This window comes from Acartia tonsa, chromosome 5 (assembly GCF_053477335.1).
Source record: "Acartia tonsa isolate MP-2025a chromosome 5, ASM5347733v1, whole genome shotgun sequence".
Taxonomy (NCBI): domain Eukaryota; kingdom Metazoa; phylum Arthropoda; class Copepoda; order Calanoida; family Acartiidae; genus Acartia; species Acartia tonsa.
In genome coordinates, this window is record NC_137264.1 from 16,609,970 (window position 1) to 16,865,520 (window position 255,551).

The 255,551-nt window shown below is 31.7% G+C and overlaps 4 protein-coding genes across 6 annotated transcripts; 2 read left to right on the plus strand and 2 right to left on the minus strand.

The window, feature by feature from the left end:
• Positions 1-1,903: 1,903 nt before the first annotated feature.
• LOC145320265 (FMRFamide receptor-like) lies at positions 1,904-39,745 on the minus strand. The gene is made up of 14 exons (XM_080162693.1): positions 39,664-39,745; positions 34,358-34,442; positions 32,139-32,230; positions 31,208-31,281; positions 29,753-29,879; positions 27,985-28,050; positions 24,358-24,442; positions 22,767-22,858; positions 20,070-20,162; positions 14,947-15,102; positions 12,151-12,264; positions 9,484-9,541; positions 9,228-9,295; positions 1,904-3,934 (listed from the first exon to the last, which is right to left on the minus strand). The coding sequence occupies exons 1-14, from the start codon at positions 39,723-39,725 to the stop codon at positions 3,529-3,531; spliced, it is 1,578 nt and encodes a 525-aa protein (XP_080018819.1). The 5' UTR covers positions 39,726-39,745; the 3' UTR covers positions 1,904-3,528.
• A 12,273-nt stretch (positions 39,746-52,018) lies between these two features.
• Positions 52,019-106,172, plus strand: LOC145318883 (paladin-like). Its single transcript, XM_080160551.1, has 19 exons — positions 52,019-52,145; positions 55,234-55,296; positions 58,583-58,708; positions 60,239-60,316; positions 66,889-66,989; positions 67,488-67,566; positions 68,050-68,091; positions 68,567-68,639; positions 73,159-73,289; positions 75,488-75,548; positions 76,716-76,848; positions 77,154-77,250; positions 101,388-101,463; positions 101,830-101,908; positions 102,965-103,040; positions 103,841-103,912; positions 104,383-104,462; positions 105,028-105,115; positions 105,579-106,172. The coding sequence occupies exons 2-19, from the start codon at positions 55,237-55,239 to the stop codon at positions 105,708-105,710; spliced, it is 1,584 nt and encodes a 527-aa protein (XP_080016677.1). The 5' UTR covers positions 52,019-52,145; positions 55,234-55,236; the 3' UTR covers positions 105,711-106,172.
• A 1,666-nt stretch (positions 106,173-107,838) lies between these two features.
• Positions 107,839-153,001, minus strand: LOC145318873 (uncharacterized). 2 transcript variants are annotated; one of them, XM_080160536.1, is made up of 21 exons: positions 152,913-153,001; positions 151,451-151,517; positions 151,213-151,251; positions 137,293-137,342; positions 136,495-136,546; positions 136,022-136,108; positions 127,030-127,115; positions 125,732-125,774; positions 125,463-125,493; positions 125,060-125,092; positions 124,354-124,423; positions 123,560-123,635; positions 123,132-123,218; positions 121,365-121,408; positions 117,826-117,883; positions 114,438-114,522; positions 114,154-114,209; positions 113,899-114,027; positions 110,382-110,484; positions 110,168-110,249; positions 107,839-109,279 (listed from the first exon to the last, which is right to left on the minus strand). In XM_080160536.1, exons 1-20 carry the CDS (start codon positions 152,947-152,949, stop codon positions 110,196-110,198), a joined length of 1,287 nt encoding a protein of 428 aa, XP_080016662.1. In that variant the 5' UTR covers positions 152,950-153,001; the 3' UTR covers positions 107,839-109,279; positions 110,168-110,195. The 2 variants fall into 2 exon arrangements, with proteins under 2 accessions (XP_080016662.1, XP_080016663.1); XM_080160537.1 differs by lacking the exon at positions 110,168-110,249.
• Positions 153,002-169,160: 16,159 nt separating this feature from the next.
• On the plus strand, positions 169,161-216,821 carry LOC145318885 (insulin-like growth factor-binding protein-related protein 1). 2 transcript variants are annotated; one of them, XM_080160554.1, is made up of 12 exons: positions 169,161-169,284; positions 173,769-173,887; positions 178,643-178,680; positions 187,133-187,226; positions 187,521-187,621; positions 194,162-194,235; positions 204,959-205,058; positions 205,822-205,853; positions 206,764-206,790; positions 209,717-209,753; positions 211,204-211,254; positions 216,019-216,821. In XM_080160554.1, the coding sequence occupies exons 1-12, from the start codon at positions 169,257-169,259 to the stop codon at positions 216,050-216,052; spliced, it is 735 nt and encodes a 244-aa protein (XP_080016680.1). In that variant the 5' UTR covers positions 169,161-169,256; the 3' UTR covers positions 216,053-216,821. The 2 variants fall into 2 exon arrangements, with proteins under 2 accessions (XP_080016680.1, XP_080016679.1); XM_080160553.1 differs by lacking the exon at positions 205,822-205,853 and having other exon boundaries at positions 206,732-206,790.
• Positions 216,822-255,551: the final 38,730 nt, after the last annotated feature.

Genomic DNA, 255,551 nt, shown 5'->3' on the forward strand with positions numbered 1-255,551 from the left:
ATTGAGAAAATGAAAACTTCCAGACAGATAGAAGGTAACAAGATGATTAAATCAGACATACTTACAAAGCCTCAGTTACAGAGATGATACAGTTTATGCATATACCCTTATCATCATAGGAATTGCTAATTCAATTACCTAAACCAATGATCGATATTTAAATAGCTGAAACAAGCATGTTTTAAACCGAAGTTATGACCAATGACGTGCATAAGGGGGTTTATACACTCCCCTGGCCAAAAAATGGATAAATTAACCCCTCTAGGTGTTACAACTTGCAAACCCCTTGTGTATGTATACCACCATCCTAAAGCTGATACGCACCTCGTTTTTGTAACCCTAGCGAAACTTTTTATTACTATTGACATGCTACATTTACAATCATACCAAAACTGCCATGGAATAATCTCAGAAGCATCAAACTCTCCGTTTAAAGGCAAATGTCTTTTAGGGTGGGTCGATTTTGGATTTTCGCATTAGTAGACATTGGCAAGGGTTACTGGGCCAATATAAAACCCTGTGAAACTCGAAAGAGGTTTTTTAATCCAAAAACAACAGGCGCGCGGGGAGTATAAAATGTGCCCGCCCCCTTATAAAACAAAAAATTGAAATTCCTTCAAACACAGGCATGTTGCATATCAAAATGACCGCATTGAAATGCTAATTACAGATCTGAAAACCGTTTTGAAAAATATTGATTCAGTCTGAAATGATTTTCAAATAACCTACCAAAATAAACAGTTTTGACTAAATCAGCTGTTTTAGGTACTTAACCCTTAACAGTCGGGCCCCTTGCCGCACCTTAATCAGTGGGGGGGGGGGGCGTTCAACCCCCTCTATTATCTCAGTCCCTATTAGAGCTAGAGGGCTAAAAAATTTTGTGCATGTCCCCTGTTTGGTAATTAACAACCTTTGTTTTTAGGTCCTTTTTTACTTAAAAATTTCAAACGGCTGTAATTTTTTTTTTTTTGAAGATAGAAGAACAATCTTTTTGCAGAAAATGTTTATCTTTATGTAAATTTTATGTTAGAAATATCAAAACATAAATTCCAGCGGCCGCAGCTGTAAAAGCTTAAGTTTAAAACTTGAAGTCTCTAAGTCAAAAATTGCGGCCACAGGAGCCTTTTAAAGATTTCTGGAGACCTGGATGATCCGGACCTGCAGGATCATACCTGGAGCCTGAAATTGGCTTGAACACCTATATTTCACATGAGGATGTTCTACTAGAGGGTAATTTAGTATTTTGGTAGGATAAAATGCTTTGTTTAAGTCAAAAAAATATTTTTGCTCTTTTCCTGGATGACCCTGCCAGGTTTGCTGGCATCCTGTGCCCGCCAGAATGGAGATATTAAAAAAATTCCAACTCTCAGTTATGTGTCATACCCATACTTAAAAAGTCACGCAGTTTGGGCTCTTTATCTTTCACACACAGAAAATGAGATAGAAAAAACCGGATGGGGGGGGGGGGCGTTCAACGCCCCCCCCCCTCCCCGACTGTTAATGAGTTAATGAGATCTTATGCGAACTAGGAGCAATACTTTTCAAAACGGTTTCAGATTCGTAATCAGCATTTTAATGCGGTCATTTTGATATGCAACATGCCTGTGTTTGAAGGAATTTCAATTTTTGGTTTTGTAAGGGGGTGGGCACTTTTTATACCTCCTGCGCGCACGTTGTTTTTGGATTAAAAAAACCATTTCAAGTTTCACAGGGTTTTATATTGGCCCAGTAACCCCTGCCAATGTGTTCTAATGTGAAAATCCAAAAAAGATTGCAAATCGACCCGCCCTAATGTTTATACACCAACTGTAGAAATACGTCGCGTTGGAAAAAAAGTGCATATTTATAGTCACCTTAACTAAAGCAACGCGTTTGATAATTGAACAACAAAGAATTCTTATATGACAACATTTATTAAAATGTTTAAATATATTCCAATACACAATTATAAATATCTATAATTACAACTTTATAACAATAATAAATGTATTTTTTTTATCACGACATAATAATTTATAAGTTTGTGGATCGAGTATGAAATAAAAAAAAGGATCCTTTTTCATCAGATTCCATCGAATTTCAGACGTGATCCATTTTTTTCATATACATTTCTTATTATAAGAATAATGTTTAAGCTCTTTTAATTTGATTTCTGTGGCCTCATAATATATTTCAATATATTTCTAAAGATTGATTAAAAAGTATGAAAAATATTTATATTTTCTTTTTTTTTTGGTAAACTATTTAATACTTTACTTTGTGTTTGAAAGTTTTTGATATGTTTTGTTGATTTTTTTGATTTTTAAATAATTAAAATCTTGATACTAAACAAATAAATAAATAAAAATACCAGAGTTTTCACAAAGAGTACACCTTAAACCGGTTTATAGCCGGTGGAAATTAATTTGATTCTTAGCCTTGTTGAAAATAACTTTATATTATTAAATAAAATGAAGAAATTGAGCAAATTTAAATTGCAAGAATAAAACAATGCCTAATATACATAATAATATTATCTGAGCTAAATGAGTAAAAATTATTTGTAAGGTTAAGAAATTAATTTTGAAATAGGACGGATAAAAAAAGAACTTTTTAGTGAACTGTAAAATGTTATCTGTCATATTTAAGAAAAAGTTTCAAAGATTGTTAACAACCGCGGATATGAAAAAAACAACAACAATCCAATGATCTATATTTTCGTTTTCATGGTCAATATACACAAAACAAAACATATATGTTTCAGAACCGGTTTTGATCCATCAGAAATGATCTAATTCTTGAGCCATAATGTAATATTTTTTTATGAATAATTGTTCATATTTGTTATTGATAAACTAATTTACATACATATTGCTGATTAGTGAATATAAGGATAACATCCAACAATTTCATTAGTGGACCAATAATCCCCCCCCCCCACACGGATTAATATTTGGTTGGCTTATATTAAGGTAGATTTAGGAAAGGAAGGAAAGCCCCTTTAGTGACAAGAAACAAATTTTAAAAACACGGGGAGAAAAATGGCAAATTACTTTGTCGATTACAGAAATACTTTTGTTTGTTTATTACTTTTGGTCAGGTTGCTTTAGGTTGTAAGGGGTACTTTTTTAGATTTAAAGGGTAGAGGTTCCCTTGCTCGAGAGTTACTTTGAGGGAAAGTACCGAAGAATGTTTCGAATACATATGTGAATATAAATTACATGTGTGTATGTACCAAAATATTTTCATATTTCATATTGTTACTTATATTCAAAATTAGAAATTACAAAATTAAAAGTGCAAATATTTTTAAAACTACATATATAATTTAGGTATTTTTTATCCTTTAAGTCTAAACAACATTTAAACATTTCTGACAATTTTAGACTTTACTTTTAAATTCTTTTAAAAAGTTTACCTAATTATTACAAAAAATGCTTACTTTTAGTTACAATATTACAAAATATACATTTGACATAAGAAAATAGACAAATTTACTTTTACAAAATTTACTTAGATTTTGAAATAACAAAGCGCCCCTGAAAAGTTCTAATTTTCCATCTTAGAGTCACATTGACCGTTTTTAACGCGACTGCAGCCGTTTTTGTTGTTCACAGTCGCCGACACACTGGCGGATATGCTGTTGTGCGTGAAGTTAGCGGTCACGTGACACTGTCCGTTGACTGCCAAATCGCCGTTTTCATGATTGCCGCCGTTGGCCAACTTTGGCGAGTCCAGGCTACCGTTGATGGACGACGTTGGCAGACTGGATGTTTCATCAATAGAAACGGTTATGGAGACCGTTCTGAAGCCCAGACTGCCGTTTCCGTTGCCCTTGGACTCGGTCAAGAACGTGGTGCCGTTGTCCGCCGTTTTGACAGCGTGTATGATTGTGGGGCTGTCACCCATGGTCCCGTTCATCTTGTTCCCTGCAGCCGTCAACCGTATTGGGGTTCTGAAACATAAATCTTTGGTCAAAATTATCTTTTTAGAACATTTGGTTTATCTAAATGGCGGCTACGCCCCTAGAGTTTATCCTTCACTTTCAATTCTAATTTAAAAAAGAAAAAGAAAGAAATAATTATTTTATTTATTTTGAGATGGGGGGGGGGGGGAGTTAATCTCCCCCAAATTAGATTAGCTGCAAAGCCCTTGCTTGGAACTGTAATACACATAGACAGACATCCAGTTACATTTACATAAGGATTGTGATATGCAAAAATTTTAAATATCTACTGGACTCTCGTTTTTATACCCAAATGCACAGTACACATAAATAATCAAAAGAAAAATTAAAATAAAATTAAGAAACTTAATCAAAATTAAATTTATGAAAGTGTCAGAAATTTAAGGAATTTAGCATCCATAGAAAGAAAAGATGTTTTAAATTGTTCATGATTAAAATAAATGTACTATTTGTGCTTAGTACTAGAGGATTCATCCCTAGCATCTAGGGGTTTTGTTTTCGAACAGAAAAATAGCCTGAAACCATGCTAAGACTTTGAAGTAGATCATATGATATAGCTTAAAACATTCCCGGGAGCAATATGAAACTTTCCTAATCGGTTCATTGGTTATAAGTAGGATCTTAATGGACAACAAAAAAAACGTCCTAATTTACATAACAAGTTTATGCAGCACTTTAAGTGTTCATATTATTGTTTCGTAATATGCAAAATGAAAACCTAAAAATACTCAACTACTTTTAATTAAAAAAATATATTAAAAATTTACTTATACATTTATTTTATTATAAAAAATGTCTAAATGATATTCTACACTATTTTTTTTCTCAAATGGCATTTAAAAGTCAAATGTTTTATTACTGTATTTTTATTTTATTTCCAATCTTAGAATTTCATTTTTTTTAGTATAGGAAGTTCTATATTAGAAGTCTGTCTTTATAATTATTAGTTAGCTCCTGCTTTATTATTAGCAGGGATTTTAAGGGAAAGGACAATGGACGAAATATTAATATACACCCTCCAATTATTAAAAATATCCAGAGAGAGAGGGGACAATGGGCTGTTTGTTACACTAGTCCCCAAAATTTTACTATAACGTTTTATTATTCGTTGGCTTAACAACTTTAAGGACTTACGTTGTTTTTGATTGGTTGATTCATTGAGTTGAGTGTTCGAACGTTTCAACCACTAATTTTAATCTACAGAAAGAATAATTGTTGATTTACACACATTTATCTTCCATTGCACATACGGGCAACCAGGGGATTTTATTCACCACCCCCAAATCAAGTTTTAATCATTCTATGAGTATTATTATATCCATATTACATCAGATTTCAAAGGAATCGTAAAATTACGCTTTTTAAGTAAGCTTTCTAATGCCTGGAAGTTAAGAAATGCAAAAAATTTCTTACAGAAAAAGGCATATTTTGTGTGTTTCACCAAAAATTTTAAAAGTATTATAAAATCTCTTAGAATTAACTTAATTAGACAAAATAACTTTTGTTGAGTCATGCATTACATGTATATTGAGAATATAAAAGAAAAAAACACAAATTGAAGATATTAGTCCTACATAATTCTAGTTGAAGTCAAGATTTTAGTTTATTTTTGTTTGTTTAAAAATCAACATTTAAGTAGACAGTATCAGGAAACATGTTTTCACCGGGTGCCACCGGCTAAAAAAGCGATATTTGATTACCAAAAGACATATTATAATCGCCAGTACTGGTTTCATTTACCCCCCCGCGCCCCCGTAGGGGTTTTTTGCCTGTTTTCTGAAGGTGGGTGCACAAAAACTTTGTAAGAAAATGCTTTTAAAGGCGCTTTTAAAGTCGAAATTTAATAACATAGTTGTTTTATTTCATTAAATCCCTGCTTTATTTTACCTCTAAAATATATGGTTTTTTTCAAGTTTGATATTGCTGCCCTAATTTATTAGATAATTCTTCTTGTCAATATTGTAACAACCCGAAATTAGGGATATATAATTACTTGCATGTTGCACCATATTTTCTCCAACTAAAATAAAATGGTCTTTCCAGCATGCTAATATAACGATATCCCCTCCCTTTATACTGGACGTAAGAACTGACCAATAAATGAGGACTAAATTAGCAACCTAAATTGACAACAAAATTTACCCAGTTATAATATCCACGTATATTATGTCTATTATTTTAGAGTGTTTAGATAAATTGGAAACACTATAAAAGCTATTCAGTATGTAATTTACTATTAAATTTAAGCATTTGCTCTTTAATTGACCATATTCGCAATTTATCACAGTAGATTTTTTGTGCTTCGTTACTTATGAATTGTATCATCCTTATTGTTTTCCTTAGAGGTTGAGATAGATAGATAGTTGGATGATGAATAGATGGATAGATAGATAGATGGATTGATAGATGGATAAATAGATGGATAGATAGATGGATATATAAATGAATAGATAGATGGATAGATAGATTGATAGATAGATGGATTTTGCAATTTACCACACTAGATAGATGGATAGATGATAGATATTGCGCTAAATGGTGGAGAGGGGCTTAGCCTAAATCAACACCTCTTTATGTTCGAAGTTTTAATGTAACTAGATAATTGTTACTAAGGATTATTACCATTATCAATGATCTAAAGGGATAAGACAAAGGTCAATATAATTGATGTACATTCCCAATTATAAAACACAAAATTACCTCTTGTATAGATAAAAATTAGTATTCAAAACATTTTAATACACAACTGTAAATCTTTGGCGACTAGTGTTATAAACAGCCAAATGTCCCAAAGGTTAAGTTAATATCCAAATAACGTGGTGTTCTTATAATTAATTGAAATTGGAATTAGCAAGTGTTATGTGTCTGTCTATTGGTAATGCTTTGTTTTTAAATTATGTAATTACTTGGTCTTTATTTTAAAATCTGATGTTTTATTTAGGAAGGGAGGGGATATTGGGCTGTTTATTACACTAGTCCCCAAAGTTTTAAAATAAAATTTTTATATTTTTTGGCCTAAAAACTTTAGGAAGTTTTATTGATTTTTTATTGCTTGGTTCATTAAGTACAGTGTTGAAATATTTTAATCACTGATTGTCATCTACAGTAATCAATTTCGTAATATAATTTGAAGTATCAATATTATGTAGTAGGTATATACAATATACAATGATACATATATTAATCGGTCATTGTTTTGTCCCTTAGATCCCTGTTTGTTAATTAACCCTTAACAGTTGGGCCCCTTGTAGCACATTTATCGGTCGGGGGGGAGGGGGTTCTTTTTGCAGGTCCCCTGATTGATAATGAATTTCCGACTACAAGTGAAATAAAGTCAATTTTCACATACTGATCGCTCTTTTATTCAACAACCTTTGTTTTTAGGTCCTTTTTTACTTAAAAATTTCAAAAAGCTGTTATTTTCTTTTTTTTGAAGCTACAAATACAATTTTTTCAGAAAATGTTTATCTTTATGTAAATTTTATATTATAAATCTCAAAACATAAATTTTGGCGGCTGCAGCTGTACTTGGCAGCTGCCAGCCGCCGCAGTCGGCGGGTGGCGGGAAAACGGCGGCGGATCTTTAGGAAATTTTAATACGTTATGTAGACATACAAGAAAAGCTTAAATTTAAAATTTGAAGTCTCTAAGTCAAAAATTGTGGTCACATGAGGCTTTTAAAGATTTCTAGAGACCTGGAGGATCAGGACCTTCAAGATCATGCCTGGAACCTAAAATTGACTTGAATACCTATATTTTACATAAGGGTTTATGATATTTTAGTAAGATAAAAGGCTTTGTTTAAGTCAGAAAAAATGTTTTGCTTTTTATCTGGATGAACCTGTCAGGTTTGCTGGCATGCAGTGCCCGCCAGGCTGGAGATATTCAAAAAATTCCAACTCTCAGTTATGTGGCATAGCCATAGTTAAGAAGTAACTGATTTATAGCCCTCTATCTTTCACACACAGAAAATATGATAGAAAAAAAACTGAGGGGAGGAGGGGCGGGGGGGGGGGGGAAAGACCCTCACCCCCTAACTGTTAAGGATTAATATACAGATAAACAGTAAACAAGAATCATAATTTCATTATAAATATAGATATTAGTTTATAAAAATTTATGTCAATCATGCCTACATTTATAATAGATTTATTATCACTGAACAAACTTGTAGCTGACTAAAATAAGGATTTCCCATCTACCCCCTTTACATTATCCCCTCCCCTTCTACCGAAATGAATTCCCAGGCCCCAACAACCCCTAGTTTGACACTTTGAACACTAAAATCGGACTACAATTGACATAGATACACTTTAAAGGGCCCAAAAAGCTAGTGATAGAGTAGCTGCGCTACTGAAAAATTTTCATACTACTCTGATAAGTTAAGAAATGCATTCTCTGACCTCAAACATTCTAATTTGACATTTTGAACAAGAAATTCAGGCTCTAAATAATTAAATCCCCTTTTTGGCTGATATGCCCCAATGTGCATTGTCTTATCCATTTAGATAACTAAAAATTACCCCATCTGTAAATGAGAATGATTAGTGTTAGTTTGTACTAAATGTAAATGTACCCAAGCAGAATTGTTCTAGTTTAATAGATTTATTTTATTTTAAAAATGTTTTCTAATATTCTAGGATGGCCTTTACATTACCAGTGACGTTGAATTAATGTTAGTGCATTCAATTGGAATACAAGGATTGATCAATGGCTTATTAAATCAATCTTTTAATCTGATAATAGAAAATTTATAGAGCTAAAAGAAATCTTCTTTCCCTTACTTTAGGTAAATTTTAAGTTAAAAGAAAATTGCCAAATATTTGACATTTCACACATTACATTTTCTAAAATATTGTCCATTGGCCTATCTCTCTATTTTTACACTATTGTGATGATGATATAAAAGTTTTTAGAAAAAAAGAAATACCATGTCAAAATCATACATCTAACCTTTTAATCAAATTATTCGTGAATAAGTTAAGATTAAACAGAAAGTTTCTATCTATCAATCTATCTATCTATCTATCTATCTATCTATCTATCTATCTATCTATCTATCTATCTATCTATCTATCTATCTATCTATCTATCTATCTATCTATCTATCTATCTATCTATCTATCTATCTATCTATCTATCTATCTATCTATCTATCTATCTATCTATCTATCTATCTATCTATCTATCTATCTATCTATATATCTATCTATCTATCTATCTATCTATCTATCTATCTATCTATCTATCTATCTATCTATCTATCTATCTATCTATATACCTGGAGTTATTATTTCTGACAGTATAAAGATCTTGTGACATGCCAAAGCTTTGGTCAGCTGCTGCTGCCTAAATAAAAATTGTAGAAAAGCTTTGGTTTAAATGGCTACTGTGGGAATGATGCATATTTTAACAAAACTATCTTCTAAGACTTTATAATATAAAATGTTTGGGTAATTCTATAAAGTCTGAATTGGTTGATTTAAATTGGAAGTGTCCAAACTTTTAGACCTGACAATAATTATCAATAAATTTACCTCTGAGGAGGTTAGATCTCTTTGAATTCTGTTGAAGGGTAGAAACTTCATGAAAAAACTGAAATAAAAATATAACTATTAGACTACTTAATAGTAATAAATATAAAGAAAAACATTAAGAATGGACAATTTGGATTTCAATACTTAAATTTTTTCGTTTTTAATAATCTTATGATTTTCGTAATTGGTCAATATTAGGAGTAAAGAAGGGTTGTAGATTAATTTAACTGCCATTGATATTGTTTATAAAGAGAGAAAGAGAGGCGAAGGTAATAAAAAGTCTACATATAATTAAACAGTCTTGAAGTATTAGCTAAAAAACAATATATACCATCATTTATAATACAAACAGAATAAAAAATAAAAATAACAATTTAAAATCTTTTCTCGTATTTATTCGAATCTGGTGGATAGGAACCGGTTCTCATCCATACGAAAAAACTATGTCTAGCATCGTATTATATCCAGCTTTCTACGAATGTAAAAATGTACATAAGAATCGGCAAAAATGGGTTGGTTCCAAACTAGCTAGTAAAGAGCAAACTTTTAAACAAATATTTTTAAACTGTAGAAGAGGTAGTTGTGTGTATAAACTTTGGCAATGTACATTTATTTTAGGTCCATTGTCTTATCCCTTAAGATCCCTGATAATATGTTAATCAAAAAACGGAAATGTGTTCTAAGATAAATTAAGATAAAGTAATACTTAGGCGGAAACAAACAAGAATAATTTTAAACAAAACTTTCACAGCCAGGAAAAAAGAATATTGCTTGGCGTAAACACCCAATAAGCTGAAAAACAACGAGAAAAAAACTAGTATAGCTTCGAAACCGATTAATATCCGATGGATAAGAACCGGTTATCAGCCACACTAAAAATCATATATTGTATCTATTTTATTCAGTTTTCTACGTAAATAAAAATGTACAAATCCTAATACTAAAACAGGTTTAATCTTATAAATGTACATTTTTATACCCGCGGAAAGCTGTTTATAATACGATGCGATAAATAATTATTCCTAGTTTAGCCAAAGAAGATGGGAAAATTAGACTTTTCCATTTCTTGATTGGTTGGTAAAAACTAACACAGCTCAAACTTATATCAACCAATTATTTTAATCTAGAGACGAAATAATTTTGTTTCTCGTATTCATTCGAATCCGGTGGATAGGAACCGGTTCTCATCCATACGAAAAAACTATGTCTAGCATCGTATTATATCCAGTTTTCTACGGATATAGAAATGTACAATCATAAGATTAAAACCAGTTTTTTTAGCCGGTGCCTCCGGCACCTCGGGGCTAAAAAAACTAGTTTTAATCTCATAATTGTACATTCTATATCCGCGGAAAGCCGTTTATAATACGATGCGAGAAATAACTATTCCTAGTTTAGCCAAAGAAGATGGGAAAATTAGACATCTCCATTTCTTGATTGGTTGGTAAAAACTAACACAGCTCAAACTTATCAACCAATTATTTTAATCTGGAGACGAAATAATTTTGTGGTGTACAACATTTTATCGTCAATTAGTTTAATTAATAATGTCCTATTGTATATCATAAATTTTATTAAACAAACAAACTGTATGATATAGTTGCTACGCTACCAAGGTAATGAAGTATCTATACTATACATAAAACATCTAAATGTTTCTGATATTAATATAATATTTGGCAAAGTTTTATGATTTATAATGGCATAATCATTATTGATACACATTTATACAGAAGTTGCGCTACTTCTCTTCAATAACTCTTGTCTTGTCAGTAAGATTCTCCGCAAAAGGTTCCATTTAAAAAAAAAAATAATATGATTCTTGAAATAATAAGATACAATGTTGGTTTTAATGTAAGATTGTTCTTAGACAGCGTTCTGTATTTAATTAATTTTAAAAAATTTTATTTTCAGAAGTGCTGACATAATAAATATGTTAATGTTCGTTTGTCCGACCGACTGATTTGTTTATCTTCGCTCCTATGGATGTTGTCATCCTTGTTTTATTTGATCTTATTGTAAATTTCTATATAAACAAAGAAATTATACCAGAATGAAGCAATAAATGAAAAATATTTTTGTAGTTTGGTGCTTTCCCTAAAATTAAGTTTGTACCAAATAACTCCCCCTCCCCCCCCCCCCCCCCCGCCTATAATATAAGTTCTTTTATTCACGATTCTGTATCAAATTTTTATTCTATTCAGTGTTTTACTTTAGAAAAGAACTAGTACTCAATTTCAATAAACTATTTAAAATTATCATGAATGACCTTTTCATGTAGAAATAACGTGAATAAAAAGGGCAACTTAAACATAAAAATTTAACTATTTAAATAGATTAAACGCAGTTTAAATTAATCTACAACCATGCTTTACCCAAAATATTTTAATATTTCAAGGGGAAACACACAAAAAAATGATTGTTTATTGCCTTCTTGTCATGTTATATACTGTGGCAATGCATATAGAATACGTGGATATTGTAAAAGATTCTCAGATTCCCTGACAAAATGTTTCTCCCAGCTGGCTAATATAACAATACCCCCCGTTCCCCCCTTGTGAATTTACCACATCCTTTCCCCTGTATATATTGAAACATATTGATCAAAATCTGTCACAAAATCCACGTAATCTATATCCATTTTGTTGTGGCTTTTCTTAAATTTACCTGTCAGTGAATGATGTGTAAATATAGAAATTGAGTGAGGCACTGCACATGATAAGGAAGTTGCTGAGAGGAATCAGACAACGAAACCATTGCGGCTCTGTCCAGGTTGGACATCTAGTTAATATAAAAATAATTAGGTAACCCAGAAAATTTTGACAATGCCTAAAGCCGAGGGGGGGGGGGGGGTAGATATACCACACTTTTCTGGGATCTTGCCAGATCAAGTATCAACTGTGGGGAATACCAAATGATGACTCCATGCAAAATTTGAGCCTGATCCGGCCAAAACCGGCCGTGATTTTTTATAAAAAACTGTTTTTTTTCCGGTTTTTAGGGGGTATCTGTAAATCGATTCAGCTGGAGCAAAACCGGTTGGAGGTACAAAAAATTTTACTTCACATGAAATTTAGCCAATGTAATTGCCTACAAAAATGTACTTTATCATCAACTTGATTGGACAACCCGTTCCCCTCCTAAATGTCCATTAAAATCTCGGAAACGGCAAAATTTGCCAAAAATCATGCCTTCGGCGGCGAATAACCGCTAAACGGTCAGCCGGAGGCAAATCAAACATAAGTAAAGAAATGTCCGCCTCAAAAAGTTGTACAACATCAAAGAGATGCTTGAAGTCTCTAAAACGACTCCTTCCCCTACTTTAAGGGGAAAAACTGAAAAAATGTGATTTTCAAAAGTATGCCCACTTCGTCACCCCAGGGTTACCAAATATAAAGTCTAGGCGGCCCACAATGCTGAATTTTCACCAAGTGAAAGTCTTGTGTCATTATCTCTTATGAGAAAAAAGTTATTTATTAATTAAAATTTCAAATTGTGATTTTTTGATGGATATCTTTGATGAAATGACACGCCGGTCAATTTTTAGGCCAATTTTTGCTGTTTTCGGCCTGCCACGCCTAAATGGTTTGAGATAAACTCACGGAACCTTTGGCCCGACCTAAGTCTGGTTATTTGTGAGGTCTAGGAAAAAAAACAGACTTACACAAAAGATTATAATAATAATCTTTACACAGAAAAATGGCACAAGGTGAGGGTTTGAGGGGGCAAAATGAGCCGACCAGCGATTTTTGACGGTGCGCGGCGACGTCGTGCTTCATCAAATCCGGGATTTTTTTTTCTTAGACCTCACAAATAACCAGACTTAGGATGGGCAAAAGGTCCCGTGAGATTATCTCACACCGTTTGGGCGTGGCGGGCCAAAAACCGCAAAAAATGGCCTAAAAATTGACCAGCCTGTCATTTCATCAAAGAAATCCATCTAAAAATCACAATTTGAAATTTTAATTAATTAATAACTTTTTTCTCATAAGAGATAATGACACAAGACTTTCACTTGGTGAAAATTCAGCATTGTGGGCCGCCTAGACTTTATATTTGGTGACCCTGGGGTGACGGGTTCAGTGCCCCCTACACCCACGAAGTGGGCATACTTTTGAAAATCACATTTTTTCAGTTTTTCCCCTTAAAGTAGGGGAAGGAGTCGTTTTAGAGACTTTAAGCATCTCTTTAATGTTGAACAACTTTTTGAGGCGGACATTTCTTTACTTATGTTTGATTCGTCTCCGGCTGACCGTTTAGCCGTTATTTGCCGCCGAAGGCGTGATTTTTGGCGATTTTTGCCGTTTCCGAGATTTTAATGGACATTTAGGAGGGGAAAGAGTTGTCCAATCAAGTTGATGATGAAGTACATTTTTGTAGGCAATTACATTGGCTAAATTTCATGTGAAGTAAAATTTTTTGTACCTCCAACCTGTTTTGCTCCAGCTGAATCGATTTACAGATACCCCCTAAAAACCGGAAAAAAACGTTTTTTTTATAAAAATCACGGCCGGTTTTGGCCGGATCAGGCTCAAATTTTGCATGGAGTCATCCTTTGGTATTCCCCACAGTTGATACTTGATCTGGCAAGATCCCAGAAAAGTGTGGTATATCTAGGGGGGGGGGGGGGGGGGTATACTGTATATACCCTTGGCTGTATAATTAATTAGAGTGGATGTATCAGTAGGGTATAGATCCCTGTCAGGAGATCTATAGAAGTGTATAAGGGGGGGGGGGGGGGGGGTGGAGTATGATAGAAAGAAACTATGTAGAAAGCAGAGAGCAGAGATAGTAAACAATTAGTTTAAAAAGCTATTTCTACTTATAACATGACTAAAATAACGATAAGAGCTATCTGTTACGTACAGACGGAGTGACATGCCGACCGACCCTAATTATATTTAAAACAGGTTTACTGTACACAGTGCAAATAAAGGTGCTTTGACTTTTGTGTCAAAATTTTGAACAAGTTTGCTTTCAGAAAGTTCTACATAAAACCACTCCTGAAGTGAGTTAATAAATGGCCATTTTTATCAATTGCTTTGCGAAGGTCACGGAAATTCAGCCTTAAATAAATCATATATAGAGAGGTTTTATGACTGACTTTATAAAAGCAAAGTTGTTCAAAATTTTAAATAAATAATCTTTGCTTTTCTTGTCATGATTATGCGGTAACTCCTAGTGGGTGAAAATTGAACTTGAAATTTTTCAATCTAATTTTCTCAAAAACCGCTGCATTTTAGATTTTATTGAAAAGTGAAATGAAGTTACCTAACCTAGGGTAATGAAATGCACTATGTCCCAATTTAGGTTCTGAAACTAAAGTCAAAGCACCATCGAAGGCACTGTGTGTAAAGATGAACTATATCGTTTGGGCGGTTAGGAAGATCCTACGCTACAAACACAAATATAGAGACATATTGATACTTTTGTATATGGATTAAGATCCCGTGAATGTCCTACCTCATCATCTCCTCGACAAAGAAGACCTCGCACATGTTGAGAAATATTCTTGGGGAGTGGCACACAAGAAATACAAAGACGATATTTAGGAGGATGGACGCCATGGACACCTCGTTCCGCGTCCGGTTACTGGAACTTGGCCGGATGTGGCTGTATCTAAAATACAATACAATGTTATTTTTAAAATCAAAATGTTTTTTTTTAATGATTTTATTACAACTATTTTAACAGAGGTTGCTAAAGCTCTTTATACAATGACCAATGATAGGCCAAAACACAGACTAAAATAACATTAGCAGGTTATTATACATTACAATTGACGAATGGTAGGTCAGTATGACGTCATTTTTTATAGGTTGCTTTTATGGTGTATAAAAAAATATGTAAAGTCAATTATGCCCATTGTGCATTAATAGTAGAGATTAATTATTTATAATAGGCTAATCCAGGGTCCAATATCGTATACATATGTATTCTCCTAAAAGCTTGCAAATATTTTTCAATAGTTTATTTCCTAAAGAACGTGTCCTAACTTCTGTGATTTTGTTCTAACTTATTCGTGACGAGCTCCCAAAGTTCAAAGTTTTGATTCGCCGGGGTTCAACAAAATTGATTTTTTCAATAAATACTCAACAGAATTTAAAAAGTAAGGTGTCAAATTAAAGATCTTTTCGTTTATAATTGTAATTTTCTTCTTTTGTTGTAATGTTAATTCAACTTTTAGGAGCATTATTTTGCTGGACAGTTTCTCGGTGTACTGGGTATTTGTAATCACTATTGGTGATAGTTGTTGTTACTGAGATATTTATAGACATAACCAAACCGTCATTGTGCGGCTGACTTGTTTATGAAAATAATTGCCAATTACTTATTCCTCAGAAATAATAAATAACATATTTTATGCTGTATTTTTTTCAGGGAGCAAAAGGGATAGGACAATGGCCGAAAAATTGATGTATATTCCCAATAATGATACACAAAATTACCCATTCTGTATATTACAATTAATTGTTTAAACGTATAGACACTCAAATTAATGAACATCTTAATGAAAGTACCCAAAGTTGTTTAGCCAACGAATAATAAAATGATATTACACAATTTTGGGGACAAGTGGAATAAACAGCCCAATGATCCTCTCCTTCCTGATTTTTTGTGCATTTGATGGATCACATGTACAAACACATCATACACACACACAAACCACACTCACACAACCAACTTAAGTTTGTTAAATTGTATGGAAAATTAAGCATTGTTATTATGTTAATATAGTAAGTTAGTAGATTCATATTTAGAAGGTTTGATATCATAATTCGACAAGGTCAATTTTATTTACTTTAAAATCTGGCTTCGAAAGAGGTTAGCAACATAATTAGTAATACTAGAAAAGCACAACTTTTATAAATGTGTGAAAAAGGTCAATTTTTATATACTTCATTTGGCCAAAAACTACATGTTTTTCTTCTAATGTTTTATGAGAAACAAGGATGAAAACATCCATAAAAGCGTGTAAGAACTGAATAATCAGAATATAAATGTATAAAAGTCGAACGAAACAAAATTAAGTGAATCTGTTGAAAAACTGCTTAAATACAGGATATTCTTTAAAGACATACTTACATTTTTACGACTTGATTATAGAGAAGCTTCGCTAATAACAATGTACTTTTTAGTCCTATGAATCAGTATTCCAAAAATTAGACCAATCGGATAATTTTATCACATAAAAATTTGTTGTTAAAAAAGGTTAAAAAGTAACATGTTTAAAATGGACGTACGGACTTTCTGGTTATACGATTATAGAGTTGCTTCGCTTTTTAACTCGTACCTAACTTCTATAGGAATCATCATGCAAAGTTTGAATTCGATAGGACAATTCTAACATTCCTAAATTAACGAAAAGAGCTATCTGTCACGGACGGACGGACCGACCCTAACTATAGAAAATCTTCGCTTTTAAAAACCCAGGGAATCTAAACCTTATATTTTGATGTTTATAACTCTGGTTAAATTGTTATCTCTAGTAAATTTAATTGAGTCTATTTACTCAACAAACCATAAAATAGCAAATAATGTCAGGAAGGAAGCGTCCAGGGGACAATGTGTTGTAAATTTTGTTTGATTGTTTCACTAAGTTGAGTGTCAAAACGTTTCAAGCACTAATTGTAATGAACAGAAGCGAAAATTTATCGGCCAATGTCTCATCCCTTTAGTTCCCTGAAAAATACTAATTAAAGGGACTGTGAACGTAAATTTTTCTCATCTTAATATCAAATCTTAACATTATCTCATTCATAATATCTCACAGATAGAGCAAAACGCACTTTTGTTTGCTTAAAAAACGGCTTTTTCCGACGATTTTTATAAGGTACGGGAAAAGGAAGAAATTTTCCGTATTATATAAAATGTGCATTAAATTGCTTTTTTCTCCCATTATAGCTAAAATTAAACTTTTTCACATAGTTCTAGATTTTTCCTAACAGTTAAGCTGACTTTTAACATAATCCTTGCTTTAATCCAATGTATAGTTACTTAGAAATTGATAAAATAAGCAATATTTTTTTATTGAAAACCAAATACAATAACAAAGCCAGAAACAGGTTTTTTATTAGTATCCAATTAACTTTAAATGGCCCATCTCTCGCCCACCTTTGATTACAAATTTGACGCAATATTTCTTTATAAACAGTCTGATAAAAGTGTAAACTAATTCTCGAAGGTGGGTTATTTATTGTTCAACACAATAAAAAAGTATATTATTATTTTATATAACCTATGAGATTCAACCCTTTGTAGACAGTGAGGTATTTTTTTTGTCAATAATACGAATTTAAAATATGTCTTTATTACCTAATTACTACGTTATAAAAAAACGAATTGGCAATTTTATAGCATAAAATAAATCCTTAACAGTAAGTAAATTGTTTCAACTATATATGACAAGTTAAATATCCCTACAAACATTATAAGAAACAAAAACGTTCAGATTTTCCCTGTTTTTTCCTTTTTCCCTCTCAAAATACCATAAAATCAAGGCATTATTTCTGAATATTTTTGTGAATAGGACATTTTTGGTTGATCAGTGTAGTGAAATGTGCTTAGTAAATGTTAAGATTTGATAATCAGATGAGAAATTTTTACGTTCACACTCCCTTTAACTAATTACTTAAATTATGTTTTTTCCTTTTCTTTTTAAGCAAAAATTGTCTTCCAAAATCTATGAACTTTAAAGGCTGCCAGCTGCCAACTGGCTAAAAGTAGATGTTATGCCCGCAAAAAAATGATCCGGAATTGCCAATTATGCACAGGGAAAGCTTTGCTAAAGAAAACACGCGTAAAACAAATAGTTTTTTTGCGAAAAAACTGTGCATTATTAGGTAATTCCAGATTATTTTGTCGGTTAAAATTTTGTCACAAGCAGTCTTTACAGTTCATTGATTTTTGGAGATAATCGATCCCAGGAACGTTTTACTGCGAACTGCACATAAAAATTTAACTTTTTCAGGAATCTTTATGAATGCTTGTTAAAAATTAATTAAAATATCTACTATACTTCTATACAATTAAAGCTTACTTAAAGTGTATTCACAAAAAGCTAATTGAAAATTTTCATGAGAAAAAAAAATAGTTATGAAAGTGAGTTCTCAATATCGTTTGAAGCTATTATATATATATGGAAACAGAGGAAATTATATCCATAAGTAGCTCAAAATAGTTACGAGCTTATTTTTATATGGAAGCGATGTTTTCAAATTGAATTAATTGACAAAATTGTCAATTGTTATGTATAAATTTTAAACTTTTCAAATTTTTTTGGATTTCAAAAATCTGTTAACATACAATTAACAAATAGTAGTTTTATTTTGATCTTACTAGGACGAAGTGACGTACGGTCACCTCCTGGTTTATTGTAGCTTCGCTTATTTAACAAGAAAAAAACAAGGACGATTAAGTAGCAAAGCTTATTGTGAGAAAAAAGAAAGATAAGGAGGTAATAAATTAGCAGCTCTAACCAACAACTGAATTAATTCCAAAAATAATTTCTAATTTAAGCTGATTATGTTTCGTGATATTAGGGCTGCGTAGTAAAAATGTCCTTTTTATCGGCCACCCAAATATCATATCAGAATTATTTTGCTTGTTGGCTATACCCAGGAATAAAGACAGGATAAAGGAAAAGGATAGAAAAGGGCTACAAGACTAAAAACAATTATTAAAGAATAACTTTTCTTCCAAAAATCTCTTTATAATCATTTTGATAAAACTGAATGAAAGGTTCTTATTTGCAAATTTCAAAACTAAAAACTTGAAAGGGTTTATTCATGGGGAATATTAAAATTTGGTTTCTTTAAGTTTCTATAGCAAAGCTATTCTATAAATTATCTTTAACTAAGTACAGCAGTGATAGTTACGTTTATTGAATTTATATGCAAGATAGAGTCGTCTGATCGTTATGAAACTTGGCAAAACGGTTTTTTTGTATCTTAAATATTACTCATAGATTTTAAAAGAATTAAAAAAAACTAATAATAAAATATAAAATAATGGACGTTTTAATCCTTGTTTATGTTTAAAATTCTTTCCGAATATGAAATTTTATTACTATTTTATCAAATCACATTGAAAAGATAAGCAAGTTAAGTTTGCATAAAATTTTAATAAAATTCACGTAAAGGTTTTTAAAAATTAATTTCAGTACATTTTTTTATAAAATCTATTATAAAATTTTTCAATTGATTTGCATATGTGGGTATATTTGATAATGTAATAAGTGCATCTATCAATCACAAATACGTTAATATACATTAGTAGTATACACATTTAACTTTTATGCTCTGAAAGCTGTAAAGTGTCATATTTTTACCAAGGCGGGTTAGGCCGAAATATTTACATTCTACCAAAGCAAAAAAATTGGTGAGGGGTTTAATTAATGTAGTGAGATAAAGTCACTTAAAAATCAGCAACGTGACGTCATAAAAAATGAAAGATTATACATTTTTTATGGATTTTCTTTCCCACTTCCCGTCTCATCTAACTCATTTTTTTGGCATCACGTGGCTGATTTTTGAGTGACTTTCTCACCCTACTTAATTTATTCCAAATTGTCAAATGATACTCACTTAATGCCTAAGAATATTTTTCTGTTCAGAAATGCCAGGATAAAGAGAGGTATGAGGCCAGTGAGCAGCAGTCGACAGAAACTCAGGTAGATTCTGAAACAAAATATTATTCAAGGTTTGGTTTCTAGTTTAAACCAAGTGATGGCAATCTATAAATAAATACATGAAATGAAATTTTAGGTACTGAGTAGACAAAACTGTTAGATTTCAATAGTTAAAGAAATTGGCTGCTTCTAACTTATTAAATCGGCTGGATATACAGGTACTGTAAACGGCAATCCTGCAGTCCAGTAAAACTTTGTAAAGCACTCAAACTGGTTTTGCAGATTTTGCGTGAAAAACTAGCAGGTCAAACTCCCAGAAGAACAGACAAACATACACGGTTACTCATGTATGTAATTATGTAATTATGTCCAGGGATATAAAGGAATAAGACAATGGCCGTTAAATTTATGTATATCCCAAATTATTATACACAAAATTACAACATCTGTAGATTGCATCTGTAGTTGAAACGTTTGGACACTCAATATAAGGAACCAACCAATCAAAATTAATTTAAAGCCCCGAAATTTATTAAGCCAATGAATAAGGAAACGTTATTATACAACTAGTGTGATAAACAGCCCAGTGTAATGGGAAATTAATGTAACTTTTATACATTCGACATTTATTGATATTAATTGACGTACTTCTATTCACTAGATCTTCGTAATTAACTCAATTAATCAAAAAAATATTCATTTTTTATCACAAATATTTTCATAATATTTTTTTCTCTTGGATAGATGTACTTTTTTTCAACGAACAGTTTTTAATAATTTTAAAAAATATGTCAATGTAAGATAAACAATATATAAAGTCAGATTCAGTGAGATCACGAAAACGGCTGAATTTTATAAAATCAGAAAAAATGTTGCTCATTGGTAGATTTAGTGCTTTATCCAAAATTTAGGGCAGAACAGCTCACTAAGAGATATAGCCCTGTTAAAAAAAGAGTATCGACACTAATATTTTCTTTCTTTTTAGCCTAAAAAGAAAGAGTGGTTTTCTCAACTGGTTTTAAAATTAAACAGCTAAAACTATGAGTGAAGATTACTATGACTATGCACATCTATCCTATACATTGTGTTGTCTGAGTATAAGTCATGCATTAAAAGACTTAAACCTTATTTGTAAAGGTTTCGTGATCTATTTTTTGGAGTATTTTCTCTCTTTCTTTTCTTTGTTATGACAACTCACTTTGTCCGTTGGTCAATTCCATAATTTTTGTGCTTTGAACTTAAGGATGTTGTTATCCTTGTTAAATGTTCGTCGGTCGCATCACTTTTCTTTCAAATGATCAGATTAAATAATTAAGAAACAAATTAATATCAAGATTAACGTCACAAACATACCTACTTACATCTTTTTAGTAGCGCAGCTACTCAACAAAGTATTGGTGTGTCCGTCAAAGTTTCTTTTATTATCCTTATACTAAAGTAACAGGATGTCTGTGTGTCTGTGTATCTGTGTGTCTGTACCGAAGGATCTCGCTAACCGCTGAACCGAAAGGGTTCTCCTTAACATGCAGGGTAGCTTCTCATAGGGGGCACCCCCTTCCCCCCCCCAATTTTTTTTTACTTTTTCTTAAAAAATTAAAAATAAATTTGACTCTCTCCTCCTCAAGTGCCCCTAGAGGCCTCTAGGGGGCGTAGCCGCTAGTTGTTTTATAAAGAATCAAGGGAATTAGTGTACGGAATTTGATTTTATTTAAAATTAAGAAAAATATGAAAGTCAAAATTTTTATCGTCATAAATTCTTATGAATATGATTAATTAATTATAATCTACATTAAACTATAATTTATTTTCTTTAATGATTATGTGAAAAAAAAACGTGAAAAATATTGGCGATGCTACTCTTAATTTACATTTTCTGTCCGTCCGTCAGTTCGTCTAAAGAGAATCTAGTTAAAAATTTTCTTTTCCGTCAGTCTGTCTTTCAGGATACGAAAGACGAATATATTTATTTTTGGTAAGGTTTCGTTATTTTTACTTGTAAATAATCACATATAATTTTTCTTTCTTGATGACTGAGCATCTGTTCTATAACTCACCTAGTCCGTTTGTCGATTTTTTGTGCTTTGTTACTTATGAATGTTGTCTTCCTTGTTTCATACTAAAGTAACTGAGTGTGTGTGTGTTTATATTATCTTATACATGGATAGATGAGTTTTCAAGGCGGATCAGGACCGGTTTCTGTCCAGCGAAAACAAATCGGTGTGAAGCCGAGTTGAAAAATAATGTATTAATGCTTTATTGATGTATTCTTGACTTTATCGTGACGTTTGATTTAAGTTTAATATGAAAATATATTTCACCGAAATAAAATAAATTAAACAAATCAAAAAACAACCCATTTCAAGATAATTAAAGAGAAGATGATCTATAATCCTCTTATAAAATTAACAGGATCTGTGTCTGTCTGTCTTTGTGTACCGAAGTTTCTTGCTAACCGCTAATCCTATATGGTTCCTCTTTATAATGTAGCTTCTCATTGGTCCTACATAGGAGAAATCGCCCCAAGAAAAATTCACTCACCTCTCCATTATTTTTACTTTTCCTTTAAAACTAAAATTGAAAGTTGGTGGGTGTGTTGACTTCTTCCCAACTTAAGTGCCCCTAGAGGCCTCTAGGTGTCATATCTGCTAGTTACCTGATATATAAAGGATTCATTCTGAGTTCTGTTGCCGTGTAGCTGTGAATTATTTTGGTCTCCATGATATCTCCAAGCTCGTGTGGCTGCTCCTACAAAATAATATAATTCTTGTATAAAAGTAACAGGATGTTTTGCCTATATGTCTATCTGTACCAAAATAAAACTAATCACTTAACCAAATAGATTTTCATATAAAGTTAAGCTTCTCTTTTGTCCAGGGTGGGGGGGGGGGGGGAGTTCCACAAACCTCCAAAGGGAAATCACCACTATAAAGGAATTAACCATCACCCCTTATTTTCCAATAAAGGTAGAATTTTATTGCTTTGGAAGGTGAGGGGGACGCCCCTTCCCTCCCAAGAAAAAAAATGCCAATATGATGCAAATTTTAGGGCGTTGCTACAAAAGACCTACTCTACAAAAGACCTACCCCTACAAAAGGTCTACTCTACAAAAGACCTACCCCTACATAAGACCTACTCTACAAAAGACCTACGAATATATATTGTTATATAAACATCAAATTTATTAATAAAGTAATACATAATCAATACATGGCCGCAGCGCTCGGCCCCCTGGCCTGCCTAGCCGCGGGCGCTCGGCCCCCTTGCCTATAACCTAACCAAACCTTACCCAAATATTGTAAAAAAAAATATTAAAATTTGAAAAAAATCTACCAACCACTTTTTGTAAATCAACGAAATTCTAAAATATAATTACGTTAATGTACGATAAACATTCATACATTATTACATATAAGTTAGGTTAGGTTAGGTTAGGTTAAAGGCAAGGGGGCCGAGCGCCCGCGGCTAGGCAGGCCAGGGGGCCGAGCTCTGCGGCCATGACCTTCTAGCATTACGATTTTTTTTGTAGAGTAGGTCTTTTGTAGGCGTTGGTCTTTTGTAGAGTAGGTCTTTTGTAGGCGTTGGTCTTTTGTAGAACCGACGAGTAGGTCTTTTGTAGAGTAGGTCTTTTGTAGCAACGCCAATTTTAGACCCCCCTCCTTTTTTAAAGAGATGTGTAAACACCCCACATCCCCTTCTAGATTTAAAAAGAAATGAATAAAATTTGTTAATAAAATTAATGAAAATTTAAAATTATCAATCTGTATAGATTATAAATCATAGATGTTTTTCGTTTATAATTTTCTAATAAAAAAAAGTTGCTAGGCACTTTTAAATCTTATTTATTATTAAATGAAATTCATAATTCCTTTTAATTAAAAATAATTCTAGGTTTCTTTATCTGTTTTACTCAGAAGTTAAAAATAATAATTCCGGATATATTAATAGAATTTACTTTTATGTTAGTATATTAAAATAATTTAGTATTCATACGTGCATACGAGAGTTTAAAGAGTTGCTGCGCTCCTGTACCTTTTTAAACCAAATCATAAACTGTAATGTGGTAAATCAGTAATCGGGCTATGTTGACGGGCGAATGACAAGTATATTATAGTCATGTTATATGTCTATATAATGTTGATTTCTATATAAACTTCAAGTACTGAAATAATATAGTAAACCAAGCTATAGAAGGGACGTACGACCAAAAGCTATATTGAGGAGCTAAGCTTCAAACTAATGCTTACCTGTATATAAACTTCTAGTTCTAGAAATCTTGGTATATTTATTCCAAGGCTTAGTATAACCGCTGGTATCACGTACATCAGAGTTCTAGAAAAGTTTAATAAAATTTAACAACCAATTGGTATTTAATTCGGTAGATATTATTGATGTATTAGTGTACCTGCATGTAATTGTACAGGGATTTAATTCAACTTTAGTGAAGTAAGCAATCATTTAATGATCACGTTCTATTGCATAGAAAATTATGTATCAGATATCAGAACTTGCTTTCCTACCCTTACGCTGGCCATATTCATCCTCAAAGCACGAGTACTCAAAATGCACTGCAATAGTGATTTCTCGCATCGTATTATAAACGGCTTTCCGCGGATATAGAATGTACAATTATAAGATTAAAACCAGTTTTTTAGCCCCTAGGTGCCGTAGGCACGGGCTAAAAAAAATGGTTTTAATCTTATGATTGTACATTTTTATATTCGTAGAAAGCTGGATATAATACGATGCTAGACATAGTTTTTTCGTATGGATGAGAACCGGTTCCTATCCACCGGATTCGAATGAATACGAGAAAATTTATTATTACTTTCAATTAGTCCGAGGCCAGAGCTGGATCTTTAAATCGTTTAGAGGTGGGCTGAATCGGGGCGATCCAGTTCAGCGCACCACTGGATTATTAGATATTGATTTTTAAATTGAAATGGCATGGGCGAATCAGCGCGCCCAGTTGCGCGGTACTGGCGCGGCAATGGTACTCATCGAGTACCATTGCCGGGCCAAACCGGGGTGAATTGTATTTAATAAAAAAATTAAAAAAAAAAATTGTTTAATATTTTATTGCAAAACTATCGTGAAAACAATTTATAGTTATTTTTAAAATAGATTATATATTGTTTTATATAAAATACCGTATTGACCCGGCTTAAGTAATAAAGTTGTCCCGGCTTGTACAAATATTTTATTGAGTGTCGCCAGCGATCTAGCATCACCGCGCCGAAAACCTTTTAAAGATCCATGTTTTACAGCAGTGGCTGTGGCGCACCATCAGCACACCTCCAGTTCAACTCTGAATCGCCCCGATTCAGCGCACCCTTAAAACGATTTAAAGATCCAGCTCAGTTTTAATCTGACAAAACCCTTCTTTTAGCCTATTTTTTTGATGTAAAAAAGCAGTGTATTTTAAAGATTTCAGTTGCTTTTTAGCTATCCTATTAAATATAATTCTTATGCTCTTGAATATGATTTTTCAGAATAAATGTCTCAATATCTTTAACATGTTTATAACAAAGTAGGCAGGTAATTTCCTATTCCATATCACATTTTTCTTATTTTCTAATATTATTTACATTATATGTAGATACAGGGTGTATTGATAATTTCCTATTCAATATCATATTTTTCTTATTTTCTAATATTATTTACATTATATGTAGATACAGGGTGTATTAATAATTTCCTATTCAATATCATATTTTTCTTATTTTCTAATATTATTTATATTATATGTAGATACAGGGTGTATTGATAATTTCCTATTCCATATCACATTTTTCTTATTTTCTAATATTATTTACATTATATGTAGATACAGGGTGTATTGATAATTTCCTATTCCATATCACATTTTTCTTATTTTCTAATATTAATCATATTATATGTAGAATGTAGATACAGGGTGGTAACTTAACAAAGTGTCACAAAAATCATCCATGTGAAGTTATAAAAATGAGGGATTGTTCCAAAGAAGATAAAGTATAGAATAGAATCCAGATAGAAGATTCTGCCTGGCTAGCCTGAAGTAAAATTGGAACATTTGAAAGACCAAAACGGCTATAAGGCTGTTAGTAAATAACATGATTTCAGTAACTATTCAGAAAAAATATTCAAAATAAAGTCATTTTGCAATAATTTACTAAAAGCCTTGTAGCCAAGCTTCCAGCATTCTCTTCCCTATTCACAATGGAATAAAAATGAATTTGATGTGCATTTTAAGCCTTAAAAAATTTTATTATGTAAGAAAATTTACAAAAAATATTGGTCTCGGTATTTACATTATAAAACTAGGTTGCGCTCTTATGTATGTTTTTAAACAGCTGATTTATACATGATAGCAACTACATCCATACATTACCTTAATTGTGGAGGGGGGGGAGGGGGGAGGAAGGGGCAATACCCATTTAACTGATCCTTGAAAATTACAAATGTGGTCAATCGTACTTATTAAAATTAAAACAACATATGTTAAGGGACTTTTCATCTTTGTCTAAATCGACCAAGCAGCTTATGCTGTGTTCGCTTCAATAAGAGGTTTGTATCATAGAAGTAAGTCTCAACCAGATACTTATATTTAAGGGTAAATAACTACCTTCTGATTACACAGTTTTATTATAAATTGTTCTAAAGTCAAGTGTGTTACACTACAATACATAATGTTAAATCATGAAGATCAAAAAAAAGTTTAACAGTATATTTTAGATTTTGATACAAATTAAATTTTTCAAATTTTGTCCATCTAGTCATTGTGATGTGTACTTTAGCATTATTGTCTTTACTGCGCATGGCAAAGATTCCTTCTAATTTCCCAGAAACTTTTATGGTTTTCACTTCTATTCCTCCTTATTCTAAGGATTGTTCATCTCTTTTTTAGGGGGTTTCTTTACCACTTCTCCCTTCATCTCTCTAATTTTTATGACGTCACATACTCATTTCTGAGACACTTTGTAAAGTAATCATTAACCAAAAAAGTTACTTTTTACAGAACATATTCTTTTATTTATCAAATAATTACATAATTTTTTAAAGCGTTGCACGGAATTTTATAGTACACCCTGTATTTATGGAACATAGACTTTAATATATCAGTGTCTGCTGTATATCTTTTTTCTATATAGTGTCCTGAAAAGCAGAAAAAATACAACAAAGAAAAAGACAATTATATCCATATTTCTATAAAAAAGGAAAGTAAAGTATTAGACAAATGTATGAAGTAGCTTTGATATTAACCATCAGTATTTAAAATGTCTGTAATGTATTCACACTTAATCTTTATCCTAAAAACTCATGGATTGGAAAGCCATTTACGTGTTTAATTTATCTTCCTCGCATGCTAACAGAAATGTTACAATATTAGGCTCTAGTATATAAAAGTGAATAAATTAAGTATTTAGACTAAAAGATGCAGCTTTAATTTAAAAAATCTAATTTTGTCTTTGGTTGTTTATACCTAATTAGCAGCTGCTATTTCATTTTAGAAAACATATATGTATGTTCATAGACAATTTTTTTTTCTAGCATGTGTATCAATATAACAGACTTTGATTGATAGATTTTTAAGTATATATAAATCCTATGTCTGCCTTAGGCTGATTAAATTTAAAAAGTGCACTCTAAGGCTCTGGCTAGTAAAGTATATTATATTTACTTGCACTATTACAATGATAAATGAATAAATAGAAAGATCCACAGGTAAACAATTAGATAGATTGATGAATAGATAGCAGATATATAGATTTTTTAGAAGTTAGATAGACAGATAAATAGACTAAAAGATAATAAAATAATATATAAATAGATAAATATATTGTTCAATGTATAGATATTTAGATAGACAGATGGACAGACAGATAGATTACCTTGCTCTTAAACAATGATCCGCTGTAGCTTGTCTGTAATAGAATGGATGACAAACAGCGAGGTACCTAAATACAAAATATATTTAAATATGTGAAAAATATATAATAGAATGTACTATTCTATTTTACATGCTCTAAAAAGGGGTATTGAGATAAAAGGAATTAACTTAAAGTATAGCTAGACTAACTACTTATTAACTCTAATATTTTTTTTCCGGCTACGAAAAGCATAATTTCTCAAAAAAAGAAAAAGGATTACATCTCTTTATAACTATCCTTACTTTTATAATATACTAGCGGCTTCGCCCCTCGCCTCTAGGGGCTTTGTCTCAAGAGGTAATTAAAAAGAAAATAAACTAAGTACTACTGGTGCTGCCGCCAATAGTTTTATGTGAACTAACTACCCCATAAACAAAAAAAATGGGGGAAAAAGGTACCTACGTAACTAAAAAAAATTGGGGGGGGGTTATTTTTTTATTTTTTGGGGGGTTGGGGGTGTCCCAATCCCCAAGAAAATAGCCTAAAACCACCGCAGGACCAGTAGGTATATTCCCTAAAGAGTATAATCCAATCAGTTCAGCGGTTACCGAGATCTTAAGGGACGAACGGAGAGACAGACGGACAGACACCATTCTACTTTGTATTATACAGGGTGGGGCACATAAATCCGGACTTATTTTAAACGGCCATAGCGTCAAAACTACTTGACCAATCAGGACGTTTAACCCCACTATAAAAAGCTTAGGTAATGACCTTTTAGCACAAAAAAATATTTGGACGATTGGGGACATATACTCCGAGCAGGCCGCGAATATGTTCAACAAGGCAGATTCGAAATGCGCGCGCTGGTTTAATCTTGATTCTCGACTAGGTCCCACTTAATCTGACCTCAGCCCATCTGTAGGTGAGGTACGGTTATAAAACTTGCTGGAGATACTCTTAGATACATAAGTAATACACTAGAAAAGACTAGAGCTCTTTATCTGAAATTGCTTGGCCGTAGTACTCCAGCAAAGTGAAACGTGGCACATTTTGAGATGTCAAAAACGTCAAAAAATCGTGAAAAATTGTGAAAATTTCTCGGTTCTCGATTTCAGCGACCCATATGGAACCTCAAAACTCAATTTAAACTATAGATAGCGTTGACACCCGTATCTGAATTGTCATGCCATTTCCAAAAAGGTAAAGAACGTCGTTCTAGCTCAACTGTGGTCCAAATAAGAGCCTCCGTGTCTAAGAGTAGCTTGAAAGTTGGGTTAATTTGGATCCTGCGGTTACTCATGATCCTAAGAAAATGTGGCCTCACAGCAGCCTGATCTTAATTCAATGGACTTTTGGGCCTGGTGCTACTTTGAAGCATGCACCAATAGACGTGCCCATATCACAAAGACCTCCCTCATAGCCACTTTCAAGGAGAACTTCGACAGCTTAGAAAGGTACATTTTGACCTGGGCATGCTGGCGGTTGAGGAGGCGGGTAGAGGCGGTGAATGAGGCTGGCGGCCATTTTTTTTAATAATCTAATAGTCATATACCTATTCTGCCTCCCAGTTTTTAAAATTCAATAAAATCTTTAAAATTTACGAATTTATGTTCATTTGTTTAAAAATTTTAAAAAGTCCGGATTTATGTGCCCCACCCTGTAGATACATTATACCGGTAGGGTCTTTCCACTTCTTTTCGTGCGAAGAGTTTAAATAATAGTTTTTATTCAAAAACTTTGTCCATATTTTTAAATTCTCTGTTTCTTATGTTGTAAATTGTATTACCTCTCAAATGCCATGCCAACAGTGAGATAGTTTGATAGGCTGAGCATGATGTTGCACACAGGGAAGATGAAGTAGGGCACCAGGTAGTTGTACACAGCTGATGTAGGGGTCATGGGCCAGCCGTGCTCTAAATAGATACATACATAGATAGATAGACAGATGCAGTAGGTCACCAGGTAGTTGTACACAGCTGATGTAGGGGTCATGGGCCAGCCGTGCTCTAAATAGATACATACATAGATAGATAGACAGATGAAGTAGGGCACCAGGTAGTTGTACACAGCTGATGTAGGGGTCAAGGGCAAGCCGTACTCTAAATAGATACATACATAGATAGATAGACAGATGCAGTAGGGCACCAGGTAGTTGTACACAGCTAATGTATGGGTCATGGGACAGTCGTGCTCTAAATAGATACATACATAGATAGATAGACAGAAGAAGTAGGGCACCAGGTAGTTGTACACAGCTGATGTATGGGTCATGGGCCAGCCGTACTCTAAATAGATACATAGACAAATAGATAGACAGATGAACTACAGCACTAGGTAGTTGTACACAGCTGACATTAAATATCGTAAGAATATAAAAATTGTTCAAATGTTAAGTAATAGGTTATTCATCCATGATATTTAGACTAAACTTTGGATATTAATTATTTAAGGTAAATTAAAGAAAAAAATCAAGAAAACTAATAAATAAAACATCGAAAAATATAATTACTAGAACGACAATACAGAGATGTTTAAATTTTAGCTAATTGGACATTTTCATTCCTCAGTGATTTATTTACATTAACGACCAAAAATTATATCAAAATAATTCATAGGTATATCTTAATAGTTCTTGAAAATTTACTTTTCTGTCGCATACTAATTTTTATTTAGCAAAAAGTTTACTAGATTTTTATTTCTAAGCTCCTTATGTTTAAAATATTTTTATTTCTTCAATTTGATAACAAAAACTGAGGATTATTAGAAAATATACCTATGTATTTTTTAAACCATGACCTATGTTAAAATATTAAGTTGAAAGAAAATACGTGGAAAAGTTTAAAAATACAAGGTAACCGATTTTAAAAGAATGAAAAAATTTTATTACCACAAAATTTTTAAATTGTCATGAGTGAAAGAAAAAACATTTCAATAACTTCAACTATTTTTTCTATTTTATTTTGAGATATGATAAAACATTTTAATTAAACTATCAATTTGATTCTGATTATGATAAACTGATAAACTGGTATTTATGTTGAAATGATAGTACACCATGATATTATTTGTCTAACTGACAAGTCCCAAAAGTATTAATAAACTAATGTGCAAATAAAAAAAGGTATTTTATAAGATTAACGTCCAAGCTTTTCATTTGGGGGGGGGGGGGATGAGGGTTGAGACCAAGGTGTTTTTTAAAAGGCATTACAAAAAATTTTATTAAAAAAGAAAGAAAACTTACGTCTGATAAGACTGTAGTCCATAACCACAAGAAAGATTTGGACAAGATCCACGCATGCTAGTGTTAGTAACAATCTAAATAAAAATATAAATCAATATAATGATAGATTAATATAAATTGACTAGAGTTGGGCTCGATATAATTATCTCGCTATTGGCTAGGTTTATTCAATGTTTTATTTACTTTCTTTTGGTTGTCTAAATTTTGACTATTAACCATATTCTTCCATTATCTTCTCCCTGACGATTTCTTTCTTAATTTTTTTAGGATCTTAATATTTTTTTATTTTAAATTATTGTCCTGAAAGGGTTAAAATGTTTAGTTAACTGTTAGATTTAGTTTAATATCTGAACACATTACGCATGTATCGCTAGTATCAAATTATTTTAAAACTAAGTTTTCTTTTATTTAATATATTATAAATTTAAATTTTCTATTTTATGGGTAGAAATTTAATTTTTGAATATAATTCAAATAGCAACATGAAATCAAAAAATGAATTTATTTTTCATACAGTAAAATAATAGGTCTTATCGTTCTGGTCAATGAGAGTTTATTACGGATTATTGGAGCACTATGAGTTTTAAACATTAATTCTTTAAAAAACTTGAGCTCATATATAGACATTTATTTCCTATATAGATCTGTCATTGATCTTGATGCAATAAAGCAGGCTGTCTTGTAAATGTTATAAATTGGAAGATTTCATTAAACAAAAGTTCCCGCAAATATAAGTATTAAATGAATTAGTATTAAGTAGATTGAAGATATGTAGTACTGAAAGATAGTGTTCAAAAATATAGAAAAATATTAATAAGTAGTTCTATTAAGTGGTAAGTAAATTTTTTTAATAGCTACACTATAACCCAATGACGTCTTACGGCACCCCCAAATTCAATTTTTTTTGTACGTTCCTGGTATCAGCACCTACCTGTGAAAAACATTACTAAGTTTGTCTCTTGTAAGGAGTAGAGTGAGAATTGAGAGGGTATTTCCAATTAGACCAATACTTCCAACTATTATCTAAAATAAAAAAAAATAAGTATTCTGAATCTTTTAGTAAATAAATATTATATTTTGTTTTAACAGCTATTTTCATAATTGGTTAACTTTAAGAAGAAAAAAATATCAAATTTTGTTATGAAAATAACCTATTTATCTTTTGTCTAAGTTTTGAAAAGGGTAATTTCATTTAATGTACTTTCAATAGACATTGATTGTATTTCTGCAATTTTTAATAATTGCAGCAACTTAATGGTTAGGGTATGTTCGTCTGTCTGTTTGTACTTAAAGTATTTTAGATGTATTCTTTCCCTGTTTCCCTTAAAGAAAGTAATTTTTATTGTTCTTATCATTAAATTTTAATTGTATTGATACTTAATATTGTGTTAAGATACTGCGCTACTTGTTAATATTATTGTCCTTGTTGTTTAAAAAGTTATCTGTACTGTGAATTATACCAATTTTTATCAAATTATTTCTTATTCTGTAATCAAAACCAACTCATAAATTAGTTGGATAAAATTAATAAAACTTTTCTAAATTCCCATAAAATTATGTACTAAATAAATAGACATATAAATTATTTATTGCATAGCTATTCTATAACTATGCTATTTCGATACGTCTCACCTCGAATTACATTCAGTATGCACAAAGAATACACGCAAATTTTCTTATCTATTAACTTTTTAACTAAAAAATAACCTTAAGACAAATTGTCCTGTAAACCAATAACTGTATGTATAAATTAAACATGAATTTCTATTAAAAAAACTTCTTTTTTATATTTTGAAAGATTAAGTAAATCTTTTTTTTATTGTATTATTTTGCTTTTTTATTGATGCACTGTTTAGTATGAATTTATTGCTCCCCTGCTAGTTTAGTTTTTAATAAATATTTTTATACAGGATTACATATGAATACTGTACAAATCAAAACACCCAATCTCTTTTGGCTGCTGAGCATAGCAAGTCAGGGGGGGGGGGGGGGACATTGGGCTGTTTATTACACAAGTCCCAAAAGTCTCATTAAAACGTTTCTTATTCGTTGGCTTGCCAACATTGTTGACTTTTATTAATTTTGATTGGTTGGTTCATATAGTTGAGTTTCTAAACGTTTGAACCACTAATTTTAATCTACAAAAAAGGGTAATTTTGTGTATAAAAATTAAAGTTCTACATTATCACGGCCTTTCTTATCTATTGGTGGATCCAGTATTTTTTGCTAATTGCAAAAATATTTTGAAAATAATTGTTTTCTAACAATATCTTTATCTCTCTTGTAAAGTACACAAGATACAAAAAAATCTTTTTTTTTGCAAAAAAACATAGCTGTTATAAAAAGAAGGACAAGTAATTTCATAGATAACGCAACAATGAGAAGTTAACATGAATGACAAAAAGAACAATAACATGCAAAGAAAATTTATGCTTTCAAATAGTTTTGTTAGATGTTGTTTTTTTTCAGGTATAGTCAATAAATCACCACGCATGACTGAATTATTGCAACTGAAAAAAATTTATTTTCCGTTAATATTTAATTTAATTTTTTTTTTGCAAAAAATAGACGTTGGAATATTTAGAATAATATTATTAATAGATATAAATAAAATTATTTTTGATGTATTTTATTTAAATAAATAATATTCTATTTAATTAAACTTTAATACATAACTTTTAATATAAATTTAAAACTGTCAATATAAATTTATTAGCGAACCTAACCTATACTATACATCATTGGCCAGTTGGATGACTTATTATAAATTTACGAAATAAAAATAGTCAATACTAGTGAGAGGGGGGACATTGGACTGTAAATTAAACTGGTATTCAAAGTTTTTAACCATGATATCTTATTCGTTTGCTTAAAACTTTTGAATTCAAAACTAGTAAAGCTTAAAATTTTCAACCTATAATTTTAATCTGCAAAAGGGATCTCTGAGTAATTAATGACAATAATAACTATGACTTTATTATGATGTCATGATAACTACACTCTTTTGTTGATAATGACAGCGCAATAAAATGCTATGTTCGACATCGATGAAAAAAAGTGCTTAGAAAATTTTATAAAATCTGATTTATGCTTTTGAAAAGAAACTAAATAAATATCTCCAAGACAATAGAACAATTCCATCATACTTACCATAAGTGTTCCCTCAATCCAGTACTCGACAGATTTCTCTGACACCCACACGTCTGTCCTGTTATATTCGGGTCCATATTCACACCTACAAAAAGGATAATTAAATCTTTAAAATAAAAGAATAGAAGTATCAATCGAATAAAACTAACAATAATCAAAAAGCTTCTGACAGCTTTAACAAAACAAAGTTTAACTAAGTTCATTTTTGTCTGCTATAGCTTAAGGGTACTTGGTATTTGATGGAGGTAGTTTTATTAAAAAAATTATCTTTCCTACTTATACATTTAATTAATACATTAAATGAAGTAAAAATACCAAAAATTTAAAAATATGTAAAAAGTGCAGAGATACTTTATTCGTAACGATCTTTAGGTTAAAAAGAAACCATAGTGAAACTAGTGAATATATTCCCTGAAAATCAGAGCTCAAATGGTTCAGCGGTTAAAGAGCTTCAGACAGACAAACAACGTTCTACTTTACATTCAAGATAAAAGATTTTGTAATATTTAAAAAGACAATGTCATTTTTTATAAAAACATTAAGTGATAATATTTTTAGAAGTCTTACTTATTTCTTTATTAAAAGCGAAGCTTTTCTATAATTAGGGTCGGTCCGTCCGTCCGTCCGTACGTCCGTCCGTACGTCCGTAACGGATAGCTTTTTTCGTTAATTTAGGCATGTTAGAATTGTCCTATCGATTTCAAATTTTGCATGGTGATTCCTTTAATAGTTAGGTACGATTTAGAAAGCGTAGCAACTCTATAATCATCACCAAAATGTCCGTACGTCCATTTTAAACATGTTGATTTTTTTACTTTTTTAACAACAAATTTTTATGTGATCTAATCATCCGATTGATCTGATTTTTGGTATATTGATTCCTGGGACAACAAAGTATAATGTAATAAGCGAAGCAACTCTATAATCAAGTCCTAGAAATGTAAGTATGTCCATAAACATTATCCTGAATTAAGCAGTTTTTCAACACATTCTACTTACAATTTTGCTTTGACTCTTATACATTTATATTATGATTATTCAGTTCTGACACTATAAGTGTTAATGTCCGTTTGTCCTACTGTTTAAGTGCTTCGCTTTTATATATTACTGCGCTACTTAAATGTATTTTTAAAAGCGAAGCTTTTCTATAATTAGGGTACGTCCGTAACGGATAGCTTTTTACGTTAATTTAGGCATGTTAGAATTGTCCTATCGATTTCAAATTTTGCATGGTGATTCCTTTAGTAGTTAGGTACGATTTAGAAAGCGTAGCAACTCTATAATCATTACCAAAATGTCCGTACGTCCATTTTAAACATGTTAATTTTTTTTACTTTTTTAACAACAAATTTTTATGTGATCTAATCATCGGATTGATCTGATTTTTGGTATATTGATTCCTGGGACAACAAAGTATAATGTAATAAGCGAAGCAACTCTATAATGAAGTCCTAAAAATGTAAGTATGTCCATAAAAATTATCCTGTATCAAGCAGTTTTTCAACAAATTTACTTACAATTTTGCTTTGACTCTTATAAATTTATATTATGATAATTAAGTTCTAACACTATACAAGTGTTAATGTCCGTTTGTCCTTCCGTTTCAGTGCTTCGCTTTTATGGATGTTGTCATACTTGTAGTGTATATACAATTATACATATAAGATTTAAGAAATAGAAAAAAAATAGAAACAAGTATTTTCGTTATTTTAGTTTTTAAGGGTTAAAAAAAGTATTGAGATAAGGATATATTTTGAGAAGTTATACCAATTATACCATTGTTATTCTCTTGTTAAAACGTCATTCTTGGATATATTATTAGAATTATATTTTGTATGCATTAAACTTCAAAAACCCAATAAATAATCAACCTAAAAAAAACTATTTTGAGAAAATAAACGGAAAAAAGATTATGAGCAAAATAAAGTTTTTGAGAAATTTTGCCTTTGATATTTAATAATCAAAAGGCTATTTTGGGAGAAGCACACCCATTAAAAATGTTTTGCCTCCACAAAACAGTCACTAAATCTTTCTATGACAATCAAAGAGATTTCATGTAAAAGTTACAATTAATTTTGTTATATTTGATAAAGTGTTAAGATAACAGATTAAAAATAAAATTTACATAATCTTTGTGGCATACCATTTTAATACCTTTACAGATAACCCGTCTTTGGGCACCACAAGTATATGCAGTATTAATAAAAAATTTGTTATCTTAAGAGAATTAAAGAGGGGAATGATAGAATAATGGTAGAATCCAGAATGTACCCAAAAATGTATAATTCATCTTTAATCTCTTAAAATTTAAGAATATGTTACGTGAAAGGGTAAACTTTTATTAAACTTTTAAACAACACATTAACATAATTTCATACTACTATTTGGACTTTATTTTTTACGACAGAGCCAACCCTCTGGGTGTCAGAAATAATAGATATGAAAACATCAAATGCTACTTAAAAGAAAATTCATTTATTTATATTTTTTTTGTGAGCTGTATTTATTCCCAAAGCCCTCTTTCGAGGACCGTGGATGCAAATTTATTTGAAAAAAACTATTGAAAATATAATTGGATGTGCTAGCACCGGAGCTCGCAAAGAACTGCTACTTCTTCCAAACGGTGATTGTGTTGAGGGGCACCCCTGCCCTGTGTGTGTAGGAGTGGTAAAGGTTGGTGTTGAGGTAGACACTCTGCACAGTGTATATAAGAGAGGGGGGGGGGGACATAGATTGTTACAAAAACTAGCATAGATTTTCCACAAAACTACAGTATAGTAGAGTACAGTAATTATAAATGTTTAAAGTATGGTTTTATGTTGTTACAATAGCATAATATGGTAGATATATGTTTTGAGGATGTAACAAAAGAAAAGATTTACGTTCGTAATATACGTCTTTACATGTTTCAATATAATTTTTTTCACAAAATTATTCATATGAATAATTTATAATTTGGACAAGTATTCCTGGGACAATTGAGCATGTTGTTTTAAGTATATGCACTCTGTTGTATGGCGATATGAATTATAATTCTATTTAATAAATTTTAATTACAATTACATCGTTTGGGTAATAATAAAAAATGTCTTGTCTTATTATAAAGTAGTACAAACAATTTTTAATTTATAAGTTTTAAATTTTATTTGTAATTATATCTAATTTGTCGAGCCTCGCTTTCATGGATGTCGCCATCCTTGTTTTTATAATCTTAATGAAAAAGGAAGAAATCCTATTCGAAAAAAAAAATAATTATGATTTTCTGTAAACATGAATAGAAACATTAAAACGCTAAGAAGATTTTAAAGTCTTAAAGTTGATTAAATGTCTGTGATTAGAATTAAAAAATTTGATTAAGAAATAATTAAAAAATCTGTAACCTACGTCAACCCTGATTTTCTGATTAATGATTATAAAAATCAGGGATCTTAAGGGACAAGACAATTTAGATGAATTAGAGCACAAGCCAAATGGATAAGTTTTGTTTTCATTCTGTAGATTAAAAGTTTTTAAAAGCGAAGCTTTTCTATAATTAGGGTCGGTTCGTCCGTACGTCCGTAACGGATAGCTTTTTTCGTTAATTTAGACATGTTAGAATTGTCCTATCGATTTCAAATTTTGCATGGTGATTCCTTTAGTAGTTAGGTACGATTTAGAAAGCGTAGCAACTCTATAATCACTACTAAAATGTCCGTACGTCCATTTTAAACATGTTGATTTTTTTACTTTTTTTAATAGCTTTTTTCGTTAATTTAGGCATGTTAGAATTGTCCTATCGACTTCAAATTTTGCATGGTGATTCCTGTAACAGTTAGGTACGAGTTAGAAAGCGTAGCAACTCTATAATCATAACCAGAATGTCCGTACGTCCATTTTAAACATGTTGATTTTTTTTACATTTTTAACATCAAATTTGTATGTGACCTAATTATCCGATTGGTCTGATTTTTGGTATACTGATTCCTGGGACAACAAAGTACCACATTATAAGCGAAGCAACTCAATAATCAAGTCCTTAAAATGTAAGTATGTCCATAATCATTATCCTGTATCAAGCAGTTTTTCAACAAATTTACTTACAATTTTGCTTTGACTCTTATACATTCGCATTCTGATTATTCAGTTCTGACATTATACAAGTTTTAATGTCCGTTTGTCCTACCCTTTCAGAGCTTCGCTTTTATGGATGTTGTCATCCTTGTTTTATTAATAATTACTTATAAAGAAAATATAATTGAAAATGTAATTAAATAATACAAGTTTTAACACGAAATGGTACTTAATATACGATAATATCATATTCAATGAAAATCATTAAATGTATAAATGGGATGTGATGCACTGACGGTATCTTAATTCGTAAAAGAGAGAGGTGATAAATTTAGAGATATCAAAATTAAAGGCAAAAGAAGTTAAACTAAAGCGTTTATTCATTTCTATTTTGTAAAGTAGTTAAATAGACATTTTTGCAATACACAATTTGTTGAATTTTTTAATGTTTTAACAATAATTTGTGTTAGTTTGACTTCAAAAACACGTTCGATAACATTATTATAAACCATTTTATGTAACTTTACAAAGTGTCTAAAAAAATTAGCCATGTGACGTAATAAAAATAAGGGGTTATCCATCTTTTTTTTAGGGGTTTTCTTTCTCACTTCTTCTCTCATCTCACTCATTTTTATGACGTCACATGACGGATTTTTAAGACACTTTGTAAAGTGACCCATTTTATATATTACTATTTAGCACATAATGTTCTTTTTTCAGCCAATAGATGGTTTTACTTTTTTATTTGTGCTACTTATGGATATAATGGTTCTTTTTAATGTTCAAATAAAAATCCAGACGAAATAAGTGAAATAAAACAAATAAGTAAACACTTACATAATCATCTTTTACAATTGTTTAAAAAAAAATAAAATTAAAATTGTTGCTAAGGGTATCAATATTTATTATCCAATAGGTTTTATGTGACTTAAAATTTTGGTCTGATTGAAATTATGCTGCATAATTTGAAGGCGTTGCAGTAATTTTAGGGGCTATTTGATCAACAACTTACCTTACTGTGTCTGGTAATGAGGTGCAACTTTTTACGTTTTCTTTTATAAATTTTACACACTCTGTTGAAATTCATAGAATTTAGTATTTTAATCTCGCTGGTATGATGCGGTTTGGACAAGATTCACAGCTTAACCTGGCATGCTATCATTTATACGCGAAAATTGCAAGTAAAATATATTTTAAAATTGATATATTCAAGAAATGAAAACCTAAAAATCCTAAAATAAAATATAAAAACTTACCCCTCTGTCAACGATGAAAAATTGTCTCCCAAATCTTCAAAATCGTCTGTGTAATTTGACATTCGTGTTTTTGTACAAAACGATATCTGAAAAGAATATAACATCAGTTGTAAGTATAAAAATATTTATACTATTATAATATCTCTCTAATTTTAAGCAGCTCCTTAGCTTATAGTTTCCTTTTTTTAGCATTGTGAAACTTTTGATGTACTGGATTAAATTAGTTTGTTGGTGAGAAAAAATGTGTTTATGACACATTATAGAATAATAAAAAAGAAATTATGAGAATAATCATAAAAAGCACTCAAGAAAATCTTACTTTTTGTTTGATTGCATTAGAAAAATAAATAAACAAGCTGCTTATTGAGAACAAAAACATATATTCAATAATATTGAATCTTTAGACGTGATATAGAGCGTAATATGATTTAAATATAAGTTATTTTATCGTTCGCAATCCTATCCCTATTTCGCCAAAGAAACCTAATGTAATAAATTTTAATATATTTCTATATAAAAAAAAGTATCATTTACTCTGTAATGTATCATTTTTCATTTTTTCTAAGATAATCTTGGACTTTTCCTTAGTTTTTTTAGTGGTGAAGGTACAATATAATTTGTATGTCTGTCTGTCATAATTAAGTTTAAATCAGATGTAATGACAAATGACACACATAAAACTTCCATAAAACAAAACATCACAATCTGTTCAGTCATTTAAGAGATCTTATGCTTCTTGAAACAAAACCTTGCTATCAACAAAATAGTTTTTGTTTGGCTACACTTCTTGTATATGTACATATGTATACAAATAATAAAGAAGTATTATCTTACATAAAGCCTATTTTTCCAGACAAAATTATGAAAATAGTTTTACGAACATTTTTAATTTCAGAAAAGTTTTCATAGAATTAGCAAAGAACAAAGCATATTCGCACGCGACTTTAGCATTATAGTAATATGTAATAAAACAGGGATCTTAAAGGATAAAATAATGGATAGTAAATTGATATACATCCCCAATGGTGATAATCAAAATAATCCTTCTGTAGATCAAAATTATAGGTTGAAAAGTTGGACATTTCAAGTTTGGAACCAACCGATCAAAATTCAATGAAAGTCACCCAGGATACAATTAAGATGACGTGGTTTATAAGCTTTGGGTACCAGTGAGATAAAAACTATCTAAATGTGTTGTTTAGATATTAACAAAGCCTTCAATACAGTGTTAAAATACTAAAATGTATTTGCTATACTTTTTTTTTATAAATTTTTAAATCAAATTTAACAAAGCTCGCTAAGGCTTTTAACCCATTTTCCTTACTTTACTTATTCCCAGTCAAAAGAAGTATAAAATATAGAGAATGAGAATGAAACATTATAAAAATAATTTCTTTTTTTTTGGTACAGCAATAGCAACAGAATAAGTAACAGAATAACGGTCTGTTTATGTATCAATCGTTCCTTAATTTTTAATGGATTTTTTTATTGGTTCGCAGGGATTGTTTTAGGCTATATGAAATACAGTTACGATACCTCCCTCCCATTAAGAAATGAACACGTGAAAAACTAACCCGACCCAAATTATATGATAACATTAATAACAAATATTAGAAGGGTCACACCTAATCTCCCTTCCCCCTCCAACCCCCTCTGGGACACAGCCCATTAGGATGCTTTGAGTATTGGTGCAAAAAATGGGGACATGATTCCAGTGACGTCATATTTTTCTTTCCCGAAAAAGGGAAGGGGGGAAGAAAATCTCTTCAAAAGAGATGGGGAAAACCCCCTTTTCTCCCATCTCTTTTTTTCTTCCCCCCTTCCCATTTTCAGGAAAGAAAAATATGACGTCACTGGAATCATGTCCCCATTTTTTGCACCAATACTCACAGCATCCCAATTAGAGTCTTAATTTAGCACTATACCATACATGACAAAACTAACAGAAATATAAAAATACAAAATATAAATATATAACAATTGAAATATATAAGTTTTATTTTTATAGAATTCCTAAAAGATCAAAATGACGTTCAAAATTGATGGAATGTGTTTATTAAAACTAAACATACGTGTAAATAACAAGAAAAATCATGCTCTAAAGAAGCGTATTTAAAATAGACGATAATACAGCAAGAAGTTTGCCTGTTACATGTAACATTTAAAAATATATTTATATTTTCTTTGTAATTAAAGATAGATACTTGTTTCAGAGTAGCTTTGCTCTCTAAAAATTAAACAAGACCATGTTTGCATAGCATTAGTCAATATTTAGTTAATTCAATATTATTAATGTTCTTTTTATACAAATTCTTTAGATTATTTATTATATTCATAATAAAATGAATACCAAAAATGGTTGGATTTTTTTTTGCGGGAATTGAGGTATGTAAACTAAATTGGATGGGGATGGGAAGAAGAAAACATTCTTTTGAGGTATAAAATAATGCTAACATACGTCTTTGTGGCGCGCTGGGTGGGTTTAAACCTTGCCCCCTTGAGAGACCTTATGAACATTTACACAAAGTACAATTATATACCTATAAAATTATATGGATATTTAAAAACTACATTATATAATGTTTTACTTTTAATAAAAATATTTGACAGTCATTTCTGGAAGTTAATTTATATTTTCATATTAGATATATTTTTAAAATTTCTTTTGTTTAGTTTAATTTTATCAAATCTACTACAAAAGTCATTCTTCTGTCGTTCCATTCTTATATTTTCTTTTCTTTTTAATACTAAACGCTTGAAAAATATATTTAGGAAATATGCCTGTCTTTGTTATATACAAACAATACAATTTTAACTTATATTAAAAAAATCAAACTTTATTGTTGGTACCTACGTAATGGAAAAAAAACATACTGTACAAAATCTGATTCAGAATTTTATAAATTGTCGATAAAATAAGAAAGATAACTATCGTCCTATCTATACCCAAAGTATTTTTTTTCCTACAATTACCCGTATAATAACTACGTTTTCTACTCTTTTGGAAGAAATAAATACAATAGTTTAGACTAATTAAAAGCACCGAATTTACCATTTAGCTATAACAAAACTATGTTTTTAGACTATTTCCTAATTATGCAACCATAATCTTATCAATGTGGTTGTGTGTGACCGCGAGGAGGGAAAAAAAAGGACGCCAACTTCCGTATTTAGATCGCTAATGTTTTTTTTTTAATTTTAACAAATTGTTTAGCTATAAATAAGCTAAGGATGACAACATCCATGAAAGGACTGGCTAACATTTATATAACGCTGAAAAAAAACTATTTTGAAAAGCCCAAACAAAAATTAAAAATTGATACGTCATAAAGCATTTATTAATGAACGTTCGAATTTTCTGTAATGACTGTAGAGTTGCTAACTTGGTCACACTATGTCAATTTGTTACAGGAATCAGCATGCAGGGTTTCGATAAAACGAGTAACACTAATGACTTGAAGAAAGAAGGACCGACCCTATAATGTAGATTAGCTTAACTTTTGATAAAAGTTAGATAACACATTTACCATAGCTATTGATTATGGCGGATGGAAAGGCCTTAGTTGTATAGTAGCTACGCTACTAAAAAAGCACAGATTTGCATAAGTTTGCGAAGGCCACCCGTGCATAGCAAAAAATGTCACAACTTTTGATTTACTACTTACTTTAAAACGTCATTTTTTAGACGCGGTTTTCAGATTTTTAGTTTCATATCCACCCTATAATTTACTTTTTCTGTCTGTTCGTCCAAAAAAAAATCTATTTCCTCGCAATTTCGTTATTTATATATTCTTTAAGTTAATCTTATTATTTTGAAATGCTTGGCTTCTGCTGGAAAGAATCTTTCTAATTTTTTCTTAGGTGAAAATTATTCTATGACACAAATAGTAGAATCCGGAAATAAAAATATTTTTTTACACATAATAAAATAAATCATACATAGAGTAGAGAAATGACAGCATTTTGTCTTGTAAAAATACTTTTTTTTCTGTCTCATTTTTTGAGTTAAGTATATTACAAAGTAATATTTCAAAATTTGACATTTGTATTGTTTGTCTAGGGTTTTCTTTCTAGAAGCGCAGCAACTCTATATTTAATTTCAGGACAAATAAAAGGTGAGATGGGGGAGAACTACTAAAAACCCCCTATGGCTTAAATAAAAAGATATATTATATTTCACATAATCAAGTTTCATCCCCAATGAAATTATTTTACCTATGCGAATTTTTTACATTTTTACATAGAAAAACAAATACGCAAATTGCAAATATATAAATCAAATGTAACATATTTAAGCAATACAATTTTATTGATTTAAAAATATATATTCCTTTAATTTTTAGTAAAGTTTGTCTTGTTCAAGATTCAAATAGTTTCATTTGCATTTTTAGATTGAGATATCTTTACATTAGGTCATACTCATACCTTAATAAAAGTAATAAAAACTGTAAAAATAATTGTTACATTGTTTTTTTTTAGCTACTCTATAAAGCTAAACAAGACGCCATAAAGGGGAAATCGGGGGGGGGGGGTGAGTCAAGTCCCCCCACTTTAAAAGGAAAATAAAAATAGGGGTGTAGGAAGGGTTGTTTTTTTCTAGGGGAGATTTTCTCTTTGGAAGGTGGTGTTGCCCTCCCACATAAAAGTTATAAACCTTCCCCCAGGATCTATGAGAAGCTACATTGTAAAGGAGAACCATATCGGTTCAGTGGTTTGCGAGTATAAACAGACAGATAAACAGATATACATTATGTTACTTTTATGTAAGGATATATTTGAAATATCAAAATATCCATGAATTGTTTATCAAATATATTTGTCTGGGCTATCGTGTTACAATTATTATTCTGAATACTTTATTCTGTTTCTGATTTTCTAAAGTTGAAATAAATGCAATTGTTGTTTGAAATTTTTACCACTTTTGATGCAATGTAATAGAAACATTTTAGAATGCTTATTTTATGTACTTTTAAAGACACATAGTGTAACATCATATTTCTAAGATTTTTTAAACTTTACCTATTAGAAAAATCTGTTATTTCAGAAGAAAAGTTAATTATTTCATTTATAAAGTTTAAAGAAAATAAGCTACCTAACCTAGTATCTATAATTAATAAGTCAAATGTTGAAACGTGCACAGAAATCAAAAGTATACATTTGTTTTGTTTTAAATTTTTGGTTACCATGCAAAAAAACAAGGACAATTAAGTTTATTAACTGTGCAGCAATGACAAGTTACCAACAGAAAACAATAAAATACAGTCGTAAAGTTAAATTTTGTTGAAGTAAATCTTTGTTTATAACTGCAAAGATAGATAGATATAGTTATAATAGTTCATTCTAAAAATTTTCTAAAATCCACCAATAAACATGAAAGAAAAGTTTAAATTCCATTGGCTTACTCTTAAAAACAGGAATATCTTTAAACCTTTATTTTACACAAAAAACCTACAGAATATGAAATGAAATTAAAGAATGCAATAGCGTTTCACATATTTAACAAAAAACTTTTACAAAATACAACCATAAACCTTTTTAAGAGAAAAAAATGCTTGTATTCGAACCACTCACTCTTTTAGATTACACTTTGTCCTTCAATCACAAAAATAATTTTTTTCTTTTCATAATTAGGTAGGTATTAGTGTCACAAAATGTTTTTTTTTGCATTTGCAATTTTTAGTTTTTTTTCTGTTGTAATTTTGCATGATGTTTAATGTCCAATCCCCACGACCATTTACAACGGACTAAAAATTATAAAGATCGCTTTTCACTACTCTCGGTATAATATAAAGAGCAAGAGAAATATTATGCTACACATACACACAAACACACACACGCACAAACACTCACACACAACTCACGAACACACACACAATCAAATCTTATGCTCCGAAAAATGCAGTATGCTCTGAAAGGAAAGGTTGCGTGATTATTGAACGGAACATTTTTAACTTATTTTTATTATTGGGTATTTTTTTGTAAAAGAATATTCCCATTGTTTAAATAAAACTTGTGTTGATTTCATTAGAAATTCGGCTCAAGCGTAGCCGCTCTATACTTATTTCCTATTGATCAAAACGAATGGGTTTCATTCACCCAGAAATAACCATCATTTGAAAACAAAGTCTTAATACTCTTGACTCAAATCTAATAAACTTGCACAAGTCCATCCAAGGACTAACGAAATGTGGTTTGCGAGATCTTAACGGACAAATAATCTATGATATAAAGTAGAATGATGTCTCTCTGTCCATCTGAGGCTTGGTAACCTCTGAACCGATTGGGCTCTACTCTTCAGAGAATATACCTACTGGTCCTGTGGTGGTATTAAGCTATTTTTAGGGATGAAGGGAAGGGGGGGGGGGAATGAGACACCCCCAACCCTAACAAACGAAAAAATTCCCCCACCAAAAATAATTTTTACAAATTTTTCTTTTATTTTGAAAATTTTTTCATACATTTTAAAGATTTTTGATATTTTTTATTTTTTTTATATTATTATTATTTATTTTTATAATTTATTCCCTTCTTTGATTTTTTTAGCCCAAAAATTTTTTAAAGTAATAAAGTAAAGGGATAGTTGCACGAAGTGCATTAAAAAAAATGGCGAACTTTTGCGTCAAAAATACTACTTTAGATAGCATTTACCAGTTAATAGAACTTCAAACATTTTATACAACAAAATACACATAACAAAGAATGACCAGTACTTAGAGTAGTGAATTTTTATATGTCTTAGTAGAATATATTAGGCATTGGATAGATATGATTATGTGTTAAAGAATTTTAACATTGACCTGACTGAACTTTTTTTTATTTGACAATATCTAAAAAAGTTAAAGTGATTTATCACATAAATTACACGAGAATGGTCTATTTTTCTTAATATGTATACCTAGAACACCAGTATTAGAGAATGATTTGCCGCACATAATTGAACAGGGGTTACTTAAAACTTGCCCCAATATATATATACATATGTTGTATGGTTAGTTGGTCGCGTGAGATAATGTGTAATATATCGTAAGTAAATCGGACGGTTTTCTTTATTTTTTAAAAGAATCTATAGAAAACCTGTCCTATGAAGAACCGGATGTTATTTTTTATGTTTTTTAAGTAACTCGCCCAAAGGGAAACCCCTGTTCAATTCTTTTATAACTCTTGTGAAATATGCGGCAATTCATTATCTAACTATCCCTTTGCAAATTTTTCTAAAGCGTTAAAAAAATCCCCACCTAACCTGTAAGGAAAAGCCCCTAGAGGCTAGGGGCGAAGCTACTAGTATTTTATATAATATGAATATTTAAGGGAACTAATAAACTTTTCATCCAGTAGATTCATTCTAAACTTAACATATTTAAACAGAGAAAATCTCAAGTAATCCTGGTATAATTGAGGAAAAGAATGTTTTCTTTTTAGATCCTGTAAAACCAGGAAGTATATTTTGTTGACATGCATATGGTTTGTTTATGTCAATAAAGTTGATTTAAAAAAAAAACGATAACTGTTGCTAGAAACGACTAAAAAACAACGATGTCAACATTCATAAAAGCGAAGCTCTGAAACGGTGGGTCAATTCTAAACGTACATGTCCTTACCAAATATCGCTAAAAGAGGCCTAAATAAAATCAATAATAGCCAATAATAAAATCGTAAGGAGTGTCTGGATAAAGAAAACACGAGTAAATAAGTCTTTTGTTCGCTGCGAGATAGCTGTGTTATGTGGCTATTCTAGGTTATAAGAGGGCATTCTTTTGCTTGTTTTGTGCTTGATGCGAATCTACACTATTGCCTACTTTGTCCATATCATATATTCCGTGCTTTGCTATTTTTGATTATTCTCATCCTTGTTAAATTTTAGATATTTTAACAAAAGTATTAAAGAACCTTTATGCAAAAAGTTAATTTACTATTAAACTTTACTAATTGCTATGCTCTAGCCTCTAGGGGAGGGTGGAGCTTTTTTTAAACACTAGACATTAAAATGCTTCCCTGAAAAGTATAACCCATTCAAATCAGACTAAAAACCATAATGTAAATTAGCAACTTAGTCTATATAGACTATAAGGTACGAATGAGAAGTGTCATAAAAATAGCATAAAATCAACCCAAGACATTATTTAAGGTTATCAGAAAAGCACAATTTTATAGGACCATACATTTATGAGATCTTTAGCTTTAAACAAAAAACCTAAAAGAAGAATTCTTAATTTTATCTGGAACAAAATTTTATGTTTATATTTTGTAATATTATAGAAAAATATTACAAAAATGCACAACGCTTTTGCTTATTATTTGTAAGCTTATAACTAATTGAAGAGATGCTTCTCTTGTTACTTATGCCTAATCATCATAGTGATCTCCATTCCATGAATAAATGGTTAATTAAAATTTTGTATAGCCTCTCACGGAATATAAAAATAAAATTTTAAAAAAGGGGGCTGGGGTTCGATGGACAGAGATAGGTTTTAGAGAAAGCGCCACTAAACGCTTTCATACTTGATAATTAGTTTATACAGCAACATAGTAGTGAGTGTATTGATAAATTTAATTTTGATTCTTCTATTTATAGAATTAAATTTCCTATTATTCTAAATTTACTTTTACAAAATTTATTATGCTTTTAGTATAAATAAGACAAAATTGAAGAATAATTGAATCATGAAGCTGCAGGACAATTATGGTTCCAGGATTGTTGCAGGAATTGTTTCCATGAACAGAGCTCGACAGTCACCAGCCACAGCAGCGCGGCATATAAGAGCCTCAGCCACAAAATGTAATTTCTTTCTACAAAAATGCAATTTTCTAAACTACCAAATACGCCACACTGTTGGACAGGTGGCTCATTATTCAATTTAATAAGCCTTGCCGTCAGCCGCAGCCGAACTAATCTATGCAGCTTAGACAAATCTGCCGTCGCAGTCGCAACACACCATGCAGATGCAAGAAAGCTGGGCGGCTTGGAGAAAGAATCAGCCACTCAAAGTCTCTAACAACCTCAGAACACCCTGTCTATGCCAGCAGCATAAGGTCTGACTTTCACCAGAAAAATTTGTGTATTTAATAACGGCCCTTATATTTTTTTATGCTTTTTAACGTCTTCATTACAAAGTATTGTAAAGTCTGTCTGTCCAAACGTTTGCCTATCTCATACTCATACTTTAGATTCTACATTTATGTAAAGTTTACTATTGAGCAACTGATATTTTTGAGCTAATACATTATACTCCTTGGTGTACCACCTAAATTAGAAATAAGATCAATTTAGTTTTCATTGACAACTTCCTATATCCCTGTTATATAGAAAGATAAATATGAAATGATCAAGGTTGTTAGGAATTTTATTTGTAGATTTTTTCTTATAATACAACGAATATGAATTTAAAAGTTAGCATAATATATGAGTGTGATAGAGGTAAAATGTCCGTCATCGTTTCATAGGTTTTTGCGAAGTTTTGTTTTATTTTTGGGGCTAAAATTTTCCTTATTCCATTATATTATTATTTTCAGGAAAGCTTCGTTCTTGTCTTGGAGAGGTTTTTATCTATTCTAAGGGATTGTACAGTGTACACCCCCCCCATCATCGCCCACTTTCTTACAACTTTCCGAAAAAAATTATAATTCTATAAACAAAAATTGAAAGTATCCTTCTTTCTCTTAAAATACCCCTAGAGGCTAAAAAAGGCATTAAAAATGTCTCATTGAAAATTGTAAGAAATAGGTTTTAAATGTAGAATTTTTGTCATGAAAAAATAATTATGAAATATATAATTATTGAATTTTCCTTGTTTTTATTTCATAGTATTATTAAATTTGTGAAAATGAGGGAACATAAATTCATATAGAACATGTTTCACAAAATCATATTCCTAAAGTCAATTTATTGCCTCAATTTAACACCACTCTTCAAAATCAAGAGCATTAATCGAACTTTCCATCAAAATGCCTTTAGAGCACTGAAACGCCCTTAATTTTGAGACAAAGTGAAAGTAGTAGGGGGTATACTATTCCCTCTATTCCCAACCCTGCGGGGCTGCCTCGTACCCAATGTAACCTAACTAAACCTGAACTTAAGTAATAAATATAGAAAGAAAAGAAAACAAACAAGGATGAAAACATCCATAAAAGCGAAGCACTGAAATGGTAGGACAAACGGACACTAACACTTGTATAGTGTCAGAACTGAATAATCATAATATAAATGTATAAGAGTCAAAGTAAAATTGTAAGTAAAGTTGTTGAAAAACTGCTTGATACAGGATAATGTTTATGGACATACTTACATTTTCAGGACTTGTTTATAAAGTTGCATCGCTTATTACATTATACTTTGTTGTCCCAGGAATCAATATACCAAAAATCAGATCAATCCGATGATTAGATCACATATAAATTAGTTGTTAAAAAAGTAAAAAAATCAACATGTTTTAAATGGACGTACGGACATTTTGGTAATGATTATAGAGTTGCTACGCTTTCTAAATCGTACCTAATTACTGCAGGAATCACCATACAAAGTTTAAAATCGATAGGACAATTCTAACATGCCTAAATTAACGAAAAAAGCTATCCGTTGCGGACGAACGGACGGACGTAGGGACGGACCGACCCTAATTATAGAAAAGCTTCGCTTTTAAAAATGTGGGGAGGGGTGTTCTATTTTAAACAAGGCACTTTGAGGGAAAAAGATGATTATGCTGTTTTCATATTTACAAAAGATATTTAGTATATTAGATTACTAAGAAGCAGAATTATTCTTTGCTTATAAATGAACTTTACAACTTAAAAGCATTTTACTCTTTTAAAGTCTTCTATAAAACTTAAACCCAACAAGGGTGACAATATCCATAAAAGAGAAGTTCAACAAATCAGACAAACGAGGACTTAAAAATGTAGAGTAACAAAAATTTATTATTTAATATAAACATTATCTAAAAGTTCCAAAAATATCTTAAATGGATATACTTACATTTTAATACTTAATAAATAGATGCTTTGGGTATAAAATTATACCTAATATTTACAGGAATCAGTATCTTAAAGTTGTTTGATACACTTTACCCTATTACTACAGGCTTAATCCTGTAAAGTTTCAACTTGATAAGACAAATCTAACATGCCTAAATTAACAATAATAGCTATTTGTATTAATGACGTACGGACCGACCCTAATGTAGAAAAGCTTTGGTTCGATAAATTATGTAAAATCTTAATTCGATTGCTGTAATATTTATGGAGATAATATCTTTTTAATATGAAAATCATAGCAATTATTATATAGTTGCTACGCTGCACTGTATATGTGTTACCTTAGCATTAAGGGAATTTTAAAACAAAGATTGAAGTCGATAGAACGGTTTTAAAAATACTGGACGTAATCGTTTTCTGTTTGACCTAATGTAAATAACATAAGTAGATGCTTTAAGAAATAGTATTAATCAAGAGTCCATGACATTCCTCTATAGGTGTGTATGTGTGCGTGTGTATGTGTGTGCAAAGCTTTGGTTTTTCGTTGATTCAGCAAATTTTTCCCAATTCAGGACTTTCCAAATCATGTATGTCCCTAACTTATTAGTGGCATGTGTGTGTGTTTAGCCTTAACAGTTGCGTGTTTCAATAGGAATTTAATACAGTTAGGGAATATATATATTTCTGTATGAAATAGTTTCTTCGCCTTTAGCATAAGGGTGCTTCTCCCTAATAGTGATATGAATTTTAAAAAAAGAATTAATGCGGGGCATAAGCTTAAATTAGAGGGTGCCTTCTTGCAGGGGAGGTGTCAGGTTTGAGTCTGGACTAAGCCGCTTCATACTTTAGACGTTAAAAATGGCTACCCAAAAACAGGCGCAACTCTTTATCATGCACAGTTCCAGACAAAGTTTGTGCAATCAAAGGGTTGGGTGTCATTTGAATTTAACTTAACTTAATGTCCAATAGTTGGCATTAGAGGATTAAAAGATAAAAAAAAAACTTAAATAAATGCTTTTGGGAGAATATTTGGTCTATTAGGACCATATATCTTTGGAAAAGGTGTGGTGACTACACAAACTAAAAACTTCTCCAAAATTGTAAAAATTCCCATATATAAAATCAACATTAACGTGCACTCCTCCTCATCTTGTCAAATATTTCTGATGGAATAGGACGGCGAGAGGTTGGGGGGTTACCTTCCCACATAAAACTTGACTAAATGAAAGTAATCTGTTGTTGTTAGACCAAATTATACGTCTTACACACAAACTTACATACATCCAACTACTTCATTTGGTAGATTTTGTGAAGTCCCCGACTGTTCAAATGTGACCATGACGGTCAGAGGGGCAAGGCAAGGAGCAAGGAAGCGAGGTCGGGTCGGGCCGGGCAACTTGGCGTCGTCATGTCCTGGTACTAGTTGACCGCCAGTTGCCTGCTGCCAGCCACTCTTGACAGACCAACAGATCAGGTCTTCACTCACCTTCACACCACCTGCATATTAAACATAGGTGATAAATTTTGATAATTTTATCTGTGCTTTTTAACATTTTTAACAGGTTATTTTAGACAATCATTCCATTTATTTATATTCTTAATTTTGCGACAAACTTTAAAATATTGCAATCATGTAATTTAAAGTAATGAGGTTTTTGTATGAAGCTAAAGATTTTAGAAACGCCTTGTCTTTATAGGTTGTACTTTCAACTCCCTCGCCATCCCCTAGAGGCTAAGGGAGAAGTAACTAGTATTTTCTTTTATTTTATGCAGACCATCTTTAGATAAAATAAATGTAATTTTGGAAAAAAAGATAGATATGATTTTACTTATAGAAATAATCCAATAATCTTGTTCATGTTATTTATTTGATAAAGTCTGCTACAACTATAACAAGAATGACAACATTATAAAAAGGCTAGGTAGAAGTATAATAAAAGTTTGTTAACGCCAATTCAATGTTTTGTTAAATGCACAATATTGTATTATCAATGCCATAAAGATAATGCTGAAAAAAATCCCAGCCACTTTTATTTATAGCTTAGAGTTGAAATACGTCATTACAAATTACATAGTATGTATCAAATTCTCGATGGGGTACCTTTATGGATCATCTAAATACCAAGCCTTAACATTTTTTAAAAACTATATCTATAGAAATTAAGGTAAAGGGAGTGAGGTGTATAAACAAAAACTTTAGCTCAAAAACTTTGGGGACTTTTATTTCATTTTGATTGGTTGGTTTATCAAGTTGAGTGTCCTAACGTTTTAACCACATTATTGTAATCTACAGAAGGGATAGCGTTGTGAATGATTATCATGGATGTACAGTACATCAATTTATCTGCCATTGTATTATCCCTTTAGATTCCTGGATTAAACCAGAGATTTCATATTTATTGTAAAATCATCCTAAATGAATAATAAAGCTGCTATTTTGAAAATTCAGATTTGCATAATATGTTTGTTCGGGGTTTAGTTAACTAAAAATTATGTTTCTAGCCCGTAGCGACCCTTAAAAATATACTTTAAACCGTTCCTAAACTTACTAAATTCAGAAAAGACTTTAAGAAATTATAAAATACTTGCTCATTTATTTACAAAATACATAAAACTATTCCTTTGATGAAACACCTACGATAAACCCCAATTGTGGAAAATATCAACGCAAGAATTACTTAACAAAATTTTTCTTTTTCTTAACATTATTGAATATTTCTTTTTGCATTTCTTTTATATATCGCATATATAGATGCGTTGCTACTCTATTATAAGTTCACTAGGTTCTGCTTTTAAACAAGGGTAACAACATTAATATTAAGCTGGGATCTAATGGTATAAGACTATGGCCGAAAAATTAATGTGTTTCCCCAATGATGATTACCCCTTATGTAGATTACAATTAGTTGTTAAAACGTTTGGACACTTCTTAATAACTAACAAATAAAATTTAAAAAAATTGCCATAAGTTTTTGAGTCAACGGATAAGAAAACGTTATTATAAAACTTTGGGGACTACTGTCAGATATACTGAGTATAACGAACGACTTTTAGATTATGAATCCTATTTAAATTTTTTGTAAAATTTATAATTGGTTTTTAAATTAAAAGCAAATTATTCTTATATAAATATATTTCTCGATTACTTAAAACTAAGAATATTAAATTTTTTTCATACATTGAATTTTCCCTCATGATGAAACAGCGTATAGTGCCCAATAAAATATGACGTCATAGAATACAAATGACGAATGATAGGCCAGTATACATTGTAATTGACCAATGGTAAATTGTATACTGGCCTATTATTGGTCATTTTATTTGTATGACGTCATTATTTATTGGATACTATACGCTGTTTCCTCTTAATTCGCAACATTTTTAAATAAGGGTAGAACCAAAAAGAATTATATCATAGGTTTATAAAATCCACTAATTTTATTTACATTTTAGTATTTTATTTTTGTTTTTTTCTCAATCCAATAACAAAAGTTACAAAATTAGTTACATAATCAAAATAAAACATTTTATTCTAGTCTGACATCTAATTTGTCTTAACTTTTTGGCTGATCAAAACTTACAATCAGTGCAAATAATGAAAAGTTGAAAGTACTATTATTATTATCAATCATGATATTACTAGAATTTTATCACTTTATCATCTGCTTTTATGACAAAAATATTTCTCAACAAAAAAAAAAAAACAAGGAAAAGTTTTAATTTTAGACTTACATGAAGGTTTTTGGGGTGGAAGATTTTTTTGTAGCTGCTAAAATATCCTGTATCGATTCAAGTAAAATAAGAATGTCACAAATGAGAGGTACATACACCAGGGAGTAAGGGAGGGGACAATAGATCGAATATTCAATTTTTAGGAGTCTCAGTCTTTGGGTACTGGCTTAAAGGGAATGTGCAAGAATTATTAAATTAATTAAGACAAAATTTTCTTTAAACCTTTTCATTTTTGTTTAGTTTATGTTGGTCAAGAAAAAAAGTAAAAAGTATTTATTGCATGAAATTAAACTAAAGTAAACTGTCGGTAGGGTTTATAATTTTATGTCACTGTCAGTATGAATTCAAGAATCTATATGCGCAGCATAATATAGTCTATAATAATTTGAAATATTTTTATATAATAAACTTTAAAAATAAACTTTGCAATTTTGTGACTTGCATTTTTACATACATGTTAAAAATTGCACTTTTATTTTAATAAGAACTTTTGCGTTATATCTGGACTTTTTATTTTAAGTAAAAAAAATTTCCTCATTAAAATTCTTTTCTCAGTTTAAAAATTATCTATTACTAGCGCGTGCAGTCTGTAGCTAGGAAACGTTGGTACCTTAACCACTTTCTTAAGCATCGATACAGTGATAACCCCCCACTCCACCTTATTTTGAAATAAATTGAAAATAATGGATTAGGGGGTGGTGGGCAGTTCTTGTTTGTTTGTTTATTACTTTTGTACAGGTCAGGATAGATTATATTGGATACTGGGTACTTAAATTTTTTTCTGCGAGAGATTTTTCTTTTTGTTAACCTATTTGATTCGGTTCATTTTCTTTTATGTTGAATGAATTTATAATATTATTTTTTGTTAAGATCATGAGTGAAGAGAAGCCTGAAGTTGCCGAGGGTTCCCCCGTCCCTGAGGGAGAGGAACAGGTATATAGACAGATAGATAGTTCCCCCGTCCCTGAGGGAGAGGAACAGGTATATAGATAGATAGATAGTTCCCCCGTCCCTGAGGGAGAGGAACAGGTATATAGATAGATAGATAGTTCCCCCGTCCCTGAGGGAGAGGAACAGGTATATAGATAGATAGATAGTTCCCCAGTCCCTGAGGGAGAGGAACAGGTATATAGATAGATAGATAGTTCCCCCGTTCCTGAAGGAGAGGAACAGGTATATAGATAGATAGATAGTTCCCCCGTCCCTGAGGGAGAGGAACAGGTATATAGATAGATAGATAGTTCCCCCGTCCCTGAGGGAGAGGAACAGGTATATAGATAGATAGATAGTTCCCCCGTCCCTGAGGGAGAGGAACAGGTATATAGATAGATAGATAGTTCCCCAGTCCCTGAGGGAGAGGAACAGGTATATAGATAGATAGATAGTTCCCCCGTCCCTGAGGGAGAGGAACAGGTATATAGATAGATAGATAGTTCCCCCGTCCCTGAGGGAGAGGAACAGGTATATAGATAGATAGATAGTTCCCCCGTCCCTGAGGGAGAGGAACAGGTATATAGATAGATAGATAGTTCCCCAGTCCCTGAGGGAGAGGAACAGGTATATAGATAGATAGATAGTTCCCCCGTTCCTGAAGGAGAGGAACAGGTATATAGATAGATAGATAGTTCCCCCGTCCCTGAGGGAGAGGAACAGGTATATAGATAGATAGATAGTTCCCCCGTCCCTGAGGGAGAGGAACAGGTATATAGATAGATAGATAGTTCCCCCGTCCCTGAGGGAGAGGAACAGGTATATAGATAGATAGATAGTTCCCCAGTCCCTGAGGGAGAGGAACAGGTATATAGATAGATAGATAGTTCCCCCGTCCCTGAGGGAGAGGAACAGGTATATAGATAGATAGATAGTTCCCCCGTCCCTGAGGGAGAGGAACAGGTATATAGACAGATAGTTCCCCCGTCCCTGAGGGAGAGGAACAGGTATATAGATAGATAGATAGTTCCCCCGTCCCTGAGGGAGAGGAACAGGTATATAGATAGATAGTTCCCCCGTCCCTGAGGGAGAGGAACAGGTATATAGATAGATAGATAGTTCCCCCGTCCTTGAGAGAGAGGAACAGGTATATAGATAGATAGATAGTTCCCCAGTCCCTGAGGGAGAGGAACAGGTATATAGATAGATAGATAGTTTCCCCGTCCCTGAGGGAGAGGAACAGGTATATAGATAGACAGATAGTTCCCCAGTCCCTGAGGGAGAGGAACAGGTATATAGATAGATAGATAGTTCCCCAGTCCCTGAGGGAGAGGAACAGGTATATAGATAGATAGATAGTTCCCCCGTCACTGAGGGAGAGGAACAGGTATATAGATAGATAGATGGTTCCCCCGTCCCTGAGGGAGAGGAACAGGTATATAGATAGATAGATAGTTCCCCCGTCCCTGAGGGAGAGGAACAGGTATATAGACAGATAGATAGTTCCCCCGTCCCTGAGGGAGAGGATCAGGTATATAGATAGATAGATAGTTCCCCCGTCCCTGAGGGAGAGGAACAGGTATATAGATAGATAGATAGTTCCCCCGTCCCTGAGGGAGAGGAACAGGTATATAGACAGATAGATAGTTCCCCCGTCCCTGAGAGAGAGGAACAGGTATATAGATAGATAGATAGTTCCCCCGTCCCTGAAGGAGAGGAACAGGTATATAGATAGATAGATAGTTCCCCAGTCCCTGAGGGAGAGGAACAGGTATATAGACAGATAGTTCCCCCGTCCCTGAGGGAGAGGAACAGGTATATAGACAGATAGTTCCCCAGTCCCTGAGGGAGAGGAACAGTTATATAGATAGATAGTTCCCCAGTCCCTGAGGGAGAGGAACAGGTATATAGATAGATAGTTCCCCCGTTCCTGAAGGAGAGGAACAGGTATATAGATAGATAGATAGTTCCCCCGTCCCTGAGGGAGAGGAACAGGTATATAAATAGATAGATAGTTCCCCCGTCCCTGAGGGAGAGGAACAGGTATATAGATAGATAGATAGTTCCCCCGTCCCTGAGGGAGAGGAACAGGTATATAGATAGAGATATATAGATAAATAGATAGATAAATAGATATATAGCTGAAAATATAGATATTTGGGTAAATATATAATGGTATGTATAGTTAGATGTATGGATAAGTAGAATAATAATGGTTGGATAGGCAGATTCATAGTTGATTAAACGGATAGAAAAGTAGATAGACATGGTAGAATCATAGATAAATACATAAACAGAATAATAGGTAAAATCTAATAGATAGATGGTTATGATAGATTTATTTATAGTTTATTAGATAGATAAGTAGATAAATAGTTCAATATATGCAAATATGTTAATATGTAAATAGATATTTGTTTTATTTATGGATAAATTGTTAGATAGATAGTTGTATTTCTTCCATAAGTTCAGTTTTTAAAATGTTCTGCAATATATACCCCCCCCCCCCAGAAAAAATAACACTTGTTTACTCTAAAGCACACTTGTTCTTGTCGTTCAAGTTTGTGAACGGGAAATATTTATCTAGCAATTTGGTATTTGAAGATTTTGTGATTGGCCGTCTAGTCGTCTAAAAACCCCAGCATTATTTTTTAAATAGTTTTCCTTGATAAAATTTACATTGCATTTAATTTATTGAAATTTTGTGAAATATTTAGAAAAAAATTGATCTTAAAATTTTCTATAACGGCTTGTATGAAGCTGTTGATAGTTAAATTGACCCCTAGGGGGCTTGATATCGCTTCGCTAACTGTGCATAGTAATGTGTTGTGCCTGTTTATGGGCCAAGACATTCCTCCTACTCGATCTTACTATTTATATTATGCGGTTGTACCATTTTTAACGTCTCTAGTATAGTTACCTTACTGGTAGCTGCAGTTTTTAAAGAACCAGTATTATGATTTATAATTTTGAACTATCACCACTATTTTATAGATATATTCTAAAATTGATTAGACGGCTCTGTGTTAACTCGAAGCCAAATTCGGCTGCATATTGCTAAGCACAAGAACGTCCAGGCTTTTTTTTGGAGGGGGGGGGGGGGGGCGGGGTAGAAAATCTCAATGCGAGAGGAAGTTCTTTCAGTTTTAAAAAAGCTTTGAACTAAAGTTCTTTAGAGGACTAAAGACCCTTTAACCCCCTCCCCATACGTCCTTAGTGAAACCCTTGATAAAAACATATAGGTGAATAAACCTTAAACCTGAATAATTAAAACTTTTTTATATTTTAGATTGAGGAGGAGGTGCTGACCCCCGCCTGCATCGACCTGACCGAGTACAAGCTCAAGATCGATCATTTCGACCAGATGCATGTTCTTGGAGAGGATAAGGTGGAAGGTGCTCAGAACTTCAGACAGGTACAAACTTTGCCAATTTATTGAAAGAGAATGCATTTAAGCTTGAATTTAGTAAACTGCATATTTTTCCTTTTCAATGGTACTACAATAATATAGAGCATATATTTAAAATGATTTATATTTTCTACCATGTAGTTTACAAATATCAAGACTTGAAAATCGTATTCTTGTGATATATGCAATTTAAATAACTGGCTTATTTTCACAAAGACAGCATGGCTAATTCAGTGATGTCTATTCATTTGTTATTTACTATAACTAATAAATAACTTATTTACTTTAACTTTTGCTTGAAATCATTTTTCTGAAATGCACTCCAAGCAACTATCCCTTTTATTCTTATCCAGTCCATATGTCACAGAATTAGAAAAAAATACTTAATTAGCATTCAACTAAATGTAAAATTATCAGGCATTTATTAATCTTTAAAATTTACAATAATAGGTTTCAGATGTTTCTAACAAAGTAATTTTTTTATATTATTAGTAGATTAAAAAAATGTTTTTGGGTTCATTTCCAATTATCTACCTTGAATTTAGAGGAAAGCTTTGAAAGTTATGGGCTAAGATAATAATAGAATTGAAAAAAATTATTATATGGGCAGTTGTTGAAGAAATATATCAGGTGGCTCGAAAAGGGGAGATGAACAAAATAATGAATTTTTTCCTTGAAATTATTTAAATAAAATGCACAGACTTGTACAGCTTAACATTTGAATATCAAAAAGAAAATTAGGTTCAATATGTACAATGTACATACTTCAAATAAGAATTAAATATCAAACAAAAAGATTCTAAAAAGTTTCTAGATAGAGAATTTATTGCAAGTCTTAGTGAGAAACGGATATATATTTTTTGCACTGCTTTATAGCCTCGGCCGAAAGTTAGTTTATTCAATGGGACAATATATTGTTAAAATTGGCATAATATGAGAATTCTTACATTTCAGTGTTAGTTCAGATTGGAACTAATCTACTTTGTCTTACTTAAATTCAAGACAAATGTGTAAATTTTTCACTACTTTTTGGATCTAGTACATTGTAATCATATTTTTAGTATAATAAATTAAAACTAATGCACAGCAATATTGTTCTTTGCTAACATATCAAAATTGGATAAGCCCCTCAAGGATAGTTCCTCGAATTGATAGGTCTGGGCAGTTAATACAAATAACTTTATGAAAAATAAATAGGCGGGAGGGGATGGCCGTTGTCTTGCATTTAATAATTCGGGTATAGTCCCTTTCGTAACATCGCACCTTATAGGGCAATTCTTCGTATTTTTCACAGTAGCTTTTCTCCTATTTCTAGCCCCTGCGGGGGGCTCTAACCCTGCGGGGCCAATTACCTAACCCTGTGGGGCAATCACCTAACCCAATAAACCTAACCTAACCTAAAATAACCTATAAAAGGCATTTTAAAAATACGACGAATCGCCCCTTATGGGGCGATGTTACAAAAGGGACTATTCGAAATAATTCTATGTGTATCATTTCTAATGACCAACAACATTTAATTGTGTAAATGTTTAGGTTGCTGGTTTCCCTGTGTTTGGTACAGCTCAACCCACTGAGGAAGGTTTCATTAAGGCTATGGAGAAGCTGCCCAAGGTAGACAATTAAAACGTTAAATACTTAAACAAAAATAACAGGATGTTTGTCTGTCTGTTTGAAACGGCCAAAGGTTCTTTCTAACCACTGAACCGATATGATTCTCCCTTACAGCGTAGGTTCTCATAGTGCCTAGGAGGGGGGTAAAAACAACCTCCCAAGAGTAATAGGACTTAGAAAAAATACCCCTCCCCTCCCCCCGAAAAAAAGTAAGTGTATCATCAGAGGTATATTGTTTAAGATTTTATGGTTCTACTTAGTTTTCTAAAAGAAAAATATTTCTGGACAATATTAGTCATTTTTTCAAAAATTTACAATGACCATATTAAAAACCAGCCTTTTTAATATTTTAAAAAGCGAAGATTTTGTATAATTATATAAGGATCGTCTGTTCTTTCGTCCGTAACGGATTACTCTTATTTTAGGCATGTTAGAAATATCTTATCGATTTCAAACTTGGCATTATGATTCCTGTAACCGTTAAAGTGTAACAGTAACAGCAATTGTATGATCAAGTTTTAAAGTAAGAATTTCTGGTTAAATAGTTTTTAAAAAGATTTATACAGATTTTTTGCTCAGAATTCTAAATAATGTTAAATATTAAATGCTTTGTTAATGTTAGTATGCCTTTCCGTAAATTGATTGAGCTTCGCTTCTATGGCTGTTATTATCTTTGATTTTATGCTCTACTATATTTTTGTACTGATAAAACTGAGAAAAAAACTTTGATGATTATTTAATCTTCAACTAATTACTGAATTCTAAGTTTATTTCGAAGCTAATGCAAAAAAGTTTATGTCTAAATTAAGTTTAGGAATTATTCATTCTGTACGTACAAAATGAAAGCTTTGCTTTTATCACTTTCTGCATTACTTGCAGCTTCGCCCCTGGAGGCCTTCAGGGTCACTTAAGGAGGGGATGATTATTTTTTAAAAGAAGCAGTAATATTTATGGAGGGGGGGGGGGGGTAATTTTTTTCAATGGGCGTTTCTCTGGGAGTGTGTTGTTACCCTCCCTAAAAATAGTTATTAACCTACCCAGGAGCTCTGAGAAGCTACCCTGTAAAGAAGAACCTTATCGTTTCAGCGGTTAGCGACATCCTTCGATACACACAGAGAAACAGACATAGATCCTGTTACTTTATTATAAGGATATTTTTGTTATAACGTTGAAAAGACGGTGATCATTATAAACTCTTAAAATTTTAAGAATGTCTTTTCTGTAATTACGTAATTTAAAACAAACTCATATGCAATTTGGTTATAATTTTAAATTAATATTCTGCTCATTAAGTTCTAACACTCTAAAAGTGTTAATGTCCGTTTGTCTACCGGCTTTTTTAGAGCTCCGCTTTTTTTGGATGTTTTAATCCTTGTTTTTTTTTAATATAGAAAGTCAGTGTTTACTTTTAGTAAACATTTTGTTTTAATTATGGTTCTTATTTAGAAATGCAAAATCAAATTTAGCATTAAATGTCTCAGATGAGTAATAAGGGGTTTATAATTTCCGCGTAAATAACAAGAAGGCTAATTGATGTTACATTTCAGCTGCAATCAGAAGAAATATCAAATTGTTGTTTTGGCCCAAACTTTTTTATCCAATGCTTTTGCTTGTTAGTAACAAGGCTTTCATATATTTAGATATGTCTGTCCTTCTGTCCGTAAGTCAGAAACAGCATGTAATTTTTATTTATTTGGTTCGTCCGTCTGTCTGGCGGTCATTTTGATTCTGAAAGAAAAAAATATTTATTCAACTACTATTTTGGATTGACTGCTGAATTTTTGTGTGTGTAGATTCTCCGACCAAAGAACACCATACTCTATTACTCCCTTGGTCCGTCAGTCCATCTGTAATGCTTTAGAGCACATGAAAGTTTTCTTGGGGAAATGTTATTTTTAAGCCTGCTATAAAGATCAAAGGCAAAGTTTTTTTGAACATCAGCTTTATAAACCACATTATCTATCGGTACTGCTCTGAAATAATCAAAGTTTTATTGGAAAAATGTGTTTTTATTTCTCAGCCGTTATCAAGTATAGTCTGCTGAAATTTTGTGCGATGATTAAGTTCATTGTTCACATTATTGATACGACTTTTCTTTATACTTGAAATTGAGAGGCTGCGAAATTGAATTATTTTAAATATTGAGATTCTATCAAATTATTTTTTTTGTGTGTAAGTGATAGCAAATAAAGCTTTCATGAATTGATTATGATTAGGTTTGATAAATTAAATAGACCAGCAAAAATTTGCACCTGGAATGTTCGGACAATGTTTCAGTCAGGCCAGACAGAAAACATTTGCCGAGAAATGCTAAAAGCCAAGGTTGACATCCTGGCTATCACCGAATCAAGGTGGACAAACAATGGAGAGTTTAAACATCATTCTGGCTTGAAAATACTATACTCAGGTCATATGAATGAGGATCTAGGCCATAATCAAGGGGTGGCTCTTATGCTGACCAAGCAAGCAGAGCAGGCCATGATCAGTTGGCAACCCCATGGTCCTAGAATAATGGAGGCTTATTTCAAATCCTCAGTTAAAAACATCAAACTGAGAATTATAGTAGCATATGCTCCTACAGAACAAGCAAATACAGAGGTCAAAAACGAATTTTATGACCAGCTTGATTCTGTATTTAAAAATGGTCATAAAGAAAAGGATCTGACCATGCTCCTAGGAGAATTCAATGCTCAAGTGGGGAGTAATAATGAGAATTTAGAAGAAGTTATGGGCAGATATGGCCTAGGCTTAAGTAATGGCAAGGAAAATGACAATGGTGATAGACTTGTAAGTTTTTGTACTGAAAACAAACTTGTCATTGGTGGAACCATCTTTAAACACAAAAAGATTCATACTGCCACCTGGAGATCACCAGATCAAAGAACCTTTAACCAGATAGACACCATATGTATATCTAGACGCTTTAAAGGTTCTCTCCTTGATGTCAGGGTTGAAAGAGGACCTGATGTTAATTCAGACCATTATCTTCTATCTTCTAAAGTTTGGCTTAGATTTAAAAAGCAGGACACAAAGCCTAACCCCAGGAAGAAATATAATTTAACAACCCGCCAAAACTCTGAAAAGTTGCAAGAGTTTAAGCTCACTCTAAAGAATAGATTTGAGTTGCTGACTCTTCAAGAGGAAGATGGAGTGGAAGATATTTGGCAAGGTATCAAAAAAGTTTATAATGATACCAGCCAAGAAAAATTAGGTTTCAAAAAGGCTAACCAAAAGCCGTGGATCGCTCAAAGATCCATTGATCTCATGAATCAAAGAAGAGAGGTAAGACAAAAGACACTCTCTAGAAACTCTCCAGAAGATAAAGACCTGTATAAGAGGCTCAGCAGGGAAATCCAAAAAAGTGTCAGAATTGACAAAAAAGAACACTTGGAAAACCTTGCCTTGCAAGCAGAAAATGCTGCCAATCAAAATAGAATGAAAGATGTCTATGAGATTACTAAGAGCATTGCAGGCAAATTACACAAATCAGGATCACACATCAGGGACAAGGATGGTTCACTCCTTAAAACTGATGAGGATATTCTAAATAGATGGGCAGAACATTTTACTGAACTGCTGAATCTTCCAGTTCCAGAGGAAGAAACTGAGATTCCACCCTCAGATGCACTTGACATTGACTGTCGAGCCCCAAATCTATTGGAAATCAAAGAGGCCATTAAAAGTTTGAAAAATAACAAGGCCGCAGGACCTGATAACATCCCAGCTGAGGTCATGAAAGCAGACCTAGACACATCTGCTGAGGCATTCCTACCTTTGATCACTAAGATATGGAATGATGAGTTATGCCCAGAGGACTGGAAAAATGGACATATCTCAATACTGGCCAAAAAAGGAGACTTGACCCAATGTGGAAACTATAGAGGGATAATGCTTATTTTAGTACCTGGCCGTATCCTTAGTAAGATTCTTCTTAATAGAATAAAGAAGAAGGTTAATGAAAAGCTAAGACCTAATCAGGCTGGATTTAGACCAAACCGTTCCACTATTGATCAGATAACCTCTCTAAGAATCATCATAGAGCAATCCAAGGAATGGAACTCTGAGCTTTTTGTAAACTTTATTGACTACAAAAAAGCATTTGATTCTTTAGACAGGAAATCACTCTGGAAAATCTGCCGACACTATGGCATTCCAGAAAAGATAATCAATATCATTAAAGCTATCTATCATAAAGGAGGTGGAAATGTTATGTATAAAGGTAAACTATCAACCTTTTTTGAGATTGTAATAGGTGTCAGACAAGGATGCCTTCTCTCTCCCTTCCTTTTCCTCCTTGCCATTGACTGGATCATGAAGAACTGTGAAAGCAATGATGGCATTCGCTGGCAGTTATTTGGCAATCCCAAATATTTGGGAGATCTGGACTTTGCTGATGATATTGCTTTGTTAACAAGCAATAGAAGTCAAATGCAAAGAAGGACTAACATGATAGCTGAAACTTCCAAGAAAGTTGGACTTGAAATAAATGTTCCAAAAACTAAAATACTCAGATTAAATGCAAACTCCCAAGAACCAATAACTATTGGAAACCAAATTCTTGAGGATGTTAACTGCTTTGAGTATCTTGGAAGTAAAATTGATGAAGCTGGAGGCACTTTGACAGATGTTAAAGCTAGAATTAACAAATCTAGAACAGCCTTTGCCAGCTTGAACAAAATTTGGAATTCCAACAACATCTCCATAAAGACCAAGTTAAGACTTTTCAAGTCAAATGTTCTGTCTGTTTTGCTGTATGGGGCCGAAACTTGGTTCCTAAACACAGCAGTGGTCTCCAAGCTTCAGACATATGTCAACAAATGTCTTAGGAGAATCCACAAGATCTTTTGGCCAAACAAGATCACAAATGCTGAGCTTTTAGAGCGCAGTGATATGTCAGACATCAAACTGACAATAAAACAGAGAAAATGGAGATGGTTGGGGCACACTCTAAGGAAAGGGCATGATGATTTAACCTATCAAGCCTTGACTTGGGACCCCTTCACAGGAAAAAGGAAACCAGGGAGACCAAAAACAACCTGGAGGAGGGAATTCCTTGAAGAACTGAGTAAAAAGAATTTTTCATCTTTCAGTGAAGCCTCTACTGAGGCCCAATTCAAAGATAAATGGAGAACCATTGTGCGTGGCCTATGCTCTGGAAAGAAGAGATAAATGGCGATGATGATGATCATTTAATCAGCATAATATTGAAGAAAACATTATATAATAGATTTACATTTTGCATTTAATTAACAGTAAACTTATGATAATTTGAAAAACATTCTTTTATTCTGAATTTAAGATCCAATTAAGCAAATTCATTTAAATTTATGGTTATAGTCCCTTTCGTGACAATGCCTCTTAAGGGACGTTTCGTCTTTTGATAGGTTATTTTAAGTTTTGTTTAGTGATTGCCCCGCAGGGTTAAGCAATGGGCCCCGAAGGGTTAGAACCTCCCTTGAAATTGGAGAAAGGGTACTGTGAAAAGAGGCGTTGCCACGAAAGGGATTAAGAAATTTAAAAACATCTGATAAAACCAAAAAAAGTAATATAGTAACCCCTTTCTTAACCCAAAACATAAAATTAACTTTTCTGATTAAATAAACTACCTAACCTTACGTTATTAAACACACGATAAATATATAAACCATAATAGAATGGGTTCCCTTTTTTTAAGCATTGATGGTACCCGCATTTGAAATTATTTTCTCTCTCCATTTTGCAATTCTTCTTGGTCCAAATGCGTTTTGGAGGTTTATACAGCTTAATAGGTATTTTTTTTACGCTGAAAGAAAATAACAACTCTTTTAGACAAAGCATATGATCTCTTAAAAAGCTTGCATAATCAATATGTAGTAACCAGTGTATTATTCATCTACCTACCTATTTATTTTAGAAATACATTATACAGTCTGTAAAAATCTTAAAAATATTTCTTTGTTTTCATTTTAAAAAACGTAATAAAGATCTGCACTCAAAAAGATCCTTAAAAATGGAGGTATTTGCAAATTTAAACAAAAAATAAATTTTTCTCAATATTTTCAATTTTAAAGTTCGTACTTTTTATTTTCCTCATAAAAAGAGGCTTCAATTAACCTACACATGTCATTTTTCTCTCCAACATTAACTTCCTTCTATTCAGGATTTAGGAGATGAATGGGGTATATGAGTTATTAAGAAATATTGAATGTGGGGGTTTATTTTAGAGGCAAAGCAATGGTTTAAGAATATAATAGTGGAAAATAATTCCTTTCATGTTGGCAGAATACAGGTGCATTTTCGTTTTCTTCCAGAGTTGCAACCATTCAAAAAATAGCGGGACAAAATAAAAAATCAGCCACGTGACGTTATAAAAATGAGGAAGGTGAGAGGAAAAGTGGGAAAGAAAACCCCTAGAAAAGGAATGGATAATCCTTAATTTTTATGACGTCATATGGATGATTTTTGAGACACTTTGTTCCGATACTTGAAAAATATCCTGTAGAGGTGTTTGGTATCCTTGGTTTTAATGCTGCTAAATCGATGAAATACCTTGGAGGTGTAATTAAATTATCTGATAAGCTGTTTGTTTTTAGGGTACCGACGAGCAGCCTATTACTACCATCTGGTACAATATGAGACAGGAACCTGTTATCTACGTCAACGGAACCCCCTATGCCCCCAGGAACCCTGACAAGTAAGTAACAATTTAGAATGTTTTGGATTACATCTTGTGGGTTAATTTTAAACTACATATTAAAATTAATTCTTAACTATGAATCCAAACTAATTATGTCTATAACAAAAAGAGCAATTATAGACAACTCAAGATAATTTAAACCTTATACAACTAGTTCAATGAGAGGAGAAATCAAGAAAAGTTGAACTACATTTTATTTATTTTATACTAATAAATATCTATTAAAATAAACGATTTTGTATGAGTATCAAAAGAATCCTTTTAACATGTAGATTTCATAGTTAAAAGACAACAAATTTTGTAAAGAACCATCTATATCAGTAAGTCACTGAGTTATGGTTCTCTATCTTTCACACACAGAAAATGAGGGATAAGCATTTAGGTTGTCTGAAGCTTAACAAATTAAATTATTGAATTCTCTACCTGATATTTACGTCAATCTTTTACCCAATAATTATGATATAACGCTGCTCTAATAATGACATGTTTTTATAGAATGCACGAGAACCTGGAGTTGAACGAGTCAGTCAGTGAATTTGACAATCTTCAGAAACATTTTGCCAACATTATTCAGGTAACACATATGTTATAAGGAGCATTGATAGCTTCGCTTTTTGTGGATGTTGTCATCCTTGTTTTGATATATTTTACAACTGTAATTTTTTCTATTTTTGACATTATTGCAAGTTATTAATAATCATAAAAGTATGCTGCAAAAAAATATATCAAGAAATTTACTACATAATCGAACATGCAAAATTTCAATTTGGAACATTTAGTTATATTTATAATTATATATGAAAATCAAATGTGAACATTAAGTCAAAGTGCTTTAAATTAGATTTATCAACTTTCATAAATCACAAAAAGAAGTAAAAAATAAGTTAAAAAGCCTTTTAAAAAAAATGTAATTAAGTTTCTTTTTAATTTGCAAAATTATGAATACAGAAAAGAAGAACGGTTAAAAGCAAAGCATGGTGGCTTTTAGTGACTATCAGCCACCATTTATTGCTTCATAAAAGCTGTATTTGACTATTCTAATTTGATAAATATTTAGGAGAGAGCTGACAAGGATGAGGGCAACTTGAAAATTCATAAGGTAATATATTTTAAATAACATTTAATAAAAAGTTTACTATGATTAAGAATTAAGTTTATGAAGAATAACAACTTATGGACAAAAGGTTGTGCAATCAAAGAGCTAAATGTATGACCAAAATCACATTAACTAATAGTCAAGATTATCTAGTGCTCTCCCAAAAAGTGTCTATCGAGCTTAGAACCCCCCACATTCTTATTTCGAAATAAATTAAAAGTAAGTGAGAGGAAAGTATTTTTTCCAAATGCCTAAACCCTGCGGGGGCCATAACCATTTAGGGCTATCCATTACTCAATGTAACCAACCGAAAGTAATTAACAAAAAGCTTAAAAATTATCTTCTCCTATTTTTTAATTCTGTTTCAAGTTAATAGGAGGGGGGGGGGGGGGCTCATCAATTATTTTGAAGGAAAACAGCGAAAATATAAGATAATTTCAAATGAGAACCATAAGTTTACATTCCCATCAATTATTAGGACAGCACCTTCACTGAGAACCCCATGGAGAGAGAGGACGTTGAGGCTACCGTCAAGGCTGAGTCCATCAAAGGTTAGAATCTTTGTCTGCAATGTTCTATTATGTATCTTTCACTTAAAGATTTTAAAGGGATGTTTATGCGTTTAATTAACAATTTTTGAAACATAATATTATTTGAATATATTACTTTATAAAAATCCTTAGCTGATACGCCTCTAGAGTCCTCTATGGACACTTGAAGGGGGGAGGGGGTTCAGTAGTTAGCAAGATCTTTCGGTACACACAGACAGACACACAGAGATCCTTTTATTTATTTTTAGGATGTATTTTGTAGTATTTCTTAACGTACATCTTTGCGTGTTATGGTCGTTTTCGGTCTGGTTTATATACTAAATATGAATAAATCCTATATCCTATTTCTAATAATTTAATTCATTTTATATTTCTTTCTACATAAAAAAAACCCTCTCTTTTAAACAAGATACAAGAACAACGGTGTCTGCATAGCAAAAATACGCATAAAAAATTATATCAACTTGTCAAAAAGTGTAAAAAATAAAGTAAATTGTAATTCAGGTTATTTATATACTTTGTAGATAACTAGCGGCTTCGCCCCTAGCCTCTAGGGGCTTTGCCCAAGAGGAAATTAAAAAAATAAAAATTAAGTACTACTGGTGCTGCCGCCAGTAGTTTTATGTGAACTAACTTCCCCATAAGAAAAAAACATTGTGGAAAAAATAGGTACCTAAGCAAGAAGAAAAAAATTGGGGGGGGGGGAATTTTAATTTTTGGGGGGGTTGGGGGTGTCCCACCCTCCAAGAAAATAGCCTTAAACCGCCATAGGACCAGTAGGTATATTCCCTGAAGAGTAGAATCTAATCGGTTCAGTGGTTACCAAGATCTTAAGAGACAGACGGACAGACAGACAGACACACATCGTTCTACTTTGTAGATAATATAGTTAAACAAATTATATTTGTAACTCTATTGGACAGACAAACAGACTGGCCGAACTAGTAACTGCCCCTCTAAAAAATAAATCTTCGAAAAAAAGATGTATTTTCACGTAAAGGTTAAAAACATGTTATTTTATATGAAAGTACAAATTATGGAGCATTTTTAGGGTGTAAAAAAGAAATAAGGAACAAATATTTATTTTTACATTCCAATTGGTTTTAAGCCTTCCAATTTCTTAAGACTTATAGTTTGGCTTCAAAACCGATTAATATTCGCTGCATTAGTACCGGTTCTGCGAAATATTGAAAAATCATGTATTGTATCGTATTACAGCTAGTTTTCTACGAATATTAAAATAAAAATCATAAAATCAATTCCAGATTTGTTAGCTCAGTCCTTCGGACCATCGGGGCTAATAAAACATGATTTAATTTTAATATCCGCTGAAAGCTGTCTATAATACGATGCGACAAATAACTATTAAAATATTCTTAAATTGATTAAGATTTTATAACTTAACATGTTCATTTAAATATAGCAAATTTATGTTTTTAAAATAAGCCCTTAAAAAAAGTTACCCCTAGTATAGAGTAGCTGTAAATTTCATGGACAGTTATGGTCATTTTTTATATTCCCTAATTATACATTTTTTTTGATATCAGCTGCATATGAAATTTTCAATAAGCTTTCTTAAAATCCAAAATATGCTTTGGTAAGCATTTTACTAAATGAAGGATACGTGTGACGTCATCCTACCTGTTTTACACGAAATAGAATTGAAGTAGAAAAGAAGCAGGACTCGGCAGCCGGGCGTCTTTTACAATTTTAAAAATTAGCTGGAAGTCTAATGCTGATCCAAATAAGGGCAATCCTTCTTTTTAAAGCATACTTCAGATAAATACTTTATTGCTTTGATTTGCCCTTTTATGATTAAAAAATCTTTGAATATTATCATAGTTGTTTATAGTTTTATAGATAGCTTTCCGCGGATATTAAAATAAAAATTATAAGATCAAATAGTTTTATGAATTTTATTTTAGTATCTGTGAAAAATTATTTGTAATACGATGCTAAACATGATTTTTCATAATGGCTGAGAACCGGTTTTAATCCGGCAGTATATAAACGGATTCGAAGCCATCTAAAAAAAATTCTGGGTTTATTAAAAATCTATTAAAACAAGGATGACAACAAACGTAAAGTAGCGAAACTGGCATAATTTTTATTTAATGATATTGTTTTGTTAGGATAATATTTTTAACAAAGATCGATGCTGCTAAATAAATAGATCTGCCCGTACGTTTTCACTTTAAAACGTCACTATGTAAAGTTCTATAAAGAAAATATACTTAAACACCCATAGTTTATTGACTGATTTGAAATATTAATTATTATTGAGAATAATATTATGAGCATATCAAATCATATAATTACAATTAATATATGTATATCTAAATTAAAAATTTTAAAACCTGAATTTATTAAAACTGTACTACAACACAACTTAACTTTCATGATCCTATTTTTTTAATCAAAAATTAGACATTTTACTTATGGACCTAATCTTTCTTGTTCAAACAATAGTTTCTAAGAAAAAGTTCAAAGTAGAATGAAGCATAAAATTTACATTAGAAGGTTTTCAAATATTCTTAAATCTTCAACAAAAAATATTTTGAGGAAAAAATGTTTCTATTCAAAATTTCAAAACAGGATGTTAAAAAGGAAGTCCCGAAAACATATAGGTGACAATTTAAGGAAATTTAAGAAAAAATTAAGAAAATTAAGAGTTTTTTTAAAGATTAATTAAATTAAAAAATGATTGGTACATGATAATTTTTTCCGTTTATTTATTATTTTTGTTTTTTTTAGGGGTGAGCCAAAAAAAGTATTTAACATTTAAAGATCAATATTTTATTGAGTGTCGCTAGCAATCTGGCAACACTGAGCCGAAAATCTTTTAAAGATCAATATTTTTTTTGGCAGTGGCTGTGGCTCACCTCTGGCTCGCCCCGATCTTGCTCACCACTAAAATGATTTAAAGATCCAGCTCAGACTTTTAATTTTGTAAATACATATCTATCTTGAGATTTTAATGCTCTATGACTATCTATTACTATTACTAAAAATCACATTTCTACTATAGCGTTACGGACTGACGGACGAACAGGCAAACAAAGTGTATTATTGAAAATGATAAATAAATGGATAATATTGTTTCTGTATTTTATTTGACAATTTCTAACTAAAGAGTTTTTATCAATAATAATCAATATAGATATTTATTTAATTTCTAAAAGTATTAATCTAATGAAGTTTAGTTTTTAAACTTTACATGATAATTCTAGTAACTATTAAAAGTAATAAATAGTTAAGCCTTAAAATGTAATTATGTCCGTACTTATTTAGCATCCTAATATCAATTAATTTTAAGACAGATTTTCTTCAAGGAAATCTTCAGCAAATTCTTAAAAAAAAATGGGGGAGAAATTTTGGTTTTTTGGGGGGGTTGAGGGTGTCCCATCCCCAAGAAAATAGCTTAAAACCACTACAGGACCTGAAGAGTAGAATCCGATCGGTCCAGTGGTTTCCGAGATCTTAAGGGACAGACGGACAGACAGACGGACGGACAGACAGACATCATTCTACGCGGCTTCGCCCCCTAGACTCTAGGGGCTTTGCCCCGAAAGTTGATTTAAAAAAAAAATTCAGGCGAAATTCGTAATTTCGACATAAATTTTTTAAAATCACCTCTTGGGGCAAAGCCCCTAGAGGCTAGGGGCGAAGCCGCTAGTAACAAATATTTTGTTAAATATAATTTTCGTTAGCTTTCTCTACACATTTTTCCAATAGAAAAGTTTAATGTTATAATCTTTATGACTAAAACAAAAGTGTCTTACAAAAACTAATTTTTATACACTAAAGAAGCTATATGATTGTCTTTAATGTATTTATATGTTCCACAATTTTAAGAAAAGCTTAGTATTGGTCCTAGGCAGGTTATGGTCTATTTGTACTGGGTCGCTGTTAGGTCAACCTCCGGTAAAGACATGATTTTAAATACCCAATTCTGTATTCTAAAAGATACATACATATAATTGACACTTTTAGGCAATGATCTCAAAATTGCTGACCTCAAATCTTTTCTGGATTTTTAGGAAAGCTGACTGAGATCAGAAATGATATTCTCATTTCATTTTATTCATTCAATTTTTATCATAGATATGGCCAATTAGAAAATAGTTAATCTAACAGTATTTATAAAACTTTAAAACATTATTTAAATTTCTAATTACTGTCACTATTTGACAACCCTAAACAGGGATAGAGAATACGAGGATATTATGACAGAGTATTTTTTTGTCGTCAATTAAGGTTGATAATATAATTCTCACATATTGTTCAATACGTTCCTCCATTGTCAGGGGGGGGGTGGGGTAAAGTCATAAAGGGGTAATGTTGTAATAAAATAAAAATTCTACCGCAAATGACCAATGATAGGCCCAACACACAGACTAAATTACAATGGCAGGCAAGTATACATTTTAATTGACCAATAGTATGCCAGCAAGACGCCATTTTTTTATAGGCACTATAAAAAGCCTCGACAGACAGTTTATAAGAATTATCTTTTAAGGTCTTCACTCTGTGTACAGCAGCCTGAAGGAGAATGGATTTCCCGCGCTGCGCCCCGTGCGCGTCCCTGTTGTGGAGGAGAGAGCACCCGCTGAACACTGCTTTGACATCCTTGTTGACTCACTCAAAGAGGTAAAGAAAATGGCCATAGCTAACCAAAATGGCGGCCAATTTTAGATTTTCGTTTACCAATAATATATTATATCTAAAGGATACTTAAACCTAAAAGATCGGGCCTTCAGCTGGACAATAGGTCGGGGTAGGGGTGACAAAAACTCTCATCCTTATAATCTTGACTTCTATTGTAGCTAGAGCTTTTAAATTTTCATTGTAATTTAAATTTTTGATGAAGCTTTTGACCATAAAAAAGTCAGAGACATTATTTGCTTTTCCCCTTCGCTTTATCTTTATACTTTTATCGGGTATGCGGAAATGAAAGCACACCATTTTTATGAATGAGTGATTATTATGAATATAATAATAAAAATTGGCAAACTTTTACAATATGTGTAGATACATAACATACCTATATGCACAAAAGAAAAAGAAACATATTAAAGGTGTCCACGATAAATACTGAAATACATATGTGAGATCTGAATCACTATCTTGTTGTACATTTTTAAAAGCGAAGCTTTTCTATAATTTGGGTCGGTCCGTCCGTACGTCCGTCCGTCCGTAACGGATAGCTTTTTTCGTTAATTTAGGCATGTTAGAATTGTCCTATCGATTTCAAATTTTGCATGGTGATTCTTTTAATAGTTAGGTACGATTTAAAAAGCGTAGCAACTCTATAATCATCACCAAAATGTCCGTACGTCCATTTTAAAGAAGTAGATTTTTTTACTTTTTTAACAACAAATTTTTATGTGATCTAATCATCCGATTGATCTGATTTTTGGTATATTGATTCCTGGGACAACAAAGTATAATGTAATAAGCGAAGCAACTCTATAATCAAGTCCTAAAAATGTAAGTATGTCCATAAACATTATCCTGAATCAAGCAGTTTTTCAACAAATTTACTTACAATTTTGCTTTGATTCTTATACATTTATATTATGATTATTCAGTTCTGACACTATACAAGTTTTATTGTCTGTTTGTCCTACCGTTTCAGTGCTTCGCTTTTATGGATGTTGTCATCCTTGTTACATTGCAAATCACAGTAATTTTTTGTGGGTGGTGGGACGGCTTATAGGTTTAAGGTATTCTGCATATCCTTACTTAATCTACATAATAAATATATATCTTCTTAATCTATATATACATAATACATATGCTTGATGTAAAAAAAATGTCTATAATTTTTCCTTTTTTTTCCCTATCTAATAATACTTATTTCCACAAAATAGGTAATATACGTTAAAACGCCAGTTAAGCACTCAATGACCCAACCTTCTACTTATTTCATTTTTAAAAAAATATAAATATTTGTTTTGCTTCTTTTATTAGGGTAGGTAAAGTAAAGTTAATCTACTATGTTGCCAAGTCTAATCAGAATAATTCCATACAATAATTCTATACAAAAACTAATCAAAAGTAAATTGGCAATTTTGTCATCTTTTCATGAATGGAAAAAATCTGAATGATTGGTGCATCAGTATGCCAAACAATAACTCACTCTGTTCTAAAAATCAATACAAGTTGGGGGTTAAATTTTGTATATTGTTTTATTTTTGATCAATATTTAACTTTGTATAAAATACAACGTGTATAGTGTTCAAACAAGGCAGCTAAAGTTTCTAAAATGTTTAAATAAATGAATATATTAGTACTAGTATTAGTAAAATTAAGGGATTGGATGTCGGATATTAAGAGAAAATTCTGGAGAAAAATTAATCTAATTTATCCAATTTATGTTTTGTTAGCTAATGACAATTTGTTTAATCTACTTACCATAATTTCTTTCGTATGGTATATATATTATATACTCACTACTTATAACAATAATCAGCTTATACCAATAACGAAATTAATTCGGAAAAAAATCATGAAACCTATACGTGTTTTTCAGCTGTCGTTGGGGGGCAACACATCGTAAAATTGACGACCTCTCCATTTGCCCCCCAAATATTATTTTAGATTTTTTTTGCATGTGGGTTATACCTTATACCTGGGTAATAATGGTGCCTAATTTGATCTACACCCTTTTCCCCAAAAAAATTTACAAGCTTCCAAAGACAGAATAAGTACACAAAACTAATTTTTATTTATCAAACAAACTTAACATTATTAGAAATGCTTTGATGCGGTCTGAAAATTTTTAGAACCATTTTATGCCTTTGTTCGAGTACTGGCACTTTTACTTATTCTTTTTTATAATTTAGGAGCCAGCAGCAACTCAATGTGTCTTCTCTTGTCAGATGGGTCGTGGCAGAACCACTCTTGGTAAGTTTACTCTATGATAGTAGCACTGTTGGTCAGTATACTCTATAGTATATCTTCTCTTGGTAAGCTTACTCCATGGTAATACTACTTTTGGTAAGTATACTCTATGATAGATCTACTCTTATTACTCTATGAAAGTACCACTGTTGGTAAGTATACTCTATAGTAGATCTACTCTTAGTAAGTTTACTCTATGGTAGTACACCTGTTGATAAGTATACTCTATAGTAGATCTACTCTTTGTAAATTAATTCTAAGGTCTAACTACTCTTGATAATATTTCTCTATGTAATACAAATATACTCTATAATAGACCTGCTCTTGATAAGTTACTCTATGATTAGCTGTTATTGAGATTCTATGATAAAAATGAACAGAAAAAAAAAATCTTTTACACAATTTAAGGCCCCAAAATGGGAGATGTTACTTTAAATTGAATATAATTTTATAATGAATAATATTTCATAATACATGACTTTCATAAACTGAATATAAGAGATTGCTAACTTTAGTTTAATTACTCTCTAGAGACTCTATGTGCAATTCTCAACAATCCTTATAAAAAGTAAAAGGAGTGTGTCTGTACCGGAGGATCTCGTTTACCGCTGAACTAGTATGGTTTTCCTTTAGAGTGTAGCTTCTCATTGGTCCTGGGAAGGTTTGTAGCAATTTGGGGGGAAGGGTAACACCACCTTCCCAAGATAAATCGCAAAAAAAAATGCAAAAAAAATTTACGTGTTCCTAGAGGCCTCTAGTAGAGTAACAGCTAGCTACAGTAGTTGAATTAGCCATTATTCAATTAATGCTGCTTCTAGGATAGTAGAATTTAGTTTATTGTAAGGCTGTTTAATTTACTCATGCTTTTCCCCTGATAAATTTAAATGCACAGGCTCAGAGAAGCTTTTAACATTATTTTCCTTATTAATTAAACTTAATTTTATACTTTGAGAGGAGAGTGCTTTGTGATAGTTTTAAAAGCGTAGCTTTTACTTATCAAGGATGTAAATTTACCAAACACACAGCTACCTATAAATCAGCAATTCGCAGCCCATTTAATCTATTTATAGACATATCAAGAAATATAAACAGCTGCAGCCGTGAAACCTCAAGAATGCACAGCTATAAAGGCCTGACATAAGAAATGAACTAAATGTAAAATTATTGCAGGTATGATCATTGCCTGCCTGGTCAAGGAGATCCAGATCAGCACTGAGCTCAGGAGGATGGGAGAGATTGGTTTGGTCCCCCAGAACACTGTTGATGACATCATCAAGCAGAAGTTCGAGGCTCCCCTCCCCAGGTATCTATCTCAGGGATAGGATAATGAATAATATGTTAAATTCCCCAAAAATCGTAGCAAAAAAATTAGTATTTTAAAAAAACTTTTAGTTTTCCAAAATGTATGATTTTTGAGTATTTTTTTTCGCGTTGGAATTTTGGGAAAACAATATTTATTCATTCTTTTAATTTCCAAAGTGTAGTTTTATAAATCAATCAATTGATAATTGTAAAAATTAATCAATCAATATTTGAAAAAATCGTGCAATTATCAATTGTATAAATCAATCAATATTGTTAAAATCAATTAGTGAATAAATAATTTAGGACACAAGACGATGATGATCCATTTATCAAGGGAGAGTTTGATGTTATTAAAGAACTGCTGGAGAAGGTTCCTGAAGCCAAGGAGGGAAAGAGAAAGGTTGCTAAACTAATTGTTTTCTAACAAGGATGACAACATCCATAAAAGCGAAGCACTGAAACGGTAGGACAAACGGACATTAACACTTGTATAGTATCTGAACTGAAAAATCGGAACATAAATGTACAAATGTCGAATCAAAATTGTAGGTAAATTTGTTGAAAAACTGCTTAAAAACAGGATAATGTTTATGGACATACTTACATTTTTGGACTTGATTATAGAGTTGCTTCGCTTATAATATTGTTCTTTGTTGTCCCAGGAATCAATATACCAAAAATCAGATCAAACGGATAAATAAAACACTTGAAAATTTGTTGTTAAAAAAAGTAGAAAATCAACATGTTTAAAATGGACGTACGGACATTCTGGTAATGATTATAGAGTTACTACGCTTTCTAAATCGTACCCAACTACTACAGGAATCATCATGCAAAGTTTGAAATCGATAGAACAATTCTAACATGCCTAAATTAACGAATAAAAGCTATCTATCTCGGACGGACGGACGTACGGACGTACGGACGGACGGACTGACCCTTATTATAGAAAAGCTTCGCTTTTAACAATTTTTGTGTAGTTTTGCGTTTTTTCTTAAAATATTTATTAAAACAAGTATGTCAAATATCATGGCTGTTTCTTAGAAGGAATAAGGTAAATCCAACAAACGAAATAAATCTAAAATAATATTTGGGGGCAGATGTAAAAGTTGTCAATTCTATTATATGTTGACCCCCAACGACAGCTGAAAATCACATATAGGTTTCGTGATTTTTTCTAATTAATTTCCTTGTTGTAATAAGCTGGTTTCTTATTCAATTCTTTCCCATCTTGAACTAATTATATATCCAATAATCTCAGATTTACTTAATTTATCTTAATTCTGGAAAAGCTTCGCAACTAATAGTTATTTAATGCATCATTTTATTGGTAGCTTTCCGTGGATACTAAAATGAAAAATTAAAATAGTAAAACCAATTTTGTTAGCCAGAAGGGTCTGAAGGCTCGTGGTAAGGAAATTGGTATTAGTTTTATGATTTTTTTTTATATCATTCCTGGAAAATTGTCTTTAATACGATGTAATACATGATTTTTCAGTACGGATGAGAACCTGTTCTAATCTAGCGGATATTAATCGGTTTCCAAGACATACTGTAAAATATATTATCTGGGATTGTTTTTTGGACTCTTATCAAAGCGAAAACTTTTTGAATTTCGCAGTCATATGAATAGGATAATAGACGAAACGAAACCCTCTCCCAATTATGATAATCAAGTTTGTAAAATATGATTTTAACTCTGTTAATTGTACAAATCAACCATAACCTAACTTTTAACCCACAAGCTGAAAGCGGCAAAACAATTTTATTAACTTTTGAGGATATTATTATTTTCAGTTCAATTGTCTCGTCTCTCTCCCTTCTCTCTCCTCTCTCTCACCTTCCCCCCTCTTTCTCTCTCTCCTCTCTAAGAATCTATTATATTATAAGATTTAACTAGCGGCTTCGCCCCTAGCCTCTAGGGACTTTGCCCCATGAGGTAATTTAAAAGAAAAATTTTTTTTTCATTTTTTTTTTGGGAGGGGGGGGGGGGGTTGGGGGTGTCCCACCCCCCAAGAAAATAGCTTAAAACCACCACAGGACCAATAGGTATATACCCTGAAGAGTAGAATCCGATCGGTTCAGTGGTTACCGAGATCTCAAGGGACATACGGACGGACAGACAGACAGACAGACATCGTTCTACTTTGTATTATAGATAAACCAAATCAATAATTGGCAAAAATAAATGATTGCGAAAATAAATCTGTAAAATCTCGAGTAAAAATAGAAAAAAATCGTGATTTATCTTTAATTTTATAATACCAGATTTTCTCTAGAATAAAAGTATTATTAGATAAATAAGATCAAGGATTTGTTGTGTATAAGATCTCACAAACAGCTGGAGAGATGACTGTTTGTCTGTCTAAAGCAAAATGTTTTCTAAAATGCAGTGATCTAAAGGGATAAGGCAATGGCCGATAAATTGATGTACATCCTCTATGATGATATACAAAAATACCCCTTCTGTAGATGAAGATTGGTAGTTAAAGCTTTGAACACTCAACTTAATGAACAAGTCCCCAAAGTTGTTAAGTTAACAAATAAATAGCCCATTGTCACCCCTCTCTCTGCTAAAATGGGTGGATTTTTTGGGAGCTTTTTTTGTTTTACGTCAATAGAACAAAAAATTGACGAAGTCATTATCTATTTATTTTTAAGCATTTTTTTATTCCATAAATTTTTTTTTTGAATATTTAAAAAAATAAAAAGAAAAAAAAGATGACAATATCCATAAACGCATATCACAGCGTTATAGTTCAGAAACGTAATAATACGTTTATTACAGCATGCTAAATCTTAATGAAAATCGGTATTCTACGTTTCAGGAATCAATCAAATAGTTATAAAAAAATGATTAATTGTGTACAGAATTACCAATATAAAATATTGATTCCAATTGCTGTAATAAGGTTTGGTGTCAAAATTGAAAATTTTTTCAACAAATTCAAAATTGAATCCAGGACATACTAATAATTGTTTGATACTATACCTAATTGTTAAAGGAATATTTAGACAATTTGAAAAGAAAGTATGATTCTAATATGATCATAGATATATATTATGGACTGATGGACATAATCATAAACCCTCTTAGAAGAAGAAGAAATTATGATAGAAGACAATGGTGACAGTTTAGAATTAAGTATAGTTATTTCTCGCATCGTATTAGAAATAGCTTTCCGCGGATATAAAATGTACAATTATAAGATAAATACCAGTTTTTTTATCCCCGAGATGCCGAAGGCATAGGCTAAAAAACTGGTTTTAATATCATGATTGTACATTTTATATTCGTAGAAAACTGGATATAATACGATGCTAGACATAATTTTTTCGTATGGATGAAAACCGGTTCTAATCCATCAGATATCAATCGGTTTCGAATGAATACGAAAAAAAATTTTAAAACAAATTTTCTAAATCTTTTTATTCTCGAGACTAAACGAGATTTTTCGTGACTAAACTGAAAAAATGGTTGTTAGAATTTTATTTACAGATTTATATCCCTAGTAATCTCTGTCTCAGCAATTTACCTTTTTTTGTGCTTATATAAGCATTTTTGTCAGATTTAAGTAGGACGTGCTCACATCGGGAAAGTCCGCACTTTACAACAAAAGTGGCTTACTTAAATCGGACATGTCGGACTAACGAGCCATTTTCGTAGGTTAATTGCTTACTTGAAGAACTATTATTGCCCTATAAACCCCTAAAAAACCCCAAAAATAAGGGTGGCTGATAAGAATCAGCAAAATCGGACGCTTTTGAGGTAAATGTCTTACAGATTAAGATTTTAATCCGGATTATTTTTCCTCAAAATTTAATCCCTTCTCAGCCATTTAGGCTATATTTGTAGTTGATTGCTTACTTAAACAAGCCATTTTTGTGATTAATGTCCTACTTATATCTTCCATTTTTGCTACAAAATCCTTACTTAAACAAGCAATTTTTGTGATTAATGTCCTACTTATATCTTCCATTTTTGCTACAAAATCCTTACTTAAACAAGCCATTTTTGGGGTTGATTGCTTACTTAAATCCTCCATTTTTGCTGCAAAACCCTTACTTAAGTAAGCCATTTTTGGGGTTGATTAATTACTTAAATCATCCATTTTTGTTGCAAAATTCTTACTTAAATAAGCCATTTTTGGGGTTGATTACTTATTTAAGTAAGGATTTTGCAACCAAAATGGATGATTTAAGTAAGTAATCAACCCCAAAAATGGCTTATTTAAGTAAGGTTTTTGCAACCAAAATGGATGATTTAAGTAAGGATTTTGTAGCAAAAATGGATGATTTAAGTAAGTAATCAACCCCAAAAATGGCTTATTTAAGTAAGGATTTTGTAGCAAAAATGGATGATTTAAGTAAGCAATCAACCCCAAAAATGGCTTATTTAAGTAAGGATTTTGCAACCAAAATGGATGATTTAAGTAAGTAATCAACCCCAAAAATGGCTTATTTAAGTAAGGTTTTTGCAACCAAAATGGATGATTTAAGTAAGCAATCAACCCCAAAAAAGGCTTATTTAAGTAAGGATTTTGCAACCAAAATGGATGATTTAAGTAAGCAATCAACCCCAAAAAAGGCTTATTTAAGTAAGGATTTTGCAACCAAAATGGATGATTTAAGTAAGTAATCAACCCCAAAAATGGCTTATTTAAGTAAGGATTTTGTAGCAAAAATGGATGATTTAAGTAAGCAATCAACCCCAAAAATGGCTTATTTAAGTAAGGATTTTGCAACCAAAATGGATGATTTAAGTAAGCCATTTTTGGGGTTGATTGCTTACTTAAATCATCCATTTTTGCTACAAAATCCTTACTTAAATAAGCCATTTTTAGGGTTGATTACTTACTTAAATCATCCATTTTGGTTGCAAAATCCTTACTTAAATAAGCCTTTTTTGGGGTTGATTGCTTACTTAAATCATCCATTTTTGCTACAAAATCCTTACTTAAATAAGCCATTTTTGGGGTTGATTGCTTACTTCAATCATCCATTTTGGTTGCAAAAACCTTACTTAAATAAGCCATTTTTGGGGTTGATTGCTTACTTAAATCATCCATTTTTGTTGCAAAAACCTTACTGAAATAAGCCATTTTTGGGGTTGATTGCTTACTTAAATCATCCATTTTTGTTGCAAAAACCTTACTGAAATAAGCCATTTTTGGGGTTGATTGCTTACTTAAATCATCCATTTTTGTTGCAAAACCTCTGAAATAAGCCATTTTTGGGGTTGATTGCTTACTTAAATCTTCCATTTTTGCTGCAAAATCCTTACTTAAACAAGCCATTTTTGTGATTAATGTCCTACTTATATCTTCCCTTTTTGCAACAAAATCCTTACTTAAACAAGCCATTTTTGTGATTAATGTCCTACTTATATCATCCATTTTTGCTACAAAATTCTTACTTAAACAAGCAATTTTTGTGATTAATTTCTTAATTAAGCTAGAAACTAATGACAAAAAGGGCTTGTAGATATAAGTGTTCTATGACAAAACTGGAGGACATATGTAAGAAATTAATCACAGAACTAGCTAGTAAGGATTGTATAGTAAAGATAGAGGATATTATTAAGAAATGAATCACAAAACTTGCTTGATTAGGTAAAGGTTTTCAATAATAATAATGAAGGAAATAATTAATAAATTAACCAAAAAGATAGCTTGTTTAGTTAAGGGTTTTATAATATAAACAAAGGACATAATTAAAAAATTAACCAAAACATTTGCTTACTTAATTAGAAGCTTGTAGCAAAAGGGGAAAAACTTAGCCAGTAAATAATGATAAAAATTGCTTGTCTCAATAAAGCTTTTTTAGTAAAATTCTAGGATTTTTGCTTTAAAATTAATTAAAACTTGAATTTTAAAAAAATCTTGACTCAATTATGGCTTACTGAATTATAAGACCCCTTATTGCTGTTAAAAAATCAATAAAAAAGCTTTTAAAAGTAAAATTATATTAAATTATATAGTAAAATATTAACAAAATTTAGACTGATGAAAATTAGGTTGAAATTTATACAATTAAATTATATTTCTACTTAAAACTCACTAGTTTTCAGCATAAATCAATCTGATGTTTCTAATTTAATGTTGTGTTATAAAAGGTCCAGCAAAACCACTCCAACAACAGACTGAGACAATCTGCCCTTAAAGTGGTCCTAATGTCCTCTAATGATATTTTTGATTGATTTGCTCAGCTCTGTTCTCCACTGAAAAACTCATAAGAAAAAATCATATATATATAATGAATATGATATGATATACATAAAATACTTCTTAACAAATTTTAGTTAATATTTTTTACATAAATATCAATGAATGATTATGAATTTTTAGAAACAATGAATTCTAGTTAAATATAGAAAATATGACCACAAAATATCCCAATAACTTTTTGCTATTGATAAACTAAATAAATATTTTAAATAGTATTTTTCATTTAGGGTTAGACTTTCATTTTAAAAATTTCAAAAATATAATACAAGTGCAGTGATGTCCAAAGGGGGGGGGGGGTACTGGGGTGATTACCCTCCCAATTGAATTTGGGGTTGCCTGTAGGCACCAAAACATTTTTAGAAATGTTTTTTTATTTTATTCAGGTTATAAAAAATCTTGTTTTGTTTTGAAAAAGTTTTGAAAAAGTGACTAAGGAAAAAGTAACTTAACATGAAAGATTCTTTAAGCAAAATTGAGGTAAAAATAATTTTTTTGTTACTGGCAAAACTTTTTACAAAATTGTAATTAAAAATCTAAGTTATAAGCACTTCTTTACACATATTGAGTGATTAAAGGTTGATGATATTTTAAAAATATTACTTTGGGGTAATAAAAAAAATTACACCCCCAATAACTACCCCATTTTTAAAAGTGTATAGCTTTTCCTTACATTGTTTTTTTTTAAAGCTAATATACTTTTAGGCAAAATTTTTATCTTTAAATTGCATTAACTACATCTTACAGACTTGCCAACTTTTCTCTCAAGCAATTTTCTAGAATTTCAGTTTTTTAAAACTTTAATTTGAACCTGATTTTCTGTTACACAATAACTAATGCATAATACCCTTGATAAATTGGTAATTTTACAGAATCAAAACTTTGAAATGAGAGAAAAAAACAAAAGTCTTATACTACCTATATACTACAGGGTCATTCAAGAGAAATGATTTAAAAAAAAAAACTAAATTAGGCATGGAAAATAAAAAATTATATAAAATGCTTTATAGATTTGGAAAACCCATTCTGGGACATTCATGTTTTAAATATTTAAAAATGATTTTTTTTGACAAATTATGCCTACAAAAACGGTTTTTCTAACAATTGTGTAAAATGCTTTGTATATTTTGAAAACCTATTCTGGGACATAAATGTTTCAAATATTTAAAAATCATTTTTGTGACAAATTATGCCTTCAAAAACGGTTTTTCTAAATGCCTTATTTTTGATGATTTTCTGATTTAAATATAATGGAAAAAATGCTCACATTTTAAAAATTCAAATTGCGCAGCTTGCTTTAATAGTAGAAAAACGTTATGCATACTGTTAGAATTGTCATAAACTTTAGTTTTTGGATATATAAGAGCCATTCATGTGCTATGTATAGTACAGGAGCTACGTGTTAAAATGTTCCAACTTACTTAAAACTTTTCAACCTTTCTCACACTTTTCAATGTAGCTCCTAAACTACAAATACCACAAAAATAGTACTTATATTTTCAAAAACTAGAGTTTATGACAATTCTAACGGTGTGTATAACGTTTTTCTACTATTAATACAAGCTGTGCAATTTGAATTTTAAAAAGGTAAGCATTTTTCCCCAATCTTTAAATCCATACATCTTCAAAAATAAGGCCTTTGCAAAAACCGGTTTATAAGGCATAATTTGTTGTAAACATCATTGTTAAATATTTGAAACATAAATGTCCGAGGATAGGTTTTCCAAATATACAAATCATTTTACACAATTATTTTATTTTCCATGCCTAATTAAGTTTTTAAAAAATCATTTCTCTTGAATGACCCTGTGGAATAACATTTTTTAAAAACTTTTAAAGGATGCCTGCAAGAAATATAACGCTATAACTGCTGAAAGACTGCCACAAGTAGACCCAATATCCCTAAATTTGAAGCCTTCAGCTTCAATAACAAAAAATTTTTTTGGCATTTCAAACTGACATTTTATGTACAATACTCATTGCTCATGTTAGAAATTAAGAAATTAAAGTATGTAACCTAGATTCAAAATTATATTCATATATTCATAAAACAAATTTAGGTTGCCAGTAACTAATTATATATTTTTCCAATAAAAAAACCCCTTTTTATGAAATGAAAATTTTGAAAGATTTCTATTGCTCATAATAGAAATTAAAATATTAAATTATGTGGCATAGACAAAATATTATAACCTTATCGTTTTTCAGTTATTCATAAAATTTTAATATCATGTAGATGCTAAAGTGTTCTCAGAAGAACAGGAAATATCATTTTGATACTATTATTTACAAAAAAAAACTTTGAAAAATGGACTGAAAACACCAAAAATTGGGAAATATGTAAAAAATCAAAAAAGCTACTTGTACTTTCATCTTTAAACACTAAAATTGCTTGGAAATTCCTTGAAAATTTATTTTTAATACTGTAATCTAAAAATTTTTAAATCGGACCATAACACCAAAGATATTTAGAAAATGTAAAAAATAAACAAAAATCTACTATAAAGCAGTCTGATCACCACAGATGTTTTCTTAGAATGACAGGAAATTTTATTTTGTAAATAGAACCAAGAACATTGAAGATATGGGGGAAAATGTGAAAATATAAAAATAGCTGGGGAAAAAATCGGACTGAATGGATGTTTTATAGTTGATTATGCTTCTTAACAAGAAGTTTCAGCAGTCTATCTTTTATAAGAGCCAAGAAAAAAAAATATTCAAGGAAATTCAACTCTAAAATTATGTGTTAAATCATATTTCAGGCACAGGAAATAAGAGAAAACAGAGGTGGAGGGGATCCTTTGTTAAAATTAGAATAGTATATTGTTGCTTTCCTACTTATGCTTGATAAAATTTGTATGGTATAATGTTTCTGTGCTACTTATGCATATACCTGTCCTTGTTAAAATCAGAATAAAATAATGTTGCTGTACTACTAATAGATATAACTGTCCTTGTTAGAATTAAAATAATGTGCTGTGCTACTAATGGATATAACTGTCCTCGTTAGAATTAGATTATTATAATGTTGCTAATTCCCCTTGTTAAAATCAGTAATTTACCAAAAAAATACTTAATCACAAGGGGAGAGATTACTATGGATATTAAGTTATAATACTGCCGCGCTATTTATGAATATACTTAACATTTTTAAAAATCAATATTGTATAATTATGCATACTTGTCCTTGTTAATACCAGCATGATCTCTGGGGCTCGGTGACGCTATTTAATTGCAGTGTAACATGCTTAATCGCCAAGTGTATTTAGTAATGTAACACCTATGTAATAGACAACCAACTCTTTGTTTGCACGACCTTTGTCTAGAAGTCCTAACTGTGCATGGTAATGAGTTGCGCGTTTTAGTCCAAGGCATTTCCCCTACTCTAATTATTAATGTCGAACATCTGAAAAGCATCAGTGCAGTAGGAACCATTTTTAACGTCCTTAGTTTTGACGCAGTGTTGAACCGAGACTTGATCCCATCAATTCCTCGACAATGAGTGGATGCCCTACGTGTTAAGCCATGGTTGCGCGTTAATATCAGTATAGTATAAAGTTTTTTAATAGAATGTTTGTCTTTCTTTAATGAGAACTAATGGCGTGTCATCACTTCCTCCATAATTTATAAAAAAAAAACAAGGATGACAACATACATAAAAGCGAAGCACTGTAACGGTAGGGACAAACGGACATTAACACTTGTATAGTTTCAGAACTGAATAATCCTAATATAAATGTATAAGAGTCAAAGCAAAATTGTAAGTTAATTTGTTAAAAAACTGCTTGATACAGGATAATGTTTATGGACATACTTACATTTTTAGGACTTGATTATAGAGTTGCTTCGTTTATTACATTATACTTTGTTGTCCCAGGAATCAATATACCAAAAATCAGATCAATCCGATGATTAGATCACATAAAAATTTGATGTTAAAAAAGTAAAAAAATCAACATGCTTAAAATGAACGTACGGACATTTTGGTAATGATTATAGAGTTGCTACGCTCTCTAAATCGTACCTAACTGCTAAAGGAATCCCCATGCAAAATTTGAAATCGATAGGACGATTCTAACATGCCTAAATTAACGAAAAAAGCTATCCGTTACGGACGGACGGACGGACGGATGGACGGACGTACGGACGGACCGACCCTAATTATAGAAAAGCTTCGCTTTTAAAAATCAAACCATTAACATCATTACTGCACAAATAAATTTACTAATTAACCTCTCTCTAATATAGATGTTATTGTGTTATTTGGCGAGTATAAGATTGCAAATATGAGAATATGCGGAAGTGAAGACCCAAAAGATTTTTTTTTATAAAGGATATGAAAATGGATGATTTTTGTACAACCTAATCAATTTTTTTTAAGTATCCAAAGTTTACTTCAACAAATGAGAGATAGTGTTTAAATAACGTGGTAAAATCTTCAGTCCAATGCTCCCTCCCTTTACAAAGCTCCTTTAAATTAATTTTTTTACAAACAAACTTGAACATTGATTGGTTGGTTACAAACAGAAGTGTCCAAACTTTTAAACCAATAATTTTATCTGCAGAAGGGTTAATTTGATGACATTAAAATATAATATGGAGGGAGAGGACAATAGCAGATAAACTATGCATATAAAGTGATAAATAAATATAATTGCATCGTATCATAGGCAGCTTTCAGCGGACATGAAAATATAAAAATGAAAAATCTAAGATTAAACCCAGTTTTTTTAGACCCTAGATGCCGAAGGTCCGGCCTATCAAAACTGGTAATAATTTTATGATTCTTATTCAAATATTCGTGAATAATTATATGTAATAAAATGCTATACATAATTTTTCAGTATTATTGAGAACATGTTTTACTTCAGCGGATATTATTCGGTTACGAAGCCATACTGGAAACAACTTGTATTTTAAAAAGGGCTCGGAAGCCGTACAGTAGCCTCGAATACGATTCAAGTTTAAACCTGCTATTGTGACAAAAAATCGAACAGAAGGATGGTGTTTTTAGGAACAGGTTAAGACTTCCAGCTATATATTAAAGTTGTAATATGACGATTTCACTGAGGTTTACACGCGGCTGCCGAGCCCTGATCTTAAGCTGTGAGGGACAGGCATTTAAAGGGATACGATAATAGAGAAAAATTGTATTACATCCCTTATGACAATAAACAAGATTACTCCTTAAAAATAAAACAAATAAGATAAAGTTGTTATAAAACTTCGGGTATCAATGTAATTAACAGCCTAATGTCCCCTTTCTACCTGGCAAAAGATTATTTATCAAATAATAAAAATTTCAAAATTATTACAAGATTTATCCCAGACTTGCTGGACCTGAGGGGACCGAAGGCCCTGGCTAACAAAACTGGAAAAAGGGAGTTATTGTTTGCTCGAATTTTCCGTAGAGGTGTGACTTTAAAAAATTTCTTTTTGCCTTTTTAATTGCTAAATTAGACCAATTAAATACAAACGACGAAGCCCAATCTGTCCCACTTTTGAGCAAGACGATTCCCTTTTCTCCCATCTCTTTTCAAGAGATTTCCCCCCCCCCCCCCCCTTCCCTTTTTCTTTTATATGACGTCATATAAGAATCGTCTTGCTCAAAAGTGGGACAGATTGGGCTTCGTCAATACAAACTTATTAAGACATCATTTTTATTATTTATTTGACCTGCACTTAAGTTTTTGGATTTTAATACTAAGAAATATTATAATATCATCAGTTGAAAAGTTTGTTAACTAATCTACCAATGATTTAGCCGATAACTAAGATAAAGTTGGTTAAATATAATTTCCTGTCCAATAACACCTTCTTCTTTGTAACTGCTCTATGATATGCATCATATAAAAATGTTTTAAGTAATAATGCCTCCCCCCCCCCCCCCTCCCTACTTATATAACCTAACCTAACCCGACCCAAAATTTTCAGGTTCCATTGCTCAAAAAGGTACTTCAAGTGAAAGAACCAATATTTTTGTTTTAAAGCATTGCTTTTATAGATGATTTTTTTCTTTACTTCAAACTTAATTTTCGTTTATAACAAGAATTGTAAGGAATAAGACAATGGACAATAACAAAAAAGTACCCAAACTGACCAATGAGCGTGCGTTTTTCAGGGAGGGATGGTAAATTGGGCTGTTTGTGTAACAAGTCCCGTAAGTTTATAAACTATAGTTTCGAAACGTTTCTAATTCTAATTGTAATCTATTAATTTTTGTTCACTGGGGATGTAAATTAATTTATCGGCCATTGTCATATCCCTTTAGGTTCCTGCGATTATAAAACTTCGATATAAGTACCGAAAGCTTCTGGGCCAACAAATAAGATAACATAATCCTATTATATAAAGCAGTAAGCGTTTTTTGTCTGTCTCGAAGGATCTCGCTAACCGCTGGACCGATATTGTTCTCCTTTACAGTGAAGCTTCTTATAGGTCCTGGGAAGGTTTTAAACTATTTTTGGAGAGGGTGTGGTTCACCCCCCCCACTCCCCCCCCCCCCCCAAAAAAAAAATATGTTTAAAATATTTTGAAACTCAAATTTAAAATGGGATGAAGTCGACTTTACCCCCTCCTACCAGTGCCCTTAGAGGCTTCTAGGGGCGTAGCCGCTAGTTATTAAATATTGTGTGTAACTCACAATCGTGGCTCAACACGTAGCGCATCCGCTCATTGTCTGGGAGGTGATAGGTTTGAATCTCGACCCGACATCGTGTCATGACTTAAGACGTTAAAAGTGGTCCTTACTGCTGATATGTCAAGTGTTAATGAACATTTACAATTGTAGAGTGTCAGAACTAAATTAGCATGATACTGTATAAGGACATAATTAAATTTATGGGACTTCATTAAAGATATGCTTTGCTTATAACATTGTCCCTTGTTGTCATAGGAATCAGTATTCGAAAAATAAGATGATTAAGATCTTTTAACAATTATAGAGTTGCTACGCTTCCTAAATCGTACCTACTTGTTATAATGTAGTGTGTTTTAAATTGATAGGACAATTCTTACATGTCTAAATTAACGAAAAAAGCTAACCAGTACTGACGGACAGACTGACCCTGACTATAAAAAGGTTTTCTTTTAAAAAGTTACAATCCATTTTCCAGTATGGCTTTGAAACCGATTAACTGCTGGATTAAGACCGGTTCTCAGCCGAGAGATAAGACAATGGGCTTATTACAATAGTCCCCAAAGTTTTATAATAACTTTCCTATTCTTTGGCTAAACAACTTTGGGGACTTTTGATTTGAATTTTGATTGGTTGATTTACTAAGGAGAGTGTAACGTTTAAACCACTAATTTTAATATACAATAGGGTAATTTTGTGTTTCATCATTAAGGATCAATTTATCGGCTATACTGAATCATGTTTAGCATCAAATTACAGACATTTTTTCATGAATATTAAAATAAAATCATAAAATTAATACCTTCCAGTTTTGTTTTAATTCCTATATTTTTTACTAGCGGCTACGCCCCTAGAGGCCTCTAGTGGCACTTTAGATGTTTATATTTGTTAAAGTCTCTACATTACTTCTTTATTTTACGATAATTTTCTTTATATTACGTTGAAGTCTCCCATATATTTTTTAAAACTTCGATTTTTTGTCATTTCTCTTGGGAAGGTGGTTGTACCCTCCCCCAAAATAGTTATAAACCTTCCCAGAAACCATGAGAATCTACCCTGATAAGGAGAACTTGATCGGTTCAGCGGTTAGCAAGATACATACACACAGACAGACACACAGACAAACAAACATTCTGTTACTTTAGTGTAAGGATTTTACTTTACACTGAAAGTTGTCTATAATACGATGCAATAATAATGTCAAATCCCGGCCTGGTGATGTAATTTCAATAATCTTATTTGTTTATGATAAGGGTCTGTGCGTCCGTCTGTTCATACACTATGTCGATTTAGAATTGTCCTATCAATTTCAAACTGTAGGTGGTGATTCCTGTGTATTATTTAAGAAGCGTAGCAACTCTATGAACAGGAAGTTTGTACGTCCAATTGAAATATGTTGATTTTTAATTTTTTTTTACATTTTTTTTATGTGATTTTAAACCAGTTTTGTTAGCCCGAGATTCCAAAGGCACGGGTAAAAAAACTGGTTTTAATCTTATGTACATTTTTGTATTCATAGAAAACAGGATATAATGTTTTTTCAGTATGCCCTAGTACCGAAAATATTTTTTCCAGTATGGCTTCAAAACCGATTAAAATCCGCTGAATTAGAACCGGTTCTAATCCATACTAAAAAATTCTATATAGCAACTTATTACAGACAATTTTCCATGAGTATTAAAATAAAAACCATAAAATTAAAATCAGTTTTCTTTGCCAGGTCCTTCGACCATTCAGAGCTAACAAAACTGGTTTTAAACTTTTAAATTTTTTAATTTAATATCCGCAGAAAGCTAACTTTAATACGATGCTATAAATAATTCTAATTTTTAAATTCATATACTGTTTTTAAAAGCGAAGCTTTTCTATAATTAGGGTCGGTCCGTCCGTCCGTAACGGATAGCTTTTTTCATTAATTTAGGCATGTTAGAATTGTCCTATCGATTTCAAACTTTTTTATGGTGATTCCTGTAGAAGTTAGGTACGAGTTAGAAAGCGTAGCAACTCTATAATCATTACCAGAATGTCCGTACGTCCATTTTAAACATGTTGATTTTTTTTTACATTTTTAACAACAAATTTGTATGTGTCCTAATTATCCGATTGGTCTGAATTTTTGTATACTGATTCCTGGGACAACAAAGTGCAATATTATAAGCGAAGCAACTCTATAATCAAGTTCTAAAAATGTAAGTATGTCCATAAATATTATCCTGTATCAAGCAGTTTTTCAACAAATTTACTTACAATTTCGCTTTGACTCTTATACATTTACATTCTGATTATTCAGTTCTGACATTATACAAGTGTTAATGTCCGTTTGTCCTACCGTTTCAGAGCTTCGCTTTTATGGATGTTGTCATCCTTGTTAATAAGTAACTATGTAACTAAGTAAGTGAGGATACCACCACCCTCCTGAGAGAAATCGCCCCAAACTCCCCCCCCCCAAAAAAAAAAAAAAATACAACCACAAAATGACTAATAGTTTCGAAATTGCTAGAGTTTTGAGTAAACGAGTGAGGTAAAGATGTAATAAAACTTTTGGTACCAGTGTAATTTACAGACCAATGACACATCCCTTCTTTATTTACTCATAAACATACATCAAAACGTGATATTAACAAACATTGTTCTTTTTCTTCTATTATCTAAGTGTAATCCAAATATTTCTAGAGAAAACCTAGCACCTTTCTTATATTTGTTAAGTTAAAACAAGTAAATGTAAATAACAAAATACTTAGCTCAAAAAATGTGAAAAGGTTTTTGTCATGTAACGGACGCACTACTATATCTTATGTATTTCATTTATACTGAAATAAAGTAAATGCTCAAATGACGTAAAAAAAATTATATAATAATCTTTTAGATTTTTCATACAACATTTGCTGTAAATTAAAGAGTTGTTCCTTATATACAAAAAATGTTTCCTTTCAGCATTACAATAGTTTGCAAAGCAAATATCAAATGTTATGTAGTATATAATTGCCAGAATAAAACTAAATATTTGATTTTGACGGATTTTTTAGCATTTACCATATTTCAGTAATATGTATATGAATATGATCATTTTAAAATAAAGAAAACAGAGTCTAACCTTGTAATATGAATGCCAAGCATAGTTTCCTTTCAATAAATATTGGCTTGGTTTAATTTGATGCGTAGTTTAATTTTAACTTTACAATTTTCTACAATTCAAATATTCTTTAAAGTATCATTTAATAGTTGAAATTGTTGAAAAAGGTACAGTTAATATGAAATAGAATTCACTTGAGAATGTTTTTTATTTATCAAAACACCATCACTATAAATAAAAAGTACATTGCACAATGCACATACACATAACAATAACATGTTTCTCCCTCGCTAGCCTTGAATGTACTGACGCGTAGTCTGGTCAGCCTAGTCAACCCTCGCGCTCACACCACACACAAACACGCACACACTCACGCACACACACACACTAACACAGTCACACTTAAACACCGATTCCTGGAGTCGGTCGTCACTTTAAAAATCCGAAAATAGAAATGACGCAAAATTATGCAAATTTTATAAGTCAATTTCCAGTATGGCCTCAGAACCAATTTAGATTCCCTGGATTGGAACCAGTTCTCAACAATACTGAAAAATCATGTATAGCATTATATTTTAGAAAATTTTTGCGAATTTTATAATCAAAATCATAAAATTAATACCTACCAGTTTTGTTAGCCCAGGGCTTAAAGAAGCTGTCTATAATACTATTCGAAATAACTATTATCCATATCCATTTATATAAAGTAGAAAGGTTTTTTTAAGATTTCAAAACCTTATTGTTGATATATAAAGTAGGGTTGGGCCGGATACCAGATATCCGGCTGATTTCAAATGCCGGATATCCGGCCAACGCCATATATCCGGCAAATATCCGGTTATCCGGCCAAATTACCGGATATCCGGCCGGATAACCGGCCAAATTACTACATATTAAAGTATCAAAAAAGGATATAGTCCCTTTCGTGGCAACGCACCTTAAGGGGCGATTCGTTGTATTTTTAAAATTCCTTTTAATAGGTTATTTTAGGTTAGGTTAGGTTATATTTGGTTAGGTGATTGCCCCGCAGGGTTAGGCAATTGGCCCTGCAAGGTTAGAGTCCCCCGCGAGGGGCTAAAAAAAGGAGGAAAGCTACTGTGAAAATACGAATAATCGCTCCTTAAGGGGCGTTGCCACGAAAGGGACTATACCCGCAAAAAAATTTCTTCATAAACTGGTGTTTTATATTATACTAGCGGCTGCGTCCCTAGTATCTAGGGATATTAGAAGGGACATGAAAGTGAAGAAAAATAACTTAAAACTTTACAACGACTTTTTTTTATAAAAATTAAACAGCCTAAAACCACCCTGGGACCTATAAGAAGCTTCACACTAAAGGAGAACCATATCGGTTCAGCAGTTAGCAAGATCCTTCGCTATAGACAAAAAAAGCTTACTGCTTTATATAATACTAGCGGCTTCGCCCCTAGCCTCTAGGGGCTTACCCCAAGAGGTTTGATCAACCTAATTTTTCATATTTTAGATTTAAAAAGAGAAAGTAAAAAAAAAATGTTTGGGTATAGTCCTTTCCACGACATCCCTCCATAAGGAGCGATTCTTCGTATTTTCACAGTAGCTTTTCTCCTATTTCTAGCCCCTGCGGGAGACTCTAACCCTGCGGCGCCAATTACCTAACCCTGTGGGGCAATCACATAACACAAAATAACCTAACCTAGCCTAAAATAACCTATAAAAAGCCATTTTAAAATTACGAAGAATCACTCCTTGTGGAGGGATGTCGTGGAAAGGACTATACCCAATTTTTTTTTTTTTGGGGGGGGGGTTCATTTTTTTGGGGGGTTGGGGGTGTCCAACCCCCCCCAAAAATAGCTTAAAACCATCACAGGACCAGTAGGTATATTCCCTGAAGAGTAGAGCCCAATCGGTTCAGTGGTTACTGAGATCTTAAGCTTCAGACGGACAGACAGACATCGTTCTACTTTGTATTATAGATGATAAAATTAAGGTTAAATCTTAAAAATCAAGTAACTATAAAATGATCCTTCTTCTTAGCAAATAAATCTAATTAACTATTAATACCCTCAATCTGTAATATCAACCCCTAACGGTTGGAGGATGGGCAGGGAGGTGGCGTTGAATGCCTGCCCCCCTCCCCTCTGTTTTTTTCTATCCCATTTTCTGTGTATAAAAGGTATAGGGCTATAACTGAGATATTTTCGAAATTTGGATATGACACATAACTGAGAGTTGAAATTTTTTTAATACCTCCTTCCTGGCGGGCAAATCTGGTAAAGTCATTCAGGTAAAAAGTAAAAATATTTTTTTACTTAAACAAAGCATTTCATGTTATCTAATACTAAAATATCCCATAGTCGTACATCCTCATATATAATATAAGTATTCAAGTCGATTTCAGGTTCCTCCAGGTCTCCAGAAATCTTTAAACGGTTCCTGTGACCGCAATTTATTACTTGAAGATTTCAAATTTTTTATATATCTTCATGGCATATTACAATTTCATAAAAAATCTGTTTACCTGCCAACCGTCGGTTTGCGGCTGGCAGCTGTCAAGTACTGCTGCCAACGCCAAAACTTATGTTTTGAGATTTCTAATATAAACAAAAAACATAAAGATAAACATATTCAGAAAAATTGTTCTTTTAGCTTCAATAATAAGAAAATCACAGCCATTTAAGATTAAAAAAAAAGAGATTTTTGTTAAAAAATATAAAAGATTTTATAGCCGGATATCCGGCCGGATAGTTTCAATATCCGGTATCCGGCCGGATATTGAAAATGGCCGGATATCCGGCCACACCGGATATCCTGCATAACCCTAATATAAAGTAGTAAGTTTTTTATGTCTGTAGAAAATAACCTCAATAACAGCTGAACCTATAAAATTATCTTTTACGATGAACCTTCCATTAGGTCCTGAGATGGTTTTAGGCTATTTTATTTTTATTCCTTATAACAAAGTAACAGGATCTTTGTATATATGTATGTCTGTCTGTACCAAAGGATTGATCCAACTGCTGAACCAATATGTTTCTCCTATACATGGAAGCTTCCTATAGGTCCTAAGATGGTTTTAGGCTATTTTATTTTTATTCCTTATAATAAAATAACAGTACCTTTGTCTGTATGTCTGTCTGTTTTGTACCTAAGGATCTTGCTAACTGCTGAACCAATATGGTTCTCCCATACACAGAAGCTTCCTACAGGTCCTTAGATGGTTTTAGGCTATTTTATTTTTATTCCATATAATAAAGTAACAGTACCTTTGTCTGTATGTCTGTCTCTCTTTACCTTAGGATCTTGATAACTGCTGAACCAATATGGTTCTCCTATACACTTATAGGTTTTGAGTTTTTTTATGTGGCTTATAAAGACCTTTCTATAGACGCCTTAATAAGATTTCTCACCCAATCCTAGCCAATTTGGCATTCAAAAGACAGACCCATCAAACATAGAGATATGACTGCTCTGTCTTAAAAAAAAGAACAGACCGTCTTATGTACTTAAAATCTCATAGATAAACCCCATGTTTAGAATTTTTGATGGGGCACGTCAATATCTTTCTATAGACACCTTAATCAGGTTTCTAACACAATCTTAGCCATTTTGATATTAAAAAGAAAGATCTATCACACATCAAGAACTGTAGAGACCTGTCATGTCTAAAAGTTTGATGAGTCTATCTTTTTTATGCTAAATTGGCTAGGATTGAGTTAGAAACCTGGTTAAGATGTCTGTAGAAAGGGATTTACATGCTCCATAAAAAATTCTAAACATTATGGGGTCTTTCTACATGATTTAAAGTACTTAAGGCAATTTGATTTTTAATCTCCATGTAAGGAGAACCATATTGGTTCAGCAGTTATCAAGATCCTAAGGTAAAGAGAGACAGACATACAGACAAAGGTACTGTTACTTTATTATAAGGAATAAAAATAAAATAGCCTAAAACCATCTTAGGACCTATAGGAAGCTTCCATGTATAAGCCAAATAAGCAACAAATGTGAGTGATTGCTTGTAAGTAATTTATAAAAAAATTGGATGATTTGGTACATAAGCCAATTAAGCATTTATTGTGATTGATTGCTTGTAACTAATTTATCAAAAAATTGGATGATTTGGTATATAAGCCAAATAAGCAATAAATGTGATTGATTGCTTATAAGTATTCTATCAAAAAATTGCATGATTTGGTATATAAGCCAAATAAGCAATAAATGAGATTGATTGCTTATAAGTTATCTATCAAAAAATTGCATGATTTGATATATAAGCCAAATAAGCATTTATTGTGATTGATTGCTTATAAGTAATTTATCACAAATTGCATGATTTGGTATATAAGCCAAATAAGCATTTATTGTGATTGATTGCTTATAAGTAATTTATGAAAAAATAGCATAATTTGGTATATAAGCCAAATAAGTAATAATTTTCATTGATTGCTTATAAGTAGTTTATGAAAAAATAGCATGATATGGTTTGTAAGCCAAATAAGCAATAACTTTCATTAATTACTTATAAGTTATTTATAAAAAAAATTGCTTTATTTGGTATATAAGCCAAATAAGCAACATTTTTCATTGATTACTTATAAGTTCTAATAAAAAAATTGCATGATTTGGTATATAAGCCAAATAAGCAATAATTTTCATTGATTACTTATAAGTAACTTATAAAAAAATTGCATGATTTGTTAATTTTTTTTATGAGAACTTTTTTGAAAGCAATTTTACCCCACTTATAGTTATCAGAATTTAATGATTAACTGCTTATTTTCTTCGTTTTTTATAACCATTTATAGAACATCCAAAAAAATATTTCAGTTTTTATTTAAAAAGTACAGTAAAATCAAAAATTCAAAACTTAGGTGTCAACATCTGAAATAGGTTTTAGCGCATTTTTCTTAAGCTAAAATCTTCTACACTTTGCAAGAAAAAAAATGGATTTTCAGTAGTTCACTTTGGGGGGCCAGTACTCCCTCCCTGGTTGAGATATGGCCTTTGATATGTTCTAGTACATGTCCCCAAAAGTATCTGTATCAATTTTTAACTATGTATCTCTACTTTGAAGCGTTTTGGAGCCATTCTTGCAAAGGGAAGAAGATTTGAGCATGAGAAAAATACGCTAAAAACCTATTTTAGATGTCGACACCTAGGTTTTGAATTTTTGATTTTACTGTACTTTTTTAATAAAAACTGAAATATTTTTTTGATGTTCTTTAAATGGTTATAAAAATCAAAGAAAATAAGCCGTTAATCATTAAATTCTGATAACTATTAGTGGGGTAAAATTGCTTTCAAAAAAGTTCTCATAAAAAAAAACACACTGTATAAATCATCCAAGCTTTTTAACTATTTTATATTTTTCCTCATATCTTTGGTGTTTATGGTCAAATTTTCAAAATTGTTGTAGTTAAGAATATCAAAATTAAATTATGAAATTCCTTCCACAATTATAAGTACTTTTAAGAAATCAATTAAAATTATTGCATTTTATATAACAAATCATGCAATTTTTTTATAAGTTACTTATAAGTAATCAATGAAAATTATTGCTTATTTGGCTTATATACCAAATCATGCAATTTTTTTATTAATAACTTATAAGTAATCAATGAAAAATGTTGCTTATTTGGCTTATATACCAAATCATGCTATTTTTTCATAAATTACTTATAAGCAATCAATGAAAATGATTGCTTATTTGGCTTATATACCAAATCATGCTATTTTTTCATAAATTACTTATAAGCAATCAATGAAAATAATTGCTTATTTGGCTTATATACCAAATCATGCTATTTTTTCATAAATTACTTACAAGCAGTCAATCACAATAAATGCTGTTTTTGCATATATACATAATCATCCAATATTTTGATAAATTACTTATAAGTAATTAATCACAATAAATGCTTATTTGGCTTGTATACCAAATCATGCAATTTATTGATAGATGACTTGTAAGCAATCAATCACAATAAATCTTTATTTGGCTTGTATACCAAATCATGCAATTTTTTGATAGATTACTTATAAGCAATCAATCACATTTAGTGCTTATTTGGCTTATATACCTAATCATGCAATTTTTTGAAAAATTACTTACAAGCAATCAATTACAAAAAATGCTTATTTGGCTTATATACCAAATCATGCTATTTTTTCATAAATCACTTACAAGCAATCAATCACAATAAATGCTTATTTGGCTTATATACTAAATCATACAATTTTTTGATATATTACTTATAAGCAATCAATGAAAATGCAAATTACTTATAAGTAATCAATCACAATAAATGCTTATTTGGCTTATATACCAAATCATGCAATTTTTGATAGATTACTTATAAGCAATCAATCACAATAAATGCTTATTTGGCTTATATACCAAATCATGCAATTTTTTGATAGATTACTTATAAGCAATCAATCACACTAAAGCTTATTTGGCTTATATACCAAATCATACAATTTTCTGATAGATTACTTATAAGCAATCAATCACAATAAATGCTTATTTGGCTTATGTACCAAATCATCCAATTTGTTGATAAATTACTTACAAGCAATCAATCACAATAAATGCTTATTTGGCTTATATACCAAATCATGCAATTTTTGGATAAATTACTTATAAGCAATCAATTACAATTGTTGCTTATTTGGCTTATATCAGCCAAATCTTCTCTTTTTTTCATAAACTGCTTACAGGAAGGAAGGGATTAATTATTACTCCTCCTTCTTTTTCTTCACTTCAACTTATATAAGCCACTTTTACTGTAAATGACTGAGTATTTATTTACTCCACCCTCTTTTATCTCACAAGTAAGACCAAATTGTTGTAGAATGCTGATATAAGTAAGCAATTAGTATTCTTTATGGCTTATCAGTAATTTACCACAAAAATGGCACAATGGCACATTTAAGTAAGCCAAAAAAAATGTTAATTGCTTACTTACACGTTTTGAGATTACTAGGGTATGTTTTGTCCATCAAGTTCTTAAAACAGGGCAGGGTGTAATCAGGTTATTTGTGTTATACTGTTTTATACTTTTCAAAGGCATAAAACTTGAAATAATTTTATGACTTTTTATAGTAGCAATGCTTTATGTTTAACTCAATACCGACTCAATTATTGGAAGCTTTTTATAATGTCTATAAAAATGACGTCATACAATACAAATGACCAATGAAAGGCCAATACACGGACTAAATTACTAATGGCAGGCCAGTATACATTCTAATTGACTAATGGTAGGCCATCAGTATGACGTTCTTTTTATAGGCACTATAGAAAGGTTTTAATTATTGTGCTAGATATACCCCTCCCACAAAAAATTTTAAAGTTTTCAATTTTCCCTCCAATTTTCATATACATAGTAAATATATCTATGATGGAGGGGGGGGGGGGAGAGGCACACCCCCTAATTTGATCAACTTCTCCCCGGACAAATATACAAAATGAATCTTGAAGACCAAAAAATAGATGAGAATTGAATGGAAAAATCACATCAGTAAAAGTCATCTCAGTGTCTCTGACATTTTCCAGGAAAAAATTCTAATCATTAAAAGTCTTTTATGAATACTAGATTTAAGTTTATGATAAGCAGCATAATAACAAATTTCTTGGTTCAAATTTAAATTATACAGGCTTATACAATGTATTTGGGAATAGTCCCTTTCGTGGCAACGCCCCTTAAGGGGCGATTCGTCGTGTTTTTAAAATGGCTTTTTATATGTTATTTTAGGTTAGGTTAGGTTATATTGGGTTAGGTGATTGCCCCACAAGGTTAGACAATTGACCCCGCAGGGTTAGAGCCCCCCGCAGGAAAAGGTACTTTGAAAAATACTAGGAATCGCCCCTTAAGGTGCGTTGCCACGAACGGGACTATACCCATTCATTACTATGACTCATTATGTAGGCTAATAAATGGTTGAAAAGTTTAGAAACAGATACTTTGTAAAAACTTATCCTTACTTAACCTCACTTCCCGAAAATTTTAAGGTAACGAATGTCAGAACGAGTATTTAAACTGTGGGGGTAGTATACTGTTTTCTCTTTACAGTATTACATGGAATATTATTCTTTTAAAATTAGAAAAAAACAAGCTATTATTAAGTAAAGAACAATGAAAAAATATTTAGATAATTTTAGTCGGTTAAATGAATAATTTATCTATTCATTAAAAGTATTCGAAGAAAATCTTAAAAATATTTTTAATGGTGTATTGTCCTTAACCTTTATTATATGACTGTAAAAATCTAAATATTTTTCGAAAAATTTTAAAAAATATATATAATTGTAAAAGGCAAAGAAAGTCCTCACTCTTAGGCTATCTTAAGTAATTTATGGAATTTGACTCAGTATTACTAGAGCTTTGAAAAAATCATCATGTGGGATAAGCATTGGTCTATGATTATATTTGATGTCGTATTCCTCCAACGTTAGTAGTATGTAATATACTCCGTAAGATTCTAAAGAGTTGAATCTGCCTTCAGGGGCTAAAGTTTAATTAAACTATGGAATTAAAAGTAAAAGGATTCGTATTTAAGCATTTTAGGGTGGTTCTATTAACTATAGCTGTAACACTAATACCTATTTTGTTCTTGTTTAGGTTGACCGCGTGATTGACATCTGCGGCCCCGCCCCAAAGGGATCCGGCCTCCAGAACTTGAGAGAATGTATCATCGGTTAGTAATTACCTTCCAGTCATAGACGTTCAAAGGGGGGGGGGGGGGGGCGGGGGAGGTGTGACGGGCTGTTTTGTAAAAATACATTAGATTCCCCCAAACCTCCGAAATTAGAAATCTATCTAAAAGCTTACACGAGAAACAATGTTTAAATAAATTCTTACTGTCAGTTTTATGGAAAATAGATAATAGAATACTTATTTACCAATTTAACTTTCTATGCCATTTGATATTCCTAGACTTAGGAAAGTAAAGGTCATGTTAAATGAATTTCAGAAAATTATCTATCTATCTATTTATCCATCTATCTATCTATCTATCATTTTTTAAAAACTTAGTATCTATCTATCTATCTATATTATGTAGAAACTAAGTGGAAATACGATGTTGCCCCCGAGGAGAAGCAGGTTGTCTGGAAACAGATGATTCTCAACTTTATGGAGAGGTAAGCGAGACACCTGCCATTGTCATGCCATGTTTATTTATATCTTATTAAATGGAAATGTTTTGAGATGCCTAAAAAAATAAAAATGAAATTTTACGCAATTGTGACCTTCCCTTTTAACGTTATTTCAATTAAATATTAAAATAGCCACCCCCCCCCCTCCAATTAAATATCAAAATCCTTCTTTCTCTTCGCTTTTCGTAGTCAACGGTCAAATCTTGTAAATTGTACACGTGCATAATGCTTCTTCTTATCATAATTTCACTTTAGATAGTAAATTATGGTTATAATTTGATTAGAATATATTAGAATTCTAATATTTTAATTATTAACTATCGATGTTTGGTATGCGTATATAATTTTAAATAGCAAAGTTACTTAATAACTTGCTATGTAAAATAATTCTAGAATGATTTTACAATAAAGATACTTAGTTTTGCGCTGAATAATATAAAACAAATATTGTTAAAATATTTTAATCATTGTGAATTATGTAAAGCTAGAGTGAGCAACAAAATATATAGATGTTTCCAAAGGAACGTAAATATTCAATAAATATTTCTATGAAAACCAATTATTTTATTTTTATTTAAAAAGTTTACGTCACAAGGTGAATGTTTATAGTAGTAAGTTGTTCCTTTAGAATGGCTAGCCGATCTAAGAACTACCCTCCTCCCCCCCCCCTTTCTTTATTGCTAAACAAATTCAAAATACAGGTGTTTGGGATATTTTTTCGGAATTATTTTTTTTACTTTGTGTTTGGTTAGGTTAGGTTATATTGGGTACAGTATAGGATATCCCAGCAATAAAAGGGCATTGCAGGTACAGGCCAGACAGGTATTAGATATAGAAAAAAATCCCCCAACCGTCTAAAATGAATTCATAAAAAAAGAAGGTAAGATGAGGTTCTGTGCATAATAGTTACTTTGAGGAACAGCACCAACAAATCTGCAAGGTTATTGTTATTCGCCAATTATAATAATCTCTTGTCTGATTCAGATTTTTTAGAATAACCTATTTAAGGCTCTTTTACTTCATTCTTGATTTTAATTTTAGATACTTCTATCTGATCTGCTTTGCAACCTACGCTCAGGAGCACGGACCTACAGGATTCCAGGTTTCATTTGTTCAGGTAATATTTATTTTTAAATTGTAGCAAAAGACTTTTTGCTGATTTTCCTTGCGGTCGCAGAAACTCTACCCCTTCCCTTCTCTTTAAAAAAATTGAATAAGGACAAGCAGTTATTTCCTTTATGCCTAACAACTGCAAATGGCCCTAACCCTCCGAGGATTTAACACTTTCGTTTCTGTAACTGTGCAGGGCTACCCAGTAACCAATATGACCTAACCTAACCTGACAAAAAGTAAATACAATCAAACAAGGTACTACAATTTCTTTTCAAATAAGGGGAGCAAGGGTTTCTGTAGTAGCTTAGAAAACCAGAAGAACTCATTTAACCTAAACGTTTCCTTTATTTCAAACAAAGTATTTTTACTGTTAAAAGTCTTAAGTACTTGATCTTAAGTACTTTGAGTACGATATCCACACCTTTTAAAAACGTTAATGTTGTCTTAGTTTGACTAAAGTATAGCGTTTGATATTAAATTAAACTATTATTTGAAACTTGTATGGAAAATTTATCAATATAATACATTAAGTTTAAAATTTATTATATTCTGTAGAACATTTGAATTTATAGGAAAATTTTTTTTCTTTTTATTTAGATAATGTTAAAATTTTAAATTCTAAAGTTGCCAAATACATACTAAATCTTAAGAACCAAAGCAAACCAAAAAAAGACCACCAGCTAACTGTCTTTTTTTTGCAGGATAATTGTCAAAAGTAGCAGCTGCAATCATAAAGAACCAACTGCCTAGCATTGTAAACTGTTCTTATTTTGAAAAAATGATATGAAATCGATAAATTTTTAGTGGATGGACCAACACAAGGAGTTGAGAACAATGATCGAGGAGGGTAAGGACAAACTGGAGTGGTACAGACAGGTATTTATACTTCAATATTATTACAATTAATCAATAATGGAAGTTAATCTTTAAAGAATGCCGAAGAAATAGAAAAAATTTAATTAAATTTTCCCCCTTAGTTGTAAAAATTATATTTTTAAGCTAGTAATTATTAATGGGCAAGGTGATTGGATATTTGCTAGCCTCTAGGGTAAAATACGGTAGGAGGGAGAGAAGCTCAGGAAAATAGCCTAAAACCACCCCAAATATAAACCTCAAAATTACCTGAAAATACAACCGATTTGGACCATCATAAGTATAACAAGTTAAACATTGGAGTAAAAAACTTATTTATTTTTTATTACTTTATCCTAGAAATAAATACATGAATGTTCTAAATATTTTTAATATTTCAGTTATGAAATGTCATTATGTTTATATATAACGCAAATTGAATTGTAATTTTCCTATTTTTTTATTAAAGTTTTAACAAGAACGTGAATGCTTAGGTTGACCCAGCCAAGTTGAACACACTGAAGGAATTGATAAATGCCCCCAACTACAAGGAGAACATGGCTACTCTTATTAGGTAAATATAAATTGTTGTATTTAATGTGTAATTCTCTATCCTATTATATAAAGTAGTAAGCGTTTTTTGTCTGTCCCGAAAGATCTCGCTAACCACCTAACCGATATTGTTCTCCTTTACAGTGTAGCTTTTTATAGGTCCTGGGAAGGTTTTAAACTATTTTTGGGGAGGGTGTCTTCAACCCCCCCCCCAAAAAAAATATATCTTTTTGCTCTTTTGAATTTAAATATAAAATGGGATGAGGTCGCCTTTTCCCCTACTACCTAAGTGCCCCTAGAGGCTTCTAGGGGCGTAGCCGCTAGTTTTTATAATAAAGTAAAATAGTAGTTTGTCATAAATATCTTTCAAGTGTATTTAGACTACTATCTTTAAAAGAATGTGCAAAAATTATATTTATACGATAGATTATCAGCATAAGGATAAAGCCGGACAAAATTAGAATTAACAATTTATTGAACATAAATTTTAAATATTGTTATTTTTAAATTTTTTTTATCATTCGAATAATACAACAGCAAAACAGGCAGTCCCATAGACAAATATAGAAAAAAAATATCTTATTTAGAACCATTTACGAGTTTGCTTTCCTGACCTACGCTGATTTGCCCCGTGGTCCTATCAAGAACAACAGTATGAGGAAGCTTGCCGCTAAGGTAAATTATAGTGAATCTGTTCTCCGTGTAAAATAATCTGTATCAAGCTATCGGTCTGTATGGCATATCTGTAAAAAAAATAATACAGGAATTCATTTATATTCATAACTTCTATTTTTTTTCTCAGATTAAAGATAAAAACAACAGTATTTATCCCCCCCCCCTTATGGAGGTTTTATCTTTTCATGTGCAACGATTTTAGGACAGTTTTTTTAGGTTGTGGGGGAGGAGGGAGTGGTTCAAAACATCCCTCATTGAAAATAATCATATTTTTAAAATGAATTTATTTTTACTTGGATCTTACACCAGAACACGTACTTTGAGCAAAGCTGGCTTATATAACGATCCCTAAACACATCCCCTCCCCTCCTACTGGATGAATGAACTGACCAACAAATGATATCCATGCTACAACCTAAATTGGCGACATTTTTTCCCTGTCATAATATCTATTTTTTTTCAGACCCTGCTTGAAATTTTGCCCCCTGACATTGCTGCCAACGTACAGAAGAAGTTGGACGAGCAGAGCGCCTCCCCAGACTTTGTCACCCTTGTCGGGCTGGTCAGCTACTATGGACAGGAACAAGAAGCCTAAGCAGCCCCGCGGCACTACAAAGATTTTGATTTTTAAAGAATTTCCATTCGATGAAGTTCTTTTAAAAATCAGTCTTAAATGTTAATAAAATATAAATTATTATTCAATACATTTTATTTAAAGAAACTAAAATTTGAAATATGAATTGAATATTATTCAAACAAAATACCATCAAACAAATGAAAATTATATTTTCCAAGATTTTTCTGTTTAAAGATATTTTAAAACACAATATTTTCTTTCTTTAAAAATAAATCTTCTAAAACCTATTTTATTAATTCTTGTAAACTAAGAAAATAAACGCGGCATGGTCGCAGCCCGTGCTCCATGTCTCGTGCATAAATTGTACTCTTGTTATATATTTACTATTGTGCTAGTTGTGTATGACTTATTTTTTATAATTTAACATCATCAACTTATTTTGAATCCAGTTATTAGAATAAAACATCGTATTTCCGGTGATATTGTTTTTTATTTTATTTCTACAATTTTAAAGTAACCCTGTCTGTCTGTAATGCCATTAGTGAAATGGGTTTAACTCGGCTGCTTTCAGAGCCAGATGCAAAAACAAATCTTTTTAAGATTACTTTATTTTCAAAGATCGTGTACTTTAATTGTAATATATTTGATTTTAAACATACTTATCCGTGATCCAACATAATTTAAATTCGTATGTATGCTTTTTTGCAATCTTATCGTGCAAAATGAAGAGAAAAAATGTTCATTTTATACAGTATGGAAAATTAAATATTTTCTTCTATGCTTTAAAAGAACCTCCCAATCATGTATATATTAGAGACAATGAAGAAATTGTATGTTACCAAACATCTACACTTTTCAAACAGGCTAGTTTAGGTTAGGTTGAATTAGGTACAGGGAACCCACAAACGGGATAGGGACTGGGTGTATGTTATTCTCTTTCTTTAGAAAAGGGAGGACGGGTGCCTTTGAGGTTTCAGTGGTCGCTTGACACTATAACTAATATTAGGGCAAACATATATCCTATAATGTAAAGTAATAAGGTATTTTTTGTTTGTTTGAAGCTAAAGATCTTAGAAATTAAGAGTCTGAATTTGTTGTACTTTTCAAGAAAGCCGTATCAATGTCTTAGGTCGATTTTTGGCTATTTTTCTGACCTCTATCGCCCTTCCCCAGAGACTAGGGGCTTAACAACTAGTCAAATAATATAAAGTAGTAAGACTATATTGTCTGTAGTTAAAGATCTCAGAAGTTGCTAGTTCGAATTGGTTGTACTTTTCTGGGAATCTTTTAATTTGTCTTAGGTTGGTTTTAGACTATTCTACTGACCTCCCTCGCCCTTCCCTATTGGCTAGGGGCGAAGCAACTAGTAAAGCAATAAAGGAGCAAATATAAGGATTAAAGTATGTGTGGGCTTCATGAATCATAATGTGCAAAAAAATGCCTTACCCATCCTTAAAAGAGTGACGAATTGCTGTTAGGAGAAATTGCCAAGTAAAATAATTGTTTTGTTTAGAAACGGAGATTTAGAACACAATTTAAATTTTTCAGAAAAAGCATAAATTACTAAAGACAAAAAACATAGTCATTTAAGATTTAGGGGTTAAAAATTATAGCTTTAAACCTACTCTAGACTAAACCTAAATTGTTTGAATGGTTTCCAAGATCTTAGTGGACAATGACAAATACAATATACATACTTACTACTTAAGTATGATAGCCTTTGCGAAAATAGCCTGAAACCATTGGCAACAGCCCAATGGTGCACATATGTTTTTCTTCCAGGGATGGGGGGTGTTGTTTATTATACCCTCCTTTAACCAGAATCGAGGGGGGTGTAAGCTTTAACTAGGTGTAATAAAAACAACAAGAGGGATGGTTTTATATTTTTGGAAGGAGTGGATACACAACACACACCGCCTAATCAACATAAACAGTCAAACAAGCGTCCTTTGATTAGTCAATTAACCCACTTTTAATTTAGGGAGGGTGGACACCCACTTCTGCACGCAATCCACTTTAGCTTGGCAATATGAAAATAGTTAAATACAAATATTTCAATTCTGGGCAAAATGTAATTTTCAAAATTTCAAATTTACCTTTTTATGTTTTACATTTATAGCATAAAAATGGGACGAATTTAGTTTCAAGCAAAAATATATTTAAACAAAAATAATAAAATGCCTCTATACATACATATATTAAAAAATAAAAATATGGCAGCAATAATTATGAGTACAAAATACAATTTTTTACAGTGCTTATTAGTAGCAATATAATATATATATTAGGATATATAAGTTGGAAGAAATTTTAATGTTAGAGGGAGATTTGAAATCCGCATCAAATTTTAAGGATTTTTTTTATAAGATTCGTTTTTTGTATAATTCTTTATCTAAAAGCGGAAATACAATTTAAGTTCATAAATTTTGACCAATAGGATAGGTGGATTGGAAACTACCTGCGGTCTGGTTGGGTGATAAGCGACACTTAATCTCCTCCTATCAGAGATGTCAAAATTAATTAGTTTTAATTGTATTTCCGCTTTTAGATAAAGAATTATACAAAAAAACGAATTTTATAAAAAAAATTCCTAAAATTTGATGCAGATTTCAAATCTCCCTCTAACATTAAAATTTTTTCCAACTTATATATCTATATTTCACTTTGTCTCATCGTTTTTTTGTCTGTCCGTGCAGTCACTTTTCCAGAAAAGAATAGCAAAGTAAACTTGTTATAAAGATGGCTTTGTCCATCTGTACGTTTGTTTCGATTTTATTTCACTACAGAAATGTGAATTTTAGATTTATGTAAATTTACAATGCCTTTTGTTCCATTCCTCTGTCCGGATTTTCATACAATAAATTTATTATTCTCATAGTAAAGTAATTTTAACCTAAACATCAACTGCACAAAAATATATATTTTGTTTAAAATACATGAAATAAAATGCTTTAATAAAGTAAAAATAAAATTACCTACAAAAAACTTATAGAGTGCCTTCAATACAACAAATAAAAATTATTTACAATTACTTTACATCTACAGATATCTTACGGGATAAGACAATGGATAGTAAATTGATGTACACTCCCAAAATTGATAAACAAAATTACCCTTTCAATGGATTAAAATTATTGGTGGAAATGTTTGGGGTGTTTTTAGTTTTCAACTTTAAGGTACGAGATAAATTATTAGATTTTTTTTTATAAATTTATCGGTTTTCGATATTTTCTAAATGCTACTATAGAAGTAATTTATGTTTTATAAATGCAGCAATTAAAATCAAAAGTATAATTTGACAGTATGTAAATTACTTTACACAATAAATTAAAACAAAATGTTAAATATTGTAAAAAATATGAAAATTAATTAACTATTTAGGTAGATATGTATAGTTATACCTAACAGAACCTTCTCATTATTATTATTAATTTTAATATACTAAACGTAAAAATTTCTATTTATGTTATGATACATGATTTTTTAGTATGTCTCAGAACCGGTTCTAATCTAGCGGATATAAGTCGGTTATTGGTATGTTAAATTCTCTCTGTTGATGTTGAGCCCCTTCTTCCAGATGTATGCACCTAAAATCAAAGGATATACTTAATATTGCATGGCAAACAAAAAAATGGCTCATTTTTTTTTATACTTAACCATACTATTGTGAGAAAAGTTGTTTATATTTATAGGATAAACTTAGATATAGCTAACAAAAAATGGCTTTAACATAAAACAAAAAAAAATATATGTTTGTATTTAACTCTCCTGTTGGCTACTTGTACCTAAATTGAGATGTACTCAAAATTTGCAAACAAAAAATGAACACTAAGGATGGAAAATATTTCAAAATATCTTTTATGTAAAGATGCTCTATACCTAATATGAAGGAAGAATACTCAATTTAACAAATTTAGATGTTGCTTTCTCAATATGAACTATTTTTAAGCCATTCTTTGTTGCTTGCTTGCAGGCAAAACTTTGACTCGAATTATAAAATTAAGGGTTTGAGAGTATTTTCTCCCAAATAGGATTGCATTCGTGAACTGCACCCAAGCTATTGCATGGAAACCTAAACCAAGAAGTTACTGAACCTATTTAATTTTTGTATTGTAAGTGAATGTTTATGAGTGCAAGGTAACCATAATAATAATGTTAGGTAGTACTAGTTAAAAAATCTCTAATATTTATTTTGAAAATGCTTACAAAATTTAGCACTTAGCATGCAAGGTCGGATACATTCATTCAAAGTAAAGCTTCTATTCATAGAAAACATTCATGTACCTAAATTTACAAGGGCAACTTTTACAAAGCAAAAAAAAATAAATAGGCTGAAATACTTTTTAATGTCTCTGCAATATATATGTATGCATGTCAAACTTTTAATTGCAAAAGAATATTTACCCAAAAGAACCTAATAACATTTAAAAAAATATTTTACATGTACACTGAAAGCATGCCTAAAAAAGATATACTTGAATTATGCATATAAAAATTTGGCTTTCAGACTTTTGTCTGTCTAAAAATAATAGACTTGTTCTGTCCAACTGAATGTACCTAAAATAAGTATACTCAATTATTGCAATTATATATTTTGGCTGGCATTTTCAGTAATTTGTGTGTTATGCATCTAAAACAGAAAAAAATATACAAAACCAAGATGATTTATATTTTTCTAGAATAATATACCTGAGCTATTTCCATGGAATGTATAGAATTTGCGTCCAGGTCTATGTCGTCATCATTTTCCTCAGGGGGGTTTCTACCATCACGTTGACTTCTTCCCAGGCGACTACAAAATAGTACAAGATAAATGGTTGTTTGTTTTTATCCCTAAGAAACAGCTTATAGTGCCTTTAAAAATGACACCTTTCAATACAAATCCTTATACTAAAGTAACAGGATGTTTGTTTGTCTGTCTGTGTATCTGTGTGTCTGTACCGAAGGATCTCGCTAACCGCTGAACCGATCGGGTTCTCTTTAACAGGGTAGATTCTCATAGGTCCTGGGAAGGTTTATAACTATTTTGGGGGAGGGTACCACCACCCTCCCAAGAGAAATCACAATAAAATCGAAAAAAATTGAAATATTCCTGCCGCATAGTGTCGCTAGCGTATGAATGTCTCTACGTAGCGTAGTTGCGCTGCGTAGATACATGAATTTAATATTTAACAGCTGATTGACCATAGACAAATTATTTCTTAAATTAGATATTTAAAATAGAAAAAACATTTAAATGCCACTAGAGGCCTCTAGGGGCGCAGCCACTAGTGACCAATAAAGGAAGTATGCATTTTAAGTGACCAATGGTAGGCCAGTATACCATAATTTTTATACCTAAGGATGATGTTAGTAAATTCAAACATTTGATTATGTTAAATTTTAAATTTTGACTTTTAATGTATGAAATAAAAAAATAAAAATAAGGAGAAAATCACAAATTCTTTCTAATGTTCACTTGAGAGTCTTACATGACATTTCAAATTTATTGATTGACTAAAGCAATCTATTTTTAAACACAATGGCTGTCTTTGAGTAATGTAATTTTGCCTTAAAATATCTTTTTTTGTAAGTAATCCTTAGACCATAAATAGTGAGAGGAGATGGAATGCCTTGCCCATAAACAGGCGCAAAAAATGGATCTTGGACAAAGTAGCTTCGGACAAAGTAGCTTCGGACAAAGTAGCTTCAGGACAAAGTAGCTTCCGGACAAAGTAGCTTCAGGACATTTACTTAAGAAAAGTAGCTTCTAATATTAATAGAGGTTATGGCCTCAGCGCTCGGCCCCCTGGCCTGCCTAGCCGCGGGCGCTCGGCTCCCTAGCCTATAACCTAACCTAACCTAACCTAACCTATGTTAGCCTCAGAACATTTATTTAAGAAAAATATCATCAACTGATAATACATAGGTGGTTTAGAATTTCGTGGATTTTGCAAAAAGTGGTTGATAGATTTTTACAATTTTTAATATTGTTTTTATAAGTTTTAATAATGTTTTTACAATTTTTTGGTTAGGTTAGGTTAGGTTATAGGCTAGGGAGCCGAGCGCCTGCGGCTAGGCAGGCCAGGGGGCCGAGCGCTGCGGCCATGACCTTTATTAACAGTGGAGGCTACTTTTCTTAGGAAGCTACTTTGTCCGGAAGCTACTTTGTCCGGAAGCTACTTTGTCCTGAAGCTACTTTGTCCGAAGCTACTTTGTCCGAAGCTACTTTGTCCGAAGCTACTTTGTCCAAGATCCCAAAAAATAACCATGCCCTCACTGTTTAGACTCCCAGACAAAGGTCGTATAATTAAAGAGTTTAATGTACCAAGTAGCCAGAAATCTAGATAATGAAAATATTTTTACATAAAATCCTTCTTATTCCTGCAAATGCTTCATATGCTTACATAAATATGTATTTAATCTAATTCAAAGATACATATGGGGGAAAATTAAAGCCTAACTTTCATGTATGCTTGTAATTTTCATACAATTTACAATTTTCCTCAAACTTTTAATTAAATTAGATACATATATGTTTATATCATGTTTGATTTGCAAATTTCAAGTTTTTCATTCACATTTTACCATACTAAGTAGTCAGAGATTTTAAAGGATAAGACAATGTATGATAATACCTTCCCCAGCAAAAATAAATTCCCCTCTGTAAATTAAAATTTTTAGTTAACAATCTTGGACACTGCTATATAGTTTGAAACAAGAATAAATGAAATATTTAAAGTTTTAAGCCAATGTGTATGAGACAGTTTTATAAAACTTTGGGTACAGACATAATTTACACTGCAATGTTTCGTCCCTCCCTGACTTTTGTAAATTTGAAAACTAAAAGTACTCAGACTCGTAGTAAAACCATAATATTCTGATTTAAATATTATAGTCAAAATTTATCCTGTTCCAACTTTGAGATATAATACATGTTTGTGTGTTGTAACTGTTCTTGCTTGTGATTGGTTAGTTTTAGTTTACCTGTATCTAGTGTGTCATATCTGTAGTGTACTGTACTTTACTGTGATTAGTTACTTTTAGTTAACCTTTATCTAGCCTGACTTACCTCTGATTTACTGTCTTTGCCTGTCTTTGTCTCAGATGTATACTTGTTTGTGATTGGTTAATTTTACTTTACTTTTGTCTAGTGTATCATATCTCTAGTGTACTGTACTTGTTTGTGATTGGTAAGTTTTAGTTTACCTGTATCTAGTGTATCATATCTCTAGTGTACTGCACTTGCTTGGGATTAGTTATTTTTAGTTTACCTTTATCTAGTGTGTCATATTTCTAGTGTACTGTATTTATTTGTGATTGGTTAATTTTAGTTTACCTTTATCTAGTGTATCATATCTTTAGTGTACTGTACTTGTTTGTGATTGGTTAGTTTTAGTTTACCTGTATCTAGTGTGTCATATCTCTAGTGTATTGTACTTGTTTGTAATTGGTTAGTTTTAGTTTACCTGTATCTAGTGTGCCATATCTGTAGTGTACTGTACTTGATTGTGATTAGTTAGTTTTAGTTAACCTTTATCTAGCCTGACTTACCTCTGATTTACTGTCTATTGTGTCAGATGTATACTTGTTTGTGATTGGTTAATTTTACTTCACCTTTGTGTAGCGTATCATATCTCTAGTGTACTGTACTTGTTTGTGATTGGTTAGTTTTAGTTTACCTGTATCTAGTGTATCATATCTCTAGTGTACTGCACTTGCTTGGGATTGGTTATTTTTAGTTTACCTTTATCTAGTGTGTCATATCTCTAGTGTACTGTACTTGTTTGTGATTGGTTAATTTTAGTTTACTTGTATCTAGTGTATCATACCACTAGTGTACTTTACTTGTTTGTGATTGATTAATTTTAGTTTACCTTTATCTGGTGTATCATATCTCTAGTGTACTGTACTTGTTCGTGATTGGTTAGTTTTAGTTTACCTGTATCTAGTGTATCATATCTCTAGTGTACTGCACTTGCTTGGGATTGGTTATTTTTAGTTTATCTTTATCTAGTGTGTCATATCTCTAGTGTACTTTACTTGTTTGTGATTGGTTAATTTTAGTTTACCTTTATCTGGTGTATCATATCTCTAGTGTACTATACTTGTTTGTGATTGGTTAGTTTTAGTTTACCTGTATCTAGTGTGCCATATCTCTAGTGTTCTTTGCCTGTCATTGTCTCAGATGTATACCCATGCCTGTTATTGATGAGTATTTATTTACCTGTTTTCTGGCGTGTCATATCTCTGACGAACAGTTCTTGCTTGTGATTGGCTCGTGTTTGTTGGGCTAGTTGCAGTGGGGCGCAGGAACCAGTTATCAGAAGTCCATCCAACACGCCAGCTACCACCCCTTGAGAATATACAAAACTGATTACTTTAAAATTCAAATTGATTCATATAATACTGAAAAGTGCTTCAAACAAAGCTATTAAAATTGTAATTATTTTGTTAATGTATAAAAAATGATAATTTTTACCTGTTTTGATGGCGCACATACAATATAACAGGTATAGCTATCAGAATGACTGCTGTCTAAAAAAATAATTACATAAATTTGAAAGACAGTGAATTTATCACTGCAATGAACTCCTAAATAGCTTGACCTATCGTTTTACAATTTTAAGGGAATTTAAAATTGTTCTAGGGAATGTTTTGGGAATTTGAAAGGGTTAAAAAAATATAAATATGATTTTATCTTAATGATAATTGTTTGAATACAGGGTGATAAAGTTTTTGATTAAATGACAAATTGATACTTACCAACAAGATTATGCAAACAATAAAAACCGGACTACTAGTCACAGAGTTGCTGCTATAAGGCAGGGGGGTTCCACCAGTTGTAGACCTGAATAATTTAGAAGGTAATATCCTCTTAGAGATATTTTTTTCAATTTTGAAAATCTTTATTCTAACCCCCCCCCCCCCCCCCTCCCTCACAGAACTATAAACTTTGGCCGCGGCGCTCGGCTCCCTAGCCTAAAACCTAACCTAACCTAAGATAGATGTTCTGACGGGAGGGGGGGAGGGTGGCCCGTGGGGTGAGGTATAAAATTTTTCAAAATTTAAAAATATATTTCTAAGAGGAGAACGGCATTTAGAAAATAAAAATTGGACTATTAGTCATAGGCAAGGGGGCTCCATCAGTTGTAGACCTGAAGAATTCAGAAGATAAAAACCGGACTATTAGTCACGGTGTTGCTGCTGTAAAGCAAGGGGGCTCCACCACCAGTTGTGGACCTGAAGAATTTAGAAGATAAAAACCGGACTACTAGTCACGGTGTTGCTGCTATAAGCCAAGGGGGCTCAACCAGTTGTGGACCTGAAGAATTCAGAAGATAAAAACCGGACTACTATTCACAGAGTTGCTGCTGTAAGGCAGTGAGGTTCCATCAGATCTAGTCTTGAATAATTTAGAAAATAAAAAATGGACTACCAGTCCAAGAGTTGCTTGGATTTCATTTATTGTAAACCTGAAGAATTCATTAAAATAAAATATGACTACTAGTCACACAGTAGCCAAGGGTAAAGGTTTATGTTTTCTTGTTAATTATTACCTTTTATTTGGCTAAGGACCCTAGTTCACGCATAATATGACTGGAATTTGTTGTTGAAATAACTTTTGATTTGGTTACGAGATAACCATCGTCCCCTTTGTTATAAAACAGTCTAACTTTATTATAAACTGTGCAATTTCATCATTGAAATTTTTGCCATAGAATTAATTTATGTAAGTTTTAAAGAAAGAAATAATTGATTTAATCTATTCAATTTTAATCTTTTATTCTCATTTTATAAACGTTTTTTATGTAAAAATATAATTAAATTACATATACATTAAAGCGTCCCATCCTGGAAAAATTTTGTTAAAGTTTTTGCCCCCAGCCGAAATATGGTTGATTTATGCAAAAAAGTGACCCATACTAAATATTTCTTCTGTAATACAAAAAGTGCAGCTGCACAAGTGCAAAATTTTTAAAATCTGCAAAAAGACCTGTTTTTAAAGCTTTTGTGCAATCTCATTTTTAAAGATATTAACAAAATGTTACTTCTAGTGTGTCGATATAAACCTGAAATTTACCAAAAGAAAATTTAGCAAGTAATCTTCAAAGTCAAAATTGCTTACATTTATAATGGTGTTGGGCCAGATACTGGATCTCCGGCTGAATTCTAATGCCAGATATCCAATATTCGGCAAATTACCGGATATCCGGACGAATAACCGGTTATCCGGCATTATAAATCAGTTGGATTTCCGGTATCTGTCCAAAAAAGTATCCGGCCCAAACCTATTATATACAGTATGACCCACAAAAAAGTGTTTTTTAGCATCTCCAGCCCATATTTCTCAATAAAATAATAAAAGATGCATAGGTACTTGTTCTCTATAAATTTTCACATCAGAGAATATCAAAATATTTTTTTACATCAATTAACAGCCAAGATTTTGGAAGCCAAAGTTTGGAAAAAGTGCTTGAGAAACTGGATATTTTGTTTTTCAACTTATTTTAATAACATAAAAAGTGTTTGATTTCTGTTTATGTAAACTTTTAATCTTCTACTATGTTTTATAGGGTTTCTTTGTGTAAGGGTGTTTTTGCAATAGACACTATTCTAAAAATGACTTTTAAAACAAGTGAAAAAGTGCTTTCTGCATGAAATAAATTTCTTGGAAACATCTTTATATAAGTTTTATAAAAAGTATTGAAATTGTGAAGAAAACACATTATTTCACTTTAAAAAAGCATTTTCTTGAAAAGTTACTTTTTCCTCATCAACTTTTTCAAAAGTTTAGCTCTAAAAATCTCAGCTGTTGATTGATGTGAAAAAAAATTTTATATCTACTTATGTGGAAATCTATAGAGAACAAGGACATATACATTTTTTAATAATTTATTGAGAAATATGGGCTGCAGATGCTAAAAAATACTTTTTCATGGGTCAATCTGTATGTATGCAATTTTGACTTTGAAAGATTACTTGCTACAGCCTCATATGTTATAAATGAGATGGCCCCCATTTTTTTTGGGAAAATTTCAGGTTTATATGAACACACTAGAATTTAAAATTTGTAAAAATCTTTAAAATTAAGTTGCACAAAAGCTTTAAAAAAAGGTCTTTTTGCAGATTTTCAAAACTTTGCAGTGCTAGTGCAGTCGAAATTTTTTCATTACAGAAAAAATATTTTACATGGGTCATTGTTTGCATAAAATAACCATATTTTGGCTGGGGGCCAAAATTTTAACAAAATTTTTCTTGCACGGGACGCTTTAATATACATACATGTATAACTTAATTACTCCAAAAGAAATGCTATCTCCAGAGTTTAATAGCATCTAAAATATGTGAAACAGCAAGAGTAAAATAGTTTTGATTCTTCTACTCATACAAAAAAGCTGTCAGTTATCTATTGCGTGTTTTCCCAAAACCCTTGAACACCTAGAAGACTAACGAAAAATTAACAATTTCAAATAAAACTTATATCATGAACGTTCAGAAAGCGACTGTAGCGGAATTATAACACTTTTTCTCGTATTCATTCAAATCCGGTGGATAGGAACCGGTTCTCATCCATACGAAAAAACTATGTCTAGCATCATATTATATCCAGCTTTCTACGAATATAAAAATGTACAATCATAAGATTAAACGATACGAGAAATAACTATTCCACCCCCTAAATACTCATATTATTCCAAGTGTATCTATGATTTTTTTATTTCTAAAATTATAAAGTTGCCATACCTTAATAAACTGATTGGATTGCTAGCTAAAAAATTTAAATTTTTACAAAAGAAGTAAAGCTGTAAGACGTAAATGATTTTAATTCAAACCTTTCAAAACGTGTACTAAAAATCTATAACAATTAATTCCTTATATAAATGTAAGAGTGTCTGTGTTTGTCTGTCTGTACCGAAGGAATTAGCTAACTGATGAATAGTTTTTCATTATTTAAGGGCAATACCAATCTACAAAAAGAAATCACACATACAAAAATATGCCCTACCTACCCCCTAATTTTTTCTCTCTTTCTATCTTATACTAAAATTGAAAGTATTAGGCGTGGTCTACTTCCCCCACTCACCTCAAGTGCCCATACATGCCTCTAGGGGCGTATCCTCTAGTACCAGTGCTAAGTAAAAATACTTACTGTGTAGGATACTGTGTGTAGGGGGGACGATAAGATGGTGTTGGAGGTCTTGTATACACTATACAAAATAACAAGTCAAAAATAATAAAGTCTTTTAGGTTTGTTTGCAGCTTAAACAAATTTATTTTGCGATGCTGCTGATTCTTTAATCTTCAATAAGTGTATATTGCCCAAATGGGAAGTTCTGACCCTGCATGTTCCCAACTTTGCAGCTTCTTACAAAGCCTTACTTTACCTAAGGTGAAAGAAGCCATTCATTGTAATCTTTTCTAGTAAATTAAATTAAAAATCAATAATTATTGCTAAAATATTAAATGGCTAATTCTTAAATTCTAAACTACATATGAATTTAGCAAAAACTTTCTGCTGAAAACCCACACACGTTAATTAGGCTTAAAACAAAGACAGAAATTTACATAAGTAGTGCAGCATTTTTATCAAATTCGATTGGAAAAAGAACAACATATAGTAAAATAAAAAACCAAGAGAAATTTCTAAAACTAAATTTTTATATGATATAATTATCCGATTGATCTGATTTTTGGAATACTGAATCCTAGGACAACAATGTTTGAGCGAAGTATCTCTATAATCAAGTCCTAAATTAAAGTATATCCTTAAATATTATACTTCATTTAAGCAGTTTTCAACATATTTCAACAATTTTGTTCGACTCTTATATATATTGCTTATTCAGTTCTGACACTGTACAAATGTTAATGTTTGTTTGTTTATATGTTTATGGATGTTGCCATCAAAGTTTGCTTATAGAGATGCTACACAATGATTTCGAAGGTGCTTTGAATTAGTGTCAGAACCTAAATTAAGAAATAGTGCATTTCATTACCCTAGGTTAGGTAACTTCATTTCACTTTTCAATAAAATCTAAAATGCAGCGGTTTTTGAGAAAATTAGATTTGAAAATTTTAAGTTAAATTTTCATCCTCTAGGAGTTATCGCATAATCATGACAAGAAAAGCAAAGATTATTTATTTAAAATTTTGAACAACTTTGCTTTCATAAAGTCTTTCATAAAACATCTCTTTATATGATTTATTTAAAACTGAATTTCCGTGACCTTAGCAAAGTAATTAATAAAAATGGCCATTAATTAACTCCCTTCAGGAGTGGTTTTATGAAGAACTTTATAAAAGCAAAGTTGTTCAAAATTTTAAATAAATAATCTTTGCTTTTCTTGTCATGATTATGCGATAACTCCTAGGGGATGAAAATCTAACTTGAAATTTTTAAATCTAATTTTCTCAAAAACCGCTGCATTTTAGATTTTATTGAAAAGTGAAATGAAGTACCTAACCTAGGGTAATGAAATGCACTATGTCCCAATTTAGGTTCTGACACAAAAGTCAAAGCACCTTCGAAATCATTGTGGCTAGTGTGTGTGTACTGTATGTACAATACATAGAAAGACAGAGCATTACTATAATATTCTTAGAGAGACACTTTGAGAAAAACATATAAATATATATTGTGTTGATGAATTTATATAATTAACAAGGATGACAATATCCATAAGTAGCGAAGCACAAAATTTCGTGGATGGGACTGAAGGTCATTGTTGTTTTGTTCAAACGACGGGAAATTTGATTTTGATATCTTTAACTGAAAAAAATTTTGAAAATCGATAAACACCAAAGATATGGGGGAAAATGTAAAAAAATATAAAAATAGCCAAAAACCTGCAAAAAGGCAGTCTGACCGTCATTGTTGATTTCTTCAAATGCCGGAAATTTAATTTTGATATCTTTAACTGAAAAAATTTTGAAAATCGGACCATAAACAACAAAGATATGGGGGAAAATGTAAAAAATAAAAAAATAGCCAAAAACCTGCAAAAAGGCAGTCTAACCGTTATTGTTGTTTTCTTCAAACGATGGGAAATTTAATTTTGATATATCTAACTGAAAAAATTTTGAAAATCGGACCATAATTACCAAAGATATGAGGGAAAATGTGGAAAATAAAAAAATAGCCTAAAACCTGCTAAAAAGCCGTCCGACCGCCATTGATGTTTTATAGTTAATTGTGCTCCTTAATGATGGGAATGATGTCAAAAATTTTTAGCTTTCTATCTTTTATAGGAGCTGAGTAAATCCCATTTCCCCCATAGCGTTACGGACGGACTGACTGACGGACTGACGGACAAAGTGAATTATAGAGTAGCTTCGGTACTAAAAAGTAGCTGCGATACAAAATTTGATAGATGAACTAGTTCTTACTGTTTAGCTAGAATTGTAAATACAATATTTACAGTACAATGCAAGGACTTTTCAGTACTCTCAATGGAATATCAGAGACAAGGACGTACAAACTATTTAATTACAAAATAGGGATAGTGTATCGACAGTATCCTAATTTCAACACCAAAGATTGTAGTTACCTCAAAACTTTTGTTATTATGAAAGCAATATTTTGTAAAGAATTTAACCCACTGCATTTACATGTATTCACTAATTTAATGTTTTTTTTTGTTTTAGGAGCTTTGTTTACTTTCTATGAATAAAAATAGAATTTGTAAACACCAAGTCATTAACTCCGTCGGACAGTTGCTAAGGTGCTTATCTGTCGCCTCTTCATTGTTGGCATAAGATCTCTATTAGACCGCCTGTCGAAACAGATAGGTAGAGGTTTCTTTAGGAATGGGGGTGGGGGGGGGGGGGAAGGAGTAAAATGCAGAAAATTCCTGATTTTCGAAAATAAGAGCATTGAAAAATGGTACGAAACGAAACTTTACCCACCTCCCCCCCCTTCAGACATTCTTGATCAGAGGCTGTTTAAAAAATAAATCTGAGAATCGGCTAAAATATTAGAGAACCAATTATTTTATTAAAAAGAATTCATTTAGGAATTTGTTGTCTGTCTTGAATAAGGGGGAAGCGATAAAAGTACTAGGGGGAAAAACGTACCAGGCGAACATATTTCTAGTAAAACACTCCAGGATTTTAAAAAATTCAAAAGCATGTCATGAGGTGAAAATATAAATGCTTTTTGTATTTCTAAAATCTATATATTTTACAAGATTTAGTTATGAGATAAACATGTGCTTTAGTTTTACAGTATTTGTATTATCTAAAATTTATTTAAAACGAAGAAAAAATATACTAATTTTTAGATAATCAAAGAGCGTTTCACTTATGAGATGTCACTCTATTAAGTTTGTTCTCTATTAAGTTTGTTCCCGGCCCTTGTAAATTTGGCATATATACAGGGATATAGGGATGGAAAATGGGCAGTGTATTAATTAAGCATTGAGTAGGCATGTAATCTTACAGATTAATTTTTTTAGTGCTATTGCACAACGTCTTAAAATCTTGCCAAAAAAAGAAGTTCTAGTGCCCAAGCTCAAGATTGTAAAAAATATGAATATATTAATGGAAATGTTTTTAAGAAAGAAGCAACATGTTAAATTCAATTCAGATTTCAAAAGAAAGGTGGACTGTAAAAATTAGCAGACAGACGTAATTACTTATCCTAATTATAGAGTATCTACGCTATAAATAATTATAGGCTTGTTTATTTTCCTGATGGCGTAGAGGGAGTTGTACCAGGAGAATAGTATGTTGGCCTAAACAAATAAGATTTTTTAAATGTTTAGCAAAGCTTTTTATACTGCCTGTAAAAAAGACGTCATACTGGCATACTATTAGCCAATTAAAATGTATTCTGGCCTGCCATTGGTAATTTAGTCCGTGTATTGGCCTATCATTGTTTATTTGTATTTGTCATAGGCACTATAAACAGCTTCATATTTAGCACATGTACTATACTCACTATATAGGGCTTGTTTATATATCCGTTAGTACATCTGTCATTTTTAGACTCTACACAAAAAGATATACAGCATACGCCAAACTAAATCTCTTAAAAGATTTTTATTTGGCGTAAAGAAGCTACTTTATGATTAACTTTGTCTTTCAAGATAAACGTCTTTTTTTGTGAAGATTCTCTATATTAATGAGCATCCAGAATTTACTTTGTCTGTCAGTCATAATACAATATTTAAATATTAAAAGATATAAAATTTTAAGTGTTTGACAATTCGGTTTTTTTCAAAATTAAATCTAAATCATTGACTTTATCTTATCCTCTTCCAATCTCCTTTCCCTTATTCCCATCCTGTTTTTTTGTGCTTCGCTTCTTATGGATGATGTCAAGGTTGTTTATTGATTTATTTCTTCAATAAAAAAGACTCTAGGCTATAAGCTACAGGGGGAAACTATTTTAATGATCATATAAAAAAAATAAAACATTTTCTAAATTATAATTAATTAATGAGAGACTCAAGAGAAAATTATTTATAGAAATGATGTAAAAGGAAACATAAACACACAACAAGAATGACAACATTTATAATAATACGTAAATAAATTGGTCCTCAGAAACTTTTGTCTAGGTGTATCCCCTAAAAGTTTTAAAAATCACCAAAGGAGATTTTTAGAGCTAATCTTTTGAAAAAGCTTTGGTTAAATAATTATTTTCTGATTTGATTAAAATACAAATATCAAACATGATACACTTTTTGATACTAATGACTAAAAGAATTAATGAATAAATCAATGGAGGAAAGAGTAACTAATTTTAATTCTCTCCACAAACTAAACTTATGTGCACGTGTTAGGTTACGGTCAGACCATAAATATAGAAAAGCTTCGATAAAAAATAAATAAAATTTCCAATATTGAGTAATTAATTATTAATATTTATAGATAGTAAACCACGCATCATAATATAACGTCATTTCTGTTTAAAATTTAAAAAACATCCTCTGAGCTGGCCTTTAATTATCTTAAGTAGCGAAGGTTCTCTAAAAGATGAATGATAGTGTCTTTGTCTCTACCTGTAAGATGACGGATAGTAGGATAGTGTCTGCGTCTCTACCTGTAAGATGAAGGATAGTAGGATAGTGTCTGTGTCTCTACCTGTAAGATGAAGGATTGTAGGATAGTGTCTGTGTCTCTACCTGTAAGATGAAGAATAGTAGGATAGTGTCTGTGTCTCTACCTGTAAGATGAAGGATAGTAGGATAGTGTCTGTGTCTCTACCTGTAAGATAAAGGAAAGTAGAATAGTGTCTGTGTCTCTACCTGTAAGGTGAAGGATAGTAGGAAAGTGTCTGTGTCTCTACCTGTAAGATGAAGGATTGCAGGATAGTGTCTGTGTCTCTACCTGTAAGATGAAGAATAGTAGAATAGTGTCTGTGTCTCTACCTGTAAGATGAAAGATTGTAGGATAGTGTCTGTGTCTCTACCTGTAAGATGAAGAATAGTAGGATAGTGTCTGTGTTTCTACCTGTAAGATGAAGGATAATAGGGTGTGGTGGATGTAGAAACAGGTCTGGGATAATATGGGGTTGTACTCCAAACAGGATAGAAGGTACTAAAATGTATCAAAATGTTTTTAATCTAAGCGAAGTGTTTAGACTTCGCTTATTAACCTATAGTTGCTGCAATAGAAACTTTTTTTGAAAATTGATTGGTCCTAATTTATTTTACAAAGTTTTGTCTTGGTCAATTTTAAGATATGTGTGAGAACTGAAGGGCTATGCAGCCGCGCTTTAGTAGCCTGTAAGCCTCAGGGAAAACAAACTTTTCCAATTAAAAAAAACAGCTGGAAGTCTAAACCTTAACCAAATATGTCGATCTTTCAAAGCACCAAAACAGGTTTAAATTTAGGACTTATTCGCGGCTGCCAAGCCCTGGATATTGCCACATTGATACCTGGTCGTGAATTTGGAAAACAAGTTTCTGGAACACTGGGATTCTCGTATTTGATCAGGAGTCTCATAACAACGTCCTAAAACAAAATTATTCAATTTCAGAGCAGACGGCTGCGGTTCAAGTTATAATGAAAGAAAGGATGATAAAACTTGAATTTTAAAATCTATAGATTGCCGCTAAAATGATCTAAGAATGTGTCGTCTCCTCTGTCAAATAATATGCTAGTATTTAGACTACAGGACTGGGTTGTTTGATTTTTTTCATTTGACACATCCCCCCCCCCCCCCTCCTTAAAAAAGTATCTCTGGGGAACTTCACTTTCAGAGGAAAGGGGGGGGGGGATACTTAAAATACACCTCCCAAACTAGACAAAGGGCTTCGCACGACTATGGCTTCATGCAACTACACCCTCTCGAAAGAATCCTAAGTACACACCTGTTTTCAAATAAAATGTACATGAATTACACAAGGTATATCTAAATATATTATGCTGTTTGATCTCGGTTATAAATTTTTATGTGTTATTCATCTTTCCATAGTTTCGTCATGGAATTTTTTTGCTCGGCATAAAATAGATATTAGCAAATATTCTTACATCATACATTTGTAACTCTACAACATAAGAAATCTGTCTAAATTCTAATTTATATGTCTGTCTTAATGTAGAGATTGATATTTTTTATGAAACTTCCCCTCACATCTACTCTTTATGTAATTTTTTTATGTCAAAAATACCCTTTTAAGAATACCTTTGTCATTTGCACGAATGCTGCGGTAAATTGATATTTCCTTACCTACATGAAAAAAGTCGACTTCATTTAGATTTTGAATGTTGGTTCTGTAAATAGTCAAATCAGCTACATCCTATAACAATTAAAATGTTGCCAAACAATCTTATGATATATTCAGTACCTAAGTAATAAGTAATGTTTGAATGACATTTGTTGAACGGATAGCATATTATAATGTATATTTCAGGGTTCGGCAGCCGCTGCCACATTCAGCCTAATAGCTAACATTATCCACCAAATAAGACCCAGTTCTAGCCTCTTCAAACTGCTAGCAGGCACTCTAAGCCGCAGCCTCACCTGCAGCCGCCAAACTTGAAATCAGCTGCATCCATTTGGCTGAGAAGTAGCATTGACTTATTTCACTTTGTATTCACAAATAAGACAGAAAAATAAAATAAAAAAAAAACAAAAGACGATGGTATTTGGCTCATCTATGACCTGTATAAAACACATTGGATTCAACATAAAATTTTATCGCGCCGTGGATATAACATTTGCATAATTTTTAAAACAATTATATATAGGTTAAATAATCAGTAAAAAAATGGGATAATCCTATCATTACCGACAGACTGACAGAAGTGCAGAGGGTCACTAAATGTTGTATGGTAGCTTTGATACGTGTGATTATATGCCTATATGTCTATATGTCTGGACATACTGACATACAAGTCTAAGTTTTATACTATTTGTAAGTAAAAATAGTTACCTGGAAATTTAATAGATCTACTCTTCTTTCAACCTTATAAAAAATACATAAATAAATATTCTTAAAGGTTTTTAAATTTAAACTGTATAGCCTCAAAAGGTCGTTGTATTTGTCTGTTTATATGTTTTATTCAATCCTTCTGTTAAGAAGAGAAGCCGCTCTAAAAGTTCAAATGTTCATCAGTAAGTCCGTATATCTGAACAATGTATTTTTGAGGAAATATGAATTTTTGGCTAATATTGCAGACATCTTTTGATAAATATTCCTTTAATAATTGGTATCCAGTCTTTAATTGTCTGTCGGTCTAAATGATTGTAAATATACAGTGTTTTTTTTTCTCAAAATGTTTGTTTGTGCTCACTAACAGTTAAAGGGATTTTTCTCATTAATGGAAATGTAATACCTGAAGATTTTCTAATACAACATTTGATTGTCTGTTAACAAAAAATACTTTTATTAAAAATAAGGCCAGTAAATAACTAAGATATCCAGCTCATTCTATACAGGTAGTATATTATAGATAGATAGACGCAAAGTAATAATCACTTAATTAATTAAGCTGGTATAATTTTCCTTAGAAACTCAAAATTGAAAATCAATTTAAAGGATAATTTATTGAAATTAAATAATGGAGGAAAACTCATTTATTATTTTAATGAAAAGTATGATTTCCTTTGGCTTCTAAAAAATATTCTTAAATCAGCCTCATTATAACCTGAAAAAATAAGAAATAAAAAATTACTAGATATTTCTAGTAAATGTACTATCTAAATAATTTCTCTTATACCATTAAATGTATAAATTATAGAACTTCCAAAGCGTTTGATATTCAATAACAAAAACAATGCTTCCCTTAAAGATGCAAACCCATCGCTTAAGACAGTATATAGCTGAAAACTTTAGTTTTAAAGCCATGTTAAGAAAGTTATTTTACATTAAAATCATAAGAATATGTTCATGTCAGAAGTCTTTCAAATCCTTCTATTCACAATAGCATGTAAGTTACATGTGACACCATGGAAACTGTTCCAATTTTGTATAACTTTTGCGGAACATGTTCCAGTTACGTCATATTTTTCTTTCCCGAAAAAGAGAAGGGGGGAAGAAAATCTCTTCAAAAGAGATGGGGAAAACCCCCTTTTCTCCCATCTCTTTTTTCTTCCCCCCTTCCCTTTTTTTTCTTTCCCCCTTCCCTTTTTCGGGAAAGAAAAATATGACGTAACTGGAACATGTTCCGCAAAAGTTATACAAAATTGGGACAGTTTCCATGGTGTCTTACATGTTGTTGATTTTAAGTTTTTTGGTTTAAAATTTGATAATCGAGTGGCAACCAAATTCTTACATGAAGATGGAATAACAACAGTTAGAAGATTATTTACATTAGTAAAAACAATTATATTTACCTGAAGAGATGGAATACTACCAGTAGGAAGATTATTTACATTAGTAAAACCAATTATATTTACCTGAAGATGGAATAATACCAGAAAGAAGAAGATTATTTACATTAGTAAAAATAATTATATTTATCTGAAGATGGAATAATACCAGTAAGAAGAAGATTATTTACATAAGTAAAAACAATTATATTTACATAAAGATGGAATAATACAAGTAAGAAGAAGATTATTTACATTAGTAAAAAAATTATATTTACCTGAAGATGGAATACTACCAGTGAGAAGAAGATTATTTACATTAGTAAAAACAATTATATTTACCTGAAGATGGAATAATACCAGTAAGAAGAAGATTATTTACATTAAAAAAAACAGTTATATTTACCTGAAGATGGAATAATACCAGTAAGAAGAAGATTTTTTACATTAGTAAAAAAGATTAATTTACCTGAAGATGGAATAATACCAGTAAGAAGAAGGTTATTTACATTAGTAAAAACAATTATATTTACATTAAATTATACCAGTAAGAAGAAGATTATTTACATTAGTAAAAAAAATAATATTTACCTGAAGATGGAATACTACCAGTGAGAAGAAGATTATTTACATCAGTAAAAACTATTCTGGACACTTGAGGTGAAACAGATTCAAACCTTAAAAAAAGTTTAGGAATTTTCCTTTGTCAATTAAAATCAAAATATTTTAGAACTTAATTTACATTTTCTCATTCAATGTTGATGTGAATCAATATTTTTTAAAAGATCGAGAGCTAATATTGATTGATTTTTGTAGAGCTTAGGTTAGGTTAGATGATTGTCCTTCAGGGTTAGTTCCTCCCGAAGGGGCTAGAAATAGAGGAAAAGCTACTGTGTAAATATGACAAAACCCGCAACTTCATTTCCTTCACATGACCCGAATAGTATGTTCAATTTGAATATTAATTATTACCGTGCTCGGACTTTTATTATCTCCTATCTGCTCACTTTAGTGAGAGAAAACGATTTATAAGTAACTTAATTTATTGAAAAGAAAATTCTCTAATTCATCATCATCAGACGCATCTCTCTTTTTGACTGTGAAGGCCAGAGAATACGGACACCTTGTTCCTCCATGAATTCCTGCTGTCTTTGGCAAGTTTCTCTGCTTCTCCCCATGTTAATTCCAAATTAAAGAGGTCCTTTTCAGTGCTCCGCCTCCAGGTCATTTTTGGTTATCCCCGATTACGTTTACCAGTGGTGGGGTTCCATTTTAAGCACTTTTTTGGAAACCTATTTTGTTCCATTCTGAGCATATGTCCTGCTTCAATACTATTGCACTTGGTCTTAGCATACAGCTCAAGGTTTGATATTTTGTTTGGCCAGAATATTTTGCAAATTCTTCTTAGGCAGCTTTTGTGAAATGCATTAAGTTGATTTGTTTCAGTTTTCACAGTTCTCCAGCATTCCGCTCCATAGAGAAGAACTGATTTCACATTACTGTTGTAAAGTCTGATTTTTGTTTTCAGAGCAAGTTTCTTTGAATTCCAAACGTTGTGTAGACTGTTGAAAGCAACCCTAGCCTTATCAATCCTGGTTTTAATATCAGCTTTTGAGCCATTTTCACTGCTGATAACACTCCCCAGATAGGTGAATTTGTTGCTTTGTTTCAATTGTTCACCATTTATTGTTATAGTTTGATCAGGGTTTGTAGGTATATTCATAATTTCAGTCTTCTTGACTTTAACAAAGAGCCCGACTTGTCCTGCATATTTGACTAGTCTATCTGTCTTAGCTTGTAGATGTTTAATTGTTTCTGAAATCAGTGCCAGGTCATCAGCAAAGTCCAGATCTTCTAGGTGTCCTAGTATGCCCAGCTGGAGACCACGTTTTTTGTCCTCTGTGGTTTTCTTCATCACCCAGTCAATGACCAATATAAATAGAATAGGTGATAAAATGCATCCCTGTCTAACTCCAGTGCCTATTTTAAAGAAATCAGATGTCTTATTGTTTCCAACTGAAACACAGGCTTGGAAGTTGTCATAAAATTTAGTTATCATAATTATCATCTTTTTTGGTAAACCATAACTTCTTAGTATTTTCCAGAGTGTTTGACTGTGTATGGAGTCAAAGGCCTTAGAGAAATCAACAAAATTTACGTGAAGTGGCTTGTTAAATTCAACACATTGTTCAATAACTGTCCTAAGGGTGAAAATTTGGTCAACATAGCCCCTTCCAGCATGGAATCCAGCTTGTTCTTCTCTCAGTTTATTGTCAATTTTCTCATCAATTCTGTTTAAAATAACTTTACATAGGACCTTGCTTGGGATAGAAAGCAGATGAACTGAAAATAGTTGCCAAAAGTGTACGCAGTTTCCTGAGTGTTTCCTCATCCTAGCTCAATATTTACTACTAGCTAAAAAGCTTCAAACCTCAAAAAAAAATCAAAATTCAAAAAATTCAAATTTATAATGTATAAATCGTTTATACATTCAAATTTTGATTTTTTTAAGGGAAGTTTGAAGATTTGTAGCTAGTAGTAATTATTGAGCTAGGATGAGGAAACACCCAGGAAACTGCGTACACATTCGCAACTATTTTCAGTTCATCTAGAAAGCAGCATAATTCCTCTCCAATTATCACAATTGTTTAAATCTCCCTTCTTAGGTAATTTTATGATTATACCTTTAGACCAGTCCGTTGGTATCTTTTCTTGCCTCCAAATTTTATCAAAAATATCAGTTAAGAGTCCTAGCAGAAAGATCTATGTCTGCCTTAAGCATTTCGGCAGTTATCAAGTCAGGTCCTGGTGCTTTGTCATTCTTTAGGCTATGTATAGCAGCTTTAACTTCTTGAATAGTTGGTGGTCTTATATCTATGTCTATTTCATGTCCTGGTTCTGGTTCAGCAGTAATTTCTGGTTCAGGTCTGTTCAACACTTCTTCAAAATGTGATTTCCACCTTTCAGCAATTTCTTTTTCTGTAGTGAGTAATTTACCATCTTTAGCCTTGATAGTTTCACCACTCTTTTTGCTATATTTGCCACTTAATTGCTTGGTTATGTTGTATACTGTTTTCATGTTACCAAAGTCAGCTGCTCTCTGGGCCTTTTCAGCCAGATTGTCAATGTAATCTCTCTTGTCTTTCCTTGTGCACTTTTTGACTTCTTTGTCTTTAGCAGTATATTCAGCTTTTAAATTGCTCATGTCAGCCAAACGTTGAGCATTATGGATTTTGTTTTTGAGCTTCTTTCTCTCTTCTATTTTGATCCATGTTTCTTCAGAGATCCAGTCCTTTTTCTCTGGTTTCTTGTGTCCTAGGATTTCCTTAGCAGTAGATTGAAAGTTTTCTTTAATTGAAGTCTCGTCATTTAGGTCCTCTAAGACTTGAAATCTATTTCTGAGTTTTTAGACAAATTCATTCTTTATCACAGGGTCCTTTAATCTTGAAGAATCATGTTGTCTACCAATCTCACTCTTTTTATCATGGCCAGTACGCTTCAGCTTTAATTTAATCTTACTGACAACTAGTTCATGGTCACTAAATATGTCGGCTCCTCTATAGCTCCTACAGTCTTGCATTGATTTGACCCATTTTCTATTGATCATAATGTGGTCAATCATGTTTCTTGTTTGTCCATCAGGTGTTGTCCAGGTATATTTGTGAATGTTTTTGTGTTGGAATAATGTACCTCCTACAACCATATCATTATTTAAACAGAATTCAAGTAAAAGTTCTCCATTTTCATTTCTTGTACCTATGCCAAAGTGTCCCATTGCATTCTCCAGTCCTGTCAGTTCCTACTTTAGCATTCATATCTCCAAGAACTAGGCACATGTCATGTTTGGGTACTGAGTTTCTGATTGATTGCAGTTGATCATAAAACTCTTGTTTTACTTCTTCATCTTTGTCATTTGTTGGGGCATAGCATTGGATAATGGTCAACTTGCAGTGCCTTGATTGGAATCTAGCCTTAATTATTCTGTCTGATATAGGTTTCCAGTCTATTAGTGAATTGACATGTCGTTTTTGAATAATTATAGCAACACCATACATATGTTGGCTTTCATGACCAGAATAAAGTATTAGGTGGCCATCTTTGGTTGTAGTTTGTCCTTGTCCTGTCCATCTACATTCTGCAATCCCAAGTATTCCAATATTGTAACTTGTCATTTCTTTAACTACTTGGGCTGTTTTAGTTGACTCATACATTGTTCTAACATTCCAGGTTCCTATCTTACAGCTTTGCTTAGAACTTATTGGTCCTGTCATCAAGTTGATAGCTTCCTTTCGGATTTCACCATCATCTTTCATATTCCAGTAAACTGAGCATCAGTTCCAACGGTTCTTGTTTCATGCACACCTCTGGCTGTGTGAAAGACATTAGTGTTTGAGGTTCTGTGGGTGTTTTCTTGAACTTTTTTGTTTTATAGGTAGGATAGTTAGTCCTACGCAAACCTTCCATATCCCTGGAAGGATGGGTGACTGGTAAGGGGAGGGACGTCAATATCCCCCAGTACTTCAAGAAGTACCTCCTGCCCTGAATTCTCTAATTAGATTTTCCTAATTAATAGAAGCAATTTTTTCACGCCTCTTGAAACACACACAAACTTTTATTTATCTAATTTTGTAATCACATGACTTTTCACGAAAACAAATAAAATACTATTCTTTACACACATACATTTAAGTTTAAACAAAGACACTTAAACACACACTATCTTATAAACTTTCTATAAAGATCCAAAATAGAATAATGATTTATCTTAGAGGAAATGGTAAATTAACAAAGGTTTGTTATATCAATCCTTCTACAAATAAAAAATAATGACAACATTAGGCGTGTCTCTAAACCAAGTTTTTCAAAACTGTCATAAGTCCCAACTGTGCATATTGATGCATTGCCCGTGTTTTGGGCCAAGGCATACCACCATACATTACTTATCAAGGTCAAGCACTTTACAAAGCACCTGTAGAAACTTAGTGATTTTTGTTAAAAAGCTTTGTTTGGGCCAATACTTATAATTAGCACATACCCGACAACAAGCCGATATATGTGCTTCATTTTATGCCACAGTCCCGTGTTAAAAAGTCTGTATAGACTATTCAATAAAAACTTTTGAAATTGATTTACATATAAATTTCAAAAATGTTTCATACTAAAGATTACTAATAAAGTTTCATAGAATTGCATAGCAAAATTTTAGAACCAGATATTTCAAGGTTTTGTTTTTAAACAAAAAAAAAACGTGTGGTAGGTACCAATCTACTGTACAAGTCTTTATGTCAGTCAATCTGCTCTTATGACTAAAATATAATTAAAGAAAACAAAAACCCTTTCTAGATACTTAAAAACCTAGTGATACAATGGCTTGTGCTACATTAAAATAAAAGATTTCAAATCTATAGATCAGCTACACTCCAAAGTGTGACAAAATAGTTAGTACTAATATTTTCTTTTTAATACTAAAAAATTGGTTTAATGGTTATTAGTAGGGAGACAAAGTGTCTCAAAAATCAGCCATGTGACGTCACAAAAATAAGGGGGATGAGGGGAGAAGTGGAAAATAAAACCCCTAAAAACGAGTTGGATAATCTCTAATTTTTATAACGTCACGTGGATGATTTTTTAAGACACTTTGTCCCCCTACTCATATATACTCCAACTTTTAAAGTAACTGTTGACTGTTTTTGATATTTTAATATTTTTTCTTTAAATCTGAACTAATCTACCACTAGATGCTGTGATCCTTGTATAAAAATGCATATTAGTATAGTCATAATATCAAAATCATGATTGTCATTGAATACTATTTTTTGACTATAAAAGGAATATTTTTTTCACATCATATATTCGCAGCTATCCTTTAATCCATCTATTTATTTGATTCTTTAAAATGAATTTTGGGAGATCTTTTTAGTAAATATTTTTTTGTTGTTGCATACCTTGGTTAAAAACCTTTTCAGTCATTGTTGTACATATATAACAGTCAATTGTGTTATTTAAATGATAGAATGTCCTTAAAAGGTCACATAATTACAGAAATTAACCATTCAAATGGGATGTCGACAGAATGCCTCTAGTTTCTTAATGCTGGGCAGGGATAAGGGATAGGAAACCTGGCCATAAATTAAGTCCCAGCTTAGTTTTGAAAGGGATAATGCAACTTTTATCATTTCCTAATTAAATGAAGTCATTGGTGGACGGCTCCTATTAGCTACCGCCCAAAACCAAGTTTTTGGTAATTTGGGCTTGTTTTGTACCAACCAATAGACAACTGGTGGATGCCAATATAAAAAACGGGGCAAAGTGCGCATAGAAAAATTTCAAAACAAAAAAATAAATTTCTGCTTCTAAAATAAAAATGATAAACATAAACAAGTGATGTTTGATCACAACAGCTTATTTTCAAATCGGCTTAGAGTTACAAAATCAGAAAAGGAACCTATAGAAAAAAAAGGAGGAATTATTTTTTGAAATGTAAAAAGCTAAAAATTTTAATTTTGTAGCTTATAAAGAAACTGTTGTATTTAGTCCATTCTAAAATTTCAGAAATGATAACCCACCTGAAATGAATACGAACACAAAATTAGTTCTATATGTAAATAAATGTGTACTTTTTAATATCATTTTTATTAAATTTGCCATAATTTATTACACAATTATTTGAGTATTTCTGTTTATTTTAAACATAAAATTAAGTTTTTGAAGAAAAAAAATTAATTATGTCTAATCTTGGCATGGAACAGTTAATTGATAGAATGTAACAGGTGTACTTATTCAATTATTCTTGATTTATTTATTTTTGACTTTGAATTTATTTATTTTTATTTATTTTTGACTTTGAATTTTAGTATTTTTAACCCTTTACAGTCGGGCCCCTAGCCGCACCTTAATCGGTCGGGGGGGGGGGGGCGTTCAACGCCCCCCCTTATTATCTCAGTTCCTATTAGAGCTAGAGGGCTAAATTTTTTTGTGCAAGTCCCTTGTTTGATAATGAATTTCCGACCTTTTATAAGTCTAAGTCAATTTTCGCTTCCTTCACCCATTTATTTAACAACCTTTGTTTTTAGGTCTTTTTTTACTTAAAAATTTCAAACGGCTGTAATTTTCTTATTTTTGAAGCTAGAAGAAAAATTTTTTTCCAGAAAATGTTTAACTTTATGTAAATTTTACATTTGAAATATCAAAATATAAATTTCAGCGGCTGCAGCTGTACTTGGCAGCTGCCAGCCGCCGCAGTCGGCGGTCGGCGGGAAAACGGCGGCGGATCTTCATGAAATTTTAATACGTTATGTAGACATGTCAGAAAAGCTTAAGTTTAAAATTTGAAGTCTCTAAGTCAAAAATTGCGGCCACAGGAGACTTTTAAAGATTTCTGGAGACCTGGAGGACCAGGACCTGCAGGATTATACCTGGAACCTGAAAGTGACTTGAACACCTGTATTTCATATAAGGATGTACTACTAAAGGATTTTTTAGTATTTTGGTATGATAAAATGCTTTGTTTTAGTCAAAAAAATATTTTTGCTCTTTACCTGGATGACCCTGCCAGGTTTGCTGGCATCCTGTGCCCGCCAGGATGGAGATATTCAAAAAATTCCAACTCTCAGTTGTGTGTCATACCCATACTTAAAAAGTCAAGCAGTTTGGGCTCTTTATCTTTCACACACAAAAAATGAGATAGAAAAAACCGGATGGGGGGGCGTTCAACGCCCCCCCCCCCCCCGACCGTTAAGGGTTAAATTCCATTTTACTCATAAATAAGATGCAAACAAATCTGTTTCAGGCCAATCCAATTAACAATAAACTGTCTAAAAAATTTAAATTAATACAGTAAACAATATGAATTTTTTGAAATTAAAGCCATTGACATATTGGTTCTATAAAAAGTTCTATTTTTACTTTAGACTAGCTACCTGAATTTGATTCTATACTTTATAGTCTTAACGCTTATTTAGTTATATTATAAGAGTTGATAGCGAACTAATGCACCATCCCTTAACAGGTTTTTTAGGCCTAGGCTTGAAATAGGCCTGAAATAATATTTGATTCTATACTTTATAATCTTAACGCTTATTTAGTTATATTATTAGAGTTGATAGTGAACTAATGCACCATCCCTTAACAGGTTTTTTAGGCCTAGGCTTGAAATAGGCCTGAAATAATATTTTCCTACGTTTCCCATTCCTCATCCCTGATGCTGGGATAGTGTATTATAAAGTTGATCAGACGAGGCGCATACTCAGGTTTAAGAGCAGGGAGATCTTTTGAATAGCTGAAAAGATTTACTTATATCAAATATTATAATGAGGATGGAAAGAAGGTATCTCAACTTAAATTTTGGCAATGAACTTTGTCTTTATGTAGACCCTCTTTTTTCCGTCAAAGGTAAATACCCTCCTCGATCCTGCACGCTCTAACAAGCGAATTCCCAATAGACTAGGGCGCAGTTACTATTGTACTATAAAACACATAATAGTGACTGTCATTTTACACGTATTTACATTTCAATAGAAGAATATTTTTCTGGGAAGTCTGAAGGTCATACAGAAAAATAGATACTAGAGGTTGTTGTATTATTATTTTTAAGATCTTTAAACTGAAAAACCATACAATCCAACAAGATATCCCAACTTTTACTGGTCGCCTACCCACATACATCCAACTAATTTAGATTAATATACAATAGGTTTTTGTTTTTTAATTTTGCCAAAATAGAATTTTAGAAGAAATAATGCTCTCTGTTGTTTTGAAACTTTGCAAATATCTAAATTAAAAGAATGCAAACAATGCGTAGCATAGCCTTTCTATATTTAAGGCCTATAAATTTGTCATAGTTTGTCCTTGCAAAAGTTGAAATTGCAATGCAGTTGCTAATTATTATAGCTGTGTCACTGAATTAGATAACTATCTTTAGCAAAGTTACTCTAGCTCGTAGTCATTACACTAATGGGAAGGGGGATTTGATTTTCTCTGGTGTTATTGAAGACAGACAGCTGAAATTTTCAGTAAAGATCCCTATAACATATGCACATCTAGCAAAAAAATTGTTTTGTCCGTCCGTATTATGTTATGTTTCAAAGACATAACCTTATTTTTTTTATGTAGTTAATACTAAAACAATATTTTTAAGATGCCTTATCCTTCTGATTTCAATTTGATTCCATTGAAAATAGCTTTCTACTTCGTTTGAAAAGAAATGTGATGTAAATTCTATCTTAAATACTATTCAAAAGTGTTACATATAACATCAGAAACTTAAAGAAAAAAACCCGCTACATTTCTTTTTATAAAAGATTAAAACAAGGCAGTAAAATTCGTGATCAGGAAAACCTTCTGAAGCATTTAAATAAGACAACGATAAAAACCCCTTATATAAATTAACATTGTTAGTAATTATTATTAGTTAATCAAGATTAAATGATGATTTTAGAGTTAAGAATTTTCTGATAATACAAAATTAAATAATCTTCATGTAAGGTTTGATATTTACAGGACAATTCTAGCATTGGAATTTTTGTTACAGACACTCTTATAATAAAAATGCTCTGCTTTGATAAAAGAATTAAAAAATACTTACCTAAGAAAAAGATTATTGATGTTTCCAAAACAAATCTCAGAAAATATGTATCCTCTTCTATCTAGTATGTCCAAGTCTGCATCCAAGCTAAGATAGATAGATATATGTATATATTAGGATAGTTCGAATACATGCATCCACTTTTTTCTATAATTTCTATATCTATAGTTATAGTATTTTAAAATGGATAGCTAGATAGAATTCTAGTATTTCTATGAAAACCGCTAGACCTATATAAGTCTCATTTACAGTAAAGCCTTTTTTTGGACAGGGTTCCATCACCCTCCCAAGAAAAATGATCTCTGAAAAAAATATCCGCCCCCCGATATCTTTATAATGGAGTATCCCTATCATAAATTTCTAAGAGGCCTCTAGGAGCGTAGTCTGTAGTAAAAGAAAACATTTGGAAAAGACAGAGCACCAATTAAAAAGGCAAAAATACCAATATTTAATAAAATTAAATTTTTGTTTACCTTATTTTTTCAGTAGTACAATCAGTTATACAAAGCTTCTCTATATTTTGTGCTGAAAGTATCACATTATAATTATACATTCGAAATTAATCGATTGAGAAAATTTAGGTAAATATTTACAAACCAGTATGAAATTTGGCTCAAAAAAGAGAGTTGAATATAATAATAATTCTCACAATCAATTAAAAGTATAAATATCTAAGCTTAAACTCAGTAAACTTTATTTGTAAACTTTTTGGAACTTTCATTCTAACGATGTTTTGTTTAAAAATAGCTACATCTAAACAGTTAAACATTAAATGCGTTGCTTTAGTCAAGCTACGTCAAATTATTTAAATTTACAAAAGAGTCCAAAATCTACACAAAGATTATAGGGTGTTTTCTCACCTTGAAGAGCAACCCCCCAAAAATGATGCTGTACGTATTGGTGCAAAAAATTGGGACAAATTTCGAATTGTTTTGGCGTGTGACGTCATACCCCCATCTCTTTTCTAGGGGGTTTCTTTCCGCCTTCCCTTTTCTTTCCCCTCACTTGTGACGTAAATAAACAGCCCCCGTCAAATCAATTTAAAAATTGTCCCCATTTTTTGCACCAATACGTACAGCATCCAAAAAATACTTTTTATTAAAAAAAATTAAAAGAAAGAAGTTTGGCAGTTATCTAATTTATTAGGTTGTTTTATATTGAGTACTTGATAGCCCAGAAGAAGAAGAAATTTAATTTAAATAAGAGTGGATAATCAGTGCTCAGCAGGCTCTTTGAGGACAAGCACCGATATAGCAAAGTTCTTGACTTACCATTCAGCCTTTGTAGTTCTGGTAGTAGAAGATCTGACATTCTGTCCGTTCTAAAATAAGATATTAGCAAGAATACCTAGTGACAAGTCAGCCTGTCGATTATATGCTGATATGCCGTTATTCATTCCCTCAGACGTTCTTTACTATCTTTACCAGTGCAAGAAAAACACGTAAACTAATAATGATTTTGTACACACTCTGCATTATTACAGGAAAACAGTATTTAAATTCTTAAAAATTTATCAATATCGACAGCCGCGGTTAGCAGACGCAAAAACATTCGTATACAATACTACTTATAGGGGGTGGGAGAAATATATTCTTCACTTTAAATTTTAGTTTAAAAAGGATAAAGAATGTTTTTTTTTGTGGGGACGGGTCCTTTTTTAGTGGCGATTTCTCTTGAGATCGCGAAGATAACCTTTCCCAAAATAAATAGACCTTCCCTGGACCAAACGGAAGATTCGCTAAAAAGGAGAATCATATCGGTTCGGCGGTAAGCGATATCTTTTGCTACAGAAAATATCTACTACTTTATATAATAGGATGATATGCATCCTTATCCCGCTGCCTTAAAATGAGAAATTGCCGAGCCCCTGATAAAATAATGTCCTTCAATAAGCAAAGCTTTTTTTCTTTATTTTTTAGTATTATAGAAATATCAGGTAAATTTGTATTAAGAGGATTAGGAGATATCTTCTTTGAATCGTAGTTTTTCTAGAAGCTTTATAACTGTCTAAAGCTTAAGATCCGAATAACTACTATAATTATTGGGGGCTTCCATTTTAAGTAAGTTTCACATAGGTCCTGTTATGGTTTTTCATTTTCATGTTTATGTCTTATGATGGTTTTAAGCTATTTTCTAACATTTTTCTGCCCCTTTGCAGAGCTCTAGATGCTAGTAATATTTAGGAACATGGCTCTACAGCCGCAGTTTTTTTTGACAGATGCGTCATTCGCAGCTTATTTGACCATGCAGTCAACCGCATCGGCTACAAAATTACAGTCAAAGCTGCCAAAATAGTAGTTTAAGCTAAAATTTTTAATATCAAAAACTCCATGGTTCCACATTGGACCAGTTTTTATTAATCAGCATTCGCCTAATGGAATAGTAATAATTTTATTTTGTTTTCAGACTCTATCTTTACAATATTGTGTGTATATCCACGCTACTTTTACGTAACCGCTCTTGTTTTTACAGATGAAACTTTGAGAAGCCTATAACATGAAAAGAGAATAAGAAATATTAAAGTATATTTTCTTTTTAAACAGATATCCGTCTACCAAATAATTTACAAGGATGACATAAATTACAGATATCTGGCTACCAACTAAATAAAAATTACAGATATCTGGCTACCAACTAAATAAAAATTACAGATATCTTTCTACCAACTAAATAAAAATTACAGATATCTGTCTACCAACTAAATAAAAATTACAGATATCTGTCTACCAACTAAATAAAAATTACAGATATCTGTCTACTAACTAAATAAAAATTACAGATATCTTTCTACCAACTAAATAAAAATTACAGATATCTGTCTACCAACTAAATAAAAATTACAGATATCTGTCTACCAACTAAATAAAAATTACAGATATCTGTCTACCAACTAAATAAAAATTACAGATATCTGTCTACCAACTAAATAAAAATTACAGATATCTGTCTACCAACTAAATAAAAATTACAGATATCTGTCTACCAACTAAATAAAAATTACAGATATCTGTCTACCAACTAAATAAAAATTACAGATATCTGTCTACCAACTAAATAAAAATTACAGATATCTGTCTACCAACTAAATAAAAATTACAGATATATGTCTACCAACTAAATAAAAATTACAGATATCTGTCTACCAACTAAATAAAAATTACAGATATCTGTCTACCAACTAAATAAAAATTACAGATATCTGTCTACCAACTAAATAAAAATTACAGATATCTGTCTACCAACTAAATAAAAATTACAGATATCTGTCTACCAACTAAATAAAAATTACAGATATCTGTCTACCAACTAAATAAAAATTACAGATATCTGTCTACCAACTAAATAAAAAGGATGACATTAAGTAGCTCCTTAAAAGCGGAGCATTTCAAGTAGGTTATTAGAAAAATTCAAAATTGAACAATTGATATATAATACCGAATATTTCATACTATACAACTATTTATTATTATAGCTATCCGTTAATAGTACACTTAAAAATATCCTAATTATAGAAAAGTTTTGCTTTAAATAATTATTTGTATATGTTTCTTATTTACGTCAGACAAGAACAATCGTTAAGATTTGAATAAGTTATTTAGTATTATTATAGCGACTGTATAGTGTATTAGTATAATATGTCTGTCTATCTTCCTTTTTATTACATTCATACAAGATTCACAATTTAAAAGAAGAATCAGGAAAGAGGGGGTGTGGAGGAGGGGTGTGTTAAGCTTACATATCATGAACTGTGAGAAGAACAACCAAGCAGCCTAAATCTTATGTAAAAGCTGTGTTGTTCCCATTTCCCCTGTAGGACAAACAGACGGACGCATTGAAAGGCAGACGGAAAGTCAAAGTGAGTTGTAAACAGTGGCGTGCGAAGCACTTTGTCTAGGGGAGGGCATTTTGAAGATTTTGTAAAATTTTGCCCCCCCCCTAAATCAAAGTGCCCCGGGGGGGCACTTTGCTTTAGGGGGGGGCATTTTGATTATATATACTAATTTTAAATAAGGGCGTTTTAAGGGGTGGGATTATTTGATTATGGGCCTCCTAGTCCTTATCCCTTCTTCCCTATCCCTTCCCCCATCCCTATTTCCCATTTATATCCCCCACCTCTCCCCCCCCATCTCTTCTCCCCATCCCTTCTCCCCACCCTGCAATGACCGAAGGGAAGGGAGCTAGAAAGCATCTTCGAAAAAATAGTACAGAAGATAAATTAACCTTCCCCCCCCCCTCCACCACAAAACATTTTTAATGGGTGGAAGGGGATGTTATAAAATCTCATCAGGAAGGATGAATAACCCCATTAAGAAAAATTGGGGGGGGGGAGATAAAAACACTCATTTTGGAAATAATTTACCAAAAATTAACCTAATATGAAAAAATGATATTAAATATTTCTTTATTGTATGACAACAAGGATGACAACATCTTTAAGTAGCAAAGCACAAAAAATCATTAATAAGAATACAGACAAGTAGATTTAAAGAGCATCTGTTGAAATAAATATATATTTTAGGTAGAAAAAGTCCCAAATCCTTTTTCCTGTATGTTGTGTGATGACAGTCAAAGTAAATTACATACTGGATGATCGAAACAGCGAGAATTTTTTTTTTTTAATATTATAATCCACAAAAAAATTTATCGTACCATAAAAACCAAAGATATAATGAACTATGTAAAAAATAAAAAAAGATTACTTGTCCTTTCATTGTGATAAAAAGCAGAAACCATTTGGAAGGGCGCGAAGCGCAAATTTTTTTCTTCAAATATGCAGGGAGGGAGGGGTTTTTGGGTTATTTATTACACTAGTCCCCAATATTTTATAGCAGAAACCATTTGGAAGGGCGCGAAGCGCAAATTTTTTTCTTCAAATATGCAGGGAGGGAGGGGTTTTTGGGCTATTTATTACACTAGTCCCCAATATTTCATATAAAATTTTCTTATTTGTTGGCTCAACAACTTTGGGGAATTTAATGGAATTTTGATTGGTTGGTTAATTAAGTCGAGTTTCCATACATTTCATCCACTAATTGTAATCTATATAAGGGGTAATTTTGTGTATCATCAATAGGAATGTACAAAATTTCTTTGGTAAAAAGTTTATATTATACAAAATAAAATACTTCCAAAACCTGGTTTGTTATGTTCAGTGGAAAAAGATTATAACCTAATTTCTACACTAATTTAAAAATTTGGTAAGGTTAAAAGGAATAGCAACTGTCTGTTTGGCGCAAAGCGCCAAAATTTTTTTTTTTTTTTTGAGTATTTCTTGATCTTTTTTTTTGAAACTGGGATAGTTTTGCTTTTTGTAGGGTAGGGGGCAAAAAGGGGCATTTTTGTTGACCAGGGGGGGGCAAAATGGGGCATTTTTTAACATTTAGGGGGGGCAGGGGGGGGCGGTAGCTTGGGGGGGGGGCAGGGGGGGGGGCGTTTTGGTCGCTAGGGGGGGGGGGGCGATTGCCCCAAATGCCCCCTTCGGTTCGCACGCCACTGGTTGTAAAAGCTTTGCTAATAAATATTGAAAAGAAATTTTAAATTGTACTATGATCACGTTGACACGTGGCTCAATTGAAAAACTGATCTTCTTAATCTTTTATGGTATAGAAGAATAGATAAAATATATCTAGATGGTCCATCTGACTCCAAAATTCGTCAAACTTCAAAAGGATCCTATAGCAGACAAACATAAAGTGTTAATTTTGCATTCAATTAAAAAGCGACGAAATTTTCAAGGATATTATTTTTAGAAAGCTAAATTTATCCTAAGGAATTAAACTATTTATTGGTAAATTATCTCTTGATTATCTCAATTCATAGTAGCCAGTTCAAAAGTAACATTGTCTGTGATTATGGCAGTTTTAAAGGACAAGCTCAATTTATTCAGCTATAATTAAGGTTAACTATATTCTCTCTATAGTTCACATTGTCCGTGTTTCGGTACGCATGCCTTGCCGTACACGAAATCTTAATCTCCAAGCCCTCCGAATGACCAACATGTGAATGTTTACAAATGTGTATTTATTACCATGAAAACGGTGAATCTAAAACAAAAATATAAAGATTAATTACATAGCATTAATGGTTTATTATTTTTGTATATCGAGGTTGCGTGATTTCAATTTAATTAAAAATATAAAATTTCTAAAAAACTTTAAATTGGCACGAAACATATTAAATAGCATCAGAAATTGATAATTTTAGATTCAAATGATCAATAAAATTAAGGAAAATATTCGTATGTCAAAAGTTAGCAGTTAAATGGTCTATTTGTTGAAAAATTAATGTTTTAAATTTCTTCGTAAAAATATACCATACTACACTTATTATTAAGAATTAAGATAAATTCTTACCACATTATGATGTCAAACTAAGCAGGAAGGCTTATTTGAGATCTTCCACGGATTAGAGCGCATGTATATCCATCCAATACATTATTTTTATTCACGTAGCTCTTCACATGGGAATCAACAAGGAAAAAATGTGCGCGCCTTTGTTTGTTTACAAGCGAAGCGCGGAGATAGTTAGGAATGCCGCGTAACACACTCATTCTCTGGTGTAAGGAAAAGGGAATTAATGGGTTCGAACTTGCCAGGGAATACAAGAAAAATCATTCCAACACACACCCGTCTAGTCACTGGGAATCGAACACAATAACTCATCTTAACATCATGCGTGCAGACAGTGTCCACAAATCACAATCTCATAACGCATAAATTACAAGAGTTTAAAATGGCATGGCCATCAGGCCTAAAATTAATTATGGTAACTTACGAACACCACAATAACTCAAACCGACTCCACTACCACATAAGGATAGGAATAAGGAATGGGAAAAGCATTCAACATTCATGAAATGCACATTTACCACTCACACATCTCATTAATCATGGCCTCATAATCTCAATTAAAGTTAGAATTACAGACCATGTAATTGCGAATACATGAATTAATAATCAATAGTACCTAAACTTTGATTAGGTACCTACATAATAATAGGCAAATGATTTTTATATTAAAAATCGCATCAATAATTAAATAATCAACTCAAACTTTTAATCAAAAGAAAGAAAGATTAAATAATAACATTTTTTTCTACTAAATCTTTTTGCTAGAAAAGAAAAATAGAATTTTCATAAAAAACTTCTCAAAATTAAGCATTTTCTTCAGCGGAAAAATACTCGGGCTTACATTTAGACATTCTTAGATAAAATAGGTAAATCCTTAAATCTAACATGTTTAATAAAATAGATACTTAAATCTAAATAAAATATGACTGTGAAAAAATCATCAAACATCGGAAAATTAAAATCTCATAATTTTAAATCTTCGTGAATCAAAATTGCGTAAAATAAAATTGCAATTGAAATATGCAAATTAAATTACCAAAATAAAACAAAAGCTCAATTATAAGAAAAGAACTTCTCTAAATGCTGAGTTTGCAATTTCTCTCTGTTTTAAGAAGAAAGCAACTTGTACATATTCATACAGTCAAAATTAAGGCAATTTGGGGCCTCAGTTAGAATGAACCCCTCAAGATACAAACTAACCAATCTTTCAAATATTAATAATGCCATGTTCCAGCTATCCTGACGGACGTTATGTCTTTCCATCACAATTTTTTGATACTGCATAATTTCCGACAGGATTTCTGGCGCAGGGCTCCATCAACTGAAAATAAACATAATTAGTGATGTTTAAATCAAATCAAAAATTAAAAGAATCATGAATAATTCAAGAAACTTTAGAATCATCAATCAAAGCAATCAAAATAAAATTATCTTATGCTTTAGTTTTGCCGTTCTGTAGTATGTCTGGCCGAGGTAACAGAGCTAAGATACACTATAGAGCGGTCTTATTAAGCTTAAATCTTCGAACTCAAAGAATCTACTTAATTCAAGACGAAAAAAATCTGCATTTTTCTTTAGGTACATCGGTTAAAAGGTAAATAGAAATAATTTTAATATATATGTAATATTAAATTATCTATGTGATTATAATAAATCTTAAAGAAATATTTGTATGATGTAAAAAATTTCATTGTGTTACTTTTTATCATATCGAATTTCAATTAAACAAGGATAAAAATGTTCGTATTTGCGTAGGTACCTAGGAAAATTTCCGCGAAAAAAATCCCTGGTCCCGGAAAGACTTAAATCATTGAAAAAACTTGCGTAAACGTATAAATAACTTAAGTTTGCATTTCAAATGAAAAAATCTTGCGTTGATTTGAAAGTTTAAACGAAATTGAGTCGAAATTTGCGTTTTTTGTCTTTCGAAAAAAAATCTGATAAATCTACCGTAAAAATAAAATTCAAAGTTAAACAAGAACGATACTTATACTAAACTTTGGGTAGATTGATCTTGAGCAGACGTCTTGCGGAAGTCTCGTTACTCGTGGCGGCTGCGTCATCTGATAATTTGAACTTGCAAACTACGGTCCTCCCACCTGGGCGCACTTCTTCCACACGCCCCAATCTGAACTTCTTCATCAAATTTGTGCTATCGTCGATCAGCACCACGTCTCCCGGCTCGAGCAGCACCTTGTTGCTGCGCCACTTGACGGACTTGAGTAGCTCAGGCATGAGCTGCTCCTTGTACACCTGATGGAACTGACGGGTCAACTCCTCCAAGTTCTCCAGCCTCCTGGTGATGGGCTCTTTACAACCTGTCTCAAAGGTGCAGATTGCATCGTTGGTCCTGCCGCCTAACAGATCAGCAGGTGAAATTATTCTCCAGCAATTGACGTCATCTCCTTGGGTGGCATAGGTCAATGGCTTAGAATTCAAGACTTTTGCAGTCTCAGCACACAATACCAATAAATCATTGAAGGTTACAGTAGCACCAGCCAACTTCTTGTTCAACACACGCTTGACCAGCCCAACCTGCCTCTCCACAGTACCCACGAACGAGTGTGCTGCGGTGGGCACCAGATGCCATTCAAAATGCATTCGGGTATCCTTCAAAAGTTCATCCATAATTCGCTTGGCACCGGCCATATTGGTGCCTCTGTCTGTGGTAACCCTTCTAGGCATATTGTAAAACGCCTGAAGTTTTCTCAAGCCGACCAGCACGGCTTCAGTTGAATAATCAGTCAACACATCAACAAACACAGCCTGTGTAAATCTACAGGCCACAATCAACAACCAAACTTTGTACTTGGTCTTGGAACTCCTGGTACCAACGCCAGGCTTCGTAACTTCGATCGGCCCCGCAAGGTCCATATGCACCTCCTTGAAGGGCACAGAGGGCTCGACACGATCTGGCAGAATATTAGCAATTGCGGGACTCGAACGCTTGGCATATTCAATGGAACATGCAGCACAACTCTTGACCACTTTCATAGCCTCCATGCGGCCATGTGTGATCCATGCATACCTGCGGCTTTGCGCCAACGTCTTACGATGGCCTCCATGTCCCAATTCATCGTGGGACTGTTGAAGGATGAGCCGCGCCAGCCTGTTGTGGCGGCTGAGCAAGACAACACCTGGGCTGTCCTTCATAATCTTCCTGGGGCCTCCAGCAGCGGCCTCAAGAGCCTCATCTCCTCTCCCGGACATTTTCAATATTGTAAATGTCCTAAGAGGATAACATCCATCATGACCCACAATGGGCCAACAAACCTGGACCTTGTGATGATACGGTTGAAGGGAGTCAAATTTCCCTTCGGCGTCCATGGTCATCTCCTCCTCTTGGTTGAAGGAAGTCAAAAACAGGTCACAAACAGAATCCATGTATGTATTTGTGAAAGTATAGTTCTCATGATACTTAGAACTATCATTGTTGCTAACACCATCCTCATTTGCTGCAACGCCACGTTTCTTGATAAGCAGCGTTTTAAAGCAGTTGGCAGCCTTAAGAACTGCGGCCACAGTCCTCCTTGCCTGCCTGTAGGTCCTTCTTGCCAGAGACCTCCAAAAATCATTGTCCACTACCTGTGTGAACATTACCTTGAGCTTCGCCATCTTGGGATTTAGCTCGCTCTCGGGAATGGATGCATTTACCTCACCCGCCGTCTTAACGGGCCACTGGTCCTGTTCCAGGCGCAACCAGCTTGGACCTTCCTGGTATGTAGATCCAGGTTGTACATCCTCAATCGTACACAAACCACGCGTTGCCAGATCGGCAATGTTGTGCTGGGTTGGAACCCATCTCCAATCTTCAGGGCTCGTCAACTGTTGTATCTCGGAAACACGATGACTGTTAAAAACATTTAACATAACACTGTCACTGGATAGCTGAGCTAGGGCGCAGCTGCTATCACTAAAAAACACTTTGCCAGAAATATTGAAAGGTAGGGCTCTGGCAACAGTATCCACAATCCTTGCCAAAATTAGACAACTAAGCATTTCTAACCTTGGTATAGACTCAATCTTCACTGGTGCGACACGTGACTTGGCGCAACACAAAACTACATCATATCCTCCAGGAACTGGCCATCTCAGGTAGGTGATGGCTGCATAGGCCTGGTTAGATGCATCGCAGAAACCAACAAGCATTGGAAGTCCCAACGGCTTATCAGGAACCATCGAACGTCTAAACGACACATTTCCAAGTGCCGAACGGTCCTGGAGGCTGGACACGAGCTCCGACCTCAACTCTCCAGGTATAACATCATCCCAGTTGCATCCATGTATGCAAACTGAGCGTAGACAAAGCTTGGATTTAAGCAGCAATGGCGCTGCTAGACCCATTGGGTCATAAAGTTGTTGCACAATTCTCCAAACTTCACGTTTAGTTATCAACTCAGGTAGACTTCTCCAGAGGTCCTCCAGATCCAGATCCTCCAGTAACTTTCTACCCTTAATCTTCTCGCCGTGGTTGGCTCTGACAGGTAGGAACAACTTATCCTGTTTAGGGTCCCATACAAGGCCCAGAACTTTTACACTGTCAACATCATCTCCAGAATAAACAACAGATTTAAACTTGAAATTGCCAGGTGCAATCATATCCTCCAGCTCTTGGACCAGCTGGACAGCTTCAGGTTTGCTGTTATGACCGCTCAAACAGTCATCCACGTAAGTACAAGTCTCCAATTTGACCGATGGAGGATCTTGATACAAAATAAATTCGGAACTGAGTGGTTGCTGAACATCTCTCCACACATCCTGCTGGGCTACAACGTCACAACCTCTAATCTTCTCAGATCCATAAACATCTTGAACATCCTGCTGGGAACGTCCACCAAAAATACGACCAGTGAGTCTGAGGGCGGTCACGGCCATATCTCCAGCCAAGGCCTCACCAAAGTTGATGGTTTTGGTAAGGTAGACCTCTGGCTCTCCATCAACTGTATCAGCGAAAAAAACACGTTTCAGCTGAGAATCTTCATAGGTAGCTAATAATGAATTATAGAACTTCTGAATATCAGCCACGAATGCACACTTATAACTTCTGAACCGGATAAGATTGTGCATCAGAGTATATAATGGAACTGGGCCGTCCATCATAATACTATTGAGGCTTAGCCCCTTGCAGCAGAGGCTAGAATTGGCGCATATCCTCAAGGGCGTGGAAATAGACTCTTTATATGCGCAGACTAGGCTCGAATAATACACGGGCTTAGTATAAGCTAGGTCTTCTGGCGAAGCTTTCTGATACACTCCACGAGACACAGCTTCTTGAAACACTTGGCAGAAGGTGCTGTATTCACCTTTTTTAATCATTCTCTGCCGGTCACGTAAGCAGATCTTATAGGCCTGCTCTGAATTGTCAAATAACACACTTGGCGGCTGCTTGTAGGGATATGAAGCCGTCCAAACATGGTTCTCAAGATCTAATGTCAGACCTTCTTCAATCAGCTGCCGCTTACGCACATCCAAGGCGGACTGCCCGGCGGCTATGGCGGCGCAATGACGGCAGTTCTTACAACCGCTGCACATTGATGGCGGCTGTATTCCCAAACTCTCAGTACTCAGGAACTCCATCTTGCTGACCTCCAACTTCACAGCTTTACAGGCGACAGGATTAGCAACAGTCCTGCCATCTGCAGACACAACTAAATAGCCTGTACCAAATAAGCTTCTGTACAGTCTAGAATCACCAACCATTTTATCTGCACACGGGAACATAGCTGGTGTTAAATGGCCGATTAAAACATCAATCTTGCCGTCGACCATAGAAAAATTATCAGGCTTCATGTTGAAAATGTCGGTGGCGGCTGTAGAATCAATAGAACGCAACCCTTCTTCAGTACCAATGCTGGGCACTACCGCCGCCTCCAGAATATGTGAATTCCGGTTGCGGTCAACCAAACAAATCTTGACTGTAGGACATGCTTGGCTCTTTCCATCTGCCAGAGAAATAGTAGCTGTGCGACCAGTTGATGGCAACTCTAACTTCTTGGCAATACTTCTAGAAATCAACGTCAAATTTGCTCCACTGTCCCACATGGCATTGACGGTGACTTGACGTTTGTCAGCCGCCAACGCCGGGACCTGCTGCAACATCAGCATAAAATTGTTCTTGCTAAACAATTGTGATTCATACACTGCCGCAACTTGTCCACTAGCAACTGATTCATGTAATAATGAATTATGAGGCTGGTTGCAACTGTCAATGGTACAGCTGCCAAGCTTATCGGCTCTGGGACAATCGGCCACCCGATGCCCTTTTTGTAAGCAGAGCAAACAGGCGCCTATCTTCTTGATGAAGACTTTGCGTTCAGGAACAGACATATCCCTAAACTTGGAGCACTTAAACAACAGGTGATCAGAGTTACAACCTTCCGACGGGCAAGGCTGTTTCTTCTTGGTCTTAGCTGGAGACCCAGGTTTACCAACGGCTGTAGCTGCGGCCGCAGGATTACCTTTCTTCTTGGAGGGGGTGTCTACATCGATTGAACACCTCATCAAAATGGCGCCACGCTGCTCCTCTATAATCTTCAACAGCTTAGGAATATTTGGGGTATCCATCGAGCCCAACGCCAGGTTGAGCTTGTCCTGGAAATCACGTGGCAACTTTTTGGATAACATTTCCAAAAGAATAATGGTCAACCACTGGCTTGTGGTGACTTCCTCATCATCATCATCCTTAGTCAGCTGCTCGAGCTGGCTAACTGCACCACCAAACTCTGCTAAGACTGTCACAATCTGGTTGGAGTCCGACGGTTTAGGCTTCTTCTCCCATTGGTTGAAAAGGCAGAGCATCTGACGTGTTTTGGACTTAAAACGTGCGTCGAGGTAAGCCCATTGAGATTCATGTGATTGAATCTGAATTAACTGAAGTCTCAACTCTTTATTTTTGCAGACCTTTTCACTGCTCAACAATAACTGTAAATATGACGGGTCCTGTCCTACGGTAAGCTTTTTAAAATTGTCCTTGAAACTTACGTAGGCTGACTCTGAGCCGTCAAAGCTTGGAAGAAGACGTTCGTCGACACGATTCATATATCCTGGCGTGAACATAGAACCGGTGCCGAACTGTGGTGTGCCAAACGGCGACACAAATGGCGATGCTGTCGAAGCACCCGCCGTCGTTGTAGGCGGCTTCACAGGTTCAAGCTTAACCTCGGCCAGCCGTTTCATCAAAGCAGACAAAGTGTTTATAATTGGATCTGGTAAGGGAAAGTATGACCCTTTAATAACTTTCACAATCTTTATGCAACGATCATATAGTTCAGCCTTATGGTCAGGCAAATTATCACCAACTAAATCAACAACACTTTGAATGTCACTGAGCTCCTCCATAGCATCTAGAGCATCTTTCAGAGCGTTATAATCCTTTTGCACAGTAATTATATTAGAATAAATGTCACTAAACTCCTCAAGCTCTTGGATTCTCACACCAAGCTTGCTAAAACCGACCATAATGCTATCGAATGTCTCGAACTTGTCATGGACAAGGATTGACTCCTTAGTGAAATGTCTAACATCAAGCTCTGAAGATTCACTGACCAACTTCATCACTTTATTTAGTTCACTGGTTAGGGCCTCGACGGCTGGGCGCAGCCGTAGTCCCAGTTGAGCGCCTTTATTCTTTTTAGGACCCATGATTGTCACAATAATTAACTGTACTGATTACGATTATAATAGTGTGTGGTAAGGTATCACAACCAACACATTCACAAAACTTCACAGATATTTTCTTAGCCGCATCTGTTCTGTCTCGTTTTCATTGTTTCGGTACGCATGCCTTGCCGTACACGAAATCTTAATCTCCAAGCCCTCCGAATGACCAACATGTGAATGTTTACAAATGTGTATTTATTACCATGAAAACGGTGAATCTAAAACAAAAATATAAAGATTAATTACATAGCATTAATGGTTTATTATTTTTGTATATCGAGGTTGCGTGATTTCAATTTAATTAAAAATATAAAATTTCTAAAAAACTTTAAATTGGCACGAAACATATTAAATAGCATCAGAAATTGATAATTTTAGATTCAAATGATCAATAAAATTAAGGAAAATATTCGTATGTCAAAAGTTAGCAGTTAAATGGTCTATTTGTTGAAAAATTAATGTTTTAAATTTCTTCGTAAAAATATACCATACTACACTTATTATTAAGAATTAAGATAAATTCTTACCACATTATGATGTCAAACTAAGCAGGAAGGCTTATTTGAGATCTTCCACGGATTAGAGCGCATGTATATCCATCCAATACATTATTTTTATTCACGTAGCTCTTCACATGGGAATCAACAAGGAAAAAATGTGCGCGCCTTTGTTTGTTTACAAGCGAAGCGCGGAGATAGTTAGGAATGCCGCGTAACACACTCATTCTCTGGTGTAAGGAAAAGGGAATTAATGGGTTCGAACTTGCCAGGGAATACAAGAAAAATCATTCCAACACAGTCCGTCTGGCTGTCCTTAACACTACTTAGAAGGAAAAAGGTTTTTAAATAGGTTAAAATCTTACATTGGATATTACTTTGTCAGTCTATCTATGATGAGATGAGAAAAAAAAATAATATTTATTTTTGTGCTTAAATCAAATGAAAGTTGCCGTTCTTAATCTTATTATATATGTACATTGGTTACCCTCCCAAAAATTAAGAAGAAAGTTAAATGGTTTTCCTATATATTATCACATAATAAGAATCCCCAGACAAAGGTTGTGCAAAACTATTTTGCTTAAGTTTACTGGTTTTATCCGCGTGGTCAAAGACATTTCAATGATCTTTTGTTACATACAGACAAACATCCTGCTACATAAATTGGATTATGAATAAATCTCACCTATAACTGGTTTCAAAATTTATCGAGGTACATTTACAACTAAAAATTTTGCATATTTTTTTTTATAGTTGTTAGGAAAATAGATTCAACTTATCTAAAAACGGTTTTTCTTCGGATGTCAAGATTATGAAATTCTTACTTTTTCATTTTCATTGTTAAAAATAAAAGTTTAAATATGATATAGTTAAAACGGCAGAAAACTGAAAAACCACGACTAAAAAATATGCAAAAACTGTTCCTAATGTTTAACAATCTTGACTGAACATCTGCTCGGCACTGAAGAGTTATTCCATCCGCTGTACACACTAGATAGATAGATAGATAGATAGATAGATAGATAGATAGATAGATAGATAGATAGATAGATAGATAGATAGATAGATAGATAGATAGATAGATAGATAGATAGATAGATAGATAGATAGATAGATAGATAGATAGATAGATAGATAGATAGATAGATAGATAGATAGATAGATAGATAGATAGATAGATAGATAGATAGATAGATAGATAGATAGATAGATAGATAGATAGATAGATAGATAGATAGATAGATAGATAGATAGATAGATAGATAGATAGATAGATAGATAGATAGATAGATAGATAGATAGATAGATAGATAGATAGATAGATGGTATTGAAAGATTATCTAAATATATAAAAATGCTGTATTGTATTTCTTGAAATTGCTGATAATAAAAATTCTGTTTCTATGAGCAGATTTTTCTTTCAAATAATCAACTTAATTTGTCTAATCATTAGTTTTAATTAAAATAGAGACAGCTATTCTCATAATTTATTAGTGGAACTAAAAACTGAATAATCGAAACATTACTTTTAAATGGCCTCACACCTGAGGGAGGGTAGGTGTTAGGAAGGTTGATTGTTAAAGCCCAAGATTGGTGCGATGGATGCAACCCCAGAAAAATGGCTTAAAACATTCTTTCCCCAAATAAACACAGTTGACTGACCCTAAGAATGAAATGAGTGTGTGTGTGTGTGGGGGGGGGGGGGGGGGGTTGTGAAACCTTGTAAAGTTTTATAAGGAAGGTTTTTATTTCTCTTTAAAGTTAGAAAAGCTCCTTGACTTAATCTTCTAGCATAAGAAATTAGAAAAAAATGTTCTTTATGTTTATGAATAAAAACCATTGAATTCATTTTTAGCCGAATTTTTTATTTTTATGAAGTAACTAGGCGGACTTATAAAGTTCTTTCACAATCAGAATAAATAGATTAATATTTTTTAAACGGTCACCAAAGCTCATGGAGTAAGGGGGCATTGGACTCTAAATTACCCAAAGTTTTATATTCCAATTATCTGGCTCAAAAACATTCTCTTAAAAGACAGGGATGTCTTTGACTTTACATGGGAGAAATGGTCTAAAGGACAAAATATCTTTTCTTGTCATTCAGTCAAAATTGAAAACATTTTTGAAATATAGATTTTCTTTATACTCATGCAGGGTTCTTAAGGGATAAGACAATAAACGATAACTGGATGTACATCCCCAATCATAAGAAACAAAATTATATATTTAAAAAAAATCATTTGTTGAAAAGTTTGGAACAGCTAAAATAAACTAATAAGTTTTTAGGCCATCAATGAAAGAAATTGTTTTTAAAAACTATTGGTACCCGAATAATTTACAGCTCAATTTGCCCTCCCCCCATGATTATATTGTGTACTTAATTACCTAATAATGCCAAGAGTAATACTGTAGAGGGATGCATAATTTATAATATGATGACCACGGCATAGCAGCTATACATACATTATTAATCTGAAATATTCATAATACAATGTACTGGCACCTATACATAAACAGGTTTAAAAGAACTGCAATAATCAGAATCGCAAAGAGCGTCATCAGCAACTTCAAATAGGACATTATTACGTAAACTCTTTTAAAGAATGGGTTGCTTCTGATACTATGATATTATAACGGTACGTCCCCATAGCTGATAGATGTTATCATTTTTTTGGGCATGCTGGAACTGTCCTATCAGTTTCAAACTTGTTTTGATGATTCCTGTAACAGTTAGAGATTTAGAAAGCATAGAAAGTTTCTATATTTTATCCTATTTACTTGATAATTATTGATATTGTTGATTCTTAGGACGATTAGAAACAATGTTATATGCAAAGCATCTCTAAAATTAAGTCTTAAAATTACCGAATGTCTGTATTATGAATTCTATTTCGATTTTAGATGATCATCTACAGAGATACTTTGACGCTAACTATAAGATATTAGGTTAAGTAGCATCCAACAGAAAACCGACCCTTTAATAGCTCGATCCTTGTCTGGAATTTCTTACTGTGCATGTTAATGAGTTGTGCCATTTTGTCAAAATTACTTGATTTTCGCAATAATATAAACTTTTGTTGTAGATATTTATGTGGAAACAATAGCTCACCATTATGTAACACATATCCGCATTAAGCATACAAGGACATGTGACTATTCTTAGCGCAGCATTAATATGGTTTAAACATTTTTGATGTACATTTGATTACAATTTTTATTGTAACTATATGATTAACTAGCGGCTACGCCCCCTAGAGGCCTCTAGGGGCACTTGAGGAGGAGAAAGTCAAATTTAATAACCCAATTTCTTATTTTAGATTTTAAAAGAAAAAGTAAAAAAAAAATTGGGGAGGAGCGAAATTTTTTTTTTGGGGGGGGGTGCCTCCCGTCATTTAAATTATTTTTTTTGGGGGGGAGGAATTTTTCATTTTTTAGGGGGGTTGTGGGGGTGTCCCACCCCCAAGACAATAGTTATAAACCTTCCCGGGACCTACGAGAAGCTACCCTGTTAAGGAGAACCCGATCGGTTCAGCGGTTAGCAAGATCCTTCGGTACAGACACACAAACATCCTGTTACTTTAGTATAAGGATATAAGTTAGGTTTCTTACCCAATCAAAATTGCATTTTATTGTTTAATTTTTATTAAAACATATTAAAGACAAAAGTTATATTTACTACAGTACTCAGAAAGACTGACATAGTAGGAATAGAGAAGCTGTGATATTATTCATAAAAATACATTATTATCCTGCTTGTAATAACAAAAACAGTTTTTTTTAAGTAAAATTTTTTTCCTTTCCCTATAATTGATATCCTGCTTCTATTGTTAGGATGTTAAAAGATATATTTATTATATTTTTCTTTAAAAAAAAGAAACATCAGGTCTAACAGAATCCTAAAAACTATTTCTAAGACAACATTTTATTCTGCTTTTAGCAGGAAGTGTGTTAATTTTTATGTGAGTAATATCAAATCAATTGCCTGACAAAACCTTCAGTAGTACTTTATATATTATGCAACCCCCCCCCCCACACACATATTTTATTTTACACCTAGAGGCCTCTCAAGGGGCGCTTTAGGTCGAGTCCCCATATTCAATTCTAGTTTTAAAAACAAAGAAAGAAAAATATTTTGAAGATTTATATTTTTCATGGAACGAAAAACATTTATAAACCTTTCCAGGATCTATGAGAAGAAGCTGCACTGAAAGGAAAAACATATCGGTTCAGCATATAGCGAGAACCTAGGTACACACAGACATAAACAGAGATTGACATCCTGCTACTTTTCTATAAGGATATAAGGGTGAGGGTGGGGTTTTGTGCTCGTCTAAACACTTTTAGGAAAACCGCGCAAAAAATTCTAAATTAGAATATTTTTTATGAAAGGTTTTTCATGTTTTTCTATCTGAAACCATATTTTACTTAATTTGCCTTAAATCTTATATAAGGTTAGGTTTGTACAATTTAAAATATACCTGTTACTCAAAATACACTTTTTTAAATTAAATTTTTCTGCTGCCATGTTACTTTAGGAGCCTATAAATAAATGTACAAAATTGCTCTGTCTATCTACTGGCTACCTTGCGCCCGGCCTCTAAAGTCTGATGTAAAATCACGTATATGAAATAGGTTGTTATAAAGTACAGAAACCGGTGACAGATAACCAGTAGCCCAAGAAAGGACGCAGGTTTAAAAGTAGAAATAAAACCTAAACATGTTTTTTTAACCAAAGTGAATAATTAATCTGTTTATCATAATTTATTAATATGTACTATATGTAAAAAGAATTCAAAATAGTTTTGAAAAATAGGTTTAAAAAACACTTATTATAGGTACAATACAATTATTTACGTTTATTTTTCTGAATTTATATTTAGCATTAATTCTAAACAAATAAGCTCACGTTTTATTAACATAATTTAATATTTTAAACATTGATATTTTACATTGGTCTGTTTAAAACCCTTGTAAATGACAAAGGTATCATGCCAAATATTACATTTTGAGTAAAAATGTTAATTCTTTCCATAACTTGGAATGACTTAAAATGCTATACTATTGCAAGGAGGGACAAATACGGGATTAAATGATAAACATCGAAAAATAAGCCAAAAATACTCTTTATAAATGATATAATATAAGTATACATATGCATCGAGAAAAAACTGATTTTGATTTAAGGATTATAACTTGAACGTATTCCAATTCAATAAAGTTTTGTTAGTTTGGATCTATGCATTCTTGTTAAATGAGTGCGGATTTAATTCTTGTTTTCTTTTATCTTCTCTTTACTTTTTATGCACTTTTAAATACACTAAAATAAAATAATAGTCATGCAAAAATAAAATTTTTTATAAATGCATTGTAATTTTGTATTCTTCTAAATTTTAAAAATACATAGTCATGTCTTAGAGAAAACAAATATACATTTTCAAAGCTTTATTTGTTCGCCTAAACCATTAAAATGGGAGATACGGAAAGTGTCATGTGTGACGTCATTGAAAGACGTCTAAATCCTTCGGATCATGGAAAGAAAACGAAGTTGCCGGTTTCATCGTATTTTCACAGTAGCTTTGGAAGGGTTATTTTAGGTTAGGTTAGGTCAAGAAAATGCTAATGATTGCCCCGCAGGGCTAGAGCCCCCCCGCAGGGGCTAGAAATAGAAGAAAGGCTACTGTGAAAAAACGACGAAACCGGCAACTTCGTTTTCTTTCCATGATCCCCCACTTCTCCTCTCATCCTTACTTTTTAGACGTATTTCTATAACGTAACACATGATACTTTCCGTATCTTTCCGTATCAAGATTTTTTTTCTGGGGGGGATTAAAAAATCTACCCCATGTCTAGAAACATGTACGTACAGGTCCCTGCCAAGTAAAAAGAAAAAAACTGATTTACTTTGAGGTTAAAACAAATAATCTTGTGCCAGGAAAATTGCAAAAATATGTCAAATCATATAGATCTGCAAAAAATCTTTCTTCAAGATAACTTTTGTTTTTAATAATAGCATTTTCCTTTTGTTCTTGGTTCAAAGGTAGTTTAAAAATAAACAAAGATGACAACATCTTTAAAAGTAAAGCTCTTAAACGGTAGAACAAATGAACATTAGCACTTGTAGAGTGTCAGAACTGAAAAACCAGAACATATGTATTAATGTCGAATCAAAATTGTAAGTAAATTTGTTGAAAAACTGTTTAAATACAGGATACTGTTTAAGGAAATAACTACTTTTTTTTAGGAATTTATAATAAAGATGCTCCGATTATAACATTGTACTTTGTTGTCCTAGGAATCAGTAGGAACCGTATAATTTTATCGCATAAAAATTTGTTGTTAAAAAAGTTAAAAATAAACAAGTTTAAAATGTACGTACGGACATTCTGGTAACGAGTATAAAGTTGTTACTCCTTCTACTACTACAGGAATCACCTTGCAAAGTTTACAATCGATAGGACAATTCTAACATGCCTAAATTATCGATATAAAAGCTATCCATTCCAAACAGACGGACGGACCGACCCTAATTATAGAAAAGATTCGCTTCTAAAAATTAAATGTAGCAGGTCTTGACACCGACAACCGCAGGCATGATTAGTCGCGCAGCTTACAGAAGTTCATCGTCGTCCACGTGGCCTTGCAAGCCACTCAAAAAGCTTCACTGTCAGCAGTATCTTTGGAGGGTAGAGGTACCATAATACAAAGTAGTTATAAACAATTCCTGGGCCTAAACGAAGCTTCACTAAAGGAGAACGAAGACAGTCTAGCGGTTATCGAGATCCTTTGGTAAAAACACATAGATATACGTACTGCTACTATTATATATGGATATATAAAAATAAGGTAGGTACTACATGTTTCAACAGGAAATAAAAATACTATTTTCTATACTATTAACAATGGATATAGAATAAATGGACATATTGACAGGGGAAAATTTCGGTCAACTTTGGTTGCTAATTGGGACCTCATTCATTAGTCAGTTCGTTCATCTAGTAAAAGGGAAGAAGAGGGGGTAAATGGGGGTATCGTTATTCTAGCCAGCTGTGGCTATCACTTTATTAGAGGAAATGAAAATATTAAGCAACATCCAAGTAAAAATAGTATCAAATCTATTAACATACCCTCAGTATAGAACGCTAAAATTGCTATTTAAATATTTATCATATGTAGAAGGCCATTTCAAAACAATTTTTTTTCTATATAAAGAGAGTGTCTGTCTGTTTGTCGTCCCTTCGTACTATCTTAGATTATAATTTAATTTAGAAGGAAAATTATTTAACCTTTAATATTAAGTAATTATAAAATAAGTCATGAGCATTTTTTGTTTGTTTTAACTTTAAATTTTCAGTTTCTACGTAGTCTCGCATGTTACTGTTCGTTTGTCTAATTTGTTTAGCGTAGCCTTTTATGGATTTTGTCATCTTTGTTTGGAAAATGCTTTGCTACTATCACTTTAAACATATTCCGGAAATGAGTAATTAGTTACTATAAAAATATTTCACCTATATATAGTAGCGCAGCTACTCTAGAACTCTAAGGTCAGTCCAATACATGTCTGTAAATCTTTCATTTATGCACTTTATTTATCCACTTGTAATTTATACACTTGTTATACAATATCTAACCCAAAAATAAACAACAATTAGATATTAGTCAAAGCTATAGTAGAGGGAATGCATTGGCCCAAAACAGGTTTACACAAATTGTTCATAAATTTGTTGCAAAATTGGGTAAATACAGAATGCAGTAAAAGGACATACTTTATTTCAGGATTTGATTATAGAAATGACTCGCTTATATTATTGTACCTTGATATTCGATGAATCATTATTTCAAAAATCATACAAATAGGATAATTGAATCACACCAAAAGGTTCTGTTAAAAAACGTAATCTTAATGTTTTAAATGGACTTACGGACTTTCTTGTAATGGTAACAGATTTGCGCTTCCCAAATCATATCTAACTATTATAGGAATCATCATGCAAAGCTTGAAATCGAAAGGACAATTCTAACACGTCTGAATTAACGACAAGAGCTCAACTTTACGGATGTACTGACGGACCGTTAGTTGGACAAAGTGTCTCAAAATCAGCCTTTGACGTCATAAAATAAGGGAGATGAGAGGAGAAGTGGGAAAGAAAACGTTAAAACGAGATGGGTAACCCCTCGTTTTTATGACGTCACAAGGCTGATTTTTTAAGACACTTTGTCCAGGTACGACGGACCGACAATAATTTTAGAAAAGCTTTGCTTTTTATACTTGAAAGAATAGTACTTCAATACTAAAACTCTAACTAAACTATTGTATCAATTAAACAATACTAAAAATCAAAGATGTCTTTTCGTTAGAATTGGTTAGATAAGTCTAAAGCAGCGCAGCAATAACATAGTAGGCATCATTTTAAGACGTACGTTACTGCTCTAAGGATAAAGTTTTTTAGGCACTAACATTTTTTAACAACTTTACAACTAAAATATAATAATTATTTAACATTTATTTTCACATAAAAACTTGATCTAGTGGTGAAATTTAACTGAATCTGATTTCATTCACTTATAAAATAAGACTAACTGGACTAAATTTAAAATAGAATAAAAAAGAAGTTGTTTTACAAAAACAGCAAAATTATAAAAATTAAATCAGATCTACGAGCTTTGCACTTATACTCGTGTCAACGACGCTAATGGTTATTATAGTGGAAGGTGTCGGGTTCGAGGCTTATAAACATGGCATTATTATCAATTAAAACATAAAAACGTTACAAAGACGTTGTTCTGACATTTCAGACTCATTTTATCGATGGTACGTTTATCTTTGACCATATATATTTTGAAGACTTACAGACAAAAGCACTGAAATTAAAGAGTTGATTGTCTTTTGAGTAATTCTTCCCTTTTTTAATATCTAATATGGACGTACTGTCACAACTAAGTGTCCAAAGTAACAAATATTAACATTTGCTATTTTCAAATATCTGTTAGTTTTGAAAAACATAAAAAGGTGTAAACCTTCCGTTGTCATCTCTGTATTTCCATTTATCTATCTATCTATATACCTCTCGTTGTCATCTCTGTATTTCCATTTATCTATCTATCTATTTACCTCTCGTTGTCATTTCTGTATTTCCATTTATCTATCTATCTCTATATACCTCTCGTTGTCATCTCTGTATTTCCATTTATCTATCTATCTATCCAACTCTCATTATTTTTATCTATCTATCTTACTCTCCTTTATTATATCTTTCAATCTATCTACCTTTTGTTGTCATATCTGTATTTCTATTTATCTCACTCTCATTATATCTATCTATCTATCTTACTATCTATGTTTCCTACTGTATATGTATATTTTTCATATCCCTTCTTCTATTTTGGTATCTATCTAGTTATTCATTCATCTATTTTGGTATCTATCCAGTTAGTCCTTCATCTATTACTTCTATCTATCTATTAACCCTTAAAAATTTTACTTTGAATTTCTTTAGGGAGGGAGGGGACAATGAATTGGAAATACTTCTGCCCATCAAGATAAATTATTCTGCCAATTGTTAGGTTAAATCCTAGCTTTGGAGGTTTAATATTAAACATTAATATAAAGAAACAGTGTTCAAACAAAGTGACTATGATTTAAATTCTAAGTGAGTATTTTTGCTTGCTGAAATTAAAAGGTACGCTAATTTTTTCGTCCATTTTCCCATCCTTTGAGATCCCTGAGATTTTCTACCTTTATAAAAGTATAGTACCGGAAATGCGGCAACACTTGTTAAATTCAGTGTTCAATCAAAGTAGTAAAAACAAGAACGATTACGTCTGGTTTTACACGTTTTGTGATATTAACAAATAAAAGTATTAAAAATTAAATAAGAATAATTATGTTTATACATAAAGATTATGAAGTACTTTTACAAAAAAACAAAAAATACATGTTCCTAATTCCAATTAATAATTTCCTCTTTTTTAGATTTTGATTAATTTAATATTTATAATGAAAAAACATCTTTTACATTAACATGTATTTTTTCAATGATAAGATCAAACTTTTTATTTTTAGAAAAAATCTTCAAATTTTTGTTAAAAATCTTTGAAGTATTATCTTTTTATATTGTTTTTAATATGATTTTTTTAGTCAAGTCCGGGAGTATCGACCCTTAGAATTCAATTTGTAACACTCATGGAATTTTGGATTGGAGATTTCTAGAACTGTTAGGCACAATTGTGAGAGCAAATAATCTTAATGTTCTATCGATATGATATAAATATGTTTTAGTTTTTTTATCGCATCTTATTATAGACAATTTTTCTGCTGATATTATGATAAAAAAAAAACGAACACAGTAATAGTGTCTGACTGATTATGACGTAACAAAAAAAAATAGCTCATTGGCTAATTTTTTTTTGTTACGTCATAATTAGTCAGACACTATTACTGTGTTCAAAAAATACAAAAATTAAACCAGTTTTGTTAACCCCGAATATGATTTTATTTTAGTTTTCATGAAATATTTTCTGTAAAACGATGCTATTTTTCAAGGAATCCAATAAGTCTAGTGAAGAAAAGATAATTATATGGACCTTAAATAAAAATCGGACCAGGCTATTCTGCTAGATTCTAGGGGCAAAGCCGCTAGTAATTACAGAAAGCAAGAAATACACGACCACTTAAATATAAAAGCTTTACTATCAAAATATGAATAACTATACAAATTTTACGTACTTTTGTTCATTTCTATACTTGGTACATATAATGTACATGATTTATTATGTAAAAAAAAACTTTTAAAAAGTTTCCCTAACTAGTAAAAAGTAAATACTTATTCTTTTTGAATAAAAAATTTAGTTAAAGATTTCTTTCTAAACGAGGACGATTAAATCCAATGTTTATTGGTTGAAATTTTCAACACAATTGATTTAAAACAACCAATCAAGGTTTAATAAAAGAATTTCTCGTGTTCATTCGAATCCGGTGGATAGGAACCGGTTCTCATCTATACGAAAAAACTATGTCTAGCATCGTATTATTTATATTCGTAGAAAGCTGGATATAATAGTGACTATTATATCCAGCTTTCTACGAATATAAAAATGTACAATCATAAGATTAAAACTAGTTTTTTTAGCCGGTGCCTTCGGCACCTCGGGGCTAAAAAAACTAGTGTTAATCTTATAATTGTACATTCTATATCAATACGATGCGAGAAATAACTATTAAAGTTTTTTAATCAACGTACGAATATAAAAACGATATTGGAAAAACCAATATAAATTATGTCTAATGTCCCCTAACTCGCAGGGTTATAGCTGACATATTTAACATTGCTTGCATAAATGCAAGTCCAGAAGTCCTGACTGTGGTTCATGGTAAGAAGTTGCACCTGTTTATGAGCAAACCCATTCCTTCTAATCTTACAATTAATGAGATTCTTTTGAAATACAGCAATAGTTACTTTTTTAACGTCACTAAAATATATAATAAGGATTGTTGAAGATATGAAAAGACATGTAGAGATGCTTCGCTTATCAAAATTGTTAAACTACGCATTATTGTACATACTATAGAATATATTTTTACATACCTTATCACAAACAAGTATAGATAATTTAAAAGACACGGACCCACTAAAAACTATAAAACCATTGTGGAACTGTGGTGGAGGGGGAGTCATTGTTGTCCCACCTGCACACCATGTGCATGTAATTGACGCGCTTACCAATTCTTTCATAGTAAAATCTAATATAAGAGAGTAAATGGAAAAAGCACAAAAAATCAGCAATGAGTAGGTAAACAATATTAGGTGGAAGATTATTTTATCGTCCTTTACTTAAAGCCCTTTTTATTATTTTCTTACAATTATTTCTCATTAAAGCAACAATTTCAAGAATATAATGCTTCAGGCATGTTTAGAAACGTTGAATGACAGAAATATCTTAATACACCCTTTTTGTTCAAACGACATATTCCTTAAGTACAAATGATATGAGCTCATAAAACTCCTAGAAAATGAATCCTTGAGTAGCTATACCTTAGAGGTAGATTATTACAGTTAGGGAGTTGAATCCATTTTTATAGAAGCAGAAATATAATCTATGATTATGGTTTGGACCCTCTAAAACTGTAATCTACCCTTCTACTTTCCCCTCTCTTGGTGAAGATATCTTCAACGCCGATACGATTTTTGAAATATAAGATTCCACTTTTGTCTCTCTTGTTAAAGATATCGTCACCAAGAGAGGCAAAAGTGGAATCTTAAATTTCAAAAATCGTATCGGCGTTGAAGATATCTTCACCAAGAGAGGGGAAAGTGGAATCTTACATTTCAAAAATCGTATCGTCGTTGAAGATATCTTCACCAAGAGAAGGGAAAGTAGAATCTTACATTTCAAAAATCGTATCGGCGTTGAAGATATCTTCACCAAGAGAGGGGAGAGTGGAAAGGTAGATTACAGTTTTAGAGGGTCCAAACCATAATCATAGATTATATTTCTGCTTTTATAAAAATGGATTCAACTCCCTAACTGTATTAGGAAAATTACTGGTACTATTTACATCTTTTTCTTCTCTTATACCATCCATTTTTTATAAATAATAATGTTTGTTCTTGCATATTTTTATTATTTTATCGCAGCCACTCTTTTTTACCATTTCAAGTAAATCAGGATTTTATCAGCTGTTAATGAAGATAAATGTATGATTTTTATTAAGATCTCCACGTCCAAGATGTTTTAGTGGTTGCTTCACAACTATTTCTAGGGAAGGGTAGAGGTCATAAATATAGCCTAAAACCATCCCAAGATATCTATTGAGCTTCATGGAAAAGTTTTTTAAAATTTTAATTTCCGACCAAAAAAACTAATTAATTTATATTATATTAGTCTAACTGTCAATATGTTGGGATTAAATTTCAGTCTGATTTTCTCTGCTTCTATTAAAGATAGATGTCTAAAGTTTCTTGTAAGGATTCCTTGGCTTACTTTGAAAGTATAGCTGCTGTATTAATGATTTAATGGTTTACCTTATACAACTTTTGGAACACTAAAGATCTCTGTTTGATGCTTATTTATATGATATCTTAAGAAGATTTTATGTATATTTTTAATTTTAGATAAAAAAATCTCTAATTATTCTCATGTGAGTACCTACTTATGGATGTTGTCATCTTTCTTTATAAAGTTATTTTACGTAATATAACTAGTAATAATAATTATAATTATCAATAGTTTACTATATAGTTTTGAAGCAACCATGGCTGGAGGTGACATTGGATTAAAAATTATACTGGTACTCAAAGTAAAATAGGGATGTTTCCCCTGCATTTGCTGTGGAACTTTTGGTACTTTTATAAAATGGTTATTGGTTGGTAAATCTAGAAGTGTCTAAACATTTCCACCTATAATTTAGACCAACAGAAGGAATATATCTTTTTTATCATCGTTGGGGATGTAATACCGCTTACATTACAAACAAACATAAAAACTGTAGAGTTTCAAAACTTAACAAGTAGAATATAAATTTAAAGGTAAAAACATATGCATATCAACTTGTTGCAAAATTCAAATAGGAAATAGATACCAAAAATATTTTCTGGTAAATAATAGAGTAGCTACGCTATCTAGATCGTACCTAAGAGTTACAGGAATCATCATCCAAGGTTTGAAATCGACAAATCTAGCATGAATCTTTTAATTAAAAGAGCCAACCGTGACGTACGGCCTAACATTCAGACCATAATTTTAGAAAAACTTCGCTTATAAAGACAGATAAAATTTTCTTCCAAAATTCTGATGACTTTATTTTGGGTGTTAATTATTTACTAAGGAAACATAACGATTGTATAATTTCCTTTTTAATAGCAAAGCTACTCTATTATTTCAAATGAACTTCTGTCGGTCAGAAACTTTTTTGACTTTTAAATTAGATGATTTATTTTTTCTTTGGACTATTCTATAGTTAAGTCTGTCCGTCTGTCAATAACCACTTTATTTCTGTAGGTTGTCTGCTTTATAATTTACACTAGCGGCTACGCCCCTAGAAGCCTCTAGTGGCACTTTCAATGATTTTTTTAATGCGTTCAAGTTTCTACGATATGTTTCGTAAGAGTCTCTTTGTACGATACCTCGCAATGTTACGTAGGAGTCTCTATACTTACAATAAAAATTTCGATTCATTATATTTCTCTTGGGAGGGTGGTGGTACCCTCCCCCAAAATAATATAAACCTTCCCGGGACCTATGAGAAGCTACCCTGTTAAGGAGAACCCGATCCGTTCTGTGGTTAGCGAGATCCTTTGGTACAAACAAACACGCAAACACACAAACAGACGAACTGTTACTTTAGTATAAGGATTGACTATCTGCATATACGTCCAATTGGGGAGGGGGATTTGTGATAGGGTGTACACCCCCCTTCTCAAATTTGAAAAACGACATTTTACCCCTATTGAAAAAGATTGGACGTCCTTAACCTCTTATGTATAGAACAGCTCTTGTTTTTACATGTTAGCTTCGCTACTACTGGGTGCTTTAATTGTCCTTGTTTCTTGAATAATATTTAACACTTGTGATGTAACTTCCTCCTTTTTCTTTATCATAAATCTTAATTAAATTTATGCTTAATGTTATATTGTTTCTTTTTTATGGTTTAAGATTTCTCTTATTTTTTTAGTTGCGCAGCAATTCAACAAGTATCCTCATCCCTCACCTACTGACAGACTATTTGACTAACTTACTTACTAAATCTTATCCTCTACAGTGCCTTTTCTATTAGTTAGATAATATTTGAAAAGTATGGTAAATTTCTTAATTCAGTTCCTATTTTTTTTCAGCGACGTGACTTCGACTTATCAGCTTTCCACCCTTTTTTATGGATTAAATTTGAATTATGGGGGAAGGTATTTTATTCTTTGCCTTACCCAAGAGGGGTCTCCAACCATGCGTGGGATAACCCTGTGGTCTCCTTACCCTGCTGGCTAAACGTAACTCAATATAACCTATATCATAACCTGACATATTAAAGAAATAAAAAGAAACGAAAATTACGGCCCAGCACTCTTCCCGTATTTTTAATTTAATATTCAAAATAAGAAAGGAATGGTTCTGTGCTCGACAAGGCTCTTTGAAGGAAGTTGCCTGAAAATCCAAGAAAGTCTTCTTTTTAGTCTACACTAGCCATGAAAAAAATATAATTAAAATGAAATATTGATTTTAGTCTAGGGCAGCCACACATTTTAAAATAAACATGCAAATGGATTGCCATATGAATTTAAAATTTAAAAATCGAATACTTCCTTGAGGCTTATAGGTTGCCGAGCCCAGCTGTTTTTATAAAAGATTCGTTAATTTAATATAATTTTACCAATTGATGTCAACTCTATTATTTATAATGATTCCTTTTATTAGAGTAAGTTAAAAGCAAGTAACTTAAACTTCATAAGAAACGCAATACTCCAAAATATACTATAAAATTAAAAAGGAATAACTGTCTTTTTTATTTTGTATTGTAGAGGACAGGGACATTGGGTTGTTTATTTCACATTTTCCCTAAGTTTTATAGTATCATTTTCTTATTCGTTGGCTCAGCAACCTTTATCGATTTTTGATTGGTTGGTCTAAAAGTGTCTAACACTAATTGTAATCTACAGAAGGGGTTAAATTTGTGTATCATCATTTGGGGATGTATATCAATTTATCGGCCATTGTCTTATCCTTTTAGAATCCTTGTAGTTATAGAGTAGCTACGGTTAAAATGATATTAGGAAACTATCTTTTTTTTTGCAAAGATTCAAAAGAAAACTTTTATAACTATTAAAACGGGACGTCGAGTTTAATGCAAATTAAGTAAATCTATTAATACTTCAATTCTGAAGTTTTAATTGAATAGAAACTTATGATTTTTGTGCAAGGGTGCGTTTTAGTTTCTAATTTGCAGGGGTCCGTCCAAAGATATATATGTATGACACAAGCAATATTCATTAATATGAATCAAACAAGATAGACAGAATAAACACATTCTGATAACATAAAAATAAGTTGTAATAGTACATAAAAGTAAAGTAAAAAATTTGATAAATTTGAAAATAACAAATTTACGTTTGAAATAAAAAAAAGTATTTGTAACAAAACTCTGCTTTTGCCTCTCTTTATTACCTACTCCATGATTGATTACCTAATTCAAGCTTAAAAGCATATCAAATTATAAAACTAATACAACAAGGATGATTTTTCTAATAAACAATTAATACGCACGCCCAGAAACTTGCATGGGGGGAAGGGTGAAGCGCGCAGAAATTTTCCACCCCCAAAGAAAAATACAGTAATACCGAGCGTATATTCAGGGTTTATTTAGAGATGTATTACATTACTATGGTAAAAATAAAATTAGGCTAATATTATGCGTTTTCCCTATATTTGTCAGGGGTTGCTTACACCTCCAAAATACATCATTCCCGCACGCCCTTAAATAAACTAATACAATTTTTAAACACCACTTTACAAACACCACTTTATTAAAGTAGTAATGAATCTTTGACTTTAATGAATCTTTTTTGCAGCATATCGCAAAATGATGTGAATGTTAATATACTTTATCTTACATCTTAGTCCCTAGCTCTCTCTACTTATGTTTCCTAAAAATAAGATCCCTTCAACAACTTAACCCCCTTTTTATAAACAGCTAACTTCCCTTTCTATTAATCTCAAACCCCCCCCCCCCCGCCCCCCCCCCCCCTATCTCTTGCAACTTTGCTAAGCGCCCATTTTGGCCCAGTTCCCAAAATATACAACACTCAAACAAACATATTGTAAACATTGCAAGCACGTTTGTCCCTTTCTATTCGGATTAGGAGGATAAGCTATATTTTTAGGGAGCGTGCATTGGACTGTAGATTAATCAAGTACCCTAAGTTAAAGCAGGTTCTCTTATTCGATGGCCTAAAAATTTCAGATTCTTTTTTTTATATAAAAATAAACTAGCAGGTAATTTTGTTTATTATCATTAGGGGTTTAAATCAGATTATCGTCAATAATACAAGAATAAAACTTTTGTCCATCCTACTCCTTCAAATTTTAATAACTTGGGAATATATTGTAGTTAAATCAATCCCTTCATTCTTATATTTCTCCGTGCAGCTTATATTAGGAGTGCGGTTACTCTATGTGTAGGGTATTACGTTAGTTTGCTTCAAAAACCTTCTATTTGTAAAAAAAGAGCAAATACAATAAACTGACAATAAAATAGAATAAAATAAAAATATTTTACAACACCGTAAAATCAAAGATATTTAAAAAAATATTTTGTAATGTTTTAAAGATAATAATTAAACCCACAAGAGATAGAATTGGGAAAATATTATTTTCATTTAACATCTCCATGTATTTCTCGAAATTTTCATTTTTCAAACTTTTAAACTCAGTTGAGTTTATAATTTATGGAATTGATCACATGTGTTGCTCTCGGAGAGCTGGGTTTTTCAATAAAAAATAGTACAGTTCATTTGTAAGGATAATAAAGACAATTATGTCCATATGAGCGCAGCAAAAATAGAAACACAACAGAAATAACGGAAAGCACTCGTTATGAAATCTTCATCATAATGGATGTAGAATATACGTGGATATTATGACAGGGGAAATATTGTCATCAATTTAGGTTGCCAACATGGACATCATTCATTGGTCAGTTCGTTCATCCAGTAGGAGGGGTGGGGATGAGGTAAAGGGGGTGGAAGGGGAGAATCGTTTTTTAGCCCTCTGCGACCTTCCTTTTATTAGAGAAAATGAAAATCTGGTGTGGCACGAAAATTATCAATCTAAGATTGATCAAAGGATTCTCACCTCCAATCTCCGTGTGCATCTGAATCTTAACTTCAGAGAATCAGGGCTACAACAAACAAACAATAACAAGAGCTTATACTGTGATTATGGGCTATGAAAGACTTTAGAATTCAGCCAAATATGAGTTGAGTTTACTGTTTAGTCATGACTTAGTTTTATTTTTATAAAGTTTAGTAAGCACATTTGCTATAAATTTTACACTAATAGTTTAACACATGTGATTTAGATTTAATGCAGTGTTTTATCTTATAGTTATACTTAAAGATATATTATTTCTTGTGAAAATCTTAAAAGATGTATAAATATTTGTATCCAAATATTTCGCTTTACAGTGAAGCTTCTTATTATATAAAAAAGTTATCCAGCTTTGGAAATAATTTTAGATTTTAAATCTGAACATCTACAATGATATTTCATAAATAAACCTTGGTTACCAATTAGTAAAGTTCTGACTTAAAACGTATAGACTATTCTTTTAACAAAACAAGCTTGTTTTTTTCTGTGTTGTAATTATGCGGGATTGAATGGTCAAAATCAAAAAAATTTAGTGTAAAATCACTCAAGATACCTTACTTTGCGGATTTTTAAAATGTCATTTTTAGATAAAAAAATATACAGAAATAATGAAGGCAATTCTTCCTAATTTTTATGTATTTTTATTATATTGGTTGAGTTCACACACCCTCTACGAACGCCACTTACAGCAAAACATTTTTGTTGCTGTAAAACTAAAAACTAATATCTTAAAAGTTTATTCATAGAATTTTTAAAAAGTATTTAATCCGGGAATATTTTCTCTATTTGTATAGATCTTATGATAAAATATTTTAATTGTTTCTTTAACAGATAAAATTATAAACTTTTTTTCTTTTCAGACAACCAGTAATTTTAATAATGAAATTCAAGACAATTCTAATCCTAGGCATGTTACAAGGGTAATACGTCAAACCCTAGATAAGTCAAACAGTAGATGCGACAAACGCTAGACAGACAAACAGTAGACAGACAAACCCTAGACACGACATACACTAGACACGACAAACGCTAGAATGCGACAAACGCTAGAATATGACAAACACTAGATTTTTTCTAAAGGCGACAAACAATAGATACGACAAACGCTAGAATTAATCCTATTATATCTATAATACAAAGAATGATAACTGTCTGCCCGTCTTGAGCTTAGGATCTCGGTAACCGCTGAAACTAATGGGCTCTACTCTTCAGGCCCTGGGATATACCTAATGGTCCTGTGATGGTTTTAAGCTATTTTCTTGGGGGTTGAGACACTCCAAACCACCCCCAACAAAAAAAATTATCAACCTCTTGGGGCAAATCTGCAGGAAAAGGACAATGATAGCAGAGCGAGAAGGGACAATGGGCTTTTTATTACACTAGTCCTCAAAGTTTTATACGAACGTTTTTTTATTCATTGACTAAACAACTTTTGTTACATGAAATAATTTTGATTGGTTGGTTTAAAATGTTGAGTGTCCAAACGTTTCAACCACTAATTTTACGGTATGTACATAGAATATCTCATGCTTTTAGATCCCTGCATTGATAGATTTTTGAATTAAGTATTTATGAACGAAAATATTTATGAATATTTTATAAGTTTAAATTCTAGCGTATGTCGCTTCTAGTGTTTGTCGCACTAAAAAAATTCTATCGTTTGTCGCGAAATTGAACATTCTACTGTTTGTCGCAGTCTAGTGTTTGACGCATCTATTGTTTGTCTGTCTAGCGTTTGACGCATCTACTGTTTATCTGTCTAGCGTTTGTCGCATCTACTGTTTGACGTATCTAGTGTTTGACGTAGTACCGTTACAAGAAGTTTATTAAATCAATCATTCTAACTTAGTTAGCGAAGCTGCCTTACAATTTGTCGACACTAGCTTCTTTTGTTCATTCCAGGGCTCGGCAGTCGCGCGTTTATTTAATTTAGAGCGGCTTCCAAGCTCTAGTTTATATGATTATTATTTCCCAGTATCTTACTCTGTTCCAAACTTTTCCAGTAGTAAATCTTACTATTATTTCATTCTATTGGCTGTTATACATGCTTTAAATGTATACATAAGGGGGTTCTTAATATTTAAAATATTAATATTTATTTAAAATAAAATAACAATTTAACTACAGCCATACAACTCTATATATAATCCATAATATAGGGATGACATCAATAAATATCTAAGCAGATGAACGGACAACGTAAACTGTAAAGTAGATACTCATTAATCAAAGTAGTAACTGTATTGATAGATCAGTCCTCATAATTTATTGATTCTTATATTTACATGAGTTTATTCACGAAAAGGTGTTAACTATGTTGTTAACAAAAGTTGGAGGTGAAAATTGATCTAGAATATACGTGGATATTTGATAGGGGAAAACTTGTCGTCAATTTAGCTTGCTAACATAGAATTCGTTTATTGGTCAGTTCGTTCATGCAGTAGGAGTGGAGGGGATGGTGTAAAGAGGTTGGAAGGATGGAATCGTTATTTAGCTCGCTTCAAGTTTCTCTCTATTGAGAACATGAAAATTTGTTGTAAGCTTATAATATAGGGACTCTGTCTTTTATGGGGTAAAATAGTACAAGAAAATCATCTAGTCCCAAGGCTTGAATATAAAATAAAGATAGCCTAAAACCATTCTGAGGCCTATGTAAAGGTTACCTAAAAGGGAGAACTCAATCAGTTCTATTGATCTCAAAAAATGAATATTTTCGTACCTACTACATTTGGTCAATGCAATTCTTGTATATGTATCTATAAAAATATTTTGTGTGCATGTTTTATGTCCCGGATTAACTGCTAAATATATTTAAATATATGCAAATATTTGTGTATATACAATTATTTGCAAATTTAACAATGTTTTTCTTGTAATCTGCAAATATTTCTCCTAGTATATACCAAGTGGATCAAACAAACCTCATCATTTCCTATACTTTGAAAGGAGGAGGGTTACAGTTAAGAATGGATTTATTATTACTTGAACCTTAAACCAGATTATCATGTACTCTTGTTAAGTGAAACTTGGCTCTGGCTAATATAACGACCCTCCCCATCCACACCCGTTACCCCACCACCTCCCCTCCTACTGGATGAACGAACTGACCAATAAAAGATGTCCATATAAGCAACCTAAATTGACGACAATTTTTCTCCTGTCATAATATTCATAATATGTATTTAAATCATGTTAGTGTTTTTGCATAGGTTTCGGTAGTTTTAGGACTTCCGCAGGGTTTCAGCATAAAAAACGTGTGCATGTGTGTATATTTAGCTAGGATCCTCTAAAGAGAGTATCAGAGCTGAAGTTCAGGCAGGTGTTAATGGCACACTTTTATGAAGATGAGCGTAGTCGAAGGAAAGCATGTTTTAAGATAAAACAACTTCCCTTCATTAAAACCAGAAAGGTTGCGTGATTGTTTTTGACAAATTACGAAATGAAAACCAAAAATTTAATAACTGGAAAAAATTCCTGGTACAGTAAATTGAGGGGAGTCAAAATGTTGCCCTGCAATTCTCATTAGCAACCCTAATATTTCCAGTCCAGGGCCAGGCTTTGAAGGATGTAGAAAAACGCCTTCTTTTTTTCCATTATCTTTTCCGTTATTTTCATGCGATTGGAGGGGGGCGGGGGGGGGATGTTAGTGGGTGAGGGGGAAATGTGGTTAATAAACATCTCAGAGGTAATATGCAACCACCTACATACACGCCTTATTGGTACGTTTTTCTTTTCTAGAGTTAGGGTCGGTCCGTACATCCGTCAATACGTAACGGATAGCTTTTTTCGTTAATTTAGGCAAGTTAGAATTGTCCGATCGATTTCAAACTTTGCATGATAATTCTTGCAGTAGTTAGGTATGATTTAGAAAGCAACTCTATAATTGTCAGGATGTCCGTGCGTCCATTTTAAACATGTTGATTTTCAACTTTTTTAACAAGTTTTTGTGTGATATAATCATCCGATTGATCTGATTTTTGAATTACTAATTCCTGTTACAATAAGGTACAAGATTACAAGCGAATTATCTCTATAATCAAGTCCTAAAATGTCAGTATGTCCTTAAACAGAATTCTGTATTTCAAGAAGTTTTGTTACAAATATACGTATAATTTTGTCAAAACTTTTATATTTTTATTTTGTAAATTTAGTTCTGACACGCTTTAAGAGTTAATGTTCGTCTGTCATACCGTTTCAGAGCTTCTCTTTTTATGGATGTTGTCATCCTTGTTTTACATTAATCTATAGTTCATCCACACGTTCTTTCGTCCGTAACGGGTTGTTCTAATTGTTTAAATTGTTAAAATGATCTTTTAGATTTTAAACTTTGCTTACTTGTTCCTGAAAAAACTAGGCCAACTTTTAAAACGAAATATTTAATATATATTATAATCAATTTCCTAAAGAAAAATACAGTAGCTTAAAACTTAAATGGAAAAAGTTTAAAAGGATTATACAAAATGATTAACTTTTTTAACCAGAACTTTATATTATTAAATTTCCTAAAGTTCATTGTACATTTACTTTTTTATCATACTATTTTATATATGAACTAGCTGTTGCGCCTCTAGTATCTAGGGGCTCTAAGTAAAAAATCCACGAAGAACTTAAATCTGACAAAAACAGCTTAAAACCATCACAGTACCTAGTGAATCTTACCTATCAATTGAATCAATTGGTTCAATAGTTATTGAGACCTTAAGTTTCAGACTATTGACCTTAATACTTTATATAAAAATTTTAATAGAAGTTTATTTCAATATCATAAACAAAGAATTACAACTACCAATATTAGCAAAGCAAAAGTAATATCCTCATATTTAGAGTATAGACGGATAAGCAGACGAAAAGAGGAATTTATATAGTAGTGCTCATTGGCTAGGGCAATATTTACAAGAAATCTGCGTCCTCTATATTTGATGGCAGCCGAGTAATTTGCATTGACCACATATTAACTAATGTCCACTAATATTTCTTTTCATACGATCTGACTTACAAAGAAATTTGTGTCACATAAGCTTATAAATAAGCTTTCATCTTTACTAGCAGATGAGATAATCACGTCTCCAGTATAGCATCAAAAACCGATTAACAACTGCTGGATTAGAACAGGTTCTTAGCCATACTGAAAAATCATGTATAGCTTCATATTACAGACAATTTCCTTGAATATCAGATTAAAAAATATAAAGTTAATAACAGTTTTGTTAGCCTTCGTCCCGTTGGGGTTCACAAAACTGGTTTTAATCTTTTAATTCTTTATTTTAATATCCACGGAAAAATGCCAATTATACGATGCGATAAATAACCATTTTAGCATAAATAAAGAAATTATTGTTTTAAAAATATGATTTACTTACCTTCTTGTAATCTTCAAATCTGTTCAAACAGTGGTGACAAATACTTGGATCCAAGCAGAGTCCTCCTGTCCTCCTTGTGAACCAGACACATGTGGATCTGTTGATACCTGTCTGGCAGGTACTGTTACAGATCTTTGTGGTTGTTGCCAGGTAAACAGTTTTTTTCTATATTGCTTTCATATCATTTGTACGGGATCTTAAGATAAGGGTTAAGACAATGGCCGATAAATTGGTGTACATCCTCAATAATGATATGCAAAATTTCCCCTTCTGTAGATTACAATTAATGGGTGAAACGTGTGAACACTCAACTTAATGAAACAACCAATGAAAAAAATTCAATAATAGTCCACCAAGGTGTTGAGCCAACGAATAAGAAAGCAATATTATTAAACTTTGGGAACTACTCTCCCTGACCTATACAATATTCTTACAAGAATAATTTTGTCATAACTATCAAAACGTTTTGACTGACAACTTTTGCTGCACTACTATTGACGATAAATTTTTATTGTATAAACATTATTGGGTTACTTAATGTATAATAAAATCTTCTTCTTGTATTAAAGGTACAAAAACTGTTCTTATAAGGAAAACTTTCTGATGAAAAATATACAATTTGATTTTCAATGTATAGAAGAGAATAAGTTTTCTCGTATTCATTCGAATCCGGTGGATAGGAACCGGTTCTCATCCATACGAAAAAACTATGTCTAGCATCGTATTATAAACGGCTTTCTACGAATATAAAAATGTAAAATCATAAGATTAAAACCAGTTTTTTTTAGCCGGTGCCTCCGGCACCTCGGGGCTAAAAAAACTAGTTTTAATCTTATAATTGTACATTCTATATCCGCGGAAAGCCGTTTATAATACGATGCGAGAAATAACTATTCTCGTATTCATTCGAATCCGGTGGATAGGAACCGGTTCTGATCCATACGAAAAAACTATGTCTAGCATCGTATTATAAACGGCTTTCTACGAATATAAAAATGTACAATCTGGAAACTAAATAGAGACATCAGAAATAGAGAGTTAAGGAACGATAACGATTATCATGTCCAATTTACAAACCGTTCCTATTTGAAAGCATTACCGCTCTACCGATTTCCAGTAATCTGGAACAATTTACCAGCTGAAATCAAATCCGTAGAGAACAAGAACGAATTTAACAGGAAAGTGTTCTTGCATTTACTATTAAGATAGGAAAATGGCTACGCAATTTTAGCATATATAATTCTTCATTTTAATTTTTAGTTGTAAATTATAATTACAAGGTCTAGCAATAGCATTGTTATGGAAAATTAACTGACATCATATAGATATGTGCGTACTTTTTTCCTTAATTTAAATTAAATCTACACAGTGGAAATTGACGCAATCGCAATTACCTCATATATTACACAGTTTATTTAAACACTTAGGCTTCAGTTCATAAATTGCTAACGGCAGCGACACTTTTTTTACAACTAAACTTAAAGTTGTTTATGCAAACACCTTATATTTTGTCGAATAGATTAAGTAACGCCAAAGTTTACTCAGCCGAATTAAATACTTATTAACAGCAAACAAAAATTTTTCTCTTCTTTTTTCAAACGAACAAGATTAATTAATTATAGAGCAGCTTTGGATATATCTATCTAATAAGTTAAGTTTATTTAAACTCTCAGGCCGCAGTTCATAACTTGCTAACGGCAGCGACATTTTTACCAATTAAAAGATTTTTTTTACGCAAACACTTTATATTTTGTCGAACAGATTAAGTAATGTCAAAGCTCAATCAGCCGATTTAAATACTTAGTAACAGCAAACAAAAATTTTCTCTTCTTTTTTCAAACGAATTAGTTTAACTATAGAGCAGCTTTGGATCTATCTATCCAACAAGTTAAGTTCAACAATTTCATTTAGTCGCAGACGTAAACAATCCATAATTTAATAATTATTAAATCGAATCTTTCATGGTGCTAAAACACTTAATAACAGTGGACTAAGTATAATTATAGAATAGCTTTGGATCTATCTAACCAAAAAAGATAAATATTTTGGATGACTAGTTTTTAGCCAAATGAGTCTTTATTAATATCATTGTTCGTTTTATTATTATTATTCATATAGGAGTATTCAAATTAGTTTAATCATTCTGGTACATAATAGGATGGTGAATATATATATTTATTTGCTTTAATATGTTAAATAAACTAATCCAGAATCTCGACGCTTGGCTCGCGTCGCTCCTCGTGTTCTGACTCGGAATCCTCCTCGAAGGTGGGGCCGTCGGAATTCTCGGATTCAGCACGGGAGTCGGCGTCGTCTCCAGCGGCATCGTCTCCAGCTTCGCCAACATCGGACCTAGCTCCGGCGGACCCAGCCTCTGACTCAGAATCCATGGACCAGTCATCATACTGGCCATCCAGGCCGGGCTCGCTGTCACTGATCTCAATGGTCGACTCGAGGTCCAGCACAATATCATACGCAGAGGTAGCCATTAAGACCGCCTCCTTGTAATCATTGCACTGAGCCTCGAGGACCGACAACTCATGCTGGTTGTCTTCACGCGAGCGGTCGACAGTAGGCATTGCATCGCCTAACAAGCGGTGCAGCCGAATGCCTTCGTCGACAAGTCTGAGCGACTCGCGGTTGGGAATCTCTTGCAGACCTGCGCGAAAAGCTAACCTGCATGCATCGCGGAAGCTAGTGCGCAGGCCCTTCCCAAAATAATACCAATCAGCAATTTCACTTGAGTAAACTATCGGCGGAGCTGGCAGAGGATCTGGAACCGCAAAGGGAACGGGGCCGCCAACATCGGGTTCGGGAGAGGGAGCCAAGACTTCCTCTGCAGCGTCGATCAACAGACGCAGGTTGCTATGATCAACCATGACAGAAAAACTTATTATTTAACTTATCGGCAGATTTAAAATTAAACGTAACTTGATGGTAAACGTATGAACACCGGAAGAGCAATGATTAGATAACAAGAAAGTCGCAATTAAATAGAATTAATCATGTCACGTGACATGTCCCGGCAAGCCTTTACAAATAGGTCTAATTTACCCCCATTTTTCATATTAAATAATAATAAACAAAGACAGAAACCGGCCGGGTCAAAAATCAAATTGCGCAAAGGCAGCTTCCTCCCCCAATGTCGGTATTTTTTCTCCACCCCCTTTTATATTACCACCCGGGTCAACCATTTTTTCAAGACGACACTTTCGGCTTCTTTGACCTCACTGACACCTCTAGTGAATATTAAGTCTTGTTGTCAAAGGGATAAAGGGGAAGGGATGCTAGGGACGGATTTCCCGGGAAGCTAGCAACAACAACAACGCATGCCTATAACATATGGGTCGTATGCTCGTCAAATACATTGTTGTATAAAAAACGAATGCGTGTGTTTACGTTTATGTGTATGTTTTTTGTGTTTGTGCGTATACAATAGCCTCACTGGCCACCCAAAGCTCCTTAGCCTCCCCAATTTGCACGTTTCCTGCCCTACCCCAATACTAATATTAATATCATCATACTACCCAAAATATTCTAAATTCCTGGAAATGATAAAGGTTAAATTGAAATTCAACGAATTTTTCTACACATATTTTTCAATTCTTTAAATATGTTTTACAAAAATCTAGCCCAAGGTCAATTTTTTCTTCATTCTTTGCTTTAGTCTCCACAAAAACTTCAATATTCTAATAATTTTAAAAATGTCTTAACGATGCCTTGAATTCAGAGAACGAATCACCACTACACAATTTACAATTTTAATCAAATTAATTTTAGTTGACACTGTGGGTCATGACTCGGTCACTTCTACATGACCGAGCCAAACATAACCAACGATTTCACTAGGAACCCCACCTCCAACCCCCCCCCCCCCCCCGTCAACCCACCAATGGGAAACCAACGGTCATATGGTCACACCGTGTTCTTTGACGCTTGGATCTGGTGCACGTCGCCTTTTTCAGGATAAGGACAGCACGGTGTGTGGACTAACCAAATGGCATGTCGGTCCTATGGACCATAATCACAGCAGTGATTGGTGTGATATTGACATATTATCACAACCACGACATCCCCTATAGGCAACCAGTAGATGCATGATATATGGATGCAATTATACTTTAAATATAACTTATAAATTTAACTGTAAATTGTAATAGTACTCTTGTAAACGGATGGACTAACAACACGCACAGTGTTTTTACTCTATCCGTATAGCCACACGGCTATTTTCCATTGTAATCATTGTATTCTTCTGTTTTTCCGAAATAAATTATATATTATAATCATAAGATTAAAACCAGTTTTTTTAGCCGGTGCCTCCGGCACCTCGGGGCTAAAAAAAAACTAGTTTTAATCTTATAATTGTACATTCTATATCCGCGGAAAGCCGTTTATAATACGATGCGAGAAATAACTATTCTCGTATTCATTCGAATCCGGTGGATAGGAACCGGTTCTCATCCATACGAAAAAACTATGTCTAGCATCGTATTATATCCAGTTTTCTACAAATATAGAAATGTACAATCATAAGATTAAAACCAGTTTTTTAGCCGGTGCCTCCGGCATTACGGGGCTAAAAAAAACTAGTTTTAATCTTATAATTGTACATTCTATATCCGCGGAAAGCCGATTATAATACGATACGAGAAATAACTATTCTCGTATTAATTCGAAACCGATTAATATCCGGTGGATTAGAACCGGTTCTTATCCATACGAAAAAGCTATGTCTAGTATCGTTTTATATCCAGTTTTCTACGAATATAAAAACTGGTTTCAATCTTATAATTGTACATTTTATATCCGCGGAATGCTGTATATGATACGAAGCGAGAAATAACTATTCAAATATTGTTGTAAAGATTAAAACTTTTTTCCAATCTTTTGTTTTTTGCTTAGGTTTGTGGCAGGAGTGAGGGAGAACTTTGCGATACTGAGTAAGCAACTTTTAGTAGCGAAGCTACTCTATAATTAGAACATGACGATAGTTAGTCATTCTCAAATGTATTTTTATTTTCAAAATCCACAGTTATGTCTTAACACTTAGTGCATCCGCTGGATCCCGGGGAGGTTCGAAAATAATTCCTGCTGCTGCCATATCAGGTGTGCGACGTAAATAGTTAGAGTAGGGGGAATGCCTTGGCCCATAAACAGGGTTAAATCATTACCATGTACATCAGAGAAAGGTCAAGTTGCTTGTCTGTTAGATGTTACTTAACCAAATATCCTTGGGTGTTAGAGTATCGCATCCCATTACTTGCGGATGATGCTCTGCATTCTCTAGATGATTATTTAAAAATCGAAGAACTTAATCAACCATTTAAAATGGTAATATGAGTGGTAGTGCGAATGGGGCGCTTGTCCAAAATCTGGGATATGGAGATCGCTCTTTTATGAGTACTACTTAAATCCTACTTTTATTGCAATACACATAGACATTCTCAAAGTCGGCTTGTCAGTGAAGAATGCTTTTCCTTTTATTCCCACAAGTATAATACGAATTTGGTTGAACCCGTGGCAGTCCAACAAATACCCACGCATGGTATTATATTGCTTTAAACTAAGAATAAATAGCTGGTTATGATGTTCGATCTATATAAATTAAGGAAGATGGCTTAATAAAGTGTATTTATATATACAAGTGAATAAGCTAAGTATGCAAGTTACAGGATAGGAGATAATAAACATAAGTAGTGTAGGACAAGAGATTGCCTAAGTCCAAAGCATCTAATTGTGCATAGTGTTAGGCCTCTAACGTAAGACCTATGCACAATTCATGCCAAGTACAAAGGAACCTAAATTTAATACTATACAATGCATGCTAAATTAACTAAGTCATTACCTTTAAGCCAGGAGAGAAGAGGAGAACTTGTCAGTTCAAGAGTTAGTGAATAACTGCCTTATTTTAAGAGGTGCAAGCCATAAAGACAACTTCTAACCAGGATCTAGTCCTGTCTGTTCAATTGAAGTGTTTGTATGTTAAACTTGTGACGTCAATGTAGCTGTGGCTATAGGTATACTTAGTCATACATAATGGTTACATGATTACTTTAACAATAGATACAATGTTTTGTATAAGCATATAACATTATTCAATCACATAGATATTACCATGGATAGGCTAGTATTACCCATATATGGTGTTATATTGGTAATAATAGGCTTGAAATTACATAAAAATACATTAAAAATGCCTGAGGGCTGACCATATTATCTGTGTCTTGTGCCCTGAAGCGCGCGAGATAATTACACAGAGCTGTCAATCAAAAGTTGGAAGAATATCTCTTGTTGTATAAATTTATAATGAAATTTATAATAAAGTGTAGATAGATTAATCTAGAAGCGAAGCTTTTCTTTAAAAGTATTTATCTGTACGTTTAAATCATTTGAAATTTAGATCTTGCATCTACATGAGGTTACTACTAAGAGGTTGAAAAACTATCTTTCCATTCTTGGGGTTAATTGCAGCTTATCCTTTTTTTCTCACTTTTGCAAATAATTAGATTACAAAGTTTTGTCTCTATACAAGTTTTCCAAGGTGTTAGATTTGACCAGAGAGGGAAGGGACAATTGGCTGTTTTTTATACAATAGTCTCCAAAGTTATTTTATTCGTTGGCTTAACAACTTTTCAGACTTTTATTTTATTTTTATTGGTTGGTTCATTAAGTTGAGTGGCCAAACGTTTCAGCCACTAATTGTAATCTAATTACTGTAATTACTGTAAGACTCCACTGATTGAATCAAATCATAGGAGGGTGTTGAACCTGGTCTGCATGTAATGATATGATATGATATGATTTATTAGTAGTAAATTACAGATTAATTTTACAAATTAATATATTTTAGATTACATCATTTTTTATAGTTATTTTTATTTACATTGACATAATAAGGGTAACTGTACTACAGGGCCTTTAAAGTCAATCTTGACTGTCCTTCGGCCCAATTTTCATTTAATAATTTATCTTTTATATATTTACAAGTTTCACAAATAATATAAAATAATACTAGCTATTTACAGGGTATGGCATTAAAGTAGCTAATTGGTTGCGATATTTAAATTATATTTAAGTTTTTCCACAGGGATAACACTTTCTCTCCCTGCATTGAAATGTTTTGTACTTTGATATACACTTATTTTTTACATATTTTTTAACAGCTTTGGATGAATTTAATGATCTTAGCTCACCTGCCCAACTATTCCAAATTTTCGGGATTTTTACTGAAGGGAAAGTTTCATAGATTTTATAATTTGGCTTCTCTACTCTAAGACATTTTGATCTAGTATTTTGCAATGGTGTTAGAAAATTAAGCATACATTTGGGAAGTTTGTTTTCTAAATATTTAGAGACAAATTCAACTACATTTTTATCCCTTAGGTCAAAAATGTTAAGAATATCTAGTTTTCCCATCAGTGGCTCGGCATGCACATTGTACTTAGCATTGAAAATATTTCTTACAGCTTTCTTCTGTAGGTTATGAATTTTTGTGATATGCTCATCCTTTGCCGCACCCCAAACAATTAAGCCATACTCTATGTGGGGCTTAGCAAGGCTGTTGTAGGTTGTTTTTAAAGTAGTGGTTGGAAAGAGCTTTTTTGTTTGGGATAGGGCATAGACTGAGCTTGCCATTTTTTTTTCTACGTAGTTTATGTTTGTCCCACTTTAGTTCATCATCTATAAGAATACCAACAAACTTGAAAAATTTAGTATTACAATCTCTGCCAATTCTTTCAATTTTTTCCCCTCCTATTTTCAATGTGCATAACTCTGGATCAAATGGCTTTTTATGTGGGCGAAAAATCATATATTTAGTTTTTGATACATTAAAGGCTAGTTTTTTTGCTCTAAACCAATTTTTTGCTTTATTGAGTTCTAAATTAGAATCTGCAATTAAATCATTTAAGTTGTTGTTTGATTTGCTAAAAGTAATATCATCAGCAAATAAATTTGTGAAAAAAGATGTTGCATTTGGTAAATCATTTATGTATAGAATGAATAGGAGGGGGCCTAAAATACTTCCCTGTGGAACCCCCGTTTGAATGATTTTTTTAGCTGAATTTACACCATTGATTGTAACAAACTGTTGCCGTCCTATCAAATAGTTTTCAAACCATTTCAAGGTATTTTTAAAACCATAGTGGTCAAGTTTGTTTAAAATTTTTTTTATATTTAGGACATCAAAGGCTTTTGAAAGATCTAGGAAAATGTTTATTGTATATTCAGGGTTCTTTTTTTTTAGATTTTCATAGATATGCTTAAGTAAATTTAATAAAGACTGTGTTGTGTTATGATTAGGACGAAATCCATATTGATATTTATACAGGATATTACAATCTGATAAAAATTTGATTATTTGTAATGCAACAACTTTTTCTAAAATTTTGCTAAATGCTGAAAGAATAGAAATTGGACGATAATTAGTAAACTTATTTTTTTCCCCTGCTTTAAAAATAGGTACTACACGAGCAATTTTGTAATTTTGTGTTATGAATCCTGTTTTTAATGATAAATTAAATAAGTATACTAACGGATCAATAATTTCATTTATAACTTCTTTGATAAGAAAGATTGAGATATTATCCTCCCCACAACTCTTTTTGCTTTTAAGTTTATTTAGAGCATACAACAAGTTCTTTTTAGTTACAATACCAAAATTGAAATTAGTATCATTTTTCTCCCCAAGAAAGCTGTGAAAATTAGATTCAAATTTTGGTATATTTTCTGCAATTTTAGACCCAATACTTGAAAAAAAGTCGTTGAAACCATCAGCTATTGACTTTGCCCCTGAATATGATTTTATGTCATCATAAAAAATGTTAGGTAAACTTTCCTTATGCTTTCTTCCATTTATAACTGAGTTTATGAGAGTCCAAGTTTTCTTAATATCATTTGATAATTCTAGAAATTTATTGTGATAATAATCTTTTTTTGCCTTCCTTAATTTATTTTGGTAAAGCCGATTTAAGTCCCTCCAATCGTTAAAATTAGTTTCATTAGGGCATTTGATGCGTTTTTTAAATAACTTATCTTTTTGTCTTCTGATAGAAAGTAGTTCTTGTGTCATCCATGGATTTTGGGGGTGTTTTTTTCCATTTTTTCTTCTGTTTAAGAAGGGAAAACTTTCATTAAATTCCTTTTCTATTTTATTCTGGAATGACTCAAAAGCTACTTCCGGCCTAATTTCATTCATAACACTGTCCCAATTTGATTTTGCTAATTTTTCTTTAAAAAATTAATATTTTTCTTAGACATACTTCTGACTTTATCTTCACTTATATCATCCCTTTCCTCCTTCCCCTCACATGTGTGTGCTAAAAAGACAGGTAAATGGTCTGTAATATGTTCTAGTATTAACCCACTTTGAAAATTTAGATTTTGTTTGTTAGAAAATATATTGTCAATACAAGTGGCTGTGTTTTCACTTATTCTGGATGGTAAAGTTATAGTAGGCATAAAGGAATGGGTAAGCATCAATGATAAAAATCTATTTGTAGGGGCATGATTTAGATGTGATAAAACACTAATGTTGAAATCTCCAGAAATTAAAATTTCCTCTACATTTTTAAATTCCTTACAGTCAAGCTTTTTGAGAATAAGTTCTAAGTCTTGTAGAAAGATACTGTTTAACTATTCTCGTATTCATTCGAATCCGGTGGATACGAACCGGTTCTCATCCATACGAAAAAACTATGTCTAGCATCGTATTATATCCAGCTTTCTACGAATATAGAAATGTACAATCACAAGATTAAAACCAGTTTTTTTAGCCGGTGCCTTTGGAACTTTCAAGTGTCTATGATACCTAGCTATGTTGCGTTGGAATCTCTCGGCGTAAAAATAAATTAGATTTTTTTGTGATTTCTCTTGGATGGTGGTGGTGACCTCCCCTAAAATAGTTATAAACCTTCCCGGGGCCTATGAGAAGTTACCCTGTTAAGGAGAACCCGATCGGTTCAGCGGTTAGCGAGATCCTTACAAACACACAGACAAACAGACAGACATCCTGTTACTTTAGTTTAAGTTTTATGAATAGCCAGCAAATATATTATTGTCGTTGATATCAGTTTCTTATTATATTGATAAGATCATCATTTCTTTCAAAACACGTTTTTAAGTACTGTAGCCATTCTATCATTATGTCATGTACGTACGTCAACCTTCCAATTTGTCTGTCCGTCAAACCGTTACTATTTACGCTAAAGTCTTTTCGTGTACTGCAAATATTATGAACATTCACTAGGGCTGCGTTCTGGCATCTAGTTGAGGAAGTAGTAAGTAGCTCAAAACCATCTAAATTCAAAGACAGAATCCCATCATGGGGCCTATCTAAAATCACCCCAAAATCTGTTCTGTTGTTACCGAGATCTTAACTGACAAACAGAAAATTATCACAGCATTATTTTAGTGCTGTAAGTTTTAAAACAACAAAAATAACAAAGAGTTGGATCGAAAAGTCTTCTATTTTTTCTATTTATTCTTTTTTTTTTTTGCATAAAATGACATTTAAAACTATTTAGAGATTTGTTAAGCTCTTTATAAGATTGTTTACTTAAATCCGTCTTTATACTAACATTGTTTGCTATTATAAAACTCCTAGTCTTTATCTATCTATAATACAAAGTAGAACGATGTTTGTCTGTTTGTTTGTCTGTCTGTCTGTTTGTTTGTTTGTAGTGTGGGATCTCGCTAACCACTGAACCGATCGGATTCTCCTTAACAGGGTAGATTCTCATATGTCCCTGGAAGGTTTATAACTATTTTGGGGGAGGGTACCACCACCCTCCCTAGAGAAATTAAATTTTTTTTAAATTTCTCAATTTTAGAAAGAGAGTTTAACGAAAAACAAACATCAAACGTAAATTTTTTTTACTTTTTCTTTTAAAATCTAAAATAAGAAATTGAATTACTAAATTCGACTCTCTCCTCCTCAAGTGCCCCTAGAGGCCTCTAGGGGCGTAGCCGCTAGTATCTTATATAGTTTCACAACTATGTTTTATTTTCTATTTATTATTTTTAATATGAAAGTACTTGATTGTAACAAGAATGACAACAATCATGGTTATATCCGCTTTAACAAAAGTTTAACTAATAAAACTTCAAAGTTGTAAAAACTGTTAAAAGAATAAAACGATAAATCCTTATACATATAAAAGTAACATGATGGATTCATGTGTGTATGTGGGTCTGTCTGTAGTGAAGGATATCACTGACCGGTCAACTGATATGTTTCTCTTTCACAATGTAGCTTCTCATAAGTCCTGGAAAGGGTTATAACTATTTTTACTTTTTTAAAAAACTAAAATTGATAAAAGGGGGAGGTCGACTCCTTAACCCCCCCCCCCCCCATCCATTGCCCGTAGGGGCCTCTGGGATCGTAGCCGCTAACAGCATAACAAAACGGCCAATAATCATCTAATTGCAGATCAGAATAATGATAATAAAAAATAATAATTCAGCTAAATATAAGAACAATAGTGCTTACAATATTATTAATTTGGCGGTGACTTTTATTTTTTCCTGTGGATATTTAGGCGAAAATGATTTCACACCGAAAAGAAAAATTATAAAAGACCCTAAATACATTTTTAGAGAACCAATATTTATAAAATTATGATTTTACAAAAAGTGCAATAGTTTATGTAACTATACTTCTTCTAAATGAAGACTATATGATCTTATTATTAATATATTTAGTGGCAAATCTATTCTAAAAATCACTTGTTATGATTAGTTGGTCTCTCAGTCATGCAGTCATTGCTTGAAATATGTTTTACTGTACTATTGTTTTTCATTGCTTTTAACAGTTTTTTTTCTCATTTTACTTTTAGTTTAAAGCTACTCTATGATTAAGAATTTGTCTGTAATTCTAAGGTATCCTGATTTTTAATACCAGTCCCTTAACATAATGAAAAATATTCCTGTTACCATAATGAGGAAGCTCTGAATGCTTCATTCCATAGGATTAATGACATATATACTTATGTGTTAATCGGAATATAAAGAGCCAAAAATAGTACGACTCTATTTCTATTTCTTTTTTTATCAACCATTGTTCTTACATATCTTAAATTATTCTCATTTTGTTTCATTCAATCATAACTGATTTGTTAAAGCTTAAGTAGATTTATTGTTCCATTTTTCTCTCTCTCTCTCAAAAAAAAGAGCTTGTTTCCCTTGATGATTGTTATACTTGTTCATATAACTTTATATAAATTATCTTTTTGTTGTATTTGACAAGAAAATGAATAAAATTAAGTGGCATATAATTGGAAAAGTTAAGATCCTGTCTTGTCTATAATAATAAAGTTAAAGAATAGAGGGGGCAATAGTTAAGTGGCTGTGCTCCCACCGATTAAAGACCCTATAATGCAACCTCGTTGGTTCTAATGTTAGGCAGCTTACAATTAAAAAAAAAAAATTACACGTTTTTTTATGTTTGAAAACAACGCCATTTATTTAAAATTAATGTAGCTTTTTTTCCTGAATATTATATGAATATACTTCAAAATTAATTAAGTATTCTTTAACATTTTTTATCATTACCTTAAGAAAAGGTTTCCAAAAGAATAAGGGGGAAGTTGTTTCTATTTTCATTTATACTTATAAATTTATTTCTTATAATTTTATTGTGTTTGAAGTTTCTTTATGTATATCATCTTTTAATGATACTGGTTATAAAAGAATAGGGATCAAAGAGATCTAACAATATTAATCAATTCTAAATGATGTGTAATGATCTATTTCTAAAAAATGTTTTTTGGAAGATTTAATGTCCTTAAAAAGGATTTAATGGATAAAGTATTAAAGAGATAAAATAGAAACATATGATAAAATTGTTGTAATTATTTTAAAACGATTACATAACATTAATACGATAGGTGTAGAGCTCTTACCTTTCTATAAATGTTTTACTCCTTGTTAAATATATAGGAAAGGTTGGGAGCTAGTATGTTACTATGAATATTGCAATCCTTGTCAAATTTATAGGAAAGGTGGATAGCTAGTATCTTTCTATGGATGTTGTAATCCTTATTAAATTTATAGGAAAGGTGGAGAGCTAGTATCTTTCTATGGATATTGTAATCCTTGTTGAATTTATAGGAAAGAAGGATAGATAGTATCTTTCTATGGATATTGTAATCCTTATTAAATTTATAGGAAAGGTGGATAGCTAGTATTTTTCTATGGATATTGTAATCCTTGTTAAATTTATAGGAAAGGTGGATAGCTAGTATTTTTCTATGGATATTGTAATCCTTGTTAAATTTATAGGAAAGGTGGATAGCTAGTATTTTTCTATGGATATTGTAATCCTTGTTAAATTTATAGGAAAGGTGGATAGGTAGTATCTTTCTTTGGATATTGTAATCCATATTAAATTTATAGGAAAGGCGGAGAGCTAGGAGTTTGTGGAGATAATTTGGTGTGTACACATGTTGAAGAAACTGATCAAAGCATCTGTCAATGTACCCAACAAAAGGTAAAAACAAAATGAAATGTTCTTAGGTACGATTATCTTCAAATATCTATAAATTTTACAAGACGCTAGATGCCAAACGGCTTAACGTTCTTGTGGTACTCGTACATAGTTATAAGCGGTATAAAAAGGCCAATAAATTATCTTGAATAGCCAAGATCCAAAGAAAACACCTGCTTTATAAATCCAAACTTGTTCGTTTATCTTTAAATTAATCTAAAGATTTTCTATTGATTTTACTTAGCTACTTATACAATACAAGCTGTCTATTGTTAATGTATCAATCTATATATGAAGATGGTTTGTGGTAGTGACGGTCTAACATATTCCTCCCCTTGCCAGCTAAACGAAGAATCCACAAGAAGAATGTATGCTCAGCAAAACTTAAAAGAATTAAGGTACATGCTATTTATCCCATCGTATTATAGACAGCTATCCACAGATAATACGTGAAAAATTATAAGATTAAAAACAATCTTCGAGGGGCTGAAGGCCTGGTTTAACAAAACTGGTATTGATTTTATGCTTTTTATTTCAATATTCGTGAAAATTGTCTGTAATACGATGCTAGAGCAGCACTATAAGCCGTGCTTCTGCAGCTGTGTTTGGTTGAAAGCTGATGCTATTTACTTCAATCCGCGTGATTTGTATTGGCTGCGGCTGTTAAACTTGCCAATTAACTACCTTTTCCAGTTAGGGAGTTGAATCCATTTTTATAGAAGCAGAAATATAATCTATGATTACGGTTTTGACCCTCTAAAAACGTAATCTACCATTCCACTTTCCCCTCTCTTGGTGATGATATCATCAACGCCGGTACGATTTTTGAAATGTACCATTCCACATTTAACAAAGGCGAAACTGGAATGGTACATTCATGTTTACATATCAGCGTATTCATAAACATTGATTTCCTTATTTAAATTGACATAATATTATGGAATATTTTAGTTATTATTTTTATTTTACATAAAAAATTTTAATTATAAATATTTTCTTATACATTCCTACAATTAACTTAATTTCAATTATGTCGATGTTAAAAGTGTAAACCACCATTCCAGTTTTTCCTCTCTTGAAAGTGGAATGGTACATTTCAAAAATCGTATCGGTATTGATGATATCATCACTAAGAGAGGCAAAATTGGAATGGTAGATTACAAAAATTATATCGGCGTTGATGATATCATCACCAAGAGAGGGGAAAGTGGAATGGTACGTTTTTCAGAGGGTCAAAACCGTAATCATAGATTATATTTCTGCTTCTATAAAAATAGATTCAACTCCCTAACTCTTTTCATAAACATTTTTTTAAAAAGGAAAATAAAAAGTAAAAATCACCTATAACAGGGAAATATGTGTTATGCCAACGTTTCCGCATTGATTTAATAGCGACAAATTGATATTACAGACACAATTAGAAAAGCTAATTTTTATATTGTCAAAGACCAAAGTCTAAAGCAAGCTTTTTAAATTATAATCAGCCAAATATAAAGAATACATTGAAAAAGCAAAAGTATCAAAATAGCTTACTAACTTGATATTTGGGTTTCATAAGCATTTTGCTATAATATTATTATTTTTGTGTTTATGTATACATATGCTATTTGAAGTTTTGCGTTTTTTTTAAAACATTGAAGATTGTCTATAATTACTTTTTCTTGTAAGCAGAACTGATGTTACACTAAATAAGTTTGTTTACTAACTTTATGAATAGAAATCAATTTCCAATTCAGTGTTTTTTTCTCAAAAAGTAAATATCTTAGTTAATTTGTAATCAACTTTAGCTTTTTGTCAGTAGAGCAATGCAACTCTGTAATTTAATCTGTCCTTCTTGCATGCCGTTTTGCAGGAAATATGATTTATTTTGCTGCATTATGCGGCTCGGTAAATTCATATATCCGCCCTACTGTCTGTCCATCTTTGTCAACATGGATTACGGGTAATTTTATATGGTTTTTAATTCTTTTAGATTAACTTGATCATTAAGTATCTACACTTAACTCAATTTGACCGCCAGTCCATCTATATCGCACTGGAGAAAATACTATATTTCTGTATGAATTCAGCTGTTATACCTATATTTTCCTACTAGTGACGAAAGCGGCCTTAGGCCGCCTTAGGGTCCGAGTTATTAGAAAAAAACAGAAGGACATTTCAAATTATAGAGTAGCTTCTCTACTAAAAAATATTTTAGCAGAAAATCTTACATGAACTTTATATGTCTGTCTGGTACACAATCAGAATCATGATTTACTTTAAAATAAAAATAGAAAGCACATTTGTCTGTGAGGATTTCGCTGACTAAAAAGCATCATATATTCAATTATCCTTGTCAGTCCGTCCGTCCATTATGCTAAAGTTTTAGTAATTAGATTTTATGGTTTTAGAGATGTATGTTTAAAGTTTACTGTATATATTTCTATTGAAATCTAATGTTTTAACCACATTGTCTATCTTATTAGATTTTTATTAACTTCACAAAGTTTATGTATGTTATCATATGTTTCTTTGTACTCTAATTGAAATGTCTGTCTGTCAGTAAGAAACCGTAAAGGAGTAAACGTGAATTTCTCTTTAGTTATTAAAGATAAATGGCTGGAATTAAAAAAACATCCCCATACTGATGAACATCCAGTATATAACTTACTTTGTCCGTCCGTCTGTTGGAAAGCTTTGATATGCATCTACTATCAAAGATATTGTATAAATCTATTGTAAACCTTTCCATGTTTATTAGCTTTACTAAGAACTTATAAATAATGTCATCCTTGTTAAGCTTTAAAATTTCTTAGAAATTCTTTTAATTAATCCTATCAAGAGTAGAGGCACATAAAGTGTAAACCTCGGTGGGTTAGGACCCCTTGCAAGAATTAGGCTTATGGGAAAAACCTATCCCTTCTAATTTACAATTTATCTATAATACAAAGTAGAACGATGTATGTCTGTTTGTAGCGAAGGATCTCGCTAACCGCTGAACCGATCGGGTTCTCCTTTACAGGGTAGCTTCTCATAGGTCCCGGGAAGGTTTATATCTATTTTCTTGGGGATTGGGACACCCCCAACTCCCCAAAAAATGTAAAATACCTCCCCCCCCAATTTTTTTCTTTTCTTTTTAAAACTTAAATTAAAATAGTGGGGTCAACTACCCCCCCTCAAAAAAAAATCTAAATTACGAAAAATTGGTTTGATTAAACCTCTTGGGGCGAAGCCGCTAGTTTATAAAATATTGGAGTGTATTTTCAATGCTTGATATGTACTCGATATGGGAAAGCACCCTAAACCTCACTTGCTTAATTATTATCAAATATATTTTTTTACGCGAAGCACCTCTATAATTAGAAATGTCCGTCTGAGGGTCAAACATAATTCTTCATCTGCTATCAAAGATAGACGGCTTTAATTTTAAATTAAAAATGTATTTTTCCCCTTTATATGCCGTCGGTCTGTCAGTATAGCTTTTAGTATTTCCAGGGAAGACTTTATTATCTTATCTTCTATTCAAGTTTTGTATGATTTACAACATACAACATTAAATAACTAATGAAAAAATATTTTTATTTGTAAATATATTGTCAATTTGATTTCAATGTCTCATTCTTAATATCTAATCTACTTAACTGATTGGGTTCTCTATTTTATATAAACTTAACATCGGTCCCGTGATGGTTTTAGGCTATTTAATTTTTAGATTTAAGTCTTGGGATGGGTTTAAGCTTTTTCTCTATTCCGTAGATAATAAAGGGTCAAACGCTAATAATATATAAAGTTTTTTTGTCTGAAGGTTAAAATCTCAATAACTACTAAAGCGATTGGGTTCTCAATTTTAGGTAAGCTTTAAATAGGTCCCATGAGGGCATTAGGCTATTTCATTTTTAGATGCTTTTAAGCTATTTTTTCTAGCCTGTTTCTGCCCCTTTAATTACAGAGCCCCTGGATGCTAGGTACGCATCCGCTAGGTATGCATTTTTTTATTCAGAATTAGAAATATGGATTTTGTTAAAATTTCCCTGACATTTCCTATGCCCTTTTTTTTTGGGGGGGGGGCGGGGGCGGGTGGTTCACTGTTTATTCACAGGGGAAATATTAGAAAATAAATATAAATATATCAACTTGCACATAAAGATTACTTCAAGTTCAACTACTTACGTTAAAATTTCTGTCCGGCTGATTTTAGTTATTTATTTTACAATAAAAAGCCTTTGATACTATGAACATAATAACATTCTGCCTTAGCGTTTTCTTTTTTTTAAAACCTCTCTCTCACACTTGCTTTTTCTTCCATTTTTTTTATTTGATCTTCAGATACGTATTTACAATAATGTTTTTTTCATTCTTTCAAAAATGCAATTTGAATTATGGAATTTATTTTCCAATATATATTTTTTTATATAACCGTCACGAAAGGGTTAAAATGTTTTTAATTTTTGTTTGTAAATCTGAACACATTAAAAGTGGCGCTAGAATCAATTTATTTTAAGACTAAGTTTTCGTAAATTTACTATATTATAAATTTAAATTTTCTGTTTTAAGAATAGTAATTAAATACTTCAACATAATGTAAATAGCAACATGAAATAAAAAAGATGAATTTATTCTTAATAAAGTAAAATATTGGGTCGTATTGTTCTGGGCAATGAGAGTTTATTATGGATTATTGGAGCACTATGAGTTTTACACATTTATTTCTTGGAAGACTTGAGCTCATATATAGACATTTATTTCCTATATAGATCTGACATGGATCTTGAAGCAATAATGCAGGCCGTTTTGTAAATGTAAAAAATTGGAAGAATCTAATTAATAAAAGTTATCGCAAATATACTTAGTAAATGACCAATTAACATTTGTAATTTAACTCACTAATTTGTCCATTAGTATTTCCAATTTTTCCCCTGTAGTTCTATACTATCATGCTTTGTCAAATTAATGTTTTAATCCTTGTTAGTAGCGAAGCTACTCTATAATTTACACTCATCCCTTAACACTAAGGAGGAAATGTGATTTTCTCGGCTGCTATTGAAGATATATAGCTGATATTTTGGGGTGCTGCCACTTGTACCACTAGCAAAAATACAACCACAGTGTTTTTGACAAAAAGTGGGTGTGTTTTTGTCAATTTCGTTTTTAGCTGTATTTTTGGCAATATTTTTTTATCCACTGTAAAAATCACAACTTTGCTACTTTCATAAACACAGCTTTACTGTCATTTTCACACCCATGAAATTCAATGAGGCTGTCAAATTCACAGTTTTGATGACAAAAATACACCTAAATATTTTTACATTAATATAAGTTGTAATAACTTATAACAATTAATGCTTATAGTTAAATTAATATACACAACAATAATTCTAAACTTATCAAAAGAAGGTAAGATAAATATTGGATATTATAGAGTAGGTAAACTAATTTTAAAAAAATATTGTTGTTAATTAACAGATTTATTAAATATTCAATACAATTAGGAGATTGAATCGATTTTTTATTTAAGCAGAAATATAATATATGATTATGGCCCATTAATAAACGTAATGTTTGATTCCATTTTTCCCTCTCTTGGTAATGATATCAAGGCCAAAATAATTTTTGTAATCTACCATTACATTTTTGCCTCTCTTGGTAATGATACATTGACATAATAGAAATCAGACATACTATTTTTAAGTTATGTTAATTGTAAAAATGCATAAGATATTATGTATAATTATAAAAATTTTATGTAAAATTGAAAAATAACTATTATGTATAACAATACTATTATGTTGATTTAATAAAGGAAATCAATGTTTATGAATACGCTGGTATGTAAACATGAATGTACCATTAGGTACAGTTTCGCCTCTTTTGAAAGTGGAATTGTACATTACAAAAACCATTTTGGCTATTATGATATCATTACCAAGAGAGGGGAAAATGGAATTATACATTACCTTTTTTATAGGAACAAAACCATAATCATAGATTATATTTCTGCTTTTATAAACATGATTTCAACATCCTAACTGTATTATATTATGTATTAAATATTATGAATAAATAAGTATAAATTTAATAGATATATTTTTGTCAATACGTAGGTGTATAATTGACAAATCATAAATTAAATGGATGTATTTTTGTAAATATGTAGTTGTATAATTGACAGCAAAACTGTGAATATGACAGTGCAATAACTGTATTTTTGTCATACCCCCTAAAAATGCAGGTGTGAATCTGACAGTAAAACTGTGTTTATGACAGTATTATCACTGTATTTTTGCTAGTGAAAAATATGCCATGTACCCGATATTTTCAGTGAAAATTCCTATGACATTTGTGCATCCAGTCTATATAATGATTTGTCGTCTGTCCTTCTGTCATGCTTCAGCAGACATTTTTTTTGTTTTTTAAGGTTTCGTGATTTTGTTTGAGATTTACATATTCTCTTTCTTTCTTTTTTTGTTGCGGCATCTAAAAATTTGTAAGATTTGCCATGATTTTTTTAGCTTAGCTACTTATAGATGTTTTCATCCTTGTTTTTAATATCATTTGTATCTAATAAATAAAAAAAACTACGAAGATTTTTTTGTGATTTTTACTTTAAATCTAACTTTTTTGATAGTCATTTGTTTTGTATAATTTCCATCAAAGAACATAAATTAATTTTTAATAAAAAAGTTATCTGTGGCCTATTTAACTTACGGTTTTTGTTATCAGTAATTTAGATTTTACAGATTTGATTATTAAATTTTGGTTTCCCTCAAGGTGCCTTTTGAGTGTGGAGTAGTTTTTTTTTCATATGCACAACCCATGCTGGAATAAAGGGGGGGGGGGGGAGTTTCTATCCCAGCAGGGGTACCCAGTAACCAATATAACCTAACCTAATCTTACCCCCTCCTTAAACGTCCTTGCATTGTCATATTTTTATATTAACTAAATAAACATCTTTTTTTCAGGATGGACTACTGGGGACCCTGTATCTCACCACCAATAATTGTTACCCCACCTTTTGATACCTTCGCTCCTATAGGTAATTTTAGTTTAACCAGATAGGGAGAGGACATTGGACTGTAAATAATTATGGTCCTCAAGGTTTTATAATTACGCCACCACATTCATTCGTCATCTGTATTAAATGCTTTTCTAAGATCAATAAATACATATATAAAATAGACCTAAAAAATATTAAAGGTGTAGAGGAGAGGAGAGGAGAGGCCTTAGGGATGGGGCTGTTAAATAAATAAGAATAGAGTAAATTGCTACTAATATAAAACTGGTTTCAAACTCTAAGCTGCATTAAACTAGTTTTAAGCAGATTTTTTTCATTCAAAGAATCTTAAAAAAAACTTTTGTTTAAAAAGAAATAGGTTAATTTATTAATTTTATTAATTTTCAAAGATTCAGAACGTTTTTGAACCTTTATTCCGGTTTAAGTCTTAGAGAATTTTCCCTTATAAAATCTGCAGTTTTGAATAGATGTTGTTAAAAAATGGCACTGGCAAGCGGTAAGATTTTCTAAAGCGCCGCCATCAGCCTTTTTAGCTGAAGGGGATGACTGTTTAATAATCAAATATTGATTGCTTCCCAGCTGTTCAAAAAGCTGCAAGGAGGATGGGGGAACGACACATTCATACATTACATTATAAGTAATGCGTCGGTTTTTAAGAAAATGTCACACTATTGTTGCATTAACACAGCGATAATTTGATAGAATTTTTGCTTGTTATACCATTCCATTTTCTAACATAAAAATTACACTTCACACATTGCACGTCAACTTCGGGAAATTTTAAAACAATTAACTAATCTGTTTGTTGTAGTTTTATTTTTAAAAATAGTAACTTTTCGCCGCATAAAAACGTCGTAAAGTCGAAATAATTGTAACCTGATGAAATGATATAATTTTATTTTTAAAAATAGTAATTTTATCCCTTCCCTATTTTGTCCATTTATATGTGTGTGTGTGTTTGGAGAGCTCAGATTTAATTCTTCTTTAAATCTAAAAATTTGTGATATGAAAATGAAAATCGGCCTATAAGCTAACCTCAGTTTTTCTAAATTTGTGTCGCATGATTTATTGTGTACAATACAATTTTGGGACTTGACACATTTTAAAATTTTTCATTAAAACAGATTTAACAAATTTCTACCATATATAGTATAAATTTTTGCTGTCGGGTGTCTCTCACTTTTTAGAAAAAACTGTAATTTTTGGGGGTTTTTAATGTAAGTATGGTTGTTTAAAAATGAAATAAGTAAATCTTTTTAAAATTGGTTTCCCATTTCATTGTTTTTTTGGTACTTTGAAATATTTTATTATAAATATTAAAATAATAACAAAGTCTAAACTATAGACAACAACAGTATAACAAATTTAATCAACTCCAGATTGTATGGAAAGGATCATTATCTAGCCATATTAAGAGATATAACATGAGAATCTCTTTATTCAATTTCCATTTCAGAAGTAAAAGATTAGAATATCCTTTTACTTTTAAGTACTTAAAAATTTATGAAAAATACTGTATAAATATTAATGGTGACTACACCCCCCCTAGAAGCCTCTAGGGGCACTCAAGGTAGGAGGGGAAAAAATCGACCTCATCCCATTTTAAATTTGAGTTTCAAAATAGTAAACACATATTTTTTGGAGGGGGGTGAAGACACCCTCCCAAAATAGTTTAAAACCTTCCCAGGACCTATAAGAAGGAGAACAATATCGGTTCAGCGGTTAGCAAGATCCTTTGTGACAGACAAAAAATGCTTCCTACTTTATATAATAGGATTTTAATAATTTGTAGCGTCTAGCTCGAACCCACTTGCGTCATTTTATTTCTTTCCATGAATAAATGAACCCGGCGCATTTTTCAGTTTTTTCTGTCGCAAAAGTGGTTCAAAACGTGATGGATTTAAAAACACAAATGGCGAAAGACCATATCAAGAAAATTAATAAAAAAGCAACGTATGAGCTCAAATGCGTACAAATGCATCATTTTTTTACTTCTGGGAAAATAATAGTATTGCAACCTATGAATGCGTCGTTCCTTTATCTTCCTCGCGGCTTTGAGTTCCGTTTTTAAATAGTCTATTTTGAGAATACAAAAAAGAGTATGGGGGGCACCTCATACTCTTTTCACTCTTTACTCCCCCACCTCTCTTTTAAAAGCAGACGATAGGGAAATGGAAGAGGGAGATGTGAGCAAGGGATATGAATAGGGAGAAAAGGGGCAGGCAGACATGATGTGCCATATTCTTGCCACAGGCATGCAAGCGTGTTGGGCCATATTCTTGCTGAGGCTAGCCAGGCAGCAGAAAAGGGGCGAGCATTCTACAGTTACCAACTAGGAATTACATTTTTCTAATAATGTAAAAGGATGTGGTATTAAAATATTACTCGTAAGATATAATACACTGTGGGCTAGAATTGAATCAAGACAAAAGTAAGTGCCGAGCCCTGGGACCTTTGTATGGTGAAAATAGACATAAAACCATGATTATTCCAGGTAAAACCAAAATATTTCAACAGGGGCTTTTTGAGAAAATTAGATTTGAAAATTTCAAGTTTAATTTTCACCCCCTAGAAGTTGCCGCATAATCATGAGAAGAAAAGCAAACATTATTTATTTTAGATTTTGAACAACTTTGCTTTTATGAAGTCTTTCATAAAACCTCTCTATATATGATTTATTTTAGGCTGAATTTTCGTGACCTTTGCAAAGCAATTGATAAAAATGGCCATTAATTAACTCCCTTCAGGATTAATTTTATGAAGAACCTTATAAAAGCAAAGTTGTTCAAAATTTAAAATGAATAATATTTCCTTTTCTTGTCATGATTTTGCGGCAACTCCTAGGGGGTGAAAATTGAACTTGAAATTTTCAAATCTAATTTTCTCAAAAAGCCCCCACTGAAATATTTTGGTTTTACCTGGAATAATCATGGTTTTATGTCTATTTTCACCATACATAGGTCCCAGGACTGGGCACTTACTTTTGTCTTGATTCAATTCTAGCCCACATTGAATAGTAAAAGAAAGCTAGAAGGATTAGAAAGTAGATCATAAAAAATATTTTAGATAATTGTTTCTCTTATTTTCATTTTTAGTTGGCAACCATTACTAACCATTAATGGCCCAGCGCGCCTACATTCCCCTTTTCTCCCTGTGTATATCGCTTGATCCTTGTCTCTTATAGATAAAGGGTAATAATTTGAAAATTAAAAAAATAGTTTATTCAACTTTCTTAGCAATCCAAAACAAATTTTCTCTTTAATTGTTCTTTGTTAAATAGATGATAATTATATAAACATTTCACAAAAATTATGATATTAAATGCAAAATAATATTTTATTATTTTTGAATTCTCTTTCAGAGAGAAATAATTTAAAACAAATGTTGTGCAAAATCTTGTTTTATCTGGTTAAAAAATTATAACTGATTAGAAATAATTTACAAAATTCTTTTAATATAAGATCTAAAGCGTTCTCCTTCTAACGAACAGAAGATATGATCGGGGATTTATTGTAAAACTCACAATCATTCATTATAAAACTAAAAGGATCACAATTGGTAGGTATTTATTATTTTTGACTTAAACCTATTGGCCCCTGCAAAGGTTATATTAGACTTATAGAAAAAACAAGAAAATTCATTGAGATTTGTCTATTAATTGCGGTGTTAGATCGATTCCTAGATTTTTAAGTTTTCGTGATTTTAAAGGTTTCTTGACTTTTTTTTAGTAAAACTTTTTTTTGCAAGATATTTTCATGAAATTTCTAAATTAGTATTCTACTGAGACTCTATATAACTCATGTTCGTTTATCCGTCTGTCTTAGTTTTTAAGCCGTGCATTCAGGGACAAGGGAATGTTTCTCTGACCAAAAAGTCTATCAAAATCACGCAATCTAATCACGAAACCTTTATGAGTGTGTAATATTATCGACTAGTGAATCGGTGGTGCAGGCACCACCTAAAAAATTATATTCTACGTTATCTCACTTCTGAATATTAACCCTATTCTTCCATTGACCTATCCCCGACTATTAACCTTTTTTCTTCCATTGACCTATCCCCAACTATTAACCTTTTTTCTTCCATTGACCTATCCCCAATTATTAACCTTTTTTCTTCCATTGACCTATCCCCGACTATTAACCTTTTTTCTTCCATTGACCTATCCCCGACTATTAACCTTTTTTTCTTCCATTGACCTATCCCCCAGTATTAACCATTTTTCTTCCATTGACCTATCCCCCACTATTAACCTTTTTTCTTCCATTGACCTATCCACCGCTATTAACCTTTTTTTCTTCCATTGAGCTATCCCTGAATATTAACCTTTTTTTCTTCCATTGACCTATCCCCAACTATCAAACTTTTTTCTTCCATTGACCTATCCCCGACTATTAACTTTTTTTTCTTCCATTGACCTATCCCCGACTATTAACCTTTTTTTCTTCCATTGACCTATCCCCGACTATTAACTTTTTTTCTTCCATTGACCTATCCCCGACTATTAACTTTTTTTTCTTCCATTGACCTATCCCCGACTATTAACTTTTTTTCTTCCATTGACCTATCCCCGACTATTAACTTTTTTTCTTCCATTGAGCTATCCCCGACTATTAATCATTTTTCTTCCATTGACCTATCCCCGACTATTAATCTTATTTCTTCCATTGACCTATCCCGGACTATTAATATTATTTCTTCCATTGACCTATCCCCGACTATTAATCTTATTTCTTCCATTGACCTATCCCCGACTATTAATATTATTTCTTCCATTGACCTATCCCCGACTATTAATCTTATTTCTTCCATTGACCTATCCCCGATTATTGATATTATTTCTTCCATTGACCTATCCCCGACTATTAATCTTATTTCTTCCATCGACCTATCCCAGACTATTAATCTTATTTCTTCCATTGACCTATCCCCGACTATTAATCTTATTTCTTCCATTGACCTATCCCCGACTATTAATATTATTTCATCCATTGACCTATCCCCGACTATTAATATTATTTCATCCATTGACCTATCCCCGACTATTAATATTATTTCTTCCATTGACATATCCCTGAATCTCTCTCTCCGAACCGTACTACAAATCAAGTTACTATTAACCTTTTTTTCTTCCATTGACCTATCCCCCAGTATTAACCATTTTTCTTCCATTGACCTATCCCCCACTATTAACCTTTTTTCTTCCATTGACCTATCCACCGCTATTAACCTTTTTTTCTTCCATTGAGCTATCCCTGAATATTAACCTTTTTTTCTTCCATTGACCTATCCCCAACTATCAAACTTTTTTCTTCCATTGACATATCCCCGACTATTAACTTTTTTTTCTTCCATTGACCTATCCCCGACTATTAACCTTTTTTTCTTCCATTGACCTATCCCCGACTATTAACTTTTTTTCTTCCATTGACCTATCCCCGACTATTAACTTTTTTTTCTTCCATTGACCTATCCCCGACTATTAACTTTTTTTCTTCCATTGACCTATCCCCGACTATTAACTTTTTTTTCTTCCATTGACCTATCCCCGACTATTAATCTTATTTCTTCCATTGACCTATCCCCGACTATTAATATTATTTCTTCCATTGACCTATCCCCGACTATTAATCTTATTTCTTCCATTGACCTATCCCCGATTATTGATATTATTTCTTCCATTGACCTATCCCCGACTATTAATCTTATTTCTTCCATCGACCTATCCCAGACTATTAATCTTATTTCTTCCATTGACCTATCCCCGACTATTAATCTTATTTCTTCCATTGACCTATCCCCGACTATTAATATTATTTCATCCATTGACCTATCCCCGACTATTAATATTATTTCATCCATTGACCTATCCCCGACTATTAATATTATTTCTTCCATTGACATATCCCTGAATCTCTCTCTCCGAACCGTACTACAAATCAAGTTACTCATAAAGATAATTAATATTATTTCTTCCATTGACCTATCCCAGACTATTAATCTTATTTCTTCCATTGACCTATCCCCGACTATTAATATTATTTCTTCCATTGACCTATCCCCGACTATTAATCTTATTTCTTCCATTGACCTATCCCAGACTATTAATATTATTTCTTCCATTGACCTATCCCAGACTATTAATCTTATTTCTTCCATTGACCTATCCCCGACTATTAATATTATTTCATCCATTGACCTATCCCCAACTATTAATATTATTTCTTCCATTGACATATCCCTGAATCTCTCTCTCCGAACCGTACTACAAATCAAGTTACTCATAAAGATTACTACGACTTTTATAGTTTCGTTTATTCATCATTTTTTAAAGATTTAATGTCCCTCTCTCTCACTTCCATTTTCTTCCGTCTTTATTTTAATTTCATTATTTTTATTTAAAACCGTATTTATAATTTTGTCTCTCTTTCTTTAAAATATTTTAGGAACCTAATGTTTTTTGTTTAAAATTATCGTCCTGAAAGGGTTAAACTATTTAGCTAAATGTTAAATTTTAGTTTCATATCTGAACACATTCGGGCGCGTCGCTAGTATCATATTACATTAAAACTTAGTTTTCCTTGATTTACTATATTATAAACTTAAATTTTCTATTTTATGAATAGAAATTTAATACTTCAATATAATTTGAATAGCAACATGAAATAAAAAATTTAATTTATTCTTCATAGAGTAAAATAATGGGTCTTATCATTCTGGTCATTGAGAGTTTATTATTGATTATTGAACCAGTATGAGTTTTTAACATCTAACCTTTGGAAAACTTGAGCTCGTTTATAGACATTTATTTCCTATATAGATCTGTCATGGATCTTGATGCAATACAGCAGGCTGTTTTGTAAATGTTAAAAATTGGAAGATTTCATTAAATAAAAGTAATCGCAAATATAAGTATTAAATGATTCAACTATTATTAAAAGTGGCTTGTAGTAATTATGTAAGAGTATAAATTCGCTAATCTAAATTCACTAAACCTCATCAAATGTTTGTAGATTATTAACAGGGATTGGCAGCCGCACGTAAGCCGCGTGTAAGCCTCAGTGATATCGTCATTTTAATACTATAATATTCAGCTGGATGTATAAAACTGCTCTTTAGCAGACAATCCTTCTTTCTGAAATTTCTTTTTCTGCTCACAAGCAGGTTTAAAAGTGAGGCTGAGGCGCGGCTGCCAAACCCTGATTATTAATGTTATTAGCAGACCCATTTAAAAAAAATAACACAGTAGGGAGATTAAAAAAACAGTTTTAAATACTTCCTAAAAATAAAATCTTTAAATATTTTTCCTACCCATAAAATTTGTAACTGTTTTAAGACTAAAAACGAAATATTTTGACAAATTTTTACTTCGGCTCATTTTCAAACACTTCCTAATTAACCCTTTAGAGCAAGTTAAAGTAAAAGTTTCAAATTGATTCAATAACTTAAAAACATCTTACATTAAAGCTCAAAAATAAAATCCTTTGCTCATTACTTATTAAAACAAGGATGAAAGCATCTATAAAAGCGAAGCTCTGAATTGGAAGGAAATCGAACATTAACACTTATAGAGTGACAGAACTGAATAAACTGAACATATGTCTATGCAAAATTGTAAGTAAATTTGTTGCAAAACTTATTAAATACCTGTTACTGTTTAAGGACATACTAACGTTTTTAAGACTAGTTATAGAGAAGCTTCGCTTATAACACTATACCTTGTTGTAATAGGAATCAGTATTAAAAAAATCAGATGACTAGGATAATTTGAACATATAAAGATTTGTTGTAAAAAAAGTAAAAAATCAGCTTGTTTTAAATAGATGTACGGACTTTCTAATAATGATTATAGAGTTGCTGCGCTTATCAATTTGTACCTAACTGCTATAGGAATTAGCATGTGAAGTTTGAAATCGAAAGGACAATCCTAACCTTTTTAGATTAACGAAAAAAGCTAACTGTAACGGATGGACGTACGGATGGACTTACCGACCGACCCTAATTATAGAAAAGCTTCGCTTTAAAAAAATAAATGACCTAGAAACATATAGAACTAAATTCTATTTGACGATCAACTTAATTTTAAAAAAAGCATAAAAAACATATATTGGTGCCTTACCACAAAGTTGCCTATCAAGCACTGATCCCCCTCCTTATTTGAATTATATCTTTTGGTTTCTTTAATGCTATACCAAGACTCCCTCCCCTTTAGTCGTTTACAATTTGTTTTAAATTAATGGTCGGGAAAGTGGGGATTCTGTGCTCTACAAGGCACTATGGGGGAAATTACCCATATTTTAAATTCTGTAAAAAGTTTGTAAATGTTAATATTCAGAGAAGATTAGTTTTTTTTTAGTATTGCAGTAACAAATCATGATTTCAGGGAAGCTTCTAATTTACATTACCCATTTCGCCACTTCCCTCCAACTTGTTTCACAATTAGAGGCAAAAAGTTGTCAAGAAATACCAAATTAAACCACAACATATATTATAAAATTTAGGATTTGGAAAAGAATAGTTATGTAGTTCAGAATTTTATTGATAGGTGTCGTAAAAACTTTTTTTATGTAAAATTTTTAGATGAGATAAATATCTAAACAATCTTAAATATTTTTGAAAATATTACAGCTATCCACTCTTTGGGATTTTCAATAAATTTTATTCACTATTAAACATATAATTTACAAGTAGTCTATGATTTAGATAAAATATATAAAATATGTAAAAAGCATTATTCAACTCGTTCATCTCAAAACTGAACGTGGAACTAATCTCTGACTATCATTTTTGCATGGCTTGTAGTAAGGTGAGCAAAAACTAATAAAATAATGCTTGAGATTCTTATCAAATTCTGCCAAAAGTTGCATAATCTCATCATCTAGTTTTAACTGGAAATCTATAAAATCAGCTTTAAAGCATTGTTTGCCAGAATAGCCTTCCCTTGTCCCTGCGTGCATTTGGCGCATGTTGACATCCTTGTTTTGTTACACGTTGTAAAAATTCTTAACCTAAATAACTTAAATTGTTCAATTAATAGAGTAAGTTGCGTGTCTAAAAGGTTTCTTAGTCATTTTATTGAGTTTTGCAACATTGTACAAAAAGTAATTTTTTTTATTAGTAACGCAGCAATAATCAATATTCTAAAAAATGAATAGGGTTAGAGTAGTTTTTTTATTTTTTGTTTAAACAAATGACTAATTGTAAATTGAAACTTTTAAAATCTTGATTGGATTGTACAAACTAACGGTATTTAAGTTTTAGGTAGGGTTTATTTTGTTTAGAAGGTGTTGAAAAGCGGCAGGGGAGAGGTGGGGGTAACTTCTCCCAAAAGGCCATTTGATTAAAATAAATTAAACCCTAAAGGTATAAATTGGTCTAATACATGTATTTATATTCTAGGAATATTAGTTTTAAATAATCAAGAAAGATAAGTCAGCGATGATTTTTTGGGCAGAATAATTGTTAATTTGCATAATTTGTAGATAAAATTTTTTTTTGGTTATAAAAATACAGTTTAATAAAGTTTTATTTCGATGAAGGAAGGGGAAAATGGGCTGTTCTGTTACACTTGTTCCAAAATTTTTATGATAACGTTTTCTTATTCTTTTGCTTAACAACTTTGGGGACTTTTATTGAATTTTGATTAGTTGTTTCAATAAGTTGAGTGTTAATTGACATGAACAAACAACGCTTATTAAGTGGGTGTGCTACAACAAAATAGTTTGTTTCTTGTTTATTCAAAAACAGACGTCTAAGAACCTTTTGTTTAAATTAAAACTTGGAAATTATTTTTTTCTCTTAACCCATTAAAGTTCAAAAGAAAATTGAAATCTTTATTTTATTGTTAAAGTACTTTGCTTTAATTCATTGTTGAACAAGGACACATTAGTAGCACAGTAATAACAAGAACACTGTGGGGCTTTCGCTCAAACCCAAGGAGTGAGGGATGGGACAATGGATCGAATATTTAATTATTAGGGCTTTTAACCCTTGGGTACTAGCCCAAAGAGTTTGTGAAGGATTTAGTAAGATTTTTGTGACTTTGGGTACTAGCACGCATTTGCCGCTGAATTTGTTATAACCCTAGCAGACAAAAGTCAATAAAAAAAGGGACACAATTTGTAGCAGACAAAACATTTATATTAAATTAAAATTATTTCGGCTGGTTCTAACAAATATTTTTTCTCAAGAAAATGTCATGTCTTGTATAGAAACTCTACTGTGGTATTTGTGTAATAAACTATCTAAGAACACTATTATTTAAATTCGAGCTTTATTTTATTTTGGTGTTATTTAATGATATAGGAGAAGGGATGCAGAAGTTCTAAGGTCGATTTTTAAATATTAATTACAGAATGATTACTACATTGTGTTGTACTGTTAACCTAATTTTCAAGTAAATATTTTTTTTCTTGGAACAAATTTTTTTCTAAATTGGATTATCATAAACACTTTACAATTTTCTTCAAATTTTCTGGATAAATCTGGTTTTCATTGCTTTTAAGCAAAAACTCTTAGATTGAATTAATTGTCCCCTCCCTTACTCTTTCTCATACCCCTTTCCTTAATTTGAAAATAAATAAATAAATGGATGAACAGTGTCTTTATGTATGTTTAACCCCTGCGATGCCCTCACCCGACAGGGCTACCTTATACCAAATACAACATTACCCAAGATAGCCAAATAAAATCAAAAACACCGCCTGGCGTTTGTTTGTCCACCAATTAGACTTGTATTTTTAAGGTCACAATATAACTCTTGACTGTGAGGCCAAAGGATTTCCAGCTCCAGTCATCTCGTGGCAGTATGATACCTTTTCTGGAAATAGTATCTCCCTACCCAGGTATATATCTATAAAATATATATCTTATTATCTATCTATCTCGTGGTAGTATTCTATATGTTATTATCTATCTATCTATCCATCTCTTGTTATCAGTGTTGTACACTGGGTTTTGTCAGGGTGCTGCAGTGTAAAAAAGAGGAAGCAGGCTTTCCTAACTTCAATTGTAAGGAGGGTGCTAACACCACGCAGGGACTACATCTTCTTTCCGCAGGCTAAAGATTGGCAGTCTTTAAATATCTGTCTTATTTATCTATCGATCGACAGATAAATAGATGGTCCTGAATCTTACATGTTTATATTTCTAGTGATGATGAGATAATTTCTGTCCAGATGCAAGGTGGTCCTGAATCTTATATGTTTATATTTCTAGGGATGATGAGATGATTTCTGTCCAGATGAGAGGTGGCCCTGAACCTTACATGTTTATATTTCTAGTGATGATGAGATGATTTCTGTCCAGATGCGAGGTGGTCATGAACCTGATATGTTTATATTTCTAGTGATGATGAGATGATTTCTGTCCAGATGAGAGGTGGCCCTGAACCTTATATGTTTATATTTCTGGTGATGATGAGATGATTTCTGTCCAGATGAGAGGTGGCCCTGAACCTTATATGTTTATATTTCTAGTGGTGATGAGATGATTTCTATCCAGATGCAAGGTGGTCCTGAACCTTATATGTTTATATTTCTAGTAATGATGAGATGATTTCTGTCCAGATGAGAGGTTGTCCTGAACCTTATATGTTTATATTTCTAGTGATGATGAGATGATTTCTGTCCAGATGAGAGGTGGCCCTGAACTTTATATGTTTATATTTCTAGTGATGATGAGATGATTTCTGTCCAGATGAGAGGTTGTCCTGAACCTTATATGTTTATATTTCTAGTGATGATGAGATGATTTCTGTCCAGAAGAGAGGTTGCCCTGAACCTTATATGTTTATATTTCTAGTGATGATGAGATGATTTCTGTCCAGATGCGAGGTGGTCCTGAACCTTATATGTTTATATTTCTAGTGATGATGAGATGATTTCTATCCAGATGCAAGGTGGTCCTGAACCTTATATGTTTATATTTCTAGTAATGATGAGATGATTTCTGTCCAGATGAGAGGTGGCCCTGAACCTTATATGTTTATATTTCTAGTGATGATGAGATGATTTCTGTCCAGATGAGAGGTGGCCCTGAACCTTATATGTTTATATTTCTAGTGATGATGAGATGATTTCTGTCCAGATGAGAGGTTGCCCTGAACCTTATATGTTTATATTTCTAGTGATGATGAGATGATTTCTGTCCAGATGAGAGGTGGCCCTGAACCTAATATGTTTATATTTCTAGTGATGATGAGATGATTTCTGTCAAGATGAGAGGTGGCCCTGAACCTTATATGTTTATATTTCTAGTGATGATGAGATGATTTCTGTCCAGATGAGAGGTGGCCCTGAACCTTATATGTTTATATTTCTAGTGATGATGAGATGATTTCTGTCCAGATGCGAGGTGGCCCTGAACCTTATATGTTTATATTTCTAGTGATGATGAGATGATTTCTGTCTAGATGAGAGGTGGCCCTGAACCTTATATGTTTATATTTCTAGTGATGATGAGATGATTTCTGTCCAGATGAGAGGTGGCCCTGAACCTTATATGTTTATATTTCTAGTGATGATGAGATGATTTCTGTCCAGATGCGAGGTGGTCCTGAACCTTACATGGCAACAGGTACAATAAATCCTTAGCCTACTATCCTTAACAAAAGCAATAGAATTAGGAGAGAAGAATTATATTGTGAACCCCTTTTTCGTAAATCTGACAAAGGAACTCCTCCAGCTGACAAAAAACTTTAAAATTTTTGTCAGCTAACTTTATATTAAGGAATTCAACAATTCATAGCTAACTTATTAAAGGATTTGTAATATGCTTTACACTATACTAGAAAAAAAATTTTAACACGATATAATTTATGTGAGAAAAGCTTTATCTTAAGAAATGTGACTATTTACAGCTGACTCTTTATATGAACAAAATGAAAAAAATATGCCCTTTCCCTTTCCCATATGGGTACAGTGTATACACAGTACAACGCTAGGTCCTGTTAAAAACGTAACGAACGTACTGTTGTATTGCTATTCGTTGTTATTTTATTTTATATAATTTATTTCAAGGTAAACATCAAACAAACTATGAATTTATGTATTTTAAGTGTTTATAATAGATACGAATTACGAATTAAAGATTATAAATTATGTACATTTGAAGTCCGAGATATTATTTTTTTTGTTTTAATAGAAACCCAAGAAAAAAATATGATTTTATTAACTTAAATTCATAAAGGGATTTTTATTATTTTACAACGATTGCAATAGATGAAGCATATTTATTATTAAAGGGCGAATATAGGTTCGATATGATATGAGCTTATATAAAAGGTGCCATTTCATACTTTTAGAATATCTATGCCAAATTTAAAAATTCAAAAAAATCCTTAAGTAGATTTTGCAATTTTCTGTTTCAATTGAACATATGATAAATGAGATTGACGACAAACCGTTTATTTTAGCCCTTTACAAGACTTTTTTTGTTGACTATTTTGCTTAAGTTTGATTGACTATTACAATGGCACGCATCTTAAATGATAATTTAAATGTTTATTATTTTAGATTACTTACTCTTTAATTCAATTTTTAAAAAGCGTAAAAATAATTTGCGTAAAAGTGCGCCAATAGTATTGACTAGGGTAAATAATACGTCTTAAAGTTTATTTTCTGTACAAAGATCATTGGTTAATTCTGGAAAATATAAATGTCCTCAATTACGAATTTTCAACACACACACACCCGAACCTTAAAAAAACAGGGATTTGAAATCATTCTTCCTCCAAGAAAATTTTATCAATTATTTTTTTTTACTTTTTACATTATTTGATGTTTTTTTAAACTTTTAAATATTTTACTTTATATAATTTGTATGAAGGTAGAAGATGGGTATATTTACCCCTGATTAATTGGTTTCCACGTTATTACGACTATCCTTTAACGAAAGCTTTTTAATTCATCCTTGCCACGAAGCCTTGTGTGATGCTAGGGTGTTTGAGTTCTTAGGGAACCACACTGATTAAATAATATTATCTTGAGTTTGACAGGTTTTAAGCTATAAACAGACTTATACAATTAGATATGTCAATATCTTTAAGTTATATATAATCTATGGAATGGCACGGTTTTTTTGAGCCCATATCATATTCAACCTATATTCGCCCTTTAATGCACAGATAAAACATAGATGTGAAACAACAATATGAAGGCAGTACTTCATGTGATGGACTTGATTCGAGTAAAAGTTTAAAGAACAGCTCTAATTAACTCTAATGAAAAAACTAGAAAACTTCAGTTTAATTCAACCAATGAGATTTCATGTATGCTCCGATGCGATTCATTTATTGGCTCAATCAAACATTACCTCTCTTTCTTAGTACCTTTATTACAAAAGCCTTCTCTTTAATTAATTAAGATCTTTAAAGGTCTTTCACCTTTTAGGTTTAAGAAATACTTGTTCCATATCTGATTAATTGAGGATTGCTATTGTGGACAATTTAATCCTTGTTTGAAACTGTTTATTGGATGAAATGCAGAAATCATATAAAGAAATGTTAAAAATGTTATCAACTATTCAAATAAGATATAGATATTGTGCTGCAAAAGAATCTGTTTTTACGTCTTGTATTAAAAATTTTCTGTCAAATTTAAATACGCATTAAATAATTTAAGAATAATATATTTGATTTAAAATTGTCTACGGCCCAGAAAATCTCTGCCTCTGATAATTAGATTTATTTTATAAGAACACAGATAAATGTTTAAATTCGAAGTTTTACTATAATTAGGGTAGGTCCGTCCGTACTTAACGGTTAGCTCTTTTCGTATATTTTTTGGCATGTTTGAATTGTTCTATTGATTTCAATCTTTGCATGACGATTTCTATAACAGTTAAAAAAGCGTTGCAACTCTATAATCGTTACCAGAAAGTCCGTATGTCCATATAAAACATGCTAATCTTTAACATGTTGGCAACATTTTTGTTTGATTTGATTATCATATTCATCTATTTTTTTTAATATAGATTCTCAGGACTACAAGGTAAAGAATTATAAGCGAGGCAACTCTATAATCAAATCATAAAAATGAAAGTATGTCCTTTTTACTGTATCATATAATTGCACAATTTTGCCACACATCTATGTACATTACAATCACGTTTAGAGTTCTAAATCAATGTTATGCTTATAAAGTTCTGACACTCTACAAGAATTATTGTTCGTTTGTCCTTCCTCTGATTTTAGAGCTTCGCTTTTATGGATTCTGTCGTCCTTGTTATTTTATTTTGTATCTTTTGAATTTTTAGCATAACAATTTTAGATTTATTCCTAATATAGTTTTTCGATATAGAATTACTTGGACAATGCACCAGATTTTTGTTTACATTAATAAAACAACCATAACCCCATCCCTCCTTTACCCCATCCCCTCCCTAAACCATGAAGGAACGCATTGACCCATAGCAGATGGATATTATTTAGCAGCAACCTATACGATAAAAATCACCTGTCAAAATATCCACGTTTTATATATTCATTAATATGTTTGTTTAGGTTGGGCTCAGATTATCTCTCTAGATCCTACTTACAGGTAAACTAAATATAGATAGTTTTTAAAAACAATTTCAGGGCTTGGCAGCCGCGTTTTAGCTGCGACTAAGCCTCAAATTGAAACCCGTTTAGATGCTAGAAAATTGTTTTGAAAAGAGAGATTGCTAAATTTGGGTCAAGTTTAAACTTCCAGCTGAGTGTTAAGATGTAAATTTTGATTTCCCCGAGGCTTGCAGGCGGCTTACGCGCGGCTGCCGAGCCTGATTCTTTTTAATTTATTTCTTATGATTAATGTATATATAGCTTCGTCTCTTGCATTCAAAATATGAAAAAAACAAGGTTTCACAAGAAACATAATACTAGCCTAAAACCGTTCAGGATTTCAAAATAACCTACAATTGTTCCGGGACCTAAGAGAAGCCTACCTAAAATGGAGAAATCCATCGTTTGAGGGGCCGACAGATATTAACTAACAGACAATAAAACCTTACTACTCAATTTAATATTAAACCAGACAATAACACCCTGATACTGTGAAAGTGAAACCATCCCAAGAACTAAATCTTGAATCAACTAGTGTAAAAATTTGCCCGACGCCTATGTAAAGCTTACCTAAAATAGATAACCCAATATTTTCAGTAGTTACTGAGATCCACAGAAAAAAACTCTTGTTACTTTTTTTGATAGCTGAGGAAGTTTTGTAAATTTGGATGTAAGATATTCAAAAAGTATAAAATGTTTAATTTTCAATTTTGAAAACACTAAAATATTATTGAGAATGATCTAATATGGATTATTGTATTATTTTGCACTATATTGAGATAATCTTAGGATTGGCGGATTTTTAATAGCACAGCTTTTCCACAATTTTGGTATGTCTGTAATTCTGCCAGTTTATTGAAAAAGATTAACATGTTAGAAAGGTTTGATTTATAAAAAGATCTTTTGGATGATAATTAAATACATAAATTTCCATAATTATACTAATTTTTTTAATCATCAGCTAATTAATTTATTTTAATGGATGACATTATCCTTGTGTGAAATGTTGTTTACCATAAACCTTCTTAGCAACTAATATCTTTATTTTTGTTAAATTATAAAAAATTAAATCCCCACAATTGTTTTTTCATTAAACTTTTATTTTGATTTCTCACCATGCAAAATTTGAAATCGATAGGACAATTCAAACACGAAAAGAGATAACCGTTACATACGGACGGACAGGCCCTTATTAAAGAAAAATGTAATACATTGTCTGTCGCTCCCATACCTGTTTTTTCCTCAGATCTCAGACACAACTAGTTTTACAACTTTGTAAAAATATGAAAATCAATTCAGGGCAGGTTTTAAGCTGTTTAGAGATCGGTGGCTATTGGATATAACCCCTTTTGTTTATGATTTTAGATTAATAGATAGTACTACTTATACTACCAATTATATTAAAGATTTGTTGCCGAAAGTTCTACTTGTATTATTTTTTTTTTCAGTGGAACCTACCATTGTATCGCAACAAACAGCCAAGGAAAGGTTTATGCAAGGTTAGTACATTTTGTATCATGTCTTAAATCCATGCAAGAAATCCTAATTTAAAAGTAACATGATGTTTGTATATCTGTGTGTAGCGAAGAATATCTATATGGTGTTCCTTTTCACTCACGCTTCTTAAAGGCCCAGAGAAGGTTTATATCTATCTTAGAGTTAGATATCTTCACTCTCTCAAGAGAAATCGCCCCTGAAAAAAATAAACACCTAACAATATTTTTATATTCCTATAATTATTTCGAAAGCCTTCATTTTTTTGTCAGTCGTCAGGACATCCTTGCTTTAAGTTTGTTGGGGTGTGGAAGGGTTATAGAATCCCTCCCCCTCCCGAAAAAGCACTCCAAACTTGGATAGTGGACAAAATAATGCCACATTCGTCAGGTTGAAAAGGTGACGCAAATTTCAGATCCCAGATTTCCCGATTTGTAAAAAAAGTTATCTTTATAATATAGCGAATTAAATAATTTTGCAATTATCGCTTTTACCTGATAGAGAAAAATAGTAAATCAAATAGCGAAAACTGAGATCTGAAATTTGCATCACCATTCCAATATCACGCATGACCGCTACGACCGCGAAACGTGGCATTATTTAGTACCCTATCCCAAACTTGGGGGTAAATATGTAGGGGGCTGGAGGTAAAGTCTATTATAATTTCCAAAAATTGATTTTGTTTGCTTATTATTGTAGCTTTTCATACAATTAATAACAATTTTATTCATCAGAATCGTTGATATTTCGGTTTATTATAAAAATTTTTTACATAAATGTATAAAAATATCATAAGAACTTTTGCAAATTATAAAAAGTTTTGTTTAATTTATAATTTTACCAAGAATATCTGAATGGAACAAAAGTTTTCAGTTTAGCAACAACATGTACTGAAAATTCTGAAATCATATGGTTTATAAAAACTTATTTATAAAATTGTTTATGAACCCCATTCCGGAGAAGGGGGAGTACAGCCCCTCCCACTTATCTGTTATTTCGGAAGCCATACGAGAAATCAAACTAAAAAGCAACTCTACTCAAAATGAAAGATCAGCTAAATTTTAATTTCAAATAATTTTACTACCATAATAATGTTTTTTTACCATTAAAATGATGATTATCATAAGGGAACTAGAATAACGAGCAGAGTAAAAAGCAGTGTTGGGGACCTTTCTCGCCTGCTAGCACATTGATTTCTGCTCTTTTGTAATGACTCGGCTGTGTTAATATTTCTGATGCTTAACGCCATCAAAGACCAAATTGAAAGTTCTCACAGGGTCCACGGGGTTATTTAGCCCCTTCCCCCTCTATTGTGTTTTAGGTTTTAATAGGCACCTTTAAATGTGAAAATAGATTTACCTTTATTTTGGATTGATCCTGTGGCCGCCAGGATGGAAAGAAATGTGAACCTTAAAATATATCAAACCAAATGGCTCGGCAGCAGAACTGCAGTGAATTTGGACAAACCACAGTCTTAAATTTTCATTCATTCATTGAAGTAGCCAAGTATAACTTTATCTAAGCATCAAATTCGTCAATTATTGCTGAAACCTTAATTGAAAATGTTTACCTTATTTTTAAAAGATATAACTTTTTGCACACGCTTTTTCTAGTTTTTTTCTTTTATCATTTTTACATCGAGAAAAGGTGGTTAGTTGCAGATTATTGAAAAAAAGCGACAAATTCGCAACTGTGAATAGTTATTTGCTGCATAAAGAAATTATATAGGAAAATATAAAAATTGGAGAGAACATTGATGGTACAAATGTAGTAAAAGGATTTTGCAATCCGTTCTTCAATTTAAAACGTACTTAAAATATATACTTGAAAAAGATTGAAAAGTATGTTAGTTTATATTATTGTTTTTTGAATGAGGTAAAATAATATAAAAAAACATATTTTACATTTTACATGTTTCACATTTTATAACGTTTTTAAAAATCAAACAATGGTATGTACATTTAGTTAATTTTAAGAATGCTAATCAAACAAATCTAGCTTTTAAAGTTCATACCAATTCTATTTATGTGGGAGTGTGACCCCGCTGTACCCTCGGGGGTTCGTAACTACGGGCGTTGTAGACAGACCGACAGTTCAAAACTACTTGTAGATCAGCTTCGCTGATCTGGGTTTAACTATGAACCAACAAGGGATTCAGTTTTGGTTTTTATTATTTAGAAGCAGTTGAATAACTAACGGTTTACAACATAATAGGATAATACATGGATTAGGTATTGATTAGGTACAAGTATTGAAATCGACATACTAAAATAAATCAAATTAAAATAGGTTTATACAAAGCTGTTCCCATCCCTGGACCAGGGAGGAACCAGTAGCTACACAAATCATTGAACAAAACATCATAAAAATGGTTAAAATTGACAATTACTATACAGATGCACAACAAATTATATTGATCTATACACAATGACTTCACCCCTAGTGGGAAGGGGATTAACAGAAAAATGGGGTAGAGCTGGGAAGCGAAGCTATACTACAAATCTGATAAAGTGAAGGCATCCTACATTTACTTTCTAGAATCATTATCTTTCCCCTGGGGTATTAAAAACTTTATACAATTTTAAGCGGGCATACATATCTAATTAAAAATTTCTACGATTTCTCATTCTTTTCATAAAATAATAATTAATTTGAGGAAGAAAAAATAAGGTTATACATTTTTATGTTATTGCACCTCTTTTAATTTTTATTACAATATCCCTTCAATGATAAAGGACATACAACAAACCCTTCAAAATTTTAATTGTCCACAAATCTAAATATATGGGGGGTACCAAATCAATTTATAGCAGTGAAGCTTTTTTATAAAGTCTGTCGGCCTTGCTGCAAAATTCATTTTTTTCTTTGTAATTTTTTAAAAGCGAAGCTGTCCGTAAGTGCGTCCGGATCGGATAGCCTGTTTAATTAGGGCAAATTTGAATCTTATCGATTCTAAACTTTTCATGGCAATTCCTGCAGTAGTTAGGTACGTTTTAGTGACAACTCTATAATCGATAATTGAATACTGATTTCTAAGACAACAAAGTACAATGTGATAAGTAAATCATCTCTTTAACCAAGTCCTGAAAATGTAAGTATGCCCTTAAACATTATACTGTATTTATGCAGTTTTTAAACAAATTTACTTACCATTGTTGTTTCGACTATTATACATTTAAATTCTGCTCTTACATACTTTACATACTCTGTCTGTTTGTCTATGTACTATGATGTCTTTAGCACATTTTATAACGTAGGGGTCGACATTATGTCTAGCATATAATATCCTAATAATATCATCAACGTTTACTGGGTCCTTTTTTACATGTGATATTACTTTATAATAGTTAATTAATTAAACTTATATAAGTATATCTTATCCTTGGGTAAAAAAAGACAAGTACTTTTTACAAAAAAAATTAAGAACGGGACAGAAATGTTCAAAGAACTCAATTAAAAAAGGCTGGCTATATTAAATTGAATAATGCAGTAAAATTAGTTTTGGTTTGGTTAGGAAAAACAATTGTTCTTGGAAGCCTTTGATTTAGAGGTGGTAACGAGTGATTTAATAATCGGTTTATTTATTTACATTTCCACAAAACAGATTTTTTAAAGATTATATGACAGGCGGCTGCCGAACATTATGTCTAATTAAGATGTATCTTTTCTATCTCATAAAATATGACTGAATAAAAAATCTGTATAGTTAGAAAATAATAATTAGTATAGGGTAAAAAAAAATTAACAATAGTTTAATATTTTAATTGAAACCCTAGAATTTTATTGCGGTCAATGAATAAAATTAACAATTCTATTTTCTGTTAAAGAATTATTAACAATAAGACAAAGTTTTATATAAGAATTAGGGAGTTTTTATACCCATATGCAAGCACTAATGCAAGGACGTTCAAGCATTTTTTTTGGAAGGGGTTAAAAGGCAAAGTTTAAAAGATTTGCGAGGGGTAATCTAACGTATTTTTTTAGATTTAGAGAGAGGTAGAATGCTAAATGTGTGAGCTCTAATGTATAGGGATTCAGGGAGTAAGGGATGGGACAATGGGTAATTAATTCAATTTAAGAGTTTTCGCTGAAAGGCCATGAAATCCAGATTTATCCAGAAAAGTTGAAGGAAAGTATAAAGGGTGTGTTAATAAAATCTAGAAAATTATAAAATAAGAAAAAAGTTCCAAGAAAAAAAGCATTCATTTGAAAATTAGAATACCAGTTTATCAGACTGACGTAACCATTCTGTAATAAATTATTAAAAAAATCTCCCTGGAACTCGTTCAACCCCATATTCCTAGATTTTAAATGCCACTATATACAAGAATTATTTTTAGGTTGTTAGATAAGGGTTCTTAGATTGTTTATTACACAAATATCACAATAAAGTTTTTATGAAATGATATTTTTTGGAGAAATTTTTTTAAAACCAGCCATATTAAAAAAATTCTTCTGTCTGCTATATTCAAAACTAACTCAGTGAGTTAGCGGCGTTTGATGCGCTAATACCCAAACTCAGTCAGAAACTGCTCAATTCTTGCACATTCCCTTTGAGCCAGTACCCAAAGTCTGAAACCCCTAAAAATGTAATATTTGATCCATTGTCCCCTCCCGTACTCTCTGATAGGGATTTGTTAATTAAAATTTTAAACAACCTTTAACTTTTTATTTAAATAATGTATAATGAATAAGATCTATACATTCTTGCTTAAATTGAACAAATTTGTTTACTATCCAATCCCTAAATCCCTTTTTTTCTATTTCAGTGCAAAAGTTGGAGTTTACAATGATGAGATCTGAATTAAGAAAACTTCTTCAAGAGGAAAAAATCTTCAAAAACAAAAGAAGAAAAATCTACAAAAATAATATTTCATCACGAAACCTTTATTATTTAAAAATTAAAATTCCCTTTGTTCAATTATATAGAATTAATCTTTTAATTTTTACTTTTTTTACTAAGTGGTATTTTTTAATATCTTAATTTTTTTAAAAACTGTACTTAAACCTATTCTTATTATATTTTTTATTACGCATAAGAATTCAATCAGTTTCCGCTGGATACAAATCAGTTCAAAACCGTAAATAATATATCTAGTAGAGCATAGATGTCCAAGCTTTTTTTTTTGGGGGGGGGGGAATGAAAAAAAAATTGGGGGGGGGGGGGGTAATCGCCCCATTACTCCCCCCCCCCTTGGACGTCTATGTAGTAGAGTTTTAAAGAAATTATCAGGCTCGGCAGCCGCCTGTAACCCTTAGGGAAATTAAAAATTAGCTAGACGTCTAAACCGGATCCTTATATAACAATTCCCAATTTTAAAATAAAGATGAAACCGTCCTAACGGGTCTAAATTTTATGCTTAATATTGGCTGAAGCGCGGCTGCCCAGCCCTGTAAATTATTTACAGGTATAGAACTAAAATTTTAAAAATATGTTTTCATGCCAGCTGTTATATAACTAAATACTCATTTTGTGTCTTACAATAAAACATGTTTTTGTGTATTCATACCACTTTTTCTTTGTATGTAATTTACGTAAATTTAGTTATAAATAAAGCTAATCAGATCTTTTTATATTGTTTTCTAATTTCTTTTACAAACAAGAGTGCGCTTTTTCATTACAGCGAAGCTCTACAGTCATACAATAACATGATATTTTTTAAACGAAGTCATGATAAGAAGACCACCCTAAAATGTGCACAGCTGGAACCAACAACTTAATTAGCTGAGAAAAAAAATATAATAGGTTATTTCATAGATCTGTTAGGAGCTTGTCATAATATTAATGACGAGTCGACCTCATTATCTGCATACAAACAAATTTTCGATTTATTTTGCTTGCTGGTTAGACCTTATTTATAGCTGCACCCTTCTGGAGTTTAAATATCCGCATTTCATAAAGTACAAATAGCTTGAAACCGCAAAAGATTTAGACTATTCCCGAGAGACCTTAGTATACCAAGAAAATATATAATACGTAAAAAATTTAAATTTATATATGCTTCACTCATTTTAAAAGCAAAACTTTTCTACAGTGAATATCGCAACGGTTAGCTCTCTTTTCGTTAATATAGACATACTATAAATTTTATATCGATTTAAAACTTTGCATGTTGATTTCTGCAACAGTTGGGTACGATTTAGAAAGCGAAGCAATTTTGTGCTCGTTACCAAAAAGTGCTAATATACAACTTTTTTAGCAACAATTTTTTTGTCTTTTCATCTGATTTTGAAAACAATGATTCCAAGGACAACACGGTTGAGGAAATCACTTCCATAATCAGGTCTAAAAAAAATATATTTCATGAATTTACAGTATCCTGTATTTACTTAATTTTGCAACAAATTAAAATACAATGGAAGAAAAAGGTTGATATTCAGGGATTGGACAATGGAAGAAAAAATTAATATTCAGGGATAGGACAATGGAAGAAAAAGATTAATATTCAGGGATAGGACAATGGGAGAAAAAGATTAATATTCAATCTAGCCAATAGCGGGATAATTTTAGAACACCGCTTCTAGTAAATTTATATTCTGCTTATTCAAGTTCTTCAACTCTACAAGTGTCAATGTTAATTTAACTTACCGTCTGATCTTCAGAGCTTCGCATCTATAGATGTTGTCATTCTTGTTCTTTTATATTCCTTTTAAAGTACTTTCTCCGACATTAATCCCAATTCATAAGAAAGACTGAAATATAAATTTTCTAAAAACTATAGGAATAGTTCTTAGTAAAACAAGGTTGACAACATCCATAAAAGCAAAGCTCTAGAATCAGAAGGAAGGACAAACGAAAAATAACTCTTGTAGAATGTCAGAACTTAATATCTTATGGTTATAGGAATCTTTATTAAAAAATAATTATGTCATACAAAATTATTTATTTATTATCAGTGTTGTACACGAAATAATCGTCCATCGCCTTATCCCTTAAGTTTCCTGATGAGAACTCTCATGTAAACTATCTTATAAAACATAGAAATGTTTCAATATATATATTGTTAAGACCATTTCTTCTTTTATTGACTGACAAACTACGCATGTATGATATAGAATAGATGTACTTATAAAACTAACAAGAAAATAAAAATATACTCTGAAAAAATGTGAATTCATAGAAATAAAAAGGTTATATAACTCTTTCATATTCTTAGTCTTGCTGCCCATAACACAGAAATAAATGGATATTAGAATAAAACTTTGTGTGGATGAGAATCTCCTTTTTTTTCTTGCGGAATAAAACATTACGTTATTTAGCTGAGAATCGAATCCATTCCTAACAAAATTAAGAATGGATGCATACCTTGATTGCCATTTTCTCGTATTCATTCGAATCCGGTGGATAGGAAAGGTTCTTATCCATACGAAAAAACTTTGTCTAGCATTGTATTATATCCAGCTTTCTACGAATATAAAAATGTACAATCATAAGATTATCTATATTCTATATCCGCGGAAAGCTGTTTATAATACGATGCGAGAAATAACTATTACCATTCCCTTTCATTGTAAAATAATATCTGTAAAAATTTAAGTTTTTAAAAAGCGAAATAAATCTAAAATAATATTTGGGGGGCAAATAAAAGGTTGTTATTGTTACTAAGCGTTGCCTCTCAACAACAGCTGAAAATCACGTAGAGATTTTGGTGATTTTAAAAAATGTCGGTGTTGTTATAAGCTGGTTTTGCCGTCATATCTAATAAAAGATGCATGGCAGCTTAAAATTTGCTGTACACTTAGTTCCTTTCCACCTGTGTATGTAAGATTGTAACAAGTCTCGGGGGAAATTTAATTTTTATTTGAAAAAGTAGCTTCACTCGTTTACTACAAATGGTAGGAGACAAATTGTCAAGAAAACGTTACCAACTAATAAAATATTTTAAAACTTTTAATTAAATTGTAAATGAATGGCACAAAACAATTCCTATTTAGAGTTTGTGAGATGCCACTGTGGAATATTCAGAAAAAAGTTTTTCAAGATTAGAAAGAAGCGAAGCACTTGCCAGTTTTTAAAGGCATAACTTTTTCATCATTAGGGTCGGTCTGTACACCCGTCTGTAATAGATAGCTCGTTAACCAAGACATATTAGAATTGTCCTATCAATTTCAAACTTGGAATTAGTATTCCTGCTTATTTGCTGTTTTTGTGAACAAAGGTTAAAATTATGCAAAAGAAGTTACGTAAGCTTTAAAATTTTACTTTATTATGCTGTTAGAATTTGCAATTTGCACGTTTGAAAATGTTTATAATTTTGAATTTTGCTCGTACTGTAAATTTTGAAAGAGAATAAATGAGCAAGAAATTTCAGTTTTAATATAAAACTTTTTCCAGTATAGCTACGAAACCGATATATATCTGCTAGATAATAACTTGTTATGAGCCGTACTGAAAAATCATGTATTATTCGTAACATGCATTTTTCTGAAATGCTAGAAAGTGTCATGTGTGATGTCATAAAAATACGTCTTAAAAGGAGGGATAAGAGGAAAAGTGGGAAAAGAAATACTTCTTTGATGTCACACACACTTTTTAGCGCTTCCATTTTCTACGCTTATTATTTTCTTAAGTGTAGAATTTTTGGCCAAATATTATGATATCAGAGAAAAATCAGCAGCAGTTCAAGAGATCTTAAAGTGTAAAGTGCCATACTTCCTCTATTTCTAGGCTTACTCTATGATATTAAAAATGCAGTGTTAAAAAGAAACATTTTTGGAATAATAATTTTGCAGACAAAAATTTACTTCGTTTCACACTATTTTTTTTAGTAAGGAAGCTGCTCTATAATATGAGTCCAAAAATGGTTAATTCTTTATCTTATTCACAAAAAGATATTGAAAATAGAAAACAAACGATGATAAAAATTCAAACAAAATGTCATACTTACATAATGATGATTTATTTACAATACCTAGCACTAGTCATTGTAAAGATCACGTTATTTCTGGGCTTATTATTGGCTTAATTTAATGTTGTTTTACATAAAGAAGTGTAAACTAACGCTGAAGGATAAGGTCAATATTTTTTTATCCACCACAAAATATAAATAAATATAAAACTAGAAACTAATAAATCTAGTCTACGTAGTATAGGGAAACTTTTGTCTATCGTAATTAGAGTGTAAATCAATTAGCATCTAGTGTCATATTATCATATACATTATTCTATCATAACCATGTTCGATTCTCTATATTACCATTCCCCAAATAATTAGTTTCACGTGGAAGGAATAAACACAAACATTGCGTGATTCAAAACAATTACAATCACGGACAATTAGTGGATACCCCAAAAATAATTTGATTAATTTCATTTTTCACGCAATTGATAATTTGTAATCATTAGTATCAAAGCTACTCTATAAATCTAAATGTATGTACGTTAATCTGTCTGTTTCTCAGCTTTGTTTTTAGAGGTACAGAGACTTCATTGTCTGTAAATAAAGGTAGGCATCTATTTGATAACTTACCTTGTCCGTCTATTCATTTTGCTGTTAATAAATCATTATATTATCTCTCTATTTGTTACATCTATGAGCCTAGCCACTTAGGATGTGATGTCATTCTTGTTTTAGTAATCATTAAAATTAACATTAGTCATAAAAATTTCATTAAAATTTAATGCAATAAGTTTGACAGCAAATTGCATTTTTCAATAACAAAAACCTTGATTTATTTAGATATGTTAAATAATGACACTTTTGGATCCATTCCTGTTAAATTTGTCATTAAAAATGTTTAAAATTCTTGTTTGACGGTTTACACATTCAGTTGGGAGAGTGTAACTGTTTTTAAAATGTTTGTGCCATATTCTGTCGATTCTTGAATATGAATCATCTTACATGCAACTATCCCTATATATTTGAATGACCTTTATTAAAGAAATAGAAAAAAATATAAATAAAAATTTTAGCTTGCCAACAATATGCACAATTGAGGCTATAGCTGACTAGCCTACATTATCCAGCCGCCAAAGCCTGTCATTTTAGCAACTAGCTGAGTGATAAGGTAGTCACCTGCTACTGTAAAATGTCTTTGCAAATGATTGACTTACATCTGTGGCTGACTAATTCTGTGTCCAATAAATACTGTCTAACTATGGGAAACATAACTGCCATACACGATCAATATTATAAATATGATGAAGGTGGAGAATATGTTTCATCCTCACGGCTTGATAAATACTTTTTTCTACTTTTGACAATTCTATATGAGGAGGTATTGTGAGACTATAGTATTTAAAATAAATTCATCAAATCCGCAACATTGGGTCCATGAATAATTTCAAGGGCTGTTCAAAAGCTTCCCTTACAGGTTTGGACCTAACATGTCATTTTTTTGGTACTCCATTTTGTTATTGTTTTTTTTATTCAAAGTTACTCTATGATTAGAAATATCCATCCGCCTTTAAAATAAAGATGTTTTGGAGGATTTTTTTCAGTACTTTCAAATTTCATGAAACAAACAAGCTTTTATTACATTACATACTTTGTCCATCTTATTATTTAGTTGTTTCCTTAGCAATATGATTACATGAGTTTTATATTTGTGTGGATGATGTCATCCTTGTTTTCATTGAATTTATTTTACTATACACTGACAAGGCTATAACGTATCTATACACCATTAAAACAATTTCATCTGGATTTTATCAATAATAATAACTAATAATAAGTGTAACATGAAAATTGTTTTAATTATTGACATTAACTTGGCTTGTAGAAAATACAAGAATAATACTATTCATTAAAGCTAAGCTAAAGTTTAATATAGGAAATTTAGAGTGACAGTAAAGTAAAATACATCTTTTGTCATTCTACCCGAAACTTTTTTTGTATTGAAAAAACGACTTGTATTATTAGATTTTAAGAAAAAATATAAAATTTAGATTGATTTTATTATAACTAGGGTTGGGCCGGACACTTATTTGGCCGGATACCGGATATATGGCTGATTCTTAATGCCCTATATCCGGCCAACGCCGGCAAAGTACCGGATATCCGGCTAAATAACCGGATATTGTAGCAAAAAAATTCTTCATAAAAATCGTCTGCCGTTTAGCCGTATTTTCAATATCCAGTATTCGGCCTGATATTGAAAATGGCCGGATATCCGGCCCAACCCAAATTATAACATTAGTTAGAAATTGCTAGAAAATTGAGTTAAGTGCCTTCTTCTTACAAAGTCCCTAGATGTCGGGGGGTGCAGCCACCAGTATAAATAAAAGCATCTAAAAAAACAAAATGACAATAAATTTTGTTTATCCTCCACCAATTTTCGCAACTTTTTAAAAGGAAAAAAAATTTTTTACTGTCTTTTTGCAGCTGCATATTATACCCCCAAAAATATGCGGGTTTTTGCCTATTTGATTTTTTTCTTCTCTTGACAAAAAAAGAAATCTTATTACAGAATTCTCATACTTTTTTTCTACTTTATGGTCATTCTAGCCTCAAGTGGAGATTTTTGAAAAAAATCTTTCAAAATTTTGAAGAAAAAAAATTTATTTTGGAGGGATACTTTTTCATTTATTTGGGAGGGGGTGGAGGTGTATCAATCTACAAGAAAATAACTTTAAACCATCGCAGAGACAATATCTATATTCATTGAGAGTCCAATCGGGTCAGGGGTTACCGAGATCTTAAGTTTCAGACGGACGAACAGACATCATTTGTATCATATTTTGCTTTGTAATTAGAGTTCCATATTTTGTGTTAAAGAGTAGAATCGATGGTAAAAATGTTAATTGAAACGTGTAAAATTGTTGAAGGCCAGTTTAACTTAGAGATTTTTATATAGTACACACTTCAATTGGAAATTTACTTTACGTTATCAAAAGTATTTCTTAGGGCTCGGCAGAAATGGAACGGACAAAGCAACAGTAAGAACCAATTGTAACGCTTTTATTCTTGATATTTGAATCAATCACCTACCAGTCGACGAGCGGATAGGAAACAGTTTAGAAGAAGGTTTGTCTAGTCAGGTTTAGGTTCCAGGTATGGTTTTGTTCCTTTAGATCCTCAAGAAAATATGAATTGGCTCCTGCTTACACAATTATCTAAATATACCATTAAAATTTTGATAGCAAAGCCATTTTTAAAAAATCACTTTTGTCTGTACGTCAGTCTGTTTAGTAGTCCGTCCGTCCATAATGATATGTAGGCAATAAGATTTGCTCAGCTGCTATTGTTAACACATTCTTTTTTGGAGGCATATTTAAGTATATAACATTCATGGCAGTCTGACTGCTTTTTAGCAGCTTTTATATTTTTTCTGATTTTCACATATCTATGCTGTTTTTTGTTCCAATTTTTAAAAATAATTAACTTGTCAGGCGGTCTGGCAGCCATACAGCAAAAGACATAAAATATTTTTTTCGTGATTTTCTGTCTTAACATAACTTCTTAACATCAATTCAACTTTTGCATGGTCAAATGCATATAATGATATGATATAAAAGCAAATTATGAATTGTAACTCAAAAGTAAGGCATCACAAAGTCAACTAATATTTTCTAATTTATTTTCTTCCTCTCTTTTCCTCTATGTAAAAAAGATAACCATGAAAACATCAATTGCTTGGTCATTGTCATATCCCTTTTTTTCAGTTAGGATTTATTGTAATTATTAGATAAAATATTCAAACTACAAACAATTAATCATTAAAGTCTTTAATTTAATTGTCAAACATGCCTTTCTATAATTGTTGTATATATAATGCTATTAAAAACGCGTTAGCTTCCCTTTTCATTGATTTATCTAAATAGAGAGATTTTGACATAAAAACAAATAGTCTGAGTATCTTTTATGATTTATAGTGGTATAAACGGAAATAAAGTATATTTATGCTAAAACGAGGGCAATTATTTCTATGTGGAGCGTCATAGGAACAAACTGAAAGCATTCATTTTTATGATAAAGAAAAGGGTTTGGTCGATAACGGACGAGGGAATTAATAAAAGTTTTTTTTGTTTGTTTGTTTATGACTTTAGGTCAGGTTAGATTATATTGGGCAATGTGTAGCATGTAGAAATATGCAAACCAGAGCTAATTTTAAAAATAGGGCGGAGGTTTTTTTAGAACTTAATAGGCGCCTTGTGTAAAAGCAACAAAAAAAGTTAAGCACCACGTCAGGGGCGTCCAACCTTTTTTATTTAGGGGGGGGGGGTAAAATTTTTTAAGGGGAGGGTAATTTGCTTTGGGGGGGGGGGGTAAAATGGCAAGCGAAGCACGCCGCAAATTTTTTTCCCCTCCCAAAATTTTTACCCCGGGGGTAAAATTTGCTTGTGGGGGGTAATTATCCCCCGTGAAATCTGTTGGCAGGGGTAAATTTTGTTTACCCCCCCAAAAAAAAAATTTTCCCGGAGTAAAATTTTTGGGGGAGGCAATTTGAAAATGTATTAATATTTAGTATTAAAAATGCGCAAAATTTTTTTTAAAGGAGGTGTATCAACTTTTTCACTTATTATTTAAGATAGCTAGCCGGTTCTTTTAGTAAGTAGTAGATGTAAAATTTTTCATAGAATTCAGATATGCAATCGGTTTTTTTTGTAAACCTCTTATTATTTAAGTAATTTAAGTTTTTTTAAAGTTGGTTTTAAGGTACTAAAACGCAACAAAAAAAAAGAAGAAAATGGCCAGTATGAACAAAAATAGTAAGATCTTTAATTTGACACCTTACTTTTAAAATTATGTTAAGTAATTATTGAAAAAATCAATTTTTTTAACCTTGGTTTAATCAAAACTTTGAAGTAAAATATAATCTTCCACAGGCATAAAAAATATGGGTTCATATATAACTTTAGAATCAGAAAAATATTATGAATCCATTGTAAGCTAAATTAAAAAAAAGTTTTATAAAACGATAATAAAAAATATAAGTTTATTTTAAGAATCATAATTTTCGGCTTTAAAGGGTTGAACAACTTGAAAACTTGAAACTTGAAATAAACCTAAATAAATATACATACAATGTAACAGATATTTTTTAAACACAAGAAACAATAAAGCATTTTTAACTGCATTGTTTTGAAGTTTATAAACAGATTGAAGCATATTTGTTCATAATTTTTCGTTCTTTACATGTTATGTAAGTATCACTATTTTCATTGTAGTATATATTGTATATATTCTATGAACATTATCCTTTTTTTTGTCAATTCTATTGGTTGAGGTTTTGAGGTTAAGCTTCCCGATTAGTCAATTTTTGAGACTTGTGATTGGCTAGTTTAATAGTTACAATTAAGTGTTACCTGTAAAAAATAATATGTTAGGCCATTTTTATTATTTTTATTTTTTTTACTTTTTTTCAATTTTGCTTACAATGGATTCGTAATATTTTTCTGATTCTAAAGGTATATGAACCCATATTTTTTATGCCTGTGGGAGATTATATTTTACTTCAAAGTTTTGATTAAACCGAGGTTAAAAAATTGATTTCTTCAATAATTACTCAACAGAATTTTAAAAGTAAGGTGTCAAATTAAAGATCTTACTATTTTTGTTCATACTGGCCATTTTCTTCTTTTATTTTGTTGCGTTTTAGTACCTTAAAACCGACTTAATTATTTTTAAAAAAAACTTAAATTTCTTAAAAAATAAGAGGTCTACAAAAAAACCGATTGCATATCTGAATTCTTTGAAAAATTTTACATCTACTACTTACTAAAAGAACCGGCTAGCTATCTTAAATAAAAAGTGAAAAAGTTGATACGCCTTCTTTTTTAAAAAGAAGGTGTATCAACTTTTTTTTTTATGGCTAGCCGGTTCTTTTAGTAAGTAGTAGATGTAAAATTTTTCATAGAATTCAGATATGCAATCGTTTTTTTTTGTAGACCTCTTATTTTTTAAGTAATTTAAGTTTTTAAAAAAAATAATTAAGTCGGTTTTAAGGTACTAAAACGCAACAAAATAAAAGAAGAAAATGGCCAGTAAGAACAAAAATAGTAAGATCTTTAATTTGACACCTTACTTTTAAAATTCTGTTGAGTAATTATTGAAAAAATCTATTTTTTTAACCTCGGTTTAATAAAAACTTTAGACCTAAATATTTTCTCAAACAGACATAAAAAACATGGGTTCATATATACCTTTAGAATCAGAAAAATATTACGAAACCATTGTAAGCAAAATTGAAAAAAGTAAAAAAATTATAAAATATAAAAATGGCCAATTGTATTTTTTGTTCTGGCAACAATATCGTCTTCCCTTTTTTACCCCCCTCTTTACCCCCTCTATACCCCCTTCCCATTTTTATACCCAATTCAAAAGTTAAGACGTTGTCTGTACAATATAATATGATATTTTCATATAATTCCTTTTATTGTAGTTTATATACTATATTGTAAACTTTTTTTTTTCAATTTTGCTTACAATGGATTCGTAATATTTTTCTGATTCTAAAGGTATATATGAACCCATATTTTTTTACTTGTGAAATGATAAAATTGAGTTCAAAGTTTTTATTCTCATGGGTTTAAAAAAATCGATTTTTTCAATAATTACCTGACAGAATTGAAAAAGTAAGGTGTCAAATTAAAGATCTTACTATTTTTGTTCATAATGGCCATTTTCTTTCTTTTTTTTGTTGCATTTTAGTACCTTAAAATCGACTTAATTTTTTTTTTTAAAACTTAAATTACTTAAAAAATAAGAGGTCTACAAAAAAACCGATTGCATATCTGAATTCTATGAAAAATTTTACATCTACTACTTACTAAAAGGACCGGCTAGCTATAAAAAAAAGTTGATACAACTTCTTTGAAAAAGATTTTTTTCATTAAAATAAATATAATGTTAGTTGTAAAGAAAACATTTTTTACATGGGGGTGAAGCTGCCAATACCCAATAGCCTAGATAAATTTCTAAACCAATTTAATACTTTATTGAAAACTGTAAAACGATCCATTCAGTTGTTTACAAGATCTTTGGGGACCACATACACAGGCACATAAAAACTTACTACTGTAAACCACATTCTGTACCTTTAATTTGTTACCGTTCTGGAGTTGTTTGACAGTCATAGTTGCTGCGCTACGCATGGACATAATTACCCTTGTTTATAATTGAAATAGATAATAATTGACGCTGTATCAATAATTCTGGCACCGTCTATTTACAGAGAGACACATGTAACATTGAAATTCTATTTATGTAAACTCTTTAATTAAAAGGCAACTCCGTTTCCTCCCTGTAGAGTGTCAGAACTTTACTTGAACATAAATCTGTACAAAATTGAGTAAATTCAGGACAGGACATACTCAAATTTCTAGGACTTATTTATAGAGATGGTTCTATTAAAATATTGTCCCTTGTTGTACTAGGAATCATTGTTTTAAAAATTATACGAATAGGATCCATAATTATATAATAAAAAATTCTGTCAAAAAAGTAATAAAATAGCATGTTTTAAATTTTAGAGTTGCTTTCTAGCACCTACCTTTTAAAGGAATCATCTTGCAAAGTTTTAAATTGATAGGGAAATTATAACATGTCTAAATTAACTATAAACATTATTCATTATGTACAGATGGATGCATGGACAAATGTACAGACCCTCATTATAGAAAAAAATTTACTTTTAACAATATAAGACCAACCAAATTATTTATGTTGGCCATTTTTCTTAAGAACAGGAGAAGTGGGGTTATGAACTTCCATGAAAACAATTGAGCAATGATTACTTCAGCCGTGGATGATAAAATGATAAACATTCATTACCGCGTTAGTAGATTAAACTTATTGGCGGAAAAGTTTAAAGACTGGCAGTCTTATTGAACAACCCTATCAAGAGTTTTTAAAGTCTCTACAGATAAAATTAAAGTAAAGAGTGTCTCTTAAAATAATAAACATTAAACAAACCACACTAAGACTATTAAATTTTGCCATTCCTAGAGTCGCTACAATATTTTATTTTACAGAAACATCAAAACATAGCTTATATATAGTCCCCGAAGTTAAACAGTTTAAGTATAAAATCCGCCAAATGTAAAATTAAATAAACGTTGCTTGCTCTATATTTGTTCCTGCTGATTGAATTTGAAATTTTAATTTTAAGGTCAATATGACAAACTTTAATTATTTGTGAAAGAACGATGCTGAAGTTTTGGTGGTTATAACGTACGTTCCAAAAGAAATGTTAATTAAACGTAAAGAAAAGATAATAGTTATTTATCGCATCGTATTCTAGAAAGCTTTCCGCGGATATTAAAATGATAAATTATAAGATTCAAACCAGTTTTGTTAGGCCCAAGGGGCCACAGTCACGGGCTTTTAACGTAGCAAGTAGGTATATACACTGATACAGTATACATACTATAAATATATTTACAAGCGTGCACAGTGATTCGCCTTGGGGGGGGGGGGGGGCTTTATCAGGATAAAAAGGAGAAGGCGGTTCTTCATTGTATGTTGTTTAAAGTGGAGTTGGCTCCTTTTCCACAAACTACTTCTAACAAACCCCCTTGATGCTAATCTAAATTACAATGTGTTACATCGTACTTTACTGTCTTTAAACTTTCATTCTTGTTATAAAATTATAATTTTATTTCAAAATATTGCTTTTCAATCTTTTCAGTTAGATATATCTTTTTGCAATTTTATGAAATTTCTCTTTTAAAGTGTCCAATTATGAGTTTTTTTTTAAATATCTAATTAAAATTGATAAATGAATCTAAATTACAAAGGATGATAAGTTATAAAAGAATGAATTTAAATAAAGTTAATGCGAGAATAGTTTTAAAAGAAAGAAAATTTTAAATATCATAATTAATCTTGGACTTTAATTTAACTTTTCTTTTTAATTAAAATTTCCGGTGTTTTCCTCAAATCAAACTCGGCCAATTAACAAGCCCCCCTCCTTTTTTTGTCATAAAAAGGGGTTTGGGTAGGTAAGGGGAAAAGTAAAGTATTAACAGTCTGAAAATCGAAAGTGGTTGTTTTTTTCTTATATTTATTAAGTACTTTGAGGGATAGCACGATGCCGCTGTGCATTTTTAAACAACCACACTTAATTTAAAAAAAAAACAGAAAACCGGAAGCTGGGAAGCGATGGAAAGTGTCATGTGTGACGCCATAAAAATACGTCTAAATCCATCTTTCCCAGTTCTCCTATCATCCCTCGTTTTTTAACCTTTTATTATGACGTCATACATGACACTTTCCAGCGCTAAAAGCTGGCGGCAAGCCATTAACCGCCAGTAGCAATTAGCAGCTGTAGCCATATCATCCTAGAACAAGCTACTCTCGAGGCATTCCAATTTAAACAAAACAGTCGTTTAATGTAAGTTATTAAGTATTTGCTCATGAAACGTAAATTACAATAAATATTGCCATTGAAAACAATGTTAACTATTATTACAATAAATCATATGTTTTACTCTTTCTACAGTAAGGCAAATGGACAATGAACCTTATTCCAAGAAGCTCTTTATAGTGCCTATAAAAAATAATACCATACAATACAAATGGCCAATGATAGGCCAATACACAGACTTAATTAATAATGGCCTGCCAGTATAAATTTTTATTGACCTATTGTATGTTAACAATGTTTCCAATTTTCGATACTTTTGGGACTTCAAATCTTTGTTTTTACCTCTAGGCTATGATTTATCTAATTTCTTTGTTGATAATAAAGTATATTTATTTTTTAGCTGCACAACTGAGCAGCGTACTACTGTAAGCAAGCAGTATAATTTTGTAAACATCAGGGAGCAAGGGGACATTACACTGTTTATTATTCTTGTATCCAAAGTTGTAAAGTTGTAGTTATTCTTTAGTTTTTATTCAATCTTGATTGATTCAAAAACTTTTAATCTGTTCCTGTAACGATGAACATTTATGGGGGTGTACAATAGGGTGGGTCGATATTGAACATTTTTTTCTGAGGCCAAAGCGGGGATCTGCAAATGATTTGTATGAGTATAATACACCTCTGGATGATTTAAAATTTATCCTAAGTCTTAAAACAGCTGACGACCAGACATTTAATTGTATAGCTATTTGTATATGGAAGTAAAAAATTTATTGAATCAGACCTATGGCTTCATGGTGCTCCCAGGAAAGGCATTGAGGAGTAGAATCAGGAACTTTTGACCTTTTCAAAAAATCTCGTTCCTAGCCTGAGAAAATCTAAAAAACCTCTACAAATTGGACAATTCTCAATAAACCTTTAAAAAATGTGCTTTTTTAGTGATTTCTAAGGCTAGGAACGAGATATTTTGAAACGGACAAAAATTCTTTTTCGGTCAGAAATGTTTTAAAGGTTAATTTTATCTGTTGCATATCCCCTCTTTGTCTAATTCCGATATGAACCCGCCCTAGTGTACAACAATTTATTGTTCATTGTCTTATCCCTTAGTATCCTTGCCTAAACGTACATTTTACAATTTTTATTTGTTTTTAGTAGCGAAGGTACTTCATAATTACAAATTCTTGTCCGTCTGTTTTCTATGCTTAAGAGAAAACGTTATTTATTTGCTGGTATCAAAGATAAATAACTAAAATTTATTTTGTAAAGATTTCTTTGATCAAAAAGCATCTAACTTTGTCAGTCCATCTTTATTTTATTTTTATGTAATAAGAAACAGCGTCTAGTGCACAATAAAAAATGACGCAATTCGATACAAATGACAAATAATAGGCCAGTATACTTTGAAATTGACCAATATTAAATAGTATACTGGCCTATCATTGGTAATTTGTATTGTAATAAATTGTAATTTGCTGTTTCATGTAATAAGGGTGAAATTATTATTATATTTTTTGGATCATGGAAAGAAAACAAAGTAGTGGGTTTCGTCGTATTTTCACAGTTCCTTTTGCTAGGTTATTTTAGGTTAGGTTAGATTAATGTTAATGATTGCCCCGCAGTGTTAGGAAATAGGCCCCGTAGGAGCTAGACATAGGAAAAAAACTCCCCTACTTCGTTTTCTTTCCATGATCCTATTTTTTGATGATTCTATATTGAGATAGATGTCTGTAATTTCTTTCAACGATTCCAATGATTATTTAAATTACTTTATTATTTGTGCGCCTAATTCATTTGCCATCCTTGTTTTTTCATCATGATTTCTAAAATAAATACTTTCATGTTGATTTATATCTTGAATTATGGTTTGGTAAAATAGTTTATATCTATTGATAGCTTTGTAAATAAAAATAATTTTTTTTCTAAAAAAAATTGATTTCCATAAAATAAGGAAATATCAGAATACCGGAAACTTGACTAATGTTATTTACAAGACTCCACAAACTAGTATCATCACCCTATTTCCTTTCTGTGACAGCTAAACCGTCATCTATCTTGCTCTTTTAAATTGCATACATAATTGAAATCTAACAAAACATGGCAACTAACAATTTTATTTAGTTCTGTAAAACAATCAATATAATTTTAGTAGCAATCAGCATCCAGATCACAATTTAATTGTTCCGTTGATCTTGTGGTCAAAAGACATAATATATCTCACTTACCCTTGGCATAAGTTATCGTTAATGTCCGATTTTTTTTCGTTGGTTTTGGGAGGAGGTTTATGTTTAAAAAAATATTTATAGATTAAGACCAAATTACAAAATATTTTTTCAACAGAATTATCTTAAATGTAGTTAGCTGCCAAACGGCTGGCAGCTCAATATAATTGAAATTATAAGTTCTAAAATTAAAGAAGTACATGGTTATTTTAGATTTCATTTAAAATCTTTAACCATAGAAGGTAATGGGATGTCTTTATGTATGTACGTCTGTTTCTTAAAATCTTTCTGACTCTCAGAATAAATGGGTTATCCTTAATTATGATTTAATGGTGCTTCTAATGGATGTAGAATATACATGGATGTCATGGCAGTAAATTTAGGTTGCTTTTTACCTGTCATTTATTGGTCAGTTTTATCATTCTGTAGGAGCCTAGAAGGGGAGGGGATTTGGTAAAGAAAGAGATGGGGCAGATCGTTTTTTTTAATCTGCTAAAAGATTGACTTTATTAGAGTACATTAAAATCTGATGTATAGGATCCAAGAAATAATAAATCCATTGTTCTCCTTAACAAGGATGACAACATCCATAAAAGCGAAGCACTGAAACGGTAGGACAAACGGACATGAACACTTATATAGTGTCAGAACTGAATAATCAGAATATATAAGTATAAGAGTCGAAGCAAAATTGTAAGAAAATTGGTTGAAAAACTGTTTTATACAGGATAATGTTTATTGACATACTTACATATTTAGGACTTGATTATAGAGTTGCTTCGCTTATAACATTATACATTGTTGTCCCAGGAATCAGTATACCAAAAATCAGATCAATCGGATTATTAGATCACATAAAAATTTGTTTTAAAGAAGGAAAAAAAACAACATGTATAAATTGGACGTACGGACATTTTGGTAATGATTATAGAGTTGCTACGCTTTCTAAATCGTACCTAACTACTAAAGGAATCACCATGCAAAATTTGAAATGGATAGGACAATTCTAACATGCCTAAATTAACGAAAAGAGGTATCCGTTACGGACGGACGTACGGACGGACGGACGGTCCGACCCTAATTATAGAAAAGCTTCGCTTTTAAAAAGAGAATTACATTAAATTACTCGATGGTCAACCATAAAATTACCACAGAAACATTTTTTCATTTAAATATCCTTTAATTTCTAAAAGTTTTTTTTGATTTATACCTTTTAGTCACTTAAGTGTAAAATACAAAATAAACAAATATTGTGTAAACAAAAAGTTTGTTTTATTGCGAAGATTTTTCAAATGTGTAAATGATCTGACATAGATTTACAAATGACATAATGTAACTAATGACCTTCAAAACCAAGTTTTGTCAAGAGCCTGACATAAATTCATTGTTTTTGTTAATCAAGTCAACGGATTGATAAATGGTGGTTAAATTTTTGCAGCTGCAACTGTTGTAATAGTACCCAGGGAGTAAGGGAGGGGACAATGGATCGAATATTCAATTTTTAGTAGTCTCAGACTTTGGGTACTGGCTTAATTAAAGGGAATGTGCAAGAATTTAGCTGTTTCTGACTAAGTTTGGGTACTAGCGCATAAAATGCCGCTACTCGTTGTGTTGGTTTTGAATCTAGCAGACAGAGTTGAGAATACACGGCCCTTCTCCCATACTCTATTTCACTCCCCTCCCCTCTCCTCCTATCTCCCTTTTTTAAGCACACGATAGGAAAAGGGAGGTTGGGGCACGGGGCAAGGGAAATAAACTGGATAAAAAGGGGCAGGCTGGCGTATTGGTTCATATTTTTGCCCAGCCAGCCAGCAGTCGGCTGGGTCAAAAACAAGATGTGATTTCGCTTTGCAAGACTTTTTTCTTAGTTTATAATTTTCTAAATTTAATGAACAAACCCTTTACAATTTCCTCCAAATTTTATGGATTAGTGTGGATTTCATGGCTTTTCTTTGAAAACTCTTAAATTGAATTAATTGCCCATTGTCCCCTCCCTTACTCCCTGAATAGTACCACAGAGAACTGGAGTAGGGGGAATGCCTTGGCCCATAATAAGGAGCAACTCATAACTAAACACAGTTAGAACTTTCATACAAAGGTCGTGCAATTAAAGGGTGGTTGTCTATCGGGCGATTAAACACTTAACACCGCAATTATAAGACGTGGATATTTTTTTTAAGGTACTGGAGAGGTCTAGAACCCGAAGTCATCATCATTTATTTATTAAAGCTAAGTTAAAACTTTGCTAAAGATATTTATGATAAAATCAAATTAAACGTGAAAGTGTGAATTTCAAATAAGCTATATAATAAAGATCTTATTTCATCAAAACATAAAAAAAAACATTTAGATATATTACGCATGACCTATAAACAGATAAAAAAATGACCTTGCTTCAATTACTATCTAAATTATAGGTATTTATAGAAATAATAATAAATACTTAACGGTCGAGGACAAAATTTATCTAGTAAAATAATATATAATAGTGGATACGCCCCTAGCAGCCAAGGGCTCTATATTCGAAGAGGCAGGGAAGGGCTAGAAAATAGCCTAAATAAAACCATTGTAGGACCTATGTGAATCTTACCTAAGTAGTTAAAGATATCGTATGCTACAGACAAAAAAACCTTACTATATGATATAATAGGATATTTTTAGAACATCTTTTAAAGAAGAAAAATACTGCAGGGGTCTTTATTCCTGCGGGTAACTATCCCTGCCCTTATCTGGCGTTTTTTTAACCTAACCCAATCTGAAATCAAAAAAGCATCAAATTTTTTTTAAAGTCAGTTTTATACCAATTGCGATAGACAGAAACCACTAATAAATTGATTTTTTTTCGGCTGTTTATTTTGAAACTTTTTAGAAATGAATCCCTAGTTGTTTAGTATTTGATTAGATGAGGCTAAAGTCACAAATATTTCATTCATTGTGAAGATTTATAGTTTACCATCATGCCCTGCAATCATATTGTAGCATAGCAACTCTATCAGTAGTTTTGTTAGTTGTGAGTAATGTCTTAAACGCAGTAAATGAATATATAAGAGTGTGGATGTCTGGTTGTTTTAAAAGCACAACTTTTTTGACCAAATACAGGACTAATAAATTGAATTGCAGTTATATTTCAAAATATGCTAAAAATCAAATAAATACAACAAGAATATAAGTTTGAATTTTAATCTTTACCTCGATACTAAGGCACATCCTTTTCAAACTTACAAAAAAAGTTATTTTTAGAGAAGGTTCGAGTTTATAAAATGCTTCTAATATTCTGGAAAATTTAAAGCTACTGTTAAAATCATTTTAGGCCTTAATTTTCAAATTTTACTAACTCTTAGCTTAAAGCAATAATAGTGTTTTATCGCATTGTATTGTAGACAGCTTTCTGCAGGTATTGAAATAAAAAAAAATCTGATTATTTCATGGTTTGTTGGCTCCGAGGGGCCAATAGATTCGGACAACCAAACTGGTATTCCTATCATGATTTTTATTTTATTATCAGTTAAAAATTGTGCATAATACGATACAATACATGCTTTTTCAGTATGGCTCAGAACCCTTCCAATACATCGGTTTCGAAGCCACGCTTTAAAATACACTTAAGTTGTGTGAGAATATTTCACCATAGAATAATATTATCATCTTTAATTTTCAATCTAATCCTTAACTGCTTTTTGACAGCTTTTGTGTTCCTATTGTGTGATTTATATCTCAAATTTTATTTTAATTACTTATTTTAGCGGAGCCACCTTATATTTAACCTTGACTCTACGCCCGTCTGTCAGTCCGTAACGCTAGAAAGGTGTGTAATATTCTAGACTGATATTATCATATTGTTCTTGTTATTTCATCTCTATGAAGTATATTGTACTACAGACGTACAATTTATCAATAATAAATCAAAATGTTTATTTGTGTTACGAATCAAATAGATTCAACTATCATAGGATATACGGATAAATGAATGGGTAGTTATGCCTAGACTTTACTGTCAAATAATAAATCGGAAAAAGAGGGGACAATGCGCTGTTTATTACACTAGTCCCTAAAGTTTTGTAATGACGTTGTTCGTAGGCTTAAAAACTTTGGGGACTTTAGTGTATTTTGATTGGTTGTTTCATTAAGTTGAGTTTTTAAACTTTTCAATTACATATTTTAATCTACATATTTTGTGTATCATCATTGGGTATGTACATCAATTTATCTGCTATTGTCTTATCCCTTTAGATCCCTGTTAATAAATATTCAATATTTGTTTAACGAGGACAATTACGTCTAATAGCAGTGAAGTGCTTTGAAATTATAATCCATTTATAAGGCGAACCATTGAAAGTGTCAAATGAAACAGAAATTTAAAAATAATAAATCAGAGAAAAGACTGTATTTTGCTCGTAAGATTGAAGATTGTCCATAATAAGTAAGAAGATATTGGTAAATTTTGTCTTTAATTTAAAAAAAACCCTTTACAATAAGATAAAGTTGCGGATTAAAAATATCATCATTTTCTCGTAAATTTAACTAACCATTTATCCGTTTGCAATAAAGGGTCATTAGCGAATTTTTACCTCTCGTGTTATTATGATAAAGTATAAATTTATCTCACTTTCGGTGTACATAAACATCCCCCTACACATCGACATGATCATTTTTTCAAAATACTATTTACCCAAAAAGAATAGCTTTCCTAAATTTCGGGTTGGTACGTACGTCCGTCCGTCTGTGCGTAGCTTTGATCTTTATGTTAGACATTTCATAATTGTTTTTATTTATTTCAAATTGTGCATGTATTGTGAATCCTGGAATAGTTAGGAACAATTGAAAGGGTAGCAATCCTTTTTCCTTTCCAAAAAGTTTGTAGGTCTATTTGGTAAACGGAGAAAGTCGCTCAAAAAAAAACATGTGACGTCATAAAAATGAATTATTATCTTCTCTTTTTAAAGGGGTTTCTTTCCCACTTCTCCTCTCATTTCCCTAACTTTTATCACGTCAAACAACGACTTTCTCTATTTACTTTTGTTAAATGAGTATATTGTATATTGTTAATCTAGGGATTAAAATATTTTTCTAATTTTGGCGATTGATTTTTTTTGTTTGGAAGAGATAGCACACCGACAATTTCAGTTTCTGCAACAAAAAATGGTTTTAAAATTAATGGATGGAAATCACAAAGTCTGTCTGATATATTTATCGTAAAATTAAAATTATTTTGATTAAATGTAGTTAAAAGTTTGACAAAATTTTAAATAGAATACTTTTAATTTTTAAGCCAAACTTTCGTAAAATTTTGAAAGCAAAGCTTTTTTTATAAGGGGTTGTCCGATGATCCGTAACGGATAGCTCTTAACGTTGATTTAGGCATGTGATGAATTTCAAACTTTGTGAGGTGATTCCTGAAACAATTACCCATGACTTAGAAATCGAAGTAACTCTATAATCAGAGTCTGTATAACGTTCATTTCAAATCTGCAGTTTTTTTTTACTAAATGATGATTCCTAGATATAATATTATAAGCGAAGCATCTGTATAAGTAAGTCCTAAATTTGTAAGTAGGTTCTCAGTATTCTGTACTGAAGCAATTTAGAGCTATGCCTTTATATATATTTTGTCATGTAAAAGTGTTGCATGTCCTCCACTAAGATGTAGTAAACCGTCTTTCAATTTTTTGTGATGAAGAATTTTCGCTATTTTAAAAGAAGGAAATAAGAAGTCAAACCTCATATCCCACCCCTCTCCCCCAAACATACAGACCGTCGGACCGACATAAGGACATTCCTTAATTATATAGAAAATTTTCTAATATTCATAGCGTATAGATTTAAATATTATTTTGCTGGTATGCTTGATTAATCTTGGCTCAGATCTATAATAATTAAGTCTTAAAAGGTTTCGGTGGTACGTACTCCATAATTTAACCCTATTTAGAAATGACTTACTCCAGGGGGGAGGGGGGGTCTTTTCAGCCCCCAAACCACTATCTCGAAAAATATAATAAATGTCAAATGTTAAAAATTGACTACACAAAGCATTTTTTCACAATAATTGAAAGAAAAGTTGAACTTGAATATTTCTGTTAAAATTATGTCTTTTTAAAAAAACAAATGTAATGCCCTCAAACTCTCTAACCAATAATTTTTACTGTTCTTTTTCTTCGTTTCTTTTTGAAATAAAACATGGTTGAATAATTAAAAAAAATATTAATATTGCGACAGTTGCTAGCCACGAATTTTTTGAGTTTTATTCTTTTCCCTGTCCTTTACTTAAGATCAGCTGAAAATGGATTTCCTATTCGAGCCCTAGTTTCCTAATGTGTACAGCAGATAACCCAATTATTGCAGACCCTATTTTCAGCGACTCCGGTCAAATGTAAAAGCGATTTAATGTATAAACGATTTATACATTATACATTCAAAATTTAAATTTTTCAAATTTTGAAATTTTTTTAAGTTTGAAGTTTTTTTTGGCTAGTAGCAAATATTGAGATAGGACGCGGAAGCAAGCACACTTTCGGAAACTAAAATTCAGTTCATCTTACTTAAAGTTAGAAGTGTGCTCTTACTTCCGCACAAGAACAACTTTGTAAGAATATTTATTATCTGGTGGATAGCAGGTCATTAATTAAATATGTCTAAAGAAGGTGTATCAACTTTTTTGCTTTTTATTTAAGATAGCTAGCCGGTTCTTTCAGTAAGTAGTAGATGTAAAATTTTTCATAGAATTCAGATATGCAATCGGTTTTTTTGTAGACCTCTTATTTTTAAAGTAATTTAAGTTTAAAAAAAAAAAAAATTAAGTCGGTTTTAAGGTACTAAAACGCAACAAAATAAAAGAAGAAAATGGCCACCAGTATGAACAAAAATAGTAAGATCTTTAATTTGACACCTTACTTTTAAAATTCTGTTGAGTAATTATTGAAAAAATCTATTTTTTTAACCTCGGTTTAATAAAAACTTTAGACCTAAATATTTTCTCAAACAGACATAAAAAACATGGGTTCATATATACCTTTAGAATCAGTAAAATATTACGAATCTATTCTAAGCAAAATTGAAAAAGTTTTATAAAACTATAATAAAAAAATAAGTTTATTTTAAGAATCATAATTTTCGGCTTTAAAGGGTTAGCTTGAACCAAACCTGAACCAAACCTAAACAAAAGACAATGCAATGTAGCAGATATTTTTTAAACACAAGAAACAATAATGTATTTTTAACTGCATTGTTTTGAAGTTTATAAACAGACTGATGCATATTTGTTCATAATTTTTCATTCTTTACATGTTCTTTAATATCACTATATTTATTGTAGTATCTATTGTATGAACGTTCTCCTTTTTTTCTGGCAATTCTATAGGTTAATCTTATAGGTTAAGCTTCCCGATTCGTCAATTTTTGCGATTTGTGATTGGCTAGTTTAGTAGTTACAATTCTTAAAATAACCTTTTTATTTTTTCTATTTTTTATTACAATTTTTTAAAACTTTTTCAATTTTGCTTACAATGGATTCATATTATTTTTCTCATTCTAATGGTATATATGAACCCATATTTTTTATGTCTGTTTGAGAAAATATTTAGGTTTAATGTTTTTATTAAACCGAGGTTAAAAAAATAGATTTTTTCAACAATTACTCAACAGAATTGTAAAAGTAAGGTGTCAAATTAAAGATCTTACTATTTTTGTTCATACTGGCTATTTTCTTCTTTTATTTTGTTGCGTTTTAGTACCTTAAAACCGACTTAATTATTTTTAAAAAAAACTTAAATTACTTAAAAAATAAGAGGTCTACAAAAAAAACGATTGCATATCTGAATTCTATGAAAAATTTTACATCTACTACTTACTGAAAGAACCGGCTAGCTATCTTAAATAAAAAGCAAAAAAGTTGATACAACTTCTTTATTTAAATCCCCAAACTCCAAAAAGCATATTTCGATCTATAATACAAAGTAGAACGAAGTCTGTCCGTCTGTCTGTCTGTCTGTACGTAATTTTTTTTGTAAACAGAGTAACTTAAAATAGTGGAAATTTTGATAACATCTCTAATTTTAAAACGATTCTAAAAAGGAATTCCCAAGACCTCTTGGGTGAAGCCCATACAGTCTAGGTAAAAACCACTGCTGTTAAAAATAAAGCAGAACATTAAACAATCTAAACACCATTGCTATTATGATATCCAAAATAAGATCAGAAAAAGTCGTATATTTAGGCTGAAAGAAGAACACACCAAAAGTTAAATAATTGTATTGACTTAATATGAAACGTAAACATGAAATTTCAAGGAATAAAATTTTATAAACGGATCAAGACGAAAAAACAAGGGGAAAGTTTTGTTGGGAGTTTTTTTTGTATTTTTTTCACTAACTAACTATAGTGTGTTTTTTTATGAGAACTTTTTTGAAAGCAATTTTACCCCACTTATAGTCATCAGAATTTAATGATTAATGGCTTATTTTCTTTGTTTTTTATAACCATTAATAGAAAAGCAAAAAAATTTAAGTTTTTGTTTAAAAAATACAGTAAATTCAAAAATTAGGTGTAAACACCTAAAAATGGTTTTAGCGCATTTTTCTTTTGCTTAATTCTTCTACCCTTTGCAAGAATGGCTGCATAACGCTTCAAAATTGAGATACAAAGCTAAAAATTGATACAGATACTTTTGGGGACATGTACAAGAACATTTCAAAGATGAAGGCCATATCTCAATCAGGGAGGGAGTACTGGCCCCCCAAAGTCGACTACTTAAAAGTAGTAGGAGGGGAAGGGGGGGAGGAGGTTAATACATTGGGTTGAGTTAACCCTACCACTATTGCTATTTATACCTGGGTCCACCAAAAAAACTTAAATATCTAATAAGATTGTGAATTATACCTCCGCATTTACTTGTTTGAGGACAAAAATACCTTTGAAAGTGATTTTGGACGTCTAGAACTAATTCTATGGGCAGTAAAATGACAAAAATGTATTGAGAACTCAATTTTAATTTTTTTTGGTTCTTGTCTTTAGGGGATGGGAGGGGGAGGGGGCACTTCTCCCTCTCCGGTTGAGATATGGCCTTTAAAATGTTATAGTACATGTAACCAATAGTACATATCTGTATCAATTTTTATAGCACTATATCTCAACTTTGAAGCATTTTGAAGCCATTCTTGCAAAGGGTAGAAGATTTGAGAATAAGAAAAATGCGCTAAAGTCATTTTTAGATGTTGACACCTAAATTTAAATTTTTGAATTCACTGTACTTTTTATATAAAAACTGAAATATTTGTTTGCTTTTCTATTAATGGTTATAAAAAACGAAGAAAATAAGCCATTAATAAATAAATTCTGATAACTATGAATGGGGTAATATTGCTTTCAAATAAGTTCTCATAAAAAAAAAAAACATACTGTATAAGAATATTGACTTAATGACAATCCGTATGACAGCTAACAGCCTACAAAGTGGTGAGAAAAAGTTCCAACGTAGTTTTGACTTGATTCCAGTTATATAAATTAGATGATTAAATCAACTTAAACTTAACTTACTAGAGTATATCTACCCTAAGAAAATACGAATTTCTCTCTTGATATTTTTTTCCTAAAAATAAGGATGACAACATCCATAATAAAAATGCTCAACAAATTAAACATGCAATAAATATATTCAAAAAAAAATAACAATGCATTCAATATTTTATAAAGACTAAAAGTAAAAAAAAAATCCGGGCAGATTCTCCACGAAAATTAAATTAAAATCATAAAATTAAAACCAGTTCTGTTAACCAGGATTAGCGTCCCCTCGGGGATAACAAAACTGGTTTTAATCAGATAATTGTTCCTTTTAATATCCATGGAAAGCTGTCTATAAGACGATGCGATAAATAACTATTTTCAATTCAGCCCCTTGCTTTGCAAGATTTTAAGAGAAATACCTTCATATTCTTGTAATTATATGAAGGACAGACTTTTTAAATCTTTTGTCCTTGCTGAGTTTAAGAAAATTAATAGGAAATTCATTTCCCAACGGATCTGAGGTTCCAACAGAAATTAATTCTTATTAAAAACAAGGATGACAACATCCATAAAAGCGAAGCTCTAGAACAGTTGGACAAAAGGAGATTAACACTTTTATAGTGTCAGAACTGAATAATCAGAATATAAATGAATAAGAGACAAAGCAAAATTTTGAGTAAATTTGTTGAAACATAGCTTTTTTCGTTAATTTAGGTATGTTAGAATTGTCCTATTGATTTCAAACTTTGCAAGGTGATTCCTTTGGTAGTTAGGTACGATTTAAAAAGCGTAGCAACTCTTTAATCATTACCAGAATGTTCATACGTCCATTTTAAACATGTTGATTTTTTTTATTCTTTAACAACTAATTTTTATGTGATTTAATTATCCGATTGATCTGATTTTTGGTATATTGATTCCTGGAACAACAAAGTACAGCACTATAAGCGAAACAACTCTATAATCAAGTCCTAAAAATGTAAGTATGTCCATAAACATTATCCTGTATCAAGCAGTTTTTCAACAAATTTACTTACAATTTTGCTCCGACTCTTATACACTTACATTCTGATTATTCAGTTCTGACACTATACAAGTATTAATGTCCGTTTGTCCTACCGCTTCAGTGCTTCGCTTATATGTGTGCTGTCATCCTTGTTTCTTTATAAAATTTGATCCTGAGCTACTATATACGTGTATCAAAATCATTATCAAAATAATGGCTTTAGGAGTATCTATACACCATTAATCAAATATATAGCATATTTTTTTTAATATGATTTTATTTATGCATGTCATTGAGTATATAAAAACTTCATACTTCATATACAATAGTATATCATACTTCATAAATGCTTTATAGATCATACTAGCTCCTGCGCCCATACCAGGACCATCAACAACCTTTGTTTTTAGGTCCTTTTTTACTGAAAAATTTCAAACGGCTGTAATTTTCTTACTTTTGAAGCTAGAAGAACAATGTTTTTACAGAAAATGTTTATCTTTATGTAAATTTTATATTAAATATATCAAAACATAAATTTCAGTGGCCGCAGCTGTACTTGGCAGCTGCCAGCCGCCGCAGTCGGCGGTCGGCGGGAAACGGCGGCGGATATTTATGAAATTTTATTACGTTATGTAGACATGTGAGGAAAGCTTAAGTTTAAAATTTGAAGTCTCTAAGTCAAAAATTGCGGTCACAGGAGCCTTTTAAAGATTTCTGGAGACCTGGAGGATCAGGACCTGCAGGATCATACCTGGAACCTGAAATTGACTTTAACACCTGTATTTCATATGAGAATGTACTACTAGAGGATATTTTAGTATTTTAGTAAGATAAAATGCTTTGTTTAAGTCAAAAAAAAATTTTTGCTCTTTACCTGGATCACCCTGCCAGGTTTGCTGGCATCCTGTGCCCGCCAGGAAGGAGATATTCAAAAAATTTCAACTCTCAATTATGTGTCATACCCATACTTAAAAAGTCACGCAGATTGGGCTCTTTATCTTTCACACACAGAAAATGAGAAAGAAAAAACTGGATGGGGGGGGAGGCGTTCAATGCCCCCCCCCCCCCCGACCGTTAAGGGTTAAAGAAAAAAAATACTGCAGGGGTCTTTATTCCTGCGGGTAACTATCCCTGCCCTTATCTGGCGTTTTTTTAACCTAACCCAATCTGAAATCTAAAAAAGCATCAAATTTTTTTTAAAGTCAGTTTTATACCAATTGCGAAACCACTAATAAATTGATTTTTTTTCGGCTGTTTATTTTGAAACTTTTTAGAAATGAATCCCTAGTTGTTTAGTATTTGATTAGATGAGGCTAAAGTCACAAATATTTCATTCATTGTAAAGATTTATAGTTTACTATCATGCCCTGCAATCATATTGTAGCATAGCAACTCTATCAGTAGTTTTGTTAGTTGTGAGTAATGTCTTAAACGCAGTAAATGAACATATAAGAGTGTGGATGTCTGGTTGTTTTAAAAGCACAACTTTTTTGGCCAAATACAGGACTAATAAATTGAATTGCAGTTATATTTCAAAATATGCTAAAAATCAAATAAATACAACAAGACTATAAATTTGAATTTTAAGTTTTACCTCGATGCTAAGGCACATCCTTTTCAAACTTACAAAAAAAGTTATTTTTATGGAAGGTTCGAGTCTATAAAATGCTTCCAATATTCTGGAAAATTTAAAGCTACTGTTAAAATCATTTTAAGCCTTAATTTTCAAATTTTACTAACTCTTAGCTTAAAGCAATAATAGTGTTTTATCGCATTGTATTGTAGACAACTTTCTGCAGGTATTGAAATAAAAAAAACATGATTATTTCATGGTTTGTTGGCTCCGAGGGGCCAATGGACTCGGCCAACCAAACTGGTATTCCTATCATGATTTTCATTTTATTATCAGTTAAACATTGTGCATAATACGATACAATACATGCTTTTTCAATATGGCTCTGAACCTTTTCCAATCCATCGGATATTAATCGGTTTCGAAGCCACGCATTAAAATACACTTAAGTTTTGTGAGAATATTTCACCATAGAATAATATTATCTGTTAATTTTCAATCTAATCCTTAACTGCTTTTTGACAGCTTTTGTGTTCCTATTGTGTAATTTATATCTCAAATTTTACTTTTATTACTTATTGTAGCGGAGCCACCTTATATTTAACTTTGACTCTACGCCCGTCTGTCAGTCCGTAACGCTAGAAAGGTGTGTAATATTCTAGACTGATATTATCATATTGTTCTTGTTATTTCATCTCTATGAAGTATATTGTACTACAGACGTACAATTTATCAATAATAAATCAAATGTTTATTTGTGTTACGAATCAAATAAATTCAACTATCATAGGATATACGGATAAATGAATGGGTAGTTATGCCTAGACTTTACTGTCAAATAATAAATCGGAAAAAGAGGGGACAATGCGCTGTTTATTACACTAGTCCCTAAAGTTTTGTAATGACGTTGTTTGTAGGCTTAAAAACTTTGGGGACTTTAGTGTATTTTGATTGGTTGTTTCATTAAGTTGAGTTTTTAAACTTTTCAATTACATATTTTAATCTACATATTTTGTGTATCATCATTGGGTATGTACATCAATTTATCTGCTATTGTCTTATCCCTTTAGATCCCTGTTAATAAATATTCAATATTTGTTTAACGAGGACAATTACGTCTAATAGTAGTGAAGTGCTTTGAAATTATAATCCATTTATAAGGCGAACCATTGAAAGTGTCAAATGAAACAGAAATTTAAAAATAATAAATCGGAGAAAAGACTGTATTTTGCTCGTAAGATTGAAGATTGTCCATAATAAATAAGAAGATATTGGTAAATTTTGTCTTTAATTTTTAAAAAGCCCTTTACAATAAGATAAAGTTTCGGATTAAAAATATTTTCTCGTAAATTTAACTAACCATTTATCCGTTTGCAATAAAGGGTCATTAGCGAATTTTTCTCTCTCGTGTTATTATGATAAAGTATAAATTTATCTCACTTTCGGTGTACATAAACATCCCCCTACACATCGACATGATCATTTTGTCAAAATACTATTTACCCAAAAAGAATAGCTTTCCTAAATTTCGGGTTGGTACGTACGTCCGTCCGTCTGTGCGTAGCTTTGATCATTATGTTATACATTTCATAATTGTTTTTATTTATTTCAAATTATGCATGTATTGTGATTCCTGGAATAGTTAGGAACAATTGAAAGGGTAGCAATCCTTTTTCCTTTCCAAAAAGTTTGTAGGTCTATTTGGTAAACGGAGAAAGTCGCTCAAAAAACATGTGACGTCATAAAAATGAATGATTATCTTCTCTTTTTTAGGGGGTTACTTTCCCACTTCTCCTCTCATGTCCCTAACTTTTATGAAGTCACATTAAACAACGACTTTCTCTATTTACTTTTGTTAAATGAGTATATTGTATATTGTTAATCTAAGGATTGAAATATTTTTGTAATTTTGGCGATTTAATGATTTTTTTTGTTTGGAAGAGACAGCACACCGAGAATTTCAGTTTCCGCAACAAAAAATGGTTTTAAAATTAATGGATGTAAATCACAAAGTCTGTCTGGTATATTTATCGTAAAATTAAAACTATTTTGATTAAATGTAGTTAAAAGTTTGACAAAATTTTAAATAGAATACTTTTAATTTTAAAGCCAAACTTTCGTAAAATTTTAAAAGCAAAGCTTTTTTTTATAAGGGGTTGTCTGATGATCCGTAACGGATAGCTCTTAACATTGATTTAGGCATGTGGTGAATTTCAAAGTTTGTGAGGTGATTCCTGAAACAATTACCCATGACTTATAAATCGAAGTAACTCTATAATCAGAGTCTGTATAACGTTCATTTCAAATCTGCAGTTTTTTTTTTAATAAATGATGATTCCTAGATATAATATTATAAGCGAAGCATCTGTATAAGTAAGTCCTAAATTTGTAAGTAGGTTCTCAGTATTCTGTACTGAAGCAATTTAGAGCTATGCCTTTATATATATTTTGTCATGTAAAAGTGTTGCATGTCCTCCACTAAGATGTAGTAAACCGTATATCAATTTTTTGTGATGGAGAATTTTCGCTATTTTAAAAGAAGGAAAAAAGAAGTCAAACCTCCTATCCCACCCCTCTCCCCCAAACATATAGATCGTCGGACCGACATACGGACATTCCTTGATTATATAGAAAATTTTCTAATATTCATAGAGTATAGATTTAAATATAATTTTGCTGATATGCTTGATTAATCTTGGCTCAGATCTATAATAATTAAGTCTTAAAAGGTTTCGGTGGTACGTACTCCATAATTTAACCCTATTTAGAAATGACTTACTCCAGGGGGGAGGGGGGGTCTTTTCAGCCCCCAAACCACTATCTCGAAAAATATAATAAATGTCAAATGTTAAAAATTGACTACACAAAGCATTTTTTCACAATAATTAAAAGGTTGAATATTTCTGTTAAAATTATGTCTTTTAAAAAAACAAACCAATAATTTTTACTGTTCTTTTTCTTCGTTTCTTTTTGAAATAAAACATGGTTGAATAATAAAAAAAATATTAATATTGCGACAGTTGCTAGCCACCAATTTTTTAAGTTTTATTCTTTTCCCTGTCCTTTACTTAAGATCAGCTGAAAATGGATTTCCTATTCGAGCCCTAGTTTCCTAAAGTGTACAGCAGATAACCCAATTATTGCAGACCCTATTTTCAGCGACTCCGGTCAAATGGAAAAGCAATTTAATATATAAACGTTTTATACATTATACATTCCAAAATTTAAATTTTTCAAATTTTGATATTTTTTTAAGTTTGAAGTTTTTTTTAGCTAGTAGCAAATATTGAGATAGGACGCGGAAGCAAGCACACTTTCGGGAACTAAAATTCAGTTCATCTTACTTAAAGTTAGAAGTGTGCTCTTACTTCCGCACAAGAACAACTTTGTAAGAATATTTATTATCTGGTGGATAGCAGGTCATTAATTAAATATGTCTAAAGAAGGTGTATCAACTTTTTTGCTTTTTATTTAAGATAGCTAGCCGGTTCTTTCAGTAAGTAGTAGATGTAAAATTTTTCATAGAATTCAGATATGCAATCGGTTTTTTTGTAGACCTCTTATTTTTAAAGTAATTTAAGTTTAAAAAAAAAAAAAATTAAGTCGGTTTTAAGGTACTAAAACGCAACAAAATAAAAGAAGAAAATGGCCAGTATGAACAAAAATAGTAAGATCTTTAATTTGACACCTTACTTTTAAAATTCTGTTGAGTAATTATTGAAAAAATCTATTTTTTTAACCTCGGTTTAATAAAAACTTTAGACCTAAATATTTTCTCAAACAGACATAAAAAACATGGGTTCATATATACCTTTAGAATCAGTAAAATATTACGAATCTATTCTAAGCAAAATTGAAAAAGTTTTATAAAACTATAATAAAAAAATAAGTTTATTTTAAGAATCATAATTTTCGGCTTTAAAGGGTTAGCTTGAACCAAACCTGAACCAAACCTAAACAAAAGACAATGCAATGTAGCAGATATTTTTTAAACACAAGAAACAATAATGTATTTTTAACTGCATTGTTTTGAAGTTTATAAACAGACTGATGCATATTTGTTCATAATTTTTCATTCTTTACATGTTCTTTAATATCACTATATTTATTGTAGTATCTATTGTATGAACGTTCTCCTTTTTTTCTGGCAATTCTATAGGTTAATCTTATAGGTTAAGCTTCCCGATTCGTCAATTTTTGCGATTTGTGATTGGCTAGTTTAGTAGTTACAATTCTTAAAATAAACTTTTTATTTTTTCTATTTTTTATTACAATTTTTTAAAACTTTTTCAATTTTGCTTACAATGGATTCATATTATTTTTCATTCTAATGGTATATATGAACCCATATTTTTTATGTCTGTTTGAGAAAATATTTAGGTTTAATGTTTTTATTAAACCGAGGTTAAAAAAATAGATTTTTTCAACAATTACTCAACAGAATTGTAAAAGTAAGGTGTCAAATTAAAGATCTTACTATTTTTGTTCATACTGGCTATTTTCTTCTTTTATTTTGTTGCGTTTTAGTACCTTAAAACCGACTTAATTATTTTTAAAAAAAACTTAAATTACTTAAAAAATAAGAGGTCTACAAAAAAAACGATTGCATATCTGAATTCTATGAAAAATTTTACATCTACTACTTACTGAAAGAACCGGCTAGCTATCTTAAATAAAAAGCAAAAAAGTTGATACAACTTCTTTATTTAAATCCCCAAACTCCAAAAAGCATATTTCGATCTATAATACAAAGTAGAACGAAGTCTGTCCGTCTGTCTGTCTGTCTGTACGTAATTTTTTTTGTAAACAGAGTAACTTAAAATAGTGGAAATTTTGATAACATCTCTAATTTTAAAACGATTCTAAAAAGGAATTCCCAAGACCTCTTGGGTGAAGCCCATACAGTCTAGGTAAAAACCACTGCTGTTAAAAATAAAGCAGAACATTAAACAATCTAAACACCATTGCTATTATGATATCCAAAATAAGATCAGAAAAAGTCGTATATTTAGGCTGAAAGAAGAACACACCAAAAGTTAAATAATTGTATTGACTTAATATGAAACGTAAACATGAAATTTCAAGGAATAAAATTTTATAAACGGATCAAGACGAAAAAACAAGGGGAAAGTTTTGTTGGCAGTTTTTTTGTATTTTTTTCACTAACTAACTACAGTGTGTTTTTTATGAGAACTTTTTTGAAAGCAATTTTACCCCACTTATAGTCATCAGAATTTAAAGATTAATGGCTTAATTTTTTTGTTTTTTTTATCACCATTAATAGAAAAGCAAAAAAAAATTTCAGTTTTTGTTTAAAAAATACAGTAAATTCAAAATTTCAAAAATTAGGTGTAAACACCTAAAACTGGTTTTAGCGCATTTTTCTTATGCTTAATTCTTCTACCCTTTGCAAGAATGGCTGCATAACGCTTCAAAATGGAAATACAGAGCTAAAAATTGATAAAGATACTTTTGGGGACATGTACTAGAACATTTCAAAGTTGAAGGCCATATCTCAATCAGGGAGGGAGTACTGGCCCCCCAAAGTCGACTACTTAAAATACAAGTTTTTAGGAGAGGAAGGGGGGGAGGAGGTTAATACATTGGGTTGAGTTAACCCTACCACTATTAATATTTATATACCTCTGCATTTACTTGTTTGAGGACAAAAATACCTTTGAAAGTGATTTAGGACGTCTAGAACTAATTCTATGGGCAGTATAGTGACAAAAAATGTATTGAGAACTCAATTTTAAATTTTTTTCGGTTCTCTTGAGATGGGAGGGGGAGGGGGCACTTCTCCCTCCCCGGTTGAGATATGGCCTTCAAACTTTAAAATGTTATAGTACATGTAACCAATAGTATCTGTATCAATTTTTAGCTCGAATATCTCAACTTTGAAGCATTTTGCAGCCATTCTTGCAAAGGGTAGAAGATTTGAGCATAAGAAAAATTAAATGCACTAAAATCAATTTTAGATGTTGACACCTAAAATTTGAATTTTTGAATTTACTGTACTTTTTATATAAAAACTGAAATATTTTTTTGTTTTTCTATTAATGGTTATAAAACACGAAAAAAATAAGCCATTATTTAATAAATTCTGACAACTATGAGTGGGGTAATATTGCTTTCAAATAAGTTCTGATATGATGACAGCTAACAGCCTACAAAGTGGTGAGAAAAAGTTCCAACGTAGTTTTGACTTGATTCCAGTTATATAAATTAGATGATTAAATTAACTTAAACTTAACTTACCAGAGTGTATCAACTCTAAGAAAATACGAATTTCTCTCTTGATATTTTTTTCCTAAAAAATAAGGATGACAACATCCATAATAAAAATGCTCTACAAATTAAACATGCAATAAATATTTTCAAAAATAAATAACAATGCATTAAATATTCAATAAAGACTAAAAGTAAAAAAAAAATCCGGGCAGATTCTCCACGAAAATTAAATTAAAATCATAAAATTAAAACCAGTTCTGTTAACCAGGATTTGCGTCCCCTCGGGGATAACAAAACTGGTTTTAATCTCATAATTGTTCCTTTTAATGTCCATTGAAAGCTGTCTATAAGACGATGCGATAAATAACTATTTTCAATTCAGCCCCTTGCTTTGCAAGATTTTAAGAGAAATACCTTCATATTCTTGTAATGATATGAAGGACAGACTTTTTAAATCTTTTGTCCTTGCTGAGTTTAAGAAAATTAATAGGAAATTCATTTCCCAACGGATCTGAGGTTCCAACAGAAATTAATTCTTATTAATTTTTTACAGACTTTTTAAATATTTTGGACAAACCCCAAACTGTCCCAGTTTTGAGCAAGACGATTCAAGTTACGTTAATACGTTTCGGGAAAGAAAAAAGGAAGGTCGAAGGGGGGAAGAAAATCTCTTCAAAAGAGATGGGAGAAAAGGGAAGAGATTTTCTTCCCCCATTCCCTTTTTATATGACGTCACAGGAATCGTCTTGCTCAAAACTGGGACAGTTCGGGGTTTGTCATCTTTTGTCCTTGCTGAGTTTAAGAAAATTAATAGGAAATTCATTTCCCAACGGATCTGAGTTTCCAAGAGAAATTAATTCTTATTAAAAACAAGGATGACAACATCCATAAAAGCGAAGCTCTAGAACGGTTGGACAAACGGAGATTAACACTACTTTTATAGTGTCAGAACTGAATAATCAGAATATAAATGAATAAGAGACAAAGCAAAATTTTGAGTAAATTTGTTGAAACATAGCTTTTTTCGTTAATTTAGGCATGTTAGAATTGTCCTATCGATTTCAAACTTTGCAAGGTGATTCCTTTGGTAGTTAGGTATGATTTAAAAAGCGTAGCAACTCTATAATCATTACCAGAATGTCCATACGTCCATTTTAAACATGTTGATTTTTTTTACTCTTTAACAACTAATTTTTATATGATTTAATTATCCGATTGATCTGATTTTTGGTATATTGATTCCTGGAACAACAAAGTACAGCACTATAAGCGAAACAACTCTAAATTCAAGTCCTAAAAATGTAAGTATGTCCATAAACATTATCCTGTATCAAGCAGTTTTTCAACAAATTTACTTACAATTTTGCTCCGACTCTTATACACTTACATTCTGATTATTCAGTTCTGACACTATACAAGTATTAATGTCCGTTTGTCCTACCGCTTCAGTGCTTCGCTTTTATGGGTGCTGTCATCCTTGTTTCTTTAATAAAATTTTGATCCTGAGCTACTTATACGTGTATCAAAATCATTATCAAATATATATTAATATTAACCATTAATCATATATATAGCATATTTTTTTTTGAAATATGATTCTATTTATGCATGTCATTGAGTATATAAAAACTTCATACTTCATATACAATAGTAAATCATACTTCATAAATGCTTTATAGATCATACTAGCTCTTGCGCCCATACCATCTGGAGTATCTATATATTCGAAACAAGAGAACAGGCAGTAAAAGAGCCTAACACCATCCCCAGACTTTCAATTATTAATTATATAGCCTTAAACCATTCAAAGATCTATTCATAAGATTATGTTCGCTTGAATGAAGAAATTAATTTGTTCTGTTGGCAAATTTGGTCGATGATGTAAATGAAATGTTGATTTCCAACATTAAAAAAAATTGGAAAAGGTTAAAACTTATTCTAAGAAATTAGTTTAACAATAGGATTTTAAAATTTTAGATTAAATCAATATATTTGCTCGCAAAAAGTATCAAAAAAAGGTTCTTTACAGGTATTGACAGTAAATCATGTAATTGAATGTTGATTTTTTTGTACATTTGTAAATTATATAAAGAAATCCTCAGCCGCTAACAAACTGCAGGATTAGTCGAAGATGTTAATATTTTGTCTTATTACCAAAATTTCAACCTTAGCCGATTTTTAAAACCATTTCTTACAGACCAGCTGCAGCTAGCTGTTTCAAAAATAGCCGCCTGCCGAGCTAAGAATTGGCTTACTATAAAAAGTAAAAAAAATCATTATTTCATTTATCCAATTTTAATATTACTTCCGTAAAATAAAATTATAGATGCTTATATAAATTTGAAATATATATGTACATAAAATTAAATATTTAAAATTAAGCATCTATCTCATTTTATACTTTTCTTTTCATTGATTTTGGTGTGAATACATTTTAACCAACACCTTTGAAACATAATTTATATCAAGCAGGTTACTTTTTAAAAATTTTGATGATAACCCATGACCTTAGCCCAAACTTTAGGGAATGTGCTGGGTTTAAGATCGCACATCGTCATATAACAGCTGAAAACCTGCCCTATGCCAATAAATCAGCCATTTACGAGCTCGTATTACATCTAGGAGAAGGATTCTAACCATGACAGTGTAACTCAAAGTCCATTAACCAAATATAACAAAAGAGAGTAAAATTTTTGGAAGGTAATTCAAGTCAACCAACCCTTTTGGTTGACTATTTTTTGTCTTAAAGTTCTATTTGTGCCTGGTAATGAGTTTGCCTGTTTAAGGGTTTGTGCATTCCTCTAGTCTTACTATCAAAGTCATGTGATTGACATCGCTGCAGTAGATACTTATATAACGTCTTTAGAATGACTTGGTATGACCCAGACTCGAACCCTTCACCGCCCCATCAACAAGCCGATATGTTATCAATTACACGGATGCCGTGGGTTTATAAGATCTTGCTGAACATAAACAGAAAGATAAATATATTTATTTGTATGTTTGAATGAACAAAACACATTTTGAATATATGCCAAAAATATCTTTTGATGCCTTCAAATATAGACAAGGATTGTTAATCTAAAGGTTAGAGAAAGGAGGGTCGCGTGCACATAATTTTACCATTGAGTGGGGGGATCTCAAAGGGGTTTCCCACCCCCTTAGAAAGATTTTGGGACCCCTATTTTTTTGGAAATAAATTAGATTTTAACCACACCACTATCAATAAAAAATTAAAGCTTGGACGACTTGCAGATTAGACAATGTACTGGAAAAAATTTCCTGTTTATAACCATTATTAAGCTTGCTAAATCTGGAGGCTGTTAAATGTTAACATTTTTCTTATGTTCAAATCTTCTACCTTTTGCAAGAATGGCTGCAAAACGCTACAAAGTTGAGATCTAGAGCTAAAAATTGATACAGATACTATTGGGGACATGTACTAGAATATAATAAAGTTTGCAGGTCATATCTCAATCAGGGAGGGAGTACTGGCCCCCCAAAGTCGACTACTAAAAATCCAATTCTTTTCTTGCAAAGGGTAGAAGATTTGAGCATAAGAAAAATGCGCTAAAACCATTTTGATGTTGTCACCTAAGTTTTGAATTTTAGATTTTACTGTACTTTTTAATTAAAAACTGGAATATTTTTTTAATGTTCTATTAATTGCATTAAAAAACGAAGAAAATAAGCCATTTATCATTAAATTCTGATAACTATAGGTGGGGTAAAATTGCTTTCAAAAAAGTTCTCATAAAAAAAACACACTGTATATTGGCTTGAAACCACCCCAATGCAACCCTAGTTTCAAGTACAAAATATAGAATGACAAAATTAATCAAATTTTTATTTTGTAAAAACTTTGAGTGAATAATCCTTTAACAAAGTTATTTATAAAGTATACTTCCGTCTGTTAAAATAAAATAATATGTAATTGTACAGTACTATATACATTTCAATAGAGGGTTTTAAAATTCAAAGATTTGCTAAAACTTCAAGCCATTTCTTAAAAGGTAAAGAACGTCGTTCTAGCTCAACTGTGGTCCAAATAAGAGCCTCTGTGTCTAGGGTAGCTTGAAAGTTGGGCGAATTTGGATCCTACGGTTACTCATGTTCCTAAGGAAATGTGGCCTCCCAGCAGCCCGATCTTAATTCAATGGACTTTTGGGCCTAGGGCTACTTTGAAGCATGCACCAATAGACGTGCCCAAACCACAAAGACCTCCCTCATTGCCACTATCAAGGAGAACTACGCCAGCTTGGACAGGTACATTTTGACCTGGACCTGCCAGCGGTTGAGGAGGCGGGTAGAGGCGGTGATTGAGGCTGGCGGCGATTTTATTGAATAATCTACTAGTCATATACCTATTTTGCTTCCCAGTTATTAAAATTCAATAAAATCTTTAAAATTGACGATTTTATGATCATTTCTTTAAAAATTACAAAATTTCCCGATTTATGTGACGCACCCTGTATTTTTGTCTTAACCTCTTTTCGAGGAAGCTTTGTGTTTATCAAGATCGAAATTAATTTCCTTATTCACAATTCCAATTCAGCGCAAATGTCGTCTTTGTTTGACTTTCCTTTCCTAAAGAGAAGCGGCATGGAATGTTGTATATGTTTTGATGTCTCCACGTTCTTTACTATTGAATGATATGTGAGTGGATAAAGATTTCGGAGAATAAAGTCGGGCCTATCATTGGTCTCATAGTGCGTGAACGACCCTAGTATACCAGGTGCTTTAACCATAAGAACTTCAGGTAGAATTCTCTTCATTTTATTTAAATTGAATGGCGTATAGGACGGATTTATTAAGTTTAAAGGCTTTAGCCAGCTACACATGAAATTTTATTATGATTCAATTATTATGTTTTAGTAATTTTTATGTGCCCTTATTTTTGCATTTAACAATGATCTATTAAACCAAATAATTTTCCTTTAAAGCCAAAGTACCCAAAGATTCTTAACCGTAGAAAAAAAGATTTTAAAAAGCAAATAATATTACGTGGTTATAAAAACTGGAATTTTGTATTAATTGATTTTGTAATTTCAGGACTTTGAAATAGTTTGTGTCAATAAATCTATACTCAAACCTGCTGTTGAAACTTGATGGTTCCTGGTGTTGGGGGATTTGTCCGTAAGATTAAGATCTCTAGAACTTCCCGCAAATTCGGAAGTCACACTTAACCAAAGTGTCATGGTTAAGACAATTTAAATTTGATATAAAATACATTATCAATATACTCAAACATCAAGGGGGTTATGATTATATCTAACCCCTTAATATTGAAAGGGGTGTGGAAGCACCCCCTTCAGCACGCTTTTGTTTACCTCTTTACAGAGCAAACGCCCAACATTTCAATAGATTTGTAAACCCTCTAATATAGACGCTTTTAAAATACTATTAATTTGCAATTAATTCCATGGATACCCTGTAATCAGGAATTTTATTTGTTATACATAATTTAGATACATATCTACATATTAGGAGCGGAGCTAACCTGTAAAGGATCTGTACGTCATTTATCCG

Excerpts from the sequence above, each read along its gene's own strand:
- LOC145320265 (XM_080162693.1), bottom strand. The coding sequence starts at position 39,725 with ATGTCAAATTACACAGACGATTTTGAAGATTTGGGAGACAATTTTTCA. Across the intron at positions 28,051-29,752 it reads GTTGGCATGGCATTTGAGAG|GTACCTCGCTGTTTGTCATC; the intron begins GTAATACAATTT and ends TTTTGTATTTAG. Across the intron at positions 15,103-20,069 it reads AAAATATTCTTAGGCATTAA|ATACAGCCACATCCGGCCAA; the intron begins GTGAGTATCATT and ends ATTGTATTTTAG.
- LOC145318885 (XM_080160554.1), top strand. The coding sequence starts at position 169,257 with ATGAAATTCAAGACAATTCTAATCCTAG. Across the intron at positions 169,285-173,768 it reads CAAGACAATTCTAATCCTAG|TGGTGACAAATACTTGGATC; the intron begins GCATGTTACAAG and ends CTGTTCAAACAG. Across the intron at positions 205,854-206,763 it reads GATTTCTGTCCAGATGAGAG|GTGGTCCTGAACCTTACATG; the intron begins GTGGCCCTGAAC and ends TCCAGATGCGAG.
- LOC145318883 (XM_080160551.1), top strand. The coding sequence starts at position 55,237 with ATGAGTGAAGAGAAGCCTGAAGTTGCCGAGGGTTCCCCCGTCCCTGAG. Across the intron at positions 66,990-67,487 it reads GCCCCCAGGAACCCTGACAA|AATGCACGAGAACCTGGAGT; the intron begins GTAAGTAACAAT and ends ATGTTTTTATAG. Across the intron at positions 76,849-77,153 it reads TTCGAGGCTCCCCTCCCCAG|GACACAAGACGATGATGATC; the intron begins GTATCTATCTCA and ends TAAATAATTTAG.
- LOC145318873 (XM_080160536.1), bottom strand. The coding sequence starts at position 152,949 with ATGCATCCCTCTACAGTATTACTCTTGGCATTATTAG. Across the intron at positions 117,884-121,364 it reads AACTCCCTCTACGCCATCAG|TGTATACAAGACCTCCAACA; the intron begins GAAAATAAACAA and ends TATTTTGTATAG. Across the intron at positions 110,485-113,898 it reads TATGACACGCCAGAAAACAG|TCGCCTGGGAAGAAGTCAAC; the intron begins GTAAATAAATAC and ends ACTATTTTGTAG.